This window comes from Sitophilus oryzae, unplaced genomic scaffold (genome assembly GCF_002938485.1).
Source record: "Sitophilus oryzae breed Bouriz unplaced genomic scaffold, Soryzae_2.0 scaffold_1500_pilon_pilon, whole genome shotgun sequence".
In the NCBI taxonomy this organism is placed as follows: domain Eukaryota; kingdom Metazoa; phylum Arthropoda; class Insecta; order Coleoptera; family Curculionidae; genus Sitophilus; species Sitophilus oryzae.
This window is the reverse complement of record NW_022146171.1, coordinates 805,822-1,059,266: the sequence shown is the minus strand read 5'-3', so window position 1 is coordinate 1,059,266 and position 253,445 is coordinate 805,822. Positions and strand designations below refer to the sequence as shown.

The window sequence follows — 253,445 nt, the reverse complement described above, 5'->3', positions numbered from 1 at the left end:
GAATGATCAGTCTTTCTTGGACATTTGCCGTGGAAGTGTGTGTTAATTTCTGTTGTGATAAGTGTGGTTGTGTTTGCAGTTTGATTTTTCGGTTTTGATATTATGTTAAAATTAATTTTGAAGTATTGTATCACCTGTTTTTATGTAATAGTACTTTTTTTAGTTCTATGATCTGATATGTTATGATTTGTTAATGTTTGTTTAACAATGTTATACCAAAGAGGTTATACTTAATATACTTATCAATTTGCATAGCCTAACTTTTTTTATCAATAAACTTTGTAGATTTTCAGATTATTTAATTCCTTTTGTTTCCTTTGTAATTTTATTTTTAAGACATATTATGTGATTGTTTGACATTATATGTTTTAAAAATAAAATTGCAAATAGCGAATAAAAATAATTAAAATAAAAAAGTGTATTTTACAATTTCCCCCGGCCCCGCACTCCTTTGGCTAACCTTTAATGTCAGCTATGTCGAGAGATGGCGTTACGAAAATGGAACCGATTTATTACAAGGAACTTGGGCTTCTTTTTCGTTAGTATATTCTGTGGAACGGAAGTCAGAATTGTAGTTGTACCAAAGAGTAGATAAGACAAGAGACGACAGTGAACAAAGAAGTCGAATTTCGCGAGAGAGACGCAGATATATTAACATTTAAAGGTCACATCAAGTCCCACTGTTGCCAAGTATATTTCTTTGAAAAATAAACAAGATTTTCTGAAAATAAATTAATAATGTAAGAAGGAATAAGTAACGTATGTTAATACGGAAATGAAAATTTTTAGTTTAGGTTGGTTTAGCTTCTTTTTTCGCAATGTACTGATATCAAAGAAACAGAATGACTAACTAAGTTGATCGATTTCAAAGATAAACAAATAAAATCTGAAAATCTGACAACGGCGAATTTTATTTATTCTAACCTATGATTTTAGGACGCTAATCAGCTGTGCTAATGAGGCTTAAATATAAACAAATCTTATTAGTTGTTTTCTTGCATTTTTGCCTTTTTAAAGTGTGTTTTCAGAGTTTTTCGTTATATTATCGTTTTGAGAGTTTTTAAGGTTTAATTTTAGTATCGTTTTTGTTGCGTAATAATTTGTAATTATTGTTAAATATGAATACTGAACAGGACACGAGTAGAGCAGGAAAAGACGAGATGGTGGCAATGTGTGTGCTTATAAACACTGCAAAAATAGATCTTATTCTTCGACAAACATAATATTTCACTCTTTTCCAAAGGATCCTGAAAAGTATTTTTATAGAAATATACTATATAAACTAAAAATATAAATGTTATTAAACTAAATGTAATCCAAAGATCGAAGACATGGTTAGAAGCTTGTAATATAATTTTACAAAAAAAAATTGAGCAACTATTTTTTTGTACATAAACTCCACATTGTAATATTACACTTGTTCAAGTCCATATGTAAAAAAAATACACGTAAATAATTAAATAAAACATTTCTTATAAATCGACTTGGTCACTTTATCTTGTTTACCAACGATATACAAAATATTGCTTTTATTATCTTTATTCCCCGACAAATATGTTTCTAATTATAATTTATTTTATATAATATTTAGAAAACTCATTTTTTTTCGTTTCTATTTATTTCTTTACCCATACAGTATAACTATTTATAAGCTATACAGATAAGTTTTAATAATAGTCTATTTCAAATTTCCCGCGAAAAAATTACGAAAATTTAAAGGGACAAGCGAGCCGAGGTCACTCTCCCCACCACTCAAACATGAAAGGTACCGCGCGAACTGTCGTCTCTTGTCTTATCTACTCTTTGGTTGTACTCCAAATATCTCGAGAACCATTATTCCTAGCAATTTTTACCTTTTTGACGTAAAAAACTGCGGAAATGTATATTTTTTCGGTCAGTAGTTTATACACGTATGGACGAAAAGTTATTACCTCTGTTATTACTCTTCAAACCAATTAAAATTATGTAGCAGGCACCCTCACGAAATAGGAGTCATATTGACAAATCCAAATCAAATTTCCCATGTCAAAAAACCCAGGCACCCATCCAAATATCGACTTTAGTTCAGAAATTATTATTATTTGGAAAAATTTGAAATAAAAATGAAACTTCAACGCCCTGTATCTTCCAAACGAAGCATTTTAGGACAAACATTTATAAGAAGAGTAGCGTGTACCAGCGACTTCGTTCACGTCGAATTCATCATTTGTAATTGTGATAATAAAGCAAAGCAAGAATTTTCATTAACATACAAAATGGATAAAATTTTCTCACATTTATGTCAGCATAAGAAAAAACAATATGGCGATATTATTATATAACTAATTGGTAATATTTGTGAGGTAGTTTCATCTCGTTGGAATTTGACTTTCGAAAAATCCGTTTGCCAAAAATAAGCTTTTTACGTCAAGCAGTTTAAGCAGAATCGTGGTGAATCAATTATGTAACTTTTTGTAACACACTGTATGATTTTTTAAAAAATTTCAAAATATGTAAAAAAACAAAATAAATTATGCGTGTCCAAGCGTTTTCCCGAAAGACTAACCGTTTTTTAAGTAACAAATATTCTAATATTTGAGAGTCGTTTTCACCCTCTTGGAATTTGAGATTCGAGAAACCCCTCCTTATCGAACTTCTACACCCCACAGTCAATCCGTTTGCCAAAAATCAGCTTTAAACGTCAAGCAGTTTAAGCAGGATCGTGATTACTCAATGGTCATATTTTATGAAACACCCTGTATAAATTTTTAAAAAATCTTAAAATATGTAAAACAACAAAATAAAATATACGTGTTTAAGAGTTTTTCCGAAAAACTGACCGGTTTTTAAATAATAAATATTCTAATATTTTAGGGGTGGTTACACCCCCTTAGAATTCGAGTTTCGAAAAATCCCTTCTTATCGCACCTCTACACCCTAAAGTCAATCCGTTTTCCAAAAATCAGCTTTTTACGTCAAGCGCTTTAAGCAGGATCGTGATTAATCTATGACCAAATTTTTCGAAACACCCTGTATATATTTTTAAAAAATCTTAAAATATGTAAGAAAATAAAATAAAATATACGTGTTTAAGCGTTTTTTCGGAAACTTGACCGTTTTTTAAATAAAAAATATTGTAATATTTGAGGGGTGGTTTCACCCCCTTGGAACTGGAATTTCGAAAAATCCCTTCTTATCGAACCTCTACACCCTAGAATCAACCTATATGCCAAAATTGAGCTTTTTACGTTGAGTGGTTTGAGCAGGATCGTGATTAATCAGTATGTCAGTCACTTAAGGATTTTATATATTATTACTAGCGTGTACCAGCGACTTCGTTCGCGTCGAATTAATAATTTGTAATGGTGATGATAAAGCAAAGCTAGAATTTCCATTAACATACAAACTGGATAAAATTTTCTCACATTTATGTCAGCATGAGAAAAAACAATATGGCGATATTATTATATAACTTGGAATATTTGAGGGGTAGTTTCATCTCGTTGGAATTTGACTTTCGAAAAATCCGTTTGCCAAAAATAAGCTTTTTACGTCAAGCAGTTTAAGCAGAATCGTGGTTAAGAAATTACCCAACTTTTTGGAACACCCTGTACGATTTTTTAAAAAATTTCAAAATATGTATAAAAACCAAATAAATTATGCTTATCCAAGCGCTTTCCCGAAAGACTAACCGTTTTTTAAATAACAAATATTGTAATATTTGAGGGGCGTTTTCACCCTCTTGGAATTTGAGATTCGAGAAACCCCTCCTTATCGAACCTCTACACCCCACAGTCAATCCGTTTGCCAAAAATCAGCTTTAAACGTCAAGCAGTTTAAGCAGAGTCGTGATTACTCAATTGTCATATTTTATGAAACACCCTGTATAAATTTATAAAAAATCTTAAAATATGTAAAACAACAAAATAAAATATACGTTTAAGAGTTTTTCCGAAAAACTCACCGGTTTTTAAATAAAAAATATTTTAATATTTGAGGGATAGTTTCACCCCCTTAGAATTCGAGTTTCGAAAAATCCCTTCTTATCGAAGCTCTACACCCTAACGTCAATCTGTTTTCCAAAAATCAGCTTTTTACGTCAAGCGCTTTAAGCAGGATCGTGATTCATCAATGACCAGATTTTTCGAAACACCCTGTATACATTTTTAAAAAATCTTAAAATATGTAAAAAAACAAAATAAAATATACGTGTTTAAGCGTTTTTTCGGAAACCTGACCGTTTCGAAAAATATTGTAATATTTAAGGGGTGGTTTCACCCCCTTGGAACTGGAATTTCCAAAAATCCCTTCTTATCGAACCTCTACACCCTAGAATCAACCTATATGCCAAAATTGAGCTTTTTACGTTGAGTGGTTTGAGCAGGATCGTGATTAATCAGTATGTCAGTCACTTAAGGATTTTATATACCGTATGATCGAATAAAAACGGCGTCCAGTTGGCTTGGAAATGACGATCGATGGCATTTCCTATATAAATTTACATATAAAATGACAGCGATCTTCATTTCATAGCCATCGCTGACGCCGTTTTTATTCGATCATACGGTATTAGTATATACAGGGTGTTTCAAAACAAATGCGAAAAACTTCAGCGGGTGATTCCTTGTTCAAAATAAAGGGTAGTTTGCTTCATAAACGTTGGGTCAACCATTAGGGAGATATCGCGGTACAAAGATGGCGGAAAAATAATGTTCTTATTTTTTATCTTGAAAACGAAAAGAGATAGACTAATGAAATTTTATGGAAGCATTACTGTTATGAAAACACACTTTCTGGTAATTTTTTCTCTTTTTTAAAATGAGTGGAAGGGGTTGAAATAAACTACCCCTATCATTCTTGTTAACGAAATTTAAAGAAAAATCTTATCAAACACATGCAAAAAAAAGAATTTGGATAGTTTAGTTTGTTTAGAAACTTTTTTATCTCTTGTATTTTTTTTATAAAACTCACCGATTTGAAATTAAAAAATAAAATGTAAAGCATTACATGTCAGGACTAAAAATATTTTTAGATTAAGAATCTAGTTATAATAATGATAATAATAATAATCTAGATAATAACGTATTGCAGTAGGGTAATGTCAAATAAAACAATATTAGAAACATCCTAAAAAGTGACAGCGGCCGACTAGATTTTTTCCTAAAAAATTACACCTGCCCACTAGATTCTTTATCTAAAATGTTTTTGTCCTGATATGTAATGCTTTACATTTTATTTTTTAATTTCAAATCGGTGAGTTTCAATCAAAAAACACTAGAGATAAAAAGTTTCTAAATAAACTAAACTATCAAAATTATTTTTTGCATGTGTTTGATAAGATTTTTTCTTTAAATTTCATTAACAAGAATGATAGGGGTAGTTTATTTCAACCCCTTCCACTCATTTTAAAAAGTTAAAAATTACAGAAAGAAGTGTTTTCATAACAGTAATGCTTCCGTAAAATTTCATTAGTCTATCTCTTTCGTTTTCAAGATAAAAAATAAAAACATTATTTTTCCGCCATCTTTGTACCGCGATATCTCCCTAATGGTTGACTTTTGACCCAACGTTTATAAAGCAAACTACCCTTTATTTTGAACAAGGAATCACCCCCTGAAGTTTTTCGCATTTGTTTTGAAACACCCTGTATATATACCGTATGATCGAGAAAAAACGGCGTCAGCGATGGCTATGAAATGAAGATCGCTGTCATTTTATATGTAAAATTATATGGGGAATGTCGTCGATGTTCATTTCCAAGCCAACTGGACGCCGTTTTTATTCGGTACAATATAGATTTTAATTAATTTTATCTGCAGAATATGGCTGCTGAAGTTTCTCGAATACAATTCGGACCACCCTGTATAGTTTGTCTATATTTACGTGAACCATTTTTGAATTACTTTGGTTTAATCAAAGCAACCGCTCCTATACACAAAAAATGGAGAGCACAGCCTATTCATTACACCGTCAGTCAACTTCGTTAGTTTTTGAGTACCAGTCTCGATAATTTTTATAAACAGATTTTCAGTGGAGGTCAGATATAAGTCGACTGACTGTCTAATGAATAAGCTGTGTAGAGTATTATTTATATGGTCTCCAAGGCACACTATGCATTTTGAGTTGGTTAAACAAAAATAATTTAAAAATAACCCCGTACATTATACATAATGTATTTATGTGATTCTATATTTGTGTTTATAAAATATAAATGAGAATTTTCTTTGCAACAGTCTTTTATTTAAACACCATAAATTGGCATAATTTAAACGTGTTCTTGGTAATGAAATCACAATAATCCAATGGTAATTCAATTGACTTCATATGTGTAAATTACGTGCTGCATTTACTTTTTAATTTATTGGAATTCTAAGATTTGATCATTACTAACACATTGTTTAATTTTAATTAACATTTAATTTTTTACTTTACTTAAATAATTACATACTTTAATAATGACATAAATTATATAGGTAGTTTTACTGATCCAGTAATAGGTAGTTTACTGATCCAGTAATAGGTAGTAGTAGGTAGTTTTACTGATCCAATAATACCAGAGATAATACCGTATGATGGAATAAAAAACGGCGTCAGTGATGGTTATGAACTGGAGATCGCGGTCATTTTATATAGGAAATGTCATCGATCGTCATTTCCCAGCCAACTGGACGCCGTGTTTTTTCGATCATACGGTATTTCGGGAAAATGACGTCAAATAAAAAAAAATGTAAAATATAATATCTACTTTATTTAGCACCCTAAGAATGCCTTATCAAATTTACAATACAGAATATGTTCATATGTAAAAGATAAGAAATTACTCATTTTCTACTTAATCAGACTATTACACTGTTATTCTACGGTTTGAAGTATGGCGAAGCCTTGTTACAGCCGCATTACTAATTTGAAATAAACATTTAAAAAATGAAATTATTTAGTGATTGCTACATACTATTGAGTCTTTTTATTTATCTGCATTTTCAGTATGAAATTTTGTAGAAGGTGACCTAATATAATCACATGAGTACAAAATAATGATATACTCTGCACCCAAATGTATATAAAAGTATTTTTCCCTTCAAATTCTAAAAGGTAAGCTGGCAAAAGCCAAGTACCTTGTGCTAATATCCAAATTAAAACCAACAGCGAAATACTTTTCACTGAAAATTTCAATTGCCATATACATAACGGCACAATTCCCATAATCCAAACAAAATATTGAGAAGTTAAAACTTTGTTATAAATAACGAAAACTATCGTTTGGCAAAGTATGGTGAAGTTTAAAGTATATTGGTTCAAACCAAAATAAACCGAAAGATATAACAGTATTATTAAGGGAGGTAAATTTTTTAATATTGCATGCCAAAAAACAACAGACCAAATATCAAATTTCATCCAAGCTGAGAGGTACTGAGCATAAAAATATAATGAAAAGTTATGTTTAAAGTCAGTTCTAACAAAATGATACAGAATGGATTCATACAGAAACCTAAATTCATAAAAGAAATAAAACGTTAGAGTTAAAACTGACCAGCTCATTAACATTCCAAGAACAAAGATTATTTGATGTGAATTTGGAATTAAATATAAAAATAATTTCTGACCAAGAAATGAAATTCTCTGAATAGATTTTCTAGTTTCCCTTTTTTGTCTAAGCGTTAAATCTACCACATTTTTGTCACAATCGAGATAATAACTAAAGTTACTGAGATACAGTAAAAATGACATAGTATAAATGATAGGATATATACGAAAATGTATTGATAAACCATGTAACAAGCCTGCACAAAAATAGCTACGTTTTGCTTGTAAAACATATAGAGTTAGTATAACTAAACCACATGCCAGTGAATCAGAATTACCACGAGTAGAGATGGTAACAACCATTGGATTATACAGCCACAACAACATTGCCCTCTGAGCCCATAAGTTCTGTTCTTTTTGTAAATTGATTTTAACATCATCTTTAGAGTAGTATTTTAACCAATGTGAAATATTAATATATACCAAACATCGGATTAAATAAGCTACTACAAGATCAAATATACAAAAAAATATTTTACCAAAAATTTCATGAATAACTACATTCGGGATTAAGAGGAAGCTAATTAAAGGTGAATAACGGAAAGTATGTCTATCATAAGGCGATTTTCCATCAATAATGTATCTCGAAGCATCAGTAAACACCTTGTAATCTATATCAGTGTATGGAACGTCTGAATATTTATCGTGCCATATTCCGTAAACAATTAAAATAGCTCGAATTAAACTGGCAAAAATAAAATGGGTAATTACATCTAAATCTATAAAGCGATCTAACAATAACATAACTAAATTCTTGTTTTTAGCGTTAAAGCAACTTTTTGCAAACAATTCTTAAAGCTTTCAAATTCCTGTACACAATTGTTTATAGTCAAATTATCCTGCTTTAAAACACAAGTGGCATACGAACTAGCTTCTTTACCGCACTTTCCAAATATTACGGGATAATGTCTAAACCGCTGTCTTGCCTTCGATACAGAATCCATATTTAATCTTTATGGCTAAGTTTCGACTTATACTTTTGTGGTATTTCACTAAGATCGATTGGCTCAGAAGAAAAGATATCGTATACAGGTTTGGAGAAAAAAATTGTTAGGCTTGTACATAGAATGGTAGCAACAACTGTTCTAGGATATTTATATAATAAACTAAGGAATAAACCCTTTTTCTTTATAGTGGTTTGTTGATTCATTTCTCTGTATTTTTGCGACTTGTATCAATACCTCCACAAACGTAACTTTTCTCTTTCCACTTTCTACAACATTCACGCATCTCTTCTATCGCATGTTGACAAGAGGGTTCTTGAAATTTGTTTTCTATAAGAAGTTGTGTTAGTCGATTATATAACTGATATTATTTTTTACCTTTCAGACACGTTTGTATTCTACAAGCAAACTGTTTACAGGGATCTTTTACGGGCATTAACTAAAATGGTATTTATTCTTTTTTTATAATGATTACTTAATTACAACAGAATTACAACATTACCTACAATGGGATCCTAAGGTTATGACGGTTATGACCACAGTTTTATGACAGATGACATTGGTTATGACCTGGTTATGACCATATAACTTTTATTTATGACTTATTCTAAAGCCCCGTTCTCAGAACTGCGTCGTGTCGACAGCGACACTGATTGACACTTCAAACGACCAATGGGAGCTGTACTAAATTTAAAATTGACAGCTGTTTGAATTTTGTACAAATCTCATTGGTGCTTTTGAAGTGTCGCTGGCGACAGTCGCAGTTCTGAGAACGGGGCTTTAAGCCCCGTTCTCAGAACTGCGTCGTGTCGACAGCGACACTGATTGACACTTCAAACGACCAATGGGAGCTGTACTAAATTTAAAATTGACAGCTGTTTGAATTTTGTACAAATCTGATTGGTTCTTTTGTCGTGTCGCTGGCGACAGTCGCAGTTCTGAGAACGGGGCTTTAGGACCCTTGCTTAGGACTTATTAAGCCCCGTTCTCAGAACTGCGACTGTCGCCAGCGACACGACAAAAGAACCAATGAGATTTGTACAAAATTCAAACAGCTGTCAATTTTAAATTTAGTACAGCTCCCATTGGTCGTTTGAAGTGTCAATCAGTGTCGCTGTCGACACGACGCAGTTCTGAGAACCGGGGTGCGACTTTGTTCAAGTTAGCAACCGATCGTTTAGAAGCGATGTCGAAACCAGATCGATACTATGTTCATTGCAAAACTAGTGTCGCTCAAATGCTGCGAAATATGGTATCACTATCACACTCTTGCACACGTGTCTAGACTGTCGCCTCGCCACAAAGCGAGAAATCAGAATATCGCTAGAAATCGATGTTGCTACTGAACATAGTGCATCAAGCTACAAATTACTTTGCTATCGCTTTGAAACATGAACAAAGTTGCACCCCCGGGCTAAGTCCCGTTCTCAGAACTGCGTCGTGTCGACAGCGACACTGATTGACACTTCAAACGACCAATGGGAGCTGTACTAAATTTAAAATTGACAGCTGTTTGAATTTTGTACAAATCTCATTGGTCCTCTTGACGTGTCGCTGGCGACAGTCGCAGTTCTGAGAACGGGGCTTTAGACTTTATTTCCAACTTATTACTTATTTGACATGGACCACAGTGTTGCCACCGTTGCCACTACCAAAATGTTTTTTTTAGCAGATACATTTTTTCATCAAACTTTATAAATTTATTTATTAATTTTATTTTTTTTTAATTGTTCAATGTTTATGGTTCAATGTACCGGAAACTCAGTAGAAAAAATTGAGTCTTTTCCGTAGATGGGTAGTTGCACTGCTAGATCGGTAGAAGTGCTAAATCGGTAGACAGAGATACAAAGAAATTGCAATTGCAAATTTGTCGGTTTCTACATGCGGTAGGCATCGTAAAGTGACGTAAAGGGAAATATAAAAATTGAACTAAACAAACGGACACGCCAAGGACACGCTAACCTTGTACATACCTTGCACGCTAACAAAGTGTAAAATATTATGTGGGGTATTTAAACTGCAGCAAAATGACTTTAATTAATTATATATTAACTGTCTAAGCTTGTCTTGTCTGCCTTGCTGTATTAATACCTTATTAATATCAGAAACTTTTTCTTAATAGGTTTTAACTCAGACCAAATTTTTAAAGATTTTAGAGGAAAACCGGCAATACCGTATGGAAAAAACTGATAAACGTCTGTGCAATGCCTTCTATAAAAGATCAGCCTCCGAGCCGCTCCGGGCGGACGGCGGACTTTTGTCTGGCTGTACCTCTGGGCTGTACATACCAGTACATACTTAGATATTGGGTCAGATTCTGTATTCATATTTTGTCGGTTGATTTTTGGTATTATTTGTTATTGTAGTGCAAAAATCTAATTATTTTGGTGTTTAAGTGACATAAAGTACTACCATATATATGGTCACTATGATGGTCACTCTGTTTCTCATAAAAAAACACGAAATATTACACGTTTTGTTAAGCGCTTTAACGTAAAAGTGCCCATAAATTTTTTATTTATCGTGATTTTTGTATGTGTTTTTTAAGATTGTTCAACAATTCATCAATAAAGCTTAAGTGGAGTGTGTTTTTGGTGCTATGCCTCATCTTTATTGTGTTCCTGGTGGAAAGGATAGTAATACTAGGCAGCCTAAAGTATCCGGAAGAGCAAGAAAAGTGGGTACGAGTTATAAATCAATACAATTCTATTGAAAATATCTTTAATAAATTTAAAAATAATATTCTCCCAGGATGGTATTAAAGAAAACTGGACAATTATGTTTATTTTATTCATATTGTGGAATCTCCACTCCAAGTGTTGTAGGTTCAGCTTCGATAGATTCAAACACGTAAGATAAACACGTAAGTAGGTATTATGATCTAGGGAAAAATAAAGAATATGTGTATTAAAGATCATGAAAAAGATTATTATTTTGAGTTCAAAATTAAAAAAGATTTTAGTAAAGACAAGAATGATAAAGTTTAAAAGAAGAATGTGTTTTTGTTTGACAATATAATGTATGTAAAGCATAACATATATTTGTTCAGTAATTTTTACTGAATAGTGTTGATTATTTCTAATACCAAATTAATATCAAATATTTAAGTGATGGCTGAATACAATATGAATAAAATATCAATAAAATTGGTATATTTGCAATTCAAAATTAAGTTTTAAGAATTGTGAATGTTACTAAAAATACTAAGAAATTCATATTTCTTTGTTTTAATTGGTCTAATGTTATTTACATTTTATGTAAGAATTATACCGTATCATCGACAAAATCGGCGTCTAGTTGGCTTGGAAATGAACATCGATGACATTCCCTAAATAATTGTACACATAAAATAATTAACTACAATTTTACAATCTTGGAAAATTTGATATTCTTGAACCTTGTTTCTAAATATTCTAAATTTTTTGATTTTCTTGAGATATAGGTTCGAGAAAAACGCTGATTAAGTTTTCATTTGGTTTTTCATTATTTTTATTTGGTTAAAAAAAAAACGTTTTGGCTAACATTATAGCCTTCATCAGTGTTGTGTCATATGAAAAAAATAGTGTCGAATATAATCCAAAAAATTACATATAAAATATTCACACCACGCACCACATAATGTTTACTGCGTATTCCATAGTCAATGTAGATAGTTTTAGTGTTAAGAATAATAATTTTAAAAAATATGTAGTCATCTTTTGATAAGTTTATATTAGTTTATTAATTGCAGTAAACATTGTGTTGTGTGAATATTTTATATGTAATTTTTTGGATTATATTCGACACTATTTTTTTCATATGACACAACACTAATGAAGGCTATAGTTAGCCGAAACGTTTTTTTTTAAACCAAATAAAAATAATGAAAATCCAAATGAAAACTTAATTCAGCGTTTTTCCCGAACCTAAAAATCCCAAGAAAATCAAAAATTTTAGAATAATTTTACATATAAAATGCCAGCGATGTTCATTTCATAACCATCGCTGACGCCTTTTTTTAGATGATATTGTATTATTTGTAAATATAATTTTTCGAACATTGATACTTGCAAAATATACATATAAATTTTGTGAATGCAAATAATAATACATCACTATTAGTAGATATTGAATGTTTTTTGTTAAATTAGATCGATTTTCAAACCCCAAAATTTAAAATATATTTACATTTTACCCAATATCTTATATACCTATACATTATTTGTATATTGTAAAACATTTGCTGCATTTGTATGGTTCATAGTTTATTTGCCAAAGTATTTATTACTATAAATAGAAATAGGTATATATGTATTACTAAATTCTATTCAAATATTTCGGTTGCAAAAAAGGGTAATTAGAATATTATGTGGTGTTGGCTATCGAGATACATGTAAGCCCCACTTTATTAGACTGAATATACTTACACTGCCTGCTCTGTTTATATTAAATCAACTTTTGGAAGTTCATAAAACTAAATCTTATCTGACAGTTAACTCTGACTGTCATAATTATGGAACAAGATCTGCCAATCTAATACGTACCAATTTCTATAGACTGGATAAATCAGCTAGAAACTCTCTACGCATTGATTTATACAACCGTCTTCCAATGGAATTAAAAACTCTATGTTTTAATAAATTTAAATATCAGCTTAAGACATTTTTAGGGAAATCTGGAATTTATAGCGTGGATGAGTTTATAGAGCAGGTAGGTGGGAATTTAGATTTAATTTGATTTATTTGTACAAAAATTCTTAAATTGTTGTTTGTCTTGTATGTATTTAATGTAACACACTTTGCCTCCGTGTATTATTTTTTTTCTAATTTTTAGTATTTTTATGAATTCTTATTTGTTTGTTATTTACTCTGACCTGCTACAATTATACATTGTATAAATACGTAGTCAATAAAGATTTATTTATTTATTTATTTATTTATTTATTTATTACTATATTATTACTATAAATAGGTAGTTATTAACTGTATATTATGTATATTTCATGTAAACTATATCATTTTTAAAATACAAACCAAAAATCTGAGGAATAATTATGTTTTCCATGTATTCTACAACATATTTATTAATCCGTAGTATCTAACTAGCGTGACGTCATAAATCTTGCTGAGGCTGTTCTATTAGAGACGGCATTGGTCTGTGTTAATTACCTAGATGATCTAGGCAACCAACAATACTTCTTGGTTTTTTATGATTTTTATTTTTTAATGTTCTAACCTTACTTTTTGAAAATAAAATTTCAACCCTTTCAACCTGTTTTCAGAGCTGTGTTCAACTTTTTAACAATTCAAAAGACAATGTGTTCCATTGGTAACGAATTGGAAAATGGTAGTGAGAAATATATGCCTCACATAGATAAGACTCAAGTGTAAGTTTTAATTTTTTTTTTGAAAATATATCTATGTATTAACTATTATTGCCGTTATTGGTAATTTCCTATATGGGCCGTAGGGATAAACAAAAATGTAACAAATGTAAGGAAGCAACGCCCTGTATATTATTGAGAGGAAAAGATTCGTACTGCAAGCCCTGCTTCTTACTGAATACAAATCATAAATTCAAGTTGTTACTTGGTAAATCTAAGTTAATTCGTCCCAGAGACAAAGTTTTAGTGACCTATGAAATTGGACATCCAAGTACGGCTTTGCTGCATTTAATCAGAGATGGATTGAATTTAAATACACCAAAGAAATTAACATTTGATCCTGTATTTGTTTTTGTTGATGGTAAGCAAATTTCACTTACTAAAGTTACATTATTATTAGAAGATATTAAAGAGTCATTATTTTGTCGTTAGCTGATTTAGCTAAAAGCTAATGAAGTTATTAACAACACATAGAGTCATGCCATTAAAGTAATTATTGCATCTGATTGCATGACCATTGTACAATATCATATGGGGAATGTCATCGATCGTCATTTCCAAGACATCTGGACGCCGATTTTTTTTTTTTGATCATACGGTATATTGGTCAAATGTTAAAGAATAACAAATGAGGAAATGTGGAATTCTTGTAAAGTTGTCCCATTATTATGATTGTTAAATGTATAGAGTGGATTTTCATCTGTTTTATCAGGTTTTATAAAGAAATAAAAAGGTGCAGTTTTTGCGTTAGTTGCTTGGTTAAGTTGGCCACTTTTTGATGAAATTAAAGATCATATTACATTTGCCATAGTGTTTCTAAGTAGAGGGCAATTGTTTATACATTGGTGTTTTCAAGTACCCCTTGTCATTAATTTAAAGAGTTATTGTATATTTGAAAATGGATTTTTATAGAATTTTTAATATACCGGGTGCGTCTCAAAAGTGGCTCACCCCTATAACTTTTTTATCTTTGCAGATAGACAACAAGATTTCGTATTTAAAAAACAACACACTGGAGTGTTGTTTTAATATGTAAAATGTGAACGTGTGTGTGGATTTACTGTTATTGTATTTGTCTGATGATGCTCATATGAGCGAAACACGTGTCACTGTTTAATTTAATATATACGTTGAGACCGAGACTTTAAGTCTTTTTTATACTTCTTTTTAATTTAAACCAGGTCTCTTTGAGTCGAATGGACGCCTTCTTTAAAGATTTCGTATGTTAGTTTACGACATATGTAAATTAGGATTGATTCACGTATTCAATTGTTTTTTGTCACTTTCTTTTTTACCGGAAATGACTACAACTTTTGATTTTTAAATTGTACCGTCGGTATATTTTTACTTTATACGATAGAAAATGGCACTCTAAATAGAATGACATATATCATATGTCAACTTTTGACATCTTTGCTTAAAAAAATATCGTATTTTAATATTCAATCTAGATTGTCATGGCTGTGTTAAAACACTAATTTTTAATCAAGGAGCGTTGGAAAAATAATCATCTAATGTTTTTCGTGTCTTGTCCTGGCTGGTTAAAAGATGCCTAAATCATTTTTTTAATCATATCTCAGTTTTTTCAAATGGAACAAGGGTGGCTCATTAGCATATTTGGAAAAAGCATTTTTTTATGAAAAATTTGGTACCACACACGAGTCAAATTGTTGTTATGAACCGCATGTTAACTTCAAATAAACCATATGCGAAAATGTCAAAAGACATGATATGTCATTCTATTCAGAGTGTCATTTTCTATCAAATAAATAATAATATTCCGAAGGTGCCATTTAAAAATCAAAATTTGTAGTCATTTCCGGTAAAACAGGATGTGACCGAAAACAATTGGGCGCGTCAATCAATCCTAATTTATGTCATATACTAACATACCAAATCTTGTTTTTTTATCTGAAAAAAAGTGATAGGGGTGAGCCAGTCTTGAGACGCACCCGGTATATTCCACTGGTATAATAAGATTTTATCAAAACTCAACAGTTTTTTAGTTATTGACCAAAGTTAAATATCTGAGATACAAGATGTGTAAACCAATTACGTAATTTTTTGCTTCTGATCATTTTTGTTTATTTTCAAAAACAAAGTGGTGGGGGAAGATCGATATTTTGATGTTCTAATTCTTTTTTCCATTCTAAATATCATGAGAACGGTTGCTCGTAACGATTTCTATCAAGAGACCTTTTTACGTAAAAATGACGGAATTGTATATTTCGTTACTCAGTAGTTTTATACAGGTACGGACGAAAAGTTATTACACTTCAAATCTACTAAAATGTATGTAGGTAGCGCCTCCTATAAGTAGGGGTCATATTGACATCGAAATCAAATTTCTCATGTCAAAAAACAACTAGACACTAATTTGTATCCAAATATCGACTATAGTTGGGGAATTATTTGGAAAAACCGAAAGAAAAATGAAACTTCTACACCCTGTATCTCCGACACGAAGCATTTTAGGACATACATTTATACGGACTTTTTTCCCTATTTTTATCTGCAGAATATGCTGCCGAAGTTTCCCGAATATAATTCGGACCATCCTGTATACCCTGCTGTCAAGCGAAACTTTGGGTCGGCGTTTACATGTATAGGAGTGAATCGCTATGGCGGTAAGTCGGAGGGAGCAAAAATACGAAGTATTTATTACATAACCACTTAATCTGACGCTAGATTCCATGCGCTGGCGCTGGGGAAAATTCTTGCCTTCTGTCTTTATTCAGTACATCTTATTTTGCTAAGCGTGTTGACCGTAACGGTACTCTTCGTACACACGAAAATCGGCACCCAAGACTAGAAATGCCAGCCCTAGTATAGGTCTTTTTATTTTTTCATCATTTAAATATCTATTTATATTAATTTATTTTTTACATAGTTAACGTTACATGTGTCGTGTTTTGTTATAATAAATTATACTCATACACAGGGCGTTGCAATATTTCATGAACGTAGAACAACTAGGATTAGCAAACAAAGTGAGAGACATTGAGAATAAAATTTTTTTATTTTTTTTTTGTAATTTAACTGCCATAACTATTTAGAAAAATACTCTCCTGACCGGCGCAGTTATTAGAGAGATATCGGAAAACCGAATAGCGTCATGCAGTATTTACGCGTACCTTATCATTGTTACAATATGCGCGAGTCAATTTTTAACGCAACACCCACTAATAACGTTACCGCCTGACGTAATTTGCGGATCAATTACACCAAGTGCTATTTCTAAATAACGTTTAAAAATTGCTTAAATGGGCATGTGCGGGTATTTGACAACCGGGGCCGGCCGGCGAGATCTTTTATTTTAGGTTATGTTTGAATTGTTTTGAATTATTACTTTAGTTTTATTAGGTAATTTGATATTTAAGTAGCTGGGATTAGTTTTAATTAAATAAATATGGCCCAAAATATGGATTCCACCTCTTCCAATATTAAAGAATCTATAAAGAGGCTTAGGTTTACAGCGGATGACGACTTAGCCCTTTTAAGAGAATTTGTTGCTTGTTGCCCTAAACCCACTGGCAGACGTTGAACAATAAAGCACTGGAAATAAGCACTTTAGCCCTTTAGTTTTAAAATACCTAGTAAACAAAACAATTTCAAAGTTTTAAATTCAAAGTTAGGTTAAGTTTAAATAGCGGACGCAACGCGAACAGAATTCTTTCCGATCCGATAACTATAAATGAAGAGAGTTAATACCACCTCACGTAAAGGAAATAATACCTGGCCTTATTAACGTCCATGCACGCTATTCGATTTAGCGATATCTCTCTATTACGCTGTTTATTGTTATTTTACGCGAGTTTATTTTTGCGCACAGGAAATTTTACTCGTTTGCACATCGTCATAAAAAACAATTTTCGTACCACGAATTAGGGATAAGATTTTTATCTGTATACATATAGTATATCTAATCTGTGATTATAGCAAACATAAAGGATATTCCTTAATAACATGTTAATATTTTAAAGGAGCGATTCTTGAACCTATTCTAAGAAAAAAACTTCGAATGAATGTATGTCCTAAACATCTTAACTTTTGAGATACAGGGTGGTAAATATTTTCAAATTTTCTTTTTTCATTATAACTCTGTTATTATTATAGATATCTTTATGAAACTTGATCCACGTTTTCTATGCAGCAAACCATCTTTTTGATGTTCCAACAAAATTATTTATTTCAAGCAGTGGCGTCTGCACGGGTTTTGTTTTATATAGAATATAATTCGAGAAAAAATGGTACGCCACTGACTTGTCTTAAAATATTCTTTTCTTATTTTTTTTTCGTTGGACGCATAGTTTTTGCTTAAAAAATTAAAGTACTTCAGTTGAAACAAAAATTAAGTACTTCAGTCGAAACTGTTCTGTTGAAACAACACTTTTTCATACTTAAAAATAATAATTTTTATGCATAGAAGACGTACATAAAATTTCATAAACACATCTATAATAACATCAGAGTTATAATATAATAAAAAAAAAATAGAAAAATATTTCACCTTGTATCTCAATAATAATTAAGATATTCATGTTTATTTTATGCCACACCCTAATGTGTAAAAAAGCTTTAATTTGTGAAAAGCATATTCAAGTATAGGTTTTATTTATATTTATTTTAAGTGAACTTTATGAAGAATTCATTAACATGGAGAATTGAGATTTGAAGTTTATAATTATTTATGTTTGGCCGTTTAGAAAAATTAATTTTGTAAACAGAAATAAATAAATATATAAATTATTATGTTTTCAATTATAAAAATTAGTTTTTATTGTCATGAATGCAAATATAAGTATACATTTTCTAAAATGTCAATGTGTCTCTGTCCTCATATATTAACCTGCGAACTTGAAAATAATTACATTTTACAGCCATTTCTTTTGGCTGCTTTGTCTATAAATATATTTCCCTTAAGTTCTATCGTTAAAGGTCCTCGAACTACAGCCGATATCCTCTAATATGACCACCCTGTACATGAGCGTTAGTGTGTAACCACGTATAACTTATAATACCGGGTGCGTCTCAAAAGTGGCTCACCCCTATAACTTTTTTATTTTTTCAGATAAAAAAACGAGATTTGGCACGTTAATATATGACATAAATTGGAATTGATTGACATATTCAATTGATTTCTGTCACTTCCGGTTTCACCGGAAATGACTACAACTTTTGATTTTTAAATGGCACCCTCGGTATTTTTTTACTTTATTCGATTGAAAATGACAGTTTGAATCGAATGACATATCATATGTCAACTTAAGCATGTCCTTAATAATCACTTATGTATTTTTTGTAAAATATTTTTATTTTATTATAATAATTATCTTTATTATATTTCATTCTAGACCAGTACCATTTGTCTTTAAGCGAAAGAAAGGATGTAATAAGTAATATACTTACAGAAGCTGCACATCATGAGTTTAAAATAAAGTTTCTTTCGTTTGTCGACTGGGTCTTATACAATAGAATTATTCTGTCTGATAATTCTGACTATATTAAAGCAGACGATGGTGACAAAATTGTATCACTGTTTACTAAGAAGATGAACGAGACAAACCGAAAAGAATTTTTTAACATAGAGAAGTATTAAAATTTTTATGTATTATACAGTAATATACATCATTGAGTTTTAGGAAAAATGCTTTGATTGCAGTAGCCAAGCAATTGGAATGCAAATTTATATTTAAACCTGATATATCTGTTGATGTTGCATCGAATTTGTTAATAAATATTTCGCTAGGAAAAGGTAGTCAAATTTCAATGGATACGGTAAGTCTCTAAAATTATTTTCAATGAAATGGACCACAAAAAGTACCCCTATGTTTATCCAAAACGTTTGGCAAGTATATTAATTTATTATATTGAATCTTTTTTTAAACATACATTAAAACAATTAATTTATTACACAACTCAAACTACAATATACTGCTTAATGACATCACAAGAATAGCGTAATGGTATGTGCTGTCATTTTTTAAATAAACCAATAAAATTGCATAAAATCAAGGACGGACGACGCGCGACGCATTACGGATGCGTGTAAACCAACACTTATTTACCTATAGGGTTTCCTGCATTGTTCCGGAAGTTACTATTTTATACTGTCAAGGTGTATGTAGCGCTAAAATGTATTACTGGTTGCCTACACAACCGCAACGTGTCAAGAAAAATGGCGCATCCGCCAGAAAGTAAAATACGTTTTTAAGCGCCATCTCTTAATCAAGTCAACAAGTAAGCGAATCAGACAGTGGAATTGTCCAGTATGAAGCAGAACGCTCTCCGAGAATTATAGAAGGTTCGAGAAACAGTCAGTAGGGGTATATAAAGACCCGTGCTTGGCAGTTGGACCAGTTTTTGAAGTTTGAATATACCGCGCTTTAAATTATTACGAATCGGACAATTTGGTGAAGGAATTTTATAAATAGTTAGTTATTGTGTGTATAAAGTGAGATAATAAATTCGTTAAGTATTTTATCGTGAGTTTAAATTAGTGGACCCACGGAATCCGTAACAATACGTTCGAGAATCTTACGTCATACGTTATAGGGCGCCATTTTTATCGAGCACTTTTATCACTTAAGGGACCTCTGTGCAAAATTGGATACTCCTAAAAAAAATTGATCATCGAGTAAAGACTTGCTTGAAAACAGAGTATTTTCACATTTCGTGTAGATAACAATTCTTCTGTATCTGAAAATCTTCTGATGGGAAGGAATGCGGAAAAAATATATAATGACACATTTTTATATTATTATCTGTTTCAGAGATTTTCTACAACTTTTTTTTTGATTTAAGGTTTTTCTGTAGATAACTGGAATCGGTTTTTCTGTAGATAACTAGATTCGGCATAAAATTCTGCATATAGTACACTGTCTTTATTTAAACCACACTGTGGTGTTGTCATTCTATTTCTTATTTACTAAAACTTTGGTTAAAAACATTATATACGAAAAGTGGTAAAAAACTAGAGATATAGATAGGATACCAGAATAAATTCGTGTAGAAAATTTACTTTATCGTATGCAGGGTATTTTTTATGGCGTCACCAAAATCGTAATATTTAAAATGTTGTATCTCATTTTTTTTAAATGCAACACCTTGTATATTATTTTTCTTTCAGATGTAGAATTAAAAGGTATATTTTTTGTATTTAAAGTGTTTTGGTTTGGTTTGGTTAAATTTTTAGCCTTTTTGCAAATATTTTCTGTATTTCATTACATACTTTTTTTTTCAACGATAAAATATCAGACAAAGATCATATTAGGTGGCTTTGATAAAAATTTACCGTTGAAAGAGCCATATGTAATATAATACTGCGAATATCTGCGAAACCGTTAAAAATTTAAAAACACTTTAAATAAAAAAATGTTTACTTTTTAATTCTGCATCTGACAGAAAAATATTATACAGAATGTTACATTTAAAAAAATTGAGATATACCATTTTAAATATTCCAATTTTGGTGACGCCATAAAAAATACGTTATATAGAATAATGTATATAGAATGATATAAAATAATAAAAAAAAATAAAACTAACTTTACCATAACTTTTTTTGTGACACCCTGTATATAACAAAATATTTTAGGATACGCCCCTTTATAAACCTTGAAACATATGACTAATTTTTACAGTTGAAGTTTTATTAGTTAAGCTGCCGAAGTAACCACCCTGTATATAAAAAATAATTATATTGATTATCTAATTCATTACTTATGCTATTCTTATTTGGCAATTTTGCCGACCCTGCTTTGATATGTACTGCTCACCACTGTTAGTTTGGCACTTCAGCAGTGGGAGTAAGCTCCGTAGCAAAGAATTTCCTGTCTAGCGTATGCTATTTGTATACGACTGATGAGTCACTAGACAGGAAATATGTTTACAGAATCGGGCCCTTGGTGTTTTATTAATTAATATTTATATTTTTAGGGATTTTGTGACGACAGAGATGATTCTGTTAAAGTATTAAGTCCGTTAAGATTGTTTGATATGAAGGAATTAGCTTTTTACAATTTACTTAATAAACTAAACCCAGTAGCAATCAGACAAATAAAGGTAGATCCCTATTCTTCAGCTCAGAACTTACTGAAAAAGTTTGTAACAGAGTTACAAGAAGGTTATCCAGCAACTGTTACAACTGTCGTAAAAACTGGTGATAAATTAGTATCAGATATTAAGGTCTTAGGGAAATGTAAATTTTGCAAGGTATATTAAGTCTATATTCTCAGTTTTGTATTTACTATATTATAAATTAATGTTTTAGGGTCCTGTTTTTAAAAATTCCGAACTGAACTCTGAAGAATCTACACATTTTTCTAAATTGGTATCGACGTATTTACCTGACAGAGATATGTCTAAACAAGATAGGTTTGATGATATTAAAAAAACATTTGAGAGTACTGTATATATGACACCTCAGCATTGTTATTCATGTTCAAAAATTTCTGAATATTTGTTAGATGATGGGTCAGATTGAATAAAATTATATATTTTAATTTTTCATTTTTATATTTCTTCCTAATTCTTTACCATTTTTTTTCAAATAATTTTTGTTAAATATTTAAACTACTAAGTTTTTTAAGTTACCAATCACTGAATAAAATTATAAAGAAATAACAAACGTTGATCCAGCGCGATGAGGGATTAATATGGCTGACTTAAATTCTGGATTTTCAGTGCCGTTCCAATATTATTTAAAACGTGTATTGTCCATCTAACGAGTCAGGGAAATAGTTCTATTGACATCCAAGAACTGACAGAAAATACAATTTGCCTTTGAATTAAAATTACTGTCACTGTCAGGGATCCTTTCGTTACATAGGCTATGCCACGCTGGCAACTCTTACTTTTGGGTCGGTATCTACATGTGTGGAGGTAAATCGGCTAGGGATCTTATAATAAGTCGGAGTGAGAAAAATGTGGTGCTGTTGCAGCGTTGCCACATTTCTCAGATTATTTTTTAAGTCTAACACAAAATCATTATGTATGTTTCTAGGCATTTGAGTCAGCTCAAGCACCCACGAAAGAAAATTAGTGGGTGCGGTGCATCCACGAGCATAAGCATCAAAACTAGGATGTCTTAAAGTTGCCAACCTGAGCAACTTTAAGACACTCGCTTCTCATCCAGCCCAATTCCAGACGTTAATTTCAGTAGTTCTAAGGAAGTTTCCTCGTTCATTCTTAGGTAGTTAAACCAATCCTCTTTTTCCACTTGTAAATCAGCAAGAAATTAACATGGCAATACTTATTTCTTTTAAGTAACCGTTGTTTTCCTGCTTTTTTACTTATTGCGTAAGTGAATAAAATCCAAGACAGATGTGTATTTCGGGAGGCCATTTTTACTTAGAAAAAATGTGCCGAAGTGAGTCCGTAACTCAGTTTATTATAGATAAAACTGTACTATAAAATTGCGTGTGTGTGCGACAGGCTGTTACACAGGTTAAACTGCGCAGACTGGCCTGCACAGTCTGCCTGTGTTTAATAATAACAATAAAGATAAATAACTGTGCGTTTGTGTGGGCTCTAAAAGTGTTTAGAGAGTTCATAGATTTATACAAGGTGAGTCTTAAATTAGTACAAATATTTTAGGGGTGGTATATTTCGACCCCAGAAACACGTCTATAAGGGTTCTTTTGCGATTTTTTTTTAAATTTGGTATTTTTCGAAAAAAAATGGATTTTTTAAAATTTTTAGTTAAAAAATATAATATTGTTGCGGACCGGTGTGGACTCGACCTAACCTAACTATATAGCCCGCCTTCGGATGACTTTAACATCGCATTAAAGAATAGACACTGTAATGATTCATTCGAAGATTCGAGAAGAAACGAGTTCCACTGGAATGGAGTAGTGCATACGAGAACAATCGAAACCTTCTCTATGCACCTAACGATCTATGGACTATTCTAGAGATCTTTAGCTGTCGGTATAAAAGCCGGCGGCTGTGGCCTAGAGAGGGCAGTTATATAAATAGACGAGTACAGTTGACGCGCTAAAATTCAAAAATAAATTCTTAGTTATAAATCGTTTGTAAATAGTTCTTTAAGTCTTTTATCGTTATTGTTTTTGTTAATTAGTGTTAAATACATAGTGTTTAAATAAATTGTGACTTTCTATCCACACGGAACCGACGAAAAACGTAACAATATATTATCTTAATATTACGGCAACATAGGTAGTAGATTATGTTTACAAAAAAAAACAGTGATTGTCAAAACATGGGCGTAAAATACATATTTTTTTTAATTTTTAGTAAGTATAACAACTCGGTTTATTTTGGGCTTATTTGAAAAACGATAAAGAGAAAGTGTTTCTTTTATCGAGATCTACCAGCCCTGAAAATATTTGTACTTATTTAAGACTCTTCCTGTATATTAATTATATTTATTCTAAATTGGAAGCGAATTGTAAACTACATTAGGAATGTGTGTTCATATCCACGATAGCTCACTGTCAATCTATTTAGCTGGTCAAGTATATTGTCAAGGTCAAAGTGTATGTAGCCCTAAAATGTATTACTGGTTGCCTACCCAACCGCAACGAGTCAAGAAAAATGGCGCATCCGCCAGAAAGTAAAAAACATTTTTGGGCGCCATCTCTTAATCAAGTCGATGAGTAAGCGAATCAGACAATGGAATTGTTCAGTATGAAGTAGAACGCTCTCCGAGAATTGTAGAAGTTTCGAGAAGCAGTCAATAGAGTATATAACCCCGCGTAATTGGCAACTGGGACAGTTTTTGGAGTTTGAAGTATGGCTTTAAATTATTACGAGTCGGACAATTTGGTGAAGGAATTTTATAAATAGTTAGTTATTGTGTGTATAAAGTGAGATAATAAATTCGTTAAGTATTTTATCGTGAGTTTAAATTAGTGGACCCACGGAATCCGGAACAATATGAAATGTGCTATGTGATGTGGAAAGCTCGTTGTGTATGATTATATTGTGTTTATCTTTGAGAATTTTTAGTCTTGACGGATAAATTTGTTTATATAAAAACCCTAAGCTGCCCCCCCCCATCTCGAATATTCTTCCACTAGTAGCTCTTCTCAGTAACTTTTAGCTTCGTTTATTTTATATCTCTTTAGCTTACTTCGGGTTTTTTTATTACCGATTCTGAACCGTCCTAGAACTGTGATACTCATGCGCAGATGGACATATAAAGAAATTATTAAATTTGCGCATGCGCTGCTTAGTTCTAGGACGGTTCAGAATCGGTAATGTCTAATCGGTAACTCTACATACATATCTGTACCTGACAGGTAATAATAAGAACCCGAACAAAGCTTTTATAAAATACAGTTATAGTATCTGTCTGTTGTTTTAATGCCTGCCCTTACACGATTGTAATGGGTAGAATTATTATTTTATTAAAATGATAAATTGATATCGTATTTTTCTAATATTGTTATGTATGTTACATATGTTAAAAAGTGTAATAAATACGACAAATGTAACAATCTGGAAATTTATTACATTTACTCATATTTGATGAGCACCCACGAGGTTTCATAAAAGTCGGCGCCCCTGATTTGAGTTATAAAAATATTATTAGGGTGATCATTTTGTTATAATGAAAAAAACGTCAGTAGGTATTCGCGGTAATTTGAAAACTGAAATTTTTGATACATAACACGCGATAACTCAAAAAATGCTCAAAAACTATGTTAGATATTGAAACTTTCTTTTTTATTACTTTGAAGTTCGGTACTTTAACAAGATGTTTAAATGAGAAAAATTCGACAGGTTTTTATCAGTTAAGTCCAAATCTAATGACAAAAAAGGAGTTATCAGTCTAGTTAGTTAGGAAAGTTATCTGTCTAGTAATTACGGAAAGTTATCGGTCTATAGGCCAGTAAGCGAGGATAAAAATAGGGTATTACCTCCGAATTCTTAACACCCGCACCGATTGATGAGAAATTTTAACAGTGGATAGAGATATATGTAAGAAATAAAAGGTACATAGTAGTTAAAAGGTATATGTAGGGATGTGTGCTTTCACCCTTGGGGTGAGTGTCACCCCTTCTCGGAGGTGAAAAATAAATTACCCATTTTAATTGCAAAAATCAATAAAGGTATAAATTCTAAGAAAAAATTATTCTATAACATTTTTTAAGAAAATTAATATTTTCCGAGTTATTTAGGATTGATAATATTGATTTTTCATCTAAAAGCTGCATATTTTTCTGCAGTTTTTTTATAAATAACTCTAAAACCTTGCGTTTTATTGCAAAACTCGTATAAGGCAAAAATGAAGCTTTTGGAATAACGAATCGATTCATTTTTTGCTTTTTTTTTGGTGTAGTAATAGCCGAGTTATCACTCTGTAAAGGTGATATTTTATTTTTCGAAAACTAAACTGCAACCCTTTTACCGTAAAAAAACTTGAATTAAAAGGTCTTTTCAAGTTCGTAGCTCAAAAACTCGTGGAGTTATGATAAAAATAAAATGATCACCTCATTTGTTCGGAAAAAAATTAACAACAAAATATATGACTAAAATCATAAAAATAAAAACTATCAATTTGTAGGAAATTACACGAGCTACAAATTAACCTGTATAGTTTAACAGTCCTGAACTCTTCATTTTTACGAGATTTTTGGGTTTTAACGGCTCAAAGAAGGTGGTCTAAAGGCAAGTCAAACTAAAAAACGTAATATATACAAAATAAAGAGATCGACAGAAAAATTGAAAGAGCGCAAAAATATTCCAAAAAAGTCCTTCAATTTTACTCTGTTGTATTTGTTACGTATCTTGCTTAGTTTTTGAGATATGTCAAAAAAATTAAATTTTTTTAAAAAATAAAAATTTTCATTATTTTCAACTTTTTTCCAAATTTAGGCATTCTAAACCTCTCGAACTTGCAGAGCCCATTATTAGTACCTAAATATAGCCAACTGTACATGTATTACGCTTAGTTTTTATTTTTATAATTTTTGTCATAGATTTTGTTGATTTTTTTCAGAAAAAATGAGGTGACCATTTTATTTTTATCGTAACTCCGCGAGTTTTTGAGTTACGAACTTTTTTAAAAAGCATTTAATAGGTCTTTTCAAGCACTTTAAAAACGGTCATTTTCGCCGACAAATGTGTTCTTTCGCCATTATTATATTATTTTACGGTAAAATGTTGCAATTAAGTTTTCGAAAAATAAAAAATCACCTTTACAAAGTGATAACTCGGCTATTAACACACCTACGGTAATTAGCAAAAAATGGATCATTTAGTTATTCCAAAAGCTGCACTTTTGCTTTATATGAGTTTTGCGATAAAGTGTTTCCAGGTTTTGCGCCAGGTTTTCGAGTTATTTATAAAAAATGGCAGAAAAATATGCAGTTTTAAATGAAAAATCAACATACTCAATCCTAAATAAATAGGAAAATATTAATTTTGTGAAAAAATGTTATAGAACATTTTTTGCTTAGAATTTATCCCTTTATTGATTTTTGCAATTAAAATGGGTGATCTATTTTTCATCTCCGAGAAGGGGTGACACTCACCCCCAGGGTGAAAGCACACATCGCTCTATGTAACTTTTGTTTCTTACATATACAGGGTGAGTTTCCTACGATGTTCTCTATGGGCATCTCGGAAACTACTGGAGATAGAGAGTCGGTTAAATGGGGAAAGAATTGCAGTTTTGTGGGGTCATAAAAATGCGTTTTTCAGATTTTTGAATAAGTTCATGGCTTACTAGATATTTCGAAAAAAACAAATTTTGACTATTTTAAAAATTGTCCCTAATTCCATTATAATCTATTTTAGACAAAAAGTGTTCAGATAAAAGTTGTAGATAATCACATTCCTAATGAGTTTGTGTTCTCCGATTTTTTTCAAAAGCCCGTCATTTTTGACTTATGACACAAACATATGTTTTTTTAAATGGAAACCATAGTTGGCCATGACTTCATAAAAAACGCCATTTTTTAAGCTTTTCAGCGATATAAGATATAATATGTTTTTTTTTCACAAAATTACTGAGTTATAACCAATTCTTATCTTTCTTGACTAATTTCACCTAGTTAGCCATGGAAACAAGTTCAGTCGTCGCTGCTCTCAGAAATGTTTCTGAGAGCTGTTTCTTTCACAAAATTACTGAGTTATAACCAGGTTATAACCAATTCTTATCTTTCTTGATTAATTTCACTTAGTTAGCCATGGAAACAAGTTGAATCGTCGTTGCTCTCAGAAATGTGAAATTGTCACATCCGATCTTTGTAAATTAAAATAAACAAAAATTGAAAAACAAAAATTTTTCAAATGAAGAAAAGCGTGTAGGATTATTGGTTCAAATTTTCTTGGCCATACAGTTTCGAGGATACATTGACCGGTGAAAGTTACTTACGTTTTTTAGAGAACGGTTTTCAATAGTGTTCTAATTTTGTTATGATTTATAACTTATAAAAAGACAAAATATATTATTAAACGGCTCTTTACAATTTGCATTACACAAACTAAAACTTAAAAAAATAATATCACTATAAGTTATTTTAGAAAATTTTCAAAAAATCCGCAATTGTTTTGAGTACATAAATGCATCTTTTTAAAACTGAATTTCTAGCTATTCTCACAGAACGACCGGTCGACTTAATTAAACTTCTCCTGTTTCACCTTTTCGAGTTCATAAGTTCTTTTGTAAACCTTGTTGTTACCCATACCGCATAAAAAAAATCTAAAATGGATAGCTCAAGTGACCGAGGAGACCTATGCAATTGGTCCACCTCTTTCTATCCCTGAGTCTACATAATTATGATATAAATAATTTTTTACATTTCTTTCATTGTGGGGGGGGGGTTAGTGTGTCATAATGAAAGTCATGTTTGAACCACTCTATTAATGCACTAGTATCAAAATTTAACTTTTCTAACATGTCTTGAAAACCGTTCTTTAAAAAACGTAAGTAACGTTCACCGGTCAACAGCCAACGTATCTTCGAAACTGTATGGCCAAGAAAAGTTGAACCAATAATCCTACACGCTTTTTTTCATTTGAAAAACTCTTATTTACAATTTTTGTTTATTTTAATTTACAAAGATTGGATGTGACAATTTCATATTTCTGAGAGCAACGACGATTGAACTTGTTTCCATGGCTAACTAAGTGAAATTAGTCAAGAAAGATAAGAATTGGCTATAACTCAGTAATTTTGCGAAAGAAACATATTATAGCTTATATCGCTGAAAAGCTTAAAAAATGGCGCTTTTTATGAAGTCATGGCCAACTATGCTTTCCATTTAATTTTTTTAATTTCCATTTAATAAAACATATGTTTGTGTCATATGCCAAAAATGACAGGCTTTAGAAAAAGTCGGAGAATACAATCTCATTAGGGATGTGATTATTTACAACTTTTATCTGAAAACTTTTTGTCTAAAATAGATTATAATGGAATTAGGGACAATTTTTAAAATAGCCAAAATTTGTTTTTTTCGAAATATCTAGTAAGCCATGAACTTTTTCAAAAATCTGAAAGGCGCATATGTATGACCCCACAAAACTGCAATTATTTCCCCATTTAACCGACTCTCTACCTCCAGTAGTTTCCGAGATACCCATAGAGAACATCGTAGGAAACTCACCCTGTATATTTATTCACTGTTAAAATTCAGGTCAATTGGTACAGGTGTTCAGAATTCGGACCCTAAAACCCTCGCTTACTGTGGCCTACTAGTCTAAATCCAATTACAAAAGAAACAACCATTTCATAAAAATAATATTATGATTTATTTAATGAAAACATATTTTCAGAATTATATTACATAATATGGCACTCCTTAATGCATATACTATATAAAAATTTACAAAAGAGCCATTAAAAATCTTCTATTTTTTTATTTATTTACATTTAATACAATAAAAACAAATTTATACCATTACAACAATATAACCTCGTTATAAATTATTGAATTTTTTATATTCCCATGATTTCTTAATATGTGGAACCAAAAAAGAACATTGAATTAGCCAATCCTTTTTTTATGTGAAAATGATCCAAATATTTTATATTTTTTGCAGGATAAAACGTTCCTTAACTGAAATTTAATTTTTTCTTACAATTTAATTACTACGCTTTTAAACTGTGCGATCAGTATTTCACAAAGAGTATGGTATTTTAAAAGGCCAAAAAGAAAAGAAAATGCATATCTAACAAAAACTGATTATTAAAAAAGACTTTGGTTTGTCACGATGGTTTGCACATAGGAAGAGTCCTCACAGTCATACATGATATAGGACGTTTCTTTTTGCCTCTCTTGCTATTTGAACTTCGGTTGGCTTGAGAACTTCCGTTAAATTGTTCAGCTAACTGTTTCCGACTTTCTTCAGCAGCTGAAATTAAAAAAACGATTATGTAATTCATGAAATTTGTTATACGAAATACATCGATTGGATACATAACAAGAAGCTTAAATTATTCAAGGTGACAAACGTACATAAAAAGGGACGATTTTGACAAACGACATTCAACAATTGACAGAAAATACAATCTACTTTTGAATTAAAATGACAAACAACAGACAACTGAGGGGTTCAGAAGTAAACTGAATCAAGGCCTTAAGAGTCTATTACGCTGTACCTTCTTAAAAATATACAGTGCCGGCCAAAAGTGGAGAAACTTTTAAATTTTACAATGCACTCCACAAATACATTTGCTATTGATACGCCAAGTATACGAATGTTTATAGATCTTGATAATACTTAATAAAAAAGAAAAACACTAAATATTTTTAGAAAGAATTTGCTGATAAGTAAAATTGTTTATTTTTATGGGGACATACAAATGAAGAAACTTTTGCTATTATTACTATAAATTCAATATTGCTTGTGTGAGAAAGTTAATATTTTCTCAGCATTTTTGTAGTTTGTCTTTAAAATGCCTCGTGGTATTAATTTATCAAATCAGGTAAAACAACTGATTATTAAAAAATACCAGGAGGAAGTCAAGCAAGTTGATATTGCAAGTCAGTTAAAATTAAATAAAAGTGTTCTTTGCAAACAAATAAAACTGTACCAAGTAAGAGGATCATCAATTGAAAGTAAACCTAAACCAGGACGGCCCAGAAAAAGTGGAGCTGCCACCGATAAATTAATAAGAAGGTGTTCTTTGAAAAATCAATTTTTTACTGCGGTCGATATAAAAAAGGAAAATCAACATGTTTCAATTTCTGTGAGGACTATTAGAAGACGCCTAAGTGAAGGGAAGCTACACGCCAGACGCCCTGCCAAAAAGCCTTTTATTTAAAAAGAAAATCGACGGTCTCGTTTGGATTTTGCCACAGAACATTTAAATTGGACTTACGACCAATGGAAACAAGTGCTATGGTCGGATGAAAGCAAATTTAACATGTTCGGCTCCGATGGTATGAAGTAGGTAAGGCGTCCTAATAACGAAAGATACATTCCTAAATATACTACGCCAACTATCAAACATGGGGGTGGCAACGTGCTTGTGTGGGGGTGCTTCTCTGGCCATGGGATGGGATCACTATGAAGAATAGAAAGAATTATGGATCGGTATCAGTATCTGGACATTTTAAGAAATACAATGTTGCCATTTGCTGAGGAATCGTTAGCTCTTGTTTGGAAGTTTCAGCATGATAACGATCCAAAGCATACTGCAAAAATCGTTAAAGAATTTGTTGAAGCAGAACAAGTGCCTGTTATAAAATGGCCAGCTCAGAGTCCGGATTTGAACCCCACAGAAAATATGTGCAGAAAAAAAGTGGGTCAGGCAGAAACACCCGGAAAAATTTACAAATAAAGATCAATTATTTGCTGCTCTGTCACAAGCTTGGTCTGAGATTTTAGAAAATAAAATTAGGTCTTTGTTGGAATCGATGCCCCGAAGATGTGCAGAGGTGATCAAGAACAAAAGATTTTCAACTAAATATTAAAAAAATAGTTTTTGTTAATTGTCAGTAACAAAGTTTCTCCACTTATGTCCTCTAGGAAAGTAAATATTATTTATTTTATACAATAAAAACAATTATTTAAGTTTTTTTGTGTGCATTATTTAATGTAACTATTAGCAAGCATGCCAATAAAAAATCTAATGAAGGATTATTATACACAATCGCAAGTAAGAAAGAAATCATAAGTTTCTCCACTTTTGGCCGGCACTGTATATTATATTTCAGAAATCTGCCTAAGGCTTAGCCCGACCCTGTCGTGTTAAGCCACACCCAAAATTCCAAAAACACGTGTTTTGATTAAAGCTTGATTAAGGTTTGCAGAGCTTCAGCATTTGCCATAGAATAGCGAGTAATTTGATACAAAACCATATAAATTATTCTTTATTTTCGAGAAAATTTAGTCCAAACATAAGGCATATTTTGTAGATGTTTGACCATCAAAATCTTAAAAATAAAGAAGTTGTCTAAAAATGTGCTACAATACGGATATAGTATAATCCTTTATCTTTAATTTCCTTCTTCATTTGTATAAAAATTCCGAGCCAGTTTTACCTAAAATATTAAACGCCGAACACTTATTTTGCTACTTTTTCGGACTAGTGAAATGAACTCTTAAAGTTTTCTAATGCTACTTAATTACAATAAAACAAGTTGGATAAACAGGCTATAGCTGCTTAATGCGAGAAGTATGACTTGGATCATTTCTCTACTGGAAAAAACAATATTCTATAAACGTATAAGACGATTATCTTAAAATAGTAGAAAATTGGACTTGATCTATTTTAATTCTGACCACTCCAACTATCATTGTCTGTAATTTCTTGTCGGATAGACAATAGTAAAGTCTCTACAACGAGCGAGGGAAGATTTTGACACAGACGACATCCGAAAATGACAGAAAATATAATTTACGTATAAATTATAATGACAGACATAAATGTGACTGTCGGGGATCCTCTCACTGAACAGATATCAGCTTGATATGATTTCCAGTTTAATTGAAAGTGGCTTTAACTTTTGTTGTTTATTAAAAAAATAAATGATGTTTTTAATGACAAAAAAAATTTCGAAAATTTTGTATGTTTTGTTTAGATTCCTGAACATTTTAGAAAAAAAAATAGAAGCTGCAGATTCATAAAAATTTTTGTTGAAATGTATCTTTCATCATGTACTAACGGTATGCAACGTTGCCACTTCTTACATGACCTACATTCCTAATGGTTACTCATTCATATGAACTTACTATCATGTAATATATTCTTCAGGCAGACAGACAATACTTCAGAGTACATTTTAAGAAAACATCACATCAAGTACAGAAAATAGTAATTATATTACCTAAATACTTTATTTAAACAAATTTGATAAAGTTCCTAAAGATATTTCATACCTCTAGAAAAACCAAATATATGTTTTTTGACGCAATATAAGGTCCAACGAGAGTATAGACGATTTTGACTGATGACATGCGGAAAGCTGATATCGAAAGGCAACTGCTTAATACAGGGTGGGTTTTCTACGATGTTCTCTATGGGTATCTCGGAAACTACTGGAGATAGAGAGTCGGTTAAATGGGGAAAGAATAGTAGTTTTGCGGGATCATAAATATGCGCCTTTCAGATTTTTGAAAAAGTTCATGGCTTACTACTCTTACTAGATATTTCGAAAAAATGAAATTTTGGCTATTTTAAAAATTGTCCCTAATTCCATTATAATCTATTTTAGACAAAAAGTTTTCAGATAAAATTTGTAGATAATCACATCCCTAATGAGTTTGTATTCTCCGATTTTTCCTAAAGCCTGTCATTTTTGACATATGACATAAACATATGTTTTTTTTAACGGAAACCATAGTTGACCATGGCTTCACAAAAAGCGCCATTTTTAAGCTGTTCAGCGGTATAAGCTATAATATGTTTTTTTTACAAGATTACTGAGTTATAGCCAATTCTTATATTTCTTGACTAATTTCACTTAGTTGGCATGGTATTCTTATTTTGTTGATGATTTATAAATTATAAAAAGACAACATATATTATTAAACGACTCTTTACAATTTACATTACACAAACTAAAACTTAAAAAATAATATCACTACATACACTTAAGTTATTTTAGAAAATGTTGAGTTTTTTTATAAACCTTGTTACCCATACCGCATAAAAAATTTAAAATGGATAGGCGATCGAGGAGGCCCATGCAATTGGTCCACCTCTTTCTACCCCTGAGGGTGCATCCATACTATCCTAGAAACGGCGTAAGGGCGTAACGACCTTGAATATATTTCCAGTAATTCTATTGGCTGAAATTTCTGACATGAATTTTTCAGCCAATAGAATTACTGGAAATCTATTCAAGGTCGTTACGCCGATACGCCATTCCCCTTTTTCTAGGATAGTATGGATGCACCCTGAGTCTACATAATTATGATATAAATAATTTTTAACATTATTTTTATTGTGGAGGGGGCGGGGCGGTGTGTCATAATAAAAGTCATGTTGGAACCACTTTATTAATGAGCGAGTATCTAAATTTAACTTTTCTAACATGTCTTGAAACCTGTTCTCTAAAAAACGTAAGTATCGTTCACCGGTCAACGTATCCTTGAAACTGTAAGGCCAAGAAAAATTGAACCAATAATCCTACACGCTTTTCTGCATTTGAAAAATTCATATTTACAAAAAAAAATTTCCGAGATACCCATAGAAAACATCGCAGGAAACTCACCCTGTATAGTTAAGACCCGGAAAATGTCATATTTGGGGCACATTTTGAGAGGAACTCGCTATGCAATTCCGAAACTAATCCAGCAGGGCACAATTGAGGGTCGAAGAGAGTCAGGAAGAAAACAGCACTCATGGCTCCGGGATATGAGTGACTGGAGTGAGATACCGGACCCGGTAACTATATTCCGTCGGGCAGAATACCCTTACAATTAAGCGGAAAGAGTCTACAAACGACACCCAACGTGCAAGATTGGAACCGGAAGAAGAAGTACTACATTAAAAGTATAGTCTGTCCAACGAAAAATGGGTTATTTACGACTGACAACATCAAAATAATGACATAAATACAATCTACCTTTGAGGTTTTGGTTTGAGTTCCGCGGTCATAGAATTACTACGTATTTTTGGAATCAAAATAGGTTCATTGGACACAGTTTACCTCTATACAAAAGTGCTTCGTTGGTCCGCTAGAGGGCATCAAACTTTAAAAAAATAAACACATTTTTTTAAGATATTTTAAAAATCGTTATTCCGATTGGAATGAGATTTTGGGTGTCTATGTTTTGTTAAGTGCTCTAACATTTTACTTTCACAAAAATCAAGAAAAAGTACGGGAAGGGTCGAAACTACCCCCACCCCTACATAAATTTTAGTATTAATATTTTCCGACTCTACCGAAGACCATTTTTTTTTCGTAAACTGGTCCCTCTGGTATTTACTACAATTTTTGTCTCTTGTAAAAAAAAGCCACCGTGCATACCTTTTGAGGAAAACAAATATTTTTCCAAAACTGACTTTAAAAAAATGTTTTTTTTGTCACATTGATCTAAGGTGGCGCATAAAATCTATTATGTTCTAATAATCTAGTTGGCGAAAATATGGAATTTTATGTTACTATCACAAATTATATTTGACAATAAGCCCTCTAAGGGACAAACAAAGCACTTTTGTATAAAGGTAAATTATGAGCAATTATCTTATTTTGATCCAAAAAAATACGTAGTTGTTTTATGTCCACGGAATATTGGAACTCCATAAAAACATAAATTCTGAAAAAAAAAATTCATAAAAATTATCCAATGTACCGTTTTTTACGGAAAATGTAGTAAATAGTAGAGGGACCATTTTCGAAAAGAAAATCTGTGACTAACGGTTCTTAAAATATATTATGTGAAAAAATGCGTTTATTACGTTTTTAAAGTTTGATGCCCTCTAGCGGACAAACGAGGTACTTTTGTATAGAGGTAAATTGTGTCCAATGAACTTATTTTGATTCCAAAAATACGTAGTAGTTCTATGTCCGTGGAATATTGGGACACCCTGTACATTTGAAATAACAAAGTTTTTATAAAAAATAAATCCTTAAACTAGATCAGCAATTTTTGGTACCCCTGTATAAATTTAAGGAAGCAGTAACACTTTTCAGTAAAGTTTGTTTCTCTACCTATAAACTCAGCACAAGAATTAATTCTGATAAGTAATGTACAGGGTGTTAATAATCTCTTCTATTGTAGCATGCATATTTAAATATCTTTAAAAATCTCAAGAATCAAAGATTTTAAACATATTTAACCCTTAATAATAAATGTCTTTTTTTGGTCCCAAGAATCCAAAAAAGAAATAAAATACCGGCTGTTCCATAAGAAAAAAATATAACTTTGATATGGATCTTAGTTCTGAAACACTTTGTATATTTCAAAATAATTTTAAATTGTGCACATTGTCTCCCCGCATATACCCATAAGATATTTTTTTTCTACATCTTTCCGTTTTCGTATAATCAACCGAGGCGAATGAGATGCGCCACCCTGTATGTCTAGTTGGGCAAACTCTGGCTTGATTATTAATATATCGTCTTATTGCTGCCAAAAGTCACTAACTAACATTTTTCCGAACAACCAAATTCAATCACTAACTATGTTTTGAAGCGGAGAATCGATTGCAAAAGTCATTAACTACGATTTCTGGCTATTTATGTTTTATTTTAATACCGAATAGTTACTAACTATATCTTTAGACGCATTTTTCTCGGAAGTGATAAAAAGTGAGTTAGTGACTTTTGGCAGCAATGGGACGATATGTAAATGCTGCTAGTACTATGATATAATGATGTAAAAATGCAACAAACATTTCATCTAAATTTTTACTTTGCTGCCATATCAACGCAAATATAAAATTCAATTTTTATAGTCTCCCATAGCTTTTTATCAATCTTTAAACAAATTTGTTACCTTCAACATTCACGAAATACTAAAAAATCATCTATAATGCATTTTAAAAGTACATACTGTCTCATTGCATCTATTATCAAGCCTTACAAAAATACAAGCCAACACCCTTTACACTTACATCTACTACCATTCGACTTTTACTAAAATATATCTGGTTATACAGCATTACCATTAAGTTCTCTTTCTGTGAAGTATTCGGGTTCCTCGTAGGTCACATTGCCGTCCTCGTCGTAACACGTTCCAGGACCATAATAATGATCGATTAAGTAGGGTAATACTGTCATATTGTGCAGTTCGTCGTTTTTCAGCGGCGGTATTCGAACTGTATATTCGCTAGGAGGTGGTTTCCTGGTCAACCATCTGTAAATAAACTAATTTTAGTCGTATAATAATACTCTGTACAAAGTAAACTGAAACACTAAAAAAACGACGAATTTTTAGTTGGATCATGGATTGTCAATGTCCCTGTCATGGGAAATGATGGGAACTCGAGAGTTATAGTAACGATATACGGTATTAAGGGGAGGTGCTATTTTGACAACATTGGCAGTTCAAGTGTCATATACGAGCCCTAACAACTAAATGTTTGGACAAACAAAAATTTGTCAAAAACCTTTATTTTCATTAACTGAGTTATTTACATTTAAGAAATACATTAAAAATATATTAAAATCTAACATTTCTAATGAGTATTTAAATAGTTTTTCTATAAACATTAAAACAAACTGTAGGCCAATAAATAAACAAAAATATAGCACAATATCGTGACAACTAAATGAAAATTAACTGTTCTAATATGGCGTTACATCAGCATGAACTTTTGCAACCGCTGCATGTCTGTTTGGCATTGGTTTTATTAATGATTGACATACGCCAGAGTAAAAATTTTGCCATAATTCACTTAATATCATCGTCAAATGGGTAACGGTTTCTTGGGGATCGTGGCACAATTTTTGTTTTATTTTATGCCACATGTCTCGATAACATTAAGGTCCGGACTGTGCGAAGGCCATGAGGGGACCTTGATGTTGATGTCCCTAAACCATTTTTTAGTAGTTTTAGCCATATGGCATGCCCCGCCATCCTGTTGAAATATAAAATTCATATCCTAGTAAAGGTCTCTCACACTTGGCACAAAACTGTTTTTCAAAATTTCTTGATATTTTGACACATTAGTTGTGCCTTTCTACCACCTCATACCTTCCTAGACCCATTGCGGACATAAACTCTAAAAGCATAATGTCTTTAGGAAATTCCACTGTCCATTTTTCATAAAGATCATGCATGCGTGCAGATGTAATCCTTGAACTTGCAATTTGCGATTAGTATTATCAGCGTCGGATTGGAACTTCTGATGTCACAAACTACAAAAATGACATTAAGGTAAAATATTTAATTATTTCCCAATCCGACGCTAATAATTCCAATCGCAAATGGCAAGTGCACGAATTACATGTGCACACGAGCCACCTTAATATCGATATAATTAACACCGCTAGAGTGTCTATTTCATAAAGATTCCCTCAAAAGAGGACAGTGAAATTTCCTAAAGGTATTAATATTTGAAGGAGTATGTCCAAAATAGGGCCAGAAAAGTATGAGGTGGTAGAAGGCATAATTGATGCGTCAAAAAATCAAAAAATTTTGAAAAATATTCTTGTGTCAAGTGGGAAGGACAAAGGTCCTTGTAACCAATTGTTCTGGTAAAGACCAGGACAATAATTTTATATTTCAACATGATGGCAGGGCATGCCATACAGCTGAAACTACTAAAAAATGGTTTAGGGACATGAACATCAAGGTCCCCTCATGGCCTTCGCACAGTCCGGACCTTAATGTTATCGAGACATGTGGCATAAAACAAAACAAAAGTTGTGCCACGATCCCCAAGAAACCGTTGCCCATTTGACGATGATATTAAGTGAATTATGGCAAAATTTTTACTCTGGCGTATGTCAGTCATTAATAAAAACAATGCCAAACAAGCTTGCAGTGGTTGCAAAAGTTCATGCCGATGAAACGCCATATTAGAACAGTTATTTTTTAAAGTGTCCGAACATTTAGTTGTCACGATATTGTGCAATCTTTTTGTTTATTTATTGGCCTACATTTTATTTTAATGTTTATAGAAACTAAACTATTTAAATACTCATTAGAAATGTTAGATTTTAATATATTTCTTAAATGTAAATAATTCAGTTAATGAAAATAAAAATTTTTAATAAATTTTTGTTTGTCCGAACATTTAGTTGTTAGGGCTCGTACATATACTAATAACCAAATATATTTAAAGATTATATATGGCTAGCCAGGCACAGAAATTGAAGCTAAATTTTTGATATGGAGCTATGCAAAATCCACCATAAGTCGGTCCTTTTGGTTCAACAGTTTTGAACTACGCAAGCGTGAAAAGTGCTTCGCGATTAGTTGATTTATTTTCATACTAACCAACATAAGTAGTTTTCAGGGTTTCTATCTACTACGTAAATCAAGTTAGCGTCTTCTGTTCGCGCCTTTACTTTTAAATTTTCGCCTTACCGATTTAAATTTAATCTCTGAAATATTTAAAGAAAGACAAGAAACGGATAGATATTATTATTTTTATCTATATTTCAAGAATATCTAAAATAACAGGTTGAAATAATGCCATTACAAAAAAATAATATATTATATACATTAAAGTTTAAAACAGTGCGCGGTCAGGTGACAGCGATGAAGTAAACGAATCAGATCGTTTTATTTGGGGCGTGTGCATAAAAATCGTGTTGAACAAAAAGGATAGACTTATGCAAGATTGATATTCCCATTTCATTTGTTTGGCTTCACTTTCCACTCATTGTGTAAATGGACTATTAACCATATATTATTATAAATATATGCTAATAACTTTATCACGTGTCCCTAATTACATAAGGAAGACGCCATGCGTTATTTTGATATTTCTAACGATGCTACCTTAGACTTGTGTGTATGTCCAATGTGCTGTATGTCCATTGGCGGTAGACTAACAAACAGAAGTATCTCCTTGTGTGCTGTGGACACTGCTGTTTGTCATTGCCAGATGAAGAGTTTTTTGTTTGTACTACAACTTCTCTATTTTTTGAATAATAGTACTTAAAATAACGAATGGAACTACAACTTCGGACCATATAGTTGGGAATATTGACCGTGATAGGAGAAAAATAAAGAGAAATTTCACGTCTAACAGCGCTTTCAGATGGAGCGGAGCGTCCGCGACTTCGAGCAAGTACCATGAGTTTATATGAACAATTTCACAAGGGTCGCGTATGCTCTGTCCGGATGATTTCGTCCGACGGCTATCTTGAAAAAACACGCGGACGCTCCGCTCCATCTGAAAGTGCTGTAACGAACAGTCAACAGTTTTTTTCAATTTTTTCAGATATAATCAAAGTTAGATTTTTCACATGTAGGTGTACTATTTTTATGATTTTTTATCCATTTTCAAATATACTAATTTTTCGGTAAGTTTCTTGCAAAAAGCCTGCCAGTTTTTCTTTGTTTGAAAAATTCGAAAAAAATGGACAAAATGCATCAAGAAAGTCTGCTCCTCAAATAATAAAGTCTGACTGCCTGATGACAGTCAAACTGACAAACAAAAAAAAATATTCTAGAAAACAAAGGAAATAAATTTAGATTGGAAAGCCCGTCAAAATATATAATTGTTTTGGGTCGCGACCGTTGTACGCGATCTAGCGCTGCTATAGTGGTTGCTAGAACAATCGCCAAACAATAACAGAAATAATTTTCTCTTGTCAAAAGTCAGAATCTGCAAAAATTATAAAATTTTCAAAATTTAAACCGCCCTCATTGAAAAAATACCTAAAACTGTTTAAAGCGTCCATTCTCAAAGTAATTATTGCTATCTTGTGAGTTTAATTTAAATTTTACTTACTTTAACCCATGTAATTGTGAAAAAGTGGCATTAAAAACTAAAAAACTGTGTTGTAAACTGTGAACTGCAAAAACCATCGTAGATCGTGGCATAACGTCGGTTTCCAATGTTTCATAGGTATTTCACATACATGTCCTTATATAAAATAAAGTTTCTTGTATGTAACACACTGTATTTTATTTATAAAATTTAAAGAAAATAATAATAAATTTGAATAAACAATATTTGGCGACATAATTCCGGAAAAAGCCGAACCGATCCGAAATTATCAAAAGCTTTAGGTCACGACAGTTGCAAGAATAGTGCCAAATAGTGTTTACATTGTCCTTATGGGCACTTTCCAATCTAAACTTGTTTCCTTTATCTATGTAGAAAACTGAAAAAAAAACTTAGAAGCTAATTATTTTTACAATTATTGTAAGACATGTTTTATGTTTAATATACTGTTTTCCGTAGTTTTATTAACCATTTTATTTTTTTTATTAATTATGTATAATTGAATGAAACGAATAAAATATGTTTTTTTTAATTTTACCAAATTTTCCAAAAGTTTCATTCTTATCAAAATTCCTAACATAAAAATTAAAAAAAGACATAATATTATTCAAAATAGTTGCATATTTTCAATATTTTGTGCATTTTTGGTAACATTTGATGCATTTAAATGCATAAATTATTGTCTTTCTTGTTTGCATTTTTTCCTTGCCTTAATTAAAAATAAAATATATCTAAAACTATGAAAAAATACTTCACCTAAAACCAACTGAAAAACCTCTAACCAACTATAAATTAAACCAACGTAAATGTTAAAATAACGTTTACGCTAATTGCGAAATTGTGGTCGGTATTGGACTTCATCATATTTTTCTAAAATATACCAGGTGACCGGCTAAGCCTAACTGTCTGTTTTAAACAATCTGTTTTGGATGAACCGATTTAAATTAACTAGGTGCCGAAAAAAAGTATTATTCTTGCTCTACCCGTGGATCAATAAACTTTATTAATAAATAATGGAAAATAAATTTCTTGCAGTTTTTAGGTATATAATAAAATTATATAAGAGTTTCTTGCCTTGAACTGCTAATATAAGAAATTAATTCCACGCTGTGTTCGACATAATGTGGATCGACAAGTCGTGTTTATATACTCTGCGCTGTGCTCGACATATTGTGGAAATACCCAAGCTCACCTGATGATGGGGTAGGGCCCCGAAACCGGTAGTGAGAGCAGGTTGATCCACATTATGTCGAACACAGCGTGGAATTAATTTCTTATATTAGCAGTTCAAGGCAAGAAACTCTTATATAATTTTATTTATTAATAAATAATAAGTGATACAATTTCATAGTACTATTCAATTTTCAGTTTATTTTTATCATAATCGGCGATATTATACAGGTGTATAACTATGCTATTATCTTTCCATTCTCTTATAGTGTATAACTGAATAATTTATACGTGAAACATTACAAATTTATTAAAACATTTACTTACGGATGCTGTCTAATTTGTTGTAAACTAAATCGTTCTAATGGGTCTTTTCTAAGCATTCCTAAAAGAAGATCTCTAAGGGGATCTTGTATATCATCTGGTATTTCAAAATCTCCCCTTCCTATATTTTCAAACAGCCTATAAATGTTATCCCCTTCAAACGGATATTTTCCTGTCATTATGTTATACCTACAACAGATTAAAAAAATATATAGAAATAAACGCCACCAATTGGATTTTGGTGAGTAATTGTTTTCTTTGATTACTTAAGGTTAGGGTTTCAGTAATCCCTAAGTTTAATTATATCAGGCAGAAAAGACTGGATAAATGTAACCATTCAAGCTGAAGCAACCTGGAACGTCGGAGGGCGTAGCTAGAATAGTAGGGCTGAAAAATGGAATAGTATTCTCCGTATTTTTTGAGACGCAAATAACGGCAATACATTATTGTGTAGAAGAATCAATAATGCAGGAAAGAACATTTTGTTCAGTTGCCATCTTCACTGATGGCAGCGCTAAAGTCACTTGATTCCACAGAGATCAACTGAGATCAACTGTAAACTAGTGTGGGAGTGTATGCGTGTTATAAATTACTCAGCAATGTTGGATCAGTATAGCAATGTTACATTAGAGACAGGTGAAAAGTTCATAGCAGAACATTACCCAAAATTTACGGAAGACATAATAAGCAAAGACAGGGAGAGGGTAGGGATACTGTCAAAACTATAAGTGGGTTGTTAGTTTCCACGTTCAGTAGCGCAATACTCAGTTTTTGTAAGTAAAAAAGTACAGTAAGATTTAAAAAGTAAATAATTGTTTTTTGTGTTTTTTTCTTGCGAAATCTTGTTTAATATTAATATAATATACAATTAAGATGCGTATTGTTAAATCAAAATAATGTCATAGCGTATTAATAATTATACATATTACACGGTATTCGAAAACATTCCTCTGCACCCCCCTGTCGATTTTGTCAAAAACCGAAATCTCTCAGATCGCTACTAAAATATGCAAACAGCTAGTCCATTTTATGTAGAATTGACTGTCGAAAACCGTTTTCCGATATCTCTAACAGATTTCGAGTTATTTGAGAAAATCTACAAAAGAAATATTTTTTCTGTTTTTCGAAACATTTAACACCAAATATCTCTGGAACAAAAGGTGTGAAACTCAAAAACGATACCGTTTTTGTAAAGTACACATTCAGCACTATAACATATTACAAAATAAGCAAAATCGATTTTTCAAAATTTTTCGAAAACATTCCTCGACACCCCCCTGTCGATTTTGTCAAAAACCGAAATCTCTCTGATCGCAACTAAAATATACTCACTGATAGTTCATTTTATGTAGAATTGACTGTCGAAAACCGTTTTTCGATATCTCTAACAGATTTCGAGTTATTTGAGAAAATCTACAAAAGAAATATATTTTTCTGTTTTTCGAAACATTTAACACCAAATATCTCTGGAACAAAAGGTGTGAATCTCAAAAACGATACCGTTTTTGTAAAGTACACATTCAGCGCTACAATATATTACAAAATAAGCAAAATCGATTTTTCAAAATTTTTCGGAAACATTCCTCGACACCCCCCTGTCGATTTTGTCAAAAACCGAAATCTCTCTGATCGCAACTAAAATATACTCACTGATAGTTCATTTTATGTAGAATTGACTGTCGAAAACCGTTTTCCGATATCTCTAACAGATTTCGAGTTATTTGAGAAAATCCACAAAAGAAATATTTTTTTCTGTTTTTCGAAACATTTAACACCAAATATCTCTGGAACAAAACGTGTGAATCTCAAAAACAATACCGTTTTGTAAAGTACACATTCAGGGCTACAACATATTACGAAATAAGCAAAATCGATTTTCCAAAATTTTTCGAAAACATTCCTCGACACCCCCTGTCGATTTTGTCAAAAACCGAAATCTCTCAGATCGCAACTAAAATATACCCACTGATAGTTCATTTTATGTAGAATTTACTATCGAAAACCGTTTTCCGATATCTCTAACAGATTTCGAGTTATTTGAGAAAATCTACAAAAGAAATATTTTTTTCTGTTTTTCGAAACATTTAACACCAAATATCTCTGGAACAAAAGGTGTGAATCTCAAAAACGATACCGTTTTTGTAAAGTACACATTCAGCGCTACAACATATTACAAAATAAGCAAAATCGATTTTTCAAAATTTTTCGAAAACATTCCTCGGCACCCCCCTGTCGATTTTGTCAAAAACCGAAATCTCTCAGATCGCAAATGTGTGTTTTGTGAATGAGTGAAAATAATATAGAAAAATTAAACATACAGTGTGACTCCACAGCTCCAAATGTCGACCTTGAAACCAGGGAAACTATCCGCACCATTGGCAATTTCTGGCGGTTGAAAAGCAGGCGATCCTTGCCCTATATAGCATGTATCATCTTTGGCAAAAAAATCTATAGACTGAAAAAAAAAAGAATTGTTAAGATATCGAAAAACCAACAATTTATCTCTATCAATAAATATACGAATTTCTTAAATTTATTGCCAACCAAATGGACAATATCAGAATAGCCAATAATGTCAATCATTGTTGATCGCCCCGTACGTTTGTGCATTTTTTTTGAGTTTAATGATTGATAAAAAAATAACGTTGCATTACATTTAAATTTTATTGTCAAAAGCCAAATCAATTTATATAAATTTGATTTTCATTAATGACATCATTTATTGATTTCTCCACAGTGAAAGGTTGTGAAGGAGGGTGGTCCTTCAGAAATCACGAGCCACCACTGTTTTTTGTTCAATCTTGTAATTCTTAAATATATACCACATTTACAGCATATTTTGTTTTTCAACATTGATATTAGGTTGTTGGAGAATTATGGTCTATTTTGTTAATATTTTTCCAGTTCAGCTCTACCATACACTTACAAAAAACCTTAAAAAAATTCTAGCAGCAATAGAGTTGATCTAAATTATTTTTACAGGATATCCCATTACAAAAAATGCGTCAGTTTGTATGTCCCGTATATGCATTTATTTTTTCTGTTATTATTCTATTCAATTCTAAGTAGGTACTTTTATGCAACTCTTTAGTATCGAATGCATGAGACGCCGCTGATTTTAATTGCATTTTAACATCGAGTTCACACTAAAGTGATATTTGTACGAAAATATGTTTGTATCAACAAAAACAAAACAGAACTGCCGTCAATAGTGTGTTATTGTCAAATAACCTAATATTTATGACGTTTTATGCTGATTTAGCGATATTGCTAAAATGTAATTATGTATTCTTTTATATTATTTCATGAAAATATTTTGAAACGATTAAGGAGACGTATTTTTACTAGACTTTATTATCAGAAAATGAGAATTTTTGCCATAGACTATGTTGGAATATTTCGAGAGACGACATTCAAAAAATAACAATTAATTCACATACAATTTGAATGTGAATTAAAAAGGCAGACTGTCACTGTCAGGCATCTTCCCGTTTTTGACAGACTATTATTTTGACGAGTTATTAATGGTAACTAATAACCGACAATTATCTGAATAAATCATATTTGAAATATTTGTAAAAGATGTATTAGAAAATTTCTACACTCAGATGAAAAAAAACCGCATCGGAAAATTTTTTCGTCAAATTTAATGTGTTATATTTGTTTTAATGTTTAATTCATATAAATATATCAACTTTAATTCGTAAGGTCAGTTTTTTATAAACTTTAGGCTCGAAACTTGGTCTTAGAAAAGACCGACAAAAATAACAGGCTTACTAGGCGCGTGTATACGGGCGACGAAACGTAAGCCATGTGCAATAATTTCATCACCGAATTTTCCTAAAACATTATTTTTCGACCAGAACCGTGTATTTTGTTTTTTGGATCATGTGAACACGTTTTGGTTAATTTTTAAGAGCAAAATGAATTTGCCACCAACAATTTGCAATTTTTTCAATCATTACTTTTTCATATTCATATCAATTCTTTACATTAAGGTGATAGGTAACTTTAGTGATTTTTGTTGTAAAATCATATTAACGGCGCGTTAGATACACTATACTACGCAAAATAAAACACTAAATCACCACAATACACCAAAACACTTTTACTTTTACACTGGACGTGCGTTTCGCTAACCATGTTAGCATCATTAGCAGATGATTAGACTTTTGGTGTATTGTGGTGATTTAGTGTTTTATTTTGCTTGCTTATTGATTTAGTGTTTTATTTTATCAAATGGTACCACCATGTCTCAAACGTATCAGTCCTTGAAAAACAAGCTGCGAGAGCGCTGAAGTCATGATTACTAAATTTCGCTTAAGATGGGCTGGCCACGTATGCAGGATGCAAGAAAACCGCCTACCGAAATCTCTTCTTTACGGTGAACTTGTAGAGGGTAAGAGAAAACAGGGTGGACAACTCAAAAGATACAAGGATGTTTTTCATGAAAATTTAAAGGGGATAAGTATGCAGCATCAGTGGGAGGAAGCAGCGCACAATAGAACGCAATGGAGGAGAATTGTAAATTCAGTTAATAACGACAACCAAAAAGTAAAGAGGCAACAAAGTAATGAGATTTTTGAATGTCCGGAGTGCGGAAGAGAGATAACATCAAGTATCGGGCTTTTCAGTCACAGAAAAGCTCATGACAGGAAAGCCTTGCGTAACCATCTTCTGATGCGTGTCAAATACTCGTTAGCGAGTAATGGCAGTAGTAGTAGTTTTATTTTGCTATGTAAAAGGTTCCAACCCCCAACTGTAATACACTATACTAAATTAAAAAAGACGTTAAAAAGTAACGATACAGTCTTAGTTTTAACAAACATTAATAACAATAACAGAAGTAACGATATTATAGAAAACATAATTGTAATAACTAAGCACACAAAACAAGCAAAGAAAATACAGTCCTCCTACTCTGGATGCCCGCTCACCAAGGAATAGTAGGCAATGAAAAAGTAAACTATCTAGCTAGAAAAGGAGCGAACACTCCACTATTTGAACCAGAACCGCTCTGCTCTCCAAGCGGAAACCATCTTAAAGCGAAACTCAAGAATCTGGAAGACTCCATGCGCAACCTCGAATGGAAATCCTCCAACGGTCGTCCAACACTCGAAAAAGTTTCTCAGAACTTACAATCGAGAAAAATCAAAGATTTTTCTTGATTGAACCAAGAACAATCTTCGGATTCAGGACACTGTCTCCTCAATGAACGCCTCAGTAGATTGAAGTTAAGAAACAACGGTGACTATTCCGTTCTGAACCGTTCGTGCCATAAACTTTGGTACGGCTGATGTCGAAGATGGAGAGCTGGCCTCTGTGGAGCCGTCTCATATACTGGCTTTTGTCAAAGCCCTGAGACTGTTTGATGAGTTACAGCGCTCTCAGATGGAGCGGACCGTTTTTTTAAGATAGCTCATCCGGACGGAGCATACGCGAGCCATGTGAAATTGTTCATATAAACTCATGGTACTTGCTCGTAGTCGCGGACGCTCCACCCCATCTGAAAGCGCTGTTATAACTCGTTATAACTCAAAAAAGGGAACGCGCCATAGATCTGTAAGGTCGCGGTGATTAACTCCCCTCCTAAACATTATATATTCTACAAGCACACAAACAGAAAAAAGAATGTAAAAAATCTGCCTGCTGTAACTACCTGTAAATGTCATATTATGTTATTTTTTCTCATTCTTCTTCAAGTTCATTTAATAAAGCTGGATGCCACTTCGCGACCTCTAACCCTCCTGCCAAACATGTCCCAAATCTGTTGTATAGAGGTCAGATTTGTCGAACATACTGGCCAGTTCATAGTAGTGTATAGTTCACAATACTCACCAAAGTCACCTCGCCTTCTTGAAAAATAACATCAAAAAGTAATGATAATTGAAAACATAAAAATTGTTGGTGACAAGTTCATTTCGCTCTTACAAATTAAAAAGCCATGTCTTGACATGAGTCAAAAACAAAATGCTTACGAAGCATGGCTCTAACTGAAAAATAATGTGCTAGGAAAATTTACACACGAAATTATTGCACAGGGTGTTTTAAAGTTAAGATAAAAACCAACCTTTCCAATAACTCTGTATAATTAGCCAAATACTAAAGTTTATAAGAATCTGAGTTTAGGAATTCAAGTTGATATACAGGGTGTCCCAGAAATAAGTGCAAATATTTTAAGTGGTAGTATAGTTCAACCCCCGAAACACGTCTGTGAGATTTTTTTCGCGAAAAAAAATACCGGAAGTTCGGAATTTTTTGAAATTTTTTTAGTTTTTATTTAAAAAAATAATTTCTTTATAATATGGCAACATAGGTAGTAGATTAAATCTACAAGAAAGAAAATCCAGAAAAGATCCAGTGGTTCTCAAAATTTTAGCAAAAAATGATTATTTTTTGGATGTTTTTTTTCAAAGTGAAATAACTCACGTTATTTTGGACTTATTTGAAGAACCATAAAGAGAAAATATCTTTCTTTTGTCGAGATCTACCGCCCCTTAAAATGCTTGCACTTATTTCTAGGACACCCTGTATTTACAAACGGTTTGCTAAAAAATTATAAAAATAGGGCTAAAAATGGAAAAAATACAACACTTTAAATTTGGCAAAACATTTTTTCGTTGTTTTTTTGCATCTCGGTGTAAATAGATTATCTAAAAAATGTAGAAAAGATAATAAGTTAGTCAAAAAATGAGAATAGTATATCAAAATAAGTGCACTTTATCAGAAATAAAACAAAATATTCTAAAAATAAATAATAATATCATTAATATAATCAAACTTTGATAAATCAAAATAAAATATTGACCGTTAATATATCTTATCGCGAGGACGTCAAGTCGCCACACTTAAATTGGTATTAAATAGTGATTGTCATTTATTCTTGTACACGATGGAACAACAGAAATCATGATTTGAACACGTTCCAAGGAGCTGCTAAACTCCGCATTATCCAAGCATTTTAGAGATATTAAAGAATAACACTACTTTACCTCATTTTATGGTTTATTACCCTTTGATAGGTTTTATTAATGGTTCAGCATGATTAACTGTATTGTAATAAATTTTAAATATACATAGTTTTATAAATATGAAACATTAATATTATTTGGAAAAGTAAGCGTAAAAATGGTTATTTTTTTTATTCACCCTATATCATCTAAAATTAAATGATCCAAAACTGGTATGGAACCAACAAAAAATTCGGCGATATCAAAAAAAGATATTTCTGTAAATACTTCTGTTCCTTTGTCCGTTCGCGAAACGGTTTGCTACATTTCAAGTTTATTTTGAAGCATACATTTGAGAAAGAAAAAGAATTTTGAATATCACGTATTGACCTTTGGCATATAAATGGTCGTAACTGTTGCTGTAGTGTACAGAAGCAATGTGTAGTGGAATTAATCGGAAATAAATAAAGCTATGAACTGGTCTTTAGCCGTGTCGGTTCTGTCCGGTTCCGCTATTTTGTTACTTTTGCTAAGGTAATGTGACACTTCAGTGCGACTAAATTTATCAGGAAGTTTTTTTTCACCAGGCTGTAGAAAAAACGTCTGAATTGCTACAGTTTATTTGAAGAGTTCAACTGAATAGTGTTTGTGTTTTAGTGTATTTACCGTAGTATCAATAAAATACCAATATTACCTTGATTTGTGCTTCAGAAAATATTTTAAATATGCAATCTGCTAGATGAAACGTTTATTATTAATGTAAGAAATTAAAACTAGTTTAAATCATAGTCTTTTTCTAACTAAAAACATATAACATAAAATACTCAGTGTTTATTTGACTGGCACGAAAATAAGAGAACTTAAAATTTTCATGTAGTTTACAGTACAATTATTTTTGTTCTGGTGGGCCTATTTTGATGTTTTTTTAAGAGATTTGTAGCTAATTTATTTGATTCTTTAGCCTTCTTTTAAATTAAAAATTAAATTACCCGTTTATTATACAAATGTTGATAACAAAATATTGATATTTTGGCGAAAGTTTGAAACACCCTGTGGAATGGTTTAACAATGTAAGGGGTTTAAAAACCACTTCATCATCAAGGAATATTTTTCTCGATAGTTTATGTTTTTGATTCATCTCAATAGCTTTATTTTTAATGGTCTTTGCTTTTCGTTCTCATCAACACACTTATGATACCATGATTATTTTCTTTCTAATCTCATTGGCATTGGAAAGTCATATTATTGTTGTTTGTGTTGGCAGTTACACAGGAGAGGTAGTTTGAAATCTAGAAGGTGATCTGTCACGTTCAATTAAATCTACAATAGCTCATAAAACTTCTGGACTTAAAACCACCTCTGCTAACCCTGTGTAACAGTCATCAAACAAAAATAATTTTATCCAATGACTTTTCAATGATAGTGACATTACAAAAACAATAAACATTATTTCATAGGTGTGTTAATGAAGACCAAAAGCACAAGCATCAAAAAATAAACTATTGAGGAAAGATGTACCTTGATAATAAAGTGGGTTTTAAATCCCTTGCTTTGTTAAACCGTTCCAAAGGGTGTTCAAACTTTCGCCAAAATAATATCGCTTTGTTTTACTTTGTATAACAGAGGGATGGGAACTTTAATTTTTAACTTAAAGAGTGAAATAATAAAAAGTGAAATAATTCAGCTACAAATTATTTAAAAAATCACCAAAATCAGCCCAACAGAATGATATCAAAAGTGGCTGATTCCTATAACTTTATTTTTTCAGATATTAGCATAAATTAGGATTGATTGACGTACTCAATTGTTTTCGGTCACTTCCTCTTTCACCGGAAACGTCTACAACTTTTGATTTTTAAATGACACCCTCGGTATTTTTTTACTTTATTTGATAGAAAATAACACTCTGAATAGAATGACATATCATGTCAACTTTTGACATTTTCGCATATGGTTTATTTGAAATTATAACTTGCGGTTCATAACGAAAATTTGACTTGAAATACCAAGTGTGTGGTATCAAACAATTATTCGTAAAAAAATGCTTTTCTAAATATGCTAATGAGCCACACTCGTTCTCATTTGAAAAAATTGAGATATGATAAAAATACGATTTGGGAATTTTTTAACCGACCAGGACAAGACACGAAAAACACTAGACGATCAAATCTATTTTTTCAAGGCTCCTTGATTAAAAATTAGTGTTTTTAACTCACCCATGGCACTCTAGATTAAAATTTAAAATACAATTTTGTAAAGCGAAAATGTCAAAAGTTGACAAATTATATGTCATTCTATTCAGAGTATCATTTTCTATTGAATAAAAAAATAGCGAGGGTGCCTTTTAAAAATCAAAACTTGTAGTTATTTCCGATGAAACAGCAAGTGACTGAAAACAATTGAATACGGCAATCAATCCTAATTTATATCATATACTAGCATACCAAGTCTTGTTTCTTTCTCTGAAAAAATAAAAAAATTATACGGGTGAGCCACTTTTGAGAAACACTCGGTATATTGATTTTGCACTAAATGTAGATAATTATGTAGAATGTAGACGTGTTTAATAATTTCCAACACTTTTATAGTATATATTAAATATTTAATATATGCAATTCATTTTTTTCTGTAAAAATTTAGATTTTCTTAAATAATATTTTCTACCAAGTTGTAGAAATAACGTCTAATAAGTTACAGTTTATTCGGATAGTTCAAATGATTTATCGCAGCACTAATAAAATAATAATCTCACTTTTTTGCATTTGTGCTTTATAAAACATTTTGAATGAACAAAAAATTGAATCTGCTTTGGTGAAACAGTTACATATTACACTATTATTAATGTAATAAATTGAAACTAGTTAGATTGTTCTTATATTTTTCTTCTAATAACAAAACAATAAAAAATCTTTATAATCATTAATATACAGTATATCGGCCGATTTTCTTTAAAAGAGGAAAAACTTTATTTTTATTATTAACATTTTGAGAAAAATGCATTCTTGATAAAAGAAATTTGCTTGTTCTAAAATGGTTAATCCCGTTTATACTTTTCCAGATTTCTAAACCTTTTCCTAAAAAAGAAGCCCTAAAAATCAAAAAGCGTTTCTATGGTAATTCAATTTCGATTTCATTCTTTGGATAGATGGTAATTATTAATTTTGATTAACGTCATATTCAGAAGTTTCACACTTTGTGATAACTATTATCACCCTTTCTGTCACATTGATCTAAATAAATTTTGTGCTTCTTTAACATTTTAAAATATGACGTTAATTAAAATTCTATCAATAACAATTCATCAAAGAGTGAAAACAAAATTATATTACCATAGACAACCATAGAATCGCGTTTCGATTTTTAGGACTTCATTCAACCATATTTTCATATTTTTTTTATTTTTCCAAGAATCCATTTTTGTCGAAATATTAATAATAAAAATGTATTTTCCTCTTGTAAAGACAATCTGTAGACAAAAATATGACAAAAAACTTATACAGGGTGGCGCACTTCATTCGCCTCGGTTAATTATACAAAAACGGAAAGATGTAGAAACAAAATATTTTATGAGTATATGTGGGAAGGCAATGTGCATAATTTAAAATTATTTTGAAATGTACAGGGTGTATCAGATCCATACCAAAGTTATATTTTTTCTTATGGAAGACCCGGTATTTTATTTCATTTTTGGATTCTAGGACATAAAATAAGGCATCTATTATAAAGATTTAATATGTCTAAAAGCCTTGGTTTTTGAGATATTTAAATACGCATGCTAAATCATGCTATCATGCTATAATAAAAAAAGTTTTTACCACCCTGTACAGTGTGGGTCAAATTCGACGCTTTTAAATGGAAACACCCTTTTCTATAGGAGATAGACGAAAACTAATATCAGTGTCTGGAGCTCAATTTTCATCAAAAACAAGATGGTGAAAACCTCACATCAATATCTGTTACCGTTTCGGAGTTACGGGGTGTTTTTCAAAAATGTGCATTTTTAACAAATCGCTGTAACTTTTTGGCTATGGAAAATTTTGTATTTCTATGAAAACATTTCCAAAGCACCTTTTTACGTAGAATTTAATGGTTTAAGTATATATTTTTTTATTTTTTTTTAAAATTTGATTTCTTATATGGGACACCCTGTATATTTTTAATTTATTGAAAAGAATTTAAAATTACCTTTCCAAAAATATAACACACTTGATATTTTGCTCGATTCCTTTTCGAGATATAGAGTATATAAAAATTCGCCCGCTTTAAATAAGTATATAGGCTTTGAACAGCACCGGCTGTAATGGAAAAAAATTCTAGCTGTGAGAATCAATTAAAACGAAAATAATATTTGCTATGAGAGATGCAGAATTTTATAACAATTTAAAATATATTTAACCAACATCAACACATTTAAACTATATCTAATAACAATAAAAATAAATAGCAAACCAAGACATGAGATTTTGCTACAGGTGTTCGACATATCGACAGTCTTCTGTTATGGACAGAATTGAGGCCGTTTTTGAACATTTCTCGCGGAATTCATTAACTCATTGGGGGTGAAAGATACCCTCTCATAACTGCTAAGTATTTCTAATTGTTGTCTAGACTATACGGAATTATAATCGATAAGGATAAGAAAAATACGGATAAGAAACCTTTATTCTTCCGCAGATATATCCATAGGATCCCCATGGATCTAATCATGGGCACTAAGTCAGGCGGCCTCGACGGCCAACGGCTGGGATCTTGGTTAGCTATTCAATTATTCTTGAAATTGGCTGCAAAAATTTGCTGATTACTTCAGCATTCTGAGGCGGTGCATCGTCTTGCTGGAAAAATATGTTTTCGAGCCAAAATATGTTTCGTCCATTAAGGGCATATCATCAATAAGGGGTCCAAAGCCTACTAGTTAAAAGTGGCGAACTTTTAAATATTCTGTATTTCGAAGGGGATTATAACAAAATATCAAGTGTGCTATATTTTTGGAAAGGTAATTTTAAATTATTTTCAGTTAATTAAAAATATAGAGGGTGTCCCAAATAAAAAATCAATTTTTTTGTTGATAACTCTTAAATTAGTAATTTAAAAAAAATTATACTTAAACCATTAAATTCTACGTAAAAAGGTGCTTTGGAAATGTTTTCATAAAAATACAAAATTTTCCATAGCAAAAAAGTTACAGCGATTTGTTAAAAATGCATATTTTTGAAAAACACCCCGTAACTCCGAAACGGTAACAGATATCGATATGCGGTTTTCACCATCATGTTTTTGACAAAAATTGAGCTCCAGACACCGATATTAGTTTTTGTCTATCTTCTATAGAAAAGGGTGTTTCCATTTAAAACCGTAGAATTTGACCCACCCTGTACATTACTGTTCCGAATTAGTTCTAGTGCTGACTTTTATGCCAGGGAAATAAACTTTACTAAAAAATTTGATTGCTTCCTTAAAGAATATCTAAGTCCATAAACGAATATCGATTTTGAAAATAGCTAAAAAATTATCATGGCGACACAAGTCATCTTGATAGCCATTTAATTGAAAATCGTTTTTTTACTGAAAATCTGAGCAAAATAGATATAGAAAACCCTAATATAGTTTGAAAGACCATTTGAATGTTCTTCGATTTATTTAAAAAAAATAGAGAGTGTTGCATTTAAAATAACGAAGTTTTTATGTAAAATAAACATTTAAAAGAGACCGGCAATTTTTGATACCCCTGTATACATTAAACGAAGCAATCAAATTTTTCACTAAAGTTTATTTCTCTACTTTTAAACTCAGCACAAGAATTAATTCCGAAAAGTAATATAGAGGGTGTTAACAACCTTTTTTTTTATAGCGTGCATATTTAAATATGTAAAAACCAAAGCTTTTAGACATACAAAACAGTTACAATAAATGCATTATTTTATGTCCTAGAATCCAAAAATGAAATAAAATACCGGGTCTTCCATAAGAAAAAATATAACTTTGGTATGGATATTAGTTCTGACACATCCTGTACATTTCAAAATAATTTTAAATTATGCACATCGTCTTGCCACGTACACCCATAAAATATTGTGTTTCTACATCTTTCCTTTATGTATAATTAACCGAGGCGAATGAGGTGCTCCACCCTGTATTGGTTATTTTTAACTAAATTCATTGCAGATTTTTATAGTAAATTTCTAAAATATGTTATTCATATTTCCATAATAAATTTTAACTCTTAAAAAATTGTGAAGTTGAAATTAATAAATTATTCAAATCAAATCACATCAAAAATAATTTTTTAACATTTTGCAAAAACGTATAAATTCATAAAAAAACTTACCTCAGCAACACCAAAATCTGAAATTTTAAGTACTTGTTCCATGGTTAGCAAAAGATTTCCAGGTTTAATATCCTTGTGGACAACTCTGGCTCCGTGCAGGTATTCTAAGCCATCAAGTAATTGTCCAAAGTATACGTGAGCTTGCTGGGCAGGTAATTTTTTACCAGGAGCTGAGTCTAACAAACCTAAGAATCATAAACACGAATTATAGACCGAAAAACAAATAAAACTAATATTAAATTTTGAACTCACCTTGAAGGGATCCCACACAAAATTCTAGAATTAAGTATAGTTTTTGTTTTTCAGGATCTCTAAACTCATCAATTAAGTGTATTACGTTTTTGTGGGATAATTTCCTAAGTAAACTTATTTCTCTAAAAGCATAAACAAAAATATAATTTATATATAAAATTTAAAAAATATTCTAACCGAAGTTCAAAATACTGGAATTTTAGTAGCTTTATCTTAATTACTTTTAAATAAATTTATACAGCATTAATATTTACATGTGTAATGTAAGCGATTTTATCAGTTGTGAGTTCAGAAACATTGTTCAGAACAGACTCTTTAAATAATTTACTGTTTATGTCAATAGTAATTATGCTAGTTATTTGGTGCAGAAAAATGATTAAAAAAATCTTAGAAGTCTTTTTTATATTATATATAATTGCAAACTTTATTTTCAGATTCTCAACTAAAATGGCAGCAATTTTGGCATGGATAGTTGGTACTGTAAGTAATTATTTTAATATTTATGACTTTCTTGTTGATTTTTTATTCTTAAAAATATATAAGTTCTATAGAGTGTTAGACTAAGCTCAAATATATAAAATAATAGACTTAACTTACTTTTGTACATTTTGTTCTCCGTTCGGTATCCTACGTAATTTCTTTTCCTTAAATATTTTCACAGCCCGTCTACACAACGTTTCCGAGTCTAGCATTTCTTTAACCTTACCATAAGCACCCTCTCCTAACAAATCTCCCATAACATACTTTCCAATTAATTTTAAACGTTTCTTTTTCGTTTGGTAAATTATTTGATCACTATCCACTCGATGAAAAAAATTGCCTATATTTACAGTTTCTAAATCATCGTCTATACCATCTAAATCGTCGGTTCCGTGACCGTCGTTTAGCCAAATTTCCGCATTTTCTGCAGCATTTATCGGTTTAAGTCCATCATCACTTTCAACACTGAAAATCCGATTTGCTAGTTCTCGCTCTTCAGTATCAGCTTCGATATCTTTCTCAACAGGATTTACGGCATATATATTCTCACTCATATTTTCTTCTTTACTAATTTAGTTTTTACGTTAACTTTGTAATATTTAATTTCACATCTTCACTTTTCATTTACTTTTTGTTATCGTAAACTTCAAACAGCTGTTTTTTGTTGGTTAGAAATTATTGGTAGCACTGATTTTGTTATATAACTAACCACAGATCAAAACAACTAGACATAAACATCTAATCAATGTTGTCATATGCAGCAACTCTTCAAATATTTAGGTAAATTTTGATTTTTAGGGGTGTAAAAAATATACAAAGATTAACTTTGTAAAGAAAGCTGTGCTACTAATGATACTTACAATAAAGCGAAACTACTAATAATTAATTCAAGTGAGAAATCAGAGAAACAAAATAAAATCCCAGTCAGGAATATATTTTAAATTCTAAACTGGCAACAGAGCGTCTCTTCAATTTAATCTAATCTGCTTGGCAAAACTGTGTGTCAAATCTAAAATATTTTTGCTGTCACATTTGTTGTTTGTTTACATTTTGTCTTGTGCATTCCTTCCAAAATTTAAAATAGATTCCAAGATACGACATGAATTAAATGTTAATTTTCGTAAGTGATAAAGAAAATGTCGAAGAATATTTTAGACACATAGCTTGTCATCGTAATCAAATGTTTTAATTCATGATATATTTTAAATAGGACAGTTATATTTCTGAAGGTTATAAAAGTCACCTTGATACTTTTAAAGTAAAAATTTTATTGGATTTGTATTTTATATATCTAGAGTATTTTTATCGTAATACAACAAAGTAATTTGCTCCAATATTTTTTATATATCTTAAGTCGTTCTTCAAAATATAAATTATTTTATTAACTTGTTAGGATCATAAATCAATAGATTAAAAATAATTTATTGTATATGAATGCTGATGATAAATTAAATATGTTAGATATATTTACTTTTTTTAGATCACTGGATCAAGAAAAAGGGAAGATTCTATTGGAGAAGGTAGTCAAATTCCTATAGTAAAAAACTCAGAACCTGTTATATCTCAAGAACAAGATAAAAATAAGAAAGAGGAAGAACCAACATTTGATACAACATTATCTACTCCTGTAGAAGATTTTCTAGAAGACACAATAAAAGAAGAATGTTCTTTAAATAAAAATTTGGTAACATCTTTGCAAAAAGGAGATAAATTAAAGAAAAAAGAGAAAGTAGAAAAATCTGAGAAAAGTCAATGTAATTCAGAGGCTGTTAACAAAGATACATCTACAAAAAAGAAAGTTAAAAACAAGAATAAACCGATACTCCCAAAAGTATCAAAGAATGAAGATATAAGTAACCCTAAACAGTTGTCTAATTCTGAAAATGACGAGGAAGAACCCTTTGTGACTGTAAAAGAAAGAAGCCGTAAAAAAGGTAAAGCGATATTACAAAAACAAAATTCTCAGGAGATTATCAACAATGTTATTAGTAAAGGGATAACAAAAAAGGTTACTGTCTCAAGTTCTATTATTGATCATTATACACAGAAAGATATAAAAAGTAATAATCCTTCAGTTAATGAGAGTTTTGTATTAATCAGTAATTCACCGGCTAATACAAAAACAGAAGCCAAAAGCAAAACTGTAAGTTCACATATTTCTTATGCCAGTGTTTTAACAAATTCCGTCTCAGACATTAAAGATTTAGAAGAGAATAGTAAAGATATTCTTGTAAATGAATCTTCTACTCAACAAAAAGAAAATAATGAAATTTCAAGTTCAATTGAAGTATTAAGTGAATATTCTGAGGAGTTTGAAAATGATACAGAATTAGCTAAAGAAGTTTGTGAAGATACTGTTTTGTCAGTAAAGGAAAATATTGTTATATCTGAAGAAAATACCAATCAGTTATTAAACGGAGTAGATTCCTTAAACTGTGCAGATGTAAATTCACATAAGAACCAACCTTTATTTGATAGAACTGATTACATTCAGAACGCATTCGATTTTGTAGATACGAGTATTTCAGGAAATAATGAAATTAAATTTGATGATACAGAGAAATTTTTAAATGCTGAGATTTTTACCCAAGAAAATACAGAACTATTTGGTAATAAAAAGGAATTTCTATTTAAGAAATCTACTTTAGAAAACAGTGCTATTGAAATAGATTTATCTATTTTTAATTATTTACCAACGGTATTTGATTATGAGAAAAAGAATCATGAGGATCAGGCTTGTAGTTCAATAATAACAGAATTTAATTCTTCAATAGACTTCGAAGTTGTGTCAAAAGAAAGCAAATTTAATGTGATAGAAAGTCAAAGTAACTCTACTGAAAATTGTTCCAGTAATATAGAGTCTTTCATTCAAATTAGTGAGGGTACTAATAGTAAATTGTCAAGTAATACTAAAGAAGAAATTGTTGAAAATAAGGTTGATGAAAATTTAGAACCTCAACTTATAGAAAATAATCCTAATAAAATTAAAGAGATTGAATCGAAACAAGTTGCAGAGAACAGTGTGGTTAAACAAGTAGTTAATCAAGCTTCCAAAAATTTATTTCTAACAAACATGACTCAAGTTAGAGTGTTAATATTAAACGACAAAGAACATCAGCAGTCTACGATTTATCGTATAGAAAAGACATTCATTCTGCAATTTAGATTGGGACCTTCGTTGTTAGGCAGAAAAATCAAGTTGTACTGCAATTATCCGCCAGAAAATGGAGTTTTTAACAGAGATTCTTACCAGTTATTAAATTGGTGTCAAGATGAGGGATGTAAAAACGCCGATGATACAGCTTTATTCACCTATATAGAAGCAAATCTAGCTGGAAGTTTTCATTATTACTTTGTATATGACAATGCGTAAGTTTATTTTAAATATGGGGTATAAAAAGGTGATTTTGAGGGTTTAATTTGTTGCAATGGTCTATAGAAAAAAACACACATTCATAATATCTTTATAGATTATAGACTTTCTAAATAATCTGAGAGTATTCTAGACAAAAAAACAATATTTTTTAAAAATTATTGTTTATTGTTTTTATTATTAGTAATATTTTAAGTAAAAAATATAAATAAGTAAGTAATATTTTTAATTAATTTATTTGTTTTTTATTTTTTTATTCTAGATATTTTTAAAATTATACAGGGTGATTCTGTATTTTGTAAAAAACTTCAAATCAATTTTTCTCTTAGAAATTTTCCTAGTATTTTTTGTGAAATATCAGGTAATTATAATAAATATCAGGTATTAATTCCATAGAGTTAAAAATTGGTAATTCAGTCCATATTTTAAAAATATTTTCTTAATATACAGAGTGATTCAAACATATTTTGAGACTAAAATTTAATTTTTTATAAATTTATTAGTAGGTACATTTTTTTACTGATTGAATTTGTTATAAAATTCTCATTTAAAAAATACCATTGTATCAGAATCTATACCATGTGGATTTTGAAATATAACCATTTTTAGATTACATATTCTACACATTTAAAGCTCTTTTAAAATTAAAATATCAGCAGTTGATGCTATAATAACTGTAAGTATTTTATGATAGTGTTTTGTTGACCAATTAATCATACTAAAATAGGCGCTAAATTGCTTGGTATATACCGGGTGTTTTGCCAAAATGGTTGACCCCTATAACTTTTTTATTTTTTTCAGATAAAAAACGAGATTTGGTATGTTAGTATATGACATAAATTAGGATTGATTGACGTATGCCATTGCTTTTGGTCACTTCCTGTTTCACCAGAAATGACCAAAATTTTTTTTTTTTTTAGATGGCATACTCGGTATTTCTTTACTTCATTCGCTAGAAAATTGTACCCTGAAAAAAAGGATATATCATATGATATCAACTTTTGAAATTTTCTCTTAAAAAAAATAAGCGTAATGGCTGTGTTAAAAACACCAATTTTTAATCAAGGAGCCTTGAAAAAATAGATTTGATAGTCTAATGTTTTTCGCGTCTTGTCCTGGCCGGTTACCAAATCTCGTATTTTTTTCTGTAAAATGTAAAAACTTATAGGGGTGAACCACTTTTGAGAAACACCCAGTATGGGGCGGCTCAAAACTTGTCTTCATTTCTTTACTTCACTTTTTTGAATGGAACAACTTGTATATTTTTTTTTTTGAGAGACCTTTTTCTTCTGATTTCTTTTGGTTTAATGAGTGCAACCGCTACCACACAACATGCATAATCTTTTGTATAGTAGCGGCAAAAAATATACCGTGTGATTGAAAAAAAAACGGCATCCACTTGGCTTGGAAATTACGTCGATGACATTCCCTATATAATTTTACATATGAAGTGACTGATCTTCATCTCATAGCCATCGCTGACGCCGTTTTTTTATCATATTGTACTTAATTTTAATAAAAATTTGCAATTTTACTGTAGAAATATATTTGAATCGTACTGTGTACAGAGTGGTCCAAACTGTATTCCGGAAAATTCAGCAGCATATTCTGCAGATAAAAATATGTAAAAAAGTTTGTACAAATGTATGTCCTAAAATGCTTTAGTTTCGGAGATACAGGGGATAGAAGTTTCATTTTTATATCTAGTTTTTTGGCATGAGAAATTTGATTTTAAAGACAATATTATTCCCACTTGTAGAGGGCGCCACCTACATATTTTTTAACTGTTTTGAAGAGCAATAACTTTTCGTCCGTACCTGTATAAAACTACTGAGTAAAAAATATCCATTTGCGATGGGGTTTTTTACGTAAAAAAGGTCTGTTGGTAAAAATCGCTACAAGTAATGGTTCTCGAGATATTTGGAATCAAAATTATCAATACCTGTCATCATTGACATAAATTAAACACGTTGACTAAATAGTTATTAGACTGAAATTATAAATTTGAAATGTTTTTGTGCCAAAAGTTCAAAAGAAACTGTTTTATCACAATTTTTTTGCAGAAAAAATTATAATTAATTAAAAAAATAAAAAAATCCCAAATTTATTATAGTCAAATAACTCATCTACTCAACGTGTTTATTTTTTGTCAATAATGACATGTATTGACTATTTCCATTCTAAATATCTTTCGTTGCTTGTGACAATTTTTACCAAGAGACGTTTTTTACATAAAAAATCGTGGAAATGTATATTTTTTCACTCAGTAGTTTTATACAGGTACCGACGAAAAGTTATTACTCTTCAAAACAGTTAAAACACATGTAGGTGGCGCCTCCTACAAATAGGAGTCCTATTGACATCAAAATAAAATTCCTCATGTCAAAAAACTCCCAGACACCAATTTTCATCCAAAATTAACGTTATTTCAGACATTATTTGGAAAAAATCGAAATAAAATGAAACTTCTACACCCTGTATCTCCGAAACTAGGCATTTTAGGACATGCATTTATACGAATCTTTTTACTTATTTTTGTCTGCAGAATATGCTGCCGAAGTTTCCGGAATACAGTTCGGACCACCCTGTATAAAATATGCCTGAATATTTTACAAAGATTGTAGTGAAAATTTCTAATAGGAAACCTGACACAGAGAAGTGTTCACATCTCTTGGAACATTGGTCACCCTGTTTATAAAATGTAATTTTATTTTTGTTTTATATGTATTTATTATATTTTTTAGCGACGATCAAGAGAGACAGGGTTCAGGATACTTTATAGTAGACCCGCTTTTAACATACGGAAATAATGAGAAACTTCCTTTGGATTGTATTCAATGTCAAACTGTTCTGGCTAAACAGCTGGGTCCATTTTCTTCATGGGAAAGAAAATTGGAAGTTGCTAAAGAGTCAGGTTATAATATCATACATTTCACACCAATTCAGGTAATCAATTTTAAGTTAAAACGAAAAAAAAACTTAAATAATTATGTTATCTTTGTTTTAGGAATTAGGAGCATCAAATTCTTCATATAGCTTAAGCGAACAACTTGTTCTAAATCCATTATTCACTGAAGAGAATAGTCCAGAAGTTACATTTGGTGATGTGGAGAAATTTATAGATAAGCTAAGGAAGGACTGGAAAGTATGTAGTTATTGTTTGTTCAGCAATCGTTCAACGTCATGTCAGATATTGTCGAACTCTTTCACTTGACAACCAGATGAAAGAGATTGGTGACGTCATTATGGCATTTCGTAAATTACTCTGCACATTGTTTTTAGTAACTGTCATTGTCATTTGATTTGGGGATTTAATTTTATGGAAGGACCTTTGAATAAAAAGATAAGGAAGGAGTATAATGCTATACATGCATGGTAGACGGAGAGAGGGCCCTAAAGTGGGGATCCTTGACGGTTCTGTTTGATGATTCATTTGATCCATCTGAATTTGATTTAAAATTTGGTGGATTTGTCAGTCTTTAATCATAGTATAAGGAAACTAGCAGCTTTACTCTTTGTCAAATCCTTCGTTCTTTTTCTGCTACTTTATATGACCTTGTTCTCGTGTCCCGTGACCACTGACGTAGCTGTATAGTCGTGGTCTATAACTAGGCAAAGTATAGTCGTGACACTCGCCATAGTTTTACAAAGATGTATTTAGGAAAATATGAGTTCACAATAAAATAAAATAAAAAAAATTGATCATCAATTAAAAATTTGATTGAAAACAGAATATTTTCACATTTCGTGTAAGTAACAATTCTCTTTTCTCTCAAGGGGTTTCTAACAGGACACTGTCTCCTCAACGAATACCTCAGTAGGCTGAAGCTGAGAAACAACGGCAAGTGCAGATTCTGTGGGGAATATGGGGAAACACCTGAACACTTCATCACTGAGTGCGCTGAGACGACGACCATTCGTGCCATGAACTTCGGTACGGCTGATGTCAAGGATGGAGAGCTAGCCTCTGTGGGGCCGTCTCAGATACTGACTTTTGTTAAAGCCTTGAGACTGTATGATGAGTTATAACTCGTTATAACTGAAGAAAGGGGAACACACAATAGATCTTTAAGGTCGCGGTGACTAACTCCCCTCCTAAACATTCTACATTCTACAAGTAACAATTCTTCTGTATCTGAAAATCTTCTGATGGGAAGGAATGCAGAAAAAATATATAATGACATATTTTTATATTATTATCTATTTTCAAGATTTTCTACAACTTCTTTTTAATTTAAAACAAGTTTAATTTTAACATTAATGTGTTTGTTTTGTAGTAATATATTGATTAGGTGATTTTCATTGGATAACTAATACATTGAACAACACATTGTACTATACATATAATAAAATAACATATTTAAACTTCAATAATTATTGCTAATAAACATTACAGAAATTTCAAAAGAGAAAAGAAGCAAGAACAATGAGAAATAGCTTCACTACTTTCTCACGTAATAAAAAAATATTTTAGTTATTGTTACCGAACCGAAAGAACCGGGAATTAATAATTTCGAGTCCCGGTTCTTTGATATCTTAAAAGAACCGGGAATTTCCGGTTCTGAACCCTAGTTGCCATATTATCAAGAATTTATTTTTTTTTAACTAAAAACTAAAAAAAATTCCAGATTTCTTTTCAAAAAAAAATTGCGCAGAACAATCCTCATATTTCTGGGGCCAAAATATACTACCCCTAAAAATATTTGCACTTATTTAAGACTCACCCTGTATAGCGCCCTATACATTCACGGTTATGGTACGTTATAGTGTTTCCGGAACTGGAGCTGTTTTTCGGAACCGGTAATTTCGGTACCGTGCCTCTAAGAAACCAGGATTTCCATTTTTTTCGGTATATTTGGTACTAGCAAATTCTTTTTCAATGATGGCGCAGTGCGTTAAACAGCAAGCAAGGGATGGTTGTCAAAGGTAAAATCGATAAAAAGTTGAGTTTTAAATGAACATAATATCAAATTATTAAGTAGTAATCAGTCATGAGAAAATTAACCTGAACACAAACATGATCACAAATGACATTCACAATTTTTTTAATTATTACTACAACCAATAGCAGCACACCGTAAGGCACTCATTTTTTGTCAATGATAAAAAACATAAAACAAGTTCTAATAAGTTCTTCGTCTCTGTGCTGGGACGCAACGCTCGAACCTCGCAGGTCGACGCGTCGGAACTCAACCAAAACACTCTGCAATATGCCGATATTCGACAGATTGTAAAAACTGGCTGAAAATATTTGGGAGAGTGCAACTACTCTTTTCCTTCTACTATGCTTAATAGTAGTAGCTACTATGCTAATAACATAAAACAAGTTCATTAGAACTTGTTTTATGTTATTTATTATTTATTCTACTATTGATTTGTTAAAAGGTGGTAAGTCTAGAAGGAAATGGTGGCAGAACTTAAATTAACTGTCGCACTATTGCACACTTAATCGCACTATTGCGATTTATCGAAAAAATACTGTAAAATAGTTGGTTGTGTAGCGTGCGGTAGATCTCGGTCAAAAATCCGGGGAAATAATGGTATAACTTTTCGCTAGTAAGTTACTAATATACAGACGTTGTAGTAAACCAATCATTTATGAAATTCACTTAAAGTTAACTATATTTTTGCGTTTATTTATGGCTGGGAAACTTAAATGGAAACGACAATTCATTAAAAAACGTTTTTTTTCAACCACTAGAATGGCCAGAAATGGCCCAAAATTCCAAAACTGTCAATTTCAACAATGAAAATGTCCAGTATCTCATGTCAATAATTTGATTTTTAACTAACACGAGACGCTTTTATTGTGTTTTTAAGTGTTTTTACTTCAGATTTTTTGGTAGTATTCTGGGCCCGAATTCTGTAACTTAGGAAACGCTAAGCGCTTTTAGACGCTCAGCGGGTATATGATGATAATTTTCCTTTAGCGCGCACTGAACTACCGATTTGGGTATTCTCATCTGACGCGCTTAGTGTCTTTACCCATTAGGCTAAGCGATTTGAAAACGGCTACCTTAAAAGGATCGTTTTGCTTGTCGAACTGTCAGCAAAAACAGAAAAAATTGTGATTTTGTGCGTTCTCTTACTCTCTAGTGAAAACTATTTCTTCTATCAATTTCTCAATAAGTAATTGATAATTTACGACTTGGCAGCTTTTATTTTGTTCAAAACATCGAAAATTATAATTTATATTGTTCAAAATATCGAAAATGCCGAGAAGCGTCTTCAGTATTTCCCTCGTATAATAAGAATAATGACATATTTTCCATCTTTGAATAAGAAGACTAAGGAGGGAGCATATCAAAAATCTTAGGTCCACCGCGATGGGCCTCAAATATGGCGGACTTAAATTCCGGTTTATCAGTGCCGTTCTAATTTTAATTAAAAAATGTAAAACTATGATGTAAGGTAGACGTGTGGTAGACTCTATAATTTTTAATTTGTTTTACGTTGTGAATAAATGTTGGTAGTTATAAAAATTGTTATAAAAATATAAAATTCTAATAAAAATAGATAAGTTATAATAATTATTTATAACCATAAACATCCGATACGCTACTGAAGCAGGTAAGTCAAATTGACGTATCTAAATTCTTTGACATCTAATCTTTGACAAGTAGTAAATAAAAGCAAAAATGCAAGAAAAAAATATATAATTAGTTAATTTAAATGAATTTCATAAATGATCGGTTTATTACACGTATGTATATTATATAGTCACTTACTAGAGCGAAAAGTTGTTCAATTATTTCACTCGATTTTTGCCGAGATCTACCGCACGCTACACAACCAACTATTTTAGAGTCTTTTTCGATAAATCGCGATAGTGTCACTGTTATTTTAAGTTCTGCCACACAATTTCCATCTAGATTTACTACCTTTATACAACTATCAATAGTAGAATAAATAATAAATAACATAAAATAAGCTCCCGAAAAACTGACAAATCCACAAAATTTCAAATCAAATTTAAATGTGTCAAATGAATCGTCAAACAGAACTGTCAATGATCCCCACCCTAGAGTCCTTTTTCCGCCCACCATGCATGAATACATGGACAGCATTATGCTCCTTCCTTAGTCTTCTTATTCAAAGTTACCCATAGGAGAATAGGTTGACATAACTTAACAATAGGTTATGTAATTTACGTAACATCTCTGGTAATATTGACATTTTTTATTGTTTTATCCACATTTGGCTATTATACCGGGTGCGTCTCAAAAGTGGCCCACCTCTATAACTTTTTTTATTTTTTCAGATAAAAAAACGAGGTTTGGTATGTTAGTATATGACATAAATTAGGATTGATTGACGTATTTAATTCTTTTCGTCCACTTCCTGTTTCACCGGAAACGACTATAACTTTTGATTTTTAAATGGCACCCGCGGTATTTTTTGACTTTATTTGATAGAAAATGACACTCTGAATATAATGACATATCATATGTCAACTTTTGACATTTTCGCCTTAAAAATATTAATTTTTAATCAAGGAGTCTTGAAAAAATAGATTTGATCGTCTAAAGTTTCTAGTGTCTTGTCGTGGGCGGTTAAAAGATGCCCAAATAGTATTTTTAATGATATCTCAATTTTTTTAAATGGGACGAGGGTGGCTCATTAGCATATTTGGAAAAAAAACATTTTTTTACGAATAATTTGGTACCACACACTTGGTATTTTGAGTCAAATTGTCGTTATGAATCGTATGTTGCAATTTAAAATAAACTGTATTCGAAAATGTCAAAAGTTGATATATGATATATGTCATTCTATTCAGAGTGTCATTTTCTGTCAAATAAAGTAACAAAATACCGAGGGTGCCATTTAAAAATCAAAAGTTTTAGTCATTTCCGGTGAAACAGGAAGTGACCGAAAACAATTGAATACGTCAATCAATCCCAATTTACGTCATATACTAACATACCAAATTTCGATTTTTTACCTGAAAAAATAAAAGTTATAGGGGTGAGCCACTTTTGAGTCGCACCCGGTATACCTGAGAAATTGCGATGCTGCTAATATGTGCTCAACGCGTATCCAGAATTCGGCCCAGGGCTAGAATATCCAGAATTCGGCCCATTTTAGACACTAAAACGCATATTTGACAAATAATGATGACGTAACGTTGAATGATAGTTGCTGATAACGGACAGTATGTTATTTATACCGTATGATCGAATGAAAACGGCGTCAGCGATGGCTATGAAATGATAATCGATGACATTTCCCATATATAATTTTACAAATAAAATAACAGCGACCTTCATTTCATAGCCATCGCTGACGCCGTTTTTATTCGATCATACATACGGTACAATATAATACAAAATTATAATATTTGTTAATAGGTATTATCGATTTGTGACATTGTTTTGAATCATACAGCAAATGAAAGTAAATGGCTTAAAGATCATCCTGAATCTACTTATAATTGTTTACACTGCCCTTATTTGCGTCCAGCTTATATCTTAGATGCAGCTTTTCACGTATTCTCATTGGATGTGAAAAAAGGTATATATTTAATTTTTGTTTCAATTGAAAATTAATATCTTGTTATCTTAGGAAATTACGAAAATTGTGGTATACCAACTGTAGTTGATAATGAGGACCATTTGAACGCTATACGTTACCATTTCAAAACAAACGTTTTGGAGGGTTTAAAAATTTATCAACTGTACACCGTAGATGTTAATAAGTATGTGGAAGACTTTATGTCTTTAGCGAGAAAAACTCCACCAGCAAGCGGGGAGAATAAATCATTGGAAGAGCTTAAGATCATTCAAGATGTGGAGTACCGACGTCTTAAGTCTACCATAGATTTAGATTTGGCTGTGAAAACGTATAATGTTTACAGGCAGGATTGTTTTGATGAGGAGTCGAGATTAAAAAGGTAGGCATAGTGTGTTAAATAATGTAAGAAATATATTTACTTAATTTATTGCCACTTTCATGTATGGTTTTATGCTTTTTATTACAGGTGGTTATAAATTTGTCTAGTCCAAAAACAAAATAACCTTCCAAAAAAGTCCTATGTGTATTTCGCCACTGTAAGAAAATCTACGAAATAAAATAGATATTTTTTGTAAACACTGCTGCGTTAATCCAACAGAGACTAATTGTCAGCAGTGGTTTACTAATAAACAAATTTGTCTTACTCTGTCGTTGGAAGCAAAAAAAAACAAAAAGAATAAAGAAAAAAACTACTTAGAATATCTAAATGCAACTATTCGAGAAGACTTTAGTTATTTTAAAACAGATACTACAAAAACCGTTGACGTTCTGTTAAAAAGACATTATATCAAGTTAAACTTCAAAATTAACAATTACTACCTGATAACAATAATTTCTTAATAAGGTAAAATCAAAAAGTTTCATGCTCACTTCCACCGTTTGTATAAACTTTGTTTAAAGGCTAAACAGTGATTAACTATAATAAAATATTGTTGCGGACCCGTGTGGACTCGACCTAACCTAACTGTATGTCCCGCCCTCAGATGACCTTAACATCGCATTAAAGAATAGACACCGTAATTATTCATTCGAACGTTCGAGAACAATCGAGTTCCACTGGAATGGAGTAGTACATACGAGAACAATCGAAACCTTCTCTATGCACCTAACGATCTATGGACTATTCGAGAAATCTTTAGCTGTGGGTATAAAAGCCGGCGGCTGCGGCCTAAAGGGTTAATTCAAAATAAATTCCTGTTAGATAAATAATTAGATAAATTGTAAATAAGTTATAAATAATTCTTTAAGTCTTTTAATCGTTTTTAATCGTTATTGTTTTTGTTAATTAGTGTTAAATAAATTGTGTTTAAATAAATTGTGACTTTCTATCCACGCGGAACCGACGAAAAACGTAACAATTGGTGTCGTGTGTGGTGTGTGTCTTAGACTAGAAAAATAAAAACTGACAATGGCTCCGAAAAAATTATTGAAAGACTTGAAAGTGTCGGAATTAAATGCATACTAGAAGAGAGGGAATGCGAGACAGATGGAAAGAAAACCATTTTGCAAGCCAGACTGAGAGACGTTTTGATTGAGGAAGGCGAGAATCCTGACACATTTTGCTTTGAGTTGGAAGGTGACCATGACTCATCCTTACAAAAATTAGACGACAACTTGAACAATTTGAATAGAAAAATAATTGATTTGGAAGTTAATTTAGAAGATAAAATTAGTGATAAAATCACAGAAAATTCCCAAAAATTAGAAGATAAGATCATAGAAAATTCTAAAGATATACAGGCCAGCTTTAATAAGAAAATACTTTACTTTTTAATAAAATACTTTACAAAATACTTTTAGAACAAAATACGTAATTTAGAAGAATGTTTATATAACAAGATAGTAGAAAATTCCAGGGAATTAGAAGAGAAGATAATAGATACACAAGACAAAATAACAGAGATTGAGGAAGATGTAAATAGAAAAATCGAAATTTTAAGAGAAGAAATAGCAAAGGCAAATTTACCAAAATGTCAAGAAACATCGGAGGAACCGAAACTAGTCGAAAATAAGTATGCCTCAAAGTCAGTTATGAAACCTCCACAGTTTGACGGGAAAACCGCTTGGGCCAATTATTTTTGCCAATTTGAAGCCGCTGCGAGAGTGAACGGCTGGACAATCGCTGAAAATGCTACTGCTTTGACTATCGCATTGCGAGGAGATGCGACTGATATCCTGCAGACACTGTCACCATCGGAACAGGGAGATTATCAGCAATTGGTACGACATTTAGAAATGAGGTACGGCCAAGCTCATTTGGAACATGTCTATCATTCCCAGCTAAAAAATCGCACTCAAAAGGCAAATGAGTCTCTGCAGGAGTTTGAAGCCGACGTAGCCCGCCTCGTTCGCGTTGCGTATCCTGCTACACCCGAGAATGTTATGGAGCGGTTGGCAGTACAGGCATTCTCCGATGGCTTACGTGACAGCGAGACAAGGCAAGCGCTTCTTCTAGCCCACCCAACGCGCTTGGTAGATGCTTTAGCACGTGCCCTAGAATTTGAGGCCGCGAAACAAAATTCTCGGTCTCTAGTGAGAGTACGGGCGGTCAACGAATGTTTCGACGAATCCGTGGAAAGCATTGTACGGAAAGTCATGGAGGAGTACATAGGCAAGAAAGGACCGACTTGTTGCTGGAATTGCGGCCAGGCAGGACACGTAAGAAGTCACTGTAAAGAAAAAGACGTGGACCCGGTTTCGCCAAAATGTCGAATCAAAGGGACACATATCGAGCAGTACCCAACAGATTCCAACGAAAACTGCTCAAGTCGCATCGCTACAACACAAGTTCAACAGCATTTTTGTGGATGGAGAGTTACGGACCATGCTGTTGGATACGGGTGTGACCAAAACGATTATCAGGCCGGATATCCTTAAAACATCTAAAAGGATTAAAACAACACAATAGCGACTACGTACAGCTACAGAAAGCTCCGCTCTCATCCATGGAGAGGTAGATCTTAATTTTGTTATCGGAAGCACCTGTTTTAATGATCGAGTGTTAGTAGCAGACATCGAAGATGAACTTATTCTCGGAATGGACGTCATGACCACTAGAGGTTTTGAACTAAATCTCAAACAAGGAATTTTGAAAATAAATGAAGAAGAAGTGGTTCCACATCGAAAATGTGAGGAGACGCTTCGCGTGGTAGTAGCAGAAGATGTTTCGATCCCTGCGCGCTGTGAGATATTTTTGGATGGTTGCCTGGAAGGTAAAATGAATAATGGGAGTATTATTCTGTTGCTATGTACAGGGTTTCGCCACCATCGCAAAACCATTGACCAGACTTACCGAAGGCGAGAGGCGTTTCTCTTGGGACTCAGATTCTGACGAGGCATTCCGAAAAATGAAGAAGGCCCTGACTAGTGCGTCCATACTTAGCTACCCTTTTGGCAACGGAAATTTTATATTAGATACCGACGCTAGCAATGTTGGATTAGGCGCTGTTCTGTCTCAAATCCAGGATGGTCAAGAAAAAGTAATTGGTTATTTTAGTAAGACCTTGTCAAAACCAGAAAGGAACTACTGTGTAACTAGACGAGAATTACTTGCAGTAGTTAAAGCAGTGGAAAATTTCTACAAGTATCTCTATGGAAGAAAGTTCTTGTTAAGAACAGACCATGCTGCTTTGAAATGGCTGTTGCAGTTTAAGAATCCTGAAGGGCAGGTAGCTAGATGGATCGAACGATTACAGGAATTCGACTTTGACACAGAACATCGAGCTGGGGCAATCCATCGAAATGCCGACGCACTTTCCAGAAGGCCTTGCGCTAAGGACTGTAAGCATTGTTCCCGAGCAGAAGAAAAAGAAGCGAAACTCCTAAGAACAACTGTGGTTAATGATAATTGGCAACCCGAAGATCTTGCAAATGACCAAACCAGTGACTCAGAATTAGGTTTAGTAATTAACTGGAAAAACGCAGACCAAAGACCAACGTGGGAGGAAGTTTGTAGATATTCGCCAAACGTGAAGTCGTACAGTGGAATTCATTGGTAATAGATAACGGATTACTTCGCCGTGTGACCGAGAGACCGGAAGGACAAGAAGAGAGAAGGCAGATCGTCATTCCAAAGAAGATGGTCCCGGAAGTCTTGGAGGAAGTTCACAATGGAACCAGCGGTGGACATCTTGGTGTTACCAAGACACTTGGCAAGCTGCGTGAACGGTTCTATTGGGTGAACTGCAAAGAAGATGTGAGGGCCTGGTGTAAGAAATGTGACATTTGCGCAGCCATCAACGGGTCACAAAAGCGTGGTAAAGCCCCTATGCGCCAGTACAATGTTGGCAGTCCCTTCGAACGAATAGCGATCGACGTGGCTGGTCCTTTCCCGGAGACGAACGATGGCAACAAATACATTGTGGTAGTAATGGATTACTTCAGCAAATGGGTCGAGGCCTACGCGTTGCCAAATCAAGAAGCGTCCACCATTGCTGATGCCCTTGTTAAAGAATGGATCTGCAGGTTTGGTGTTCCCATGGAGCTACTAGTAGGAGTCATATTGACATCAAAATAAAATTTCTCATGTCAAAAAACTCCCAGACACCAATTTTCATCCAAATATTGACGTTGTTTCAGAAGTTATTTAGAAAAAATCGAAATAAAAATGAAACTTCTACACCCTGTATCTCCGAAATTAAGCATTTTAGGACATACATTTATACGAACTTTTTTACTTATTTTTATCTGCAGAATATACTGCCGAAGTTTCCTGAATACAGTTCGGACCACCCTGTATATTGTATAGTCTTTTCTCAATCAGTTCCAACACTGATTATTTTCTTTAATTGAAACTTTAATTCTTTATATTCACATGTAAAATATTGTGTTCGTTCCGCTAACTGTTTGGAAAATTTTATAATGTTAAATACTTTTTTACATAGATGTACGGAGGATTTTAAGACTAAACTTGAGTCGTTGAATGACATAGTGATCAGGGAAGTTAACGATGATTTGAATGTAGCAGTTGAAAATGTCATTGCTGGCATTAGATATCATAGAGTGCAGCAAGACGGACCGAGATTTAAAGATATTACTGAAAACAAGCCTTTGGTTTACAGGTATTCACACAATGTTGTTTTATAACAAAATGATACAACATATTTTATATTTTTCAGATATTTTACTGATTATGGATCACCAATTACTCTTAGCGAATATGAAGAAATAATGTATTCGGAAAATGGAAAATACTTAATGGCACATAATGGGTGGGTAATGAATTCAGATCCTTTAAAGAATTTTGCCGCCGCTGGAACAAAGACCTATATTCGAAGAGAACTTATTGGTTAGTTTTTTAGTATTAAGTTATATTAGAGCTTTAAATATCCATAAAATTTTAATATTTAGCTTGGGGCGACAGCGTGAAATTACATTATGGTGATAAACCTGAAGACTGTCCATTTTTATGGAACCATATGCGAAAATATGTGGAGCAAACAGCTAAAATCTTTGACGGTATTCGCCTAGATAATTGCCATTCCACGCCAATTCATGTAGCCGAATATTTACTTGATTGCGCAAGAAAAGTTAGGCCGGATTTATATGTAGTTGCCGAATTGTTCACCAATTCAGATTTAGTGGACAATATATTTGTTAATAGGTATAACTTTTAATAATTAACTTAAACCTTTTGTTGAAAGCTTTGAATAAAAATATTAAGGAAGGAGTATAATGCTATCCGTGTATTCATGCACGGTAGACGGAGAAAGGGCCCTAGGGTGGGGATCCTTGACAGTTCTGTTTAACGATTCATTTGACACATTTGAATTTTATTTGAAATTTAGTGGATTTGTCAAACTTTACACTTTACTTATTTGACAAACTTGAGCTTATTTTATATTATTTATTATTTATTCTACTACTGATAATTGTTTAAAAGTTGTAAATCTAGAAGGAAATTGTGGCAGAACTTAAATTAACTGTGACAATATTGTGATTTATCGAAAAAGACTGTAAAATAGTTGGTTGTGTAGCGTGCGGTAGATCTCGATCAAAAATCGAGGGAACGGAATGATTTTTGCGTAGTTCAAAGCTGTTGAACGAAAAGGACCGACTTGCGTTCAGTAAGGGACTATACCGGGTGTTGCATCGTCGGACGGGACATAGGAAATCAGGGGTCAATTATTGGCTTCCCTAATTATTTTAGAGAATAATTCTATTTAGGTTTATTGAGGAGCACTAAAACCCACATTCAAAAGAACAACTTTAGATATTTTTGATTAGCTCGTTTACGAGTTATCGCCGATTTCTTTTTAAATATTTCTCCTTATGGCCCTGTATTTACTTATGAGCACCAGTCAAGGTAAAAGATAACTGTCAAATGAAGTTGTCATTTCAGAAATTTACCTATTTAGTGCTTTATTATTATTGAAAACTCATTCCTACATCAAATAATTAGGGAAGCTAATAATTGACCCCATTAAAATTTACATGGGATTTCCTATGTCCCGCTCGACGATGCAACACCCGGTATAATATACATACGTGTAGTAAACCGATTATTTATGAAATTCACTTAAAATTAACTAATTATACAGGGTGTCCCAGAAATAAGTGTAAGTATTTTAAGGGGTGGTAGATTTGGTCAAAAGAAACGTTTTTTCTCTTTACCGTTTTTCAAATAAGTCCAAAATAACCGAGTTATTTTACTTTGAAAATTTCCAAAAAAAAATGATTTTTTTGCTAAAATTTTGAGAACCACTCTTTTCTGGATTTTCTTTCATTTAAATTTAGCTACTACCTATGTTGCCATATTATCAAGAAATTATGTTTTTTAACTTATAACTAAAAAAAATTCTTATTAAAAAAAATTCCAAATTTTCAAAAAAAAATTTTCGCAAAAAATATATACCTCATAGGCCGCAATATACTTACCGTTGAAATACTTGCACTTATTTCTGGGACACCCTGTATATTTTTGCCTATATTTACTTCGTGTCAAAGAATTTAGATACATCAATTTGACTTACTTGCTTCAGTAGCGTATCGGATTTTTTTGTTGATAAATAAATATTATAACTTATCTCTTTTTATTAGAATTATATATTTTTATAACAATTTTAATTACTACCAACATTTATTGGCAACGTAATATAAAACAACAAATTATTGAGTCTACCCCATGTCTACCCTACATTATATTTTAAACGTTTTGAATAAAATTAGAACGGCACTGATAAACGGGAATTTAAGTCGGCTATTCTAATCTAAGAGCTAGCAACGTTTTTGAGAAAGTATTTTAAGAAAGATATATCTTTGATATATCTTTTACTATGCTCTCTGGAACAGCATGTGGGCCGTCTGGGTGCCGATACACGTTGCGTTCACTACTGCGCATCGGAAAAATATCCTATATTTTTTTATTTAGTCCGTCAAATTCTAGTATTGAATATAAATCGAGCAAGTCTCCATAGGACCGCGCGCAGAGGTTCCGCCTATGAAGCGAGGAGTCCGAGTTCGAAACCGGCTCGGGGTAAAAACGTTTTTATTTTATTTTCGTTAATATTCGATAGTAAAGTATTAAATATTTGTTTTTTTAACTACCAGAATTATTTAATACTTTATTATCAGAATATAAACGAAAATAAAATAAAAAAGTGAAGCGTTTATCGACAGCCATACGGCCCGCACGCTGTTCTAGACAGCATAGTAAAAAATATATCTTAAAATATTTGTGTTCCTTGTACTATTCTGGGACCCCGTCGCGTTTAATCTAAGTTTTTTGATATACTCCTTCCTTAATCTTTTAATTCAAAGGTTGTAAGCATACATATGTTTTTGGGTTAGGTTGGGTATAACTTCTTTAATTCGAGAGGCAATGTCTGCCTGGGATTCCCATGAAGAAGGACGTTTGGTTTATCGCTACGGTGGCTTACCTGTAGGCTCATTTTATCAACCCAATGTTAGGCCTCTGGTTCCAATGGTAGCTCATGCTCTCTTCCTAGATTTAACTCACGATAATCCAAGTCCTGTTCAGAAAAGATCTGGTAAAAGCAATGATGATACATTAAAAATAGTAAATTGTTATAAAATATATATTTTCTAGTTTTTGACTTGTTAACTAGCTCTGCTCTGGTCAATATGGCTTGTTGTGCGAGTGGTTCTAATCGTGGATACGACGAATTAGTTCCACATCACATTCACGTCGTTGATGAAAACAGACAGTATACAGAATGGTCTAAAGAAGACACACTCCCTACTGGAAATAAATATGTTAATTCTAAAAGTGGTATAATCCCGGCAAAGAAAGCATTGCACGAACTTCACTATCGTTTGGGGAAAGAAGGCTACAGTCAGGTTAATAAAAAGATAGATTATTAATTATAAAAAATCAAAAAGTTCTTAACAAGTGTTTTTTTAAAAAAAAAATTTAATTGCGGAATTTCCTTATAAACAAAAATTAATTTTGACATTCTCTATACGATAACTGCCATGGCGGCAAATTACAAAATTTTCTTTACATTTACATATGCAAAAAGTGGGGTTAGGTGACAAAGTATCGAAAAAAAGTCAACGGGAAAAGTTGTTCGGGTTGGGTTAGGTTAGGTTGGTTTGAATATATTTAAAATTAAAATAAAAAACTGTACTTTTTACTTTAAAAATAATTTCTTGAGCATCTCGAAGTCTAATATTTGGATTTTTTTATAAATTATGAATATCATTGTATAATTAGTTTTTGTTGTTAATAAATTATGCGTCTAAATACAAAACCCGACAAGTCACACATTTTTGAAAATTGAGTTCTATGCACCATTTAATTCGTTATCCCAAGAGAAACTCTCTCAATTACATTTTTATGCAAGATATTTTTAAGAAATAATGCACCAGATAAATTCAGTGCTTTACAGCGCTTTCAGGGGGAGCGGGCCGAACGCGCGGAGCGTCTGCGCGGATGTTTTTTCAAGATAGCCGTCGACGAACTCATCCGGACGGAGCATACGCGACCCATGTGAAATTGTTCATATAAATTCATGGTACTTGCTCGAAGTTGCGGACGTTCTGCTCCATCTGAAAGCGCTGTTAGATTTATTATTCTTTTTAATATTCATAATATTTTAAATAATTTTTTGTATATCCTGTAAAATTTATTTCAATGGACTGTGGTTTTACACTTAAATTTAAGATTTTTTAAAAGTGGAGTTTATAGACTATGTAGTGACCGGCTCAGTTGTAGAATGATCTCAAAATTATTTTTTTGTTATTGGATATTCTGACGAAATCTCGCATAGGTACTCTTTTTTTCGATAACTTAATAAAAAAATTGTGTGTGTACCATGTGCGCATATTTGAAGTGAAACTTCTTACTTCCGTCTGTCCATCTGCCCATCTGTCCTTCTGAGGACTCCATTCGGATACCTGTATCCAGGTGCCGAGTTTGTTTTCAATCGACCCATAATTAAGAAAAATCCTGACGATTTTGTCCATTTAGAGGCATCAGTTCAAAACGTCGGGAGCGTCATGCTGTAGCTTGTTCCCAATTATGCCGAAATCGACCCACATTTTTCTTCGATATCAATTCCTTAGTCCCACTCTGGTGAAGATGTAAACGAAACGTCGTATCCAACTTTGCACGGTTGGTTACCCACCAAATTTGGTCGCGATCCGACGACATCAAACTTTGACGTTTCTTACGTCAAAACTAACTGTTACAGTGACACGTGTCGTACACGGTCAAGTTGGCCTTGGTCCAATCTATCGACTCTATCGAATAAATTTCATTTAAATCAGACGATTTTTTTATTTGATTCATTGATGATGCGGTTTCGTAGTACACGAAACGTCGTCAAAATATCATGAAAAGATGGGGCTTTTCGAGCTCCATCTACATTCCGAGTTTCAGCCCCCTAACTCACATAGGGCCCGAGTTACGACGCGACGCTTCGTCGTAACCTCCGATCGTTACCACTTTTCCTTTCGCGTCTCGTGTCAGCCTTCAATTTTTACTCCCATCGCGCGTAAAAAAATTTCACTTCAAAAAGTTATGAATATTCCAAATGGTTTTACACTTAAAGTTAAGATTTTGCCAAAGTGGAGTTAATCAAATTGTGCAGTGAATGGTTCAGCTGTAGCATGATTTAAAAAAAAAATGTTATCGGATATTCTGACGAAATTTTGCATACTCTTTTTTTCGATAACTCAATAATAAAAAATCCCATTTGTTGCGAACTTTTTGGTCTCAGTCTGTACATTTCTTTATCATAAATTTTATTCAGGTGTATGTTGACCAAATTGATCCAGACATTGTGGCTGTGACTAGACATAATCCAGATACACATTCCAGCTATGTATTGGTTGCTTTTACAGCATTTTCCCATCCAGACATTAATGCAGGAAATTACCAAAGAGGCATAAAACCGCTTAGAATCGAAGGTGTCTTAGATGAGATTGTTTTGGAAGCATCTTTAAGTCATATTAATGGAGCGTAAGAGATATTTTATTTAAGTTAACAATATGTGTAAATGTATACCAGGGTGGATCAAAAAAATTGACTATTTTTTTCACTTTATACTCTGAAAAAATGGTTGGTAGACACCTCAAAAAAATTCTCTCCAAGTATGATCTCTTAATTTTAATAGGAAGGTTCTCCGCCTTTCAGTTTTCTATTTTTTTTCTTATTATTAGAAAGAAAAATTCATATCTCGGTATCTACGATTTGGAAAAAATATCTCATATGTTTGTAGTAAATTGTATTCTACAAACCAAAAAGGTCTCTTATAATTTTTTTTATAAACCTCACCGTTTGAAAGTTATTAAAGGTTGAAGTTTGATTATAAGCAGGGTTGGAAAAAATCATGATTTTTTTTAAAAAATCAAAAAATTAGATTTATTTGATTTAAATCAGATTTTTTTAAATTTTAATTCAAAACAATATTTAAATCGGGTTTCCAAATGACTAGGACTTATTTCCAATTAAAGTCCTATCCTAAATGGCTAAATCTTTATAACTCTGCCCGGTATCGATAACATTAATAATTCCAGGGTGCGTTTGTCATTTTTCCACATCGGTCACCAATATATTTCGCAAAAAATCGCTCGCTTCAGATCAAAAGGATTTTTTTCAAATGTCTCAGAAGTACTAATTTTTGTCATTTTAACGCCTAGGTATAAAAGTAAAGCACTGTTATGCCTAAGCACAAAAGTACAAAAATATATTATTAAACTGATATTAAGTGTCAAATTCAACGAGTGTATAAATTGTTGCTCGAGTACTGTTTATATTATTTGCAATGTTTGAAATTGATTAAAAATTATTTGTAATGTTTTAAAAAAATAGTATGTATGTTCTTTTAGGAGTAAAAATGTACTTTTTGTGCTTCCTTGTAACATCGGAATAGCTTTACGATGGATGATCAAAAGTACAGCATCATCAAAAAAAGTATAATTTTTACTCCTAATAAAACAATACACTATTGTTCGGGAATACTCTTAAGTCGAGAATGAAATTAGTATCATCTAATGTCAAAGTGTAAAATACTTACCGCAGATCAAAATAAAAAAACAAAATAAAACACTAAATCACCACAATACACCAAAACACTTTTACTTTTACACTGGACGCGCGTTTCGCTAACCATGTTAGCATCATCAGCAGATGATTATAAACTAAAATACAATCTACAATTGGAGCATTTATATACTTGCTCAGTGGGCACAGAGTGGGCGTGGCAAGATCTAGCCAACCGAGTCAGAACCCACCGAGCGTAACAATTAGATTTCCGCCACTAGAGTAGTAGGAACAAAGAACTTGAAGGAATTGGACCGTTGTCTCTGTTCATACTATCTTTACATTTATTAATTCTGATGCTTTCATATGCATCTAATTGCCTGTAATTTGAGACTTGTTTAAGTAATTTTAAGTTATTAAGATCTATACAATGTTCTTTATCAACAATATGTTCGGCAACGCAAGATTTATCAGGTCTACCATATCTTATCTGAGCTAAATGTTCTTTAAATCTAGTTAATATTGATCTTCTAGTTTGCCCAATATATTTCTGATTACAATCTTTACCAGAAATTTCATAAATACTCGACCTTTCCAGTAGAGGTGTTTTATCCTTTGGATTACCTAATAATTGTTGTAATTTATTATTAGCACTATACACAAGATTATAATTGACATTCTTAAAAATTCCTTTTAGACCACAGGATAACTGTCTATCAAACGGTATTGAAAAATATTTTGACGTATCTGTCTCCACTTGAAAAGTCGAATTTTCAGAAATCATTAACCTATACCTACGTTTTCTAATTATTTTATCAACTAGTGAAGGAGAATATCCATTACACTCAGCTACATTCCTAATGTAATCTCTTTCTATTTCATATCTTTCGTTGGAAAGTGGAAAACTAAGTAATCTATGAACTAAGAAATTTAAACTAGCCATTTTATGTGCAATACTATGATATGATTCATTAGGAATATATCTGCGTGTAGTGGTATTTTCCTATAGATATCAAATTCCAGGCAATTATTAGTATTTCTAATAACTAATACATCTAGAAATGGTAATCTGTCGTTGTTCTCAATTTCATGTGTAAATTTAATGGAAGGAAAACGATTATTTAACTTAGAAATAAAATTATCTATGGTGTCTGAATGTGTGTCAAAAACAGCAAAAATGTCATCCACATACCTAAACCATACTCTTGGAACATACTCAAAATGATTCTTAGCCTCCACTTCAAACCTGCTCATGAATAAATTAGCCAAAAATGGAGACAATGATTACCCATTGCTGTACCTTCCCGCTGTTCAAAAAATTAAGTAAAAGTGTTTTGGTGTATTGTGGTGATTTAGTGTTTTATTTTGCCGTGTAACACCAAAGGTTCCAACCCTCAACTGTAATCGCAGATCAAAATGTCGGTAAGAACTTGGAAAAATACAACCATTTCAAAATTTTCAAAATATAACATATTTCCTGACAACGATTATGATACATTCTCGGGAATGAAGATATAGTCTCTATATCAGTAGAACCTAGTTCTGCACTAGACTGCGAATGATATGTATTCAAACAGCGAATTTTTGTCACTTATACATAAATTTTAAAATAAATCCCTGCGTTTAGCGGTCTAATGGATTCACACGAAATCACTTCAGAAATCGGTCCAACATTTAAATTGACGAATAGATATTTTTATATAATTTTATAACATTTACAATTACTTTTCGATTTATTATCTGTTATATCTTTTATAGAAATATTTTTTATATTTTTCTAGGACACATTTTTATAACTTTTATAGTTATTTTTTTATTTATAATAAAGTTTTAATAAAATTATTTTTTTTTGATTTAAATCAATGATTAAAATTTAAAAATCACTTGATTTAAATCATGCCAACCCTGATTATAAGGCAGATTTCTTTTTTCTGATGAATTTTATAACTCATGGTTTTGTAGGAAATTCACTGCTCTACACAAATGGTTTCTTATGATTAGTCAATTAAACTTAAATTAACCGTTTGAAAGATATTTATCGTCAAATTTCAATGCACAATAATTTTAACAGTTTTTGATTAATAATTCGAACAATTCCAATTTATTTTATGAGTTTCGGGAAAATTTGTACAAATTTGAGGATCTATGAACAAAGAAATGCTTTAAACTTTTTTTTAGATTTAAGCATATTGAAACAAAAAATTATTGCATTTTTTCTAACTTAGAGTCTGATTGATTAAATTTCGAATAAATAATGTTTATGTGACAAATTTAATATAATAATTATTGGTCTGAGTATTGGCCTCTATAAGAAGAAAAAATTCAATTTTATCCAAAGGTTTTTTTTTATTTAATTATCAACTGAGATAAAACTGGGTTGGAATTATTAATCAAAAACTGTTAACATTATTGTGCATTGAAGTTTGACGATAAATATCTTTTAAACAGTTAATTTAACCCATAGACTTAAAATAAAATAAATAGACTGCACAATTTACATCTCAACGCGGTCAAACAATCTTTTTTGTACACATGTTTACTTCTGGGTACAGTCGACCGAGCCTTCCTCATCCAGCCTATGTTGTCACGTCTTTAACATTATCAATATCTTTTTTCTTGTTATACACATATATTGAGATATTAATACTACATTTTAATAAAGTAGGTTTTAATATTCCGTAGATGTATTAAATAGTCCTTATACTACTAAATTATAAGTCGGATACTGTTTAAAAAGGATAAGTTCTTTACAATATGACAACACCGATTAGAGGCGAGGGGAGCCTATTCATTCATTACCTTGTAGTACGCGTCGCACGTGTACGGTAAAGCTTTGTTGCCGCTATGTCCCTGGCTGTATTAACGCATTTTCTTAGCTTGTAGTCTTTAAGTGTTTATTTTATTGACTTTTTCTGTTCAATAACTATAAAATAGGGTTCGTCAGTGCCAAATTTGCAAGAAATTTGACTTAAATAATCCATTTAAGTCTTGAAACGACTTTCGACCGGTAGGCAACTCTCAATTTACCCATTAGGAGTCAGTGGCGTTGTTATAGAAAGGCGCTTATTTAGATAATATTTTAGTAAAATGTAAAATCTGAATTTTTTCTCTTACATTACATTATTTACTTACTACTGTTAATAATTAATAATGTTTTTATTAAAAATATATTCCGGTTTATTCTAAAATTATCTTCAGAATCTAAAATAACATACAAGAATTTTAAAATGATATTACATTATGAAACAATATTTTTTAATATACCAGGTCGTCTCAAAAGTGGCTCACCCCTATAACTTTTTTATTTTTTCAGATAAAAGAAACAGATTTGTATATTAGTAGGTATATGACATAAATTAGGATTTATTGACGTATTCAATTGTTTTTGGTCTCTTCCTGTTTCACCGAAATGATTACATTTTTTGATTTTTAAAGGCACCCTCGGTATATTGCTACTTTATTCGATAAAAAGTGACACTCTAGAATGACATATCATATGTCAACTTTTGACATTGTCGCTTAAAAACAAATCGTATTTTAAATTTCAATCCAGGGTGCTGTTAAAAACACTAAGTTTTAATCAAGGAGCCTTGGAAAAACAGTTTTGATCGTCTAATGGGTTTCGTGTCTTGTCTAGGCCGGTTAAAAGATGTACAAATCGTATTTTTAATCATACATATGTCAATTTTTTCAAATGGAACAAGGGTGACTCATTAGCATATTTGGAAAAAGCATTTTTTTATGAATATATTGATACCACACACTTGGTATTTCGAGTCAAATTGTCGTTATGAACCGCGTGTTACAATTACAATTAAACCATATGCAAAAATGTCAAAAGTTGATATATGATATGTCATTCTATTCAGAGTGTCATTTTCTATCAAATAAAGTAGAAATATACCTAGGGTGCCGTTTAAAAATTAAAAGTTATAGTCATTTCCGATGAAAGAGGAAGTGACCAAATACAATTGAATGCGTCAATCAATCCTAATTAATGTCATATACTAACATACTACATCTTGTTTTTTTATATAAAAAAAAATGGCGCCGGGAGGCACGTATAGCCGCCCATACTAAAATATGTTAATATCTCGAAAACTGCGACTTTGATTTTGATGTTATTACAAATTTTGTTGCAAATATTATTCCTAATCTTAATTTGAAAACCGCGTTTCGCTAGCTACTGTAATTTTGGAGTTACGATTTTTTTTAAATTTTAACCCCCTCCTATACTCCCTTACCAACCCCCCACCCCCACCAAAAACTAATGGCCAGATTCTCGGGTGCCACAGTATTTTTGTGCCAAATTTGGTTAAAATCGGTTCAGCGGTTTTTGAGTTATCGTGTTACAGACGGACAGACGGACGGACAGACAGACAGACAGACACCACGAAAATATTTTGTATTTAGGTCATTTATGACCCAAATAACTCATTTTGAGTGAAATTAAAAAAACTTTTTTTTTGCCGATCCTAATAGCCTACCATACCTATTGGTTGCGAGCTATGAGCCACTTTTGGGACGCACCCGGTATAATAAAGACAGTACCGAGTTAAATAAATGTAGTTTTCATTTTATCCACTTCCTATCACCTTCTTTGCTTTAATGGAACAGATTTATGTTTTCTCTAATTTACATAATAAGACATCACCTAACCAGAAAAAAAATTACAACAATCATATAATTTTTTTCTCTCCCTGTCGCCGATTCTATTATATCTATGGAATAGATCCTGTTTTGATTAATATTAGGGGTTGTAAATGTTTGACTAAAATTAATAATTTATTATTAATTTCAAAAATTACGTAATTTCGATTATAAAATTTCTTCTATGACGTGTATTTTATTATTTTTATCCTTTTTGGACTCTAAGACGTTTTTTCTAAACTTTTATTCAAAAAAACCTGTCCTAAATCTTAATAAAATATAAAAAAGTTTAAATACGCTATATTTTTAATTTAATTATAGCTTCATTAAAATAAACAAATTACCCGGCTATGATACGGAGAGTTCAGGTGTACTTGAGAAACGAAAGACAGTGTTGTGTTTCTCGTCAGAGTCGTCAGGGAACGACCGTTACGACAGAGACAACCTATCTATCGCTCGTGTCGCACTCGTTATAACCTAAAACAATAACAAGACATTGTCTGACCGCATGTTCCAGCTATTTATGAATGAGATGCTCAGTTTATATTTTATTTTAAGTCTATGATTTAATCCATTTTTGTAGAGCAGAGAATTTCCTACCATGAGTGGTGAAAAGAGTTGCGTCTATCATAACGATTTTTAGCCGACCATACCAATAGGTATGGTAGGCTATTAGGATCGGCAAAAAAAATGTTTTTTTAATTTCACTCAAAATGAGTTATTTGGGTTATAAATGACCTAAATACAAAATATTTTCGTGGTGTCTGTCTGTCTGTCTGTCTGCCGTCTGTAACACGATAACTCAAAGACGGCTGAACCGATTTTAACCAAATTTGGCACAAAAATACTGTGGCACCCGAGAATCTGGCCATTATTTTTTGGTGGGGGTGGGGGGTTGGTAAGGGGGTATGAAAGGGGGTTAAAAATTTTGAAAAATCGTAACTCCAAAATTACAGTAGCTAGCGAAACGCGGTTTTTTTAAATGAAAGGTATATATGTTTAGATTTGTTATGAAGTATTTTTAAATTGTTGAATGGCTATTTCTTTGTGTAAATCGACTAAATATTAAAACATACCTGAAAAACACCTACACACAATACCTCCAGAAATAAATGATTTGTCATTGTCAGTGGTTTGTCAGTTAGATTATATATCAAGTTTTTAGATAATTTAGGGATCAGTTCATACAGCCAGCTTTAGATACATAAATATTAGAACAAAGGTTCGTTTAAACGACATTAGTGAATTAGCTACACAAAGCGATTTTAGGAAATCTCCTTATCTCATCCTCTTAGAGAGTAAAATTATGTCGGAACAATTTGTTGTATGAAAATTCCTTACTATGTGGTCTAGAAGAATGAAATCCTATAAAAAGAATTAGAAGAGATTTTTGAAATTCATCAACCAAATGGGTAGTTAGTAAAAATTTATATAAAACTTGGTGACCTCTGGATTATTTCAAAAACATTTTGTGGCCAAAATTGAACTTCTTTTCGATAACTTCTAGAATTATTAAAATTTTTTATTTCAGACGGCTCTAATCAAAAGTTTTATTTTTGGTATACAAAGTGTGTCATAAAGTCATATGAAAAAATCGCCTGTATGAAAAAATAAAAAACGGTTTTTAAATTTTCGAATTTTCTTAAGTACATAATAATATTTAAAGAGAATAAAAATGCTCTTCAAATTGGAATATTTGACGGCTTTTTATAAATTTTAAGTAAAAAATATGTAATAAGTCAAAAATAACAATATCGATTTTTTGCCGAGCGAGTCTTAAATAAGTGCAATTATTCTTAGCGGTAGTAGGTATATTTGACCCCAGAAACACGATTATGAGTTTTTTCGCGAATTTTTTTTTGGAAATTTGGAATTTTTTGAAAAACCTTTTGGATTTTTTTTAGTTTTTAGTTAAAAACCTTAATTTCTTGATAATATGGCAACATAGATAGGTAGTAGATTAAATTTACAAGACAGAAAAACCCGAAAAGCTGCAGTGGTTAAAATTTAAGCAAAAAATATTTTTTTTTGGAAATTATTTTGAAAGTAAAATAACTCAGTTATTTTGGAGTTATTTGAAAAACGGCAAAGACAAAATATGGTTTTTTATCGAGATCTACCAGCCCTGAAAATATTTGCACTTATTCAAGACTTGCCCTGTATAATACCCAGAAAATCGACAATTGATAACTTTCATATGAAATACGAGTAGCTCTAAAACTCTTAAAAACATAGTTTAAATAGGGCATTTGTAAGGCTCACTAGCTCTATATACAAAGTAAATCATTTAAATCAATGCATGAACTATTCGAGGTGTAACGCGAACGTAGTCGCGGGAAAAACCTAGTTTATAATAACATCAAAATCAGTCAAAGTCGCAGTTTTCGAGATATTAACATATTTTAGTATGGGCGGCTATACGTGCCTCCCGGCTCCAATTTTTTGTTAACAAGTTATAAAATTCCTAAGAAAAAAGCAATCTGCCTTAAAATATTCAAACTTCAACCTTTAATAACTTTCGAACGGTGAAGTTTACAAAAAAATTGTTAGAGACCTTTTTTGCAGATAATTCCATTTACAACATATACAGGGTAAGGGATTATGCTTTCGGGGAATGATGGGGGACGTCGGAATATTAATTTTGATATAGCACACTATGGGTCGGAAATGCCTCTTACGCAAGATACAGGGTCTTCAAGTTTTTGAAAAATTTAAGATAATCTTTAATAGTTTTTTAACAGTTAAAGGTATCGTTATAAAATTTTATTATAGGAGTCTACCTAACAGAGACACTTTAAATGTAAAAAGAAGAGGTTTTAGTTTCAACCAGTGGCGTAGATGTGAGATACATCAGGTAATTTTTTCAAAAAAATATAGTACGCCACTGATAAAAATAAAAGTTTCAGAGTTTTTTTATTTACTCGGTTTATTTCCAAGAAAATATGTCTCTTGCAACTTTCTTCTATCTAACACCATTTTGTCACAATTTAAAAATAAATAATTTTTTTAACGAGACCCTTAAATATGAGAATCATTACAACAGCCTTAAAACTAAGAATTTTATTATTAACAATAAAAAAAATTCTAGTTTAAATTTATAATTTTTTAAAAATTTATTTAAGGAGCTAATAGTAAAAAGTACTAAAGTTACTCAAGGTGTGTAACTCTAACCTTGGCCTATTTAAATTAGTAGTGGGAACTATCGAATGAATACTATCGAAACATTCGATAGTTGCAATTCATTCGAATAATTCGATAGCTAGTAAAAAAACATTCGTTGAAAACTATTCGAATAAAAATTATCGAATAGATGCGTCATCTGCCTTGAAATATTGTATTCTAGTAATTCGGCAGCAAAAACCATTCATTTATAAAATTCATTCATTTATGAAATTCATTTATTCGTCAGGATCGATTATAATAAAATATTAACTGAATTTTAGTTGTCGCCCGGCGACGTAGGTTTCTTTCCGAGAAACCCGACAGCGGTCGGTGGCAATGCTATGAAAGAAGCCGGCATCTTTGATTTTTTGCGGAGTCAGATAAAAATAAAGACACATTATTTTTTTTATCGAGGTGCTAGTATTTACACAGAAAATATATTATGAAGGGCGCTGTTGCCATATTTTGGTATTAGTTGATATTAGCAAAGAATATTATTGTTTGCCTTTAGTTAGTTAGGGATAGTATGTCTATATATTCTGCATTTTTTTATTAATATTCTGTTGTTACACTGCAATAATACTTGTTATTTTGGATGTAGGAAAATTATTTTTAATGTTTTTAAGCAAAGACTGGTTTAATAAATAATAACGTAATAATTTGTTATACCTATTAACAACAAAATTTAAAATCATTTAATATAAACATTTTTTTAAGTAGTAGCAAAATATAAACAACAAATTAGATGTCAAAATTATTTATATTAGGTCCTATTTAAAAATAATATAGTCTCTAAATTTTTTGGCAACGTTGGTTTATTAAAGAATAATAATTACAGAACTAATTTGTTATATTAACAACAAATTTTAAAATCATGAAATATAAACATTTATTAATTTTCTAAGCATGCAGTGTAATGGAAGGAAAATATAAATAAAAAATTAGAAATCAAAATTATTTATATTAGGTGCTTTATACCGTATGATCGAATAAAACCGGCGTCAGCGATGGCTATGAAATGAAGATCGCTGTCATTTTAAATGTAAAATTATATGGGAAATGTCATCGATCGTCAGTTCCAAGCCAACTGGACGCCGTTTTTTTTTCGATCATATGGTATTACTATTTAAAAATTATATTTACTTTTACTGGCATTTACTTTAAAAAATAAATTAAATATTTCTTCGCAAAAAAATACATGTAAGAGAATTAGTATAAACAAAATACAAACATCGTTAACTTTTTTTAAATTGGCACGTGTAAAACTTTCATTTTAATTTTCTCACCCTATAGTTTGAGTTCGATAACCCCATTTACTTAACCACATTACTTAAATATGATTATTAAGTTCAACTAATTCATATTATTAAAACATCTAAAATACAAATATGTATTTTTAAAATTAATTGTAAGTTCATCTCATCTCTCTTAAAAATTGCTACTTCTCAAAATTTTCCATTAAAAAATAGACCATATACCATATAAAATTAAATAATTGAAAGATCGGACTACGGAAAACCACACAAATTTTTGAAAAAATTTTGACCACCTGCACATACACACAATCGTCAATAAATAAAATTAAAAAAAAACTACTATTTTAGTATTTTAAATATTTTAATGAACGCAAAAATAGCACAGTATTTATACGGCGAAGTTATAAAAATTTGGAAGAACTAATAATGCACTGACGCACACAAAAATCAAACAAATACTAAATTTCATTTATCAGAAGCATTCGATAGTCGTGGCTACAACGATAACCATTTAGCCGCACGGCGAGGTTGTCACATATGCTTTAGTATACAAATGAAATTCGAATAAAACCATTTGATAGTTGAAATCATTCATTAAGTAACCATTCGATAGTCTAATTCAGTCGATAGTTCCCATCGCTAATTTAAATTCACATGTAAGTGATGAAGGGAGCTAACGATGCAGTTAAAAAAACATTTATTTTTAAATTGTGACAAGATGGTGTTAGATAGGAGAAAGTTACAAGAGACATTTTTTCTTGGAAATAAACCGAGTAAATAAAAAACTCTGAAATTTTTATTTTTTTATCGTGGCGTACTTTTTTTTTTGAAAAAAATACCCGATGCCTCTCACATCTACGCCACTGGTTGAAACTAAAACCTCTTCTTTTTACATTTAAAACGTCTCTGTTAGGTAGACTCTCATAATAAAATTTTATAACGATACCTTCAACTGTTAAAAAACTATTAAAAAATATCTTTAATTTTTTAAAAATTTTAACACCCTGTATCTTACGTAAGAGGCATTTCCGACCCCCTGTATCTTACGTAAGAGGCATTTCCGACCCATAGTGTTCTATGTTCTATATCAAAATTAATATTTTGACGTTCTCTAACATTCCCCGAACGCATGACCGACAGGAATCACCCTGTATACGATATTTTTTCGAATTAGTAAATATCAAGATATACCAAGATTTTGACCAACTCTAATGTATACTCATATTTTAGGTCTGGTGCATCAAAATTTACCAAATTTGAAAATTTCGTTGAAGATCCCGAATGGATTAATGGCTTATCCGAGTATCAAGTTTCTGTAAAACAACATATTTCAGTCAGCGAATCAGATATTTTTGAAGAAGTTGACTCTGGATCAAAAGATATTTTTCAGTTGAATTTTAAAAACTTTAAACCTGGATCAGTAGTTGCGGTTAAGTAAGTTATATTTATTATTTTAAGATAATTTTTTATTGACATTTTTTTTATTAATTTTAGAGTCTCATTGCCTGAGGAAATGAATAAATCTATCAGTTATCTCAGAAGCTTTATAGACAGCATTTCGTCTACTAAAAATACCGAAATCAAGCAGGTGATAGAAAAAATGACACTTGCTGATATTAATAGGGCACTTTATAGATGTGGCCAGGAAGAAAGAGATGAAGGTATATAATCCATTAAGTTGAAATGTTTTATTTTGATTTTAATAAAGATAAATTTATTTCAGGAAACGGGTTTGATGTTTACAACATACCTAATTTTGGACCCTTAGTTTATTGTGGCTTACAAGGTTTTATGTCACTATTAGCAAATATTAGGCCTAGTAATGATTTGGGTCACCCATTTTGTGGAAACTTAAGAGATGGAAACTGGATGATAGGTATATAAATATCTTTTTCATAATATATCAGACTATGATATTCATCTTTTTGTATCTTCTTAATTTTTTTCTTTTTACTTGTCAAATTGTTAGTTTAGTTGATAAAAAATGGGTTTAGTTAAAAATACACATAGGTCGTATTAATAAAACTGTTATTAAACATATTTTGTTTTTAAGTTTTTAAATTGTCTACATATTTTAGATTTTATTTTAGTATTTTTTAAACTACTATATTTTAGAGATTTGATGCAATAAGATTATGTTGCAACTAAAATATCTAAATGATTTCATTATACTAGTTTTGTAGAAAAATAAAATAATTTGGAAAAAATACATTCTTTTCAAAATATACAACTGGTCCGAACTGTATTCCGGAAACTTCGGTAGCATATTCTGCATATAAATAGAAGTAAAAAAGTTCTTAAGTATGTTCTAAAACGCTTAGTTGCCTTCACACAGGGTTTAGAAGTTTCATTTTTATTTCGATTTTTTCTAAATAATTTCTGAAGTAACGTCAATATTCGCATGAAAATTGGTGCCTGGTAGTTTTTTGACATGAGAAATTTGATTTTGATGTCATTTTTTTGATGTTATTTTTAAAAAATTAAAAATTTTGACTCTTCCGTCCTTATTTATATTTGAATCCGTTTGCCTAATACGTAAACATGTATCCGCTTCTCAAGAAAGGCCATCTCACACTTATCCACTCAGGAACGCGGAGCAAGATCTTTATCTACCTACCCCACGCTCAGAGTTAGTTAAAAGTTCAATATTATACAACTCGAAAAAAATGCACAATCACCTACCATTTGAAATCAAATCCATAACATCATTTTTTTCATTTCGCAAAGCATTGAACTCTTATTTACTAGACAAGGCTTTCTACGCCGTAAATGAATTATATTTTGAAAATCAAATTTGATCTTGTGAACACTGGTCTTATGTTTGCTATTGCTATATTTACTAATGACATCGAAATGAATTTATTTAGAGAGATTGATATTTTACTATAAACTAGCTAAATATTTTTGAATATTATTTTTATTTTTATTTTTTTGTTCTTTGACATTATAAACATTTATAAATGTTTATTTTAACAATAAGACTGACAATATTATTTGTATAATGTTTTGTATTATCTTTTGTTTGTTTGTTTGTTTGTGTACCTTGTTTTTTTACTTTGTTAGTTTACCTTTGTCTACAAATTGAAAAGTTTTTTGACAATAAAGGCATTTATTATTATTATTATTATTATCATTATGACTCCTTTTTGTAGAGGGCGCTACCCACATGTGTTTTAACAGTTTTGAAGAGTAATAACTTTTTGTCCATACCTGTATATAACTACTAAGTGAAAAAATATACATTTTCATAATTTTCCACGTAAAAAATGTCTCTTGGTAAAAATCGTTACGAGCAACCCTTCTCGAGATATTTAGGATGGAAATAGTCAATACATATCATTATTGACAAAAAATAAATATGTTGAGTAGATAGTTCTTTGACTGAAATGATAAATATGTGAAATTTTTATTTTTTAAGTTAATCATGAAATTTTCTTCGAAAAAATGAAGATTCATGATGATTTGACATAAAAACATTTCAAATTTATGATTTCAGCCTTTTCGCTATTTTACTCAACATGTTTAATTTATGTCAATGGTGACAGGTATTGATAATTTCGATTTCAAATATCTCGAGGACTATTACTTGTAGCGATTTTTATTAAGAGATCTTTTTTACGTTAAAAACGTCGTAAATGTATATTTTTTTACTTAGTAGTTTTATACAGGTACGGACGAAAAGTTATTACTCTTCAAACCAGTTAAAATGTGTAGGCGGCGCCCTCTATAAGTAACAGTAATATTGACATCAAAATCAAATTTTTCATATGAAAAAACTCCCAGACACCAAATTTTATCCAAATATTGACGTTACTTAACGTCGAAATAAAAATGAAACTTCTACACTCTGTATCTCCGAAACTAAGCATTTTAGGACATACATTTATAAGAACTTTTTTACTTATTTTTATCTGCAGAATATGCTGCCGAAGTTTCCGGAATACAGTTTGGACCACTCTGTATATTATAGACATTTAGCAAGCGATAGCGTGATAACACCCCGAAAATTACGTCCGTCGAAATTAGAAGGTCGGCGATTTCCCAGTATACTATTATGCCTATTAAATAGATTTAACTACCGATTTGACGTTTTAATTTGCAAATTACGGTATGTAGTGTTGATAGTTACTCTGCAATATAAATATGCCCAGAAAGGAAAGCTTAACCTGTTATGATTAATAGATAATCTATCTGTTTCCATTTTTTCTCCTTTTTGTTCTAAAAAAAAATTTTTTTTTATATCTAAAATATTAGTCAAAGTAAAACCTCTGAAGGCGGGTAAGGGGACAAATAATAACTCACAATCTTTAAGATGTTTATTTAAATTTAAATGCTTCAAAAAAAGCAAGGGGGCGACATGTTTCAGGACTTAAACAATTCCCATCATCAGGCCCAGAAAGCTGAAACAATTACGATCAGAATAATAGAAAATTTCAATAGTCAAACAGAGGTCAAAATTATAAAATACGATCACAAAACAAATTAAAAAGTTTAAAAAAAAAAATTTAAAAGGGTAAAAGGTTATTTCTAGCACAATAATTGTTTAATCACTGATAACAACATGGTAAGCTCAATTTGAAAATTAAAACAACTTATGATTTTAGTCTAGTTGTTTTAATTTTCAAATTGAGCTCAATTTGAAAATGATAATATGTACTCATACTGGGTTAGAGAACGTTTAGTTTTAAAAATATTAGTGTTGGGAAAAATCGGATGAATTTGATCCTCGAGTATTGATTCTCGAGGATTCCAATAATCCGATGATCATCCGAGGAATCCTCGGTCATAAAATTTTCTCTGTATAATATCTCGATCGAAACATGAATAATACTCGCCGCTGGGTGTGAGTGATTTTGCTTGCTGTTTTTAACACACTGTTGCCATGTACTTGAACGACTTAAATAATATTGTAATAAAAATAAATACTAATTATTTTAAACACTTTTTTAATAATTTTTAATATGTTCGTGTATAACTTCATGTGGGAAATAAAAGTTTTGCTTTAAATTGGGCTGTGTTCCTTTAATTGCTTGTGTTTCTTTAATTCCGACTTTGAGGCTAATCTGGCAACCTTTCACAGCACACTTTCACGCCAAATGAAACCAAGTAATTCTAAGAAATACGTGCGGCTTTTTAAAAAGGGCTCGTTATTTATTGTTTATTTGTCGGCGGTCGGTCATTGAGATAAAAAATATATTTTATTTTACTTTTTAATAGCGTACTTTCACCGAAAATAAACTGTGGTACCTAATGAATTGTAGTAGTATTTTGATATTGTGCATATTGTAAGTTTTTGTGCGACATAATATCCAGTTTTAAAATTAAATTTACCAACTGTATTGTTTGGGCACAGCTTAACTAATAATCGAAAAAAAAATTGTTAATGATGATTGTTTCGGATTTTCAACCTCTTTCTCTGGTGAACCCTCATAATAGAAAAATATTAACTAATAAAATTTTACTTAAATCCGAGCTTAAGGCTTACAGCGAGTCAGCTGTCGCTTTAAAAACTGTTTGAAAAAAAAATGAAATAAAATATACAGTAATATTGTTATTCTTGTTGGCAAATTTCGCAAATCATTCACTTTATATCTACGTTCCATCACACTAAATTTCGATTATACTTTCATCAGAATATAGTCTCCCAACGTACAACTACAAGCAAAGGTTTTTTACAAGAAAACACGTAAATTCAAAAATTAAAAATGCAAATAAAGCAAAATCTCCAAAGCCTTAACTTTGCCTTAACCCAAATAAACAACTGTGGTTTTGTCAAATGGAAGTCGAAAACTGACGTATTATGAATTTTTAAATGTTTCAATTCTGAATTATTACACAGAAAAAACAACATTTTATTATATCAATGGTTAAAAAACTATAAATCTTAAAATATAAAGTATGGAGAAAAAATCTTTATAATTTAAATAAATATTATAATTAATATATCCCATCTAAACAAAACAAAACAAAAATAAGTAATGTATTTCCTGTGGTATTTCTGTTCAAAAATGCAGGTTACTACTCTGAAAACCGACTATTATTGCGAGCGATATGCGAGCAAGTGATAAAACAGTTACCCTCTGTCCTCTATATAAAAGGTTTCAGCATAAATCGTAAAATCGCCTGTATCGTCGCGAGCAGCGAGGACGGTACGCTACAACTGATGTTAGTTGCGTGCCGAGTAATGCTCGAGGATCGACAAAAATACTCGAGACATACCGAGGATATGAATACTCGGATGACCGAGTATTTTTCACTCGAGTGATCCCATCACTATAAAATATAGTAATTTTAAATTTAAATATTGGTATTCAACTATGAAAAATTTGATTATTTACAGATTACATATGGAAGAGACTTCAAGTAGACGAGGGTACAAAAGAACTGGGTCAGTGGATAGAAGAAAACATAAAATACTTATACAATATTCCACGATATTTAATTCCTTGTTATTTTGATGTCATCGTCACTGAGATCTATACTTGTCTATTAGATCAGAGCTACAATCTTATGTCAGAGTAAGTAAAACAATAATCTTTATTTTATAAAAACGTGAAGCATGGAATATTTTTTTAGTATTGTATCATAATTTTAACTTGTAAATTATTTTTAATTTTCCGAAAGTTAACGGTTAGTAAGTTATAGCTCTTATTAGTGGAAATATTATATTGGACTTATGTTTTTTATCTTTATTAAGTTAAGTTAATTAAGTTAAGAGCCGGGTGCAAAAACATGCAAGAGTTTTCTGAAGGCTCAAAATCGATTGCATTTTAGTGTTAAAATGCAAAGGTACAGTCAGCAGTTCCAGTTCCGGGACACCTGGCCCTGAGAAGCGCGCCAAGGTGTAATTTTAATTAACACCTCCAAACTGTTATCTGAAGGTTGAAAATTTGTAGATAATATTGGAATGCAATGTAAAAAAATAACAGTCAGACAGAGCAGTATGGGGACACAAAGCGTCAGCGCTACCTTAAACGCGCTGCCAAAAAAAAATTGTCACGTGTGATTTCTGAAGGTTGAAATTTTGCAAGATAATAGTGAAAACAATATATTTATTAATAAAAACAGTCAGACTCGTCGATAATAGAACTCCGTCAGTCAGCAGCTGATGGAAGTGAGAATACTGACAGGGTGCGTATAAGCAAGGTTTTACTCAATATTGTATATTGATATTCGTCAATAATTTCACACAAAACAGAATATTTTAATTTTTTTGGATTTGTGACTGATTGATCTATTTATTGATTGATTGATCTATTATTGAATTGAATTTTAAACATAAATATTATAAGAAAAATATATTTCAAATCGTAGTTTATAAATGTCGAAGGAAAACGGTCCCTAATAAAAAAAGACACACGTTTTTTGCATAACGCACATTAATTTATTTACAATAATTATTTTGTTTTGTGTGAAATTATTGATGAATACCGATATATATTGAGTAAAGTCTAAAAAAAGTCTGAAGTATGGAGTAAAGTAAACGTGCACTGTCACTATTCTCACTTCCATCAGCTGTTGACTGACGGGGTTCTATCACGGCATATAAATCACACGGCAGACCGACTCGCTTTAGCGGGAACGCTACGCGCATATCCTTGCGCACGACGCCATTATGGGTGCCAGCAACAGAAATTAACCAGTGTCGTAGTCAGTCGTAGTCTTTGTCATCGACAACATACAGTTATGGCAGCTTTGAGTCAGTAGCGTGCGGTTTAATTTATTTTATTCTTTTCTTGATATATTTTGTTTTTTTATTTTTGTCTATTGTGTGATATATTTGGTTTTTGTAGTTTAGTAGTACAATGGAAGTCCGAAATTCTTTTAGTTTTAATACTCAATCATTGTCTACGGCATTCAAAGTAATTTTTATTATTAGGTATCCTGCAGAATGACAAACAAGATTAATTTCTAAATCACTGTTTTTCTGATTATCAGTATATATTTTTAATTCTTATGGATAGCTCATGACAATTCAGAGAGAAAAGAACAGAGGTCTGCCGTTTTTAATAAGATCTTTGCCAGATCATTTTGGCAACTTTCAGTACCCGTGTGTAATATTCGGACACAAAGTTTTTTAAATGTTCTTCTAAACCGGATGAATTTATCCTGGATGGGAATAATGATAGGTTTACAAGATATTGGAATTACAAGATAAAGTTGTCGTACCAGATTTTTATGAGTGCAACTGTACACTCGCGACAAGCTTTTATATAATATAAAATTGTGTAATGACATTATAAGTTCATAATAAAAGTTTTAAAGAAAGAAAAAGTTAATTTTTTAATGTATTTAAATAAAAGCTTGTTTTTAAAAAGTTTTTTTCTTAAATTTATTTTTTACTTTTTAGTTATGCTGATTTCTCAGTGCCACACACTTAAACTCAATTCTTTTTCTTAAATAACTTCCTATGGGCATCCTAATAATATGTATATCGATTTTCATTAAAAAATGAGAGCTTAAAAAAAACGACAGCTGTCAAATTTGACAGTTCAAATGTGAGACAAATAAAATGAAAACCGACTAAGCGGTAGGGAGCATCCAATGTATCGATTTTTATCAAAATCGGACAACTCTGAGATTTTTTTGACAGCTGTTAAATTTGACAGGTCAATTTTTTTTTTCATTTTAACCCATGGCCATCCTATATATAGATTTTTATCAAAATCGGACAACTTTGAAATTTTTTTGACAGCTGTCAAAAATTCGGGTCATGCCTTGCTAAAAAATATATTGTCATCGGGACTGAACCTACATGCCAAATTTTAATTTCCTACAATGAAAGGAAGTGCTTCTAATTTAGCTTACAAGATTTGCCCGAACAAACATACATACAAAGCAAGTTAAATAAAAGCTTGTAAAATAAGCTAGGGACTGCTTCCCGTTAGTAAAGATACTTCTTACCATAACAACATTAGACACCCGAGCTGGTTTAAACTCTCTGTTCCCCTTCTGGTCCTCAAAACCTACAATATTATCACGACCACTATTATAAAACAAATTGCACTTGATATTCATATCATCAATACATAGAACACAATATCGATTGAGTTCATCTGGTTCATCGAAACTTTCAACTTTTCTTTTTCAGAGTCTCAAATACACTAAGATTTTAAGCCAGGTTTGATATCGATGTCATATATTCATTATCTTAGTGTCTCTGGGTCTCTGGACGTGGAAGGCAAAATAGATTTGTCAAGAGCGTCTTGTATATTTTTGGCCCGGAAAAGTATATAGCCAAACATTTGTATTTAAATTCATCAGTTACTTTTCTTCCTTTAGCTGATTTGTTAATTTGTGCAATTTGAATATTAACAAAATTTGCTATGTCCATTGATGGACATAATTTGTACGTAGCCTCTTTAGATTGTTCAATAGATATGTTATTGGGTATTTCTTTAATTCTTGTTTGTAACTCCTGGCATGATTTTTAATTTTAATTGTCTATTCTCTATAGTTAAATGTTTAATTGATTTTTTCATTTATACTTTTCGAGGAGTATGCGCGGTTAACGATTCATTTGTTTAGATAAAAGTATTGTGTAAATAAAATTCAGTTTCAGTCAATTACAGTATTTTTTTTAATACGACCCTGTCTATCAATAGTTTATTTTCTGGGAAATTTTTTGATACGTTTTAATCCGGCCCTGACTCGGCACCCATAATGGTGTTTTCAAGGTCAAATTTTATAAAAATTTTAAACAATGGGATCTGGGCAGAGTTAGCCTACCGTGTGATTTATTGTGGTTCTATTATAGACGAATCTGACTGTTTTTATTAATAAATCTATTGTTTTCACTATTACCCTGCAAAATTTCAGCCTTCAGAAATCATTTTGAATGGCAACATTTTTTTGACTGCGCGTTTGAGGTAGCTCTGCCGCTTTGTGTCCCCATACTGCTCTGTCTGACTGTTATTTTTTTTACATTGCATTCGAATGTTATCTACAAATGTTCAGCCTTCAGAAAACAATTTGGAGGTATTCAATTTTACCCCTTTGCGCGCTTCTCAGCGTCAGGTGTCCCGGAACTGGAACTGCTGACTGTACCTTTGCATTTTAACAATAAAATGCAATCGATTTTGAAAATATGGGCCTTCAGAAAACTCTTGCATGTTTTTGCACCCGGCTCTTGGACTATTAGGTTTAAAAAATTAATTCTAGAAATAATTATTCCTTATCCAATTTTTTGTGAAACAACTAAGAGTCTTTAAAGTTTATAAACAGTTTGTTTAGGTTTCCGTAATATTATTTTTTTGTATTTAATAATTCCAAAGTGTTTCAGTTTCAGAGTTTTCAGTTCTTTATCGATTAAAAATTTTCTTTCAGCTTTGTAAAGCATGGATCAAGCTTTGTAAAAGGTTTATCTTTGGGCTCGCTACAGTTTGGAGCTTATATTAAATCGGCCGATTTACCCACCCTCTCCCCTAATTTAGCGCCACCAAAGCCACCGGTTAGAGAAAGTTCAGACGGACGTGACATTCAGGCCTGTGTTTCTCTATCAGCAGGTATAATATTATATAAAAAAAATGAATTAAAATATAGTATTGATTTTCTAATGCACATTTAAGGCTTACCACATTTTTCGGTTGGCTACATGAGAAATTGGGGTAGAGATACATTTATTGCATTAAGGGGACTCTTTATATTAACTGGCAGATTTGAAGAATCTAGACAACATATTTTGGCGTATGCTGCTTGTCTGAGACATGGCTTAATTCCTAATCTTTTAGATGGTGGAAGAAATCCAAGGTAAGTAAATATTTTACGTGTATCTGCCAATGTAGTAAATATGGATTAAATATGAAGGGTCCGGGGGAAAAACATGATAAGTCCCATTTTAGGCACTGGACGGGTGGTTGTTATCCGTGGTTATCCGACGTTATCTTTCCGTGAATTCCACATTGTTACTAGGCATATACAGGGTGTCCTAGAAATAAGTGCAAGTATTTTAACTGGTAGTATATGGTTTTTTTCGCAAATTTTTTTTTGAAAAATCGGAATTTTTTGAAAATTTTTGGATTTTTTTAAATTTTTATTTAAAAAAATAATTTGTTGATAATATGACAACATAGGTAGTAGATTAAATTTACAAGAAAGAAAATCCAGAAATGATCCAGTTGTTCTCAAAATTTGAGCAAAAAACCATTTTTTTTGGTAATTTTCAAAGTAAAATAACTCCGTTATTTTGGACTTATTTGAAAAACGATAAAGAGAAAATATGTTTCTTTTATCGAGATCTATCACCCCTTAAAATACTTGCACTTATTTCTGGGACACCCTGTATAGTCTCTCCAACGACAAGATTTTTGACAGTGATAGATGCGTCTGTCATCTTATTTTCAAAGTAGTTTATTTTATTTTACAAAGAAATAAGTTGGTACAGTTGGAACGCATAGCAGAAAATTAATATATTTAAAATTTGAGTGACAAGTGATTACTTCAAAACAGGGTTGGCATGATTTAAATCAAATGATTTAAATCATGATTTAAATCGTGATTTAAATCAAGTGATTTTTTTAATTTTAATCATTGATTTGAATAAAAAAAAATAATTTTATTAAAACTTTATTATAAATAAAAAAATAACTGTAAAAGTTATATAAATGTGTCCTAGAAAACTATATGAAATATTTCTGTAAAAGATATAACAGATAATAAATCGAAAAGTAATTGTAAGTGTTATAAAACTACGAGTATATAAAAATATCTATTCATCGATTTAAATGTTGAACCGATTTTTGAAGTAATTTCGTGTGAATCCATTAGACCGCTAAACGCAGGGATTTATTTAAAAATTTATGTATAAGTGACAAAAATTCGGTGTTTGAATACATATCATTCGCAGTCTAGTGCAGAACTAGATTCTTCTGATATAGAGACTAAATCACTTATACATTTATCAATTTAACTTATGTAAAAATAAAAAATAATAATATTGCAAAGGAATAAATAAAACACAACATAAATAAAACAAAATATTATATTAATAATAACACTTACTGAATACCTTAAACTTATACTTACTTTATACCTTAAAAGTTGGTTAATTAACTTTTGTAAACCAGTACATTTTCACATTATCTCTCTGCAGTACTAAAATTTATTATTTACCTATCGTGTGCTGTTATTTTACAGATACTGTAAACTATGGTCTGAGTCAACACATAATTTTCTCTCGAGTTTTCCTTCACTTAATTTTAAAGAACACGTAATAACAGTAACAGTTTAAAATGCAAAATATCTATCATTTCTATTTGACATAATTTGACACAAAATTGTATCCTATAATTTGGCAAGAATTTGACAACTCTCAAAAATCTTAAGACGAGTTCATATGCATCGGCGCCCGTTTCTCGTTTATCGTTCCGTCAAACCAATAATATTATATAATCTGTCATTTTTGAAATAAACCAATAAAACTGGTTAAAAACAACAAGAGATGACGCATGACGGATTTATATATACCCATCCATAGTTAACTTAAAAATATTAGAAACTTTTTTTAGTTTAATAAATGGATTGGTATGTACGAAATCTTACATGAGAAAAAAAACAGAGTATATCATAGGATTTAACAACTTATTGCCCTGCAGAGTTTATACATTTTGTAGGGACTAGTTAGACCTACTATAATATTGTAAAATCCTAAAATTAAGAAATTGGCGCTTATCATATCTTTCTTTTTTATCATTTGCCTTATTATTTCTTACACACAATAATTAGTTCAGTCATTGGGGATCAAAAAAGGGGCCTGCTTGGAAAAAAGTCCGGAAGTTTTCCTTATCGTCCACAGGTTTATAGGTTTTGGGGTCACTAACTAAAAACCATAAAATGCCCATTTCCAGACTTGCCGCCGACGCCGCCATCTTGCCCAAAATCGGTATTTTGTGAATATCTCGAAAAATATGCGTTTTTCGCGAAAATTTGGGGAGAACAAAATTAAAGAGAATAAAATTTCCTATAAAAAAGGTTTTATGAAAATTTTCGCTAAAGTCAACCGTTTAGGCACAAAATCCCTGGAAATTTTACAATTTTGCAATGAATATGATATATATTATGTATAGTCGATTTTCCGAAATCAGATGTCGATTAGGGTTCACTAAAACTAGTTTTAGTTCAGTTTCTTCAATTTTGTCATGAAACAGTGGCGTATCATTAATTTATGAGTAATTAATTGTCGTGCTGGACAGCATTCATTGCAAACTTACCACCAGGTTCAGCATTGGTCTGGTTGTACCAACGATGCCGAAGAATGGGGTTGGAAGAAAACAAAAACAGGCATTACTTCAGTCGCAACGTTGAAAAATCCAGCTCCAAAATCCCTGTTGGCATTTTTATCCTCTAAATGCAAAACCAACAACTATGGTAAAGCCTGCGGATGCAGAAAAGCAGGATTAAAATGTTCAATGATTTGTGCATACTGCAATGGGAAATCCTGTGACAACGTCACTGAAGTGTCACTCGACGAATCCGATGAAGAGGAGTTGGACTTGCCTGTAGATATCCCTTTGGCGGCTGAAGATGAAGAGTTGGACGTATTGAGAGACCCCCTGATAAGCCCAGCACAGCAGACACGATCGACTTTGACATGAGCCAGATCCGTCGGGCTTGTGCAGATAAGTTAAAGTTTTTAATTTATCTAGTGGATTAGGCCTCCGGGGAGACCACGTTAAAATAAACGCGCATATACTTTACTTCTTGGGTGGTGTGGAAACAAGTAACATTTTCAATAATTAAAATTAATTATTCATAAATTAATGAGCGACTTAATGATACGCCACTGTTTTATGACATTATTGAAGAAACTAAACTAAAACTAGTTTTAGTGAACCGTAATCGACATTTGATTTCGGAAAATCGACTATACATAATATATAAAATTTTACGCAAAATTGTAAAATTTCCAGGGATTTTGTGCCTAAACGGTTGACTTTAGCGAAAATTTTCATAAAACCTTTTTTATAGGAAATTTATATAGGAATATTCTCTTTAATTTTGCTCTCCTCAAATTTTCGCGAAAAACGCATAGTTTTCGAGATATTCACAAAATAATGATTATGGGCGCCATCTTGGCAAGATGGCGGCGAAGGCGCCGGCGGCAAGTATTGAAATGTGCATTTTATGGATTTTAGTTAGGGACCCCAAAACCTATAAACCTGCAAAGTTGCAAAACTTCCGGACTTTTTTCCAAGCAAAAATCCCCAATGACTGAACTAAATGGATTGCCGATATACACTAGTTGCCACAGTACCCAAGGAACTTAATATAGGATACAATGAAAGATAATATGAAAGTTTCGTTTTTTAGATTAAAAATAATATATTACAAAACCATTATAGACCACTGTCTACATAACATACTTTGTCTGATTTTCTCTTGTTTGCATGATCATGTAATCACAGCCATAGGTTTCTACGTTACGCTCCAGATAAATTTTGTTTTAACTGTCTATCAGAAACTTAGAGTTTTAAGTTATTAACTTAATATTTATTTCGCCAGGTTTAACTGCCGTGATGCTATTTGGTGGTGGTTATATTGCATTAAATCCTATTGCGAAGAGGTTCCTGACGGTGTACAAATTCTCTCTGATAAAGTTTCTCGTATATTTCCCACCGACGACTCGCCAAATCAACCACCGGGCACTGTGGATCAGCCCTTACACGACGTAATACAAGAGGGTTTGAAAGTTCACTTCCAAGGTTTGAAGTTCAGAGAAAGGAATGCTGGTAGACAAATTGATGAACACATGACGGATGCAGGTTTTAATAATCAAATTGGCATTCATCCGGATACCGGATTCGTTTTTGGTATGGTTTGATATACATACATCGCCAAAATTATTGCATATAACGATATTTTTATTTTATTTTCGAGCTAATATGATTCTTTTTATATTTTTGTACATATTGACTTACTACACGACTAACTAATATAAAATTAGAAATCTAAGTGCAACTAGGCTGTTATTATAATTTTATTTCATAATGAGTGAAAATCAACAAAAACAAATTTCATTTTAAACAGAAAATATTGAAAACGATTTTAATTATTTCTCACAACTAATAGTCTGTATTACCTCCTCGAGCCTCAATGCAATCTGTGAGACGGCGTGGCATGCTCTCAATTAAGTTGTCCAGAAGATGTTGAGGAATGGCTTCCCATGTTTCGCGCTCAGCAATTTTCAATTCATTTAAGGTACGGGGGGGGGGATCATTCCTTTTGGCAATATGGCGTTTTAGCGTGTCCCAAGCATGCTCGATCACATTCATATCTGGAGACATCCGTGGCCACCACTGTTTTCCCCTTATACCCTCTTCCTCACAAAATTCGCGAACCGCTAAAGTACGATGGGGAGGAGCATTATCGTCCATGTAAACAAATTCATCCCCCACTGCCCCTCGAAATGGACGCACAATAGGCTCTAAAAAGTCTCTAAGATATGAGGCACCTGTCATTGTGCCACCAATAAAAACAAGAGGAGTTCGAGCTCCGTGCATTATACCTGCCCATACCATAATACTTCCTCCTTGAAACGGGGTTGAGCGTGCTCGTCTTCCAGATGCTCTCCAGATCAAAGTTCGTCGCAAGCTAGGCCTATTCTTGTTTCATCACTAAACATGACGAAATTCCAATTAAGTCCATTTGCTCTCATCTCCTCAGCCCATTGTAGTCGCGTAATTTTGTGCTGTAAATTAAGCTTCGGAACACGTAGAGGCCTCCTTAAATGTAATCCTCTGTCATGGAGTCTTCTTGCTATGGTCTTTCTTGAAACATTTACTCCTTCAAGGCGAGCTAACTCATTTTTAATAGCAGTACTAGAAAGTAGGGGATTGCGTCGTGCAATTAAGGATATTTGACGGTCTTGCACAGCAGTAGTTGCACTCTTTCTACCTCTTCCAGGCCGGTCTGTAACCTCGTTTGTCTCTCTGTTGAGGCAGTGTTACTATTCTGACTCTATTAAACTGTGAAATAATGTTTCTAGGCATTTTAAGGCCAAAACAATGGTCAAATTTCTTCTGAAACCCAGGAGACTACAAATCGAATTGTGCAAGAATTTGTAATAATATTGGGTCTGAACGATAAACATTGTTTACCACATCCATTTTAACAAAAAAATATTTATTACAGATTATCAAAGCTATGTATAAAAAAGATTCTTTAAATTTCTTTCCGTATATTTTTAAACGATATATGCAATAATTTTGGCCATGTGTGTAGTTAAATATTTGGATTTGGAGTAAAATTTGTATTTTTATAGGCGGTAATCAATGGAACTGTGGGACGTGGATGGATAAAATGGGTTCATCAGATAAAGCTGGAAATCGAGGGAAACCGGCCACTCCTAGGGACGGATCTGCTGTTGAGTTAGTTGGTTTATCAAAGGCAGCAGTTTCTTGGTTGTGGGAATTAAATCAAAAAGGTAATTCTGATAGCATATGGCAAACTAATGTTGGGCTGAAATACCGGGTGCGTCTCAAAAGTGGCTCACTCCTATAACTTTTTTTGTTTTTTTTTTCAGATAAAAAAAGGAGATTTTGTATGTTAGTATATGACATTAGGATTGATTGACGTATTCAATTGTTTTCGGTCACTTCCTGTTTCACCGGAAATGACAACAACTTTTGGTTTTTAAATGGCACCCTTTAAATTTCAATCTAGAGTGCCATGGCTGTTTTAAAAACACTAATTGTTAATCAAGGATCCTTAGAAAAATAGATTTGATCCTCTAATGTTTTTAGTGTCTTGTTCTGGCCGGTTAAAAAATGCTAAACAAACATCGTATTTTTAGTCATATCTCAGTTTTTTTCAAATGGAAGAGGGTGGCCCATTAGCATATTTGGAAAAAGCATTTTTTATGAATAATTTGATACCACACACTTGGTATTTCGAAACAAATTGTCGTTATGAGCCGCATGTTACAATTTCAAACAAACCATATGCGAAAATGTCAAAAGTTGACATATGATATGTCATTCTATTCAGAGTGTTATTTTATATCAAACAAAGCAAAAAAATACCGACGGTTCCATTTAAAAATCAAAAGTTGTAGTCATTTCTGGTGAAACCGGAAGTGACCGAAAACAATTGAATGTCAATCAATCTTAATTCATGTCATATACTAACATACCAAAACTCGTTATATCTGAAAAAAATAAAGAAATTATACGGGTGGGCCACTTTTGAGACGCACCCGGTATATAGTTTTAAAATGTATAATCAGTGAGTGAAAATATGATTTTGACAGTCGACTTCTAAAGTTTTAGTAAAATCAATATTCTTTTGAATTATAATGACATACAGTTGATAAGATCGTTTTGTTTTGTTTTGCTGTCATTATTGTCATATATTCGTTTGCCTGGCCGACTATACATGTCGGCCAAAGAAGAAAGCTTGATTTTCATGCATACGTTGTCCGACGATACGATGATACGATATTAATTTTATTGGCTGAATTTAAACACTTCGATTGGTTAGACGATTATGCAGTTTTTAAACTTATTGCATTTTCATGCCTCCGTTCATCGGATATATCATTTGCTTGTGATTGGTGTCATTTTATATGTTCATTTCCACAACGATTTCGCTATATACTTATAGTCTAAGAGCTAGCAACGTTTTCGAGAGAGAATTTTACGCAAACTTGTTCTTTAATATATTTTTTGTTATGCTTTCTTGAACAGAGTGCGGACTGCGGACCGTCTGGCTGCCGGTAGACGTCACGTTCACTACTGCGTATCATATCTGTATTCAACATCTGTTCACTACTGTGCATAACAAATTCGCCTTATATTTCAGAAACTAAGGGGCTAGGACAAACCTTTGTGTAGCATATTTAGTTTCATAAAAAAGTACTAAAGTAATGTGAAAATCGCATCATTGTATCTCTACTCATAAACGAAAAATCCCATAAAACATCCGAAAATGGGATACCATGTACAGATGTGACGCCCAGTAGTGAACCGCAGTAGTCTACCGGCAGCCAGACGGCCCGCACTTTGGTCAGGAGAGCATAGCAAAAGATATATTAAAGAACCAGCTTTCTTAAAATTCTCGCTTTCCCGACGGTGCTAGCTCTTGTACTATTATATTTTTATTAAGGTTAGATGAAACTTGTCAAGAAAATGTCAAAACGTCCGTTATCGTACGATCTTTCTCCGTTGACGGGCCGGAGTAAACAATTTACGGATATGTAAAAGTGGCGCGAAAACGCTGTGACCAATCAGAGCGCCGTCGGACCATCGTATCAACGGATAACGGACTCATGAAAATCAAGCTTTAAGCGGCATATTATCAGATATAAATTTCGTCTAACTAGAAAAAACATGACATTGGCAGTTGTCTGTCGCTTTAATTTACAGGTAACTCTTATTTTTTGTCATTTTTTATTTTGTCTTGTCGAAATCTTTCCTGATTCGTTGGATAGGGTATAACTAGATTGGACATTTTATATATGTACAGGGTGGACCATTTTGGTTGTTTCTATAGATACCCTAGATACCCTATAGAAACAACCAAAATGGTCCACCCTGTACTAATAATAATGCGGTTTAGTACATACTGTGCATTTAGGATATTTGCACTTTTATTTAGAAGAAAGTTTGTTTCTCAGACATTTTAATTTTTGATCAAAGTTACTGAACATCAGGGAGCTGCAAATTTATTTTTTATTTTTTATTAAACATTCCATAGAAATTAAGATAAATACACCTTTATAGGCAAATGTTAGCGTTATTTGAGGCACCATCAAAGAAAGCAATATACGCTTAGTCCCAGAGATGTTATAGCTTAATTATTTTGCCATACAAGGGAAAAACGAGAGTAGTCCACGCGTAATTGAAAAAAAAAATTCTCTGTTAGAAAAATATGTTATCCATATATTAAAAGAAAGTCCCTTACTAGTTCTATGACAGAATGACCTAAACTAACCTTGAATGTTTTCTCCCATCGTGTATAAAGAAGTTTCACTTAAAAAATTAATTGGTTTTTTAATAGTTTGTTGGAATGCAGATAATATCAATAAAATATTAAATTTTATGGGGAACATATAGGAAAATCAATAAAAGTTGGCTAATGAAGCTCTATTTTTTTATTGATTCATTTATAGACCGTCTTGCCGATCAAGCCTCCGTGGAGCAATGTTTCAGGTTCAATCTAGCAAGCGGAGAGACCTGAGATCGAAACCTGGCCGGGCAAAACTATTTAATTTTTATTATTTAAAATACTGCTGATGTTTATAGTTTACTGCTAGTATAAAAATGGAACTATTTATTCTATTTTTAATCTCCGGTATTAATGTAAATTGATTGTTTATGGGCTATACTGTTCGTAAGGAAGAATAATTTTTTAAATCATTAACTGTTGATTAAATTAAGATGATATATTAAATTATTGTTATAATTAGCAAGATATTCCATGGCCGAATAATACATTTATTTGCTAGAAATAATATTAAATATTTCTTCATTTTTACCGTAAATGAATTTGAAACGATTATTTGTTTAGTGAATAGATTTTGTTTAAACAAATGTGTAAATATAAAAAACTATTGCCTCATGTTTATCAGAGAAGCCCGGCTGGTATTTGCCCGAGTTTAACCGAGTTCTTTTTCGTGATTCCCGAGAGCCCCTTTTCGGTAAAGTATTTAAGGCGCGACAAACGCCACAATTAGGATATACTATCGTATACCGTTCTATTAGTTACTTCTGTTAAGAGCTCCTTACTACCGCTATACCTACCGTCTCCGCTTTCCGTCTATATCAAGATGTCCTCAGGGGGGTCTTTTCTGTCAGTTGTAGAGAAGGAATTGCTAGAGGAGTTTGACGCACCGCAGACGGGGCCGCCACCACACCATCTATATGTAGCGAGTATCAGGGGAAGGAACTACCTGTTGAAAATTTCTACACCGACTCATCGCACCGTATTGGCAAGTTCCCCCTCGATACCAACAGTCGCTCCGACACCAGTCCATCAAGCAGTCTCAAAATCGGCTCAGACGGAAGAACCCCTATATTATCATAGTCCGTTAGTGGATCCTTTCGAGGACTCTTTTCGGTCCATATAGTAGCACCAGTCCACCGAGCCTCCCCGTATACCAGTAGAGAGAGGCGTCTATCGGTAATGTGGTCAGGGGCCGTATTCTGTAACGATCTTACCTATCGATTCGGTAGAATTTGTTTGTTCCGAAACACACGGAAATTCCACCAAATCTTCGGTTCGCGTACCGAGAGCTCTATTCGTCTCGGTAACGTATAATAATTCCATTCAACGACACGTTTTTCTATCAGGAGTTTGACAGTTTCGAAAAAGGCTAGAATTTGCGTCTTATTGCGAAGCTTATATTATAGTGGAAATGATAGTAGATGTAAAGTGTTGAATAAAATGAAAATTTGTGATATTTGTCAGGGATATGGATCTAATCAGAGCGCAGAGGTTGGTGAACAGGCTAAGAAGAGCACCAAACATATACTTTCGTTTTAGGAATATGTTGCATTTTATTATATTTATATTGTGAATTAGGGGAAATAGGGAAATTTATATTGTGAATTAGGGGAAATAGGTGAAATTAGGGGCTTTTTTAATTTAGAATAAATACAATTAAGTTTCAACACAAGTTTTAATATATTATAACTCTAAAAAAGTTGTTTTAAACATTATTTTAAACATTATATTAAACAAAATTGAATAAAAAAATCACTCCTTCTTTATACAGAGTGGCGCACCTCATTCGCCTCGGTTGATTATACGAAAACGGAAGGATGTAGAAGCAAAATATTTTATGGATATACACATCGGGACAGGTCAACTCTGTGTATAGGATTTTAACGTGTAAGACAGTGATGTAGGCAGCTTAATGGCAAATCAAATGTATTAAAAAGAGAAAAAAGTTGGGTGGGTATAGGTGGGAACATTTCTTCTGAGCGGTATTGCCAGATTTTGCATCAAAATTTCAAACCGCATAAGTAGACGTTTCAAAAAAATGTGGCATCTAGGGTTGGATCTGGATTTTCAACAATTAGTTACTCATTTTACTACAACTGTAATAGATTACATTTAGCTTAAATATATTATCTTCATTTCAGTAGTATACATGAACATTTTTAACATAGTTTATTTTATTCTAATTTCTTTAAGACTACGATAATATACTGGTCGGCAAGAGAAAATCTTGGGTCGTTTATTTTAGTCATCATTTACCTACATGTCTAGAAGTGAATCGCTATGGCAATCTTGTAAGTCGGGGAGAGAAAATTATTACCTATCCACTTAATCCGGAGCTCAACTTCATACGCTTGGGAAAATTCTTGCTCTTTTCTCTTTGTTCATTTATACAATTACAGAGTCTATAGACTCTGTGCACGACAATCGGCACCCAAAGCCGTGTGTACATTATCGGTTATATCATTAAATAAACTAACCAAAAAATATGCTGTATTACGTAGTAAATGGTGCAAATTCTATTGTCAACCATTCTAATCAGTATTAAATAATAATGGAGTGAGCCAGTGTGAAGTGAGACATTAAATGATTGATTTTTTGTTAAATTACGTGGTATAACTTAACACAATGATGAATCGTTTAATGTTTCATATGCACCTCCATAATTATTTAATCTGTAATCATACTGATTACATTGTTCAACAACAGAACTTGCAACTAAGGATGTACGTGTCTACGTAATAGTGCATCAGCATCTCTCTCAATATATCGTATTGTACTGAACACGTTGACACACGAGAATCAGCAACCAAAGCCGTGTGTACGCTTCATTAAATAAACTAACCAAAAAATATGCTCTATTACTTAATTACGTACATCCTCAGTTACATAATAGGACCGATAATCAATTAATTACATAATGTTGTAAATATCACAAATTCTATTGTCGACCGATCCGGATTAAGTGGATAGGTAATAAACTTCTCATTTTTCTCCCGTATTTTATAGTCTTTTTCTCTTTCAGATATCGTATTGTACTGAACAAACGTTGACTTTATTCTTCATACACACGACAATCGGCATACAAAGCCGTACGTTGTACGTTTTATTAAATAAATTAACCTTTTTGTTTATTTATTGGTTCGTTTATGCTTTATTTAATGATTGATATTATTTTGTCAAGTTATACCACCAAGTGCTATAAACTAGTACAAAATTAAAAAACTTAATTTTAAGTAAAGTTCTTTGAAATATATCTGTATTACTATTATGAATGAAAACTCTTATCCATTTTTAATTTGGAATTATATTAATTGCCATGTGTCATGTTTTTATTATTATTGTCAATTTTCTGCGGATAGCTGATAAATTAATCTATTGTCAATTCAATATGATTATATTATGATGTTCAAATACCATTTTGTTATTCATAAAAACGGCCTTTTTATTACTTCTCTGTCATACTGATCCATCAATAAATATTTCTTACGTGTTGCAGCAGACCAGCAAAATTTATTAATTTTATGGTCCTTTATATTTACTCATCCCTGATTCCATCCAATTATGGCCGCTGATGAAGCGGGAGGTAGACGTTCGCTTTCGGTCATAGGCGTACTGAAAACTAAAATTTCTTATCCTCGTATTCAGAATTATAAATAGCAATAAAAAGGATAAAGATAAGTAAAACTTTATACTGATAAGTTTGCTGTACCAATATTAAAAAAATTGGTAGTAGGAAATATTATTTCATAATATTATGACATGATAATGTTATAATGTAATACTATAAAGTAAAGTAAAAGATTTGAAGTTAACATCTCCTTTTTGCTGCCAGGGCTAATTTGGACGGGGCCTACTTTGTTTACGCGGAATCCGAACAGCGGTCCTCGGTCAATGACCGAGCAAGTGTCTAAATCGACTCTTACTCACGAGATATCCGATCTCATCCGGCCTTGAACCGGCGTGAATGAGCAGTGTGTGTCAAAATATTTTACACTTTTGCCTTTATTGGACAACAGCACGATACAGAGTTTCGAACTGGTCACCCGTCTATCCACTAGTATCGCCTTACGTCGCTTAACTTCGGTGTTCTAATGGGAACCGGTGTTTCGACGTAGCTGGACCGTTGGTTGCCCGTAATACTATAGCTACAACCGTTATAACACTAGTTATACCACCCCGCATAAATTCAGTATTATTATAAATAAGTAATTTATTTCACACCCCTTAAAGTGTAGCACAATTAGAATCATAAAAACGATGCCCACTTAACAGTTACATAATGTTTATAATGTTAATTTTAAAGGTCGTTTTACATAAAAATTTGTTTATCTGTTTTATTTATGATACAAAACCCGCTTGATCATAAAACTTTTTGATCATGTCGATGAGTTTTTTTTATATTGAGTATGTATGGGGCTTAAGAAGCAGCGTGGTGAAGGCGTTCCACTGTTCGCATCTTAAACATTGTCAGCTGTCATAAAAAAATATTATTAAAATTCTAATAAATTAAATTTTACAGAATTCATAAGCAAAACTTTTAAACTAAAATTGGCTGTAATACTAAATCTAAATGAAAATAAAATATTAGTACGCCTATGACTCAAGAGTTTGGTTTGGTTTGGTGGCGACACGTGCGAAGAGATATGCATGGCTTCCACATTTCGAGAGGCGGGGTGAGACAAATCAAGTGGTGGGAGAGAATATGGCCGTAGATGCCAGGTCTAGGAAATATTCCCTAACATTAAGGTTTCTATCCAGGAAATACCTTTTTAGAAAGCATATTTTTGGACACAATTTAGTGTCCGTATTTAATTTGTTTTCTCAAACTTGGCATTTCTAAAAGTATCATCAGATAAATATTTTAAAAGAATATTTTTTGTTGGTTGATTGACCGTGCCAACCAGGCTTCAGGAAATTTTCAAAACTTCATCTGGCAACACTGACAGTATCGAAGTCCTAGAACGGTAGACAGAAATCAAATCAGTCGGATTTGAAAGGGGTTGGGTGTACATCATTCTACAATATATTTACGATTTTGAAGGTTATCCATACATCTCGAGACGTTTAATCTTTTAACAATAAAAATAATTAAACGTCCGGTTGTATCTATACTGCTCATGTTTTTGTTGCTGTTTCAGCATAAGTTAAAACAAGCATTAAAAAAATGACTAAAAATCAACTTTAAAAAAGGACAATTAGCAAAATAATTATAAAAAATTAAATCAAAGGTTCAAAAATACCTCCCTGTTGTGCTTCGCAATAGCCAAGACGGTTATAAAACTCTGACCTAACTTTAGCTAACATAACAGCGGGGATATTTTCTAACGACTGAACGATTTTTAATCGCAGCTCGTCAATATTCATGGGTCGTTCATGGTTATGGCCATAAATGGAGTTTTTTACATATCCCCACAGAAAGAAGTCATTGGGCGACAAATCAGGAGAACGTGGTGGCCAATTAATTGTGCCTTGTGTGGAAATTAGCCGATTGGGAAATGTGGTTTGAAGGAACAGATTTACGTTCCGCGCGTTATGCGCAGGACAGCCATCCTACTGAAACCACACTTCCTCAAAATTGATTGGCAAATTTCGAACTGCTGGTACAATTTGGTTTTGTAGCATATCCAAATATTTGGCAGATGTTAACATACCATCAATAAAAAAAGGCCCAATGATATGATTTTGCAGCATGCTAGCCCAAACATTTAGTTTTTGTGGATATTGTGTCCGCAGTGCCATACTAAGGTGCTTATTTTCTCGAGACCAATAACGTACTATCGAAGGATTGTGGTAGCCATGTAAGGGAAACGAGCTTTCATCTGAGAATAATATATTTTCCAGGGCGATCTTGAAAGGTGAACACAAAACGCCCAATGACCTCTTCCACACTAGACGAAATGTAAAACCATTTAACGATATGCACCTTCTCTTCGGTCGTATAAATAGCCATTTTTGAAACACTTAACGTACATACCGAAACAGCTAGGCGAAAAGAATGATGCAAAAATAGTTTGGATCTCAGGTGATCTATTTCCTTTCCCCACCTTTTCATCTACATAAAGGTGCGTATTCACTATCCGAACGAACGAATGCTACTATCCAACGAGCGAACGTCCAGTCTTGTTCGCGCGGTTCTATAATTCTCATTCGTTTGCGAACGTCTTTGATATACCGAATGGAAACAGATGAGGGAGCGAACCGAATGGCGAACGGCCACATGCATTCGGTTTGCTGTCCAAATATACCGAATTTCATTCCTTTGTTCTTTCGGATAGTGAATACGAACCTTAACATAAAGCACCGCCCCTCTCAATGCGTTCTCCCACCATGCTTATGCTTTACCTTGCCCACACCCGTAAAAACCGGCAACACTGTATCGGTCGCACCGGCTTCTCACCGGCCCCTTTTGATGCTGTCTCTCTGTCTGTCAACCGGTCATTTATATTATTCTCTGTCTTACACGTTAAAATCCTATACACAGTAATCAAATGACCAGGTCGGTATGTGGGGAGGTAATGTGCACATTATAAAATAATTTTACAGGGTGTTTCAAAAGTAAGATCTATACCAAAGTTATATTTTTTCTTGTGGAACACCCGATATTTTATTTCATTTATTATAAGGGTACGAACATAGTGGAGGCAGGTTTCTGCTTTCCGGCAACCAGCGCCGTCTCTGGGGACCTATTCTTGACCACTCGCATCTTCAAATATCGCTCGCATCTCGCATCTCCTAAAAGCCCATATAACAATACACAGATGTGTAACTTTGCGTATATGCATCACGTGTATTGTATATGGCTATTTCGGAGATGCGAGAAGGATTCGGAAGTAGATAATTAAGAGGAAATTTACCTGATTAACTAACCTAACCTAACCAAACCATATTCGAACGCCGCGCCCGCCTCGCCGGGGCCGCACATAGGTGTATTTGGTCTATAAACCTGGCCAAAAGTGATATTTTTTTATTTTCATTTTTATCTTAACTGAATACAAATCTATAAATATAAATGTAAGCACGTTTATTAGTTATTAGCTTTTTTAAGTCGTAAGTTGACTATCAAATAAATAATATATTTCAGTTAAAAGTATGAATTATCTTGAGTGTATTCTGAATATTTCTAAGATTATAAAAATAGTGGAATTGTTTGTAGTGCTTTTTTTGCAAATTGTTCATAATAACTGTCATGATGGATACAGAGCCAGCTTTGTTTGTTGGCTCTGTTCTGTTTTATGCCATATTTTTATTTTGAAACGTTTCCTTCTATTCTATTTTTTTATAATGTTTTATATTTAAAAAATCAGTGGCATTTTTATAAGGTGTAAGACTATTCGGCAATATTCCGCATGGAAATTAGTATCCGTTCAATGCTTAAAGTCTCCAGCATTGGAATATGCACAAAAATCTTGCCAATATTTGCCACTGCCAAAAAAAACATTGATTTAAATAGATTCTTAAAGGAAATAGTCTTTACCCTATTAACACCCATCCTCGCTCAAATATCGTCTATAATATACAAATTACTTTCTTGTTCTAGCATCCTCATCCAATTGCTTGGTTTTGCACAGAATGGCCCTATTTGATCGGTGGAAAGGGTTTCAGAGTAGAGGAAAAAATATTGTGTAGGAAAAACAAAATGGGGTTCCATATTAGCAACCTCTCCTCTAATTAATAATTAATATTACTAGCAAAAAAGCAAAAAAATCATAAAACATAATTTTGGCCAACTTTTAGTTCTTAATACCCCCTGTGCGCCGTCGGCGCGTGCAAAAGCAGAAATAAATAAATTTTCGTTCCGGTAAAAGCGAGAACGCCGATGAACGCTGGTTGACGGTGCCTGCCTGCTTTCACTGTGAACTAGCCGATTTGATAACACGCTTTAATTTTTCAAGGTTATAAGCGCGAGGCGGCGCGGCGCGGCGCTACTATGTAACCATATACAGGGTGTCCCAGAAATAAGTGCAAGTATTTTAACTTAACTGGTAGTATAGTTCAACCCCAGAAACACGCCTATGAGGTTTTTTTCTAAATATTTTTTTTTTGAAAATTCGAAATTTTTGAAAATATTTTGGAATTTTTTGCAATTTTTTTTAGTTTTTATTTAAAAAAATAATTTCTTGATAATATGGCAACATAGGTAGTTGATTAAATTTATAAGAAAGAAAATCCGGAAAAGATCCAGTGGTTCTCAAACAAATCTCGAAGTATTGGAAAGAATATGTAAGGACCAAGAACTATTGACTACAATAAAACGACGGAAAGCAGCATATTTTGGTCATATTTTTCGAAATAACAAATATAGTTTCCTACAGCTGATCGTTGAGGGAAAGATTGAAGGATCACGAGGCATCGGGCGTAAACGGTTTTCCTGCTTGCGGAATTTGCGCCAGTGGTTTAATATAGGAGAGGCAAGTGCAATTATCCGTTTGGCTCAAGACAGGGAGGAATTCCAATTGATGGTCGCCAACCTCCGATGAGGAAAAGGCACATGAAGAAGGTTCTCAAAATTTTAGCAAAAAATCATTTTTTTTTGGAAATTTTCAAAGTAAAATAACTCCGTTATTTGGGACTTATTTGAAAAACGATAAAAAGATAATATGTTTCTTTTATCGATATCTACCACCCTTTAAAATACTTGCACTTATTTCTGGGATACCCTGTTTATAACAATACACGTGATGCGTATACGCAAAGTTGCGAACGATGTCAAGAATAGGTACCCAGATTGGCGCTGGCTACCAGTAAGCGGCAAACCTGCTTGCACTGTGTTCGCACACTAAGGGTTTAATGTTTAAAAGCTTTGGTTTTTGAAATATTTAAAGATATTTAAATATGCATGCTATAATAAAAAAGTTTGTCAACACCTTGTACAGTACTTTTCATAATTAATCCTTATGCTGAATTTGAAGCCAGAGAAATAAGCTTTACTAAACATTTTGATTGCTTCCTTAAATGTATACAGGGGTATCAAAAATTGCTGGTATATTTTAAATATTTGTTTTACATAAAAACTTCGTTATTTCAATTACAATACTATTTTTTTAAATAATTCGAAGCAGATTTAAATGCTCTTTCAAACTATATTAGGGTTTCCTATACCTATCTGGCTCAGATTTTGAATAAACAGCGATTTTTCAATGAAATTGAAATCAAGATGGCTGGTGTCGCCATGGCAATTTTCAAAATCGACATTAATTTGTAGACTTTATTTAAATTTATTACAGGTTATTTTTATTTAATTTACCTACAAAAAGGTTAATAAGTAAGTATTTATTATATTATCAAGAAAAATGAAGCAGTATCTGGTGGCATGGCGGAAGGAATAGATATCAAAATAAAAACACTAAATCACCACAATACAATAGTTATAAACTATTAGTTTATAATCATCTGCTGATGATGCTAACATGGTTAGCGAAACGCGCGTCCAGTGTAAAAGTAAAAGTGTTTTGGTGTATTGTGGTGATTTAGTGTTTTTATTTTGCTGTGTAACACCAAAGGTTCCAACCATAGACTTAAAATAAAATATAGACTGAGCATCTCATTCATAAATAGCTGGAACATGCGGTCAGACAATATCTTGTTATTGTTGTGTTATTGTTTTAGGTTATAACGAGTGCGACACGAGCGATAGATAGGTTGTCTCTGTCGTAACGGTCGTTCCCTGACGACTCTGCCGAGAAACACAACACTGTCTTTGGTTTCTCAGGTACACCTGAACTCTCCGTCTCATAGCCGGGTAATTTTTTTATTTTAATGAAGCTATAATTAAATTAAAAATATATCGTATTTAAACTTTTTTATATTTTATTAAGATTTAGGACAGGTTTTTTAAATAAAAGTTTAGAAAAAACGTCTTAGAGTCCAAAAAGGATAAAAATAATAAAATACACGTTATAGAAGAAATTTTATAATCGAAATTACGTATTTTTTGAAATTAATAATAGATTATTAATTTTAGTCAAACATTTACAACCCCTAATATTAATCAAAACAGGATCTATTCCACAGATATAATAGAATCGAGTGACAGGGAGAGAAAAAAAATATGATTGTTGTAATTTTTTCTCTGGTTAAGTGATGTCTTTATGTATAATGTAAATTAGAGAAAACATAAATCTGTTCCATTAAAGCAAGGAAGATGATAGGAAGTGGATAAAATGAAAACTACATTTATTTAACTCGGTACTGTCTTTATTATACCGGGTGCGTCCCAAAAGTGGCTCATCCCCATAATTTTTTATATTTTCAAATAAAAAACAAGATTTAGCATGTTAGTATATGACATAAATTAGGATTGATTGACGCATTCAATTGTTTTTGGTCACTTCCTGTTTCACCGGAAATGACTATAACTTTTAATTTTTAAACGGCACCCTCGGTATATTTCTACTTTATTCGATAGAAAATGACACTCTGAATAGAATGACATATAATATGTCAACTTTTGACATTTTCGCATATGGTTTAATTGTAATTGTAACATGCGGTTCATAACGACAATTTGACTCGAAATACCAAGTGTGTGGTATCAATATATTCATAAAAAAATGCTTTTTCCAAATATGTTAATGAGTCACCCTTGTTCCATTTGAAAAAATTGACATATGTATGATTAAAAATACGATTTGTACATCTTTTAACCGGCCTAGACAAGACACGAAACCTATTAGACGATCAAAACTACCGGTCACGTAACAACATAGGCTGGATGAGGAAGGCTCGGTCGACTGTACCCAGAAGTAAACATGTGTACAAAAAAGGTTGTTTGTCCGCGTTGAGATGTAAATAGTGTAGTCTATATTTTATTTTAAGTCTATGGTTCCAACCCTCAACTGTAATCAGGAATAGATATGTTACTAGTGATTGGTATTATGTGTTATGTGAGGACAATTGCTTGTTGGCCTGAAAGGTTTATGCTCAAATATATCCAAATAGGAATTTTCTTTACAAGCGTTCTTTTGAAAAGCTACTTTTCCTGTTTCGCAGAGCTGATAGTGTGGCATATGAAAAACCCGTTAGGCAGAAACCTGTCGTTGGAAGTGAAGACAATGAATTTGCGACACCAGCCATCTTGTTTGCCATTTTATTGAAAAATCGCTTTTTATTCAAAATCTGAGCCCGATAGGTATAGGAAACCCTAATATAGTTTAAAAGAGCATTCAAATCTGCTTCGACTTATTTAAAAAATGCATAGTCTTGTACTGTACATCTGCTGGATCTGTGTCTATGAAAGGAATGCGGACAAAAAACAATTAAATAAACAACAATATATTTGATACGTCGACTTGACGAGTACGTTACCGCAAATCGCTCCGCCCACTCATTTTATTGGCTACTTGCAAATTTGTCGAATTTTTATTGATGGGACGCGTCGTCTAATTTTTTACGAAAAACATCGAGAGAATATCGTTTCCCCTCTCACGGATACCCCGTAGCTACAGAACGGACAGGCGTACTGTATTTGAAATAACGAAGTTTTTATGTAAAATAAATATTTAAAATAGACCAGCAATTTTTGATACCTCTATATACTTTAAGGAAGCAATAAACTTTTTTAGTAAAGTTTATTTCTCTGGCTTCAAAGTTAGCACGAGTATTAACTCTGAAAAGTAATGTAGAGGGTGTTAAAAGACTTTTTTATTATAGCATGCATATTTAAATATCTCAAAAACCAAAGCTTTTAAACATATTAAACTCTTATAATAAACGCCTTATTTTACGTCCAAGACTCTAAAAATGAAATAAAATACCGGGTGTTCCATAAGAAAAAATATAACTTTGGTATGGATCATAGTTCTGACACACCCTGTACATTTGAAAATTATTTTAAATTATGCAAATTGGCTCTCTACGTAAACCCATAAAAATTTTGTTTCTACATCTTATCGTATAATAAACCGAGGCGAATGAGGTGAGCCACCCTGTTTATATACCGATTTGGTCATGTTAGAAGTGTGGTCTGGATTTTAACGTGTAAGACAGTGATGTAGGCAGCTTAATGGAAAATCAAATGTATTAAAAAGAGATAAAAGTTGGGTTGATACATTTCTTCTATGCGGTATTGCCGGATTTTACAGCAAAAGTTCAAACCTCACAAGTAGGCGTTTATGGAAAATGTTGCATCTAGGGTTGGAACCTTATTTCTCACAATTAGTTACTCATTTCACTACAGATCTCGCAACAGATTATATTTAGCGTAGATATATTATCTTCATTTCAGTAGTATACAGGGTGGCGCCTCTCATACGCCGCGGAAGTTCATGGGAGAACGGTAGTTTATATCGAAACGAAATTTTGGCAGCGTATGTAGGTTAACTGAAAGCATTTTAAAAAAATATATAGAATTATACAGGGTGTCCCCAAAAAAAGTTACACATCAAAGTTGTGTTTTTTCTAATGGAACACTCTATATATTAATTGACTTTCGGATTCTAGGAAAAAAATAAAGGTGAGTTTTATTAAAGGAGCATATACCTTAAATCTAAGGATTTTGACATATTTCACATTTTGTGAAAATGAAGAGTAAATTTTAAATTTCGATAACAGCTACCCAAATTTTAGTTGACCTTGTATAGCCTGATATTTAATTACAGTAACCATTGTATGTTAAACCAAATTGAAATTTGACCCGAAAAGTAATACAGGGTGAGACAAAATTAATATGGAATATTAGTCACTTTTAAAAGCAAGTTACTCCTTTATTTTAAATGGAACACCCAGTATTTTTCACTGGTGTTCAGTAGGGAATTTATTATATATCTTAAAAATATTATTAAGGTTGCCTACCCCTTAGACAAAGATTTTCCCAGATATTTTAATTTTTATGATTTTGCGTCAGTAAATCTTTATTATTTGAAACAATCTAGGTGGCTGTGTGATATACCTTTTGTTAATTTAACAAAAATTAAAAATTGTAGAGTAAAATACTCAAGGGTAATAAAAAGATACACATTTAAAACATATTTAATTGTTACAGAATTAAAACTAGATATAAACCTATAATTATGCGACAAAAATTAGCTAGATGAAATCAAATGCTCAAAATGCTTCCTTTCCTGTTAACTGCATAAAATGATTGTCTTTTCAAAAGGATCTTTTCATTTTAAAAGGCATATGTGGAGTTCTAACTCGAAAACCAGCTACAATAATTTTCATTCATATTGTCGAAACTAGTTGATCGAGTTTTGTAAACACTGTCTTTAACATATCCTCCTAGAATGCACACTTCATTCACCAACTATTAGAATCATATCAATTCTCTCTGATGTAGGATAAATTTGCATTTTCGGCAAATTTCTGAGAATTTTTTTTGTTTTAACTGACACAAAATGATAACTAGTTGTTAAAGTTGGAATAATTACACAGCTATGTTGAAATAACGTCAGACATATCACAGCCACCTAGATTTTATCAAATAATAAAGGTCTAGTCAGATCAAATCATGTAAATGAAAATATCTAGGAAAATCTTTGTTTGAGGGGTAGGCAATCCCAATAGTATTTTGAAGAGACATGAATTCTCCATTGAATATCGGAATAATATACTGGGTGTTCCATTTAAAACAAGAGAGTAACATGCTTTTAAAGGTGACCAATGTTCAATATTAATTTTGTCTCACCCTGTATAACTTTTCGGATTAAGTTTTAATTTGATTTAAAGTACAATAGTTAATTTAACTACATATTGGGCTATACCGGGTAAATTCCATTTTAGGTAGCTTTTATTGTAATTTTAAAATTGTTCTTTATTTCTGGAAAATGTTAAATATGTCAAAAACCTTACATTTTAGTCATATACTTCTCTTATATAACTCACCTTTATTTTTCTCCCAGAATCCGAAAATCAATTAATATATAGGGTGTTCCATTACAAAAAACACAACTTTGATATGTAACTTTTTTTGGGGACACCCTGTAGAACTCTATATATTTTTAAAAAATGCTCTGTAATAACCTACATATGCTCACAAAATTTAATTTCAATATAAACTGTCATTCTCCTTGGAGCCTCCGCGGCGTGTGAGAGGCGCCACCCTGTACATGAACGTTTTTAAAATAGTTTATTTTTTTCTACACAAATTTTTATACAAACGTGAAAACGGGCAACACTGTATGCCACTTTTTATTTTTTCTGTTTCTCTGTCAACTGGTCATTCATATTTATCTCTGTCGCATGCATTAAAATACAGACCACGCAGATGAAGTGACCAGCGCTAGTATAATTTATTCATTGTGTCTAATTTTTTAAGCACTGTATGGTTACTTAAATAATATGATTTTTAGGTCACTATCCTTATGATGGCGTAGAAAGGCTACACAAAAACGGATCCGTTACTAAATGGACCTTTAAGTTTTGGGCAGATAAGATCCAAGAAAACTTCGAAAAGAACTTTTGGATAGATTATGTTACTCCGAACGAAGAACCACGACCTGATTTGATCAACAGAAGAACTATATATAAAGATATATATGGTTCTTCTCTGCCTTGGACTGACTACCAGCTTAGATGCAACTTTCCTATAGCAATGGTGGCTGTAAGCAAGAAAAAATATTTTCTGTCTAATAGATATAATACATTTGATAATATTTTTAGGCTCCTGAACTGTTTAATCCTCAGCATGCTTGGGCAGCTCTCGAACAGGTGGAGAAATGTCTTTTAGGACCTTTGGGAATTAAAACTTTAGACACAAAAGATTGGAATTATCGAGGGGATTATGATAATTCAAATGATTCTAATGATATACACACTGCCCACGGATTTAACTACCATCAAGGACCTGTAAGAAAAACATATTTTTTCCATAGCAACTGTTAAAATTGCCTTATATCTATCAAAAATAGTAGATAAAATTAAATAAAATAGTAGATTAAATGCAAAAAAAGCAGTGCAAAGAAATTTCACATCTTCTGGGCTTAAAATTTTTGACTTTTTCGGTTTGTAACCGCTACATGACCGCTTCAAGAAAGCTATGAGATTGCTATATCTACAAAGTTTAGATGTTACTATACTACTACGGAAATTTAAACGGTATAGCTTATCCTTAAACCTTAAAATATCAATGTTTTCATTGACCAGTATTGTACTTTTTAGCATTGAATAGAACGACCATAAACTGGCTGCATTTTCTTTGATTTTTCAGAAAAATATGCTAAAAGTATGTTTTCACTTGATCTTTCATCTCGCACGTTTTTTAATTGCTTCCATTTTTGAAAATTTGTGTATTCCTTTTCATAAGTTATTCGGGATTTAAATGGAAGTAGTTTGGATATGGCGTTTGTCGCCTCAGCCCGAATATCTGTTGGTAATTTACTTATTTCGTTTTGAGCCATTTCTGGCTCCAATTCAATCAGCAATCGACACGAAAGAGAATTAAAAAATATAGACTCAAAACCAAAGACAAACTAATAAAAAGAGACTGACAAATCTCATGGTAAAGAGTGGGACCGCGTTCCCGTAGCGCAACTCAGAATAACAACTTTGAAAACAATTAGCAGGACCATGGCAGGACGTACGTCTTTATTGCTATCTTTCTTTATTATGTGTGCTTTGTATGAAAAAGAAAGAGATAGGTATAAAACGTATCGTAAGACATTATCGCACATTCTGGCTGGCGGAAAATTTAAATTAGCCGTTAAGCCAGTATTCTTTCATTCTGAAACTGAAAATTTTCACTTAAACTGATTTATTCCCTATACCACGTAAAGAGAACGTGGTGTAAGGAATAAATCAGTGTAAGTGAAAATTTGCAGTTTCTTTCAGAACGGAAGAATACTACTATTATAAGGGAAATTATAAAAAAAGCAAAAATTGTACTGTTTTATAAACATATTTATTTATACATAAAAATAAATAAACTTTTTATAATATGATAACAAAAAATAACAGTGTTTTTTCCACCCACCTACCAATTTTAAATGCAGAAGAACTGACTGTTGCAGGAAACGATCGGCCAATTTTTTTAAACGGCATTAAAAATTTTATTTTCGAAAAAACTGCCTAATTGCAATAACAAAGTGAATATCCAAGCAAAGAAGACTTTACGAGAATCATGATCCTGAACCATTTTCAAGTTCAGTTTTAATCCTAAAACAAACGTAAAATAGGTATATTAATAAAGTTTCTGGTTACTATAAACCAGCTATAAACTACCTACCCAAAAAATGAAAAAAATTAATTGTATTAATTTGTTATGTTAAGGGAGGTTCGAAATATTTTTGACACTACTACTTCTACTTTTTTCTTAATAAGATTATAAATATAACTACTTACTTTTATTTTACCGGGTGTCTTTAAATAATACATATAAAAAATAGATGATACTGGCTCCTGCAGCAAATAAAATAACAAATAGTATAACCTAAAATTATAAGTAACAAAATATAAATACACAAGAATTCCCTATCCAAGAATATGGATAGGGAACAAAGGAATTTGTTCCCTATCCATATTCATAAGTCAATAAAATGGAGAGTTTAGAAAAAAAGGTAAATCACCAAAAGAAAAATTAACAAACATGACAAATTGTCATGATGTTGTCATCTTGGTTGTCATGATGACGAAAACGAAAGGCGATTGGCGCTTGTTCTAATTTCTATTTAGAAATTACGTTTTATATGGCTGCTTCTTTCTCTCTTGTTATATTAGAATGAGATAGTGGGCCCAATAGACGCAATGCGCAGATCAACATCAATAGAACGAAATTTTGCGTTCTGAGTTGCACTACGGGAACGTTGTCCCTCTCTTCGCCATTTAATTTGCCAGTCTCTTTTTATTTGTTTGTCTATGCTCAAAACTGATAACTAAAGAGACAGCTTTATTTATTTGTCAAATTACATAGAAACCAACGCCAACCCAGCACAATATCTTTTTACTTGTAATAAATACCTTGAAATAATAATTTCTGATTTTTTTTAAAACGTAAAGCTTGATTTTCATGCATCCGTTGTCCGACGATACGTTGATACGATATTAATTAATTTTATTGCTAGAAATTAAAGGCTTTGATTGCTTAGAAAATAACGCAGTTTTTAAATTTATTGCATTTTCATGCCTCCGTTTATCGGATTGGTGTTATTTTATATTTTCGTTTCCATAACGATTTTGCTATTTTACTTATATTTTTATTAAGGTTAGATTAAATTTGTCAAAAAAGTGTCAAAACGTCCGTTATCGTATGAACGGGTCCGTTGATGGGCTGAAGTAAAATATTTACGGATGAAAAGTGGCGCGAAAACGCTATGACCAATCAGAGCACCGTCGGACCATCGTATCAACGTATAACGGATGCATGAAAATCAAGCTAACTCGCTATGGAAAAAAATATTGTTTTATACACGACGATAAAATTGCATTATCGTCTCCCGAATTCATCGCGATTTCATCGCTCGTGAATTAATCTTTTCGGTCGACGATAAAATACCATTTTATCGTCTTGTATAAAAATAACTATTTTTAAACAAGAACTTTTACTTATTTTTCTTATTTGTGTTTTAGGAATGGGTGTGGCCAGTAGGATTTTTCCTTCGAGCCAAACTGATATTTGCGGCACAAAATGGTTTACTTCAAGAAACTGTAGCCAGTACAAAAATTATTCTCGCAAAACATCTGATCGAATTACAAACCTCTCTTTGGCGCGGATTGCCTGAGTTAACCAATAGTAATGGTTCATACTGTAATGACAGTTCCAGAACTCAAGCGTGGAGCATGTCTTGCATTTTAGAGGTAAGCTAACTAATCCTACATTACTTTACACTATTACAAAGTAAAACACTAAATCACCACAATAGACCAAAACACTTTTACTTTTACACACGCCGCGCATTTCGCTAACCATGCTAGCATCATCAGCAGATGATTAAAACTCCAAAAACCAGTTTTAATCATCTGCTGTTGATGCTAACATGGTTAGCGAAATGCGCGTCCAGTGTAAAAGTAAAAGTGTTTTGGTGTATTATGGTGATTTAGTGTTTTATTTTGCTGTTGTAGCACCAAAGGTTCCAACCCCCAACTGTAATTTAAACTATTGTCCAAAATAAACTTTTTGGATTGCCTTTGGATTGAAAAAAATTCTAATAACAACTTAATGTTCTTTGAATATACAGAGCTCTACACGTTATTCGTTGCGGAGTATTGTAGCTAATGGGTCATTAAAGGACTAGATGCAATTTAAAATAATTTTAAGTTGTGTCAGAAATAAATACAAAATATCGGAGTTTTATTTATTTAATGGAAAACTCTGTATATTAGTATACTCTTTGTTTCTACGATTAAAATAAAAATACATTTTATTAGAGCTTAGCTCACTTAATCTTTTTGTTTTTCAATTATTTACATTGTTGTGAAAAGGCATTAACAATTGAGGAAAAACTTGATAAGCGCCAATTTCTTAATTTTAGGATTTTTTAATATTATAGTAGGTCTAACTGGTCCTTAGAAAATGTATAAACTCTGCAGGGCAATAAGTTGTTAAATTCTATGATCTATGCCTAGTAAAAATATAGAATACACGGCAAGAACCTGATAACTAGCAGCCGTTCAGTGCCCTCTTGTGAAATCAGTGAAATGGCGCTTATCATGTTTTTCCCCTGGACCCTTCAATTTTTATTATTAATTTATTCCTGTAGGTGTATTTAACTTTGTAAAGCTAAAAGTGCAGTGGAATTTTTTAAATGTATAGAAATATTTAAATAGTTTTTACAAATAAAGGGTAAGGGGAAAACCAACAGTGTCCATTTTGTAGGAATTTTAAAGTAATCAACTTAAGCTGTGTTGAGAATATATGCTAAATTGTAACTGAATACAACGGATAGGGGAACGTGGACAGATATAACATTCCTTCAGGATGGACTAACCTGGTATACAGACGGGTCAAAGACCGCTGAAGGAACAGGAGCCGGAGTATTTGGGGAAAGACCAAGAGTAAGCTTATCCTTTTCCTTGGGTAAATACTCAACCGTATTCCAGACAGAAATCTTCGCCATTCTATAATGTGCGAAAACAATAGAAGAGCTCAGGTAAGCTCATCAATATAATGCCTAGGTGAACTGGGAGCTCTGGCACGAAGGACAGAGTACTTTTCAGGATCGATTTACAGGATCGACTTTTTCGTTGCCACCCAGGGCAACGAAAAAGCCGATGAGCTAGCTAGGCAAGGATCATCGGCATCCTATCTTGGTTCAGAGCTAGTACTGGGAATACCCAAATGTATGGCCCGTAGTGCATTAAAACTCTGGATCAGGCACAGGCACAGCAAGGCTTTTATCCAAGGACCTAGCTCTAAAACCGCAAAAGAACTGCTAATGCTTAGCAGGAATAAAGTTTGGATTACAACAGGCCTCTTCACAGGACACATGGCTGTCAAGTGTTACTTGAACAAGATCAACCTGTATCAAGGAAGTCTTTACTGCAGACTCTGCGATAAAGATCCTGAAACAGCGGAGCACATGATATGTCATTGCGAGGCTCTGGATCGCAAGCGACACTTTTTATTTGGGAAAGCTAGGCTAGAACCGGAGGAACTATGCTTATATCCTATCAAGGACCTGCATAAGTTAATGCAGGGCACAGGGATAGGAGAATGGGTGCAGATATAGAAAGGGGACAAATACAGTAGGCCTCACAGGTCGCAGCGTTTCCTGCAGAGGACGGCCCCTTGTTATGGAAAAAAACTGAATACATCAAACGAGGTCAAAATAATAACGCATACAGTAATATTTTTTGTACTTTAACATGATATTTGACAACATTTTATTAGTGTTGTATCTTTTGCGCTGGTTATGGTACCAATTAAACTTCTCTTCTAGTGGACTGTATTATTTATTTGGGTATTACAAACTAACAATATTTACACTGATTTTATAAATATAACGTAATTCGTCACCGTGTGCTTTTATCGTCTACCAAGAACCTATCAAGAATGACTTATGTCAAAAAATGTGTACAGTGGTGTACTCAAATAAATTATTAAATGTGATCAGTGGCGTGACAGATAAACATAATACAAAATCCAACATACCGCCCGCCTTGAACTATCTTAGATAGTTAAACAAAAAGAGGAAAACAATGAACATTAAGTTAAACAATGAACATTAAGAAAAACATGATTTAAAAAACATATATGGTGTGATAATAAGCACGAAATAAACATTCAGATTAATATAATGTCATTATGCGGTCACAGCTCTCTTCCATCCTCTTCCACTGGTAGGACACAAACTTTTGTCACTGATCTCTTCACCTCACCAGACGATGTGCGCACCGTCACAACGCGCACAACACCATCAGACCCTGGATGAAGCAATGCTATTCTCCCCAACCTCCATCTGAGAGGGGGAAGGTTGTCCTCTTTCAGTAGAACCAGAGATCCAATGCTCAGTTGATGATTTTGGTTGATTCTCCACTTGCCCCGTTCTTGGAGTGTGGAAATATATTCTTTTGACCATCTGGTCCAGAAATGTTGGAGCACCTGGGCAAACTGCTGATACTTTGATAATCTATTTGTTGGTGTGTCCCGTAAGTCACTCTCGGGTAGGGAAGAAAGGGGGGAACCAATTAGGAAGTGTCCAGGAGTCAGTGCGGAAAAATCGCAAGGATCATTTGACAAAGGATGAATAGGTCGTGAGTTCATACATGCTTCTATCTGACAAGTGATTGTAGAAAAATCTTCGAACGTTAAATTTAAATTACCTAGAACTCGTTTGATATAATATTTAGCAGTGCGGACTGCAGCTTCCCACAACCCACTAAAGTGAGGCGATCGTGCAGGAATAAAATGCCACTGTACAAATTCAGAAGTTAAGTAATCTGTATATGAGGTATGAACAGGTCTTGATTTAATAAAGTTAAAAAATTCTTGTAAGTTATTTTGAGCACCGACGAAATTTGTGCCGTTGTCGCTATAGATATTGGTAGGTTTTCCACGTCTGGATATAAAACGCTTTAAACAGTTTAAAAACATTCGCTGCTGAGGTCACTTACCAATTCTAAATGACAAGCTTTTGTTGAAAAACATATAAATATGCATAAGTAACCCTTGACTGTTCGATTACCGCGGTATTTATGTAGTTTTATGTTAAATGGACCCGCATAATCCACTCCACAATTCTGAAAAGGTCTTGATGGCGTAACTCGGTGTATAGGCAAGTTACCCATTATAGGTGTTACATTGCTGGCCTTTTGTTTAAAACAAACAATACATGTTCTTAGTATGCCTTTAATAGTGTTTTTTGCTGATAAAGGCCAATACCTCGTTCTGATAGTAGCTAATAGGGTTTGAGTTCCTGCATGAAGCATTTTATAATGTTCATGTCTGATAATAAGCTTAGTAAAATGATGTTTACCCGGAAGGATTATCGGATGTCTTTGTTCATAGATAATATCTTTGGCATGTTTTAATCTTCCTCCTACTCGGATAATATTGTTGTTATCTAAGAATGGGTTTAAGCTTAGTAGTTTGCTTTTGTTTGGGAATACATCTGCCATTCTGTAATGCATGTAGTTCTGCTGCAAAACATTCTTGCTGCACAAGTTTTAATAAGAACCATAAACTATTCTGTAGCTCAGCAACAGTTAGTTCTCCGGTTAGCTTGATAGTTGTTTTTGATATATTATGTTTAAATCGGAAAATGTATGCTGTGACTCTTTGGAGTTTCATAAGTGATGAAAATCTTGTTAATAAAGTGGTGTCTAATTGCTTGCTAAAACATACTATTGATGACTTTTTCTTGTCAGGAATTTCTTCTGTGGCGAGTTGAGTGTGTGTTGAAGGCCATGTATCGAAATTCTCTCTCAACCACTTTGGTCCATACCACCATAGTTCTGAATGACTCAGTTCGTACGGTGTTGCACCACGGGATATAATATCTGCTGGGTTACACTCTGTTGACACATGATTCCATACACCTTTAGTATTTTCTGTGATTTCTTGTATTTCTCTAATACGGTTTGCTACAAACACTTGCAAGTTACAAGGTTCCAATTCTAACCAAGCTAAAACTATTGATGAATCTGTCCAGTAGTAGATTTTATCAATATGTACCGATAAACAATTTAAAACAGACTGCATTAATCTTGATAATATTAATGCACCACAAAGTTCAAGCCTAGGTATTGTTAGCGTTTTTATTGGTGCTACCTTTGATTTTGCTGAAATAAGATTAATGGTATGTTGACCTGTTTGATTGGTTGATCGAATATAAATTGTTGCTCTGTATATTTTTTCACTAGCATCGCTGAACCCATGTAGCTCAATCTTAACTGGATTGCTGCAAATTGTTTGTCTGTGAATTTTGATATTAGTGATTTCGCATAGTTGTGTGCTATAGTGAGACCATTCTTGATTCAGTGTTGCAGGAATTTCATCATCCCATGATAAGGATAATAACCACAGTTGCTGTAAAAAACTCTTTGCTCTTGCTGTAACTGGTCCTATCAATCCCATAGGGTCATAAATTTTCGATACCATTGATAGAATAGTTCGCTTAGTGATCCGATTGTTCGTATTTGTTTGATTGAATGAATATTGTAAGGTATCTGAGGTGGCATCCCAGATTATACCTAAAGTTTTCTGAATTTTATCAGAGATTGTTTTCTCACCTGTGTCATGTTCTTCAATAAGTGAGGAATGATTTGATTTCCACTTTGACAATGTGAATCCACCTGATTGTAAAATTTGTTCAAGTTCTTGTTTTGTCTGAGACAATTCCAGTAGGCTGTTTGATCCTGTAAGAACATCGTCGACATAAAAATCATTTTTAATGATATTACTGGCAGTTGGGTATTTAACTTCGTTTTCAATCCCAAGTTGGTGTAGTGATCGCACTGCCAGAAAAGGTGCAGAACCTGTTCCATATGTTACAGTATTGAGTTTATATGTTTGTATCTGATCTGACTTATTGTATCTCCACACAATGCACTGAAATTTTCTATGTTCTGGTTTGACATATACTTGTCTGTACATCTTGACTATGTCTGCAGTTAATACAAATTTATACTGTCGAAATCGTAAAACAATATCAAATAAATCTCTTTGGACTTTAGGTCCTACCATGAGAATATCATTGAGAGAAATACCATTAGATGTTTTTGCCGATCCGTCAAATACTATTCTAAACTTATTGGTGTCTTTCTGTACAGCATGATGTGGAATAAAATTTAAGTTTTCATCATCTTCTTGGTCGATTAAGGACATGTGGCCTAAATCCTCATATTCTTTCATGAAATTATGATATTGCTCTTGAAATTCAGAGTTTGTCTTAAATCGTCCCTCAATTTGACTAAATCTCTTTAGTGCTATCTCTTTTGATTCACCTAGATCATGTTTTTTATGATTAAAAGGTAACTCTACAATAAAATGTCCTTTACAATTTCTTTCTGTGGTTTCAGAGAACAAATCTTCCAATACTGCTCTTCCTTTGTGTATGATGTGGTTCTTTCGGGATAATTTTCGATTTCCCAAAATTTTTGTAGTTGTGATTGAATTTCTTTGTTGATATCATTAGTTGCTAGATTACATATGATCTTATTTCCTTGCCTCTCTGGTATGGATCCTGCAACTATCCATCCTAGCTTCGTTTTCTGCCAGATAGGTGAGTTTGGTTTAGAATTAATCCTGCCTTCACAAAGAAGTTCATGAAATACTTCAGCGCCTAATAATAAATCAACTGTACTGGCTATGTTAAAGTTTTCATCTGCTAGTTGTATGTTGTTCGGAATTTCAAATCTAGATTTGCTAAAACTAACTGATGGAATATGATTTGTTATATTGTCTAGAACTAAAATGATTGTTTAACAGAAAAATTATTGAATCGTGATTGTATAATTGCTGATACTCTATTTGTTATAAATGTGCTAATTTGGTTAATTCCAGAGACTGGTACGTTCACAGGTGTTCTCTGTAACTGTAGTTTATCTACAAGTGATGAAGAAATAAAACATGATTGCGATCCTGAATCGAGTAACGCTCTGGCTTTATGATATTTACCAGCTGAATCCATGATGTCTACAATAGCAGTAGATAACAGAACCTCCCTGTCTCCGTTGTTTTCATAACCTGATATGGTTATCTGATTTTGTTGACTGGTATAACTTTCAATTCCTCTAGATGATCCTGATCTATTTTGAGTGTTGTGTTGGGAATTTGACCTGTTGGTATGATGATTGTGATCTGAACGATCGTTCGATGAACTACCTGATTGCAGTTGACGTTCAATGTGTAACAGTGTGTTATGACGCCTTCCGCACTTTTTGCACGTTCCTGCTCTGCAATTTTCAAGACTATGATTCGATCTTAGGCAGTTTAAACACAGATGTAGTGCCTTTATGTCGTTGATACGCGTGGACACAGGCTTTGATAAAAATGACTCACAGTTGTTAATAGTATGATTGCCTTTACAAAAAGTACATATGAGTTGATTGATGTTTGCCACCATTGCATGTCCTCCTGGCTTTGTTGAAATGCGTGGCTTGTTGCCTTGTTTTGTGTCTATTTTGTCTAGCTTGCTCTCTAGCGTCTCTAATAGCTGACATCTATCTGAAAGAAAGCTCAAAAAATCATTCATATCAGGTAAATCTGTCTTTATGGTAAGACTATGCGATTCCCATTCGCGTCTTGTCGTTGCGTCTAGCTTAGCTGAAATTAAATGTATTAACAATGTACCCCATTGATCTGTCGGTTGTTTCAACGCTTTTAGAGCTCTCAAGTTCTTTCGAATATCATTCAGCATTCTTTTTAAACCTGTTACTGATTCCTTATCCAACGGACTTAATTCAAATAAAGATCGCACACATGACTATGAATGATTAAACGCTTATTTTCAAAACGTTCCTCAGAAGATTCCAAGCTACCATGTAATTTGAGGAGGTGACCTCAAGTGAATGAATTACATCTGCTGCTTCATCTTTTAAATATGATTTTAAATAGTAAAAACGCTGAATATCATTTAAAGTTTGATTACTATGAACTAAAGAATTAAACGTTTCATAAAATTGCCACCAATCCTCATAAGACCCTCCAAATTTGGGGGAGTTCAATTGCAGGCAACTTTATGTTGTTTGAATTTTGAAATGATTGATCAGTAAGTAAATCAGAATTTGCAGTATTAGTGACATCAGCAGCATGAGTTGGAATTAAACTTTTCGCTTGAGATATAACGTTAAAATAAATGTCTTCAAATCTTACGCGCTCGTTTACTTGTATATCTGACTTGTCTGAAGTTTCAATATCAAATTGTACAGTGTCAAATAAATCCCATAGCTCCTCACCCCGCTTGATGCGTTCTGGAAGTTGAGATGCGCTGCTATCTGTATAGCTGATAACAAATTCTTTAAGACGCTCCAGTTGATTGAACAGGCTGGTACGCTTAGCTTTCAATTTCTTTAGTTCTGACATGATTGAAATATTAAATGATTAATTTTGTATGATATGTTTATACGTATTGATATGATTAGGTTTTTATATTATTATGATTATTGTTTGTTATTGTTTTAATAGACTGATAACTAGAATTGAGAATGTTAAAGGAATGAGAATGTTAAGGAGAAATAAAGGAAGTGACTTACATGTATGTGCTTGCTTTTGGTTGGTTTATGTTGCTTGAGCTGCTTGGTAGATTGCTTGAACTGATGTTGGTTGTTGGTGACGAACTTGATGTAATGCAGAAATGATGAATGATGATGAATGTGGTGAATGACTTTGATCGCTTCTTGATAATATGATAACTGATTGATGATATGCTTGATAATATATGGTAAATGGTCTGCTTGCGGACAAAATGATGAAATGGATATTTTTCAGTTTCTTGAATCTGCCGAATGCGCTGGGACTAAACTTGATATCTGTGTATTCTTAAAAATGGTGACTGCGCAAGGCAATTAAGATGGCGATAATATGTTGATATATGGCGAATGCGCCAGGTAAGGATACGATTTTCTTCGTGTATTGTGGGTAGAATACTTGCTAATGCGGCGTCGCACGGCTGCACGGCGTCGTCCTTGATCTGATCCGGAAATAACTGAATTGTACCTTGAAATCCGGCTCGTTTGGACCAAAAATTATGTTGTATCTTTTGCGCTGGTTATGGTACCAATTAAACTTCTCTTCTAGTGGACTGTATTATTTATTTGGGTATTACAAACTAACAATATTTACACTGATTTTATAAATATAACGTAATTCGTCACCGTGTGCTTTTATCGTCTACCAAGAACCTATCAAGAATGACTTATGTCAAAAAATGTGTACAGTGGTGTACTCAAATAAATTATTAAATGTGATCAGTGGCGTGACAGATAAACATAATACAAAATCCAACAATTAGTTTTCTCTCTAAAAGTCAGTTTTGTGACGTTTGTTTGTTCCCTTACCCTTTAAATGAGCTAAGATTATCAGCAATATTAGTATCCATACTTTTTGTAAATTGGTTACTTCTTTAAAAAACTAAAGTGTTATGATTCAATAGCAATTTAATAGATCTTTTTTACATTCCATACTCTCAAAATATAAATCAAGTAATTATTCAGAAGTAATTTTTAAACACCCTGTATAAGTTAGTATATTTTTTATTATTACAACACAATATTTAGTACACAAAAACTTTGTGGGAATTTGGCTTTTAAAAACTTAAATACCTGCGCCTAGAGATATGAAGAGTTAAAATTGATACTACATTTCCACCAAAATGTTAAAACGGTAAGATTTTAGGTCAAATTTCCATTTTTTTTAATTGTCTAAACTAAAAATGTAATAATATACAGGGTGTTTTTTATTAAAAATACTTTAGTATTTTTTATTTATTTGGGACACTCTGTACCTTATGAGAATAAATTTAAATTGTAGGTGTCTGGTAATCCTGTAACTACCTAATTTCTAAAAATCTAATCATTTGGCTACAATTCTCCGCTTCGAATAGCGTGAATATCCCTATAAATCGATGTTAAAATTAACTTTTATAATTTATTTTAGGTTCTGCATGACTTACAAAAGGTCGAGTCTAGGCTGTTGAAGAACTGACACGTTGAAACCAAAGTTAGATTAGTTCCAAAAGAATAATACAAATTTAACATACATATAGAGTACTAAAAGGTATGCACTTCAATTATATTTACTGTTTAGTTTTTTTTTAGTCGAAGTACAGTTTTATATTACTGAATATCAAAAAAATTAGTGACAAGTTTTTCAATATATGTGAACAGTTGCTCTCTCATATTCTTAGCGTCTAATAAATAAATTTAGTTGAATTGTTCTCTGATATGTCAATGTCAAATATGAATACACTGCCATGATACAAAGAATACAAGGTATGATATTGCGCAGGTTGGTCATTACGTCACAGGTGATAAACGGCACCATTGGTCGGCAAACTCCGCGCGCCAATTTCAGATTGTCAAACAGATGACATAATAAATGTGAAAATAATTTTTCAAATGTCAAGCTCCATGATTTGACATAACTTTTGGGGTTATATCCTAATTCTTCCCTATTTTAGGTCTTTTTTTTATTAGTGGCAATTGAACAATATGGATATTTTTTTTCTGGCGCATGACGTCACAGGTGGTATGCGCAAACTTAACGAAATTGGAACCGCTATCGATCATACCTTGTTTTCTTTGTACCATGATACACTGCTATTTTCCTAGGATATTTATATAGTCTATTAAAGGTTTAACAAGTGTTTCATAAAGTTATAGTGATGTTTTATTTAAAAAAGATGTAGCAGTTAAAAAAAATGTAGCAATTTTAGAGGTAAAATAACTTTTGATAAATTTTTCTGTTATTGTTTCAAAGTCTTTCAAAGGTTAAAAAAGTACATCGATAAATGGGGATATAATCTCTAATGACTGAATTTGAAAAAAAGTGGCCATAAAATTTAATTTAAGGTTCTCGTGTTTTACATTTCTTATATTGAGTTTTTATTTTTAAGAATTATATTTATTGATATTTTAAATTTTGTTATTTTTAGTTTTATTATTTTAGTCTAGTGATAAGTAATCAATTTTTTAATATTATTACTAAATGATGGATTGTTATGTAAAATTTATTCTGCTGATAATATATAGTTTGGAGTATAAGTACTGTTTTTTTTGCGAGGGGCGCCACGACGGCAATTAAAATATTTAAAAAGAGTAATATAAACAAATAGTAATCGATACTATCAATTTCCACATTAAAATATTAGCAATTACCATACCCACATAGGGAAGAAATATCTGACTAAATATTATAAACACTACTATATCCTAGACGTATCCTATTATAGTTTACTGAAATTATGCTCAAAAAAATGCTTAGCACGAAAGCTTTGGGATAGTTTTGATTTCTTCTTTTCTATATGTTTTTTGGATGCTCTATTCGAAACTGGGATTTGCGAATTCATTTTTGTGGAAGAATCTTAAACAAAATAATATAAAAAAATATAAATTTGATTTGTTCGTGGTATTTTACTTATAACTCAAAAACTAACAACTTTTTGTAAATAAGCCTTCTTTCTACCTATAATTCTCGTTTTTATAAATTTCTAACTGTTTTTGGGTCAAGGGCCAGCAAAATTGACAGTTTTAGACTGACCGCTCAAAGTCGCACTTTTTCTACTACCCACAACCTTTATTTGTTATTAATGGCTGATGCCCTAAAATTATATGCATAATATTCATTCGCAAGAAGCTGAAGAGTATCCCGATATCCTTATTATCAAAAAAAGCTTATTAGTTTGCCTCATTAATTAAATATATTTATTAACAGTAGTGGGAAAAGATATCAATTTTTTGGTGGTTTTGATTGTTCCGGATTGAATATGTAGTAATACACGGAAAATGGTACCAGGATCGTAGAATTTTCTCATTAGAGAAATTACAGAAAGAAAAATTTCTCACAAAGAAATTCATCTCAAACACTGGCTGATCCTCATTTTCCTCAGCCTTTATACAAAACTGTCTGATCATATACTGATTCTGCACGAAATAATTGATTGTGAAAAAGAAAGGAAAATTTTCTTAAATTCATATAGAAAAATAATGCAACTGCTTGTAACAAAATACTAATGTTTTCAAAGATCACTTATACCAGAACGAGACTGCCGAAGTTGGAATTCTATTTCTTATAGCTCTATATACCGGGTGCTTCTCAAAATTGTCTCACCCTATAACTTTTTTCAGATGAAAAAACGAGATTTGGTATGTTAGTATACGACATAAATTAGTATTAATTGACGTATTCAATTGTTTTTGGTTACTTCCTGTTTCACCGGAAATTACTACAACTTTTTATTTTTAAATAGCACCCTTGGTATATTTCTACCTTATGCGATGGAAAATGACACTTTGAATAAAATGTCAGCTTTTGACACATATGATTAATTTGAAATTGTAACATGCGGTTCATAACGGATAACAGTTTGTAACAATTTGACTCGAAATACCAGGTGTGTGGTTTCAAATTATTCGTAAAAAATGCTTTTTCCAAATTTACAAATGAGCCACCCTTGTTCCATTTGAAAAAATTAAGATATGATTAAAAATACAATTTGGGCATGTTTTAACCGGCCTGGGGCGCTATTCTGTACAATCGTCGGTATCGGCATGTTACCGACAGCTATCGGTACGTATGGCCAATGAGCGTCGTAATGATTGTTGTCATAGTTACCGATCGGCCCTATGACAGATATCGCAAATTTGTACCGACGACTCTCGGTATTTCTACCGTGAGGTTGACAAGGGCACGGTAGAGATACCGATTTTCGTCGGTACAAATTTGCGATATCTGCCATAGGACCGATCGGTAACTGTGACAACAACAATTAACACATTTTTACTATATACAAATACGTATCGAGAGCTGTCGTAACTTACCGATACCGACGATTGTCGATGCCGTGTACAGAATAGCGCCCCTGGATAAGACACGAAAAACATATCAAATCTCGATTTTTTATCTCAAAAAATAAAAAAGTTATAAGGGCGAGTCATTTATGAGACGCACCCGGTGTAGAAAAAACAGCAACCGTAGACTAAGATTGAACCAAGAGAAGAATAATTTTGAAGTATCTTTAAGTAAAAATTTATTGTTAAAGTAGCATAAATATGCTTAGTTGTAGTTAAAGTATAGTATTGAAGGAAAGAGAGATAACTAATAGGGGGGGGGGGCGCCAGATATGGTACTTGCCCGGGCTCAATATTTTCCTTCCGCCGGCCTTGCCTAGGTTGGTAATTTAATACATTCAAAACATGCCACATTTATTACATTCATAACGGAAGAGGTTTTTTTGTTAGTTTAGCAGGTCCCTACCCGCAGGTACTAAGGTCTCTTGTTGCGAGTCTCGAAGCTAAACTTGAAGATTTGGTGCCAATATCTATAGATTTTAAGTTATTCTATTTATTGTTTTTGTTTGCCCTGTTGCGATCTAAGATATTCGCCCATGCACGGTCGAAAATTGTTAGTACACTCAACAAGGCCCTTATTGTCACAAAACTTACGAACCAAAATAACATGAATGCGTGTCGAATGGTAGTCTAAAAGCTATTATGGCTATTATTTAAGAACTATTGTCTCTGGTCGTCGCCTGATTTCCCTCTCCCTAGTTTGCGAATAATATTTTAAAAAATCAATATTTTTATTTATGTATACAGCAGTGGGATTCTGTAAGCTCCGTAGCAGGAAATTTCCTGTCTAGCCTATGCTATTTGTATACGATTGATGAGTCACTAGACAGAAAATGTTTACAGAATCACTAGCCAGAGTGTCTTAAAATTGAATGTTTTGAATTTAAAGAAATATGTTAAATTTTTTTGTTTGGTTTATCTCAAGTTTTTCTTAAATTAGTTAAAATCAACTTCTTTAAAATTGTTCAAATTTGGCATGTGTATTCGGCATACGCAGACCTTTAAAAAACCTATTTACGACTTCGCTGTAAAATCAACAGGAGAGCCAATATTTGGGCAGTTCAAAATTTGCATGACATTTCCTGTTTCCAACGCCGATGCACCCACCCTGTAAAATTACCCACAAAGTATTACTTTTTATGCAATTAAAAAATAATTTACGACGTTTAAAAAAAAATAGGAAATTCGATTCGGAGTAAAAATATACTTTTTGTGTTTCGCCTGTATCGACCGCCAAACTGGCCAAACGTACATCAAATAATATGCAAGAATTACACTCCTTATATAACATTTATTTTTAATATGATAGCAAAACAATTTTTACACTTAACATTAAATTATTTATTACTCTAAATACAAATCATGGACTTGTTAAATAACAATTCTTCACAATTCCCCTGGATCGGTCATAAATGAAATCACAAACAGCAGCATTGTTATCATACGTCATTTCGGGAACTTTATATTCCGGATTAACGGTCACCTTTATCTTATAGTTGCCAGGTTCTAAATCAGATATATCGACCCACTGACAATCGACGGTATGTTTGTAGATATCCGAACAATTTACGGATATTCCTTGGTCTCCGTAGTTAGCACAGGCATATCTCGGTTCAACGCCAGGTATACACTGATTATCTTCTAAACAGAACGATGCTTTGTGACCCTCCGCAACTTTCTGATTGTTGTGATTAAAGATGTCAAATGTTGCAAAAATTTCCATGCTATGAAAATGCCTAAAATAATAAATATATTAAGTTCATAAGATAAATGTTTTGCCCGTTAAAATACAGACTCTTGATTTAGAACGACCAGACCAAGGCAAGACCAAGGGAACATAATTTCGACAGAAAAATAATACAAACGTGCGTCAAAAATAATAGTTTTTACGATAAGACTAAATTGAAACAACTACACAGACCAGTAAGACAAAACTTCTATAGCGCCGCAGAGAATATTAAAAATATCAGGAATTTTGAAATAGTTTTTGATTATGTGGCATTTTGACCTGCAAAAAATAAAACGTTTTTGAATGAAACCACGTTTTTAAGAAATTCTCTAAAAACGTGAATAATTTGATGGTCGATTTACTTAACGACATTGGTTACGAGCCTCGCTCAAGCTTCAAGATTTTATATGTCCCAATTTTATGTCACATTATGACACAATTTATGACACAATTTTGTTGTCAAAAATATCGGTTACCACGCTTCTGGGATGCTACTGGGAAAAAAAGTTTGACACCCTCTATAGGGTATCCCATTTTCGTGTGTTTTACGGGGTTTCTCGTTTATGAGTAGTACATTATTATGCTACTTTTTTATGAAACTAAAGATCCTACACACAGTAGCATACTAGTAGTAGTATGACACAGTCAGAGTAGCATACTACTACTAGTATGCTACTCTGACACGTGCGTTAATGACACGTCCCGTAGAGTTTTTCACATAAAATCCAGTGATGTAACTAGTTCTTCGCTGGAATCTGTCATTTTCGAAATATTATGTTTCGTTCTCAAACTTATGTTTTTTAAATGGGACATCCTGTCTTTTTTTAAATTTCATTTGCCTTATTATGAGTTTTCTAAAAATATAATATACTCAAGACTTATTTTCATAAATAAGGTAAAAATGCATTATTTAACTTTTTAACATAAATCGACAGTTTATTGGTTGAATACCGTGTGTTTGGTATTATACCGGGTACATCTCAAAAGTGGCTCACCCCCTATAACTTTTTTATTTTTTCAGATAAATAAACGAGATTTGGTATGTGAGTATATGACATAAATTATGATTGATTGGTGTATTCAATTGTTTTTGGTCACTTCCGGTTTCACCGGAAATGTCTGCAACTTTTGATTTTTAAATGGCACCCTCGGTATTTTTTTACTTTATTCGATAAAAAATGACATTCTGAATAGAATGACATATCATATGTCAACTTTTGACATTATCGCTTAATAAAAAATTGTATTTTAAAATTCAATCTAGGGTGCCATGGCTATGTTAAAAACACTAATTTTTCATCAAGGAGCCTTGGAAAAATAGATTCGATCGTCTAATGTTTTTAGTGTCTTGTCCTGGCCAGTTAGAAAATGGTCTAATCGTATTTTTAATCATATCTCAATTTTTTCAAACGGAATGATTGTGGCTCATTAGCATATTTGGAAAAAGAATTTTTTCAATCAAAGTCAAATTTCCGTTATGAACCGCAAGTTTTAATTTCAAATAAACCATATGCGAAAATGTCAAAAGTTGACATATGATATGTCATTCTATTCAGAATGACATTTTCTCTCGAATAAAGTAAAAAAAAAAATACCGGGGGTGCCTTTTAAAAATCAAAAGTTGTAGTCATTTCCGGTGAAACCGGAAGTGACCGAAAACAATTGAATACGTCAACTAATCCTAATTTATGTCATATACTAACATACCAAATCTCGTTTTTGCCACTTTTGAGATGCACCCGGTATAGTATTGGTATTAGATAGTGATTGGTATTCAATCAGTGCGTACTACCTGCTCTCATGTATGGTGCGGAGCCCATAACATTAACCAAGAAAACAGTAAGCAAAATCAGAATAACACAAAGAGCAATGGAAATAACAATATTGGGGCTATCTCTGAGAGACAAAGTACCGAATATCGAAATACGGGGGAGAGAAAATAATTACTTTCAAATGGAATTGGGCTGGGCATATTGCAAGACTAAACGATGACCGATGGACGAAGAAAATAATAGAATGGAGATCAAGATATGATGCATTCAGGAGCAGAGACCGTCCTCCAACCAGATGGCATGACGACTTAAGGCTCCACAGTAACTGGATGCAAATATCTCAAGATAGGGAGTTATGGAAGTAAACGATGGTGGCCTACGTCCAGCAGTGGACTTTAGTGGCTGGTTGATGATGATGATGATGAACATAGTGTAAAGAAGTATTATTATTTATTTTAATTTAACCAGATAATTTTGCTTTCCATCCTGTTATCTTAATAAACTGCACTGAAAGTGAACTTTAGATAACACGCTGTCAATCAGAGTTTTTCATGAGTTATTGATATATTTAATTCACTTTTCTGGCTTCATGGAGAACCCGAAGTTATCAGACCATAAATTAAAGACATTTTTATTTTTAATCCAGTTAAAATTGATAAATATGTATTGTACCGGTTGGCCAACTAAGAATGGACTCCGCGCCGGCTGTATCTCAGAAACTATTTATCATATAACTTTGGGAAAAAACGGTAATAAGTAAATCTGCCTAGAGAAATCGCTGAACATTATTAAAGTTCAAAAAATTGTCCGCTAAGGGGCGCATCTGTGATGGCCAAAATATGCAGGTGAAGAGGTATTTTTAATATCGCTATTGTATTCAGTGGAAAATTTGTAATTTTTTTCATATAGCGTATTTTATAATCTAGCCTACTACTATAATTTTTAGACCTAATAATCCTAGACGGCAGTTTAACATGATTTGTTCTCTTAATATCGCCCGTTAGAGAGAAGATAGAAAGTTGCAGTTTGCACTGATATTTTGGAAATGTTGTGCTCTATTTAACTGTGCAAAAAGAAACATAACCTACTATTTAATTTTTTTATGCAAATGCGCAATATCTGTTGTGATGCTAGCTACCACGCAAAAATCTATGAAAACAAAATGTATACTGGAGATTATTAAGAAAGAAAAGCGCTCTTTTAAACGAGCCCTAGTTTGTTTAAATCGGTTAACCTAAATCAGAGTTATCCTTATTTAAAAAAAAGCAAGTTTAACCTTCGCCACTAGTTTATTTTAGCAGATATAAAATGCGCTATTAATAAAAATTACAAATTGTCCATTAATTACAATAGTAACAATAAAAACACCTCTTCACCTGCATATTTTTGAGAAAAATCATGTTTTCTGATTGGCCATCACAGATTTGCCCCCTAGCGGACATTTTTCGAACTTGAAAATAATTTCCAGAGATTTCTCTTGACCGATTTACTTATTACAATTTTTTTCCCGAAGATATACGATAAGTAGTTTCTGAGATACAGACGGCGTAGTCCATTCTTCGTATATAGGGTGGTCCGAACTGTATTCCGGAAACTTCGGCTGCATATTTTACTGATAAAAATAAGTAAAAAAGTTCATATAAATGTACGTCCTAAAATGCTTAGTTTCGGAGATACAGGGTGTAGAAATTTCATTTTTATTTCGATTTTTTCCAAATAATTTCTGAAGTAACGTAAATATTTGGATGAAAATTGGTGTCTGGGAGTTTTTTGACATGAGAAATTTGATTTTAATGTCAAAATGACTCCTATTTGTAGGGGGCGCCACCTACATGTGTTTTAACTGTCTTGAAGACTAATAACTTTTTGTCCGTACCTGTATAAAACTACTGAGTGAAAAAATATACATTTCCGTGATTTTCTACGTAAAAAATGTCTCTTGGTAAAAATCGCTACGAGCAACCGTTCTCAAGATATTTACAATGGAAATAGTCAATACATGTCATTATTGACTAAAAATGAACATGTTGAGTAAATAATTATTATTTGACTGAAATGAGAAATTTGGGAACTTTTTATTTTTTAAACTAATCATAACTTTTTCTTCGAAAAAATGATGATAAAACTGTTCCTGTTGAACTTTTGGCACAAAAACATTGCAAATTTATGATTTTAGTCTAATAACTAATTAGTCAACATGTTAATTTATGTTAATGATAACAGGTATTAATAATTTCGATTCCAAATATCTCGAGAACCATTACTCGTAGCGATTTTTACCAAGAAACCTTTTTTACGTAAAACGCATCGTAAATGTACATTTTTAAACTAGCTAGTTTTATACAGGTATGTACAAAAAGTTATTACGCTTCAAAACACTTTAAACACATGTAGGTGGCGCCCCCTACTAGTAAGAGTCATATTGACATCAAAATCAAATTTCTCATGTCAAGAAACTCCCAGACACCAATTTTCATCCAAATCTTGACGTTACTTCGGAATTTATTTGGAAAAAATCGAAATAAAAATGAAACTTCTACACCCTGTATCTCGGAAACTAAGCATTTTAAGACATACATTTATAAGAAATGTTTTATTTATTTGCAGAATATGTTGCCGAAGTTTTCGGAATACAATTGGGTCCACCCTGTATATAATCGTTATTGAAAATTGATTAGATATTTTTAACTGTCTAAATCATAAGTTTGCATAAAATATAACGTTGCCAGTCATTTGGATATATCAAAGATCTAACATAGATATGGAAGGTGCACTATTTTGTTCAAGCGCTGTTTTTACAATGCGCAAGTTAATTTTTATATAAAGAAATCTTACATGTGACACATATGCCATTCCCATAAATGTTTTGGAATGGACGGTCTGAAGTCCGCTGTTCCTCCATTAAAAATTTTAGCGGTAAATCTCAAGAGTCGTCTTGTTTGGGAGGCCAGTGCTCATTTTCCTTCTGTATTTCATAAGCCGTTGAAGCCACGCAGTTTTCTTCCATAGCACATTGTAAGACAAGCATTGGTGCGTCCTCTAGGTATGAAGATGTAATTAACTCGTTATAGTCTGAAATTTTGTAATTATTAATGAATTTTAAATAAATCGCTATATTAAATTAGTCAAAATAATTGTTAACGACTGTAAATATAATATGACAAATTATGAACTTTCTTTATTTTTCATCGTGAACTAGTTCGATTGTTAGAGTAATATCAACATTTAAGCGAAATCTTAAAACTACAGGCAGTATAGCTCACATGGTATTATTTCCAAAATTAATTTCGGTGAAAGTTTAAAACACCCTATGGAGTACGTTAACAAAGTAAGGAATTTAAAAATGATTTTAACATCTAGTTGTATCTTTTCTCGATAGTTTGTTTTTTTGGTTCATGTCAATAGCTTTATTTTTTGGAGATATTTGCTTTTGAAGAAGACACTAATTATTTTTCGTATTTTTTTCATTAAAACCACGTCTTTGCTTTTGGTCCTAGTCAACAGACCAATAAAATAGTGTTTATGATTTATGTAATATCACTATCTTTGAAAAATCATATTATTATTGTCTGTTGGGCAGTTATTCTAGCAGATATGGTTTTAAGTCCAAAAGTCGATTGAAGATGAAACATTCATAAAGCAGCAATAGCCGACACTTCGTAACTTAAAACCATCTTTACTAGAGTAAATGTCAATATATAATAATAATAATATGTCTTTTCAACGACAGTGACAATTCAAAAACAATAAACACTATTTTATAAGTGTCTTAAAGAGGACCCAAAATCAATGCCAAAATTGCTGTAAATCGTTACAGCAGCGAATATATCCAGTAAATAAAGCTATTGAAATGAATCAAAAAACTAACTATCGAGAAAAGATGTACCTAGATGATAAAATTGTTTTTTAATTCCTTGCTTTGTTAACATATTCCACAGGATGTTTCACCAAAATATCAACATATTGTTTTCCTTCGTATAATTATTGACGGATAGCTATTTTAATTTTGAAAGAAGTACTAAAAAGTCAAATAATTTAGCTACAAATTACTTAAAAAATCATCAAAATTGGCCCACTAGAACAAAATATATTAAGTTTAAAATATATCAAAATTTTATGGTGCCAATTTTTGTGCCGGATTCTTTGGTGCCGGTGAGTGTATACAGGGTGGTCCGAACTGTATTCCGGAAACTTCGGCAGCATAATCTGTAGATAAAAATAAGTAAAAAAGTTCGTATAAATGTATGTCATAAATTGCTTAGTTTCGGAGATACAGGGTGTAGAAGTTTCATTTTTATTTCGATTTTTTCCAAATAATTTCTGAAGTAACGTCAATATTTGATGAAAATTGGTGTCTGGGAGTTTTTTGACATGAGAAATTTGATTTTGAGGTAAATATGACTCTTATTTGTAGGGGGCGCCACCCTCATATGTTTGAACTGTTTTGAAGAGTAATAACTTTTCGTCCGTAACTGTATAAAACTACTGAGTGAAAAAATATATATTTCCGTGAGTTTTTACGTAATAAATGTCTCTTAGTAAAAATCGCTACGAGCAACCGTTCTCAAGATATTTAGAATGGAAGTAATGTCATTATTGACAAAAAATAAACATGTTGAGTAGATAGTTATTTGACTGAAATGATGTAATTTTTTATTTTTTTAAATTAATCATAATTTTTTTTCGAAAAAATGATGATAAAACAATTTCTGGTGAACTTTGAACACAAAATCATTTCAAATTTATGATTTCAGTCTAATAACTATTGTCAACATGTTTAATTTATGTCAGTGCTGACAGGTATTGATAATTTCGATTCCAAATATCTCGAGAACCATTACTCGTAGCGACTTTAATCAAGAGACTGCCTTTACGTAAAAAACGTCGTAAATGTATATTTTTTACTCAGTAGTTTTATACAGGTGCGGACGAAAATTTATTACTCTTCAAACCAGTTAAAAAATATGTAGGTGGCGCCCTCTACAAGTAGGTATCATATTGATATTAAAATCAAATTTCTCATGTCAAAAAACTTCTAGATACCAATTTTCATCCAAATATCGACGTTAGTTCAGAAATTATTTGGTAAAAATCGAAATAAAAATGAAACTTTTACATCCTGTATCTCCGAAACTAAAGCTTGATTTTCATGCATCCGTTGTCCGACGATACGTTGATACGATATTAATTTTATTGGTAGAATTTAAAGACTTTGATTGGTTAGAAAATAAAGTAATAAATAATATTTTTAAATTTATTGCATTTTCATGCCTCCGTTTATCGGATATACGTTGGTGTCATTTTATATTTTCGTTTCCATAACGATTTTGCTATTTTACTTATATTTTTATTAAGGTTAAATTAAATTTGTCAAAAAAGTGTCAAAACGTCCGTTATCGTATGAACGGGTCCGTTGACGGGCTGAAGTAAAATATTTACGGATGAAAAGTGGCGCGAAAACACTATGACCAATCAGAGCACCGTCGGACCATCGCACAGTGGATCGAGGTATATGGATGTAGCGGTCATAAATAGAAAAGTAATAAATATAAAGTAATTTGTAGCTCAGCTGCTTTATTTATGGCGAAAAGAAAAATATCTATAGATTTTTCTATAATTTTAATTGAATTTTAGCAAAACGCCGCGCCGGTCTAATTATGACTGCAAAAATTATTTTTTTGTAAAGCGTGTCACTTAATAATATGGGTAAAGGTACACACCTGTAGATTTACCGTTATCGCTTAGTAATGATTTCTGGTGAACTCCAAAAAATGTTTTTCTTACATTAACAGCCCCACGCCCCCTGCTTTAAAGGGTGAACGTGTGGGATGGGTTTTGGGAAATGTTTGGATTGGATGAGCATGTGAAAGGTGAAAGAGATAAGTTTATAAATTCTTTAAAAATCACTTCTTGTATCACTAGCTGTTTGTTTAGACCTTTCTTAATAAAAAAAAATCAAGTTCCCCCGTGAAAAAATAAAATAACAAGATACTAATTTAACAATGGGATCCAAAAATATATTATATGCGTGTTTATAATTTAATTATGTCTGTAAAAAAGTTTTATTTTGTAAATCAAGTGATTTCCATACTTAAAAGAAACTTTAAACAATACTAAAATAAACCTGAAGTACAGTTTGTCTGCTGGATCTGTGTCTATGAAAGGAATGCGGACAAAAAACATTTAAATAAACAGCAATATATTTTATACGTCGACTTGACGAGTACGTCACCGCAAATCGCTCCGCCCACTCATTTTATTGGCTACTTGCAAATTTGTCGAATTTTTATTGATGGGACGCGTCGTCTAATTTTTTACGAAAAACATCGAGATAATATCGTTTCCCCTCTCACGGATACCCCGTAGCCTCAAAATGGACAGACGTACTGTACCTATAATATTGAAAAAATATATATTTCACAAAACAAAAAAACTAAACCACCATTACAACTCTGAACGTAAAAGTACAGTTCGTCTGCTGGATCTGTGTCTATGAAAGGAATGCGGACAAAAAACATTTAAATAAACAGCAATTTATTTTATACGTCGACTTCACGAGTACGTCACCGCAAATCGCTCCGCCCACTCATTTTATTGGCTACTTGCAAATTTGTCGAATTTTTATTGATGGGACGCGTCGTCTAATTTTTTACGAAAAACATTGAGGGAATATCGTTTCCCCTCTCACGGATACCCAGTAGCCACAGAACGGATAGACGTACTGTAGAAAATAATATTTATGTAAGAAAACATATTCTCACCCAACTCAGTAATATGTTCTATAAAAGGAGTTCTTTGGCTTCATCATCCAGCTCTAAACATTCACTTTTCTTCCACATATGCCGAAATGCAGCCAAATAAGGGTTGTGTGTTGCGGTCTATTGAGAAACACGGACTACTTCAAATAAATATATCGCATGAATAGGCAGAATTCGGCAGACCATTTTTTGTTTATAAACAAATACATTCCTCAAACTATATTATTTGCGATAAGAGGGAACATCGATAAGCGTCGATAGTATTTTTTTGGTATTTTGAAAACTATAAAAATATGGATAAAAACGACGTTTAAAAAACATGAAAAATTAATACATAATAATAATTTCAGAACTTTCTTAGTAATAGTCCAAAAGTAGAGAAAACCTTTTCTTTAAAATATAAAAAATAATAATCACGGGTTTTTTAAAGCCTCCAGGAATATTTAGATTCTTATTTGCTATCACTAAGCGAAAAAGACAATTAAATGTGATGGGTTTAAGAGAAAAAAAAACATGGTTACAAATTTTATTCAAAAAATTTGTTGTTGTTTTTTTTTAAACCAATGCTACTACTATTCAAAAAGTTTAACAGTGTGTCATATAGTTTAATTTTTCCAAAATCACTTATGGCCGCTCTTTAACATATGCAAGAGCCACTGTGCATCGTATCAACGTATAACGGATGCATGAAAATCAAGCTTAAGCCCCCCATTTTAGGACATAAAATCAAAAAATCTCTCTCTTATCGATATATAGAACATTTGATAGTATCTTGATATTTGAACGTGTAAATTGTAACGTAAAAATAATGCATTGAATTATATACTTATTTCTTGTCTTTTATGTGGGCCGTTGAGTGGACATGTGCCCCTGTCCGCTTTAGGACCAAGTTCTTTTTGTAAAATGCTATTTTATTCGAAACCGAAAACCAGCTTGTCAGTGGCTTTTTTCTTGTAAACAAATTTGCCAAATCAAAAATTTATAATTACAAATCGGTTGATACGATCCAAGTGGCGTCCAAGTGAGACGCGCGTAGCGTCAATGTGCATTTCAGCAAAGTACACTTTGACCGTGTCAACCAGGCTTAAGTGTTTTTTCTAAAGCAATTATTATTGTTTATTTCTTCTTTGTTCTTTAAAATTTTTATAATATCAATTAAAATGTTTTTATTATAGTACTACTGGAATATATGTAATTCTTAAAAAACTTTACATTAACTGTAAAGATTATTATCAGAGAAGATTTTTTTTTTGTACCGGCATTATTTTGTGGTAAAATGCTATGCCATGAAGTGCATAGATGTATGCCACCTTTATAATTAAAGTCCATTTTGATTTGATGGGATTTAGAATAGAGAAATTTTGATGTAAATACATTGCATAATATACGTATTATTGGGTCTTTGGCACCTGTTCAAGATATTTTTCATTAGTCATTGATATTCGTAACTCATTTTTGACGATAGAATTTTCATTCAATATTGAACTATTTTATTTGAAAAAAAAAATAGTTGTGACTTTGACCAACCTGGTGTTTTTAAAATACTGGAATAATTTAAACGGAATGCAAAAATTTATATTTTTTTAATATTGATGAATTTAATTTTTACAGAGCTCATTAAATTATTACCTATGATAAGATCTGCTAACGACTGAGTACAGGATACACCAGCAACTTCTTCTCCTTTACAAGTTCCTGTAAGTTCGGAATTGTACAAGCACTCCGAAAAAGATGTTTCGTTTCCCATACATACAATTCCTCTTTTGCTAAATTTGCTCAGGTGTCCACCAAAATATGTTGTTTGAGGTGCATCGTTTGCATATCCTAAATAACATTACTATGATAGTATATAATCAAAAACATTTTAATCAACGGTATTTGATAGTAATATATAGGGTTACCAGATGAAAACTTATCGACCCCGGGCAAGCCTTCCGAAAAATCCGGACAAAATCCGGACGTCACAATTTTTTAGCGATATAAGAGAAAAAATAGTTTATTGTTTTATTAGGAGTAAAAATGATACTTTTTGTGGCGAGGCTGTGAAATGGACGTTCGGCATACATGCGAGGTAAAAAGAATCATTTTTACTCCGAATAGAACATGCTATTTTTTTTTCATATGCCACAAATAATTTTTTAAACAGTTTCAAACGTTCCAATTAATAGCTTTGTTCGGGTTCTTGTTATTACCGATTCTGAACCGTCCTAGAACTCTGCAGCGCATGCGCAAATGAAATAATGTCTTCATTTTTCCTTCTAGCGCATACGCATCACAGTTCTAGAACGGTTCAGAATCGGTAATAAGAGAAACCCGAAGTAAGCTAATATAAAAAGATCTAAAAGTAATATCTTGTAAGCATCCCTGTAAGTAATCATACGTATATCGAGAAACTATGGTTACGTTCGTTGAATTTGACACTATGTCAGTTTTAATATATTTTGTACATTTGTGCTTAGGCGTAAAAGTGATTTACTTTTATGCCTAGGCATTATAATCATTGCCTGGAACTTATATGGTGAAATTTTGATAAAATAATTTAGTACACACTAAAAACACGGTATGTCGCTAGCGGTAGGAAAAATAATTTTTAGAGGTTACTAGTTTATTTGGTTGCCTGTGATATGCATTATACAGGGTGTTTCCTAATTAATCTAAAAAATATAAAATCGTTAGAAAACCAATTAAGGCGGGCTCTTAATAAGTATACTTATTTTTTTCTCAACAACCGTTTGATGAACAAGAAAAACTCAAAAGATCAATTTTGTTAAAAAAGGATGGCCAGTCAAGAAAAAAATATATTTTCTTTAAAAAAGCAGTGGTGTACCATTTATGTTAAGCAAAAAAATCGATTTTTTTAATTTTAACACCCTGTAGATCTAAAAGGAAGTACTTGAGACCTAATGGTTATATAAAAATTGTTTTAAGAAGACATGAGGAATCACACCATAATTTTTTTAGACTAATTCGAAAACACCCTGTATATTGTCAACTTGACAATGACTGCTGATAAATCAAAAAATACCTTTTCAGTGAAAAAAGCCTGATTTTCGCAGGAAAAATTTTGATTTTTATTGAATTTGGGCCTGCGTTTGCAAATACTCGTTTGTTTTTTAATTTTCTATCTATCTAAATTTTAAATATCATAGTCAGAAATAGTTTTATTATTTATTAACTGTAAAAATGGTGTTTTCTTGTTGTGTTGCATCTTGCAAAGAAACTAACAAAACTGTAAAAATGTACGTGTTTCCAAAAGACGATAAGGTATCTTAGATAAAAGAAAAATATATGGTATGTATTCGTTGTTTGATTTTTTTTCGTTCGCTTTAAAATCTATAAATCTCGGTCTATTCATTAGACAGCCAGTCGACTTACGATCATTTACATGAAACTCTGTAAGATAAATAAACAAATAAATTGTAAAATATATATATTCTTATGTTTTATTAAAGTTACTCTGATATACTAATATATCAGTATAACTTTAAAAATAAATCCTTTGAATTCAAATATAAACATAAAAAAACATTTACAGTAGAAAAGGCGAAGGCGCTGGGTTAAACGTAGTCTCCACTAAAAACACGGAGGGGCGCTTTGACCCAAAATTTTACTATTAAGTTTCATATCTATCTTAATAGTAGATTATTTTCTTTTATCTATGGTTATTGACAACATAAAAAGTAATTATAACCATAGATAAAAGAAAATAATCTACTATTAAGATAGATATGAAACTTAATAGTAAAATTTTGGGTCAAAGCGCCCCTCCGTGTTTTTAGTGGAGACTACGTTTAACCCAGCGCCTTCGCCTTTTCTACTGTAAATGTTTTTTTATGTTTATATTTGAATTCAAAGGATTTATTTTTAAAGTTATACTGATATATTAGTATATCAGAGTAACTTTAATAAAACATAAGAATATATATATTTTACAATTTATTTGTTTATTTATCTTACAGAGTTTCATGTAAATGATCGTAAGTCGACTGGCTGTCTAATGAATAGACCGAGATTTATAGATTTTAAAGCGAACGAAAAAAAATCAAACAACGAATACATACCATATATTTTTCTTTTATCTAAGATACCTTATCGTCTTTTGGAAACACGTACATTTTTACAGTTTTGTTAGTTTCTTTGCAAGATGCAACACAACAAGAAAACACCATTTTTACAGTTAATAAATAATAAAACTATTTCTGACTATGATATTTAAAATTTAGATAGATAGAAAATTAAAAAACAAACGAGTATTTGCAAACGCAGGCCCAAATTCAATAAAAATCAAAATTTTTCCTGCGAAAATCAGGCTTTTTTCACTGAAAAGGTATTTTTTGATTTATCAGCAGTCATTGTCAAGTTGACAATATACAGGGTGTTTTCGAATTAGTCTAAAAAAATTATGGTGTGATTCCTCATGTGTTCTTAAAACAATTTTTATATAACCATTAGGTCTCAAGTACTTCCTTTCAGATCTACGGGGTGTTAAAATTAAAAAAAATCGATTTTTTTGCTTAACATAAATGGTGTACACCACTGCTTTTTTAAAGAAAAAATATTTTTTTCTTGACTGGCCATCCTTTTTCAACAAAATTGATCTTTTGAGTTTTTCTTGTTCATCAAACGGTTGTCGAGAAAAAAATAAATATACTTATTAAGAGCCCGCCTTAATTCGTTTTCTACGATTTTATATTTTTAGATTAATTAGGAAACACCCTGTATATGCATATCACAGGCAACCAAATAAACTAGTAACCTCTAAAAATTATTTTTCCTACCGCTAGCGACATACCGTGTTTTTAGTGTGTACTAAATTATTTTATCAAAATTTCACCATATAAGTTTCCAGGCAATGGTCAATAACGTCCTAAAAATTATCTTGTGACATTGTGACGTTGGAAAAAAATACATTTACAACAGAACTTTCAAAACTTAAAACTTAATGTAAAGTAAAACAATGTATTTACATACAAAGGTATTTTTTACAAAACTAATTATTAGATTCTAATAATTACTACCTAGGGATAGCGATCGGCATACTACAAGTGCTTCTTTGAGAGACCAGCCTTCACTACAAATACTATTCCATTGTCCATTGTCGTCTTGGATTTCAACTCTTCCTTCCGTTGGTATTCTTCCACCTTTTAATCTAATGGTTTCTGTACCAATGGGTAGCCTAATAGAAAAAATCTAATAATTGATTCAACGTTTATCGTTATTTAATAACTACTCCGTAATGGTTGACTTTTGACCCAACGTTTATGAAGCAAACTACCCTTTATTTTGAACAAGGAATCAGCCCCTGAAGTTTTTCGCATTTGATTTGAAACACCCTGTATATAGAGGACGACCCCTTTTTATTCAGTAATTTGCAAGGTTGCAACATTAACATATTATGTAATTACAGTCGCACATAAAATTAAGGGGTTTATAAGAAAAATCAATTTATGGTTGACTTCACTTGGTAAAAAGCAACTCAATTCATTCCAATGCATTCAGGAAATTATGGAAGCATACAAATACAGCGCAACCAATTTTGAACAACTGATCTGTGATTATATACCCGAAGAGATTCGTTTGAACTGTTGCAGATGATACTGAATCCGTGTTTACCCGATTACTTTCTTGAACATGTTGAACTATCAATAAACATAAAAGGTAAGAGAATAAGCTCCAATTTTTTTCTCAGAATCTGAACGCTTTTTGGTAAACACATGGTTTAACAAAGTGGCGTTTTTTGTGGTTTTGGAACTCTCAACCCTACTAACTTATCGCGATCCACACTTTGGGAAACACTGGTCTAGATGCCTGTTAAAACCTGTCGATATTAGCTCCCCATACACGGAAACGCCCGGCCTGCGGATCCGGCCTTGCTACCGGGCCTTGCGACTCGGCCTTTTACCCAAAATACGAGAGTTTTGTGTGAAAGGCTAAAATGTTGGTTTTGTATTTCGCTTGCCGATTAGATATTTCTACGTTATAGCAGTTATGGTCTGGCTCGCGATCTTTTAAAATTTCTGAAAGTTTTAATCACACATTATTTAATAAATTCAGCGTTCGTCTGTGTTTTTTAAATTGCTCATTCCGTTCGCAACAAAAATATTCAAATAAAAATTGCTTACTGTAAATTGAACTAAAACTTAATTATGACAAGTAAAATTGTGAATTGTAAAGCGGCCATAAGACAAAAAAGATAGACAGGGTGGTCCGAACTGTATTCCGGAAATTTTGGCAGCATTATTCTGCCGATAAAAATTATCAAAAAAGTATAAAGGTATGTCCTAAAACGCTTAGTTTCGGAGATACAGAGTGTAGAAGTTTTATTTTTATTTCGATTTTTTCCAAATAATTTCTGAAGTCACGTCAATATTTGGATGAAAATTGGTATCTGAGAGATTTTTACATGAGAAATTTGATTTTGATGTCAATATGATTCCTACTTGTAGAGGGTGCGAGAGAAGGGCGCGAGGGGGGGTTTATCTGGTTTGGAGAGTAATAAATGTTCGTCCGTACCTGTATCAAAACTACTGAGTAAAAAAAATATACATTTATAATGTTTTTTTACGTAAAAAAGGTCTCTTGGTAAAAATCGCTATGAGCAACCGTTCTCAAGATATTTAGAATGAAAATAGTCAATACATGTCATTATTGACTAAAAATAAACATGTTGAATAGATTATGTTGACTGAAATGCTAAATTTGGGAACTTTTTATTTTTTTAAATTAATCATAAATTTTTCTTCGAAAAAATGATGATAAAACAGTTGTGTTGAACTTTTGGCACAAAAACATTTTAAATTTATGATTTCAGTCTAATAACTATTTAGTCAACATGTTTAATTTATGTCAGTGATGACAGGTGTCGATAATTTGTATTCCAAATATCTTGAGAACCATTACTCGCAGCGATTTTTACCAATGTTAGTTTACCAATGTAGTTTTTACCAGTGTTATTTTTTACTTTTAAAAAACGTCGCAGATGTATATTTTTTTACTCAGTAGTTTTATACAGGTACAGACGAAAAGTTATTAGTCTTCAAACCAGTTAAAAATATGTGGGTGGCGCCCTCTACAAGTAGGAGTCACATTGACATCAAAATCATATTTCTCATGTTCATAAACTCACAGATACCATTTTTCATCCAAATATTGACGCTACTTCAGGAATTATTTGGAAAAAAATCGAAATAAAAATGAAACTTCTACACCCTGTATCTCCGAAACTAAACATTTTAGGACTTTTTTACTTATTTTTTATTGGTATAATATGCTGACGAAGTAATAAAGTATCCGTAATAAAGTTCGGACCACCCTGTATATTAAAAAAAATTGAAGATAAAAAAAACTTTTTTGTGGAAAAACTAGGGTAGTGCCTCCGTAGCACGCCACTACTGGTAACATGATCTTTGTCCCCAATATATTGTAGCTTGATTGTAGCTATTAGATTAAGAACTTACAGTGTTTTTGAATCGTTTTTGACTCAATAATTGTGCTATTTACTTGAAGGCATATTACACCAGCAGCTTCAGAATAGTTACAGTCATTAAGACCCCATGGTTCAGATCGACAATCCTGTAATTCTTTTTCCGTTCCATTACAGTTTACGTTATCAAGCCAAAATTTTCCTAAAAAATTAATGTAGACTCCAAATCAGGCGTCTAAAAGCAAAACCCGACAAGCCACACATTTTTAAAAACTAAGTTCTATACACCTTTTAATTCATTATCCCAAGAAAAATTCTCTGAATTACATTTTTATGCAAGATATTTGCAAAAGATACTACTGCACTGGATAAATTCAGTACTTTAGATTTATTATTCTTTTTAATATCCATAATATTTTAAATCATTTTTTGTGTATTCTGTAAAATTTATTGTCGGGACTTGTAAAGGACTTGTCGGGTGTTACATTTAGACGCCTGAAATGATCATCCATGTCTCTCTAAAGGACGATAGACAAATTATTTTTTTCAGTTAAAATAAACTCACCGGCCACTAAAAACTAAACCCAATTTTAAAGTTGGATTCCTCGCGAACCACTCATTAGATTTTGATAATTTTTCTTTTAAATTGTAAATTAATTCCTTTTTAACGATGCTACGTCAGAAGTTTTTATTCCGAATTTATTTTGAGCATATACAGGGCACAACAATAAGACGAAGTTTTTTTGCCCGAACTTTGTAACACCCTGTAGGTAATTATCTGTACCCTGTAAATTAAATTACATTGTAGCCTCATCTTTTGTGAGCATTTTGTTTTTTTAATCACCACGTTGTCTCTTTTTGTATTGGAGATATGCTGTTTTAAAACGAACGTCTCGGAAAAATTCAAAATTCATCTCGGAAAAGGCAGAAAGTTTTATGTATAAATAATCAAGGCGACATAGGCGAAAACGGATTTATGAGTATTTGCAATATGAGAAAAACGGTTGTCAAATTAAAAAATGCCATCACCTGTAACAAATGTTGCTCGTATTGTGGCTTTATTTGAGGATGGCCGAAGTCAACGTTATGTCTCCGATACCCTGGGTATATTTCGAACAAAAGTCCAGGATGCCCGAAATCGGTATATGGAAACAGAAAATTTCACCAGGCGAGTGGATACTAGATATTAGTCCCTTAAAATGTCTTTACCTTTTTTTTAATTTTCATGTTTTAGTTAGTTTACGTCTACGTTCTGATGTTTGATTTGATGTTAAAGCTTTTTTCGAGGCGTTGGTTTTGAAGCAGCGCATCTCCAATACAAACAGAGATAATGTCGTGATTAAAAAAACAAAATGCTCACAAAAGATGAGGCTACAATGTGATTTGATTTAGACAATCGCTACTACAGCTGCTGCACCCTACAGGGTGTTACAAAGTTTGGGCAAAAAACTTCGTCTTATTGTTGTGCCCTGTATATGCTCAAAATAAATTTGGAATAAAAATTGCTGACGTAGCATCCGTTAAGAAGGAATTAATTTACAATTTAAAAAAAAACCATCAAAATCTTATGAGTGGTTCACGAGAAAACTTTGAAATTTGGACTAGTTTTTAGTGGCCGTTTTTTTTTGCCGGTGAGTGTAGTTAATTGTATAGAAGATTATTAGTTTTACGATTTAAAATTATTTTCATAGGCTACACAGTGTTCTAAAGAAATAAAAACGAAATTGTCGAATACTGCTTAAAATGTCAAACTTATGCGAAACTATTAAATGTCCTTTAAGAGTAAAGTGGGTTAATTTTCCAAAAGTACGTCAAAAAGATGAATACTATACTTAGTATATAGGAAATACATTGGTAAGTCTTACTCTTGGCGATCCCAAAAAAACTATTTGCTGTAGGCTGGGCATCATCAGGGTTGTAACCAAGTTGTTTGCACACAACCCTTGCTTCCATTTCGCCCCATTCGTCGTCGCATACCGATCCCCATGTACCATTATGTAAAATTTGAATATTTCCTGATTTTAAAAAATTTAAGATTACCTACTAATTTGATTATTTACTGACGAGTTACTGATTTCCGGATGTAACAGAATTTTAAGATCGTATTATTTTTTAGATTACACTGGTCTGCGAATACAAATTTCTCAATCACCGTTCCCGCTGATTCTTATACCGGGTGTGTCTCAAAAGTGGCTCACCCCCTATAACTTTTTTATTTTTTCAGATAAAAGAAACAAGATTTGGTATGTTAGTATACGACATAAATTAGGATTGATTGATGTATTCAATTGTTTTTGGTCAGTTCCTGTTTCACCGGAAATGACTACAACTGTTGATTTTTAAATGGCATCCTCGGTATATTTTTACTTTATTCGATAGAAAATGATACTCTGAATAGATTGACTTATCGTATGTCAATATTTGACATTTTCGCTTTAAAAAAAATTGTTAAAAAAACACTAATTTTTAATCAAGGAGCCTTAGAAAAATATATTTGATCATCTAATGTTTTTTGTGTCTTGTCCTGGCCGGTTAAGAGATGCCCAAATCGTTTTTTTAATCATATCTGAATTTCTTCAAATAGAACAAGGGTGGCTTATTAGCATATTTGGAAAAAGCATTTTTTACGAATAATTTGGTACCACACACTTCGTATTTCGAGTCAAATTGTCGTTATGAATCGCATGTTACAATTTCAAATAAACCATATTCGAAAATGTCAATTTTCTATCGATTAAAGTGACACAATACCGAGAGTGCCATTTAAAAATCAAAAGTTGTAGTAATTTCCGGTGAAACAAGAAGTGACCAAAAACAATTGAATACGTCAATCAATCCTAATTTATGTCATATACTAACATACTAAATCTGTTTTTTTATCTCAAAATATAAGTTATAGGGGTAAGCCACTTTTGAGACGCACCCGGTATAAAATAACGTCTTGAATCCAAATATAGCTCCCGTTTTTTTCTACCACCCACCATTTTTGGGAGAGTCTCCCTTTTTTATATAATAATAGTTTTATTGATATCTAACTTGATTTGGTGCTTGCTTGTCACACCTTTTGGTGGGTATTCACTTGCAACAAAACACTCCGGACGAACCAAACGCGCAGCGTGCTCTGTGACAAGTTTGTGTAGCAGTGTTGCCAGATGGAAAAAATACAAAGTGGTATCGAGTATTTAAAAAAATGGTATTTGACTGAAAAAAAATGGTATTTTTACTTTTAAAGAGGATCTTAATATTTTTATAATTTTGATACTATGATTAACCGTGGATTAACCCCAAAAACCAAACGAACCTCATTTTGGTTGAAAACATCGTAGCTGTTGGTTGTCACATCAGTTTTGAACTCTTGCGCAAGGCATTTAATTTTTTTTTTTACATTTTATTTATGCAAAATAATAATAAAAGAAATAGGTATAATTAATAGCTTTTTTCGTTTTCTTGTTATTACCGATTCTGAACCGTCCTAGAATTGTGATGCGTATGCGCAGAAGGAAATATGAAGACATTATTTCATTTGCGCATGCGCTGGAGAGTTCTAGGACGATTCAGAATCGATAATAACAGGAAAACGAACAGACCTAATATAATAATAAGGTAATAGGAACATTTTAAATAGATAGGTAACATAAAATATATTATTAATAATTCAACATTAATAATCTACATATTTGGCTCTGAAAATATAGGTAAAACCAGACTTAGAATAAAATAGGTAAAACTTTTCAAGAAATAATACCTATAAAAAATAATAGAGATATGAGATTTTAGTAGATGTGGAAAACTAGATTGGTTTGCATTAAAAAGTTTAAAAAATGTAGATCGCTGGGATTCTAAAAAAATGGTAACGTCTTCAAAAAATGGTAGAAAAATGGAAAATGGTATACTCAAAATTTTTGCAGGTATCAAGGAAGAAAAAATGGTATAGATACCATTTAAATGGTATATCTGGCAACACTGTTGTGTAGGCAGTACGTTGCGCCGAACCGAACCGAACGCGCCAAACATTTTCCGAAGCTTGTCGGTAAACGGGATTTGCTCAAAAGAATTTGTTCGTTGGCCGGTGTTCAGTGCATACTAGCGATGGGAACTATCGAATGAATTAGACTATCGAATGGTTACTGAATGAATGATTTCAACTATCGAATGGTTTTATTCGAATAAAATCATTCATTCATTTGTATACTAAAGCATATGTGACAACCTCGCCGTGCGACTAAATGGTTGTCGTTGAGCCACGACTATCGAATGCTTTTGATAAATGAAATTTAGTATTCGTTTGATTTTTGTGTGCGTGAGTGCATTATTAGTTCTTCCAAATTTTTATAACTTCGCCTTATAAATACTGTGCTATTTTTGCGTTTATTAAAATATTTAAAATACTACAATAAAAGTTGTTTTTTTTTAATTGACGATTGTGTGCGTGTGCAGGTGGTCAAAATTTTTCCGAAAATTTGTGTGATTTTCCGTAGCCCGATCTTTCAATTATTTTATTTTATATGGTATATGGTCTATTTTTTAATGAGAAATTTTGAGAAGTAGCAATTTTTAAGAGAGATGAGATGAACTTAGAATTAATTTTAAAAATACATATTTGTATTTTAGATGTTTTAATAATACGAATTAGTTGAACTTAATAATCATATTTAAGTAATGTGGTTAAGTAAATGGGGGGTTATCGAACTCAAACTATGGGATGAGAAAATTAAATTGAAAGTTTTACACGTGCCAATTTAAAAAAAAAAGTTAACGATGTTTGTATTTTGTTTATGCTTCTCTTACATGTAGTTTTTTTTTGCGAAGAAATATTTCATTTATTTTTTAAAGTAAATGCCAGTAAAAGTAAATATTATTTTTAAATAGTAATATAAAGTACCTAATATAAATAATTTTGATTTCTAATTTTTTATAATAATTTCCTTCCATTACACTGCATGCTTAGAAAATTAATAAATGTTTATATTTCATGATTTTAAAGTTTGTTGTTAATATAACAAATTAGTTCTGTAATTATTATTATTTAAAATATATTATTTTTAAATTAAAATTTAAAGACTATATTATTTTTAAATAGGATTTAATATAAATAATTTTGACATTTAATTTGTTGTTTATATTTTGCTATTACTTAAAATAATGTTTATATTAAATGATTTTAAATTTTGTTGTTAATAGGTATAACAAATTATTACTGTTATTATTATTTTTTATTAAACCAGTCTTTGCTTAAAAACATTAAAAATAATTTTCCTACATCCAAAATAACAAGTATTATTGCAGTGTAACAACAGAATATTAATAAAAAAAATGCAAAATATATAGACATACTATCCCTAACTAACTAAAGCCAAACAATAATATTCTTTGCTAATATCAACTAATACCAATATATGGCAACAGCGCCCTTCACAATGTATTTTCTGTGTAAATACTAGCACCTCAATAAAAAAATAATGTGTCCTTATCTTTATATGACTCCGCAAAAAATCAAAGATGCCGGCTTCTTTCATAGCATTGCCACCGACCGCTGTCGGGTTTCTCGGAAAGAACCCTACGTCGCCGGGCGACTACTAAAATCCAGTTAATATTTTATTATAATGGATCCTGACGAATAAATGAATTTCATAAATGAATGAATTTTATAAATGAATGATTTTTGCTGCCGAATTACTAGAATACAATATTTCAAGGCAGATGACGCATCTATTCGATAATTTTTATTCAAATAGTTTTCAACGAATGTTTTTTTACTAGCTATCGAATCATTCGAATGAATTGCAACTATCGAATATTTCGATAGTATTCATTCGATAGTTCCCACTACTGGTGCATACGGCAGTTTTGAACGTTCGTTGTGTTTGGGGTGTTTTTAAACTGTACCTAGCTATGGAGTGTAACAGAGAAAAGTGTTTAGAGTTAATTGATGAGTTTGATAGGCGGTCTATTTTATTAAATTAATAATTAATTATTAAATTAATCAAATTCTTCTTATGCATATAACCTAGGTCACTAAGTAAGGAGTAAGGCCATTTTATATTGACGGAGCAAAAAGAGGCGTCTTGCCCACATTTTTTGTCTTTTCCTTTTTTTCTCTTTTTTGTTACCCGCTAATGTTTCTAAAATTAAAAAAAACACCAGCGGCTATGGTAATATCAGATGCATCCTTATCGACAAACACACTAACACTGATTCACACACTGATTACTTGTTGGAACGCAGCGAACACCGCAAACAGGCGGAACGCTCCGCGCAATATGTTTTGTTGCAGGTCGTTCAGAGCGTTTCGGGAAAATGTTTGGTTTGGTTTGGTTTGGAGTGCGCGGCGCGTTTGGTTTGTTCGGAGTGTTTTGTTGCAAGTGAATACGCACCTCTAGACTGCGCCTAAATGTTCAGAGAAAAAGTCCAGGCGCGACTGAAGGGAATACACTTTAAAAGGCATGTCACATTCTATGGCTTAGTCATCTAGCAATTAGAGTTGGGCGAAAACGTGATTTTGCAATCACAGGTATACCTGTGACTGTAATTTCTAATTCGCTGTGAAACAAACCTGTGACTGTGATTTATATCGTAATCGTAGTAAACATGTCCGTGATATTTTATTTATTGTTATTTCTTAACTTCGACTGCAATTTCACTATCTTCTCCCAAGGGGGTGAACTGGGGCTGAAATTTTGTATAATTTTTTAGTTAAAAAATTTGTTCTACGAGTGTGAAAGTTTGTACAAAAGTCCTTTAAGTGATGAAAGTGAGTAATCAGAAGTCACAAGTGAGTTTTGAACATTCATTCTTTGAGAAATAAGGGATTACAAATTAAAAAAGTTTATTCGATAGAAAATGACACTCTGAATAGAATGCCCTATCATATGTCAACCTTTTGATAATTTTTTGAAATTATAACTTGCGGTTCGTAACGAAAATTTGACGTAACGAAAATTTGACGAAATACCAAGTGTGTGTTATCAAATTATTCGTAAAAAAATGCTTTTTTTGAAATATGCTAATGAGCCACCATCGTTCCATTTGAAAAAACTGAGATATGATTAAAAATACGATTTGAGCATGTTCTAACTGGCCAGGACAAGACATTAAAAACATTAGACGATCAAATCTATTTTTCCAAGGCTTCTTGATTAAGTATTAGTGTTTTTAACATAGCCATTGCACTCTAGATTGAATTTTAAAATACGATACGATTTTTGATTAAGCGAGAATGTCAAAAGTTGATATATGATATGTCATTCTATTCAGAATGTCATTTTCTATCGAATAACGTAAACAAATCCGAGGGTGCCATTTAATAATCAAAAGTTGTAGCCATTTCCGGTGAAACAGGAAGTGGCCAAAAACAATTGAATACGTCAATCAATCCTAATTTATGTCATATACTAACATACCAAATCTCGTTTTTCTATCTGAAAAAATAAAGAAGTTATAGGGGTGAGCCACTTTTGAGACGTACCAGGTATATAGACCAAAATAATCCTTTTCATTCCACCAAACTATAGAAAATCAGTAAAAATACTTGATGAATGGAGATCATATTTGGATTAAGGAGCAGGGTTCGGAAGTAGTTAATTAAGACGTAATTTACCTGATTAACTACGTGTAGTTTTTCTTCAAAAACTACGACTTTTTTCGTTGATTAACTACATGAAAACTACGTTAATAAACTATGTATTGATATTATGAATAATTTTCATTTGTATGAGGTGTAATAGAGATAATATGATGTAACTATTCCTTACCGATAAATTATTGACAAAAGTGACAGATAAAGCCTTGACGTTCTTTCAGTATTCCAGTTCATCTCTTTTTCTTTCTAAAGTGTGCGTTGAAAGGAGACAAAAACAATTTTTGGTGACCCATAATTTGTTATTCGAACACCACTTTTCTCCTTGTCGGGTCGTTGACGTTGACTTGTCGCCATTTTATTTCTTTTGTTTACACGCTGCATTTTGCTTTGCAAATTTAATACATAAATTATTTAGGCAAATATATAGGTTTTTAATAAAACTCCTCGGACTAACGTGTAGGTAAGTGTTGATAATTTTTTTTTCATCTTAACATGCTCATTGTCGTTCTCCTGATTTTAGGTGACAGAAAAGGATCATCAAATCAAATTGAATTTTATATTTTCCTTCCTATTTATCCTTCCTAAATATCAACGAGATGAGCCATCGGAAGAAAGGGACCATAGTACAAAACAGAAAGGTGATCTTTTTTCTTTCCACTTCGGATATTGAAATTATTATATACTGTAGTCGTGTTCGGCATTATGCTCTGAGAAATATAGATAAACAAAGAACAACAGATATAAAGCATCCCAGAGGAAAAGAGAGGCAATACCTGTATGTACTCTCTCTGATATTTGTGAAAGTTACAGCAAAGTATTGTTGTAAATGTCATCTTTTTGATCGACCTGAAAACTTCGAGCAAAAAGATGACACTTTCAACAATACCCTGACAGATATCAGAGACGATACAGGTTTTTCCTCTCTTTTCCCCTGGAATACTTTTAATTTATTATTCTTTGTTTATCTAGATTTCTCAGAGCACTATGAACGAACTCAGCTTGTATGTTTGAAATAATCGTCCAGTTGGCTTAAAAATGATGATCGAAGACATTTCCCATATAATTTTACTTTCAAAATTATGATATATCTTTTATTTCTAAGCCATCTATAACGCCATTTTTTCAGTTTTTTATAATTAATTTTGTCTCTTGATCTACTTGTAACATTATTCTTTTAATTTTATTAATTTATTGTGGTGAAATTAATTTCTGTTGTATATTTGATATTGATATTAAACATATTTTTAAAAAATGGTGTATTTTTTGTGTTTTTGTGTATGTCATAATTAAAAATAAATGAAGAAATAAAATTTTTTATTATTTTAAACTTCCCGCCATGCGTGACAATTTAGTCCGTAGTTCCAACAAGCGAAATTGGGGGCGCTAGTAGCAGTAGACTTGTCAACAGTGTCAAATTTAAACGTCAATTTCACTTTCCAATATTTAGCAAGGCGCTCGCACTTCTTCTTGTGTATGTGTTTTGTGGGCGGAACGCTCCGCGCAATATGTTTTGTTGCAGGTCGTTCAAGGCGCTTCCGGAAAATGTTTTGTTGCAGATTGTTTGGAGTGCGCGGCGCGTTTGGTTTGTTCGGAGAGTGTTTTGTTGCAAGTGAATACGCACCTCTAGACTGCGCCTAAATGTTCAGAAAAAAAGTCCAGGCGCGACTGAAAGGAATACACTTTAAAAGGCATGTCACATTCTATGGCTTAGTCATCTAGCAATTAGAGTTGGGCGAAAACGTGATTTTGCAATCACAGGTATACCTGTGACTGTGATTTATATCGTAATCGTAGTAAACATGTCCGTGATATTTTATTTATTGTTATTTCTTAACTTCGACTGCAATTTCACTATCGATCTTTCAGCTATAGCAACTAGTTTATAATCTTCTCCCAAGGGGGTGAACTGGGGCTGAAATTTTGTATAATTTTTTAGTTAAAAAATTTGTTCTAGGAGTGTGAAAGTTTGTACAAAAGTCCTTTAAGTGATGAAAGTGAGTAATCAGAAGTCACAAGTGAATTTTGAACATTCATTCTTTGAGAAATAAGGGATTACCAATTAAAAAAGTTTATTCGATAGAAAATGACACTCTGAATAGAATGCCATATCATATGTCAACCTTTTGACAATTTTTTTGAAATTATAACTTGCGGTTCGTAACGAAAATTTGACGAAATACCAAGTGTGTGCTATCAAATTATTCGTAAAAAAATGCTTTTTCGAAATATGCTAATGAGCCACCATCGTTCCATTTGAAAAAACTGATGTATGATTAAAAATACGATTTGAGCATTTTCTAACTGGCCAGGACAAGACATTAAAAACATTAGACGATCAAATCTATTTTTCCAAGGCTCCTTGATTAAGTATTAGTGTTTTTAACATAGCCATTGCACTCTAGATTGAATTTTAAAATACGATACGATTTTTGATTAAGCGAGAATGTCAAAAGTTGATATATAATATGTCATTTTATTCAGAATGTCATTTTCTATCGAATAAAGCAAAAAAATACCGAGGGTGCCATTTAATAATCAAAAGTTGTAGTCATTTCCGGTGAAACAGGAAGTGGCCAAAAACAATTGAATACGTCAATCAATCCTAATTTATATCATATATTAACATACCAAATTTCGTTTTTCTATCTGAAAAAATAAAGAAGTTATAGAGGTGAGCCACTTTTGAGACGTACGCGGTATATAGACCAAAATAATCCTTTTCATTCCACCAAACTATAGAAAATCAGTAAAAATATTTGATGAATGGAGATCATATTTGGATTAAGGAGGTCATTTTATTAAGAACCGACAAGAACGGTGTCAGTGCCGATTTTCATGCAGACCAGTGTTAAATAATAAAAAAAAATAAAAATAAATAATCACACACATTCACAAAGCCATTTTTCAGCAGCTAAATTTATGATTTATGTGCTTAAAAGAAATTTAAAAAAATAAATTTATCAATTAAAGTATTCTATCCATCGTATTCTAAGCATTCATTCACTTTATTGATGTTCTGTTGCGTCCTCTGGTTGCGTATATTGTAGAATTATGTATCTAGACAGTGGAAGCATATTTAAATGATATTGATCAGTTATAGAACTTTGAAAAAACTATGGATTTAAACTTCGAAATCACTATGGATTTGAGAATTTAACAATGCTTACCTTCAAATTCTTGTCTACCTCCTACGAGCTTAATACCCCCGTCTATTTTCTTCAATCTCTTATGATGTTTTTTCACTACTATGGCATTTTTATTCTCAACAATTTCGGCATCATTGAATATTAAGAAAAGAAGCAAAAGAATCGACGAAACTACAGGGTACTTGAAAAACATTACGAACCGATTTGATAAAAAAAATAATTAAAGGTTGAGGTTTCGTTTGATTTAGTTCAATAACGCTAGTTTAGATATTAGAAATTCATATTAGATTCTAAAAATTTAGGTTAATTTAATCTATTCCATGTCGAAAGCTATTTCCTATATAGGTTAAGAGGTGCCTTAATAAAATAAAACAATACATAGTAGGAATTTAAGTTATAGACTAACTAACACATTTAATGGATTAGTAATTTATTCATAATTTATTCACAATTTTTAGTTCTGTAAACAATCTCCTGTTGAACAGTGATTTGGCAATATTGAAAAAAAAATGGAATAAAAGCATGAAATTAATACATACTAAGGGCTGGCAAAGGTTAGTCTTGGGTCGAGATTTCCGTATGTAAGAAGAGTACAAAATGCGTTTATAATGTACTGAACAAAGAGAGGACAATAAACACGTTGCCAAACGTATGAAATAAACCGAGAAACTGTGCACATCGTTAAGAGACGTGGAAGGGAATATAGCAGATTTGTCGCAGTTGACCGGTCAATACCTCTGTCAGTACTTAAAGTTCTAGGGAAAGGTGTACGTCATGCGTTCAGCTTCACGGTTTAATTACGTCTCGTGATACTTAATTTGTTTATTTATTAAGCTGTACGCACACTGGAGCGATCACGGCCGCGATCACGATCACGATCAGGGCAGCTGGTGGGGGTATACTTAAATCTCTGATCGTGATCGTGATCGCGCCAGTGTGCGTACAGCTTTAGCGAGTCGTTGTAATTTTCCCTATAGCTTGATTTTTTTAAGTGCAAGCTAGAAGCACTTGCATTTTTGGTAAAAATAAGTGGAATTGAGTGGGTGTTCGATAGTGGTCGCGCTATTAGAACTCTGAATTCAAAAATCGATATCTCAAAATCTATTAGAAATAATAGATTGTAGTTTTTTCAAGAACTTTGTTAATATTTCTGCTGTATTTTCTTTGTAGACAGTATGTGAAAATCTTTATCAATAAAAAAATTGCACAATTGCTGAAAATTGCTATGCTCTAAAATTAAATGGATGGATTGTTTACAATTTTTGAATGGAAAAAACAACCTTATCGAATTTTTCTTATGTAAACATATTGTAAAATATCCGATCTTGAAAATAAAATGAAGTTTCAATATCTAAAGTGGTTCTTGAGTCATGGCCTGTTATGTGTTAAAAAGTTGAGTTTTTAAATTATCGCGATTACTGACGTTTTCTCGTTATAAAAAAATGACACCCTAACGGTATCCTTATAATTCCATTTCAGATGCTCAGAAACATGTCTAATGATTTTATCTAGTTATCTCTGGAAAAAAAAGTCTTTTAAAAACGGTTTGCGATCGTGATTTTACTTTTCTTGATAGGGAAAGGCGTATCGGCAACGCCGCAACAGCACACAGTCGCGCGTCACGTCGGTCGGTCGCATTTCTCTCACTCCGACTTAATAAGATTCCTATGCGATTTACTTCTACACATGTAAATGCCGACCCAAAAGTAACAGTTGCCAGCACGGTATATGTACTCGTATACAGGGTCCGGCAATAGTGCGTCGGGCATCTGTAGCTCCTAGAATAAAAAACTTGAGAATTTTGTTTAAGTGCAAACCTAAAGTATGTACCAGGATGAATTTAAGGAAAATATTTTAACTTCTATAGGGTGGCTCAAAAAAGTGTGAGTGGACCTGGATGATCTTTTTTAAATGGAACACCTTGTATATTATTGCATTTTTGGCTTTCTTTCAGATCACTTTACATAACCCTAAGATATGAATAAATAAATTTCGATTAGTTTCAGATATATTAAAAAATAAATAAAAAATATATATTTTTCAGCCCTTCTTAAAAAAATTATTAAAAATACAAGAACTGTTCTGAAATCAAGACTATTTTAGGTATTTACTTTAGATGGTCTGTACTTACTTTGTCATAAATATGAAAATCGTAAATCATACAGGATGTTCAAAATTCTACGCCAAACTTTCTAAAATATAAAATAATTTTTCTTCGTTTTTTTAAATGGAACACCCTGTATATTATTTTTTCAGTAGACGGAGAATTAAAAAATGAACATTTTTTGTATTTAGAGTATTTCAAAAATTTTAACGGTTTCGCAGATATTTGCGGTTTTATATTTCATACGGCATTTTCCACAGTAAATTTTTATCAAAGCCACCCAATTATTTTTCTCTGGTATTTTATCATTGAAAGCGCCATATGAAATAATACTGCGTGTATCTACGAAACCGTTAAAAATTTTGAAATACTCTAAATACAAAAAATGTTCATTTTTTAACTCTCGATCTAATAAAAGAAGAATATACCGGGTGTTCCATTTAAAAAAACAAAGAAAAAATATTTTATATTTTAGAAAGTTTGGCGTAGAATATTGAACATCCTGTATGATTTACGATTACCATATTTTTAGCACAGTAAGAACAGACCATCTAAAGTATATACCTAATATACTTTTGATTTCAGAACAGTTCCTGTATTTTTAATAACTTTTTTAAGAAGGGCTAAAAAATATATATTTTTGATTTATTTTTTAATATCTCTGAAGATATATCATATCTTAGGGTTATGTATAGTGATCTGAAAAGAAGCCAAAAATGCAATAATATACAGGGTGTTCCATTTAAAAAAAATCATCCAGGTCCACTGACGCTTTTTTGAGCCACCCTATAGAAGTTTACATATTTTCCTGAAGTACATCCTGTTACATACTTTAGGTTTGCACTTAAACAAAATTCTCAAGTTTTTTATTCTAGGAGCTACAGATGCTCGACGCACTATTGCCGGACCCTGTATATGTACTGAAAAATAGAATGTATGAAATAAAAGTCAAATAAAAAATATCGCTTCAGTTTCAAATTCAGGCGGATTGTATCGCAGTAATTAAAAAAATAGTGACCTGTTAAAATTATAACACTTTATTAATTTTTAAATATATTGCGTTTTTAAAATATTTTTTTTTAACAAAATATAACACCAACACACCAAAACACTTTACTTTTAACCCTGGACGCGTGTTTTACTAACCATGTTAGCATAATTTGCTATTGTGGTGAATTAAGCCGGGATTCCATTAGCCAACACGACGTGATGCCACGCGATGCCACGCTATCCCACGTGTTGCGACGTGGAAATGGATGTACCCATTAGGTAACAAGTGTTAACACGCCTGAAATTTTTATTAGAGTTAAAAAAGTTATCAGTAGGGTTACGAAAATACTAGAAGTATCGATACCCATACCGATATTAGATTATAATCATAATACCAGTACACCAATATATTCAGAATCGAATATCGATATTATTAAATCAATCTTTTAGGGATCAATCTTTTGTTGCCGATTTTTTCTGGATCTATCTTGTTATATCCGATGTTGAATCGATTCAAATATCGATTTATTTTATTTTTGGGGCATCCCTACATCAACTACAAAAGTAGATAGCTGCGGGACTAGAGAGGCAAGCGGCGAACAACACGCCGCGGCGCACCGTAACACACGTCGGTGAGATCTGGGACCGAAGAATCAACCACCACACGTGTCATAGCGTGTTATAGCGTCGGATGGCGTTGTGTGTTGCCTAGTGTGTACACAATACATGTAATTAAATGGAAAAACATACGCACAGATCTTCATGACGTGGGGTAGCATGGCATCACGTGGTGTAGAGTGTTGGCTAATGGGGTCCGGGCTTTAGTGTTTTATTTTTCTGATGTAAGCAGTGGCGTAGTATAACCAGTGGACTAATATAGACGTGGGCAGAATCGCATCAGCGAGGCCCCTTTGCTTTGGTTCCCAAGATCTAGGCACAAAATAAACGCTGTGGATACAGTGAAAGCCTACCAAATCTATTTTACCAAATATGCTTCGGCACGACATACGTACTTATGATAGTGAAAAAAGTGAAAAAATATAAATGCCCGGTGGGAGAATATTGAAAAGCATATAGATTTGAAAAAAGGTTTTATTTTGTAACTTGAGCGATTTAATTTTTTACAAAAGTAATATTCTTCTTCGGCTTTTTGCTTTAGTGAAGTCTTCTAGTAAGGATTTGTAATTGATTTTTGCAGCTAAATCTGCTTCAATTCAGAGTATTGCCAAAGCAGACAGTCGGTCCTGCTTCATACTGTTTCTTAAGTAGTTTTTTTATAATTTTTAACTTAGAAAAACTTCTTTTTTTGGAAGCTGTACTTACAGGCATAGTCAACATTATTCTAATAGCAATATAAACATTGGCATAGATGTCTTCCTAATCATTTGTAAATAGGTATTGAATACTCTGATTGGCATCTCTAATAGAGTTTGACACTAAAAGTTGTAGTTCTTCGTAAAGCTCATAGATTGTATGGCTTTGCTTTCTCCATCTTGAAGTACTGCACTTAAATCATTACAGCGCTTCAAAAGCTCGTTATTTGGCAAATATTTTAAATTATTTATGTCGTACAAGTATCCAAAATTATTGTAATATTCAGTGAATGCAGTAAATCTTGTGTTAATCTATTTACTTTGTCTGGTAAAGTTGAATATACTAACAACCTACGATGCTGTTTTTCGCCATTGCTCAATTTTCTGGTATAATAAAAATTCAAAAAGTGTCTTCCATTTTAATTTTTTGGATAATATTCATTATTCAGATCTAAATTTTGTTGGTCTCATTGGACTAAATCATGCAATTTGGCCCACCCTGTACAGAGCGGCCGCTATATAGGGTCCGGCAATAGTGCGTCGGGCTTCTGTAGCTCCTAGAATAAGAAACTTGGGAATTATGTTTAATCGCAAACCTAAAATACGTACGAGGATGTATTCCAGGGAAATATTTTAACTTCTATAGGGTGGCTCAAAAAACTGTGAGTGGATCGGGATGATATTTTTTTTAAATGGAACACCCTGTATATTATTGCATTTTTGACTTCTTTTCAGATCACTTTACATAATCCTAATATATGGGCAAATATATTTAGATATCTTCTGAGATATTAATAAATAAAAAATAAATATTTTTCAACATTCTTTAAAAAAATTGGCGCCGGGAGGCACGTATAGCCGCCCATACTAAAATATGTTAATAAAAAGTTGGTAGGCAGTTCTTTTAGTTTCAAAGTAAAGGCATTTTTCCAATTTTTTTATCTTAAAAACTGCGACTTTGACTGATTTTGATGTTATTACAAATTTTCTTGCAAATATTATTCCTAATCTTAAATTGAAAACCGCGTTTCGCTAGCTACTGTAATTTTGAAGTTACGATTTTTTAAAATTTTAAGCGCCTCTCATACCCCCTTACCAACCCCCCACCCCCACCAAAAACTAATGGCCAGATTTTCCGGTGCCACTTACTCCGTTTTAGCGATACCGCTTTGTAGAAAACCAAGGCTACCGGTGGCTATCCGTGACCGTACTATTCGTACACGAAATTCTAAACAAAAATCGGTACCCAAGGCCAGAAATGCCGGGCCGGTATATGAAACCATTTTCATTTTGTAGTCTAGGAGGCATAACATCGGCATTCTTTAGTCGTCCGTCATTAGGTAACTAGCTGGTAATTGATGGAATTGCAAATACTTTTGATGTGACTATTTTATGCCCCTCCACATTCTAAATTTAGAATTCATATTTTAGAACACTACAGAAATAGTCTAAAGACCATCTATAACATGCGTATTGGCAAATGTATTTTCCAGTCAAACCATGTTTTTCCTCTCCACCTGACCCGGCCAGGTTTTCAAAAATAGCTTCGACATATTTTACCCAGTCGTTTCAAATTACGTTAAAAATAGCTTACTGGAATTTATGCGTGGCGATAGAGATGATTATAGACATTTTAGAATAAAATACTAATTAATATATTAAAAAAAAAACACCGAATAAAAATTTAATTATTTATTATAATGATGGAATAAATGTCAAATGATATAAGAGCAATATAATCACAGGGTAAAATATAACATAAATTTGTAGATTACATTACAGAAATAAATTAAAAATTAAATGATAAACAGAATTTTGGTGTGCCTATTATTTATGCAGCTTCACCTTCTCCTTCTTCATCGGCTGCTGATGTCAATAAGGTAATAAGGCCTTGTGTGTCTATCCTTCCACGGTCATCAACGTCGATTGCGTCGTAGGCATCGTCAACTTCTTTGCCGGTGAATTTGTCGCCCCAGGTCATGAGGGCATGACGGAATCTTTAAAGAAATATAGGATTTTATTTTTATTTTTTTTATTATAGGTAGATATTATTTTGTGTTGAGTGGGTCTTTAATGGTTTTACATTGGGGAACACAAGGGTCTATTGTAACCTCAAAAAAATTGAAAAGAAAAGACAAGTTGAAGTAAAGTGAGTCTCCAAGAGGAAACTTCTGGTTTACCACGCTTAAACTCATAAGATTTTAGTCCATGAGTAGTTAGTTATAGGTAGTTAATGATTGGTTTACTTACTTTTCACCATCGATGAAACCATTTTCATCGAAGGATTTGAATGCGGCAACGACGACATCGTCATCATCGGTACCACCAGAATCAGCCATACGACTGCCGAACAATCCCAACAACTGGGTGAAGTTGATTGGGCCGGGTGCTTCACGAACCATTTCGTCGAGTTCCTTGTCATTGGCGATTTTGCCTACGGCATCGAAGGTAGCTCTCAGATCTTCCTTGCTGATGATACCGTCTTTGTCGTGGTCCATTAGTTGGAAAGCTTCTTTAAATTCTGCTACTTGGTTCTTAAAAATGTTGCGATCGTGAGTATGGAGCTATTGAAAACGGTTAAGTACGTACCTGAGAGAACATGGAGAAGACATTGGATCCAGAGCGTTTAGCTTTTTTTGAAGAACCCTTTGACGAAGATCTGGTTTCGGCGGCTGGTGCTGGGGCTGCCGCTGGTGCCTCGGAAGTTTCTTCCTTCTTCTTCTTCTTGATCTTCTTTTCTTTGTCCGCCTAAGCAGAAATTTAACAACTTCATTTTTATATACTTAATTCACACAGATAAATCACTTTAACACAATTAAAGCATAAAAATATTTCGTATGCTTCGAGTCTATATGCGCATCCTGAATTATCCAACACGGACTCACCATTTTTCGTTGTTCTCAGTTCTCCAAAAACACCAGCGACTGAGAAAATGTTATTTACGTAAAGACTTAAATAACTTCAGTGGTCTGTTGCCTAACCTTCTCATTTCGCGCAGGCCTTATATAGTGCCAGCTTAAAATAGACCAACCCCAGTATCCTCCTATTATATCTAAATATTTTTAACTCAAACTCGTAAAGACTGCGAAATGATTGAAATAAATAGAGTAGGTACTGGCCGTTTTAGTCTTTATTTCTAATTAATTTAAAAAATATACAGGGTGTCCCAATATTCCGTGGATATAGAACTACATACTGCGTATTTTTGGAAACAAAATAAATTTATTGGACACAATGTATATACAAAAATGCTTCGTTTTTCCGTTAGAGAGCATCATACTTTAAAAAAATAAACACTTTTTTATGATATTTTAAAAACCGATATTCCGATTTGAACTATTAATATACAGAATGAGTCTTAAATAAGTGCAAATATTTTTAGTGGTGGTATATTTCGACCTCGGAAACACGTCTTTGAGGTTTTTTGGCGAAATATTATTTTAATTTTAATATTAAAATATTGGCGTTTTAATTTAAAATATTAAAAATTTGGCGTTTTTTGAAAAATTTTTGGAAATTTTTTAAATTTTTAGTTAAAGAACATAATATCTTCATAACGTAACAACATAGGTAATAGATTAGATTTATAAGAAAGAAAACCCAGAAAAGATTCAGTGGTTCTCAAAATTTAAGCAAAAAATATATTTTTTTTAATTTTCAAAGTAAAATATCTCGATTATTTTGGACTTTTTTGAAAAACGGTAAAGAGAAAATATGTTTCTTTTATCGAGATCTACCAGCCCTGAAAATATTTGCATTTATCTAAGACGCCCTGTATATAAATAAAATTAAAATAAACACTTCATACTCATTCTCAATTCTCAATTTTACGCTCAACATGTCAAATAGTAATTTTCCAATTCAAGTATTGACCTATTTGTGTTCTATTTAATTATATTAGAATTAATTATTTTGAAAAAAAGTCTTCAAAATTTATAAATTATTGATATTTTATATTACGTTCTAAGGACTAAATTCAAAATTATGATTGAATAAAAAAACTTTCATTCGCTCTCGTTGCATATTTACTATATTTATAAAACGCAATCACCTTCAAAAACCATTTTTTAGGTCAACTATTTGCAGATATTGTTTTCCTCTATTTGACATAAGGTGATATACGTTTTTGAAACTAGAAGTATTTTTATTCTTTATTTGTTATAAATATATTTGACGACTCTATACCGGGTGCGTCTCAAAAGTGGCTCATCCCTATAACTTTTTTATTTTTCTAAAGAAACGAGATTTGGTATGTTAGTATATGACTTAAATTAGGATTGACTGACGTATTCAATTTTTTTCGGTCACTTTCTGTTGTACCGGAAATGACTACAACTTTTTATTTTTAAATGGCACCCTTGGAATGTTTTTACTTTATTCGATATCAAATGATACTCTGAATGTCACGTCATATAATGAAATATCATATGACGACTTTTGACATTCTCACTTTAGCTCAGGGCCGATACATCGTTTTACATGGGTGACCTTCAACAAATTAGAGACAAGCTGCAATTTTGCATGGAGCTTCATTTTGTAAATCTTTAAACATCCTGAAATCCCAGCGATGAACCGTTTAGCACGTCACCCAAAAACCACCCCTACAAGGGGTAAAAATGGCCCTTTTTTTACTTTTTCTTCAATAACTCTAAAACTACGAATTTTAAGAAAAAAGTCAAGAGTAAAAAATTGAAGAGAAAAAAATTTCCTACCACATAGCTAAAGAACCAAAAATTTTTAGAATTTCAGTGGCGCAGGTGCGAATTCTTTAATTTAGGAGGATTGGTTTTAATAATAACCCACCATTCTGTGTTTAACTTCAAATGAAAGCATTTTTGAGATAAATCTCGAGACCAAAAAATTTATTAGGATACAAGTTCCTATAAAAACGATCTTTTTAATAAAGATAAGTTACCAGTGGCGGAGATATTTTTTTAAAATGTGCGTTTTTACATTTTAAAAACAGTGAATAAGAAAAATTGCAGTTTTACAAATAATTTCAAATGAAATAGGTATATTGAAGAATTTACACGTTTAATAACAAAATAAGAAAAACCTTAGCTCAAAAATAGGATAACTTACCTTAAGGATAGTCCTCATTCATTTCCACATTTGTTGGGTTCATACATGTAATGCCATTGCATTGACCACATGCCATAGTACAGGTGAGTCCCATTCGCTTGTATGTGCATGCTTTTTTACAGCCTCCCGAAGAGCAATTGCAAAAAATTTTCTCTAAAACCCATGTAGGAGCAATGAGCTGGTCTGAGTGTATTGGATTCATCTCTCGATTTTTCAGATTCCAACCCCAATCTTGCGGTGGTAAATTGTTATTTAACCAAGCCTGTACCCTGCGATATTTTCAGATCTGTTTTCTCAATACTATAATTATATATCACTATGGTAAAAATGTCACTGTTGTTTTTGATGGCTATGAAGAGATACAGACCAAAATTGTGGAGCAGAATCGCAGATCTGCAGGTAAAAAAATGGTACCAATTGTACCTTTCTCGAATTTATCTGCAGTGAAGGTACCAAAGGCAGATTTTTTGTCAAACAACACCAACAAAAGCAACTTCATTCGTGTGCTCGGAAAAGTATTGTTGGAAAATGGAATCAATGTTAAATTCGCTGATGGTGATGCCGATACTCTTATTGTAACTACAGCGGTCGCAATAAATGACAATTTACCAGAAGGGACCGTAGCAGTAGTTAGCGAAGATACGGACATTATAGTGTTACTGATTCATTATTGCCACAAGAGACTGTTTATGATTCGTCCGGGAAAGGTATCAAAACCAAATAAAATAATCGGCATATCGGCCTTACAACAAAAATTGGGGGATCTGAAGAATGTGATTCTTAGTGTCCACGCTATATCTGGTTGTGACACAACGTCTGCTGTATTCAATAAAGGGAAGATTAATTTAGTGAACACCATGTGAACACCATCCAGAAGAAAAAATTATGTGAGCTATTAAAAGAATTTTATAATCCCGAGGCTACAAAGGAGAAGTTAAAAGAAGTTACATCTCAGTTTTTTATAGCAGCATATGTTAAAAACTTGACAAAAAAGTAGGTTTGGATAGTGCCAGATAGATGCTTTATCAACAGTACGTAGCTAAACGAAATCTTAATACCAACTTTAACTTGGCATCATTACCACCTACCTCCAGTAGTGCGAAATATCATGGACTTAGAGTTTTTCATCAGGTAAGTTAAATTTATGTTGCATTCAAATGTTAAACTAAATTCTCATTTTTAACTTACATGTACAGGGTGGTCGAAATTGGTCTGTTTTAACAGAGAAAACCTATTTCCTGACTAGATAGAGCATAACCGACATAGATGTCATGGGCTCGATTTCTGAGACACGTTTAATGGCGTAAACCGCCTGTTGATATTTTCACTGCCAATTGAGATACGAGGTCTTTTTGATTTTTTTACCATTTTGCAAATTGCCCATAACTTTTTTATTTCGCGGAATAATAAAATTCTGTAAAAACGTTCTTTAGGCACTTTTTTAAGCACAATCCAGTGGCGTAGTCAGCTTTTTTCTATGTTTGCTCTTTTTGTCAGAAATAATAAAAAATATAATTTTTTAAATGGAAATCATAGTTGGTTATAAACTTAAAAAAAATGATGGCGTTTAACCCTTTCCAACAATATAAAGTTAGGGGTATCTATTTCTAAGAATGAGAGAAATATTAGGTTTTTTATCTTTATCTCGAAGCGGGCCTTGATTTTGTGTTGACCTATTTGCCTAATTATTTTTTATCACAATTTAATATTCTATATTATTATTTATCTGCATAATTAAACACTTTTGAAAAGGTAAATTTACATATAAAACATTCTAGATTAGTATTAGTAATTACAGTTGAAATCGATACAATAAATAAAAAACAAGACTAAAAAAACGTCTTTTTTGTGTGGCGAATATAGTTTTCTAAAAAAAATCCACAAAGATGTTCAAACTGAGCACCTCCTTGTTGAATACACAATAAACATTTTTTGCGCACAGAGTTACAACAATTTATTAGGCGAACAAGTGTAATAAGTCCAAAAGCTTGCCTAGTAATCTTCTGCAATTCTTCCCTTATAGATGGTTCTTCCCTTATAGATAAGGTCTTTTAATTTCCCCATAAAAAACCTTGAAAGGAGTTAAATTACAGAACCTAGCAGGCCCAGATATGGGGGCCAAGTTATGGGGCCCTTTGTTCCAATCCTATCTAAATTCTCCTTTTAATAGTGCAGTTGTAACCCTGGCGTTATAATTGTAAATGGTAATACTAATATAGAATGTTGATTTACCTTTTCAAAGGTCTTTAATTATGCATTACAGTTGAGGGATGGAACCTTTGGTGTTACTCAGCAAAATAAAACACAAAATCACCATAATACACCAAAACACTTTTACTTTTACACTGGACGCGCGTTTCGCTAACCATGTTAGCATCATCAGCAGATGAAAGTTTTTAATCATCTATGGATTTAGTGTTTTATTTTGCTTTAATTATGCAGATAAATAATAAAATAGGATATTAAATTGTCATAAGAAATAATTAGGCAACTAGGTCAACACAAAATCAAAGCCCGCTTCGATACGAAGATAAAAAACGTAATATTTCTTTCATTTTCAGAAATAAATACACATAACTTTATATCGTTGGAAAGGGTTAAACGCCAGCATTTTTTTAAGTTCATAGCCAACTATGATTTCCATTTAAAAAATTATATTTTTGATTATTTCTGACAAAAAGAGTATAGAAAAAAACTGACTACGCCACTGAATTGTGCTTAAAAAAGTCCATTAAGAACATTTTTACAGAATTTTATTATTCCGCGAAATACAAAAGTTATGGGCAATTTTCAAAATAGTAAAAAATTAAAAAAGACCCCGTATCTCAACTTTAAAAAATTAAAAAAGACCCCGAACAACAAACGTGTCTCAGAAATCGAGCCCATGACATCTATGTCGGTTTTGCTCTATCTCGCCAGGAAATAGGTTTTCTCTGTTAAAACAGACCAATTTCGACCACCCTGTACAGGCTTGGTTAAATTACAATTTATCACCGCAAGATTGGGGTTAGAAAATGAAAAATCGAGAGATGAATCCAATACATTCAGACCAGCCCATTGCTCCTACATGGGCTTTAAAGAAAACATTTTGCAATTGCTCTTCGGGAGGCTGTAAAAAAGCATATACATGCAAGCGAATGGGATTCACCTGCACTATGGCATGTGGTCAATGCAATGGCATTACATGTACGAACCCAACAAATGTGGAAATGAATGAGGACTCTCCTTAAGATAAGTTATCCTATTTTTGAGCTAAGGTTTTTCTTATTTTGTTAATAAACGTGTAAATTCTTAAATATTTTATTTTTATTTCATTTGAAATTATTTGTAAAACAGCAATTTTTCTTATTCAATGTTTTTAAAATGTAAAAAACGCACATTTAAAAAAATTATCTCCGCCACTGGTAACTTACCTTTATTAAAAAGATCGTTTTTATAGGAACTTGTATCCTAATAAATTTTTTGGTCTCGAGATTTATCTCAAAAATGCTTTCATTTGAAGTTAAACACAGAATGGTGGGTTATTAAAACAATCCTCCTAAATTAAAGAATTCGGACCTGCGCCACTGAAATTCTAAAAATGTTGGTTCTTTACCTATGTGGTAGGAAATTTTCTTCTCTTCAATTTTTTACTCGTGACTTTTTTTCCTAAAATTCGTAGTTTTAAAGTTATTGAAGAAAAAGTAAAAACGGACCATTTTTACCCCTTTTAGGGGTGGTTTTGGGGTGACGGGCTCAACGGTTCATCGCTGGGGTTTCAGGATGTTTAAAGATCTACAAAATGAAGCTCCATGCCAAATTTCAGCTTGTCTCTAATTTGTTGAACCTCGGCCTCTATAGGCTCTGGGCTGCTTAAAAAAATCGTATTTTAAATTTCAATCTAGAATGCCATGGGTGTGTTAAAAACACTAATTTTTAATCAAGAAGCCTTGGAAAAATAGATTTGATCGTCTGTTTTTAGTGTCTTGTCCTGGCCTGTTAAAAGATGCCCAAATCGTATTTTTAATCATATCTCATTTTTTTAAATAAAACGGCGATGGCTCATTAGTATATTTTGAAAAAGCATTTATTTTACGAATAATATGATGCCACACACTTGGTATATTTCTAGTCAAAATGTCGTTATGAACTCCGCATGTACAATTTCAAATAAACTATATGCGAAAATGTCAAAAGTTGACATATGATATGTCATTCTATTCAGAGTGTCATTTTCTATCAAATGAAGTAAAAAAATACAGAGGGTGTTATTTAAAAATCAAAAGTTGTAGTCATTTCCGGTGAAACAGGAAGTGACCGAAAACAATTGAATACGTCGATCAATCCTAATTTATGTCATACACTAAAATATAAAAATCTCGTTTTTTAACTAAAAAAATAAAAAAGTTATAGTGGTGAGTCACTTAAGACGCACCCGGTATATATTTACTTCAAAAATTAGTTCTTGACCTGGTTTAAATTGTAAAAAAAAAATATTTTGCTTTTAACAGTATATCAGTATGACTATTTGCTAAAATTGCATTTTTCTTTAATTTTAGATTTAAATCTGCGTTAGTTAGGTCACCTGAGTTAAATCTTCTCGCATTTTATAACAAATATGATACTTTATGAACATACATTTCATCTGTCTGGTGAGACGGATTAAAGATTAGCTTACACTTTGGTTGTTTTGTGTTTAGTTTTAGTGAAGCTGAAAATTTAAAACATGGAATTTTACTATAAAATTGAATTTATTGTTTTAAATTGCATTTGTAAACAAGCTAATTGTGAAAATAGAAATAATATCACTTTGTAATAATTTTATTGTTAAATATCCCTAAATAATTTTTTAAAATTACATAATTTGGAAAACTACACAAAAATATTAGATTTTTAAAAGTAGCTTATTAAAGATGCTGTAATATATCCATATTATTTTTTGAAAATTTACATACATTTCTTTTTCAGTGTAGACAAAACGACGGTTTTCTATCATAATCTAGTTCAAGTAAACCTGTACTTGTAAGTAACTGTACTTGTTCTAGAAGAGGCTATACTGGACGAAGTAGTGGCGATCGGATCGCAACACAACGATCTACAAAATGTGGGTCAGCTGCGTTTTGCGGGGATACACTTTCGGGTGGGCATGATCCTCAAAGATTGTGTATCTCAAGAATCGACAAATTGGTTGGTGGAAATCGCACCAAAGCTTAAAAATTGGCAAGGGCCGGAACTGGTTGCAGTGAAGGGAGAAAACATCCCTAAAGGGGCGGCCATAATGGTCTTTCTGCCGAGGAGCAAGGGGAAAGACACCACCTACCTGCTGAGCCTTATCCAAAGTCAGAACTTCAATATAAGGACATCGAGTTGGCGAGTCATCAACTCGAGGAAGGAGGGTCATGGTCAGGTCCTCACAATAGGAATTGACCTCAAATCCAAGGAGGCAATAGAGAAAGAGGGATATATCCTCTATTATAGATACGGGACAACACCGGTATCAGGTCTAAGGAGAGACCAAGTTAAAGAGGTGGAGAAAATGGAGACAGATCCTCCAGCCTCCACCTCACGGGTTCCTCAGCCGGAGGCAAGCTCCTCGACTATGAAGAGCGGCACGGAGGGCCAAACTCCAACCGTGGAAGGGTGTGTACCCTCGGAGGAAGAACTGTTGTCAGAGGAGGATCGGAAATACCCAGTCCCCTCTACAACAAGGGTATGATGGGTTATAGATTGTGTGATGACTCAAGGAAGGGGGGCACAATAGATCTTTAAGGGCGCAGTGATTAACACCCCCTCTTACTCATTCTACATTCTACAACTGTACTTGTACTGTACAGGGTGTCCCACTAAGAATAGCTCTCGGCTGTATCTCGGAAAGCATTAGCCGTAGCGGCTGCGGAAAAAATATTTATAACTAAAGAGGCTATGGGAAATTGCTGGAAATTATTTTCAAGTTTGTAGAACGACCGCTAAGGGGCCTAAGGGGCGCAACTGCAACAAAAAATAAAAAAAAAGGAGTTTTTACACAATTTTGCCTAGGCAAGGTGTACTATAAGTAACAGCTTAATAATCTTCAGTAAATTTTGAATATTTTTTGTTAGAGCCATTTTCCCCTATCTACCAAAATAAAGTGGTGGGGGAAGGTTAGATCTGTTTTTATTTGATTATTAATAACCTTGGACTGGATGATCGGAATCCAACAAGCGAGGGATCGTTTAAAAGAGCGTTTCTTACTCTATATTGCACCATGAAAATAATAATAATAAGGTTTTGAACGTAGACGCTGTAGGGGGCGCTTTCTTACAATTTAACATAGCGCGTTTTTTCAAAAAAATTAAATGCAATAGTATATGTAATTTTAGCTGATAGGAAGACTAGATATATATATATATATATATATATATATATATATATATATATATATATATATATATATATATATATATATATATATATATATATATATATATATATATATATATATATATATATATATATATATATATATATATATATATATATATATAAAGGATTCTACAGCTCTGGCTGCCTTCCTTCCATCAACCGGGTCCTCCATTCGTCTCGATCATCCCATGTTCCCTCTCGTAGTCCTCTCCGATGCATAGACTCGTCCACTTCATCTCGCCATGATCTTCTTGGCCGCCCTCGCTTTCTTCTTCCAATCGGGCTCCACTCTGTCACTCTGTTAATCCATCTATTTTCCGCCCTTCTAACATGACCGTACCATACCAATCTTTTCGTTTCTATGTACTTTAAGACGTCGGTCTTTCTCCCCATTCTTCTTCTTATTTCCTCATTCGTGACTCGGTCTCTTCTGGTTAGTCCACAGCATCTTCTCCAATACATCATTTCGGTGGCCAGAATTTTTCTTTGGTTGTTTTTGTTTATGACCCATACTTCTGCTGCATATGTCATGATACTCTGAATAATTGTTTCATATATCAATGTTTTAGTCTTTTTCCTGATATTTCTATCCCAGATAACGGAGTGCAGTTGTTGTATACAGGATCTTGTCTGTCCAAGTCTGACATTTATATCTTCTTCCGTAGTTGCGTTTTTCGATAGTGTAAATCCCAGGTATTTAAAGTTATTGGTTCCCTTTATTTCCAGGTGGTCTTCTATTTGTAAATCAGCTGTATCTTCCTCTGTTGTCATGTACATGGTTTTCTTCAGGTTTATTTCTAGTCCTACTTTTTCATACTCTTCATTTAGCTTCCTGAGCATATAACTTAGATCTTCCTCATCCTGGGCCATCACCACCTGGTCATCTGCAAAGCAGAGCGTGTAAAGATGTTCATTTCTTAGAGGGATTCCCATACCTTCACATTTGCGTTTCCAGGTTGTCAGTGCATGTTCCAGAAATATTTTAAATAATGTTGGCGATGTTGGACATCCCTGGAGCAGCCCCTTCGATGTTGTTAAGCTGTTTACTATCTTGTTCCCTACTTTTATGTGTATTTTGTTGTTCCTATATAAAGTCTTCATTGCATTTGTGAGTGTTATCGGTATGTCCAGTCTTTCCATCGCTTTCCATAGTTCTTTCCTGGGTACAGTGTCATAGGCCTTCTTTAAATCGATGAATGCTAAGTGTACTGGTTTGTTCTTTGCTTTTTTTTTCTCCAATAATTGTTGGATCGTGTAAATATGATCTATGCATGATCTCCCTGCTGTAAAACCTGCTTGTTCTTCTCCGATTTTTCCTTGTATGTTCTGTTCTAATTTGTCTCTCAGTACTCTACCATATAGCCTCCCCATGGTTGCTATGACACTGATCCCTCGATAGTTATCGCACTGTCTTCTATCTCCTTTTTTGAAAATCGATGTTAGCTGTGCTTCCTTCCATTCGTCTGGTATGTTATGTCCATTTATTGCTTTCCCAAACATTCCATGTATGATTCTGAATAATTTTTCTGTGCCGCATTTTATGAGCTCTGGTGCGATGTCCCCTGGTCCTCCTGCTTTTTTGTTTTTTATTGTTTTAATTGCCTTTCGTATATCTTCTATTGTTATAGGTATATGTTGTGCTCTAGGTTGTCCCTCTTCTTCTTGTCTTTCCTCTATAAACTTTTGTCTTGTTTCCGTGAGTAAATCTTTGTAGTGATCTTTCCACTTCTCAGGTTCAATGTATGATATGTATGATCTTTCTTTCCTATCGGATCTCAATTCCTTAATCACTCTCCATGCTTCTGATCTTCTAGCTCCACCGATATATTGGTCCAAGTTCTGGCAGGTTTTTTCCCAATTTTCGTTTTTCTCTCTGTTTACCATCCCTTTAACGTCTCTGTTTTTTTCTCTATATTTTTTGTAGTCATCTTCATTCCTGGTACTCAGCCATTTATTGTACAGTTGTTTTTTACATTTAATTTCGTTAATCGTCGTTTCACTAAGATTGTATTCGAAAGGTCGTTGTTTTCCTTCTACTTCTCCGAGGGCTTCCATCCCTGCCTGTAGCATACTTTCTTTGATGTGCTGGTATGTGTCTTCCATGTTATCATCGTATCTAAATTCTATGAGTTTCTGGTCAAGTCTTGTTTGGTATAGATGTCGTGTGGATTCATCCTGTAATAATTGTATTTTTAGTGGTTTTCTTTTTTGTATTTCTATCGGTGTTCCTTCAATGTTGTTCGTTTTTCTATTCATCCAAGGGAATTCCATTTTAGCTAGTAATAATCTGTGGTCGCTTCCGCATTCTGCCCCTCGCTGTACTCGGACGTCCCTTATTTTAATTGTAGATCTTCTTCGTATGATAATGTAATCTATTATAGATTTGAGTTCTCTCGTTTCTTGTGTCCAGGTGTATCTGTGGATATCCTTATGTCTGAAGAACCCATTTGTTACTTTGAGGTCGTTTAGTTCGCATATTTCTATGACTCTTTCACCGTTATCGTTGGTTATTTCTTCTCCAAATCTTCCTATTACGCTATCATTTTCTTTTCTGCCTACTCTCCCATTCAAGTCGCCTGCTATAATGAGTTCTTTTTTCCGTATGTTAGCAATTTCGTTCTGTATCGTGTCCAAAAACTTTTCTTTCTCTGTAACGGGGCTGTCATCGTTTGGTCCGTATGCGCCTATTATAATTACGTCCCTACCGTATATCGCTATCTCCACTCTTATCACCCTTTCGTTTACTGGTTCCCACGTCTTGATGTTCTTTCTAAATTTTTTCTTCACTAATATTCCGACTCCCGCTTTAGCTCTTTGTTCTTTTTTCACTCCGCTCCATATATGCAGTCGCCTCCGATCTCTTCTGTACTGTTTCCCTTTTTCTTTGTCTCGGTTACAACCAATATATCCACGTTCATGTTCTTGAATTCCTCCAACACTTCTTCTCGCTTGGTTCTCCATCCTTGGATATTCCATGTGGCGAGTCTTAATTTCCTTTCCTTGATCTTCCTCCCTTTCCTCTTTCTGTCCCGGTTGCTGTTTACAGCTTGTACTTGAAAATCTTCAGCAGAACTGCCCCCCCCCCCCGTATCCGTTGGGGCTCCCTCTAAATGAGGTGTGGATTGCCACCCGGGGATTTTTCTTATAATTTTTCATTCTTTCGAAAGACTAGTAAAAGCTTAAAAAGTCAGCGAAACCGCATCTTGATATCTTCTTTCAAACCGAAGATATTAGCAAAATGATAATAAATAACAAAAAATGAGCCCTAATTACCTTATTTTTACAACACGGTATCAGTATCTCTCTTGATTATGCCCATTCTAACCTAAAAATAAGATAGAAACAGTTAGTTTATTTTAAATTCGACGATATACCAGAATATCATAATATCAGATGTATTAATATCTAATAATTAAGATATTAATAATAGTGAACAAGAAACGATGATTCAGTGAAGTCATGGTAGGCTTTGGAAAAAAGGTGCTTTTGACGTAATAGTATAAACGTCAAGTTGTTATTAGATCAACATTTTGATAGTCTTAGCAGCGTTTTTTACTTTTGATTGCTTTTTCAAAATGCCAACAACTTCAACTACTCAAATAATAAAGGCATTTTGAAAAAACATTTAAAAGATAAAAAAAAACGCTCTAAGACTATCAAAATGTTGATCTAATAACAATTTGACGTTTATACTATTTCGCGAAAACCAACTTTTTTCCAAAGCCTACCATGACTTCACTGAATCATCGTTTCTTGTTCACTATTATTAATATCTTAATTATTAGGTATTAATACATCTGGTATTATGGTATTCTTTTGGGTATTCTGGTATTTCGTCAATTTTAAAATAAACTATACAGGACGTCTGCTGGATCTGTGTCTATGAAAGGAATGCGGACAAAAAACATTTAAATAATCAGCAATATATTTTATACGTCGACTTGACGAGTACGTCACCGCAAATCCCTCCGCCCATTCATTTTATTGGCTACTTGCAAATTTGTCGAATTTTTATTGATGGGACGCGTCGTCTAATTTTTTACGAAAAACATCGAGAGAATATCGTTTCCCCTCTCACGGATACCCCGTAGCTACAGAACGGACAAACGCACTGTACCTGTTTCTATCTTATTTTTTTGTTAGAATGGGCCTAATCAAGAGGGCTATTAATACTGTATTGTAAAAATAAGGTAATTAAGAACTTTTTTTTTGGTATTTATTATGGTGCGTTTAGACTTGAGCACGCACGAGCTGAGCGTGCGCGCCCGGCATTCGTTAGCACTCTTGGCTCCGTTCATATTAAAAGCTTATTTTTCGACGAATGACGTGATCCATTTGTGCGCGCACAGCAGAGTTGTGTTGACGAAAATAATGGACGACCAAGAAATAGTCGAGGCTGCAGTCATTTTGTTATGCACAGCTTAATTATTAAAAAGAAGAAAAATCGAAAACATCGTCGCTGGTGGCAAACCCAAATTTTTAGAAATCGATATAATTTACTGCAATAACTTAGTGTCTGAGGAGGGCTATGATCAGTTTAAAAACTGATGACCAGACTCGACTTTGAATATTTACAAAATTTAATAACACCAAAAATTACGAACAAAAGATACAAATTTTAGAATAGCAATTTCATTAATATCGACATATTCAATATTAAGTTTATTTACAAGGTTTTGCCATGCGTTCTATTTTTTTTGATTTTTTTAATAATACAAAGAATGTTTAACATCCCATAATATAGGCAACTTTTCATATTTTTCAATTAAGAATAACGAAGATTCATTGATCCACTCCATAATTTTAATAAAGAAAACGAAAAAAAAAACCACGAACGCAGACAAAACAAATTGCCGGTACAAATTGAGCGTTCGCGCACACATAAAATCCCTTTGAGCACTGACCAAAAACCGACACCAGACGGCTCACGTTCGCGGCTGCTCGCGCAGACAGATTCAGAGTGAGCGTGCGCGCACAGCCGTTTACACTTGAGCATTCGCGGAGGATCAATGCGTGCGTGCTCAAGTCTAAACGCACCATTATAATTTTGCTAATATCTTCGGTTTGAAAGAAGATATCAAGATGCGGTTTTCGCTGGCTTTTTAGGATTTTACTACTCTTTACTATCAGCTAAAATAACACATACTATTGTATTTAATTTTTTTGAAAAAACTATAGCTATATAATATAAGAAAAATATATAAACTAGCTATGTTTGTTAAATTGTAAGAAAGCGCCCCCTAGCGTCTACGTTCAAAACCTTATTATTATTATTTTTATGGTATAATATAGAGTAAGAAACGCTCTTTTAAATGAGCCCTCGTTTGTTGGATTCTGATTATCCGGTCCGGAGTTATTAATATTTAAATAAAGATAGATCTAACCTTTTCCCACCACTTTATTTTAGCAGATAGGGGAAAACGGTTCTAACAAAAAAAATCCATAATATACTGAAGATTATGAAGCTATTATTTATAGTACCCATTATCTAGGCAAAATTCTGTAAAAAATCTATTTTCTTATTTTCCATAGCAGTTTAGCGGCCGTTTTACGGCACCTAGCGGCCGTTTTACAAACTTGAAAATAATTTCCAGCAATTTCTCATAGCCCCTTTAGTTGTAAATATTTTTTTCCGTAAACCCTACGGCTAATTCTTTCCGAGATATAGCCGAGAGCTATTCTTTGTGGGACACCCGGTACAAGTAAAGTCTGTTTTTATTTTCTCTCTGCACAAAGTTTTACTTGATACGTTTTGACTGAACAGTTAGGACATAAGTAAACTTTATGTGTAGATGGGGCTTCAGAGGTGCCGAATTTTATTTGAATTCATCCCATTATAAGCAATGATTATTATATTGAAACGACAAATTAAAAAAAAATCAGAAATGTCAGAAATCGACATATTTCTGTAAAAACAATCACCTGCAGATTTTTTCGCATTTTTTTATAAAAAAATAGCAATTTGTTAAGCTAAAACTAGCGATTGAAACAAATTTTTATTAAATTGATAAAAACGTATGAAAGAAGGGCATATTATTATTTTCTTATAAAACAACCGAAAAGAAGATATAATGGGTGGAAAATTTCATTAACACGGTGGAAAATAACTTGAGTATAAATTTTTAAGTGATGAAAACTGAAACTAGTCAATATTCTGTCTATTTTAGAAAATTAAACTCAAGTCATATGATAAAATAGTACTATCCCTTAAATACAAACTACATCTTTTTACTATAAGTAAATGCTTTAATGCATACCTAGTTCGAAAGAGAATGTGTTCAGTTACGCGTACGGGGTTACGTATTTAAACTATGGATTTTCTGGCAAAATATCTAGGTATTTTGTTTATTAACGCAGCAAGTTTAAATTTGTGTGTTTCTTTAATTAATTAAAATTAAAGAACATTCTATTACAAAGTTATACAGGATGACAGAATGCTTAGAAAAATTCTTATAGCAGGTTTCCTATTTGAAATATTATACAGGTTGGCAAAAATATAGTGTATCTAACTTTGATGGGTGATTGTACGGATACAAATAAGACAAAAAATCCTATATGAACATTCTTTTCGTTTTTTTTTGTTAGAGCTTTGTTCCTATGTATGTTAGAGGGATATTACTATGAACGTATACCCTAAACTGCTTCCCAAAGAAGTTACATCCCTTGAAAGGGTAAATAAAAATAATATATTTTGTTTATATTTAAGACATTCTTAAATACATTTTTTCATACATTTTTTTTAATCTTTCCTTTCTTACATACATTTTTTTAATGCCAAAACGAATGACTATAGTGTAACAGCCCTGAAAGAGGACTTTCTTTAGACATCCTGTATATACTCATTTTGTCTTGAAGGCACTACTGATGGTACTTCTTTTATCCTTATAGGTACAGTAATTTCAACAAGTGTAGTAAAAAGCAAGGACTTTTTTACGTAAGAAAGGTGCTCTGCATTTAGTTCAATACGTTGAACGGTTTTCAAGATTCATTCAAGATATTTGCGTTTAAACGTGAGAATGCATCGATTTTAGTATTAGCGAAATCATGAGATTAACTAATTTATCATTTCTTTACATTTTATCATTTTGCTAGTGCTAAAAACGATGTACCGTAACATTTAAAAAAGTATAGTTAAAACCGTTTCTAACTAAACGAAGAGCCCCATTTTACGTTTTACGTAAAAAAGACCTAGCTTTTTATGTCATTTATTGAAATTATTGTATCTATAAGGATAAAACACACAAGTACCACCAGTAGTACTCTCTACTTTAAATAAAGGAAAGTACCCTCTCAGGGCTGTTACAGAATTTTACATCACCAGTCGCTTTGGCATTAAAATGTATGTGAGAGTACTAAAGCCGGGTCCAGACTATTAGTTCAGTCATTGGGGATCAAAAAAGGGGCTTGGTTGGAAAAATGTCCGGAAGTTTTAAAACTTTGCAGGTTTATAGGTTTTGGGGTCCCTAACTAAAATCCATAAAATGCACATTTCCAGACTTGCCGCCGGGACCGCCACACAGTGGGGTATTTGACACTGATAGTTGATCGAAATTTTTTTATGTAGACATAAATAAAATATGAACAAAATAAAGGATAATTCGTCGATTCTAAAAAAAGAAAGAAAAATCACTGTTCCAGTGTTTCCACGGTCAGTGCCAGTAGTAATATCGCAACTACTACTACTAATGCTACAGGCAACGTTACACGGTGCCAGTAACTTGTTCAAGTCACTAAAATCCAAAACTAAAAGCAAGTGTCTTTGATGACTTGAGCATTTACATGGTTCCAGTACTTGTTCATTTTAGCCGAGTAAACATATTACGTTTTAGATTAGGTAAAAAGTTTTCGTTTTTTTTTTATTAATGAATTCGAGGCAGAAATGCATTGTTCTGATGAAGAAATCTATGATATCGTGTGTGAAAGTAGTGATAGAGGAGTTAATTGATAGTTTACAAGATACGTTAAAACCAAGAAATAGGATATGGGTTAGGAAATGGTTGGCAAGGAGAAACACCCATGGCGCCTCTAACATGCTCTTAAGGGAACTCGCCCTTGAAGATATTCAATAATACAGAAATTGCATGAGAATGTCTCCTTCTTTGTTCGACATACTTATAAAAAGTATATAGAAAAAATAACGCCAGCTATTATACAGCGATCTGACATGATTATGAGAATGGCCATACCTGCCAGAATAAAATTAGAAATAACATTGTCATATTTAGCCACTGGTAATAGTTACCGAAATCTGCAACAGCATTTTCGAGTTTCTCGACCTGCAATTTCAAAGTTTATTCCGGAGGTGTGTGACGCTATCTATGATGCTTTAAAGGATTTTATGCAGGTAAATAAACTTTTGTTCTTAACATTTTCAAAAGGCCTCATTTATCCCCAATTGGTATTGTCTTCACCAAAGGTACTTTCATACGCTTCTCAAATGATATTTGTGATAGTGCTGTCATTCTCCAACTGCATAGATGTTTGGTACGATTGTGCAGGTGTATCGAATCCTGGAGACGGAGAATGGTTGCATGACCTAATGATGTGTCTTGAAGACTCGGTTGAAGATGGTAATGGGGCACGTGTACTTTTGAGATTTGCCAGTCTAAAACGAGTAAAAAGTTTCTGTATTTCATCTTGAGCTGTAATAGCCTGTTCAAGCGGCAACTGCTTCAACTGTGCTCCTACACTCTTCCCGAATATGTCAAATTCATTTTCTGATGGTTCTATATTTTGAATAGATGTAGCTAAAGAACTTAACTCTTTAACACAAGCAGCTACTTCTTTGACTTTTGTTTTTCCAAGCTTGTTACGTTTTGGGGTGGGCTCGTTGTAAATATTAATTGCGTTCTTTTCTCCTTCTATTGCTAGAGATGCTTCATGTGTTGTCTGTTCTGTTTCATCTTGTGATGTCTGGGAATCATTATCGATTTCAATTCCTGGTGAAGCCTAAAAAAATAAACTCTAATACTGGATGTCCCAAAGTTAAGTGTATTGTACTGTGATTCTAAATATTATGTTTTATTTTAGGTTCCCCAAACCAGAAGAGAATGGAAGGCAATTGAAAGTGGTTTTAGGAATAGATGGAATTTTCCAGGATGTTACGGTGCCATTGATGGAAAACACATAAATATCCAGGCTCCTGTGAATTGTGGCAGCGACTATTTTAACTATAAAGGACAAAACAGTATCATTTTAATGGCAATTGCAGACGGTAATTACAATTTTACGTACATTGCCGTTGGTTGCAATGGGCGGTCATCAGATGGAGGAATTTTTGGGCAGTGCTCTATGTTTGCAGCCGCCGAAAATAATATATTACCCGATAGTGGATTTTTTGTTGGGGATGACGCTTTTCCTTTAAAACATTATTTACTCAAACCATATTCAAAAAATTCACTTACAGTTTAAGAAAAATTATTTAATGATAGAATGTCTCGTGCAAGAAGGATTGTGGAAAATTGCTTCGGCATTTTAGTCTCCAGATTTCGAGTATTTCAAAAACCGATATCTTGTGGATTATCATCAGTTGATAAAATAGTTAGAACGTGTTGTGCTATGCATAATTGGCTAAGAAGCAATTCTAATGGTTATTTGCCAAAAGGATCCGTTGATGAAGAAGATCTTGACAGAGGAAGAAATGTTCTTGGTAGTTGGAGAACAGAAGTAGAGGGCCTGTCATCCGTTTCACGCGTGGGAGGCAACCATTCATCACAGTTTCCCAGAAATTTAAGGGAAAAATATAAAAATTATTTTATGACTACGGGAGCAGTTTCGTGGCAAGAACGAATGATTTTTTGAATGTTCAATATTTTGTATACCTACACTTATTACTATGAATAAATTGTTTTGGCTAATTAATTCTACTACAGTTACTTACCAAATTGCTAATTGTTTCCCTTTTTTTATTTATTTTATGCAAAAACGCATACATTACTTGAAACCACTTCATTTTTGGTATATATACATCATCTGCTCCCGCTCCAGAACTTTCAGATTTTTTAATTTTGGCGACATCTTGCACATAGGTCGACCTCAAGTTTTTAATTTTGTTTTTTACCTCTACTGGACCGAAATCTTCAATAGCCATTGCATTAACTATTCTTCTAATAGCGGCTTCACGTGCTTGTTTATTTTTATAAATAACAAGCTGTGTATTCCACAGGCATTCTTCATCCCTATACATTTCAACAAATTTCAACAACTGTCTTGACCTCTGGCCATTTTGAACACATTTTAAAAAACATTCACGCAAACTCACACTACAGCGAAATTCTTTTTAATGTGTACTAACACTAAAACCAAATGCTTGAATGACTACTAAAAAGTGTGTTTACACAGTTTTTTTTTCGATTTTAGTGGGAGTAGGAGAGCCACTTGCTCCAGTAAATAGGACTGCTTTCTATTCGCTGGACTGGAATCATAGCTAAACCTGGCGCTAAATTTTAGTACTAGAATACTTGTCTATACACAACAAGTACTAAAATCCAGTACTGGATTCTAGTGACTTGAACAAGTTACTGGCACCGTGTAACGTCGCCTTACGACTGATCCGCGAGCAATGCCCATGCCACTAAAGTCGCTACTAATGCCAAATTGTGCTATACTGCTAATGGCACTAATGCGATCGCTTTGTACACAACAATGCCATCGCGGTTTACACCTCGCATTAGTATATCACTGATTGACAAATTAGAGGAAACCAAGAATGTTTTTCTCATTTTATCAGCAAAGTCGCAAAAAGGTGCAGTATTTTATTTTACTGTATGAAAGCCCAATGTTTACTAAGTAAAACGTATATAGACAATATGCTGAATTCTTCGAAATGCGCAACTAAATGTCTAAGTATAATAAAAATGTCACAAATTTAATCAAATTTTATGAACGCCTAACTTTTAGTTGCAAAAAAAATCGTTAGTATAGAGAATATCAAAATAAATAATACGTTTTTGTAGAATACATACCTGCAGCTTGCTGAGCCATTTTCAATCAAAACAATAATATAAACGTAAAAAGATCACAAGAACAACAACAATTTATAATTTTAAACATAAAATTTAGCCATTTACCTCTTATCCGTGAGAAGTAACAACTTTGACGTTTCGTTGAAACAAATGAATGCAACTAAACACACCCATAGCAAAGCCATTCATGGCAGAGATGATTTAACTTATCATTTATCTTTTTTTGGCAAATCTTAAACACATTTGCTTTTTCGAATTTCGATCACCTTTTTCATGATAATACCCCACCGTGCGCCAGCTTGCCAAGATGGCGCCCAAAATCGGTATTTTGTGAATATCTCTCTATAAAGAGAATAAAATTTCGGCTAGTTATTTAATAAAAACTTATTCTATAAGTATTAATAATATATAACTTTGTTTTTTTAAAAATGAAAAATAATTTTAAAAACTCATTTTTTGAATAAAACCTGAATTTCCATTTGACATGAATTTCTCTATCAATAAATTTTATAGACTTGGTTATCAAACCGTGTTCCCAGTAGATTACTTAAATACCTACAGATTTTTGTAAAAAATGAAAATTAACACATTTTTTGAACACAACAAAATAATATTAACTAAACAAAACTAGATGCATGAGTAAATGTATCGCTTAATTTATCTTGTACAACGTTAAAACACATAGTCATCAGGGTTAAGCCAAAACATAAATATACAATGGATAATATCATGAATATTGAATGATCTGGTACTATATCTCCGAATCCAACTGTAGACATGGATATAAAAATAAAATAAGTTGAAGAGAAGAAGTCCCATTCTTCCAAAGACATAAATATAACAGCTCCACAGAGCATGTAAGTTACTAATATACAAAGTGTCATCTATTTCGAAGTTCGATGTAATTCCTGGTGTTGGTGGTTCTGAAATCGTTTGATATTGATTATCTTCTTTGTTGGTTATATTTTCAGATTCATCAACATGTTGAATTGATGGTCGATGAAATATAGCATTTACATTACTTGTGCACCTTTAGTAATTCCCTGCAGATAATAATTTATATTAGTATCAAAAATGTACTTCTATTAAAAGTACTTAATTCATATTCGTTTTACAATGTTTGGGTTCATTTAGAATTACAAATATAAAACATCAAAAAAAATTGTAGATAAACGTTACTAGTTGGTATTCATTTTCGAAACTCGTCTTTATTTTATTACACAAACTTTATTACAACTCTCTTGTTATTTTTTAACATAACAAAACTTACGAATACTGCTTCATATTAGTGATGGAAAATTAAACTGAAAATAATATTTGGCGATTACAATAATGTTATCATCATTTCAGTTAAATGCATATGAAAAAATTATGTATGAGTATGATTACATTTAACAACATTACGAAATGTTATGATACAATATTTCCTTCTGTATTGTCTTCTGGTTCTGATAGTTGTTCGTGTAAAACATCCGTTTCTGCTGCAAAGTTACTGCATGATAGTTCTGTGACGTCTTCATTTTCTTCCTCATCTCTAATTCCCATCGTACCACCTAATTTAGCTGATGCATGAGTAAATGTATCGCTTAATTTATCTTGTACAACGTTAAAACACATAGTCATAAGGGCTAAGCCAAAACATAAATATACAATGGATAATATTATGAATACTGGATGATCTACATCTCCGAATCCAACTGTAAACATGGATATATACAATGACTAAAGAATATAAGGACATGTAACACCCCTATACGGGCTGCAGCAGAATTTGTGACCTTAGACGCCTTTTCTGTTGGTGGCAAACAATGAGTCATCAGCTGGTCACCAACAACAATTTTAGCAATTTTTAATAGTTTGTGTGTAGTAAACTTTGTATAATATATTATACAATATATATTAATTATATATATTTATTACAATGCTGATTAGTTGCTCAGCTTTCAAATGTAAAAGCAGCAGTGACAAGAAAGAGCCAGGAGTTACGTTTCATAGGTAAATAAACAGTTCACTCCACCTTTTTAGCGTTTTCTTAAGTTTTCTTATTGAATTCGATAATTATTTTTCTAGTTTTGTACCTTTTGTTAACATTTTAATACGTTTTTTTCGTAAGTAATTAGTATGATGCCACCACCTACACCATAGGCGTAGTCAAAACATTTATCAAAAATATAAATATCCCTTGAACTAGCTAAGTTAAGAAACAAATATGGCCACGGCACTGTTTGGTGCCATGGTAACAATTTGCTCTTGGTTGTTATTTGTCCTTGAATTCTTTAGTCATTGGATATAAAGATAAAATAAAATGAAGAGACGAAGACACATTCTTCCAAAGACATAGAACAGCTCCACAGAGCATGTAAGTTACTAATATACACAGTGCTAGAGCAATTGGTAAGTTAAATTCGTCATCTATTTCGAAGTTTGATATAATTTCTGGTGTTGGTGGTTCTGTAATCGTTTGATATTGATGGTCGACGAAGTATAGCAATATTGTACATTACTTATTTTACTCTTATAGAACACTGATTTTTATTATACACATCTGATTTGCGATCAGCGATTCGTAAGTGTCAAATGCATATGTACGCTGACGATGTACTGGAATATATACGCTGACGATGTACTGATATATCTCGGAACTGCCACTGAAGATGCTGGGGACTCCATTACTATTATGAACCGCGATTTGACTGCTTACGAAACATGGTGTAGTAACCATGGGCTAATAATAAATTCTAATAAAACTCATGCACTTTGTGAAGGTAATGCGAGGAGTAGAAACTTTATGGTTTTCAATATTGATTTATATATTGGTGGTACTCTGATCCAATGTGTCGATGTTGCCAAGAACCTGGGAGTTTACCTAGACAGCAGCCTGACTTTCAAACATCAGTGTAATAAAGTATACAAAGAAGCTATGTTTAAATTGAGAAGCCTGTACAATCTAAAATTTTTGTTGGATGAAGCGACAAAACTTCACCTAATAAAGGCGCTGGACTATTGTAGTCAGATTTATTACAGTTTTTTGACCAACTGCAACTAAGCAAAAACACAGGGAGTACAAAATGCATCGGTAATTTTTTTTCTGATCTACAATATAGAGAGCACGTAACTCCTTTACGTCATCTTTGTCATGTAAAATGTGAACGCGTATTTGGATTAATTTTAATTGTATTTGTCTGATGATGCTCGTATGAGCCAAACACGTGTAACAGTTTAACATTATATAAACGTTGAGACCGAAACTTTGAGTCTTTTTTCTACTTTTTTAATTTAAACCAGGTACCTTTGAGAAGAATAGACGCCTTCTTTAAATAAATATAACAGTTCCACAGAGCATGTAAGTTACTAATATACAAAGTGCCAGAGTAATAATTGGTAAGTTAAATTCATCGTCTATTTCGAAGTTCGATATAATTCCAGGTGTTTGTGGTTCTGTAATTGTTTGATATTGATTATCTTGTTTATTGGTGATATTTTGAGATTCATCAAATTGTTGAGTTGATGGTCGACGAAATATAGCAATTGTACATTACTTGTGCACCTTTAGTAATTCCCTGCAGATAATAATTTATATTAGTATCAAAAATGTACTTCTACTAAAAGTACTTAAACTATAATGCCATATTCGTTTTACAATGTTTGGGTCCTTTTAGAATTACAAATATAAAACATTAAAAATAATTGTAGATAAACGTTACTAGTTGGTATTCATTTTCGAAACTCGTCTTTATTTTATTACACAAAATTTATTACAACTCTCTTGTTATTTTTTTACATAACAAAACTTGTTGGATGAAGCGACAAAACTTCACCTAATAAAGGCGCTGGTATATCCACATTTGGACTATTGTAGTCAGATTTATTACAGTTTTTTGACCAACTGCAACTAAGCAAAAATACAGAGAGTACAAAATGCATCGGTAATTTTTTTTCTGATCTACAATATAGTGAGCACGTAACTCCTTTACGTCATCTTTGTCATGTAAAATGTGAACGTGTATTTGGATTAATTTTAATTGTATTTGTCTGATGATGCTCGTATGAGCGAAACACGTGTAGCAGTTTAACATTATATAAACGTTGAGACCGAAACTTTGAGTCTTTTTTCTACTTTTTTAATTTAAACCAGGTCTCTTTGAGAAGAATAGACGCCTTCTTTAAATAAATATAACAGTTCCACAGAGCATGTAAGTTACTAATATACAAAGTGCCAGAGTAATAATTGGTAAGTTAAATTCATCGTCTATTTCGAAGTTCGATAAAATTCCAGGTGTTGGTGGTTCTGTAATTGTTTGATATTGATTATCTTGTTTATTGGTGATATTTTGAGATTCATCAAATTGTTGAGTTGATGGTCGACGAAATATAGCAATTGTACATTACTTGTGCACCTTTAGTAATTCCCTGCAGATAATAATTTATATTAGTATCAAAAATGTACTTCTATTAAAAGTACTTAAACTGTAATGGCATATTCGTTTTACAATGTTTGTGTCCTTTTAGAATTACAAATATAAAACATTAAAAATAATTGTAGATAAACGTTACTAGTTGGTATTCATTTTCGAAACTCGTCTTTATTTTATTACACAAAATTTATTACAACTCTCTTGTTATTTTTTTACCTAACAAAACTTACGAATACTGCTTATTAATATGAATTAGTCATGGAAAATTAAACTGAAAATAATATTTGGCGATTACAATAATGTTATCATCATTTCAGTTAAATGCATATGAAAAAATTATGTATGATTACATTTAACAACATTACGAAATGTTATGATACAATATTTCCTTCTGTATTGTTTTCTGGTTCTGATACTTGTTCGTGTAAAACATCAGTTTCTGCTGCAAAGCTACTGCATGATAGTTCTGTGACATCTTCATTTTCTTCCTCATCTTCAATTCCCATCGTACCACCTAACTTATCTGATGCATGAGTAAATGTATCGCTTAATTTATCTTGTACAACCTTAAAATACATAGTCATAAGGGCTAAGCCAAAACATAAATATACAATGGATAATATTATGAATATTGGATGATCTGGTACTACATCTCCGAATCCAACTGTAGACATGGATATGAAAATAAAATAAGATGAAGAGAAGAAGTCCAATCTTCCAAAGACATAAATATAACAGATCCGCCGAGCATGTAAGTTACTAATATACAAAGTGCCAAAGTAATTGGTAAGTTAAATTCGTCATCTATTTCGAAGTTCGATATAATTCCTGGTGTTGGTGGTTCTGTAATCGTTTGATATTGATTATCTTGTTTATTGGTTATATTTTCAGATTCATCAACTTGTTGAGTTGATGGTCGACGAAATACAGCAATATTGTACATTACTTGTGCACTTTTAGTAATTTTCTGCAAATAATAATTTAAAGTTTTTAACGTTTTTTTCGATCATACTATAGATATTTTATTTATTAAAATTTGCATAATTTATTTAATCTAGTTAATGTAATTTTTATTGATGAAAATGGCTAACGCAACTTTGTGCATTGCTATAATGCGAAATTTGTTTACAATGTATGAGTCCTTTTAGAATTACAATACAAATATAAATCATTAAAGAAAATTGTAGATAAACGTTACTAGCTGTTATGCATTTCAAAATTAGTCTTTATTTTATTACACAAAATTTATTACAACTCTCTAGTAATTTTTTACATAACAAAACTTAAGAATACTGTTTCATATTAGTCATGGAAAATTAATCTGAAAATAATTTTTGGCGATTACAATAATGTTATTATCATTTCAGTTAAATGCGTATGAAAAATTTATGTATGATTACATTTAACAAAATTGCGAAATGTTATGATACAATCTTTCCTTCTGTATTATCTTCTGGTTCTGATAGTTGTTCGTGTAAAACATCCGTTTCTGCTGCAAAGTTACTGCATGATAGTTCTGTGACGTCTTCGTTTTCTTCCTCATCTCCAATTCCCATCGTACCACCTAATTTAGCTGATGCATGAGTAAATGTGTCGCTTAATTTATCTTGTACAACGTTAAAACACATAGTCATAAGGGCTAAGCCAAAACATAAATATACAATGGATAATATCATGAATATTGGATGATCTGGTACTACATCTCCGAATCCAACTGTAGACATGGATATAAAAATAAAATAAAATGAAGAGAAGAAGTCCCATTCTTCCAAAGACATAAATATAACAGTTCCGCAGAGCATGTAAGTTACTAATATACAAAGTGCCAAAGTAATTGGTAAGTTAAATTCGTCATCTATTTCGAAGTTCGATATAATTCCTGGTGTTGGTGGTTCTGTAATCGTTTGATATTGATTATCTTGTTTATTGGTTATATTTTCAGATTCATCAACTTGTTGAGTTGATGGTCGACGAAATACAGCAATATTGTACATTACTTGCGCACCTTTAAAAATTTCCTGTAATTATTAATTTATATTAGTATCAAAAAAATGTACCTTTATGAAAAGTACTTACTTGAACTTGACTAGTTTTTCGTACTTTGCGACAACTTCCGGTGTAATACAGTCGCCTGACATGCGACCATATATATTTAATACCTCTGGTAAAAAGCTTTCCAAAATCGGTAAGGGCTATTAAGAAAAGTGGAATGCCTATTGTAGAATATACAATTGTTAAAACTCTACCGGTAAAAGTTGTGGGATAGAGGTGACCATATCCTAAAAAGGGAATACACATAAGTACAATAAACCAAAAAGATTTCTTATAGGAAAAATTACATTACATACACAGAATTTTTATACAGTCAAAGTTAAAGCGCTTATCATTTAACTTTTTTTTATGAAAGCGGGTTCTCACTGAAACAGTGTGACTGAACTCAGTGATAACACGTTTGCAGTGTAATGGAACAGTGTATTCATACTTTCAGTGAAACGGAAAGCTAGTCTTTCCTTTGTTTATTTTGACTGAACAATAAATACAACCTGTGTGGAAAAGTATTTTTTTTCCTTCTGTTTTCCAACTTTTCACTAAATATTAATTGAAATGGCATTGATATATTAATGGAAATTGGAATTGAATTGGCATCAAAACTTAATTCCTTTAATATAGTTTCGCTAGCACCCCATTTATTTCTGCGTAATCTCCACTGTCTCATCTACGACATTTTCTTTTTGTTAGGTCTGAATATGTCGTAACTTATACTTATTCTCAACTGGTTGTAATTTTGTAGTTATTTTATGTTTACAAGATCAACAAATGATATCACTGGTCTGCATGAAAATCGACCCTAACACCATTCTTACGGATTCTGTATGTAAAATTAATAATATAACCACCATTACCCCCTTTTTTGTGGAAAACTTCATACCTATTTATACAGTTTTTTCAAAATTTGGTGGGATGAAAAGGATTATTTTGGCCTCTACATTGTTATTTCTGAGCTACCAGCGATATTATTAAATGTTTTGAAAACATTGACTTTTGTAGTAAGAAGTAGTCTCTTTTTAGGGTAGGAGGGGTGTGTGTGTCCCATTCAAATTGTAATAAAATCAATAAACGTTTCGTTTATTCATCGCCTTTTTTTCGTTTATTTTTTACATCAGTGGGGGGGCCATGGGGCTTACTTACTACATTACATCAGAGAGGGGGGCCCATGGGGCCCGGCCCCACCTAAAATCTATAAATTTGGTCGAATATTAGGCTTTTGGATTAAAAATGGCGCCCTAAAAGACTATTCTACATTACTTTTTATTTGGGCCCCCTAAAATAAATTCCTGTATTCACCCCTGTTTTACATGTTTTAGCTTTCATACATTTTCTATAGTAGGTAATAAAGTTATAAGTGTATAGCTACAGATAAAGCAATATGTTGCTACATAAAAGTATATAGAAACTATAATAGAAATACATTTTACGTCCAGTCAGAAAAAAAGTCGTCCACGATTCTTTGGTCATTTTTTTTTTGGTTATTATTGTTTACAGCTAAAATACCTAATTATTATCACCTCTTCAAATTAAATTAATTTCTATAATTATTATCGAAAAGTGATAAAAATATCATAAAAATAAAGAGGGGAAAATGCTCCCCTGAAAATGGTGGGTGGTAGAAAACGCAAGCTATATTTGGAGTCATTATACCTACATGAGAATCCGCGTACGAAGACACCTCTCACTGCTCCACGGAGGACTTGCTTCAGAGGAAGCGAAAGCGAAAACATTACTTGAAAAAGGGGAGAGTAAAGGATCCAAGAAACAGCCTGCTTCATCTCCACCAAAGAGCAAGAGAAGGAGTGAGAACCTCTCACCTCTGCTCCGACAAAGAGAGAAAAAGCCAGAATGGGAAGCCGTCCAACACCAAGAGCACAGAATATATAGACTACGCAATTTTTTTGGGCACAGAAAATGACCAGCTCGAACGTTCACCAGCTTGGCCGCTATTGCTGGACAAGTGAAAATGGCGGTGCTGCCAAAGGATTACCCAGAGGTTGTGCTGACCACCAACCAACAAACGCGAGTTGATGGGATTAGTTGCAGTGAAGGGAGAAAACATCTCAAAAAAGGTGACCATCACGGTCTTTCTGTCGAGAAGCAAGGGGAAAACACCACCTGAGTTTTATGCTGAGCCTTCAGGCTCAAACTCCAATGTAAGGACATCCAGTTGGCGAGTCATCAACTGGAGGGAGGAGGTTCATGGTCAGGCCCCCACAATAGGAATTGACCTCAAATCCAAGGAGACAATAGGAAAAGAGGGATATATCCTCTATTATTTATTCGGGACAACACCGGTATCAGGTCTAAAGAGAGGCGAATATATAATAATAAACAACGCTTTATTGTACAAAAAGCCAAAACGACTTCATCGACAAAGCACTCACAAAACAAACAAAAGCACAAAAAAATACAAACAACAAAAAATACATAATACAAATAATACAATTCAAATAAATTTAAGACATTAAAATAACAAAAAGAATATACATGGACAATTGCAGAACAGTACGCAGTAAATAGATATAATTTTAGAGTTATAAAATATTAAATACTTGACTTTTGATCAGTGTGTGAGATGGTCAAAATTTTAAAATCTCCAGTAAGTATGATTTTAGAGCTTTGCGAAATGCGGAAAAGAATGAAAGCGACTTGATATTCAAAGGCAGATGATTGTACATTTTTTTGGCATTGTACAGTATTGAACCTTTAACTAGTTCTGAGCTCGGGGTTGGTAGATAAAGATCGTGCTCCGCATTCCTAAGTGGATAGTTATAAGATGGCCTTTCCGGAATAGCAGATATATGCTTGCGGATTAAGCAAACGGATTCAAAAATGAATAAAGAAGGAAGAGTCAGTATTTTGAAATTTTTAAAGAAATTCTGGTTGTTCGATATTTATTGGCACTGAACTCCTGTTCAGTCCCAATAAATATCGAACTGCTCTCTTTTGAAGTCTGAAAATACGATCAAATTTTGTTGCGCAGCCCAGAATGGAAGGGCATAACGAAGATGTGACTCAAAAGGACATAATAGGCTATTCTCGAGGTTGAGAAGTTAAGTTCCTTAGAAACTGATCTTAGCGCAAAACAGGCAGAGCTTAGTTTCTTTGATAAGGCTTCGATGTGCAAGTCCCATGTTAACGAGTTGTCTACAACAAGTCCTAAGAATTTCACAGAGTCCACGACGTCAATAGTGGTGTTATTAAGTACAAAAGGTTGTATAGTACTTTTATATGACAAAACTTTAGTTTTTGAAGTCAAAGAGGTGGTGAAAATGGAGACAGATCCACCACCTCGAGTGGCTCGAGTACCTCAGCCGGAGACAAGCTCCTCAACTGTGAAGGACGTAAAAGGCCTATCCCCTCTACAGCAGGAAAATCTTCGTGGTTGTCGTCGATGAATTATAACTCAAGGAAAGGGGACACAATAGATCTTTAGGTCACAATGATTAACCTTCACCCCCTCCCACTCATTCTGCATTCTACATAGGAATCACCAGTAATGGTACTAGAACGCTAGAATTTTGCTTTTTTGCAGAGTAGTGTATATTTTACAGTTGCCATGTATTAAGAATCGAATGTATTCAACTGCAAAATGAAACGTGTGGACACAAGCACCGTTTTCCGCCTTTCAGTCTTACTGAAGCAGTCTGACTGCTTCAGGAACCTGCCTTGAAGCAGTCTGATTGATTCAATGATAGCTTTTTACATTTAAAATATCCAAGTCCGCTTTCAAGAGGAAATCTGTCTCAGGTGTAGAGTGCATTTCTAACGAATGTAGGCTAAACGAATGAGTTGAGAACGAAATGCTTCATCTTCTGTCGGTAAAAGTAAATAGATCAAATGAAAAATCGAGTAGCGAATGGCTGCAAATGTTGCTATTGTTGCTATTGCTATTGTTCATAATCATTTCAATTAGGAAATGTTAGCAAAACAAAGAAATTCAGTCAAATATGTCACCCCATGTTGCGAACGGGTAGCAATGGTGTGAATGACTATAACGGGTGGTACATCGTCCTTGAAAACATAGGAAATCGCATGCAAATTCTGATCTGTCCAAATATTGGCTCCTTTGTTGATTTTACAGCAAAATGGTAAATAGTTTTTTTAAAGATTTGCTTATGCTGAATACACGTGTCAAATTTGAACAAGACCATTTTAACTAATTCAAGAAAAACTGCATCTATTTTTAAATTGAAACTGAACAAGTAACAATACAAAACCAGGCAAATGCCGACACCTTAAGGTGCGTATTCACTTGCAACAAAACACTCCGAACAAACCAAACGCGCCGCGCACTCCAAACAATCTGCAACAAAACATTTTCCGGGAGCGCTCTGAACGACCTGCAACAAAACATTTTGCGCGGAACGTTTCGCCTGTTTGCAGTGTTCGCTGCGTTTCCACCAGTAATCAGTGTGTGAATCAGTGTTAGTGTGTTTGTCGATAAAGATGCATCTGATATTACCATAGCCGCTGGTGCTTTTTTAATTATAGAGGCATTAGCGGGTAACAAAAAAGGACGAAAAATGTGGGCAAGACGCCTCTTTTTGCGCCGTCAATATAATATGGCCTTACTTAGTTTCCTAGATTATATGCATAAGAAGAATTTAATTAATTTAATAATTAATTATTAATTTAATAAAATAGGTCGCCTTTCAAACTCATCAATTAACTCTAAACACTTTTCTCTGTTCCACTCTATAGCTAGGTACAGTTTAAAAACACCCCAAACACAACGAACGTTCAAAACTGCCGTATCCACTGAATACCAGCCAACGAACAAATTCTTTTGAGCAAATCCCGTTTACCGACAAGCTTCGGAAAATGCTTGGCGCGTTCGGTTCGGTTCGGCGCAACGTAGTGACTACACAAACTTGTTACAGCGCGTTTGGTTCGTTCAGAGTGTTTTGTTGCAAGTGAATACCCACCTTTAAGTTGTCAACCTATGATTTTGTGAATGCCAAATTGTATTTTCTATACCGTAGGCTTTTGCCTAATTCCAACAAGTTTTTAGACAGCACAACAAATTACATTTGGCAATGATAAAATCATAGGTAGACAACTTAAGGTACGTTGGCATTCGTTTGGTATTGCCACCAACAGCGGAGCCAATATCTGCCAATAGTTCGAAATTTGCATGGGATTTCCTGTTTCCAACGACGATGCACCACCCGGTATACAAATGCGAACGAATGGTAACATTCGCCAGGTGCATTATTGGTTTTTTTAAGAGAATTGACAGCTCTCAAGTTTTATATTTCTTTCTGTAAAAAAACAAAGAAAATAAATGGACTTAAAATTATTTTAATAGTCAAAAAACGTGATATTAAACTTCGAATTAACGATTAAAATCTTTGAATAAAAATATTAAGAAAGGAGTATAATGCTTATCCATGGTATTCAAGCATGGTAGACGAAATCGACATGATAGGTCCCCATCCTTGACAGTTTGACGTCTGAATGGAAACATTTGAATTTGATTTGAAATTTTCTGTATTTGTCTTTACTGAGCTTATTTTATATTTTTTATTGGTCCTACAATCGGTTTTGTTTAGAGGTAGTAAATCTAGAAGGAAATTGTATCAGAACTTAACAAGAATTTAACCTTAGTTTTTTGATATGCTTAGGGTTGCCACATGAAAACTTGTCCACACCGGGCAAGCTTTCCCTAAAATCCGGACAAAATCCGGACGTCAAAATTTTTTTAGCGATATAAGAGCAAAAATAGGATATTGTTTTATTAGGAGTAAAAATGATACTTTTTGTGGCCAGGCTGTACCTACGTTTGACATACAGGCGAAGCACAAAAATCATTTTGACTCCGAATAGAACATGCTATTTTTTTTTCAAACGCTACAAATAATTTTTAAACAATTTCAAGCGTTTCAAATAATATAAAAAGATTTAAAATAATCCCTTGTAAAGCTTGAATTTCATGCATCCGTTGTCCGACGATACGTTGATACCACTTGATACGATATTAATCTTATTGATAGAATTTAAAGACTTTGACTGAAAGTCAAAAAATTTGAAAAAAGTGTCAAAACGTCCGTTATCGTATGAACGGGTCCGTTGACGGGCTGAAGTAAAATATTTACGTATGAAAAGTGGCGCGAAAACGCTGTGACCAATCAGAGCACCGTCGGACCATTGTATGAACGTATAAAGCTTGATTTTCATGCATCCGTTGAATTTAAAGGCTTCGATTGGTGAGAAACGGTTAACCAATCGAAGCCTTTAAAATCAACCAATAAAATTAATATCGTATCGTCGGATAACGGATACATGAAAATCAAGCTGAAGTAATTATATATCGAGAAACTATGGTTACGCTCGTTGAATTTGACACTTTATGTCAGTTAACAATATATTACCTTTGTATATTACCGTACTTTTGTGCTTAGGCGTAAAAGTGTTTTACTTTTATTCCTAGGCGTTAAATAAACTTTTTTATGTTGTCAATCATTTCGCAAAAATTAATACTTTTGTGACGTTTGAAAAACAAAATACATTTATAACTTTCAAAACTTAAAACTTACGAAATAAAACAATGAACTTACACTGCTGAATTTATCGACGATTTTTTAAGTAACTAAATTTATTAAAACTATTATACAGGGTGGGTCAATGGAAACTTTCCACGCCAGTTTTTCTCGTTAAAAATTAAAGTTTGGAAAAACGCCCGGACACTTCGATTTAGTTTTCGAGGGGGAAAAGAAAATATCATGAAATCACTTTTACACCTATAACCCCCAAGGCGGGGGCGGCACCACCCCTAAATTCTTAAATGGAAAGGGGGGCCGAGTGATACCTTATGTAAAAGGTATTTCAATTCCCTTTCTAGTGATATAGATATCATGTACTTTCGTTCAGTAGTTTTAGACATTTATTGATTTAAAGTAGATTTTAATTTATCAGCTAAGTGGTGAAAAAAGCGGAATTTTTTTCTCTCTCTGTATGTATATTTTTGGCAAACTCTGTATACTAAAAATTAAGCTTTTAAATAAAAAATAAAAAAGCTTAAATTTTCTTTTTATTTTTTAAAATTTCTAAAAATTTTCCCGGTCAAAATTGAGCATTTTTCACTTATTCCGAATTGAAAGATTTTTGGGCGTGGATCGATGCAGATTGATTAGTTAAAATTTTTAGTATACATAGTTTGCCAAAAAAATACATACAGAGAGAGAAAAAAAATAAAAACCGATTTTTTCACCACTTAGCTGATAAATTAAAATCTACTTTAAATCACTAAATCTCTAAAACTACTGAAAGAAAGTACATGATATCTTATATCATTAGAAAGGGAATTGAAAGACCTTTCACAAAAACACTCGGCCCCTCTTTCCATTTAAGAATTTAGGGGTGGTGCCGCCCTCGCCTTGGGGGTTATAGGTGTGAAAGTGATTTTATGATATTTTCTTTTCCCCCTCGAAAATTAAATCGACGTGTCCGAGCGTTTTTCTAAATTTTAATTTTAAACGAGAAAAATTGGGGTGGAAAGTTTCCATTGGCCCACCCTGTATATTATTTTGCGTTATTGCGACATTCTTAATGGACATTAAAATTCGGACGCTTATGAAAGATCCACCCGGACTCAACCAGAAGCAGTTAAAATCCGGACATGTCCGGATTAATCCGGACATCTGGTAACCCTAGACATGCTCCTTCCTTAGTCTTTTTATTCAATACTTTAAATAAAATACCTAACCTATTGTTGTGTACAACGTTGAACAATATACAATTGCATTCCATATTGTCCATACTTTTCCATCCGTATGTGAAACAACCAAGGGATGTCGATCGTATGCCCTCTTTATTTGTTCTTCAAACCCGGCAATTTTTCTAGCAGCTTCGCCCCTCCATTCCTGCAGTGAAAATTGTCTTGGTAGTACTAGGGACTTTGATCTTAAATCACTCAAGAGCTCTTCGATCTGTAATTGTACGTCTCGTTCAATTAATTTGGTTTCATTCTGACCTAAAAAAAATATCTTTTGTTAAAACAATAACACAAACGAAAAAAAAATTAATTGAAAATTGACTGGTACTTTGTAGTACCAAAACTAAAATAATCCAACTGGACTTAAAACGACCAAAAAGTTTTATGACCAAGCCGTGCTTTGCATTTATAACAGACTATCGCGTACCCGCGACTACAGACTTCGTTAGCGTCGAATTAATCATTTGTAATGGTGATGATAAAGCAAAGCAAGAATTTCCATTAATATATAAACTGGATAAATTTTTCTCACATTGATGTCAGCATGAGAAAAAACAATATGGCGATATTATTAATATAACTTGGTAATATTTGAGAGGTAGTTTCATCTCGTTGGAATTTGACTTTCGAAAAATCCGTTTGCCAAAAATAAGCTTTTTACGTCAAGCAATTTAAGCAGAATCGTGGTTAATCAATTACCCAACTTTTTTTGGAACACCCTGTATGATTTTATAAAAAATTTCAAAATATGTAAAAAACAAAATAAATTATGCGTGTCCAAGCGTTTTCCCGAAAGACTAACCGTTTTTTAAATAACAAATATCTTTGTGCCTTATCTGGATATTCTTCCTTGTATCACAGGAGAATTCTCCATATTCTTAATTATGGAATATTCATTAAGTCAAAGCCTTTTTTGATTGACTATGGCAAGTTCTTCGACTTACAAGACAGTGAAATGTATACCGTTTATCCAAAATAACCAACGCCCCATTAATATAAGATACCACCTATTTTCCTCCTAAAAAAACATTCCTAATATCCCTGTATCCACTTTTTCCGACACACAGCCCCCTCCATGGAAGGATCCTATTTCAGTCAATATGGAACTTTGTAAATTAAAAAAAATCTGAAACATCCAGATATATTTGCAAAACTAGTCTAATACAAATTTTAGACGAAAAATATCGTGACTATATTTGTTTTTACACAGATGGCTCGAAATCTGATCAAGGTGTTGGCTGTGCTTTTTACAGCCCGGTTGCTAATAAAAAAATTAGATTACCTAATTTCTCTGGCATTTTAACAGCCGAACTCACCGCTATTTATCAGGCTTTTATCCAAATTCGGAGCATACCACCGATTGAAGCATTAATACTATCTGATTCACGTAGTTCCCTCAACAGTATTGCTTCTTTAAACTCCAAAAACTCTCTAACCTGCAGCATTCGAGATCTAGTATATAAACTTACTGAAAGAAACTACAATGTTAACTTTATGTGGATTCCTGGACACTCTGACATTGCTGGTAACGACCGAGCAGACAAACTGGCTAACGAGGCAACGCTCTTACAGAATATTGAAGGAACTCCATCCGTTGTCGATTTCAGAAATTTCCACAAAAAAGTGTTCTTCAGTATACTTCAAAATGAATGGGACATCCTCGAGGAAACTAATAAACTTAGGTCACATATGCCACTTCTTCATCTGTATCAAAATATATATTCTCTTGAACGCGTATCTGTCTGTAAAGTTGTTAGAACCCTCACAGGACACTCATATCTTACCAAATCATATATTATTAGAAATGAACCCCCTCCAAAATGCACCTTATGCAATAACTTAATGTCAATGAGACACATCCTTTTTGAATGCTTACCTGTTGCCTCCCATAGGTCTAGATTCTTTAATGCTGTGGTACCTATGAGAATATTTTCGCGCCTTTTAACATTTCGACGATTAATAAAGTTATGGAATTCTTAGACAGCATCAATATAACGAAAAAACTTTAATTTCTAACTTAAAATAATTTAAAATAACCTCATATTAAATAAAACTTATTATTGAGCGCTAAAAAACCCTGGCTGTTGACGCGGTCTATAAATCAATACCTCTCTATCTCTCTCTCTCTTTCTCTTAAATTACAAATATTGTCATATTTGGAGGGTGTTTCGCCCTTTTGGAATTTGAGATTCGAGAAACCTCTCCTTATCGAACTTCTACACCCCACAATCAATCCGTTTACCAAAAATCAGCTTTAAACGTCAAGCAGTTTAAGCAGAATCGTGATTACTCGATGGTCATATTTTATGAAATACCCTGTATAAATTTTTAAAAAACCTTAAAATATGTAAAACAACAAAATAAAATATACGAGTTTTTCCGAAAAACTCACCGGTTTTTAAATAAAAAATATTCTAATATTTGAAGGGTGGTTTCACCCCCTTACAGTTCGAGTTTCCCTTCAATATTAATTCCTTTCCCAACATTTGATTTTTCGAAACACCCTGTATACGTTTTTAAAAAATCTTAAGAACGAAAAGATGTAAAAAAACAAACTTTTGACATCCGCAACCCTTATTTTTCTCTGCTTGAAATTTAACGTATCATTTCATACTATCATAAACTATAATCAAAAGCATGTCTGGCTGATTTGCGAAATTAGCAGATGTAGTCTGGCGGCCTCTTCAAAATTGCAAAAGTTAGAAAATTTTTGCTCTAGTTTTCCCGGATTTGGAAATTTGTCTCATGGTAAATAATATTACAATTTTATGAAATTGTAGTACCTATTATTTATCATTTATTCTATGGAATATGCACAGCCAGACTGTCATTTACAATTACGAAAGACTCACAAATCAGGTAGTTAAATGAAGAGAGCATGAGCGGCATTGTATAATTATTAATTGAACATGCCGAATTTAGCGCACCCCTGAAGAGCCTTTGGACGAGTCTGGTAAGGCTTTCGTGATGCCAGACTATATTTTGCAGCTGTAATTATAATATAAAACTATCTTCACCTGACACATTTTTAGGACTGCGAAAATAAGGGCAATGGTTTTAATAATTTTTATCCAATTTTTCCTCTGCCAGACATATTACCCATTCTCACAACATCTCTGACTAATAGAACTATTTTTATCGCTGGAAAATATGCAATACAGGAATTCCTGCGACTAGATTCCTAGGAATTATTATTGATGGAAATCTGCGATTTGAAGACCATATTCTGGCTAAGTGGCAAGTTGTCTTCTGGATGCTTTGCTGTTAGGGCAATTAAGGAAGAACTGCGTTCACAAGTGGCAAGGACGGTCTATTTTAGTTTGTTTGAGTCTCATCTCCGGTATGAAATACCATTCTGGGTTGTGGCTAATCAGGGTCTACTAAACATTCTTTTTATTTTACAAAAAAAAGGCCGTACGATTTATTGTAAATGTATCACATAACGAATCCTGTAGACAACACTTCAAAGCTCAAAAAATTCATACTCTACCATCTCTTTTTATTCTGGAAACATCATCCCTTATTTTTAAAAATCGTAACAGACTACAGGGTCCTATACCCAATATTGTTACCCGCGAAACCCTGAATCTGCCCTTGCCACTTCCAAATAGCACCTTGGTCAAAAGATCTATAATATATGAGGGCTGAAAGGACTTTAATCATCTGCCGGTTGCTTTAAGATTGGTTAATTCCATAAAAACCTTCCGGAGGCTACTGAAAAAAGAACTTTTAAGTAGGGCATTTTACAGCGTTGACGAATTCTACCAGGACACCCCTAATATTAGTGTTTAGAATTTAGAATTGCTTGTCGGTCTGACATATTCTTTTTAGTTTTATTTTTTATCTTATCTTTAGTCTGTATATTGTATATGTTACTTTACTTACTTCTTTAAACCTATTTTGCTGAATTTTGTTTGTTTGTTTAAATGTATGTATTTTGTTCAATTTTTTATTTACACAATTTTTTGGTTTTTTGTTTTTATATTTACACGCATTTATTTACTTAAACTGTTTTTTAATGTTAAAATTGCTGGCAATAAATATTTTAGGTTTAGATTTAGGAATATGCTTTGTTAACAAAAATTTATATGTTTTTTAACAATAAAGTACTTTTAAATTTGAATTTGAATATATTTGTACAACCCCCCCCCCCTTTATGTGTCTAACATTTGCTTAAAATAACATACCGAATAATTCTATCGGTATGTTTGCTGACTGGGAAAATAAGTACCGAAAATCATTACTGCCTTCTGGACTATATTAGTTTCATGCTAATGTCATTTAGTTCCTATTTATCCAACTTCCTCCAACATTTGGCGTGTTTTCGTGTTTGGGTTCTGTTTGAGTTTTCTTGTTGTTTGTGTTAAGTTTATGTTGTTCGTGTCACTTTTCATATAGCAACGAAGGTGTGAATGTTAATAATTATTCACTTTTGATCCAAAACAAATCTACACTGGACGCAAGTAGTCCAGCATCAAGACCGTTGGTCGATGAATATGTGGGCAAGAATTCTAAAGGTGCGTCCACATTGCTCGCGAGCAGGCCGAACTAACACGTGGAATACGAAAAACATGACAAACAGTCGGAACGAGATGTTCGCGGCGCTCGCGACGCTCGCCGTGCTCCACGTGCTTGCGATCACATAAAATGCTTGTTTCGACTGTTCGGCTCTGTCGCGGTCATAGACTTAAAATAAAATATAGACTGAGCATCTCATTCATAAATAGCTGGAACATGCGGTCAGACAATGTCTTGTTATTGTTGTGTTATTGTTTTAGGTTATAACGAGTGCGACACGAGCGATAGATAGGTTGTCTCTGTCGTAACGGTCGTTCCCTGACGACTCTGCCGAGAAACACAACACTGTCTTTCGTTTCTCAAGTACACCTGAACTCTCCGTATCATAGCCGGGTAATTTTTTTAATTTAATGAAGCATTAATTAAATTAGAAATATATCGTATTTAAACTTTTTTATATTTTATTAAGATTTAGGACAGGCTTTTTAAATAAAAGTTTAGAAAAAACGTCTTAGAGTCCAAAAAGGATAAAAATAATAAAATACACGTTATAGAAGAAATTTTATAATCGAAATTACGTAATTTTTGAAATTAATAAAAAATTATTAATTTTAGTCAAACATTTACAACCTCTAATATTAATCAAAACAGGATCTATTCCACAGATATAATACAACCGGCGACAGGGAGAGAAAAAATATGATTGTTGTAATTTTTTTTTCTGGTGATGTCTTATTATGTAAATTAGAAAACATAAATCTGTTCCATTAAAGCAAGGAAGGTGATAGGAAGTGGATAAAATGAAAACTACATTTATTTAACTCGGTACTGTCTTTATTATACCGGGTGCGTCCCAAAAGTGGCTCATCCTTATAATGTTTTTATATTTTCAAATAAAAAAACAAGATTTAGTATGTTAGTATATGACATAAATTAGGATTGATTGACGCATTCAATTGTTTTTGGTCACTTCCTGTTTCACCGGAAATGACTATAACTTTTAATTTTTAAATGACACCCCCGGTATATTTCTACTTTATTCGATAGAAAATGACACTCTGAATAGAATGACATATCATATGTCAACTTTTGATATTTTCGCATATGGTTTAATTGTAATTGTAACACGCGGTTCATAACGACAATTTGACTCGAAATACCAAGTGTGTGGTATCAATATATTCATAAAAAAAATGCTTTTTCCAAATATGCCAATGAGTCACCCTTGTTCTATTTGAAAAAATTGACATATGTATGATTAAAAATACGATTTGTACATCTTTTAACCGGCCTAGAAAAGACACGAAACCCATTAGACGATCAAAACTATTTTTCCAAGGCTCCTTGATTAAAACTTAGTGTTTTTAACAACACCATGGCACCCTGGATTGAAATTTAAAATACGATTTGTTTTAAGCGACAATGTCAAAAAGTTGACATATGATATGTCATTCTATTCAGAGTGTCATTTTTTATCGAATAAAGTAGCAATATACCGAGGGTGCCTTAAAAAATCAAAAAGATGTAATCATATCGGTGAAACAGGAAGAGACCAAAACAATTGAATACGTCAATAAATCCTAATTTATGTCATATACCTACTAACATACAAATCTGTTTTTTTTATCTGAAAAAATAAAAAAAAGTTATAGGGGTGTGAGCCACTTTTGAGACGACTCGGTATATTAAAAATATTGTTTCATAATGTAATATCATTTTAAAATTCTTGTATGTTATTTTAGATTCTGAAGATAATTTTAGAATAAACCGGAATATATTTTTAATAAAAACACTATTAATTATTAACAGGGTTATAATTATGATTTTGTTACAATGTAAGTAAGTAAATAATGTAATGTAAGAAAAAAAATTCAGATTTTACATTTTACTGAAATATTATCTAAATAAGCGCCTTTCTACAACAACGCCACTGACTTCCAATGGGTAAATTGAGAGTTGCCTACCGGTCGAAAGTCGTTTCAAGACTTAAATGAATTATTTAAATCAAATTTCTTGCAAATTTGGCACTGGCGAACCATATTTTATAGTTCTTGAACAGAAAAAGTCAATAAAATAAACACTTAAGGACTACAAGCTAAGAAAATGCGTTAATACAGACGGGGACATAACGGCAACAAAGCTTTACCGCACACGTGCGACGCGTACTACAAGGTAATAAATGAATGAATAGGCTCCCTCGCCTCTAATCGGTGTTGTCATATTGTAAAGAACTTATCCTTTTTAAACAGTATCCGACTTATAATTTAGTAGTATAAGGACTATTTAATACATCTATGGAATGGTATTAAAACCTACTTTATTAAACTGTAGTATTAATATCTCAATATATGTGTATAACAAGAAAAAAATATTGATAATATTAAAGACGTGACAACATAGGCTGGATGAGGAAGGCTCGGTCGACTGTACCCAGAAGTAAACATGTGTACAAAAAAGCTTGTTTGACCGCGTTGAGATATAAATAGTGTAGTCTATATTTTATTTTAAGTCTATGGTCGCGGTACATCAAAGAGACGCTTCGGAGCCATGCGAGCATACTTTACAGTGCACAGAGGACCAGGGTCACTGAAAACATTGAATATCTCCAAAAAAAATATACTATTATTTCATAAATCTTGTTATCAATTTAAAACAAGTAGGCTTTGGAGCATCACAAAACAAAAACAAATGAATAATGGAATTGTCGTAACATGTCGAAAATCGCTTTACTGATAGCAGACTTTACGAAATGCTATTATATCGCGGCAGAAAAGTTTCAACTTTATAATTTGTTAAAACGTATATTTTACAAATATTTTTTTATGATGAATGTAGACGATAGGGATAGGTTTTTACTGTTTTTTTGCTCTTTTACATTTTAATAATATTATCCCATATTTGTATTAATGTCGTTTTTGTTAAAATATATTTTTCAAAAAAAAAACTTTTAAATTTATGAACGATTTTAAAAAAATGTGGGAATATCGTGCAAACCCAAAGTAGTGCAAACCCAAAGTATGTACGAGGATGTATTTCAGGAAAATATTTTAACGTCTATAGGGTAGCTCAAAAAAGTGAGTGGACCGGGATGATTTTTTAAATGGAACACTCTGTCTATTATTGCTTTTTTGGCTTCCTTTCTGATCAGTTTACATAATCCTAAGATAGGATGAAAATATGTTTGGATAGTTTCAGAGATATTAATAAATAAATAAAAAATATATATTTTTCTATAAGTTACAATGTAAGTTGATAAAATATTGTATTTTCAAAATAATTACAAATAAAATGAAATTACAGCTGTTATTATATTTTTATGCAATCCGGTGTTTAACCATAGTAAATTTTTGTTATTTTTAATCAGGGTTGGCATGATTTAAATCAAATGATTTAAATCAAGTCTTTCAACAATTTTTTCGAAGCCATTATCAGTCTTTTTATTTTTCTAGTCTATCACACACGCCACACTTGACACCAATTGTTACGTTTTTCGTCGGTTCCGTGTGGATAGAAAGTCACAATTTATTTAAACACTATTTATTTAACACTAATTAACAAAAACAATAACGATAAAAGACGATTTACAAACGATTTATAGCTAAGAATTTATTTTGAATTTTAGCGCGTCAACTGCACTTGTATATTTATAACTGCCCTCTAGGCCACAGCCGCCGGCTTTTATACCGACAGGTAAGAAATCTAGAATAGTCCATAGATCGTTAGGTGCATAGAGAAGGTTTTGAATGTTCTCGTATGTACTACTCCATTCCAGTGGGACTCGATTCTTCTCGAACGAATGAATCATTGCGGTGTCTATTCTTTAATGCGATGTTAAGGTCATCTGAGGGCGGGACATATAGTTAGGTTAGGTCGAGTCCACACGGGTCCGCAACAATATCTATTCATCAATTAAAATGTTGGACCGATTTTTGAAGTAATTTTGTGTGAATCCATTAGACTTCTAACTTCTAAAGGGTAGAGATTTGTTTTGAAATTTATGTACAAGTGACAAAAAAATGCTGTTCGAATACATTTCATTCGCAACCTCTAGTGCAGAAAAGGGTTCTTTTGATGTTAGTCTATATCTTCAAATCTTTGTGAGAAAATATGCTGTTTTATTTTACACTTTGACAATATATAATACTAATTTGATTCTCGACTTAAGACTATTTCCGAACAATAGTGTATTGTGTAAGGAGTAAAAATTAAAAATTATACTTTTTTGACGAGGTTGTACGTTTGACGGACCAGCGTAAACAGGGAGGCACAAAAGTACATTTTTACTCTGAGTAGAATATACTATATTTTTACAAATTAAACATTACAAATAATTTTTTGATCAATTTCAAACGTTGCAAATAATATAAAAAGTAATGCGGTGTAAGTAATCGAGTAACAATTTGTACACTCGTTGAAATTGACGCTTAATATCAGTTTAATAATATATTTTTGTACTTTTTTGCTTAGGCGTAAAAGTGCTTTACTTTTATGCCTAGACGTTGAAATGACAAAAATTAATACTCTTGTGGCATTTCAAAAAAAAATCCTTTTGATCTGATGCGAGCGACTTTTTTTGCGGAATATATTGGTGACCGATGTGGGAAAATGACACGCGACGTAGAATTGTTAATGTTGTCAGTATTGGGCAGAGTTATGAATATTTAGCCATTTAGGATAGGACTTTAATTGAAATTAAGTCCTAATTATTCCGAAATCCGATTTAAATAATGTTTTCTATTAAAATCAAAAAAATCTGATTTAAATAAAAAAAATCTGATTTTTTATATTTTTTTGAAAAAATCATGATTTTTTCCAACCCTGTTTTTAATATAAAATTCAATTGAAGTGATTAAAAAGTACTCCCTCAATACAAAAAGAAATGCAACGAGGTTACAATTAAGGAATAAATAATAAATCAAATTCAATACAAATTGCACTGGTTTGAAATGAGGCATAGAAAATTGTGACGTCACCTATCAGCATTTGACTGAATAGTTGATAGAGGGCGCGAGCCTCTGAAGAATAATATGGTGTGTCTAATTCTCTGCTACCGTATTTACACCATATATCTTAAAATCACATTAGATTTTTATATTTTTATTAAGATCGATAAAAAATACGTTTTTAAGTGGGATTATTCTTTATTACCCCAATATTAAATTTACTTTTAAATTTTTTACTAGTAGAAATTAAAACTTAAATTAATATACCTACATACCTTGATGCTTTTACACCGGCGATTTCGGCACTATTAAACCGATTATCTCGTTTTAATAACTTGTGCACCATAAAAATATCTACCCTGGGAAAATTGTTAGACGTAGCTTTTGCAAACTTCTTCATACTGATAACACTATACCTAGGTAAAGCGAGCACAAAGAGGAAAGAAAAAAATAACACAATGGCAAAATACAAAACGCTTCGTACAAAATCCAAAATCCTACTCAAAAACAACAAAACATAAACAAAACTGACTGACATTTGACACTGATATTAATAATGACACATGCCAAACCGCTTCGACGGATGCCACCAGCGTCTCTGCTGGCAAACCATGACACTTTTGATAGGTGACGTCAGAGATTGCAAAAGTGTAAATTTGAAATTCTTAATATTGAATAATTTTTTTGAAAAAATGGGATGAAATTGAAGTAAAATAAAAAAATACGGGTGTCATAAAACTGTATGAAGATTAATTATTTGTAATAAAAAAACTATGATTAAATTCCGGATTGCCTCAAAAGTCTTAAAAAATCGATTTTTAATAAAAAACTATTTTTATAAAAAGTTGATTACTTCTGACTTTTGTGACACCCTGTATAACAAAAATTTTCACATATTTGATGCTTCTAGGCTCATGCATTTTTTGAAAATTAGTTAAGGTGTGACTTTGACCAGAATCTGCAAAAATATAATTTTTTATGCGCGTTAATATTGTCACACCCTGTATAAACCATTTCCTACGGGCTAATAATTGTTCATTTTTTCATATTTTGTACTGATTTCGTAATTTAACACATATTGAATAATATCTACGAGCGAAATAATTTTTCCATAAAATATGGTCCGCTGGCCCTCGAAGCACTCGAGCTGTTTGCGTCGTTTGTATAGTTTTTAGTTTCATAGGATTCGGTTTTTACTGGAGTATGATGATACAATCAAGGATACCACCATGATTTTTCTTATTTTTTTTTGTTCAGAATTAAAAATAGTTGTGTTTTGTTCTTGGATTAGTAATATTAAATATACCTTTAATAAAATATAACTTTTTTATATTGCCTACTTATCTTAATCTGATCTTTGAGAACTTTATTTATATTTTGGCATACGCCTAGTACTATTTTTGAAATGCTTTGTTTGGAAACTTTGAATAAATAACCTAAGCTGGTATGTAAGTCTCCAGTTGCGAGAAATCTTAATGTTATGGCCAAACTTTCTTTAACCGGATTTCACTTCCTAAAAGTTGTATTTTTTTCTTTCTATACGGGGGCAAACTAAGGTTAATAAGTTTTTAAAAATCAGTAGCGGACATGCGGTAAAAATTATTAAAAAACATTCTGTCTGTTTGTAAATTGTGTAGAAGTTTACTTTCACTGTTCCGGGATCTACTTTTGAAATTATTAGACATCCAACACCGCCTTTTTTCTCTCTTTGTTTCTTTCGGTTTGCAATAATGATCGCACTAGCAGCCGCTGTTAAAAATACTTCGGTATCATCCATGTCCGAACAGCACGAGAACACAAGCACTATATATTACAATGTTGACGCCGTGGCTTGCGAGCCGAAAGATCTTGAGGAACACGATAAACAAGAAGCGCAAGGAACGCAAGCACAATCAGAAGCAAGAGCGCGAGCAGGATCACGAGCATTGTGGACGCACCTTAATAGGGCGAATGATTGATGACCTTCTTGTAATCATCTGAATGTAATGAACTATCCACAATTTCCAAGAGAGGAATTACCAATTTTGTTAAAGGAACCATAATGATGATATTGCATTTGTTGCTATTTCAGCATGATGGTTCTGTCGCTAATTTTGCTATGAATGTGTAGGGCTTCCCCTCCGAAACTAAGCATTTAGGACATACATTTATACGAAGTTTTTACTTATTTTTATCTGCAGAATATGCTGCCCGAAGTTTTCGGAATACAGTTCGGACCATCCTGTATAAAAATGTAGAAATATTGGCTAATTACTTATAGTAGTATACAACTATTTCTACAGGGTGATACAATTTACCATAATTATTATTTTTATAAATAGGTATTCTTTTGAAGGTGAGTTCAATGTCTCGACCATACAATAATCGTCACATCGCATCGTTACGCTTATTCGGGCTCAGCTGTCTTTTAACGATGACTGTACCTTAATTATTTAATCCAAGAAAAAATGTGGAAAGTATCCAAAAAGTCGATGACGGTGCATCACCAAATGATTAATAGTTATTCTAAATTAACACAACGTGTTGTCACCATAACAAATACGCAATGATTAGGTATACGGGGAACAGTAGGAACAAATATTTCGTCGTAATTGTGACGCATATCTTCTTCTGACCAGTGCCAAAAAACGATATTAGCCGTGGGTTCTCGTAAATCGACTTAAGGTGAACCAACAGATGCAAGATCTGACAATATATTCAACTTTACAACATATGCCAGTGACACTAATTTCATCGTTTTAAATTTTTGGAATTTAATTATTTAAGATTAAAAGAAAAAATATACTGTTATTAAAGTCAGATTGATTAATGATAATTTCGGTGTCCTCAAAATCCGATGGGTCAATGAGTTCTTGGGCTCCATCAACTTTGAAAAACAAAATTAAAAATTAAAACCTTGTAAAACATATTCAGGTTGAAGCGCTAGAAAAAAAATTCATATTGCAAGCGCTAGAAAAAAAATTCAATTCAATTTATTTTTTACAGTAATTTTAGATTGAAAGAAAGATAATATGAAAAAAAAGTCATTCAAAGCAAACAGTACCTAATTCAGAAAAAAAGCCAAAAAAAGTAAATTTCACAAAACCCAATAGTTTTGGAGATAGAGTCTGTTCAATGAGTCAGGGAAGATTTCGACAGATACATTCAAAAATCGACAGAAAATTCAATTTACCTGCGAATTACAAACACAATTGTCACTGTCATTGATCCTCTTGCTGGGCAGACTATATTTGAATTTAAATGAATGTCTTATATTCTGTACTTTAAAACTTATGTATAAAAAATTGCTATTAAGGATTTTTTTATATTTATTATCATGTTCAGCTCATGCTGTCACAAGTACATGATATAATGTCTATAAGTACATCTACTACCAACATTGTAAATAGTAGTCAAAATGTTACTTTGAATGTGGTAGACAATGATTCAGTATTAAAACTAAAAGAGTTTTGGACTTCCATCGTCTTTATTTATTTTTGCTTACACAACTTTGACAGAAGTATTACTGACCGTTATCAAGTGTGAACTAAACTAAATCCTAAAGCTACTGAGCTTATACAGGGTGGCGCACCTCATTCGCCTCGGTTGATTATACGAAAACGAAAAGATGCAGAAACAAAATATTTCATGGGTATATGTGGGAAGACAATGTGCATAATTTAAAATTATTTTTAAATGTACAGGGTGTGTCAGAATTAAGATCCATACCAAAGTTATATTTTTTCTTATGGAACACCCGGTATTTTATTTTATTTTTGGATTCTAGGACAAAAAATAAGGCATTTATTATAACGGTTTAATATGTTTACAAGCTTTGGTTTTTGAGATATTTAAATATACATGCTATAATAAAAAAGATTTTCAACACCTTCTACATTGCTTTTGAGAATTAATTCTTGTGCTGACTTTTAAGCCAAAGAATTAAACTTTACTGAAAAATTGAATTGCTTCGTTTAATTTATACAAGGGTTTCAAAAATTGCTGGTCTATTTTAAATATTTATTTTACATAAAAACTTCGTTATTTCAAATACATCACCCTGTATTTTTTAAATAAATCGAAGCAGATTCAAATGCTGTTTTAAACTATATTAGGGTTTCCTACACCTATCTAGCTCAGATTTTGAATAAAGAGCAATTTTTTAATAGAATGGCCACCAAGAGGGCTAGTGTCGTCATGGCAAGTTTCTAGTGACAGTTAACAGCTAGTAGCTATTTTCTCAAAATCGAAATTAGTTTATGGACTTTATTTAAATTTATACCAGTTTAATTTTATTTAATTTACCTACGAGTACAATAGTTTAATAAATAATATTGTTGCGGACCGGTGTGGACTCGACCTAACCTAACTATATGGCCCGCCCTCGGATGACCTTAACATCGCATTAAAGAATAGACACCGTAATGATTCATTCGAAGATTCGAGAAGCATCGAGTTCTACTGGAATGGAGTAGTACATACGAGAACAATCGAAACCTTCTCTATGCACCTAACGATCTATGGACTATTCTAGAGACCTTTAGCTGTAGGTATAAAAGCCGGCGGCTGTGGCCTAAAGAGGGCAGTTATAAATAGACGAGTGCAGTTGACGCGCTAAAATTCAAAATAAATTCTTAGTTATAAATCGTTTGTAAATAGTTCTATAAGTCTTTTATCGTTATTGTTTTTGTTAATTAGTGTTAAATAAATAGTGTTTAAATAAATTGTGACTTTCTATCCACACGGAACCGACGAAAAAACGTAACAATATTTATTAAATATATGTATATATTATTCTATCAAGAAAAACGAAGAAGTAGTTCTTTGATTTATTTTACGATGATTTGTAGATATATGGATTTTTTATAAAAGAGCGAATTACGGCAAATTCCAATTTTTGCTGCGAATATAGAAAAAGTAATTTTTCAAAGGAATGCTGATCAGGAAGATTTCTATTTGGGAATCTTTGAGCATAAGCCCTTGACGCCAAGAAGCAATTTTCCTCACAAAATAAAATCACTAGTAACATGCTTTATTTTTCATGATAAAATAATGAATACTTACTTATTAAACTATTGTAGGCAAATTTAAGTAAACTGTTATAATTTATAAATAATAATGTCCATAAACTATACCAAAATAGTTACTGTCACTAGAAAATTGCCATGGCGACACCAGCCATCTTAATTGCTATTTTATTTAAAAATGGCTTTTTATTCAAAATCTGAGTTAGATAGGTATAGGAAACCCTAATATAGTTTGAAAGAGTATTTGAATCTGTTTCGGTTTGTTTAAAAAAATGCAGGGTGTTGCATTTGAAATAACAAAGTTTTTATGAAAAATAAATCCTTAAACTAGATCAGCAATTTTTGGTACCCCTGTATAAATTTAAGAAAGCAGTAATATTTTTCAGTAAAGTTTGTTTCTCTACCTATAAACTCAGCACAAGAATTAATTCTAATAAGTAATGTCCAGGGTGTTAATAATCTCTTCTATAGTAGCATGCATATTTAAATATCTTTACATATCTCAAGAATCAAAGATTTTAAACATATTTAACCCTTATAATAAATGTCTTTTTTTGGTCTCAAAAATCCAAAAATGAAATAAAATACCGGGTGTTCCATAAGAAAAAATATAACTTTGATGTGGATCTTAGTTCTGAAACACTCTGTATATTTCAAAATAATTTTAAATTGTGCACATTGTCTCCCCGCAGTGAATACGGCCTCTTTAAATTTGCGCTTTTTGCAATGGGGTTCTTTGTGGACGATTCCATATGTGAAAGGAACATCGGAGAAGATCAGGCAAATAGCTAAGCAATATAAAATTAAAACTATTTTTAAGTCTGGGACTACTCTAAGAAGTGTCCTAACAAAAACAAAACCTGCATCATCAAACCAAGAGAAAAAATGCATCTACCAGGTACCGTGCGAGTGTACAAGCTGTACAACTTGACGAATTGACGAACATAAAAAACATACGCCAATAGGTGAAACAATGAAGTCGAGCATTGCAGATCATGTGTGGTCCAAGCACCACAACATAAAATGGTCAGAAGCCCGGGTTGTCCACAAAGAACCTCATTGGAAAAAGCACAAATTTAAAGAGGCCGTATTCATTTCTAACAGTAATAAAATCTTTAGCAATCCAAGTATGGAAATTTCAACAATATGGCAACTACTCATAAAACGCTGCAATGCAGGTATTCTTAAGTCAAGTGATCAGTCAGTCAATAAGTTCAGTGTGGTCAAATAGACATACATTTCATTAAACTGATGTATTATGTATACAAGTGTTTCTCAAAAGTGGCTCACCCCCTATAACTTTTTTATTATTTCAGATAAAAAAATGAGATTTAGTACGTTAGTATATGACATAAATCGTATTGATTTACGTATTCAATTGTTTTCGATCACTTCCTGTTACATCGGAAATGACTACAACTTTTGATTTTTAAATGACACCCTCGGTATTTGTTTACTTTATTCGATCGAAAATGATACTTTGAATAGAATGACATATACAGGGTGAGTTTCCTACGATGTTCTCTATGGGTATCTCGGAAACTACTGGAGATTGAGAGTCGGTTAAATGGGGAAAGAATTGCAGTTTTGGGGGGTCATAAATATGCGCCATTCAGATTTTTGAAAAAGGCTTACTCATGGTAGTAAGTAAAAAGGCTTACTCATGGCTTACTAGATATTTCGAAAAAAAAACAAATTTCGGCTATTTTGAAAATTGTCCCTAATTCCATTATAATCTATTTTAGACAAAAAAAAATTCAGATAAAAGTTACAGACAATGACATCCTTAATGAGATTGTGTCCTCCGTTTTTTTCTAAAGCCTGTCATTTTTGACATATGACACAAACATATTTTTTTTTTAAATGGAAACCATAGTTGGCCATGACTTCATAAAAAGCGACAATTTTTAATCTTTTCAGCGATATAAGCTATAATATGTTTTCTTCGAAAAATTACTGAGTTATAGCCAATTCTTATCATTTTTAAACAATTTCACTTAGTTAGCAATGGAAACAAGTTCAATCGCCGTTGCTCTCCTAAATGTGAAGCTATCACATCCAAACTTGTAAATTGTAAATATGGATTTTTCAAATGAAGAAAGGCGTGTAGATACTCGCGCATCAATAGAGTGGTTCCAACATGACTTTCATTATGGCCCCCCCCCACCATAATGAAAGAAATGTTAAACATTATTTATATCATACTTATGTAGACTCATGTAGACTCAGACCAAACCAATTGCATGGGCCTTCCTCGATCACCTGGCCTATCCATTTTAGATTTTTTTATGCGATATTGTTAACAAGAAGGTTTACAAAAAACCTTATGAATTAAGAGAGGCACTCGAAGTGGCGGTACGAGAGAAGTTTAATTAAGTCGACCGGTCCTTCTGTGAGAATAGGTAGTAATTCAGTTTTTAAAAGATGCAACTCAAAACAATGGCGGATTTTTTTAACATTTTCTAAAATAACTTAAAGTGTATGTAGTGACATTATTTTTTTAAGATTTAGTTTGTGTAATGTAAATTGTAATTTTTGTAATGTTGAACCGTTTAATAAGATATTCCGACATTTTATAAGCTATAAATCATAACAGAATAAGAATACCATGCAATCTAAGTGAAATTAGTCAAGAAAGATAAGAATTGGCTATAACTAAATTTAACTTTTCTAACATGTCTTGAAAATAGTTCTCTAAAAAACGTAACATTCACCGGACAACGTATCTTCGAAAATGTATGGTCAAGGAAAGTTGAACCAATATAATCCTACACGCTTTTCTTCATTTGAAAAATTCATATTTACAATTTTTGTTTACTTTAATTTACAAAGTTTGGATGTAACAGCTTCACATTTCTGAGAGCAAAGACGATTAAACTTGTTTCCATGGCTAACTAAGTGAAACCGTTTAAAAATTATAAAAATTGGCTATTATTCAGTAATTTTTTGAAGAAAACATATTATAGCTTATATCGCCGAAAAGCTTAAAAAATGGCGCTTTTTATGAAGGCATGGCCAACTATGGTTTCCATTTAAAAAAAACATATGTTTGTGTCATAAGTCAAAAATGACAGGCTTTTAAACCGGAGGACACAATCTCATTAAGGATGTGATTATCTACAATTTTTATCTGAAAACTTTTTGTCTAAAATAGCTTATAATGGAATTAGGGACAATTTTTAAAATAGCCGAAATTTGTTTTTTTCGAAATATCTAGTAAGCCATGAACTTTTTCAAAAATCTGAAAGGTGCATATTTATGATCCCACAAAACTGCAATTCTTTCCCCATTTAACCGACTCTCTATCTCTAGTAGTTTCCGAGATACCCATAGAGAACATCGTAGGAAACTCACCCTGTACAGACAACTTTTAACATTTTCGCATATGGTTTGGTTTGATTTGGGTTTGATTTGAAATTGTAGCATGCGGTTCATAACGACAATTTGACTCGGAACGATTTGGTACGTGGCATCAAATTATTCGCAAAAAAATTACTTTTCCATATAATATGCTAATAACCCACCCTCGTTCCATTTGAAAAAATTGAGTATGATTAATTAATTGAATTATACAATTTGGGTTTATTTTAACCGATAAACATTATTGGAACTTCAAAGGAGAAAAAAAGCAAAAACAATATAATGAATAGAAAAAATGAAACCTGAAATAGCATCACTCCTTATTTAGAAGAGTTTGATTTCGACTGTTAGAAAGTATCAAAGGACTTTCTCACGTAACAAAATGTTTAGGTATTGTTACCGAGCCCTGAAAGAACCATCAGGAATTAATTTCGAAGCCCGATTGTGTGTCAAAAAGATCCGGGAAGTCCCGGTACTTTCAAAACCGGGATTTCCCGGTTCTGAACCGTAACTAGGAAAATTAATTAGGGTTTCCGGACCGGGAGCTGTTTTTCGGAAGCAAGAATTTCGGTACAATACAATGTCTCTAAGGAACCGGGATTTGCCGTTTTTGTCGGTACTTTCGGTACTAGCAAGTTTTTATTTAATGATTGTGCAAGGAATCAGCAAGAAAGGGATGGTTTTAAAAGTAAAACCAATAAAAAATTGAGTTTTAAATGTTAATAATTTTATTAAAAATTTTACATGAACACAAGCGAAGAAAAAACGAAAAAAACATATAGGAAACTTAAAAATTACATCAAACAACATAAACCAACTTAACTAAATTTGAAAAAACCACTACATCTTTAAGTAAAAATGTAAATGCCTATAAAAACATAACACAAAATATAACTTATACCTTTAGCAACTTTTTCAGGAGTAAGAACAATAAAAGATAGCATCACTACTTATTTAGAAGAGTTTGATTTCTACCGCTAGAAAATATCAATGCCTTACGCATGTAACAAAAAAATAACAATTATTGTATGTGAATCGCGAAAGTACCGAAACAACCGCTAATTAATTTCGAGTCCCGGTTTTTTGATGTCTCGAAAAATCCGGAAATCCCGGTACTTTCGGTACATGAATTTAATACGTACCGGGAGCATAATACTTATAATATATCAAATCTTGTTTTTTATATAAAAAAATAAAAAGTTATAGAGGTGAGCCACTTTTGAGAAACACCAGATATATTGGATCAAAGATCGAATTCAAAAAATGAACTACGCTAATTCGTTACGTCTTTTCAACCTACATCGCATATCAATCAATCATTGAACATTCATATAAATACGATACTGTACATCCCAGTAAATGCATGTTTAATGAATAATCATGTAAACTTGAAGACATGCGGAAATGTTGCAATTTATAAAAACAGAATTGATTGATTTCAAACATATGCATCAAAAATAAATTTGTCTTGGAAAAATCTACAGTGTTTTGCAAAAAAGACACTTTGATGGACTAATTTTTTTTTAAAAAGAATAAATAAAATGCCATACTACGGCCATAACACCATATCTATTGTATAGCATTTACCGTTTTATATTATATTTATAAATAACTTAACGACTACGCATTTTAGAGTAAATACTATGCGAAAATTTTGCCTAGAACTGTAATGTCTATTTTAACCAAAGGTATTTAAACTCAAATTTCAACAAAGACGAAACCCAAAGATTATAAGAATGTGAGTGTAGAATATTTTACGTAGATGAAACTAAAAAGACCACTAGATATTCGACTTATGGAATATTATACTAATACAATAAATTGGCTTAAAAATGATGATCGATGACATTACCCATATATTTTATACACAAAATGACAACAATCTTCATTTCAAAACCATTGCTGATAAGGTTTTCGTATTCGGTTTTATTTCGTTTCACTGGGAGATACGGTACTTGAAATAGGTTTTTTCGATCGTATTGCATTTCTACTATGAAAGAAGGTAGAAAAAAGAAGAAGGTACCAAGGTATAGAAGAATAACTTACTTTTAAGGCTTAACATGGACTAATGGGCTACCTTGGGTAAATTAAGACCTGTATTCCGGTCACATCCCAGTCTGTCTCAAGCGAAAAGTATAATCAGTGCGTTCTACCGGGCCTGACATATGGTTCTGAAACTCTAACATTAACCAAAAATAGTGCGAGCAAAATAAGAATAACGCAACGAAGAATGGAACGATCCATGTTAGATGTTATGCCTATCTCTTATAGGTTTTATAGCGTTCTACGCCTTCCGGTTCCCAGTCTCCATTGCCTTCGATCTTCCCAATCTCCTGGCAGTAAATTTCTTTTGGACATAGCTCGGTTAATGCCCTCAATACAGGTAACTTTAGGTCTTCCTTTCTTTCTTCTTTCCGCTGGTGTCCATTTTAGGATTTGTTTTGGTAGACGTTCGTCAGCCATTCTCTCTACATGTCCATACCATATTAGTTGGCGTTGTTCGATTTCATCGAGGATAGTTTTCTGTACGCCCATAATCTGTCTAATTCTCTCGTTCTAAAAAATGTCTATACCTATGTGGCGGGGATTCATCTATCCAAAAAAATCTTTTATGGTTTTTTCGCCACTGCACTGCAAGAAAAATCTACAAAATAAAATAGTTATTTTTGGTAAACACTTCTGGCGTTAAACCTAAAGGGACGCTGCTTGTCAGAAGTTGTGTTTACAGTTATAAAAATTTGCCTAACAAAGAAAAAATGCTTAACGTTTCGGAAAGTTTTCTCTTTCCGTCGTCGGAAGCAAAAAAAATATAAAGAATCAAAAAAAAACTATTTAAAATATTTAAATTGAACTATTCGAGAACACTTTTTAAAACAGATACGTCTACAAGAAATCGTTGACGTTTTTTTTTGTATTGAGTAACGTCAACGATTTCTTGTAGATGTATCTGTTTTAAAAAGTAAAGTGTTCTCGAATAGTTCAATTTAAATATTTTAAATTTTTTTTTCTTGATTCTTTATATTTTTTTGCTTCCGACGACGGAAAGAGAAAACTTTCCAAAATGTTAAGCATTTTTTTCTTTGTTAGGCAAATTTTTATAACTATAAACACAACTTCTGACAAGCAGCGTCCGTTTAGGTTTAACGCCCAGAAGTGTTTACCAAAAATAACTATTTTATTTTGTAGATTTTTCTTGCAATGCAGTGGCGAAAAACCCATAAAGGATTCTCTCGTTCTATTCTTGACTTTCCAGCAGATCTTCGCCAAAAATCAATTTCAAGAGCCAGTAGTTTACGCTCTAAAGTTTTATTTATTTGCCACGTTTCACATCCATACAATACAAGACTTTTAAATATTGCATTGTATAAAAGGTGTTTTCTTTCTATAGAGATGTTTGTTGACCATAATAGTGAGTTTAGGCATCCACAACTCTTTTCCCTTTAATTATTTGCTCCAATATTTTGTCTTCAGTTCGTCCACTTTGGCTAATCTTTGTTCCGAGGTAGGTATAATCTGAACAATACTGTACTATGGAACTATCGCATGTCGTTCACTTCCAAATCTGTTCCCTCTACACCGATACACATATATTTAGTTTTACTGCAGTTAACAGTTAATCCCCACTCTGCGGATTCTTTAAAAAAGTTTCCTCGACATGAATTCAAGGTCTTCCTTATCTTGGGCCACTGCCACTTGGTCATCTGCAAAATGAAGAGTATATAGTAGGTGTCATTTTATAATTCTATTCCCATTCCACTGCAGGATCTTCTCCATTTCTTTAAGGCTTCATTGAGGTAGATTCTGAGGTAATCTCTTATTAGGTAGATTTTGAGGTCCTCTTTGGCAAAGTAGGCTTTTTGGCATAGGTAAAGTGCTTAATACAACTAGACGCAGGATGACTGGGTTGTTAGATGCGGTGGAAAGATGGTGATGATTTTGTTTATTGTGTATGGAGATGTATGTAGAATTTTGTCATTTGCATCATTTAATTTTTAAAATACCGATTCCAAAAATTAAAATATTGAAGATTGAACAATATTGATTGAAGAACAGATTGAAGCATAATATCGCAAATAATGTAATATTTAAGAGATCCAAGAACTTGTCGATGATGAGGAAGGTCAGGTGCTAGGGGAATGCTCTGGTACTTTGGCTCGGTCTAAGGAACATCTTGCTGTCTCTTTGTCGATGGAAAGCCGTCCAACACCGGGAGACAAGCAGGGACGTATCACCAGCTTTGCCAGAACTCCAATGAAAGGACATCGAGTTGACGAGTCATCAACTCGAGGGAGGAGGGCCATGGTCCTCCGAGGGAGAGACACCTTGGCAAATGAAGAAAATGAAGACAGATCCTCCAGCCTCCACCTCATAAGTACCTCAGCGGAAGACAAGCTCCTCGACTGTGAAGGGTACGGAAAACTAAATCCCAACCGTGTAAGGGTGTATACTCTCGTAGGAGGAGATGTTCACTCCTCGGAGAAAGAACATCTGTTGCCAGAGGAGGATAGGAAATACCCAACACAGGAAGATCCCCATGTATGATCAGTTATAACTCAAAAAAGGATGACACAATAGATCTTTAAGGTCGCGGTGATTAACCCCAGAATTTGAGAGTAAATACTTGAGAGTAATTTTCAATAAACTGCATTATGTACAGAATTCTAGAAATATGTTTTGTTGAATTCTAGAAATATGTACAGGGTGGGTCAAATTGGATGCTTTTAAAGGGAAACGCGAAGGAGATCGTAACAGATAGATGCCGTAACAGATATCGATGTGCGGTTTTCACCATTATGTTTTTGATAAAAATGGAGCTTCAGACACCGATATTAGTTAAAAACTTTAACCCTTTAAATGCGTCCAATTTGACCCACCCTGTACATATATATTTGTTATGCTCGAAAAAAAACGGCGTCAAAGACGGCTGGGGAATGACAATCGATGATAATTTTGGCAAGGTCAATCTCTAGACGTCATTAATTGACGTAAAACTTACGTCAAAAATTAACACTAATTAACTACTAAAGTAACACGAAAGATTGAACAGGATAGAACGTTTCCAGATATCTAAAGTCTTTGAAACAGTTCTAAGAAATCAAATAGTGTCACACTTTGAGAAAAATAATATGTTTTTTATGAATCAGTTTGGATTAAGATCTAAGTTATCTACGTCTGATGCAATAAACCATTTCGTTGACCATGTTGTAGGGGGATATGAGGAGAGTCAGATAACAAACTCCACATTTTGTGACCTTTCAAAGGCATTCGATTGTGTGCCTTTTAATAACCTACTTGAAAACTTAAGTATTATAACTTCAGTGAACAAAGTCTAATACGAACGCAAGCATTATATGTGTCTCTTGCGGCGTGCCGTAGGGCTCTGTCCATGGAGTCTTCTTCTTGATCTACATAAATGATCTGGAAAGGGGCTGTTCCTGTGGCCGACTTGTGTTGTTTGCGGATGATACAACCCTACTGAGAAACTTTTTTTTACTTTTTCTTCACCTAAAAATCTCCAACAGGATGTAGAGGACACATAATCGAGGGCCAATGACTGCTTTCTGAACAACCGCCTACCGCCTCTCTTTAAATAACGCAAAAACTCCAAATGTGATTTTCACACGGAAAAGGATAAATTCGGATATTGGTTCTGGGGCTTTTATGTTTCTAGGAATAACGCTAGATAGTCACTTGACCTGGAGTAAGCATGCAGACAATATTTCCAAAAAGGCTGCGAAAATCATATTATTTGTCTTATTACTTATTACTATCTCTTGTGGTATCTCAAATGACATATGACTTATTCAACACAAGTCATTTGGTTTGTTGGTCACAGTCATTTGCATAACAAGTCAGTTGAGGTCACTCTGTGCATATGAGCAGAATATTTAAGTTACAAAGAAGGATCCTTCGCATTATATTTAGTTGTTCCTACAGGGAAGATATTAGGGAAAAATTTAGAGAAATCAAAATTTAACAGCGCTATCGCTATATATTTATCATACTCTGGTGGCTATACATAAAAATTACAGTATGTATTTACCCTAGATCATATATACTTACGTGGATAAGTAAATTACTACAGAAACTGTCCCAAACATATCAACGACTTCCATTTATCTTCTTTTTTTGGTGCACACGCGTTGCTTCTACTCTATCTATCCTTGTCGAGGACCTATCGTCCACGCGTCAAATTTGAACATTAATTTTAAAAATTTAATTTGTAAAATACATATATTTGAACAATAATTGAATGTTACTGTCACAAAAATTAAATTAAATAAAAAATAAATTAGCCACTCCGTACGAATATCAATATTCTTAGGAAATCTAACCAGAAAGTATGCATGTGGTTTAATATACATAAAAGAACAACTGAATACTTTACTTGTCAGTGAAAAGATAATTCGGGAACATTTATATTATAATTTCAACACACCAAACACTTTCTTGTCATTTTTACAAGTATTTACCCAAAAATTAAAACCCAACGAGTAAAAAATAGAAATATAATTGCACAAACTTAAAATTAACTTCTCACTGAACACACTTGCATCCTTGGCTATATAAAAGCGGTCGATAAAAGAGTAATTAATACAATGTTTAAAATAAAAAACGCAAAAAACAAGCGTCGTTACACAATGGAAATAACATTATGACATATGATTATGACAAGATTATGACAATACGATGACAATGAAAAGTTGGTTTCCATAACAATGTATTAATTTGTACTTTCTAAACCCTTTCAATAAGAAGACTAAGGAAGGAGCATAATGCTATCCATGTATTCATGCATGGTGGGCGGAAAAGCAGGGAAAAGCCACCATAAAAGTTCTCTAGGGTGGGGATCCTTGACAGATTTGATTTGAAATGTTGTGGATTTGTCAGTCTTTACGGAGCTTATTTTATGTTATTTATTATTTATTCTACTACCGATAGTTGTATAAAGGTAGTAAATCTAGATGGAAATTGTGGCAGAACTTAAATTAACAGTGACACTATCGCGATTTATCGAAAAAGACTCTAAAATAGTTGGTTGTGTAGCGTGCGGTAGATCTCGGCAAAAATTGAGTGAAATAATGGAACAACTTTTCGCTAGTAAGTGACTATATTATAATATACATACGTGTAGTAAACCGATCATTTATGAAATTCACTTAAATTAACTAAATTATATATTTTTCTTGCATTTTAGCTTTTATTTATTACTTGTGAAAGATTAGATGTCAAAGAATTTAGATACGTTAATTTGACTTACCTGCTTCAGTAGCGTATCGGATGTTTGTGTTAATAAATACTTATTATAACTTATCTATTTTTATTAGAATTATATATTTTTATAACAATTTTAATAACTACCAACATTTATTCACAACGTAAAATAAAACAACAAATTATTGAGTCTACCCTACATCATAGTTTTACATTTTTTAAATAAAATTAGAACGACACTGATAAACCGGAATTTAAGTCGGCCATATTTGAGGCCCATCGCGGTGTACCTAGGATTTTTGATATGCTCCTTCCTTAGTCTTCTTATTCAAAGTTTAAACCGGATAAAATTGTAATTATTTTGGAAATACGTGCCACTTTTAATGCGCATGCGTAAAGTCAGGTCCTCGAGAAAGACAAACCTATTGAACGTTCATAAGTGCAATAAAGAAGGTTTGAAAATGGCATGTCGTGATGTTGGGGATATATTTTTTAATGCTAAACTTATGGCGTTGATTTATCCACGTAAGTATATATGATCTAGGGTATTTACAAAACAATGACATACATAGTCTCATACTAGGTCAGTCTCATAGTCATGATACAAGAGGATCAGCGACGGTTAGAGTTGGGTATCGGTAGACTCGGAGCAAGTCGCTACAGCCTAAAAATTACTTCGGTCTAGGGTTCAGAACCGGGAAATTCCGGTACCGCAAATACCGGGAATTCCCAGTTCTTTTGAGACATCAAAGAACCGGGACTCGAAATTATTAATTCCCGGTTCTTTCGTTACGTTCGGGACTCGGCAATAATAATTAAAAACATATTTTTTGTTACGTGCGAAAGACTTTTGATACTTTCTAGTGGTCGAAATCAAAATCTTCTATTTTTCGAAATAAATAAGTAGTGATGCTATCTCTTACCTGTTCTTACTTCTGAAGGTATTTTGAAGTTTCTATAAAGTTTATTAGCAATTATTGAAGTATAAATATGTTATTTTACTTATTTTATTTTATTATTTAGTATAATATTACTAAATGTATTAGTTATATTTTTTGTGTTATGTTTTATAGGCATTTGCATCTTTAATTGAAAATGTAATTTTTTTTCAAATTTAGTTTAGTTGGTTTCGAGGTTGGTTGATGTTTGACGTTTTTTTAAGCTACCTATGTGTTTTCTTTTTTTATTGCTTGTGTTGCATTATTTGTGTTCATGTTTATTTTCTTATGACTTAATAATTTGATATTATTTTCATTTGAAACTCAATTTTTTGTCGATTTTACTTTTGAGAACCATCCCTTGCTTGCTAATTGACGAACTCCACAATCATTGAACAAATTTTAGTACGGTTCCGGAAACTCTAATTAATACTACCAATTAAGGTTCAGACCTTTTTGGCCATCACTGAACCGGGCCTAACCGGTACCAATAATTAAAAAATTATTTTTTTGTTACGTGAGAAAATCCTTTGATACTTTCTAGCGGTCGAAATCAAACTCTTCTAAATAAGTAATGATGGTATTTCTTATTATTCTTTCTACTTTTCTCTTTTGAAGTTCCTATAATATTTATTATGTTATGTTTTAATAGATATTTGCATTTTTTATTCAATATTTTAGGACTTTTGTCTAAAATCCAGTTACGTTGGTTTATGTTGTTTGATGTGAAATTTAAGTTGCTTATATACTTTTTTCTTTACTTGTGTTCATGTTTGATGTTTGTGTTCATGTTAATTTTTTCATGAGTGATTACTTATTAATTTTTTTTTATTAAAAATCTCAATTTTTTGTCCATTTTACTTTGAAAACCCATTCCTTGCTTTCTGATTGATGAACTGCACCACCACTAAACAAAAATTAGTCAGTACCGAAAGTGACGAAAAAAACGGGAAATCCCGGTTCCTAAGAGGCGCGGTACCGAAATTCCCAGTTCCGAAAAACAGCTCCGGTTCCGGAAACCCTACTTTGGTCCCAATTTTTTAATCATATGCCGCATGCCGCCTGGCTATCTCAATCTCAATATGACCTTAAATAATTTTAAGCTTTTTTAGCTTTTATGTATCAAACTTATTTGGAAGTCAATCCGTTTTATTCTATGAATTAATTTTTGCTAACTGCCGTACCTAACACAGTCTACGAGAACCAGAGTGTGTGTATTGGGAGCGATGTCCTCACTAGTCCTCAGTAAAATTTATTGTATTTTGTCTTCACTGAAATTTATTGTATTTTATATTCTTGTATCTATTGACGACGTAAAGCAATATTAAATTGTATTATACTAATAAAGATTTTGATTTGATTTGATTTTGATATAAGCCAGTCATCTAAGACATTTAAAAAGGCAAACATCGCAAACGGGACTGTATCTATCATTTTTAATATATTGTTAGGACCCATGAGACTAAGTTATGTCCAATTTTGCAACCCTCAAAACCCTGTGCTACTCCCGTGATACTCAAAAAACCTCAAAATTTTGGTACTTATTTCAGTTTTTTTAAAAAAAAATTGTTAAGAAAGCATTTTTCAAATTTAATTGTTCTATACTTTTATAAAGTGAACTAAATTTCCTACAATTTAAGCCCAACCCGAATCCTCTACGCCAATTCGTTGTCGAAATACAGCCAATCAAATATCGGCTATTTTTTTGAAAAACTAAAAATGTATGAGTACGGTCACATTACTTGACATTACAAAGCACGTATCGCCGAAAATAATGGCTCTAGAGAAAAGTCATTAGGAATGAAGTTGTAGAGAATTTATTCAGCTTTAATTTGATGTAAGAATGAGGCAGCTAGGCGTCGTATTTTGCTCAAAAACGAAAAAATTGTGTGAATGAGCTAGAACCATATCCGTTGTCCTTGTTCACTCAAGAAGGAATGCGCAAGGGTACTAAATCTTCCTTCTATTCAGCATTTACACCGGTCGCTAAAAACATTATCCCAGGAAACCAGGCGTTCACAGTGGTCGTTGGTGGTTACCTCCTGCACAAGGTAGTCAGAGATATTGTGGCTGGATACGTCAGCTACGTTTTAATCAACTTTGGTAAAAATGTTGCAGTGGTTTTTGAAGAATACCCAGAAGATGCGGCTATGAAAAACACTAAATCAGCTGAACGCCTGCGGCGATCTGCTTCTCTTTCCTGTGGTGACATTTTGTTTGATGAAGCGACACTCATCAAAGTGCCTCAAGCAAAAGTGCTCTCAAATGAATCGAACAAACGCCGACTGATCATCATGATGTGTACCGAATTTGAGAGACAGGGTATCGAGGTACATCAATCACCAGAAGACGCCGATGCTGAGATAGTGAGAACTGCCCTCTCCAAGAGCTCATCGTACGACCAAGTTTTTATCATGGGGGAGGATGTTGATTTACTGGTTCTCCTAAATGGCTTGAGCGGTGGACAAACAAACGTCTACTTCCAGGTAGAGGTGGATCTGAGTGCGCTCAATATGAGGCAAATTACTTCTTAAGTGGAAAAATGCAGCTTCCAGAAGAGATGGTTTTGTTTCTGCATGCAATCAGTGGGTGTGACACGGCAAAGTGAAGTGGCACAAGGCAAAATGAAGTGGTGCGAATGTCTACGAAAAATCCCCACTGGATAGACCTCGCCATCATTTTCTTTGATCCAAACTCGACGCAGGAAGAAGTAGAAAATGCTGGCGAGAAGATTTTGTTGATCCTCTATGAAGGGGATCACGGCACGCTGAACAGCATGCGATACTTGACATTCGTAAAATCGGCAGGAATGGCCAAAATAAACCTTGCCTGCCTCCCCCCAACTACAGAAGGTGCCAAATATCATTTTTGGAGAACCTACCACCAGGTTCAAAAATGGTTGGGGGTCGAGAAAAATCCATCCGACTGAGAATGGAACACCAGTCAACAGGGTCTTATGCCAATAACTATGCGTTGCAATTTGCAGCAACGTTACTCCCATCATCTTAGATGAGGAGGACGAGGAATTGGACGATTTAACATATGAAGACCCACCTCCATCGTCAGAGAATGTCCTTCCTCCTCCTCCTCTCCCCTCCCAACTAACTGATCCTTGGCCATTCTAAGAGGGCCAAGTAAAGTAGGGCTTTTGTATTATATTTTTTAGTTTATACATATTATATTTATGTTGTTTATTTTTAATTACGTTTAATAAAATATGTTTTCATGATAGCCCCAAACTTCGATGTTTTACTATATTTTGGTTTTTGAGTAAAATACGACGCCTAAGGCCTCATTCTTACATCAAATTAAAGCTGAATAAATTCTCTACAACTCAATTTCTATGACTTTTCTCTAGAGCCATTAGTTTAGCCGATACGTGCTTTGGAATCTAACCGTACTCATAAATTTTTAGTTTTTCAAAAAAATTGCCGATATTTGATTGGCTGTATTTCAACAACGAATTGGCCTAGAGGGTTCGTGTTGGGCTTAAATAATAGGAAATTTAGTTGACTTTATAAAGGTGTAGAACAATTAAATTTGAAAAATGCTTTCTAAACATAGTTTTTTCAAAAAAACTGAAATAAGTACCAAAATTTTGGGTTTTTTTGAGTATCACGGGAGTAGCACATGGTTTTGAGGGTTGCAAAATTGGGCATAACTTAGTCTCATGGGTCCCAGCAATATATAAAAAAATCGTAGATGCAGTCCCGTTTGCGATGTGGGATGTCTTAAATTGACTGGCCTAATACACAAATCTATTTTCAAAAAATTATTTTTTCTCGAATTTTAAACTACACCATTTATAAATCACTTTCACTCAATATAAAAATAAATTACAACCTTTTTTAAGTCAACTTCCAGTCAGCGCAATTAAAAAATAAAAAGAGTATGGGCCCAGTAACGACGTCTAGGGCTTGATCTCGCCAAAATTATCAACGATTGTCATTCCCCGGCCGTCTTTGACGCCGATTTTTTTCGATCGTATTGTTAATAATTAAAGTAAGACATTAAATTAAAATCTCGCAAAAAAATCTTTTTTTACGCGTTTGAGTCTATTGATTTTAAAGAATTGATGTAAAATAGTTGCTCCACAAAATATTCGTAAGTGTCAAAAAGAGTAATCTGGTAACCCTCAGAAAAACATGCCATGTCTCTAATAAATAATACAGTTTTATCAAAGTTTACAGAATTCTGTAAACTTTGGTTTTACTCACCTTCTACTGTCAGAAATATTAATGCTCCACATACTGTATATAAAAACACTATTATAATTAAGAAGCAATGAGTAAACCACCGTCTACTAAGAAATTTGATTGTTCTGTACAGCCAATAAGAACACCGTTCACCAATTCCTAGTCCTGTGTGTTTGATGTCATTTAGATGATTTAAAAGAAACACCGATGCCTTTCTTTGATATTTAGGCGATATTGGCCGAACGAATACATTGTCCGCGTAAAACTTGTTCGAATTATTTAAATTTTCAAAGTTTAATTTGGGTCTATTAAAAGTCACTTTTTTACTACAGTCACTGCTGGGTGTCTTTATGGATTGATTTTCATCAGTCATTTTATTGAATGCGTGTTATGATACATCGCGTTGCTACAAAGTATTTTATTCACTCGCGCTTCTATTTTTAGGGAACATCCAAATATTTTTAAGCTGATCTAAAACCGCCGAGTAAACTAAATGAACTGCGGATTTTTACTACACTTCGGTGTTATTTTAACTGTATCATATGGTACGGGTAAATAGAATGCTAAATTTAAATTTATTTACTTAAAGCATATTTTTTCTCGCTTTTGAACGTCATAAAATAAATTAGGTTTATATATTTTCTGACGCTAGGAAAAAATTGAGAAAAAATATTCTAAAATAAGTAGTAAAATAAATATTATTTTCTGTAGAATGTAGAATGTTTAGGAGGGGAGTTAATCAACGCGACCCAGATTTATTGTGTGTTCCCCTTTCTTGAGTTATAATGAGTTATAACTCATCATACAGTCAAAAGCCAGTATCTGAGACAGCTCCACGGAGGCCAGCTCTCCATCCTCGACATCAGCCGTACCAAAGTTTATGGCACGAATGATCATCGTCTCGGCTCACTCAGTGATAAGGTGTTCTGGAGTTTCCCCATTTTTCCACAAAATCTGCATTCGCCGTTGTTTCTCAGTTTCAGCCTATTGAGGTGTTCGTTGAGGAGACAGTGTCCTGTTAGAAACCCCGTGACAATCCGAAGATTGTTTTTACTTAAATCAAGGAAAACCTTCGATTTTTCTCGGTCGTAAGTTCTGAGGAACTTACTCATCTTAGACCGTTGGAGGACACCCATTCTTCAGTTCCACTTTCAGTTGGTTCCCGTTTGGAAAATAGAACGGTTCTGGTCCAGTTCAGTTAGTGGAGTGTTCGCTCCTTTTCTAGTTAGATCATTTGATTTTTCATTGCCTTCTATCCCTTGGTGAGCAGGCACCCAGAGTAGGAGGACTTTATTTTCTTTGCCTCATTTGTTGAGCTTTTTTAGGCATTCTTTGAATTATTATTTTATGTACTAGCATAAAGTTGAAATATAGAAGCACTGAACATTTATTATTAATACTTTTACAAGAAAAGTCATAGTCCAGCGAATGAATATTTGACATGTATTGTAGATTATCCAACGGTCTAAGACACTCGAAAAAGTTCCTCAGAACTTACGACCGAGAAAAATCAAAGGTTTTCCTTGATTTAAGTAAAAACAATCTTCGGATTGTCACGGGGTTTCTAACAGGACACTGTCTCCTCAACGAACACCTCAGTAGGCTGAAACTGAGAAACAACGGCGAATGCAGATTTTGTGGGGAAAATAGGGAAACACCAGAACACCTTATCACTGAGTGCGCCGAGACGACGACCATTCGTGCCATGAACCTTAGTACGTCTGATGTCGAGGATGGAGAGCTGGCCTCTGTGGAGCCTGGCTCAGATACTGGCTTTTGTTAAAGCCCTGAGACTGTATGATGAGTTATAACTCGTTATAACTCAAGAAAGGGGAACATACAATAGATCTATAAGGTCGCGGTGATTAATTCCCCTCCTAAACATTCTACATTCTACATTGTAGATAGTGTTGCACAAGAGTCTTAAAAAAGTCTTGCAAAAATGTTTTTCTTTCTCCTTCTTGTTTTCATGCATGAATTCGTCATATTTTGTACTCTAAACTCGGAATCTAACATACAAATAAGTACCACCATGTAGATTTTCGATATAATATTTATTTAATTAAAAAACGATATTATTAAAATATCAATAATTGATACTTTAATAATATCGCTTATTCCCTTTTATGATAATTATTATCATAAGGGGAATAAAAAATATTACGGTCTAAGTTTTGCAGTGATTAATCTTAAATTATATTCACAAAATGAATAAATATCGGTCAGTTGTCTCCTATATAGAAGGATGTGATTAATAAGTGATAATCATTTAAGTGATTATCGCTTGGTGACAATATTGTAATTGTCATTTTTTTGAAATATTAATTCAGAAGTCATTTCTGTCAGTTCCACAAAATATCCCGTCAATTCTTATTACAAAATGAATGAATGAGTTTGAATACAACTCGATATATATTATTCGGTAATCCCGAAACATCTTGTGATATTACATTCGATAATTAAGACTGATTATGATTACGACTTATGCAAATGTTTTTTTATATATTATACGCAAAATTATATTGGTATAATGGTATTATAAAAAAAACTGTAATAAAACTGAATGATTTGTCGGTAGTGGTCACCTTTTGTATTCTCAAGAAAACTGACACACTTCCACAAACGCCACCCAAGCTCTTTTTTCTGCTTTGCTCAACTTCGAATCAAAAGCTTCATCATTCATTAGCTCACGTATCTGCGGACCTACAAAAATTCCTTCCTTCAATTTTGCGTTACTGATTCGAAGAAATTTTGTTTTTAGATATTGAAAACCTACACCATCTTTATTCTAGCTTTCACAAAGTTTTTCATGAGTCCCAACTTTATGTGAAGTGGTGGCAGAAAAATTTTTTCACTTGGCACTAAAGGTTTCTGAGATAAATTTTTGAGCCCAGGAGTTAAACTTTTTCTTATTGGCCAAGTTTTTATTTTGTATTTATATTATTTGTTTTTTTTTTCTCTCTTTAATTTATTTGTTTTTCTCTAGCGCGACTGTCCCACTCACAAATAAAACAGCAAAACTTTGTGTATCCTCCTTGTAATCCAGTAAGTATAGCGACGACTTTTAAATCAGCAGAAATATTCTATAGGTATTGACAATTTTCAAATTTTCCCAAATCTAAAAAAATATCGAAAAATCTAGACGTGATGGAAAAAATCGGCCAACGGGGATAGATTCAGAACATTTGAATCATCATATTGATGACAAAAAATTTTAAAGGAGGATTTCATTGCAGACCAGTGTAATACTCCAGTCCTACATTGCTTCCCGATTGACCTGGTTTTGTTCCTCAATAATAAACAATTCATCAAAAACTCAACCGTATTTTTTAATATATTTTTAGGTTTTGTTTTCTTTCTTGTTAATAATATTATTATACTTAATACTAGAAGCGTTAAACCAAACCAAACCAACCCAATTTCTTCAATCACCGCTAGAAGTTTTTCTTATATAATCTACGCATCTCCTCATATGCGCTTGGATAGTGATCATGGACCAAACTCCTTGACTTACCAACGTCTACAGGTACATTAATAACTGAAGGAACTATTAGAAAGGGGGGTACTTAGAAAAATCTCTAGTGCAACTGTCTTCTGCAAATTGATCGTGAGATGTTTGGATGAATATAAAATTTTATTTACACATTAACACAGATAGGTCTATGTCATCTCTTTCAGAACGCTGACAATAAGAACAATTTTTATGGATTTATTTAGTGTATTCTCAGGATACTTATAACCTGAGTAAGTAAAATCCCTCGCTCATCATAGATTTTTACTATTACAGTCTTTCCAACGACAGGATCCCTGACAGTGACTGTCATTTTAATTCACAGTCAAATTGTATTTTCTGTCATTTTTTTTGGATGTCGTCTGTCGAAATCTTCCCTGATTTGTAACACAGACATATTGGTTTGTGGAGAACCAATATAGTAGTAAACAATTCGAGTTAGTAAAACGGAAAATTGCAACGTCAAGTACAGGGAGGATTGCAAAAAGAACACGGGCGAAAGCGACTATAGAAATAAACAGAAGCAGAACTACGACATCCGCAACACCATCTTTAAAAGATTCTTAAAAACTAGAAGATAGAACAAGACCGTCTTCTGAAACTTTGAGGAAATTAGGATCTTAAGCGGCAAGCCCAGAGCAGGCTTAATCAAACTTTAATACCTAATAATAATTTATACCTACAAGTACGACATCAAACGGAAAGACAAGATTCGAAGAAAAGAACCAACTTCATCAATATCTTGAAAAAAGGTGTCAAGAAAGACAGCATCGCTATTACGAAGTTTTTGAACATTTAGAGGAGCGCGTTCATATAAGAAGGTATTGACAACATTGACAACGTGCAACAGAAAATATAAATAACATGAAAAGCTAGAGATGGGCCTACAAATGACAAGCACATCTGGCATTCTGGCATTCTAGGATCTTCCTCTCTGACCTCTATGTCCGACAGACAACTTGGACCATGTACCACCTCCCAGACTGCAGTAGCCGCTTTCGCCAACGGATTGACTGACAGAGATCTGGAATGGATCTGCGAGAATTCGGGCGTTCTATACATACACTTAGAAGTTGTCTGGATTTAAGTAAAATTTTTTTTTTATATATATTTTAAGATTTGTCAAAGTACTAGCGGACCTAGGGTTTCCATAAAGGCTTTTGGAAATTCCGGACAAGTTAACTCAGAAATCCGGACAAATGAACTCTGAAATCCGGACGTAGGGCAACGGCCCAGCTACGTCGAAACACCGGTTCCCATTAGAACACCGAAGTTAAGCGACGTAAGGCGATGCTAGTTGATGGACGGGTGACCGGTTCGAAACTTTGCATCGTGCTGTTGTCCAAGGGAAAAGTGTAAAATCTATTGACACACACTGCTCATTCACGCCGGTTCGAGGCCGGATGAGATCGGATATCTCGTGAGTAAGAGTTAATTAGACACTTCCTAAGTCGGTAGGCCATTGACCATGATATGGCCGAGGACCGCGGTTCGGATTCTGCGTAAACAAAGTAGGTCCCGTCCAGTTTAGCCATTGCAGCAGAAAGGAGACGTTAACTTGAACCTCACAAATCCGGACGTCGCACTCAAAAAAAGAAACTATGAATAATTTATATACGAACTTTTATAGCGCGCAAATAATAGCCCCGACTTAAATCGTTCGACGGCAGAAGTTCGTTTTTAAAAATTTTTATTTTCAAAAACTTAGACGCTAGTGTACAGTACGACAACAGAACAAGGAATGATTTATTAATACAATATGATTTAAAAAGTAAACTACGTTTCCCACGATCTTGCTGAGTTGCAAAGTCTATTCCTGGGACCAGAGTGATGATGCGCCGGTTCTCACGGGAATGGTCACATAACTCCCGGAATCAACAAAATATAAACCAAAAAAACATTCACTTTCCAGGAGCGTACCAAAAGCGAAAAATTTGAGCGCCAAAGTATAGAAATGGGTCCTTTGAACATGCGTCGGTTAAGTAGAGCTGTAGCATCGTAGAAACTAAAATATTCAACAAAGTAACTGAGAAATTAATTCAATTGTAACTGAAAAATATTTTACTATACTATACTACTATTTTACTATACTATACTACTATTTATATTTTACTTTCCAAATCCGGGCCGTACCGCCCCGGACAGTTTAAAAATCCGGACATGTCCGGGTAAATTCGGACGTATGGAAAATGGAAACCCTAAGCGAACAGTAAGGGAGCAGTTATATGCTTAGAATAAGAAGACTAAGGAAGGAGCATATAGTAAACGCCACGAATGTTTGGGAGTGATTCATCACTTGATGAAGTTAAAATGGACACGCGCGCTATCATTTTTACATTAAAAACGTAAATTTTTACCGCATAGGTATGTTTTTAAAAGTCCGGTCTAATCATCTGCCTGCGCTCCTCCTACTTATTCTAAAATGTTAGCATGATTGACAAAGACGATACTATATCGCGTTTCTTTGATTGATTCGTTTTTGTGCGTCAGTCCATTGGTGTGCTTGGGGCATTCCAGTGCGACCAATGGGGCATTCCAGTTTATATTTATCTTCTTATTCAAAGATATTTATAACCAAATATATGTATCGACAAGACTTTGACAGTTAAAACAACAAATTACAACAAATTATATATTGATTATTATATGACTTGAAAAACCACGGCACTGGAATTAAGTTTTATGTGACCTTGAACAGATTAGTTCACATGATAGCGACCTTATTCAAAGGTAGCGACCGATGAATCACTCCCAAACATTCGTGGCGTTTACTATAGGTTTGTTCTCAGTGTTCTCACAGCTGTAAGAAACATATTTCCAACAGATAATCATGCGCAATAGGGTAAAACGCGTTCGCACAGAAATTTTTGATTGGTTTCCAACCAACAGTACGCTGTTCACACAGAAAATTCTGATTGTTAGCTGACAGTCAGACCTGTTTGCAGATCTTTTGCAAGTAAAGTGTCCGGCGCATGCGTATTGCGACCCAACGTCATTACTTGGTAAACTGAATCTATAAAACGTGTGTTGTTTTTGTTTAGTGTTTTTTTCTTCAAAAAATAAAGAAAAGAAATGACCGATTTTGAATCTTCCGAAGAATCTGAGGCGTCCGAATTTTCGGATACAGACACAGACCTAGAATAGCTGATGGAGGAACGGGCCAGGCTCAAGAATCAATATTACAAAACATTAAAACATTAAAATGAACAAAACCAAACACATTGGTTAATTCCCTGTTTGTTTTCTTCTTTATTCAGTATTACGTAGGAGTTAAAATTAGTTGTATTATTAGATCAAAAAAGAAGAGTAGGGGATTCGCTGTTCTCACAGACAGTTTGAAATCGATCAGAAACTGCATTATTTGAGACCTGCGCATTAACACGGGTTTGAAAGAAGTCACAATCATGTCACAAACATGTTGGGAACACGCTGTGAGAACAAACCTTATATCAAAAATCCTAGGTGCACCGCGATGGGCCTCAAATATGGCCGACTTAAATTCCGGTTTTTCAGTGCAGTTCAGAGAAATAGAAGGGATAGAGAATGAGCGTCAACATGCGCAGAAGGTCTAATCAAGTTGGGCGCCATATTCCAGGTCTTTGTGTCATTTTGTATACAGGTGGTAATCTATAAGTAATCAAATATCAATTTGCTGTTTTCAACCATACGGGGGGCAATTTAAATTTAGTGAAATTCTATCATTTATTATGGTTAGTTAACATTAATATGATTTATTTAATTATCAGTTTCAAAACTGCGTACAATATTGGTATATAATACACTAAATATACGAATATTCTGACAAAAGACGCTACGGACAGATGACCTTTTCGTCGTAAAACACTCGAAATGATATTAAATAAGTATTTACAATATTTCATGTTTACTTGTACTGAATTACGCGTTTCAATTTAAAATTTTTGCAAATTTGGTAAAAATTGTTCTAAACAACTTTTTGTTCAAGTTGTATATTCATAAAAAACATTTGGTTCATAATTATTTTTGATGATTACCTACCTTGTATTTTTAATATAAACCTAGAAAAAATATGTTTTTGTTTTATTTTTTTTATTCGTCCCTTCAAATTATGTTTCAAAAACTGTTACATAACATGTCCTCTAACAAATATTTTCATAATACATAAACATCATTGATTTTATTAAGGGTATTATTATTAGTATTTATCCTGGTTTTTGTCGACAATAAAAACTCAATCTTGTAATAGAACATCAATTTTATATTTCGTAAAATTATTTTGATACAAATTCGATTTGTCAAAATTCAAGTCATTAATATATTGATAAACAACCCAAATTATTCCTAAATATTTTATTATAAACAAAAACTGTTACCGGTAAGTTTGTAAAACACATTATGGTTTGTCGTAATACTAGAAAAAATCATTTATTTTTTGCACAAAAGAAGCTTGTCGATCCTTATTTGTCCATAACAAAATTCTGTATGTACATATACCTAATTTATTATTAAGAAAATTAGATTATATGATCTCAGAATTTTAAGAATTTTTTTTTTAAGATAAAATAGTTTCTTCTCAACTGTAATATTGTCAACTTTGGCCTGTATTTTATCTATTTAAAAACATGGGATTGACAATACCCTTACTAAAATACATACTGGAAGATACCGATTAAGTTTCATTGCATCAAATACCTTTGCTATAAATCCTGGCTCACAATTTAAGGCCATTGCAAAATGCTTTTGAACTTCATCATAGATTTTACAAGAATAAAAGTGTAATATTGAAACAAAGTAACATTGTAAGCTTCATGACTAATAGTCTCATTTTTAACACTCTTTAAATATCATCTCGTTAACAATTATGAATATTATATGATTTTTCTCAGTGATTTGTGGCAGAGATACAAATTAATATATGCCCCATAACAGTTTTTAAATAAGAAACTTCTGCCTACAGATTTAATTTTCTTATTGGCATAATACCCTTTCTTTCTATATAAATCTTGCCATTTTTCCAGTCCAATGTTCCTTGTTTTTACAGTTGTAGGAATACTAAAAATGTTGACTATAGAACTCGATACTATGTTTGAAAAAGCCTTCATACCTGTAACTGTGCATAAATCTAATTAACTGAATTCTCCTCCTCTTGACACTCTGAACACAGCCGCTGCTAATGTTAGAAATATTTAGCACAAAACTACAACTACCTACAACAAACTTTACAATAAAAATGTTAAATTTTCGCTGTTCGATTAAAATACCCTATCTTATGTTTTCTTTTCCTCCAAATAATCTTCTTGTCAAGTAAGGACCAATCTTATTTGATATATTTCTGGTCACTTGAACTTGTGCTTTCATGGACACTATAAGAGTGCACTGTTTTACAGAACCACGAACATTGATTCCAAGTATCTTCTTCCTCCACACGTAATAAAAACATCCTCTTTAAATGGCCACATCATACACTTATTTTTGACCATTCCCAATTACAATCACGATTTTTACAAATCGCCTTTAGGAAAGTTAAAAATAAACAGTTTTGAATCATCTGTAAACACGATTATGTTGTATAAACTTACACATGAAAACTAATCATTATTCCCGGCGTATTAGCTTTCTAGAATGACTATGAATATACAACAGGCCTTTTTGAATTAGTGTTTAGAATAATTGAGATAATAATAAATTTTAACTAGATAACAACACAAACGAAAAAAAAACAAAACAAACAGATGTCAATTAAAGAGGGGAAGTGACAGCGAGACCTGGAAGATGTCTGCCATCTTGCCGTCGACAAAAATTTGGATGCGCACTCGTCGAAGCTCATTCTCCCACTTCCATATCTCTGGTGCAGTTCTAATTTTATTTAAAAAATGTAAAACTATGATGTACGGTAGACGTGGGGTAGACTCAATAATTTTTTTTATTATTTTACGTTGTGAATAAATGTTGGTAGTTATTAAAATTGTTATAAAAATATAAAATTCAAATAAAAATAGATAAGTTATAATAATTATTTATAACCATAAACATCTGATACGCTACTGAAGCAGGTAAGTCAAATTGACGTATCTAAATTCTTTGACATCTAATCTTTGACAAGTAGTAAATAAAAGCAAACATGCAAGAAAAAATATATTATAAGTTAATTTAAGTGAATTTCATTAATGATCGGTTTACTACATGTATATATATTATATAGTCACTTACTAGCGAAAAGTTGTTCCATTATTTCACTCGATTTTTGCCGAGATCTACCGCACGCTACACAACCAACTATTTTAGAGTCTTTTTCAATAAATCGCGATAGTGTCACTGTTAATTTAAGTTCTGCCACAATTTCCATCTAGATTTACTATCTTTATACAACTATCAGTAGTAGAATAAATAATACATAACATAAAATAAGCTCCGTAAAGACTGACCAATCCACAAAATTTCAAATCAAATTCAAATGTGTCAAATGAATCGTCAAACAGAACTGTCAAGGATCCCCACCCTAGAGTGCTTTTTCCGCCCACCATGCATGAATACATGGATAGCATTATGCTCCTTCCTTAGTCTTCTTATTCAAAGGTTATATGTATTATTATTAGGCTGGATCGTGGATCGTATCCAGGGTCGGACTGGCCATATAGTCAGGGTGGCGATTGCCAGCCGGGCCCGAGCCTTCGCGGGCCCCCCTGTCATAGGGCCTATATGTAAAATATTTCATTATTAATTATTAAATAGAAATGAAACAGAACAAATTGACGGTAATATTCTGAGGTTATCCCCAAAACTTTTTAACATATTTATAACATTTGCATTGCATTACATATGGCATTACATATCAGTGGCGGATACAGAGGGGGGGCCCATGGGGCCCGGGTCCCCCCTAAAATCTGTAAATTGTGTAAATTTTAGGCTTTTAGGGTTAAAAATGTCGCCCTAAAAAGCATATTCAACATTGCTTTTTATTTTGGGCCCCCCTAAAATAAATTCCTGTATCCGCCCCTGTTACATATATGTAGTTTCCTGATTTCAAATACTAACAACGAATTAATAGGAAAAAATTGACCAAAACGTAAGGCGAAAAAATACGCAAAATCAACTCCCTTTTGTCCAATCCAACCATCGTAGCTTTAGAAGGTAGAGAAGAACTTGAAGCAAATTTTAATTAATTTTCAATGTTAGTTCTACTTCGTCAGTTGCGTAATAATTGGTTTTGACCCCACCAGATCCTACCAATAGAAACAGGACATTTACTAAAGAAACGAAGTCTGTGCTGGCATAGGGAGCATAAATAAAACTGGAAACGGCTTTTGCAAAACTCTCTAGAGCTGACATTTTTAGGCATGCTAATTAAGACGGGACGAGTTGGTCAGTCAGTATATCTTGATAATTGAAATAACTTATGTCGCGAGATATCGACACACAGTAAGAAGAAAGATATAGATCTGAAGTAATCGGGACTTTACAGCGCTTTCAGATGGAGCGGAGCGTCCAGCGTCCGCGGCTTTGAGTAAAACCACAATTTGTAGTAGCATGAGTTTATATGAACAATTTCACATGGACGCGTATGCTCCGTCCGACGGCTATCTTGAGAAAACACGACGGATGGTCCGCTCCATCTGAAAGCGCTGTTATGGTATTTATATTAATTATAAAATTATACTTTTTATAATTGAGTATACAGGGTGTTCCAAAAAACTCTCTGGGGAGATTCCTAATGTAAAAATAAGATTTATTTTTCATATCAACATAAGGTCCGATTTTGCTTTGTTTCGTAGCTACAGAGTGTTAAAGTTTTAATGTTTTTTTCGATTTATTATAATTTTCTTACTTTTAGCGTTTCGAATGAAATTTTTAGGGTAAAAGTTACTATAAATGCGACACATCAAGCTAAAAAAGTGTCGACATATTCACCACGGACGAGCACTTGGTTTATCACTGGAATATTTTTATAAAAAAGCATGTGCGCCACTGACATTTTTTCTCTTGTTAGTGAAATAAAATAGAGTAAGTAGTTTAATGCCGATTAATAGTTCTATCTCCTGGTATTTTGTCGATTTCGACCTCCTTGATGATTACCTTACGAAAATTTTAAATAAGTAAGTACTCATTGATTCTTCATAAAAAAAAATGTAGAATAGTTCCTATAAACATCGACATAGAAAACGCAGAGTTGTAGAGTTACAGGATATTCATTTTAAAATTAATTTTTTTTTTGTAATTATCTTAAATACCATTATTCTTTAATTTAAAATTGCTGTAGGTTGGACCTTGGTTGGACCCTTATATATAGACAAGGGTTAGACGAATAGTAATTATATTTAATAATAAATTAGGTAAAATATATAATTTACTAATTTTAATTTTATTAACTGTGATTAATAAAATTGCGTTTATCCCATCAAGGAGGCCGGATTCGACAAAATATAAAGAGATAACTTTTAATTGGCATTAAACGGAATACACAATTTTGATATCAAAAGAAAAAAATCAGTGGCGCTCATGTTTTTTCTTAAATGTTCTAGTGATAACCCATATGCACGTCCCTTATGAATTTGTCGACACTTTTTTAGCATTAAAATATGTAGCATTTATAGTAACTTTTACCCTCACAATTTCATTCGATTCACTAAAAGCACTTGAAAGAAAATTATAATAAATCGAAAGATTATTAAGACTTTAACACCCTGTAGCTACGAAACAAAGCAGAATCGGACATATGTTGAAATGAAAAGTAAATCTTATTTTTACGTGAGGAATCTCCCCACGAGAGATGGCACATGTGTTTTGAAACACCCTGTATATATCCACGAAATCTGTAACAATATGATTTATATTAAGAATAATTTAATAGACCTGTGCAAAGATATATTTTTAGATAATTATAACAAGTTTTTTAACATGTGGTTAAAAATATAACTTATTTACGTATCTAATCCGTAAAATAATAATTTTAAAAAATATGTACTTACCTACGTGAAGTTCTAATAATAATGTAGTGCAAAAATAAATAATTTTTTGGTCCGTCGAAATGCAAAAATAACCGTGAAGACGTTTGAAAAATTACAACTAATAAAATTACATGGCATCATGAATATTCTATATTCTACGTGTTTGATGTAGTAGTTTAATATACAAGTAAATAAAAATTGAAATTGGTTTTGATTTGCTTTGGGATTGAAAAAAATCTTGTTGAGGTATATATTTTTTTGTATTTATTCACTTTTTGAATTATTTAAAGAAATGTGACGTCATCGATAGTATTTTTGTCACAATATATATTAGGTATATATAAAAAAAATCACTATCTTTATCCTTCAAGCCCCTTAGGCCGTGGCACAACATAGCTGCACGCGTAGAGCGGAGCGGATAATTGAAAAATACGCGCCAATTCATTTGTTCTCATTTACTTCAATGCATTTAAACGCTTCGAGGTCCTCTCCGGTCTACGCTACGCTATGCAATTGATCATCAATGCGAAGCGTTGTGCGGTGGGTCGGCGAACGATTTTCGACTGGGCTGCACCGGTTCTATTCGAATGCTCTCAGGGCGAGCAACTGCTCAAAGAGTTGCACTTGCACAGTGCTGGAGCGAACTGGACAGAACCGACCATGTATGACGGTTCCAAAATTATTGCACTAAGTGCTAGTTTACGAAGCTGCTCTGATGCAGCCGAACGAAAAAACAATCCGCACCGGGTCAGTGCGACGCAAATCGAACGCAGTTTTACACTGCTCTTGCTTTGCTCTTACCAGTAGAAATTGTAATTCTGTTCGAGTTCGCATTTTAAACTGCGCCATTTCAAAATCATTTTTTACTCGACATAAAAATAAATTACAACCTTTTTAAGACCAAGCACGTAAAGTAGTAAGCACAATTAAAAAATAAAGAATACGGACCAAGTAATATAATCTAGTGCTTGACCTAAATTGAATTTTTATCGATTGTCATTCCCCAGCCATCTGAGACGCCGTTTTTTTCGATCATATGGTACAACTAAAGAAGTAAACTATTTTATTACCAAACATTTTAGCCAATATTTAAGAGTAATAAATTTTAAATACTATCATTGCAACGCGAGTTCATCCAGGGTTGGAAAAAATCATGATTTTTATAAAAAAATCAAAAAAATCAGATTTTTTTTATTTAAATCAGATTTTTTTGATTTTAATTCAAAACAATATTTAAATCGGATTTACAAATGACTACGACTTATTTCCAATTAAAGTCCTATCGTAAATGGCTAATTCACAGTAAATCTAAACTCCGATACCGATAACATTAACAATTCTATGGGGCGTTGTGATTTTTCCACATCGGTCGTAACCTAACCAATATATTCCGCAAAAAAAGTCGTTCGCTTCAGATGAAAAGGATTTTTTTTCAAACGTCTGAAAAGTATTAATTTTTGTCATTTTAACGCCTAGGCATAAAAGTACAAAAATATATTATTAAATTGATATTGAGTGTAAAACTCAACGAGTGTACAAACTGTTGCTCGATTACTGTTTATATTATTTGTAATGTTTGAAATTGATTAAAAAATTATTTGTAATGTTTATAAAAAAGAGTATGTTCTATTCCGAGTAAAAATGTATTTTTTGTGCCTGAAAGGTACAGCATAATATCGTCAAAAAAGTGTAATTTTTACTCCTAATAAAACAATATACTATTGTTCCGGAATATTCTTAAGTAGAGAAGAAATTAGTATGTATTATAAATCTAATGTCAAAGTGTAAAGTACTTACTGCAGATCAAAATGTCGGTAGGAATTTGTAAACATACAACCGTTTCAAAAAATATATAAAACAACATATTTTCTGACAACGATTATAGATTCTCGGGAATGAAGATATAGTCTCTATATTAGAAGAACCTAGTTCTGCACTAGACTTTGCGAATATGCGAATGATATGTATTCGAACAGCGAATTTTTGTCGCTTATACATAAATTTTAAAATAAATCCCTGTGTTTAGCGGTCTAATGGATTCACACGAAATTACTTCAAAAATCGGTCAAAGAATTAAATTGACAAATAGATATGTTTCTATAGTTTTATAACATTTGCAATTATTTTTCGATTTATTATCTGTTATACCCGTTATAGAAATATGTTTTATACATAGACTTAAAATAAAATATAGACTACACTATTTACATCTCAACGCGGACAGACAATATTTTTTGTACACATGTTTACTTCTGGGTACAGTCGACCGAGCCTTCCTCATCCAGCCTGTGTTGTCACGTCTTTAATATTATCAATATTTTTTTTCTTGTTATACACATATATTGAGATATTAATACTACAGTTTAATAAAGTAGGTTTTAATATTCCAGAGATGTATTAAATAGTCCTTATACTACTAAATTATAAGTCGGATACTGTTTAAAAAGGATAAGTTCTTTACAATATGACAACACCGATTAGAGGCAATTCAATTTAAATCCTTTCGTCGAGGCGGGAAAACGCTGCCAGGAGAGCTACCGTGGGTGTGACGTCACATGCTCGCTAATCGCGCGTAGCGCTTTACCAGAGACATAACAGACGGATCGGTTGCGCCGTTTTCTTGTATCCCTGTCTAGATTTAATTAGATTAGTTACATAGTTGTAGTCAAGTTTTATCTGTACTACAAGTTACGCCACTGTATTCAGAATTATTTGAACCGATTCTGTTTTACGCTTAGTCATAAACGACCCTTTAATTATTATTAGTCGATGGAAAGTCCTTATTGTAAAATTATATACCCTCTGTTCAGACAGGTTTGTATTTTACGCAAACAAAGAATCTACTAGGTACAGTTTTAACACTTAATCACACTTTTTAATTCAATTCAGTTCCAAGATGTCGCTTTTTACTCTTCTTTTCAACACGCGCTTTACTTTTTACCTCTCTAAGTTCTAGACAGTTCAGAGTCGGCAATTTTTATATCAAATTTTACTTTTAAAACTAATTGTTTAAGTTTTCCTTATATATTCAAATCTTCCCACTCAATTTCGAATGTCTTTTTCCAATGTACTTTACTACATAAAGTATCATCGACTACTTGGAAATTGAAATTCAAAAACCTAGCGACCCTGTTTAACAGGCGCTGACTTGGTCCGAGTATAAAAAGTGTAACACTATAAAGTATTTGATATCATGTACCCCCCTCCTGATGGTTTCATAAACTTTATATCTTGTGGGTATGGAGGACGCGCAAGCGATGTTGCAATTTTTAAAGATTGTGGATATTTAAAAGTTCTTCCAGAAAATTGCGTTATTATGGCAGACCGAGGTTTTAAACAAATTGAAACATCCCTAAGGAAAAAAAATGTACATTGATCAGACCTCCAAGTTTGTAAGTAATGTAAAATTGACCAAGGATGACGTTCTGCTTACAAAACGAATTGCAAGTGTGCGAATACATATTGAACGTATAATAAATCGCTTGCGACATTTTAAAATGTTAGGACCCCACTCTACTATTTCTTCAGCAATGGTTCAAAAACTAGATAACACAGTTAGTATTTTCTGTGCCATAATAAACTTACAAAAACCCATTATAATACAATAGTACATTAAGATATACCCTTATTATACTATGTCTGTTTCTAAATAAAACAATGGTTTCCTAAACGATATTTTTATTAAGATCTTAAATGTTTATTCAGTAAAAACTGTATACAGTAATTTAAAAATGTTGGTTTTCCAAAAGTGTATGGCAGAATCAATAAGACCTTTTGTAAAATCCTCATCATATTTAACGTTGATAACAGTAATTTCCTTTGTAGTTTCAAAATTGGGGTGTGCTACGCAAAATATTCCTTTTTCAACACCTCTTGCTAACATTTGCAGATTTATTTGTGCTAAGTATTTTTTCCCTATTTCGTTATTGTTATTAGCATATTGTAAAAAGGCTTTAACACCACTGGATTCAACTTGGTTTTAATCAGTATTCATCGCGAGAAAGTCAAATACCATATTTACATCTACTTGCGGTAAATTATGT

General features: G+C 32.6%; 8 protein-coding genes across 11 annotated transcripts; 2 read left to right on the top strand and 6 right to left on the bottom strand.

Moving 5' to 3' along the window:
- Positions 1–6,707: 6,707 nt before the first annotated feature.
- LOC115878096 (GPI mannosyltransferase 1) lies at positions 6,708–9,146 on the bottom strand. The gene is made up of 3 exons (XM_030894459.1): positions 9,014–9,146; positions 8,886–8,946; positions 6,708–8,837 (listed from the first exon to the last, which is right to left on the bottom strand). Exon 3 carries the CDS (start codon positions 8,305–8,307, stop codon positions 6,931–6,933), a length of 1,377 nt encoding a protein of 458 aa, XP_030750319.1. The 5' UTR covers positions 8,308–8,837; positions 8,886–8,946; positions 9,014–9,146; the 3' UTR covers positions 6,708–6,930.
- A 4,560-nt stretch (positions 9,147–13,706) lies between these two features.
- LOC115878095 (cytoplasmic tRNA 2-thiolation protein 2) lies at positions 13,707–22,373 on the top strand. The gene is made up of 6 exons (XM_030894458.1): positions 13,707–13,872; positions 13,956–14,230; positions 19,224–19,461; positions 19,512–19,647; positions 21,808–22,083; positions 22,142–22,373. The coding sequence occupies exons 1-6, from the start codon at positions 13,802–13,804 to the stop codon at positions 22,352–22,354; spliced, it is 1,209 nt and encodes a 402-aa protein (XP_030750318.1). The 5' UTR covers positions 13,707–13,801; the 3' UTR covers positions 22,355–22,373.
- Positions 22,374–29,886: 7,513 nt separating this feature from the next.
- Positions 29,887–56,834, bottom strand: LOC115878094 (serine/threonine-protein kinase STK11). Of its 2 annotated transcripts, none has more exons than XM_030894456.1 (7): positions 56,270–56,834; positions 55,673–55,794; positions 55,421–55,605; positions 44,464–44,600; positions 42,149–42,334; positions 36,911–37,101; positions 29,887–30,201 (listed from the first exon to the last, which is right to left on the bottom strand). In XM_030894456.1, the coding sequence occupies exons 1-7, from the start codon at positions 56,704–56,706 to the stop codon at positions 30,056–30,058; spliced, it is 1,404 nt and encodes a 467-aa protein (XP_030750316.1). In that variant the 5' UTR covers positions 56,707–56,834; the 3' UTR covers positions 29,887–30,055. The 2 variants fall into 2 exon arrangements, with proteins under 2 accessions (XP_030750316.1, XP_030750317.1); XM_030894457.1 differs by having other exon boundaries at positions 30,109–30,201; positions 36,860–37,101.
- LOC115878093 (glycogen debranching enzyme) lies at positions 49,407–134,530 on the top strand. Of its 3 annotated transcripts, none has more exons than XM_030894451.1 (25): positions 49,407–49,629; positions 56,107–56,152; positions 57,633–59,521; positions 62,270–62,471; positions 62,533–62,670; positions 67,877–68,039; positions 68,091–68,418; positions 72,923–73,099; positions 73,157–73,326; positions 73,389–73,641; positions 75,828–76,027; positions 76,087–76,337; positions 78,254–78,462; positions 89,784–89,987; positions 90,048–90,214; positions 90,277–90,429; positions 94,894–95,071; positions 98,880–99,058; positions 99,122–99,302; positions 103,053–103,360; positions 104,812–104,973; positions 121,778–122,028; positions 122,088–122,273; positions 124,989–125,216; positions 134,455–134,530. In XM_030894451.1, exons 1-25 carry the CDS (start codon positions 49,568–49,570, stop codon positions 134,500–134,502), a joined length of 6,333 nt encoding a protein of 2,110 aa, XP_030750311.1. In that variant the 5' UTR covers positions 49,407–49,567; the 3' UTR covers positions 134,503–134,530. The 3 variants fall into 3 exon arrangements, with proteins under 3 accessions (XP_030750311.1, XP_030750314.1, XP_030750315.1); XM_030894454.1 differs by lacking the exon at positions 49,407–49,629 and adding an exon at positions 49,691–49,854; XM_030894455.1 differs by lacking the exons at positions 49,407–49,629; positions 56,107–56,152 and adding an exon at positions 57,221–57,272.
- A 4,119-nt stretch (positions 134,531–138,649) lies between these two features.
- LOC115878092 (lysyl oxidase homolog 2-like) lies at positions 138,650–166,005 on the bottom strand. Its single transcript, XM_030894450.1, is given in 9 exon segments — positions 138,650–139,102; positions 143,703–143,814; positions 143,817–143,939; positions 149,255–149,449; positions 152,644–152,784; positions 154,191–154,217; positions 155,083–155,250; positions 156,914–157,063; positions 165,795–166,005. Coding segments are annotated over 9 exon segments (1,464 nt in total). The 5' UTR covers positions 165,967–166,005; the 3' UTR covers positions 138,650–138,726.
- A 5,852-nt stretch (positions 166,006–171,857) lies between these two features.
- On the bottom strand, positions 171,858–173,221 carry LOC115878091 (myosin regulatory light chain 2-like). Its single transcript, XM_030894449.1, has 4 exons — positions 173,066–173,221; positions 172,770–172,928; positions 172,431–172,714; positions 171,858–172,177 (listed from the first exon to the last, which is right to left on the bottom strand). The coding sequence occupies exons 1-4, from the start codon at positions 173,066–173,068 to the stop codon at positions 172,012–172,014; spliced, it is 612 nt and encodes a 203-aa protein (XP_030750309.1). The 5' UTR covers positions 173,069–173,221; the 3' UTR covers positions 171,858–172,011.
- An 8,551-nt stretch (positions 173,222–181,772) lies between these two features.
- On the bottom strand, positions 181,773–184,604 carry LOC115878048. Its single transcript, XM_030894403.1, has one exon. The coding sequence runs from the start codon at positions 184,602–184,604 to the stop codon at positions 181,773–181,775; it is 2,832 nt and encodes a 943-aa protein (XP_030750263.1).
- A 12,576-nt stretch (positions 184,605–197,180) lies between these two features.
- LOC115878090 (TWiK family of potassium channels protein 18-like) lies at positions 197,181–237,492 on the bottom strand. Its single transcript, XM_030894448.1, has 4 exons — positions 236,989–237,492; positions 206,783–207,049; positions 199,099–199,301; positions 197,181–199,040 (listed from the first exon to the last, which is right to left on the bottom strand). Exons 1-4 carry the CDS (start codon positions 237,338–237,340, stop codon positions 198,444–198,446), a joined length of 1,419 nt encoding a protein of 472 aa, XP_030750308.1. The 5' UTR covers positions 237,341–237,492; the 3' UTR covers positions 197,181–198,443.
- Between the last annotated feature and the right edge of the window lie 15,953 nt (positions 237,493–253,445).

Excerpts from the sequence above, each read along its gene's own strand:
- LOC115878094 (XM_030894456.1), bottom strand. The coding sequence starts at position 56,706 with ATGAGTGAGAATATATATGCCGTAAATCCTGTTGAGAAAGATATCGAA. Across the intron at positions 55,795-56,269 it reads GGAGAACAAAATGTACAAAA|AGAAATAAGTTTACTTAGGA; the intron begins GTAAGTTAAGTC and ends TTATGCTTTTAG. Across the intron at positions 44,601-55,420 it reads CAGATTTTGGTGTTGCTGAG|TCTATAGATTTTTTTGCCAA; the intron begins GTAAGTTTTTTT and ends TTTTTTTTTCAG.
- LOC115878095 (XM_030894458.1), top strand. The coding sequence starts at position 13,802 with ATGTGTTCCATTGGTAACGAATTGGAAAATGGTAGTGAGAAATATATG. Across the intron at positions 13,873-13,955 it reads CACATAGATAAGACTCAAGT|GGATAAACAAAAATGTAACA; the intron begins GTAAGTTTTAAT and ends TATGGGCCGTAG. Across the intron at positions 22,084-22,141 it reads GGAAATGTAAATTTTGCAAG|GGTCCTGTTTTTAAAAATTC; the intron begins GTATATTAAGTC and ends TTAATGTTTTAG.
- LOC115878090 (XM_030894448.1), bottom strand. The coding sequence starts at position 237,340 with ATGACTGATGAAAATCAATCCATAAAGACACCCAGCAGTGACTGTAGT. Across the intron at positions 207,050-236,988 it reads AATATTTCTGACAGTAGAAG|GTCAGAATGAAACCAAATTA; the intron begins GTGAGTAAAACC and ends TATTTTTTTTAG. Across the intron at positions 199,041-199,098 it reads GAAAAACTAGTCAAGTTCAA|GAAATTTTTAAAGGTGCGCA; the intron begins GTAAGTACTTTT and ends TAATAATTACAG.
- LOC115878093 (XM_030894451.1), top strand. The coding sequence starts at position 49,568 with ATGAACTGGTCTTTAGCCGTGTCGGTTCTGTCCGGTTCCGCTATTTTG. Across the intron at positions 73,327-73,388 it reads TATTCGAAGAGAACTTATTG|CTTGGGGCGACAGCGTGAAA; the intron begins GTTAGTTTTTTA and ends TTTAATATTTAG. Across the intron at positions 122,274-124,988 it reads TTAACTACCATCAAGGACCT|GAATGGGTGTGGCCAGTAGG; the intron begins GTAAGAAAAACA and ends TTTGTGTTTTAG.
- LOC115878096 (XM_030894459.1), bottom strand. The coding sequence starts at position 8,307 with ATGTTATTGTTAGATCGCTTTATAGATTTAGATGTAATTACCCATTTT.
- LOC115878091 (XM_030894449.1), bottom strand. Across the intron at positions 172,715-172,769 it reads TCTTCTCCATGTTCTCTCAG|AACCAAGTAGCAGAATTTAA; the intron begins GTACGTACTTAA and ends AACATTTTTAAG. Across the intron at positions 172,178-172,430 it reads GGTTTCATCGATGGTGAAAA|ATTCCGTCATGCCCTCATGA; the intron begins GTAAGTAAACCA and ends ATTTCTTTAAAG.
- LOC115878048 (XM_030894403.1), bottom strand. The coding sequence starts at position 184,604 with ATGGAGAACCAAGCGAGAAGAAGTGTTGGAGGAATTCAAGAACATGAA.